The sequence below is a fragment of the Scyliorhinus canicula genome, chromosome 9 (assembly GCF_902713615.1).
Source record: "Scyliorhinus canicula chromosome 9, sScyCan1.1, whole genome shotgun sequence".
In the NCBI taxonomy this organism is placed as follows: domain Eukaryota; kingdom Metazoa; phylum Chordata; class Chondrichthyes; order Carcharhiniformes; family Scyliorhinidae; genus Scyliorhinus; species Scyliorhinus canicula.
This window is the reverse complement of record NC_052154.1, coordinates 38,738,818-39,027,175: the sequence shown is the minus strand read 5'-3', so window position 1 is coordinate 39,027,175 and position 288,358 is coordinate 38,738,818. Positions and strand designations below refer to the sequence as shown.

At 46.0% G+C, this 288,358-nt stretch overlaps 3 protein-coding genes and 1 long non-coding RNA gene across 10 annotated transcripts in view; 2 read left to right on the top strand and 2 right to left on the bottom strand.

Annotated features, from left to right (window-relative positions):
- slc7a9 (solute carrier family 7 member 9) overlaps positions 1–92,280 on the top strand; it is a 109,996-nt gene extending 17,716 nt beyond the window's left edge. The window contains exons 3-13 of one of the 2 annotated variants that reach the window (XR_005461793.1): positions 18,195–18,342; positions 34,657–34,899; positions 36,775–36,900; positions 50,141–50,240; positions 53,664–53,708; positions 61,006–61,129; positions 70,518–70,621; positions 72,225–72,321; positions 78,009–78,155; positions 82,396–82,572; positions 91,933–91,982. Coding sequence is in view for 1 of the 2 variants with exons in the window: in XM_038806547.1 (XP_038662475.1) it covers positions 18,195–18,342; positions 34,657–34,899; positions 36,775–36,900; positions 50,141–50,240; positions 53,664–53,708; positions 61,006–61,129; positions 70,518–70,621; positions 72,225–72,321; positions 78,009–78,158; positions 82,398–82,572; positions 91,933–91,994 (1,374 nt within the window). In the remaining variant the exon portion in view is untranslated. Of the gene's footprint in view, positions 1–18,194; positions 18,343–34,656; positions 34,900–36,774; positions 36,901–50,140; positions 50,241–53,663; positions 53,709–61,005; positions 61,130–70,517; positions 70,622–72,224; positions 72,322–78,008; positions 78,159–82,395; positions 82,573–91,932 lie in introns of both variants that reach the window. The other variant, XM_038806547.1, reaches the window with a different exon arrangement.
- LOC119971255 lies at positions 71,869–73,823 on the bottom strand. The gene is made up of 3 exons (XR_005461794.1): positions 73,744–73,823; positions 72,569–72,818; positions 71,869–71,965 (listed from the first exon to the last, which is right to left on the bottom strand). It is a non-coding gene; the product is annotated as an uncharacterized LOC119971255 (long non-coding RNA).
- Positions 92,281–108,396: 16,116 nt separating the features above from the next.
- LOC119971253 (MARVEL domain-containing protein 3-like) lies at positions 108,397–131,311 on the top strand. Of its 5 annotated transcripts, none has more exons than XM_038806545.1 (4): positions 108,397–108,632; positions 112,928–113,551; positions 114,152–114,282; positions 130,578–131,311. In XM_038806545.1, the coding sequence occupies exons 2-4, from the start codon at positions 113,100–113,102 to the stop codon at positions 131,165–131,167; spliced, it is 1,173 nt and encodes a 390-aa protein (XP_038662473.1). In that variant the 5' UTR covers positions 108,397–108,632; positions 112,928–113,099; the 3' UTR covers positions 131,168–131,311. The 5 variants fall into 5 exon arrangements, with proteins under 5 accessions (XP_038662473.1, XP_038662469.1, XP_038662472.1 ...); XM_038806541.1 differs by lacking the exon at positions 130,578–131,311 and adding an exon at positions 123,380–125,516 and having other exon boundaries at positions 108,406–108,632; XM_038806544.1 differs by lacking the exons at positions 108,397–108,632; positions 130,578–131,311 and adding exons at positions 108,751–108,771; positions 123,380–125,516.
- A 23,521-nt stretch (positions 131,312–154,832) lies between these two features.
- Positions 154,833–283,242, bottom strand: LOC119971252 (PH domain leucine-rich repeat-containing protein phosphatase 2-like). 2 transcript variants are annotated; one of them, XM_038806540.1, is made up of 20 exons: positions 282,856–282,966; positions 281,444–281,573; positions 279,779–280,089; positions 263,651–263,784; positions 234,137–234,327; positions 227,833–227,958; positions 226,022–226,170; positions 204,507–204,653; positions 203,275–203,505; positions 189,052–189,254; positions 188,353–188,413; positions 188,067–188,162; positions 185,725–185,880; positions 176,912–177,112; positions 175,249–175,411; positions 173,694–173,824; positions 171,393–171,506; positions 159,428–159,622; positions 157,407–157,638; positions 154,833–157,171 (listed from the first exon to the last, which is right to left on the bottom strand). In XM_038806540.1, exons 3-20 carry the CDS (start codon positions 280,081–280,083, stop codon positions 156,002–156,004), a joined length of 4,005 nt encoding a protein of 1,334 aa, XP_038662468.1. In that variant the 5' UTR covers positions 280,084–280,089; positions 281,444–281,573; positions 282,856–282,966; the 3' UTR covers positions 154,833–156,001. The 2 variants fall into 2 exon arrangements, with proteins under 2 accessions (XP_038662468.1, XP_038662467.1); XM_038806539.1 differs by lacking the exon at positions 281,444–281,573 and having other exon boundaries at positions 282,856–283,242.
- Positions 283,243–288,358: the final 5,116 nt, after the last annotated feature.

The window sequence follows — 288,358 nt, the reverse complement described above, 5'->3', positions numbered from 1 at the left end:
TCTTGGGTGTGGGGAGCGGAGCTGCAGTGTGATGTGGGTCTTGGGTGTAGGGAGCGGAGCTGCAGTGTGATGTGGGTCTTGGGTATAGGGAGCGGAGCTGCAGTGTGATGTGGGTCTTGGGTGTGGGGAGCTGCAGTGTGATGTGGGTCTTGGGTGTGGGGAGCGGAGCGGACAGTGTGATGTGGGTCTTGGGTGTAGGGAGCGGACAGTGTGATGTGGGTCTTGGGTGTGGGGAGCGGACAGTGTGATGTGGGTCTTGGATTTAGGGAGCGGAGCTGCAGTGTGATGTGGGTCTTGGGTGAAGGGAGCGGAGCTGCAGTGTGATGTGGGTCTTGGGTGTAGGGAGCGGAGCTGCAGTGTGATGTGGGTCTTGGGTGTAGGGTGCGGAGCTGCAGTGTGATGTGGGTCTTGGGTGTGGGGAGCGGAGCTGCAGTGTGATGTGGGTCTTGGGTGTGGGGAGCGGAGCTGCAGTGTGATGTGGGTCTTGGGTGTGGGGAGCGGAGCTGCAGTGTGATGTGGATCTTGGGTGTGGGGAGCGGACAGTGTGATGTGGGTCTTGGGTGTGGGGAGCGGAGCTGCAGTGTGATGTGGGTCTTGGGTGTGGGGAGCGGAGCTGCAGTGTGATGTGGGTCTTGGGTGTAGGGAGCGGAGCTGCAGTGTGATGTGGGTCTTGGGTGTAGGGAGCGGAGCTGCAGTGTGATGTGGGTCTTGGGTGTAGGGAGCGGAGCTGCAGTGTGATGTGGGTCTTGGGTGTAGGGTGCGGACAGTGTGATGTGGGTCTTGGGTGTAGGGAGCGGAGCTGCAGTGTGATGTGGGTCTTGGGTGTAGGGAGCGGAGCTGCAGTGTGATGTGGGTCTTGGGTGTGGGGAGCGGAGCTGCAGTGTGATGTGGGTCTTGGGTGTGGGGAGCGGAGCTGCAGTGTGATGTGGGTCTTGGGTGTGGGGAGCGGAGCTGCAGTGTGATGTGGGTCTTGGGTGTGGGGAGCGGACAGTGTGATGTGGGTCTTGGGTGTGGGGAGCGGAGCTGCAGTGTGATGTGGGTCTTGGGTGTGGGGAGCGGACAGTGTGATGTGGGTCTTGGGTGTGGGGAGCGGAGCTGCAGTGTGATGTGGGTCTTGGGTGTAGGGTGCGGAGCTGCAGTGTGATGTGGGTCTTGGGTGTGGGGAGCGGAGCTGCAGTGTGATGTGGGTCTTGGGTGTGGGGAACGGAGCTGCAGTGTGATGTGGGTCTTGGGTGTGGGGAACGGACTGTGTGATGTGGGTCTTGGGTGTAGGGAGCGGACAGTGTGATGTGGGTCTTGGGTGTGGGGAGCGGAGCTGCAGTGTGATGTGGGTCTTGGGTGTAGGGAGCGGAGCTGCAGTGTGATGTGGGTCTTGGGTGTAGGGAGCGGAGCTGCAGTGTGATGTGGGTCTTGGGTGTGGGGAGCGGAGCTGCAGTGTGATGTGGGTCTTGGGTGTGGGGAGCGGAGCTGCAGTGTGATGTGGGTCTTGGGTGTAGGGAGCGGAGCTGCAGTGTGATGTGGGTCTTGGGTGTGGGGAGCGGAGCTGCAGTGTGATGTGGGTCTTGGGTGTAGGGAGCAGACAGTGTGATGTGGGTCTTGGGTGTAGGGAGCGGACAGTGTGATGTGGGTCTTGGGTGTAGGGAGCGGAGCTGCAGTGTGATGTGGGTCTTGGGTGTGGGGAGCGGAGCTGCAGTGTGATGTGGGTCTTGGGTGTGGGGAGCGGAGCTGCAGTGTGATGTGGGTCTTGGGTGTGGGGAGCGGAGCTGCAGTGTGATGTGGATCTTGGGTGTGGGGAGCGGACAGTGTGATGTGGGTCTTGGGTGTGGGGAGCGGAGCTGCAGTGTGATGTGGGTCTTGGGTGTAGGGAGCGGACAGTGTGATGTGGGTCTTGGGTGTGGGGAGCGGAGCTGCAGTGTGATGTGGGTCTTGGGTGTGGGGAGCGGACAGTGTGATGTGGGTCTTGGGTGTGGGGAGCGGACAGTGTGATGTGGATCTTGGGTGTGGGGAGCGGACAGTGTGATGTGGATCTTGGGTGTGGGGAGCTGCAGTGTGATGTGGGTCTTGGGTGTAGGGAGCGGACAGTGTGATGTGGGTCTTGGGTGTGGGGAGCTGCAGTGTGATGTGGGTCTTGTGTGTAGGGAGCGGACAGTGTGATGTGGGTCTTGGGTGTGGGGAGCGGAGCTGCAGTGTGATGTGGGTCTTGGGTGTGGGGAGCGGAGCTGCAGTGTGATGTGGGTCTTGGGTGTGGGGAGCGGACAGTGTGATGTGGGTCTTGGGTGTGGGGAGCGGAGCTGCAGTGTGATGTGGGTCTTGGGTGTGGGGAGCGGAGCTGCAGTGTGATGTGGGTCTTGGGTGTAGGGAGCGGAGCTGCAGTGTGATGTGGGTCTTGGGTGTAGGGAGCGGAGCTGTAGTGTGATGTGGGTCTTGGGTGTAGGGAGCGGAGCTGCAGTGTGATGTGGGTCTTGGGTGTAGGGAGCGGACAGTGTGATGTGGGTCTTGCGTGTGGGGAGCGGACAGTGTGATGTGTGTCTTGGGTGTGGGGAGCGGAGCTGCAGTGTGATGTGGGTCTTGGGTGTGGGGAGCGGAGCTGCAGTGTGATGTGGGTCTTGGGTGTGGGGAGCGGAGCTGCAGTGTGATGTGGGTCTTGGGTATAGGGAGCGGAGCTGCAGTGTGATGTGGGTCTTGGGTGTAGGGAGCGGAGCTGCAGTGTGATGTGGGTCTTGGGTGTGGGGAGCGGAGCTGCAGTGTGATGTGGGTCTTGGGTGTGGGGAGCGGACAGTGTGATGTGGGTCTTGGGTGTGCCACACAGGTTGTGCCAACCTGACTGGGGGCAGGATGGTTGGAAGCAGGGATGAGAATGGGCAGGCAGGGCTTGGAGACAGCTGGTGATCCTGCAGAATGGGCTGGCTGGCAGTGTCACTGATGAGGCCTCTGCCCTGAGAGTGGCAGTGTGCCAAGGAGGGTTCCAAAGACCATGGTTGCATTTGTCCTTGTTTTGGGGTGAGCTCTGCTATTTCCCTGCTTGCCCTGCAGTGGGGCTAAGCTTCTGATAAGGGAACTGAGGGGTGCCAACACCTGGTGGGCCACTGATTGAACTTTGCCACGTCCATCCCATTGATGGGTCAGCTGGGGTCTGAGGGATTGGAGAGGAGTGGCCTGTGTGGCCTCCCAAATGACCAGAAGCTCTGTGAACATTTGCAGGTCACAGTGAACAGTCAGAGTGTGAACAGCCAGGGGTCTGTAACTTGTACCAAATGGGCACGTTTAAAACAAATACTGCAGCAATGGCAGTCTAAGCCAGGTTACCCCAATCCCTGAATCCACGGAACTGTCACCAAGTCAGTCCCCACAACTCCCCTCGATCCTGGCAGCGACGTCGAGTAATCACTACAATGTCTAAGAGTTTTGACAACTTTACTTACCTTCTCTCTCTCCCTCAGCAGCCAAGGCGCCCAATCACCGCTTGTAAATACCTGTAGTAAACCACGTCTGCGTACCTTAGAACATAGAACATACAGTGCAGAAGGAGGCCATTCGACCCATCGAGTCTGCACCAACCCACTTAGGCTCTCACTTCCACCCTATCCCCGTAACCCAATAACCCCGCCTAACCTTTTTGGACACTAAGGGCAATTTATCACGGCCAATCCACCTAACCTGCATGTCTTTGGACTGTGGGAGGAAACCGGATCACCCGGAGGAAACCCATACACACACGGGGAGAACGTGCAGATTCCACACAGACTTCAATCCCTGAGGGTCGGAGAATCGCAGAGGCCCGGAGCATACCAGGCCCAACTTGCTAATAGCAGGTAAATGAATGGAAATGCCGGTTTTGCATGCCTCCGCTAGCGCGGGAAGCAAACCTCATTATCGCCACCAGCGAGGGACTGGAGCATGGTGTTCGATTCGCTGGCGGGCGCTAACCTCGGTTTTGGCCGGATGCCCAATTCTCCGTCCAATCCTGATTTGTGTTTCCAGCGTGGAGGAGCGAGGGAGGATGGATCTGTTGGCTGACTGATGGCTGGAGCGTGGGGGCAAGTCATGTGATGAAACTTCCAGTAATACATTTAAGCAATGTTGACTACTCTAATAGGACTGAATTTAACACACTCAAAACCATTCACTAACACGGAGTTAAACCTGGCTCCGTGGTCGGTGAGCTGTACAGTTTTCACTCCGATTGAATAGATCTGCAGCTACCATGGCTGTGTAATGGGATTTATACAGGTTTCCTGGGTCAGCTTGAATGTATATATGTCAGTGTGCTGACTGATGTCAATCTATGGAAAATGGGGGTAGCTTGCTGGAGTAAATTGCAATCCAGTCTGATATGCTCCATTCTTCGACCCCTGTACCCCCATACCACTTGGTATACAATTGCTAGCCTATCATTTACTCAATCCCTCTGCAGGTAAAATGGCCAACAATGTTTGCATTCCAGGTCACTGGAAAGGTTACTTTTCTTTAGGAACCCGATGAGGAAAGTGCAATGAAACTAATAGCTGCCATTTGAACAGACAGCCTGTTGATCAGTGGGGTCAGCGGAATGGCTGGAGTGAACCTTGTTATGGGCCAGGGTTTAGAGAACCCCAAAGTGTATCATGGAGTTCACCTGACCCACAACCTTTAATAGCCTGTGGTTATGGGGAGCACAAGGGCCGACTTTACAGGTGTGGTGCAACAGAGAGCTAAAGTACTTTTAAATTTAAAAAATGTTTATTTATGAAACCAGTTAACACTTTATAAACCCACAGTAAACATCTTAACAACTATCAACACCAATAAATCCCCATAGATACAATATTCTATAAGTAACCCGTAACCTTTTCTTGCAACATCCATAAGACAAAGACCCGGCGGGGGGTCGGAGAATCCGGCCCCTGGTGTTAGGAAAGAATAGGCGGACTTGTATTAACCTTGTACTTCATTGCAATAAAATAAATTAAGTACCAATCTTATGCTTTATTATTAATGGGGATCAGAGTTATACAGAAAAAAACACATTTTTTTGTTACTGACTTATATATTCACACGATGATTAGTATAAACTCATCTGGGGGCCAAGAGACAGATGTATTTTCATGTAATATAGCTTGAAGAATGTCCCTTTATTCGACAGAAGCTGAAGGATGAAGGAGGTCATTCTCTGTCTTCAAAGATACGTTGTGTGCACAAGAGTAGATTTCAGCATTGAGATGTGTTCCGATGGCAGTCGTGGAGAAATCCTCTTTGACCAACTCCATCATGATGTTTTGCTGCTGTAAGTTGGAGCTCCATATGAGCCCGATGCTCCTTGCCAGCAATATCAAAGTCCAGACTTTTTTATAAAGTAACAAAGGGCACAGCAGGCTATAACTATTTATGACATACAATCTGGGACATTTTGCAGAACTCCTCTTGCCTGACCCAGATGGAATATGCTGGTCCTCAGCAGTAGACTCATGGGCTGCTACACAGGCCCTCTCAGTGGAATCATTATCCAAGGGAGCATGGAGGAATGTACATCTATGGTTGGCATGTAGGATCCTTTGCATGTTGTCACAAAGTCTGTACATTAAGGCAGTGGAAGACTTTCCTGTTGAGATACTTGAGGGAGTAAATTAGGGAACTTCAAAGGAATATGTGTGCCTTTGATTACACCTTTACCTTGGGGAACCCAGCAACCCTATCAAATTCTATTGTCCTTTATTTCTGTTACCTTGCTGTGCGGAATATGGTGATGCATTATCCAGTTCCCCTGTAAAGTATGTCAGTCATCTGATGAATTCATACACACACTGCAGCATGAATATTACAGGCATGAAGGTAGTCTGTGCAATTTAAACATTCATCGCCTCAGAAAGAGCTGTTGGTCAGACCTTTCCTAATCTATGCTGCCTGCTATTAACTAGTTTAACTATCTTGTTGTTGTACAAATGAAGCTCAGGTTACTCTTGATAATCAATTCCACAGTATTATATGCAGCGGAGGTAAGACTAATGGGTCTGTAGTTGTCCATGTGTTTTGTCACTTGTTTTGAAAATGTACCCCACTTTTTCTGGTTTCCATTCTACTTGATAACTCTCAAGTCCCCAAGGCGTGATGGTCAAGGGCAAGGCTGATGGAGGAAAGGTCAAAGGTGCTGGTTTCCAGCTCAGTATCAGTGTAGGAGTGTACTGGGGAATAGCTGCAATGACAGAAAGAGGTCTCCAGAGTACAGGTTGAGGACGGAAGTGCCCACAGTGGGGTGGGTAGAGATTAGGATGTGGCCAATGCAAAGTATAGGGCTCCCCATTAGCCAAATGTTGTCAGTTCATGAATGTGGATCAGACCTTTGCCTGCTTTGTGTCCGCAGTCCACCTCAGCCAGACAAGTTGGGTCAAGTGCACCTCATGTTGCTGCCAGCTTTGGCACATTTTGCCAGAAACCAGTAGAGGGTGCCCTATGGCCAGGCACAACAATGGTCAGAATGCCAACAAGGTGTGCCAGCAGTGAGACAGGCAGTTCAGGGCGATGGCAACCAGGGGCCAGTGAGACACGGAGCAGTGGCATGAAATTGAATAACTGTTTGCAAATGTCAGAGAGCAACATCCAAGTTGACTGAGGATGTCAAGGGATTCTGTTATTCACCAGCTGCTTCAGGGATGACCTCGGTTCCCATGGACTGGAAGGCAAATCAACAACAGTAGCTTTAAAAGTTACCGTGTCACTGAATTTCCATGTCACCAGATTGCTCCAGGGCTGAGGATACCTAACATCTCGCTGTCAGTCACAAATCAACCAGGGAGGTCACCAATGCCTGTTAAAAAGAACCAATGATTTGGACAATTCACCATGGACTTGAAGAGCCAGGCAGCCAGTGCTATGTGATTTGGCGCCATTGTTAGATTTCCATAGCTACAAGGGACAATTGATTACATACATGATGGGCTACGAGCTCCCAGGAATCATCTCGGGGTCTTCATAAACTGCAAGGGTTTTCACTCTCTCAATGTGCAGCTGCTTTGTGACCACTGAAAATGCATCCTGCATGTGTGTGCTCAGCTCCCAGGGAGCTCTCATTATTCTGACCTCCTCTGTCAGCTTCTACCACTGTTGCTTCCCTTCAGCAACTTCAGTGATGGATCCTAAAGGGACATTCTCTGAATACTTGGCTCATGACGTGTGTCCACGTAGCTCGGCAGAGGAATAGCACAATGCCTCCCATTCCTCAACAAGGTGCGCAGTATAACAGACCATTGGACTGCTGACAATCAGATTCTGCTGCCTGGATTGCTCAGGCAGAGAACTGCAGACGGAACTTCAGATAATCCCCAGGATCATTGTGGCCTGCGGTGCCCTACACAACCTCATATACCTCTGGATTTACCAAGGTATTTATTAAAATAGAAACCTTCACATGTGAAAAGACACAGAGATGTCACTACCTCTGAGCCACACAATTAGTGGTGTTTCCATGTCACCCATCATTGATCAGCAGTGCAGTGCCTTGCTCTAAATGCAACTGATTAACACTACACCTTAATCCAACCCTAACATGAAAATGTAATGAAATGAAACTCGCTTATTGTCACAAGTAGGCTTCAAATGAAGTTACTGTGAAAAGCCCCTAGTCGCCACATTCCGGCGCCTGTTCGGGGAGGCTGGCCTGCCTTGGTCTGCTTTAAAAGCCAGCTCTTTAGCCCTGTGCTAAACCAGCCCTTCATGTGCTTTATTGAGCCATGGCTCGGCAAGCGAGGGAGGCACCTGGATCTCCCTCTCGGTCCCTTAATCCTGGAATCAGGAGGATGCCATCGTGCACCAACGGGGGGAAGAAGTGCCAGCAAGCTGCCCCAGGAGCAACATCTCTGGGCATTGAAAGGGTGCTTTGCCACTCCTCTCATCTGCCAGAACTGAGGTGGAGGCATGGCCCGTTGCCTGAGATAGCCTTGGCTGCAAAACTCTGGTGGTCTGAAGCCTAGAAGGCTCCAGCATGATGAGGATTTCCTGAACAGGTGTGATCGCACTCTCTTCAATCTCACCTGCTGGGGGCGGCCGGGCCACTGGTGCACGGTAGTGTACGCTCTGGTGCACGGTAGTGTACGCTCTGGTGCACGGTAGTGTACGCTATGGTGCACGGTAGTGTACGCTCTGGTGCACGGTAGCGTACGCTCTGGTGCACGGTAGTGTACGCTATGGTGCACGGTAGTGTACGCTCTGGTGCACGGTAGTGTACGCTCTGGTGCACGGTAGTGTACGTTCTGGTGCACGGTAGTGTACGTTCTGGTGCACGGTAGTGTACGCTCTGGTGCACGGTAGTGTACGCTCTGGTGCACGGTAGTGTATGTTCTGGTGCACGGTAGTGTACGCTATGGTGCACGGTAGTGTACGTTCTGGTGCACGGTAGTGTACGCTCTGGTGCACGGTAGTGTACGTTCTGGTGCACGGTAGTGTACGCTATGGTGCACGGTAGTGTACGCTCTGGTGCACGGTAGTGTACGCTCTGGTGCACGGTAGTGTACGCTCTGGTGCACGGTAGTGTACGCTCTGGTGCACGGTAGTGCACGCTGTCAGATTCAATACGGGGAGAAGGGGAAGTTTTTTTTAATGCGACATTTTAATGTACCAGGCCCTGGTAAATCCTGAGCTGGAACATGTGCATTACTGCTCATTTGGCCATCGGACAAATTTATGAGTTTTTCTGCTGCTGGTCCTCCAAGGTGCAGCTGCTCTCCCTGATAAAGCATTGGCAGGCCCCATCATGGCTGCCGGCTGCTTTTACCGCTCAAACTCTGCAGGCAGGTCCCATCTCCTGCAAATGCTCGGGGACACTAACTGGACACTAAACCCGCCTACAACTCAGGACTTAAGGTTAATCAGGATATTAAAGCAAATAGTGATAGGGAACACAAGCTAGTAAAAGGTATTGATATCAGGTGGCACTTCTTCACACAAAGAACAATTGATATTTTGAATGGACTTGTGGACAAAAGATTGGTTGAAAATCCAGCAATTATGTAAGAGAATTAGATGGTGCAATGGAGAGGGTAGAGGATTTTTTTTTTTGCTGGCATTAAATCAAGATGGGCTGTTAATAGCAATAATTCACGCACAGCAATTTAAGTTAATAGGAAGCATTACACATTGCTACTCAGAAAAATAAACAGCAATTTAACAAATAATTAATGGGTGGAATAAACTAAATTAAGCTTTAGTTAAATATTAACTTATATTTCAGTCATTTTGACACATGTCTGATGAAGGCCCAGTTGAAGTAAAGTTAAATAATATTTTGAGAAAGTAATTAATTGACTTCACACTGCATTATTTATATTAGAGATTAGGTTTGTAAGTGTTAGTATCCACTCCACAGCTCTACAGGGGAACCTATGACCGTTACTGGGTTACAGAATTCAATGGAAATGGAAAGGTGATGAAATTAGAATACATATTGGCCAGACCAGGTAAGGATAACAGTTTTCCTTCCCTAAAGGACATGAGTGAACCAGGTGGGGTTTTCCAATAATTAAAACCATTGTTGATTGTTTTAAACACCCATCTGGTTCACTCATGTCATTTAGGGAAAGAAATTTGTCATCCTTACCTGGTCTACAATATGTGACCCCCAGATCCACAGTAATGTGGGTTACTCTTAAATTCCCTCAGGGATGGGGCAATAAATACTGGCCCAGCCAGCGATGCCCACAACCCAAGAACAAATAAGGAAAGAAACGTTATGGCCCACCAGGACCAGGAGATGGGTTACTGCTGGTCTTCGTCTTGGCTCAGTCACAGCCCGGCTGTTTGTGACTCAGAAGGTTATGGAGTCAGGTCCCACTCCACAGACCTAAACACATGGGGGCGATTTTGAATCTGTGTTAGCCGTCGGTGACGTGGGCGCAAAATCCAAAGAGAATCGGAAAACACGATTCTCTCCGGCAGGATCGTGGTTTCTGGTTTTCAATCACTCTTGCCAGTGGAGTTGTGTGAAACACTGCGCAGGAGCCCGCAACTTAATTTTAATACATTAGCATGTTATTGGTGAGCCCTCACCCCAGAACTTCCCCCTTCACTAAATATTCAGCAGGCGCTGGCCACTTACAGGAAATTTATATAAACGTGAACCTGGTGACCTCACCTCCAAAGGGGATTTTGGAGTTGAGCTCTCAGGCAGCCATCGCCCTCCAGGGTGTTAAATACTCAGGATGCACTGGAGAGGATGAGGAGGACCCGGGTGAGTTCAACGTGGGGCCGGGGGTGGAGTTCAGTCCTGAAATCGCAAGGCTTACAGGCCTTATCTTCCCTTCATGTCGGAGTGCCCCTTGTTTTAAGGGGGTCTGGAGCCTGGCCTGCATTGCTTCCCATGTCCTCCTTGCTGGGCTTGTGTCCAAATCACTGCTGAGGGAGTGATCTTACTTGGTGGAAGCTGGAGAGCGGGTGGCAGGAGGTGAATACAGAGGGTCAGCACAGGGGGACACTGTGACCTACTTGGGTGGAGGTCCCCGAGATGTCAGGCTGTAAGGGCAGATTGGCGGGCTCAGGAATGGATTGTATCCCTGCCTCATGAGGCCTGAAGACCCTCTCACTGGGGGGAGGATGCAGTATAATTAGAACCCCACAGGCAGGCAGCAGTGTGAGGGTTAAGGGGGAAAAGCTGGTTGGAAGTTCAAGTCCATGTCAGGGAGTTTTGAGTGTCAGGAATTAGTGTGTAAGGTGAATGGCTGTGGCTGATGGAAAGTCGGTTAACTCTGCAGCATTTTTATATGTTTATTTTTTTTAAAAGCCATTATGGTAACATAATTTAAATAAATTGGCACAGTCAGTGAAGCTTCACAATGATCTGCAGCACTTATAACCTGGGAGAATGAAGCGATGTGCTTGACATGCTAATTGCAGTCTTCACATGATTCAGCTGTGCATCGTCTGCTACAAGAGGTGGCCAATTGCCTGATCAGCTCCCTCACCCTTTCTTAACTAGCCGATTGTGCCAATTAAAATCAGGCGAGATAAACATGAGTGCCATGGATTGGAGCCGAGTTCATAACCCTTTGGCCCCATGCACTGAACGCTGAAGCTCATGCAAGTATTAACATAACACAAGTAATAGTGATGTGTATTCCTATGCAAGATACGATGGTGATGTCTATTATCACTCATCCTGTTCAAGATCATGACTTGGGCGCATTTTTGAGGCTCCCCATGAGGATGCTGATCCCCATCCCCACGAGAATCCAGGTACCCAACTGCCCTTTCACCTCATGCCAGGTTTGGGGGGGGGGGGGGGAATGGTTGGGGGTTAGGTGTCACTAAGACTCTCAAGGATCTATGTGCTTCATCCAGGTGGAATTGAGAGGGACAACTGCAGGGAAGTGGCACGTTGTGAGAGGGGAGGGTATGAGGCTCAGTGGAGAGGCACTCACTAAGGGGGAAGTGCACGGGTGGATGTCCCAGAGGCGTGGAGGGCTGAGGATCTGCAATCTGTCAGGAATCCTCATTGCTCACTCTGAGATTCTCTTCAGTGTATGTATGATTCTGGAGAATTATAGAGCCAGTTTAGTTCTCTATTCTACTCGTAGCGATTGAGCAGCAGCAGAGACATTAATATGCCGCTGAACCTGGCCAGGACCAGTGTCCTACAGAAGAGGGGGAGGCTCAGCCCATAGCTGTTCTGGGAGCAGCACCACAGATAGAACATAGAACATAGAACGATACAGCGCAGTACAGGCCCTTCGGCCCTCGATGTTGCACTGACATGGAAAAAAACTAAAGGCCATCTAACCTACACTATGCCCTTATCATCCATATGCTTATCCAATAAGCTTTTCAATGCCCTCAATGTTGGCGAGTTCACTACTGTTGCAGGTAGGGCATTCCACGGCCTCACCACTCTTTGCGTAAAAAACCCACCTCTGACCTCTGTCCTATATCTATTACCCCTCAATTTAAGGCTATGTCCCTTCGTGCTAGCCACCTCCATCCACGGGAGAAGGCTCTCGCTGTCCACCCTATCTAACCCTCTGATCATTTTGTATGCCTCTATTAAGTCACCTCTTAACCTTCTTCTCTCTAACGAAAACAACCTCAAGTCCATCAGCCTTTCCTCATAAGATTTTCCCTCCATACCAGGCAACATCCTGGTAAATCTCCTTTGCACCCGTTCCAAAGCTTCCACGTCCTTCCTATAATGAGGCGACCAGAACTGTACGCAATACTCCAAATGCGGCCGTACTAGAGTTTTGTACAACTGCAACATGACCTCGTGGCTCCGGAACTCAATCCCTCTACCAATAAAGGCCAACACACCATAGGCCTTCTTCACAACCCTATCAACCTGGGTGGCAACTTTCAGGGATCTATGTACATGGACACCGAGATCCCTCTGCTCATCCACACTACCAAGAATTTTACCATTAGCCAAATATTCCGCATTCCTGTTATTCTTTCCAAAGTGAATCAACTCACACTTCTCCACATTAAACTCCATTTGCCACCTCTCAGCCCAGCTCTGCAGCTTATCTATGTCCCTCTGTAACCTGCAACATCCTTCCGCACTGTCTACAACTCCACCGACTTTAGTGTCGTCTGCAAATTTACTCACCCATCCTTCTGCGCCCTCCTCTAGGTCATTTATAAAAATGACAAACAGCAACGGCCCCAGAACAGATCCTTGTGGTACGCCACTCGTAACTGAACTCCATTCTGAACATTTCCCATCAACTACCACTCTCTGTCTTCTTTCAACTAGCCAATTTCTGATCCACATCTCTAAATCACCCTCAATCCCCAGCCTCCGTATTTTCTGCAATAGCCGACCGTGGGGAACCTTATCAAACGCTTTACTGAAATCCATATACACTACATCAACTGCTCTACCTGTTCAGTCACCTTCTCAAAGAACTCAATAAGGTTTGTGAGGCATGACCTACCCTTCACAAAACCATGCTGACTATCCCTAATCATATTATTCCTATCTAGATGATTATAAATCGTATCTTTTATAATCCTCTCCAAGACTTTACCCACCACAGACGTTAGGCTCACCGGCCTATAGTTACCGGGGTTATCTCTACTCCCCTTCTTGAACAAAGGGACCACATTTGCTATCCTCCAGTCCTCTGGCACTATTCCTGTAGCCAATGATGACCTAAAAATCAAAGCCAAAGGCTCAGCAATCTCTTCCCTGGCTTCCCAGAGAATCCTAGGATAAATCCCATCAGGCCCCGGGGACTTATCTATTTTCACCTTGTCCAGAATTGCCAACACTTCTTCCCTACGCACCTCAATGCCATCTATTCGAATAGCCTGGGTCTCAGCATTCTCCTCCACAATATTATCTTTTTCTTGAGTGAATACTGACGAAAGGTATTCATTTAGTATCTCGCTTATCTCCTCAGCCTCCACACACAACTTCCCACCACTGTCCTTGACTGGCCCTACTCTTACCCTAGTCATTCTTTTATTCCTGACATACCTATAGAAAGCTTTTGGGTTTTCCTTGATCCTACCTGCCAAAGACTTCTCATGTCCACTCCTTGCTCGTCTCAGCTCTCTCTTTAGATCCTTCCTTGCTTCCTTGTAACTATCAAGCGCCCCAACTGAAACTTCACGCCTCATCTTCACATAGGCCTCCTTCTTCCTCTTAACAAGAGATTCCACTTCTTTGGTAAACCACGGTTCCCTCGCTCGACCCCTTCCTCCCTGCCCGACTGGTACGTACTTATCAAGAACATGCAATAGCTGTTCCTTGAACAAGCTCCACATATCCAGTGTGCCCAACCCTTGCAGCCTACTTCTCCAACCTAAACATCCTAAGTCATGTCTAATGGCATCATAATTGCCCTTCCCCCCAGCTATAACTCTTGCCCTGCGGGGTATACTTATCCCTTTCCATCACTAACGTAAAGGTCACCAAATTGTGGTCACTGTTTCCAAAGTGCTCACCTACCTCCAGATCTAACACCTGGCCTGGTTCATTACCCAAAACCAAATCCAATGTGGCCTCGCCTCTTGTTGGCCTGTCAACATATTGTGTCAGGAAACCCTCCTGCACACATTGTACAAAGAACGACCCATCTAATGTACTCAAACTATATCTTTTCCAGTCAATATTTGGAAAGTTAAAGTCTCCCATAACAACTACCCTGTTACTTTCGCTCTTTTCCAGAATCATCTTTGCCATCCTTTCCTCTACATCCCTAGAACTATTAGGTGGCCTATAGAAAACTCCCAACAGGGTGACCTCTCCTTTCCTGTTTATAACCTCAGCCCATACTACCTCGGAAGAAGAGTCCCCATCTAGCATCCTTTCCGCCACCGTAATACTGTCCTTGACTAGCAGCGCCACACCTCCCCCTCTTTTGCCCCCTTCTCTGAGCTTACTAAAACTACTAAACCCCGGAACCTGCAACAACCATTCCTGTCCCTGCTCTATCCATGTCTCTGAAATGGCCACAACATCGAAGTCCCAGGTACCAACCCATGCTGCCAGTTCCCCTACCTTATTTCGTATACTCCTGGCATTGAAGTAGACACACTTCAAACCACCTACCTGAACACTGGCACCCTCATGCGAAGTCAAATCTGTGCTCCTGACCTCTATACTCTCAATCTCCCGTACCCCAAAACTACAATCCAGGTTCCCATGCCCCTGCTGAATTAGTTTAAAAACCCCCCCAAAGAGCACTAACAAATCCCCCCCCCCCCCCCCCCCCCCCCCCCCCCCCCCCAGGATATTGGTGCCCCTCAGGTTCAGATGTAGACCATCCTGTCTATAGAGGTCCCACCTTCCCCAGAAAGAGCCCCAGTTATCCAGAAATCTGAATCCCTCCCGCCTGCACCATCCCTGTAGCCACGTGTTTAATTGCTCTCTCTCCCTATTCCTCATCTCACTATCACGTGGCACGGGCAACAACCCAGAGATAACAACTCTGTTTGTTCTCGCTCTGAGCTTCCATCCTAGCTCCCTAAAGGCCTGCCTGACATCCTTGTCCCCTTTCCTACCTATGTCGTTAGTGCCAATGTGGACTACGACTTGGGGCTGCTCCCCCTCCCCCTTAAGGACCCGGAAAACACGATCCGAGACATCACGTACCCTTGCACCTGGGAGGTAAACGTGAGTCTCTCTCGCTCCCACAAAATCTCCTATCTGTGCCCCTGACTATTGAGTCCCCAATTACTAATGTTCTACTCCTTTCCCCCCTTCCCTTCTGAGCAACAGGGACAGACTCCATGCCAGAGGCCCGTACCCATTGGCTTACCCCTGGTAAGTCGTCCCCCCCCACAAGTATCCAAAACGGTATACTTGTTACTCAGGGGAACGACCGCAGGGGGTCCCTGCACAGACTGCTTCTTCCCAGTCCCTCTTACAGTTACCCATCTATCTCCAGTCTTTGGTGTAACTACTTCCCTGAAGCTCCTATCTCTGCCTCCCGAATGATCCGAAGTTCATCCAGCTCAAGCCCAGGTCCCTAACACGGTTTTTGAGGAGCTGGAGTTGGGTGCACTTCCCACAGATGAAATCAGCAGGGACACTGACGGCGTCCCTCACCTCAAACATTCTGCAGGAGGAGCATTGTACTGCCTTCCCTGACATCACCTCTAGATTTAAAAAAAAACAAGAAAAAGAAAAAGAAAGGAAGAGCTTACCTGATATTACCTCAAACCCTGCTCCCGCTGAAAGGTAAGCACATTTAAAGGCACTCACTCACCTTCACGACAGGCCCCTGCTCCCGCTTCCCGACCACCGTGGGGTGGGGGGGTTGGTTAGAGGAGGAGGTAGGGTGGGAAACACTCACGAAGTGTTTCGGGTTTAACTGTCACTTGACAACAGCCCCTCCACAAACCACCTTCAACTTAGGCTGACCGCACTGCACGTATGCAAATTTCCCCAGAACAGCTGATCAGGAGCTCTGCTCTGCTGCCCTCTGCTGGATGCTTGCCTTCACTCAAACCCCTTGGGTCTCCTTCGCAGGTTCACCTTCAACTTTGGCTGACCGCACTGCATGTATGCAAATTTCCCCAGAACAGCTGATCAGGAGCTCTGCTCTGCTGCCCTCTGCTGGAAGCTTGCCTTCACTCAAACCCCTTGGGTCTCCTTCGCAGGTTCACCTTCAACTTTGGCTGACCGCACTGCACGTATGCAAATTTCCCCAGAACAGTTGATCAGGAGCTCTGCTCTGATGCCCTCTGCTGGAAGCTTGCCTTCACTCAAACTCCTTGGGTCTCCTTCGCAGGTTCACCTTCAACTTAGGCTGACCGCACTGCACATATGCAAATTTCCCCAGAACAGCTGATCAATGGTGGAGCCTCATAGGAAACACTACCAACAAAGGGTATTCCAACATAAGACATCCTACCTGCAGATGTGGTAGCTTCAATCCTGGCACGACATGGAATGGGAGGACACCCACTGCCCATGAGCCTTAAAGTTACCGCCACTCTGAATCTCTTTGCAAGCGGCTCATTTCAAGGCAGCACAGGTGACCTCTGTGGCATTTCCCATTCACCTACACAAAAATGAATAAGGGAGGTTACAGAGGTCCTTCTTGTGAGGGCCACATGTATATAAGCCTGAACTGGGACCAGTCGAGCCAGGACGCAGGTCAAGGGCTTCACTTGCTTAGCAGGCATGCCCAAGGTGCGGCGTGCGATAGACTGCACTTACGTGGCTCTGTGGTCTCCATGGTGAAGGCGGTGAAGATCAAAATGTGGAGGAAGAACCTTGGGCCAGGGCCCACATGGACAAAGAGCTCGGGATGTCCTCATAGCCTCTCGGTTTGGCGCTGACCAGAACTAGGGAGTGAAGAACTATTCCACCATGGGGTCTTGCATGAAACTAATGTGGTGCCTAAGGTAGGTTCCCATGACAGTGCCTACACTCATGGGCAAGGCACTAAAGACATTGGCTGGACGCGACAGGAGAATTACGATGACTTGCATTGAGGACCGAGCAATGCTCCTCTCACCTTCAGTGATGTGTCTGATTCCTGACAGAGAGTTGAACGTATCTGCCAATGGACGAGCTTATCATTGGGTTCAGAGACACTGGATGTCTTATCTCAGCTACTGCAGCTCGCTCTGGGGTCAGGAGTCCTGGTATTTTTCTCCAACTTACATCAGTGGTGGGCAACCTCGAAACACTTTGTCAACCCTTAGCCTCCTCATCATTGGAGAAGAATGGCAGACATGAGAGATCTGAGCATTGATGCTGGGGGTGGTGTTGGGGGGGGGGGGGGGGGTGGGTAGGTGCAGTGTGTCAACCTCCATGGGTGGGGGGCTGGGAGAGGGTCTGGGGGTGGGGATGGCGGGTGGGTGTCTGTGGCAGCAGCAGCGTGTCTTTACTGAGTCATCAGTGTGGGACGTAGGAGACAAAGCGCTGTCATTCTCACACTGCACAGGGATGAAGCACTGAGTGTCAACGGGGCTTTGCGGACCATGGTGCCATGAAAAGACAGTGTGGAGGATCTGCAGGTGAAGGGAGTTATGTTTAGTACAAGAGCTATATTACTACAGTGAACTATCTCTACTAGTGCCCATTAGGTACCTACAGTTTCTTATTCTTCCTCACCCTCCCGCTATGCCTGGGTGCATCCCCGGCTGAAGTTGAGGTGGCCTGCTTCCACATCCTATTGCCTGATATGACCTTGGCGGGTGTACCCTGGGAGGCTTGGACCTTGAGGGCCCGGACCTACTTTCAGGCAGTACGGGTGTTGCAGTGCTGCCCTCCTCAGTGGGCGAGACTGGAGGGGTGTCACTCACCGGGAACGGGTGTCAGATAGGCTGGTCACCCCCAAGATCTCCTGGGTGAAAGGTCCCAGTACTTTGACTTTGCTGATCTTCTTCCCTTTGGATGAATCCCAACGCTTTAGGCACCTCGGGAAGCTGCACATTAAAGTGAGACTAGCTGTCTCGCTTTAATATGCAGATTTGTCTAAAAGTGATCCCGCCCATAATGGGCGGGATTTACATTACAACGTCTCAGACATTGCGTTAGATCTCGCGAGGCGTTGAGAGCCAGGTAGATCCCGAGAGCGGGGTCTCCCGACTTCTATCGGCCAGGATATGCTGCGGTGAGTTGCTTTTCGGGCGCTACAGGGTAGTTAGATCGCGCCCGTTGTCTATCATAGAGTAAATTCTGCACAAACGGTGAACAAAGTGGGCTATATAGGCCAAAGGCCTTTTGCATATGGTTCTCTTGTTAAAGGTTTTTCTCCTTTCTTCCTCTCCTTATAAAGGTTGGCTTGTTGAGTGGTATCAGTCTCATTGTGGGGACAATGATTGGCTCTGGAATCTTTATCTCGCCTAAAGCTGTTTTATCCAACACTGGAGCAGTGGGACCTTGTTTGATTGTCTGGGCAGCTTGTGGAGTTCTGGCAACATTAGGTAAGCTACAAATGACATCTCATTCAATTTGTCCTGGACATTGGTTTTCTAACCATCTTCAAAATGAGGACGAATAAGAGCGAGAGTAACTATATTCTTTGGAATTATAATACCTTTCCATTTTAATCAGTCAAAATTAATTGCCCATATCTCACAACAGCTTAAAGAAAGAAGATAATTAGGTCAGGAGAGAATTAATCATCCATAGAATTAAAAGGTTTGCAACCACCACAGGTCCATAAAGTGTGAAAATTGTCTATTTTCTTAAGGCGTGAATCATACTGCTTAATTAAAGTTTCTCAGCTATTAAAAGCGAGCCACTGTTTATTAACAATAATCACCATCTGCAAGGTAGAAAAAATCGGTTTAAAATAAAAATTCCTTGGATCACCATTAAAATCTCCATCAAAATTTTGAAGCATCTTTCACCTTTTCTGGGAAGGTGATGGTGTTGTGGTAATATCAATGGACTCGTAATCCAGCGACCTCAGGCCGAAGCACTGGGGACATTGGTCAAATCCCACCATGGCAGCTGGTGGAATTTAAATTCAATGAATAAATCTGGAATTGAAAGCTGGTCCCATGAATGACCATGACAGCCATCATTGCTGTAAAAACCCATGTCACTAATGCCTGAACATTAATTGTAGCTAGCAGTGTATGTAGCTGCATGGACTGCATGAAGAGACAATGACATGCGTGGCAATGTCACTGAACTAGAATTCTAGAGGACCAGGCTAATATTTTAGGGACATGGGTTCAAATCCCACCATGGCACTGAGTTTTAATTAATAAATCTGGAATTATAAAGATAGTTTCATTGTCACTGTTACTGAGGCTATCAACAACTGTTGTAAAAACCTGACTGGTTCACTCACGTCCTTTAGAGAAGGAAGTCTGTCGCTATTACCTGGTTTGGACTGCATGTGACTCCAGACCCACAACAATGTGTTTAACTGTCCTCTGAAATGATCTAGCAAGCCACTCAGTTCAGGGGCAATTAGGGATGGAGAACAAATGCTGGCCCAGCCAACAAGGCCCACAGCATTCCCTCATTTTCAAAGCTAAATATAGCTGGCTTGTAATACAGAACAATGCCAGCAGCGCGGGTTCAATTCCCGTACCAGCCTCCCCGAACAGGCGCCGGAATGTGGCGACTAGGGGCTTTTCACAGTAACTTCATTGAAGCCTACTCGTGACAATAAGAAATTATTATTATTATACAATTGTAAATAGGCACACAAATATCATAAAGTAATTCAGAAAATAGCATAAATTTACCCAGTCTATCTTCTAACTCGTTCAAAACCCACCATACATGAACTAATGCGACACCTATTGTTTGTACACAACCCACATTTCAGCATCAGTTCTATTCCCACAAAGATTTGCTCCCTTACTCAATGTAGTTTCCAGAGATGCATCTAAGAATTTCAACCTAATACAGCACACCCAGAATCAAGGGAATCATATATAATATTTGGTATTGAAGAATTTTGACATGATAGTTACCAAGGGAACAGTAGTGTCGTTTGACATTAAAGGAACTTTTAACAGCACAATATGCTGCCCATGGTTTCCAAATCAAGAAGCTGGGGATTCATCCTGTTTAAATCTTTACAGCTTTGAACAAGGTGTGACGTGCAACTCAGATACTCATCCACATCAATACTGCTTTAACCTGTTGTTTCACTAAACAAAAAAAAATTCTTAGTTAAGAGAAAACACCCACATATTCACTATCCAGGTCTGCAATCCATCACTGCTGCTTTAACAGTAAACTACACCATTGAAGTACTAGGGATGGGTATGCAAATGAAGTTTACATATTGCCCCATTCTCACTTGGAATGGATTTGAAGAGTAGAATTCATCGGCAGTTGTGTGGGTTCACATAGGGGGGTCGGAGAATCGCCCAGGGCCGGCGTCAATCCCGTCCCTGCCGTGGCCCGAATTCTCCACCACCCGTGAATCGGCGGGGGCAGGAATCGCGCCGCGTCGGTCGGCGGGCCCCCCGTGCCGGTCGGTGGGCCCCTCCACGGTGATTCTCCGGCCCGCGATGGGCCAAAGTCCCACCGCTGACAGGCCTTTCCCGCCTGCGGGAATCAAAACACCTCTGGTGTCCGCGGGAGTGGCGGCGCGGGCGGGCTCCGGGGTCCTGGGGGGGGGGGGGGGGCGCGGGGCGATCTGACCCCAGGGGGTGCCCCCACGGTGGTCTGGCCCGCAATCGGGGCCCACCGATTGACGGGCGGGCCTGTGCGTGGGGGCACTCTTTTTCTTCTGCCCTGCCATGGCCTTCACCATAGTGGGGGTGGAAGAGACCCCCCTCCCCTACGCATGCGCCGGTATGACGTCAGCAGTCGCTGATGCACCGGCGCATGCACGGACTTCCACCGGCCGGCGAAGGCCTTTCGGCCCCAGCTGGCAGGGCGCCAAAGGCCGTTCGCGCCAGTCGGCGGAGCGACAACCACTCCGGCGCGGGCCCAGCCTCTCAATGTGAGGGCTTGGCCCCTAAAGGTGCAGAGAATTCCGCACCTTTGGGGAGGCCCGACGCCGGAATGGTTGACGCCACTCCAATACGGTGGTACCCTCCGCCCGCCGAGTAGGGGAGAATCCCGGCCCGGATAACTATGACTTCAGAGTTTGATGGCTAATAAAAATCTAAGTGGAATTAGTTCAGCCAAATCTCAACTTCGTTCTCTGCAAATTTTAAATAATTAGCATTTAATGACAGGCAGAGTAAAGACTATACTCAACCAATCTGCACTGGTAAAACATGTAACAAAATATCTATGGTTAAATGCGAATCCAGGATTGGGCAGCACTTGCTGAACAATCCTGAGTGCACTATTTGCGACACAAATAACCAATTTAATGTAATCAGTTGAGCTTGTAACATGGCTCATTTACATTTGCTAGAAGTGACCTAATTCATCCCCAGGGACTTGTGATGTGGTTTTTCTGGCTAGACCAGCATTCATTCTAATTTTTTATTGCCCTTGAGAAGGTGGTGATGAGCTGCTTTCTTTAACCACTGCAGTCCCCTCAGTGTAGGTACACTGACAGTGCTATTAGGGAGGAAGTTCCATGATTTTGACCCAGCAACAAAGAAGGAATGGTGATTTATTTCCAAAAGGATAGTGAGTGGTTGGAGTGGAATTTATGGGTGGTGGTGCTGCCCTTGTCATTCTAGGTGGTAGTGGTTGTGGGTTTGAAAGGTTCCTGCTCTGCATCTTGTAGATGGTACACTGCTGCTGCTGTACGTCGCTGGTGGAGGTGGTGAATGATTGTGGATGGGATGCCAATCATGTTGGCTGCTTTGATCTGGATGGTGTCAAGCATCTTGAGCATTGTTAGAGCTGCACCCATCCAGACTCCAATGTTGGAGTGAGTTTCGTGCTGTGCCCTGTCAGGTTGGGAGCTTCCTCCGGGCCAGAATAGGAAGGGTATCTTAGGGATGGACTTAAGCGAGTTAGGGCCACATTTGGAAGACGGCCTTAAGTTTACATTTCTGACCTTGCAAGGACTGTACTAGAAAATGGTACGGCATGTAAGTAAACTGTCATTCAAACCATGCGCAGGGCATGGCCTTTGTATGGCCATCTCAGTTCTGTGGGTTTCTGGCTCATTAATGCACCATGCTTGGCACAGTTAGAGTTGGGGTAGGCTGTCGATGGTACAATTAAGAATTTTTGGGCCATTCGAGGGTTTCATGGGTGGGGAAGGGAGTGGGCCTAGAAGCTCACTATGCAATAGGGCTGAAGAAGGAGTGGCTAATCTGCAAATGGGGCATAGGTACATCTGCCTCAATGTATTTGGGGGTTACACAGGGATATTTCCCACAATCAAAATGGCATAAAGCTTTGGAGCGAAAGGCTTGAGAATCCTTGGAGGGAGGGAAACCTGACCATAATGCATTATCCAGACAATGGCAGGGATTACCACACTCACACCAAGGGAGGGTCCAAATTGGTCTGGTGGTGTGGCCTTAACACTACCACCTTGCAACCTGAAGGGACAGTATAGCGCAAAGTGAATCTGAGGAATAACTCAGATGGTGAGGGCTCTGAGGGCCATTTGGAGGGGGGGGGGGGGCAGTGGTAATGTACTGGACTAGTATCCCTGACAACCAGGATAATGCTCTGGGGGCTCAGGTTTGAATCTCACCACACAGGTGGTGGAATTGAAATTCAATAAAAATATCTGGAATTAAAGTCTACTGGTGACCATAAACTATTGTCGATTGTCATAAAAAGCCATCTGGTTCACTAATGTTTAGTCATCAGAAAAGTGCTGGAATCTATCATTAAGGAAGCCTTAACAATGCACTTTGAAGATCATAGTGTGAATGTGTCTCTAATTCACTTGTCTCTCAGTCCGGAAGAAACGGTCTCGAACACGTTCGTACTTTAGAATATTCTTTATTGCAATCGGGACAGCCATAGACATAGAACAGTACAGCACAGAACAGGCCCTCCGGCCCTCGATGTTGTGCCGAGCAATGATCACCCTACCTAAACCCACGTAACCCGTATACCCGTAACCCAACAATCCCCCCATTAACCTTACACTACGGGCAATTTAGCATGGCCAATCCACCTAACCAATCCGCCCTCTAGGTATTCTAAAGAACTACCTCTGAGAGTGCCAATGTTTTGCTCGAAACATCCTTTTTTTATATGTTTTTTAAAGGGCTGTCTCTTACATTCACTTGAGCTTGCCCCCATTACAAAGCATAGTTTGTTTTTGCCATAGATCTAATACATAATTAACTTGTTATTGCCATAATTTCAATACATGATTTTACAGACTTTAAAGTTATCTATTGGCACATGAGTATGCAGTAGTTTTAGCAAAAACAGCAGGTGTTTAGCCACAGCATCAATGGCTCCCACATTTCATATTCCGTCATCCAGCCATCTTCCTTGTTTCTCAAGGCTATTCGGCTTACAGTCATGAGTCGGCTCACAAATTCAATAATAACTCCCTTATTTGTAACTTTCCGCTAATGTGTCCCATTAATTCTGGCTTGTTCTAGCTATTAACCCTTGCTTCACATTCTCATCCCCCCCCCCCCTTTCATCATTCCATGATCACACAGCCCTCAGGGACTTATCCTTGAGAGTCTGAGGAATTCCCACGGGAAATCATCCTTTGGTCCAATGTCCTCATACACATTTCCGGCATCTACTAAGTCCTGCTTGTCTAACTGGGAAAGCCACTGCAGCATCTGTGGCATCACAGAGGCAGCACGGTAGCATGGTGGTTAGCATAAATGCTTCACAGCTCCAAGGTCCCAGGTTCGATTCCCGGCTGGGTCACTGTCTGTGCGGAGTCTGCACGTCCTCCCCGTGTGTGCGTGGGTTTCCTCCGGGTGCTCCGGTTTCCTCCCACAGTCCAAAGATGTGCGGGTTAGGTGGATTGGCCATGCTAAATTACCCGTAGTGTCCTAAAATGTAAGGTTAAGGGGGGGTTGTTGGGTTACGGGTATAGGGTGGATACGTGGGTTTGAGTAGGGTGATCATTGCTCGGCACAACATCGAGGGCCGAAGGGCCTGTTCTGTGCTGTACTGTTCTATGTTCTATGATTACAAAAGCATTTAGCACAGGTTACAATGATACATAGCAAAAGGCAAATAACAATAAAGATAATAAATCCATGAAACAGATAGGTGGTCCAGGAACTAGACCACAGCCCTCCCCACCAGTCGTCCGAGGAGGACTGGCGGAGTCTCTTTACCCCATCCCTAATGTGGTCCACTAGGTGAGTAATGTTCTCCGAGCTATCAGGGATATAAGTACAGCACTCAGAACCCACTACAGCACATGCACCTCCCTCACTGGTGAGGAGGTAGTCTAGAGCCATGCGGTTCTGTAAGGCAACCGTCCGAACAGCTACTAACTCTACGTTGAGCTCACTGAGTCCTTCCGCGGTATAATTAGCCACCTGCTCCAATATATCCCGGAGCTCTAATACTGCCGAACTGCGGCCAAAGGACAGTAGCTGTCACCTCCTAAGGCACAAGTGACCTAGTGGTTCGGGCATGGGGATGTTTGGATAGATCTGTATAATGGGTGATGCCAGGGACTACAAAGCCTATATAGCAAGAAACCAACCAATTTTCCGGCAACCAGGGATATGCTTTATGTCCGCATATAAAATAGGTATCATTGTACAAGGTCAAGTTCCCCTTGGCATCCCTCATCATGATTCTAGTCGGCTCCCCCCTCCAGGGGCCGCCACTTGTATGGTTTTCTATTGCTGACCAATTAAAGGTGAACAAACTTTTTTGTGTAAGATTAGTTATGGGTGGTTGCCAAATCAAGGTCTGGTTACATTGGCTGGTACCTACTGGGTGGGTCCCATCGGCATGATCCTTTTTAAAACATATACTACCTTTTGGAAATTTAGCATACTTGGGGAGGATCCGCGGGTAGTCAAGAACCGAGGCTTCTGCTCGTCTTGATGAATGATGGTGGTGCAGGTATCTACCGGGGTCGCCGTCCACAAGGTCTCATCTGTGGTGCTGTTGGCACAGCTAAAGGTGTCCTCACGACAAAGGTGCAGAATCCGTCCGCCGGGTCTACATCGCCGGCCGCTAGTGAATGTAAACTGGATGGCGCTGGCAAGGATCACTAGTAAAAAGAGCAGCTTCATCGTGGGGTCCTGCTCCTAGTCCGAGTAAGGTCGTATGTACCTAAAACTTAAAACGAGAGTTAATAATCACGAAAACTTCACTAGCTTACAGTGGTGGGTGTGAATCCACGCAATGCGTCCTTCAACTTTGACTGCCGTGGGGGTGGTTAGGAGAACTTGGAACGGTCCCTCCCAACGTGGTTCCAACCCCTTCCGTGTCCAATTGCGGATCATCATATGATCTCCTGGTTGCACAATATCGGAGCTAGCTAAGGGTGGCACTTCCTCTTGCGTGGCACGTACTCGCAAGTGGAGACTCTTTAAGACTTTAATGAGGGCTATTATATAATTAGCCATTTCTGTAGTCATATGATGGAACTGAATGTCTCGGGATGTATGACAGTCCCAGGGGGTGCGAAGGGGTCTTCCGTACAGGATTTCAGCGGGGCTCAATCGAGTCTTTCCCGCAGGGGTGGTTCTGATCTGGAAAAGTGCAACAGGTAAAAGTTTGAGCCAGGTGGCTCCGGTCTCTGCTTGTAGCTTAGCAAGTTTGGTTTTCAGAGTCTGGTTAGCTCTTTCCACGATCTCAGCTGCCTGGGGTCTGTAGGCGCAGTGTAACTGCTGTTTAATTCCCAGTTGAGTGCAGAATTCTTTATTAATCTGTCCCACAAAGTGAGGCCCATTATCAGAGTTTAAACAATAGGGAATTCCAAATCGTGGTACAATTTCACGCATAAGAACTTTTACTACAGTTGAAGCCTTATTATCTACAGTAGGATAGGCCTCTATCCATTTACTAAACTCATCAACAATCACTAATACATGCTTATAACACTGGCATCTTTCCAACTCAATGTAGTCCAGTTGCAGGGTCTCAAAGGGACCCTCGGGCAATGGTGTTTTCCCCTGCTCACAGGGGACAGCCTTCCCAGGGTTATACTGCTGACATATCAAGCAGTGACTGCTAATTCGTTGGGCTATCTCCTGCAGTCTGGGATGCCACCAGGTTTTTAACATATCACCTGTAGCGCGAGCACCACAGTGAGTTGCAAAGTGTACACATTCGGCCACCCAGGCTGCCAAAGCATCGGGCATACATGTCTGCCCTGCTGGGGTGACCCACAGCTTACTTTCTTTATCATATATACATCCCAATTCTTCCCATAACTTTTTATCGCAAGCAGGAGCGTCCTCCTGTAGCTGGATTATGTCAGTAATAGTCGGCATAGGTTTTTCAGAGGGAGACTTGTCTTTTGAGCTTTTAGTCTGGCTCATCATTTTAGGCACCACCATTTCCTTTGAATGGGAGGTTTCTTTTGCTTGGTGGTCTGCCTATTTCCCTCATCTACTGGAGTTTTTCCTTCCGTATGGGCAGTACACTTTATCACTGCTACCTTTTCTGGGAGCATAAGAGCTTGGAATAACTGGGTCACCAGCTGCTGATGGGAAATTGGGGTGCCAGCTGATGTTAAGAATCCTCTGTTCTTCCATAATTGTCCAAAATCATGTACGACTCCAAAGGCATATCTGGAGTCTGTATAAATATTTACTTTTTTTGCCTGCTCCTAGTGCGCATGCGCGTATTAGTGTGAACAATTCTGCTTGTTGTGCTGAAAACGGAGTTTCAAATGCTGCTGATTCTACTGTCTCCCCACCCTGGTTGACTATAGCATATCCTGATAACCACTCCCCCCTTTCACCGATGGAAGCACTTCCATCTGTGAACATGGTCAGGTCTGGGTCGTTAAGAGGGTGAAAATTCAAAACTTAAGATTTGTAAGTTCCAATTAAAATGCATCTTCAGCTGTGTGGACTGTTCATTACTTTATCAGAATTAAAAGGACCAGAGCTCAGGCAAACCAGCATGGGAGAGTCAAGACATCTTCTGGATTACACACAAAAGCTTGTTGAAAGGGTTAATTTTCTTGCAGAGACAAAAAGGGGCGTATAGTGGTTGGATAAATTGGAATGATGCTATTCGCATCTCTAAAACTTTAAAAATATTTTTCACACAAATGGACTGGGAGTAAAAGTTGGAGTGCTGCCAAATTCCCGTTATCAAGTCTTTCAGCAAACACAATATGTTATTGAAACTCTGAGTGAACCAATTTTGCGTTGATCATGGACATATTTCATTTACCCATCTGTTGTTTATAAGTAATTCTGCAATCTCATAATTAAAACATCTGCGTTGTGAGACAGGTTAGTTTCACCCTACTGATGATTATTTGTGTCAGGGAAGTTTTAACCCTGAACTAATGAAACACCGGCTTGATCATATTTGTCATATGTATTTCAACTATCCTAACCTCTACTGAACACCATAAAACTAATATTTTCTTATTCTTACATACGTGATTTTGCACCCTGATTAAAATTCCCTGTGTATCAAAATTACCCTGGAAATGCCAATGATAGCCTTTGAAAAGAAAAATTGTTAACTGTACTCAAACTATAATCTTTAAAGACAATGCGTAGACAATTTGAAGCTTTCAAATAATCACAGCTCGTAAAAAGTCAAGGTCTGAAGTCGAAGTCTGAATACAGAGACAGTGAATAGTTCAGAACAAAGTTTAAATGTCTAAAACTCCCTCTCTATAGATGCCTAAAACTCTCTCTCTCTCTCTCTCTCTGTCTGTCTCTCTACATAACTCTGTCTGTCTCTGGAACTCTTGTCGCTCTTTCTCTTTATCTAACTACCCCTCCCCGTCTCTGTCTCTCCCTGACTCGCTCTATTTCGCTCTCTCAACTTTCGCTGTTTCTATCAGTCCCTCTCTCTGTCTCTGGCTCTCTCTCTCTCTAACCCTCTCACTCTTTCTCTAAAATGGAGCTCAATTAAAATACTGAACAAAATTTTTCATTCTCCTTCGAAAACTTTATCTGTGTCATTCCATTTAAGTCAATTTCCACTGATTAATTTTAGAGGCATTAGCTATTCTTAGAGATGTATATTTCTTTGTGCAGATGACCTGCTTGCTGAAATGGTTAAATTTTTGTACAGAATCGAAAGTGGTGGAGAACTTGGCATGATGCCATCTCCATTCGCTATGTGACGTTAGACATTATCCATCCTTTCTTTCAATTTTCAATGTTCGTTATTTAACCGGTTTTTGAAAAGAGACATTACTGGATGTTTATTTTTCTTTTATTTCAAATGAGTTGAATTACTGCCAAATTTATCTGGACGGCTTGAAACGATCTGAAGTTATTCTCGACATGTATCCATTCTTAAGTTTCTAACCGTAACCTTGTATTGATTTTCCTCCCCATTTTTTCGTTTTGGGAGGGGGGGGGGGGGGTTAGTCATCCTCAGATATTCCTGAACAAAACTAATTGAGTGTTTTAGCCCCTTTCTGATCTTTTGGACTTCACTTAATTTGATTTTTTTGTTCTCTCCTTGAGACATTCCGGGACAGTCATTAGCCGTAATTGTTGGCAGTTTTGTGAGGTCTTTTGCTAGTTTGCCGTTATCTGTACTGCCGTATCTTTACTCGCTTTATTGACATGCTTAAAGGAGTTAGAGCTCAATTCCTTTAAACCAGCCTGTCTTCCAAATGGTGTGAAGGTTTAACTTATGTCATTTGTGCTTCTAACTTTATTTGTCTTATCTTTATTTCTGTGTATCTCACCATTTTTCTCTGTTCCACAGAAATCACACCCATCTTTGATCATTGTTTTTTTTCAGAGTATTTTGCTCTTCAAAAACCAAAAAAAATAAATTTTAAAACTGACTTTTTTACTCATTTGGCCTTGATACCAGACTTATTGGATGTTACCTCACCGTCTGTCCGCCTTGCCAAGTGATTCTATTTTTTGGCGGTCAAAGGTTTGACTACTCGCCTTGTCCACCGGCTCGGCGGGGTCCAGCTCAGCAAATCCTTCCAGACTTGCACTAAATGTTAGGGGTGAAAATATTCACATGAAGGCCTGAGTATCAGTAACAAAGCAGTTTATTATGTCAGAATTCTGGGAGATAAGATTTGGGAACTCCGCAGTCCCTGACAGCACCTTATCCCACTTAAGCTTAAACTCACATGGATTAATATACAGATTCAAGGCGGATAGCCTAATGACTTGGTTCTTTTCCCATATGCGCATTCCTTTTTTTTAAGACCTTGGCTGTTTTAACTATTCCTTTCTCTGTCAATTTTATACCCAATTTTAATGCATTAGTTTTCCCCCCAGTGGCCATTTTTCTACTCCTAAATTTTTATGCAATTCTCCTGACAATTGTCTCAGTTGCTTGGAATATTCCGGATATTGTTCACACAAGGTTTGAAGCGCGCTTCCACTATCAGAGGTTGTATCTAACGTATTACCCATCTCTAACACTATTGGCAGTTAATGATCCTTGCGATTATTGTTTATTTGGCGAAATGGTCCTGGACCACTTTATTCAATCATGAATTTAAACGGAGTTATCCTGCTCCGTTGTCCAATTCAGGCAGGCTCATCCGTGCCTGCAAGCCTATCTAACTACAAGGTTATAACGTCCTTGTTATATTTTACCTTAGGGTTGATCACGCACCCTTCTAAAGCCTCTTATCGCAGGGGCACTTTTAGACAAAAGCAAGGATCATGATGATGCCGAGACCTCTTCTGTAGCTATTACAGTAGGGGCTACACACCTTCCCTTAAAGCACTAGTCCCTATCTGTGCCTGTGACTATTACAGTAGGGGCTACACACCTTCCCTTAAAGCACTAGTCCCTGACTGTGCCTGTGACTATTACTGTAGGGGTCACACACCCTCCCTTAAAGCACTAGTCCCTGACTGTGCCTGTGACTATTACTGTAGGGGTCACAGTCCCTCCCTTAAAGCACTAGTCCCTGACTATGCCTAGTGACTATTACTGTAGGGGTCACACTCCCTCCCTTAAACGGGTTCGCCGGACTGACCTGGATTTCGTAAGAGCGTCCCTGAGCGCTGACAGCGGGGCCGAATCGTGGATGGTACAGCGGAGGGGAATATCAAAGTGGCAAAAGTTTTACTCACAGTGGTGGCCCAATTCCTCCTTCGCTCCCGAACTCGATCAGTCACTTATGGCGCCAGTCCCAGCGGAGACTCTTTGAAATCCCACCGCTGCCACCAAAATGTGAATGTGTCTCTAATTCACTTGTCTCTCAGTCCGGAAGAAACGGTCTCGAACACGTCCGTACTTTAGAATATTCTTTATTGCAATAGGGACAGCCCTCTAGGTATTCTAAAGAACTACCTCTGAGGGTGCCAAAGTTTTGCTCGAAACATCCTTTTTTTATATATTTTTTAAGGGGCTGTCTCTTACATTCACTTGAGCTTGCCCCCATTACAAAGCATAGCTTGTTTTTGCCATAGATCTAATACATGATTAATTTGTTATTGCCATAATTTCAATACATGATTTTACAGACTTTAAAGTTATCTATTGGCACATGAGTATGCAGTAGTTTCAGCAAAAACAGCAGGTGTTTAGCCACAGTATCAATGGCTCCCACATTTCATATTCCGTCATCCAGCCATCTTCCTTGTTTCTCAAGACTATTCGGCTTACAGTCATGAGTCGGCTCACAAATTCAATAACAACTCCCTTATTTGTAACTTTCCACTAATGTGTCCCATTAATTCTGGCTTGTTCTAGCTATTAACCCTTGCTTCACATTCTCAATAGAACAAGAAAACATGGTTTTATAAAAGGAAAATCCTGTTTGAGGATGTAACTAATAGTGTAAATAAAGGGCAACCAATAGATGCAGTGTACTTGGATTTCCAAAAGGCATTTGATAAAGTGCCACACAAAAGGTTAATGCAGACGATAAGGATTCATAGAGTTAGGGATGATATATTAGCATGAATAGAGGGTTAGTTAATGGACAAGAAGTAGACACTGAGGACACTTCAAGTTGGCAGACTGTGATTCATGGATTTCAACAAGGATCAGTGCTGGGGCCTCAACTATATACCAACTATATTGAGACGGCAAGGTGGTGCAGTGGTAAGCACTGCTGCCTACGGCGCTGAGTACCCGAGTTCGATCCCCTGTATGTGTGGAGTGTGCAAATTCTCCCCATGTTTGCGTCGGTTTCAGCCCCACAAAAGAGACAATCCATATTAATGACTTAAACAAAGAAACAGTGATGGCACGTAACTACTGGCTAGCAGTGGGAAGCCATGGGCCACTGATTCTAAAATGGAAAATACGCACACATACTTGCGCTTGAATAGTGCACCCAGCCTTCCTCTCAGTGTGGCAGCCTTGGGCCCTGGTATGCGCAGACTCCAGTGTGGTGCAGGAGGAGAGCAGCCCGCCCCCTTATGACACAGCCAGCTTGACAACATCCATTGAGGGCAGGCATTTAAACTGCAGATTTAGCTTGAACACAACAGGCAATATATTTAACAAGTGTTTTAAAGGTATGTCGAAGTTTTTAGAAGTTTTTTTTGCTCTTTCTTTTATCCAGGTATTACTGTTGTTATTGGTCCTTTTCAAGTAATTTGAATTTTTTTATGATTAAAGGTGATTGTTTATAAGTGAACATAGGTTTGGTTATTTGTTTTAAATCTGTGAAACTACTTAAATCTTCACTGTTTTATTATATAACTTTACATGTGGCATGCTTAAAAGTGTTTGTATGTTTTTATTTAGATTATGGTCATAAGATTTTAAAAGAACCCCAAGGATTTTGCTGTCACTGTCCTTGTAAAATCTGATTTTTTTTTGATTTGTGTTTGTAGAATCATTGCAGTGTAGAAGAAAGTCATTCGGCCCAGGAGCTCTGCTTTCCTCCCACAGTCCAAAGATGTCCAGGTTAGGTGGATTGGCCATGCTAAGTTGCTCCTTAGTGTCCAGGGATGTACCGGTTAGGTTCTAGGGATAGGGTGGAAGAGTGGGCCTAGGTAGGGTACTCTTTCAGAGGATCAGTGCTGATGCAATGGGCCAAATAGCCTCCTTTTGCACAGGAGAAATTCAATGGTTTTATTCCACGGTTCTAGAAACCCATGCAGACATGGGGAGAATGTGCAAACACCACACAGTCACCCAAGGTCCGTATTGAACACGGATTCCTGGTGTTGTGAGGCAGCAGTGCTAACAATGTTTCCTGTGTTATTATGCTTCTGCCTTGTTTACATCAATTGTCTTATTCATTTTTAATAACCTCATAATCAAATGTTGTGTTTTGATGTTTCAGTAAGACATTTGTAGATGCTTGTAAAGTTTAATGTAAAACATTTATTAACAAAATTAATTTTATAAATAGAAAACTTTCAAACCAGCTAACTTTTAACTTCACGTTTAATTTTGTCAGCTGAACAATGACATAAAACTGCCTCAACCTTTACAAATTTTGTGCAATGATAAATATTTTCTCACTTAAACATAACGGTCAATAAAATATATTTTCCACATAAACACAACAGATCTGTCTATTTGTAAAGAGGAGGGAGGGAAGAGGGGGGGGGGGGGGAGGGTTGACATATCAATTGTTAGTGTTACAAGCTGAAAGTCCGAAAGCAGCAGGTGATGTGTTGAAGCTCAGTGTCCTGGCGCACATCTCCTCTGACATCATTTCAAGATGTCCTTGGGCAGTACACTCTTAGGGATGGGTAATTGATTCACCGCAATAGCTGTCAGAGAGATCGTTCACATTAGCTTACAGGAGTCTTGAATATGTCAACTAAGGCAAACTTTGTCAAAGCGCTTGATGTGATCCCTGAGGCTTGTAAGAATGAACATTACATCGGGAGACACTTAAATAATACAGCTTAAAATACATTGCAAAATCCAAGTGTACTTTAGCTCTAAATTAGCTGCAAGAACAGGCATACTAACATTAGTGTCCTTGAAGTAGTCAATAGCACCAGTATCGAGCCATGATCATCCAAAACTAACTCCACTGGGCTGTTCTTAGGATGTCAGAGTCCCGACTGCCAAAGCAAATCTTCTTCGCCCAGCTCGAGGAAGGATCTTGAACAAGAGGAAGACAAAGGAAGCTCTTCAAAGACACCTTGAAGACTTATCTCAAGAAATGGAACATAAATGTCAATGCCTGGGAGACCATTGCTCAGAAGAGCCCTACTTGGAGGAACCTCCTGATTGAATGATGACAATTCTTCAAGAACACCCAAAGGCAAGAGGAAGCCCGAAAAGGAGCCTGAGAAAGGAATACCCACAACCGAGCATCCAAGGATCGATCCCACCATTTGGAAACACCTGCCAAGTGAGTGATTGAAGATGTGGCTCCCTGTTCTGGCTCTTCAGCCACATAAGGACCCACAGAACCCGTGGCCAGTAACACGGAATATCTTAGGTGGAAATCATACTCATAGGTGTGATCACCACATAACCATTTTAGTTCTTTTAATGGAACACATCCTAACACCAACCCAAAGTTAAAAAACATTTCTTTTACCTTCTGTGGCTCCAAACACACTTTATACAGTAAAGTACCCTTTTAATGGAATTAACAACCTTGTGACAAACCAAAGTTTGAAAAAATAAAAAATAGAGCTTTATGTCACTTTATTGGCATTTTAAACATATTTATAAATGCCAAACACTAATAATATTAAACATTAATCTACCAAACATATCTCCTGGTGTTTCCAGCCTCTGCTCGATAATCCTTGACCGAGAAATAAAAGTGCAAATAAAAAGGTGTAAAAACTTACCTTACGTCGGGGCAAGTCATCCAAGTTAGCGCTGTACTTGCATTTTTCATTGAGCAACTCCAACGCAGTGCATGGCTTCAAGCAGGGAATAAAGGACAGGCCGGGAGTTTGAACACTGTGTGCTTCCAGCGTGCAGGCCTGTGCACCCGCCACTTTCAGGTCATGATGCCACACATGTACGGCGGACCAGCGACATAAGCCGCTGACCTAAGAGGAAGTTACGCGCATTGTATCTAAGATTGCTAATTACATTTAGCTTGGTGGGAATGCAAGCTATGAGGTAGACGTAAAGAGACTTAATTAAGAGAGTGGAAACAAGATGACAGATGGAGTATAATGAGGGGAAACATGAGTTTTCACTTCGATTGTAAGAATTGAAAAGCAGACTATTTAAAAGGCATAAAGCTTGTAAATGTTGATGTTCAGATAGACCTGGGTGTATTGTACAAGGAACACAAAAAAATAGCAAGCAGTTAGAAAGGCAAATGACATGAGGGCATTTATTGCACAGAGTTTGTAGGAATAAAGGAATAAAGTGCAGGAATAAAGACGTCTTACTATAATTATAAGGACTTTGGTGAGACCACACCTGAAATACCTGTGCAATTTTGGTCTCCACATTTAAGAAAGAATATACTTTCATTGGAGACAGTCCTGCGAAGGCTTACTAGATTGGTCCCTGGCATGAAAGAATGTCCTATGATGAATAAATTGGATGTATATTCTCTGGAGTCTAGAAGGATAGAGGTGATCTCATTGAAACATTCAGTGTTATGAAGGGTCTCCTATGGAATCAAGGGGAGCAGGCAGAGCTGAATCCCCAAATCAACCATCATTGTATTGAATCACAGAGCAGGCTCGATAGGCCATACTATCTTCTCCTAGTCCTGTTTCTGATTTTCTTACGACAAACTAAATAAACTTTCAAACTTGAATTTATCTGGAATATATCCCAAGACAGCTTGGGAATTCATTTTGCAGGTATAAATTATAAAAAGCAGATTTCTGATGGGACTATTTTTATTTTGCCAGGTGCCCTTTGTTATGCAGACTTGGGAACGATGATCACAAAATCAGGAGGGGAATATGCATATCTCCTGGAAGCATTTGGTCCAATTCCTGCATTCCTATACTCGTGGATGTCTATACTTGTTTCAAAACCCTCTTCCTTTGCGATAATCTGTTTGAGTTTTGCAGAGTATGCAGCAGCTCCCTTCTATCCTGGCTGTGTGCCCCCACAGATAGTCATCAAATGCCTTGCTGCAGTTGCTATTAGTAAGTATTATTTGTTCATGCACAGGACTCTTTATAAACAATGTAATGCTATTTTTTATGCTAAAACGTCACAGGAGCATTATAAAACAAAATTTAACACCGAGTCACAGAAAGATATTATGACAAAAGACCTAAAGCTTGATCAAAGAGGTGGGTTTAAAACATCCACCTAAAAGAGGAGACAGGTGTGGTGGGCAAATAAAGCCCAGATAGAGTGCAGAGGATGCACTGATTCCCGTGCGAATGAAGATAAAGATGTGCTGAATCACTTGCGAGGTAGAAAGATGATAGCAGCAATGGGATCAATGTAACAACCTGAAGTGGCACAGAAATACTCTTTGGCTCAGGAGAGTGGACCTCTGGCCAGGAGAAGACCTCCTGAAAGTGAAACACCAGCAGACCCAGTGGACTCAGACTCAGCAGGAAACAGCAGCAATATTTTATACAATTGCCAAAGCATTGTACAAAGAAATTTGGATGCCAAATTTGAGAATAGATGCAGAGTTCAGTGAGAAATGCAGAGGGCAGACATGGTGGCACGATAAGCAACAATGGTTTAAAATAGCAATTATCTTCCAGATCAAGCTCATAATTAGAGCCAGGGGAATTTAAACAGTGGGAGAGAGGAGATTAGGAAGAAAAGGGTTGCAGTGGATGGCCATGGAGAGTTGCACAATGATGAACTCCCCAGTGGGCTGACTGCCTGGGAACTTTCTCCTCTGCAGGAGATTTATTAAGGCTGGAAAATAGCAGATATATTGTGAGCTGCCTTCTATAAAACAAAGTTCTGAGCACAGAACAAATAAGCCAAAGTAATTTCACATATTTAAAATATACTAGGATTTAAATTGAGTTTTATGCTTAAAAAAAATTAAAGCTTAAATTGTGACTTCCCAATGATTTATATGTCTGTGTAATTGAGAGAGGATTTAAGATGAAAGAACTGGGGCGGGATTCTCCGACACCCCGCCGGGTTGGAGAATCACTGGGGGCCGGTGTCAATCCCGCCTCCGCCGTCTCCCGAAGTCTCCGGCACCAGAGATTTGGCAGGGGCGGGAATCGCGCCGCGACAGTCGGCGGCCCCCCCGCGATTCTCTGGCCCGCGATGGGCCGAAGTCCCGCCGCTGTCACGCCTCTCCCATCGGCATGGATCAAACCACCTACCTTACCGGCGTGACCAGGCGGCGCGGGCGAGCTCCAGGGTCCTGGGGGGGCACGGGGCGATCTGGCCCCGGGAGGTGCCCCCACAGTGTCCTGGCCCGCGATCGGGGCCCACCGATCCACGGGCGGGCCTGTGCCATGGGGGCACTCTTTTCCTTCCGCCTTCGCCATAGTCTTCACCATGGCGGAGGTGGAAGTGACCCCCCTCCCCTACGCATGCGCGGGGATGATGTCAGAATCCGCTGACGCTCCGGCACATGCGTGGACTTCCACCGGCCAGCGAAGTCCCTTCGGCCCCGGCTGGCGTGGCACCAAAGGCCGTTCCCGCCGACCGGCGGGGCGCCAACCACTTCGGCGCAGGCCTAGCCCCTCAATATTAGGGCTTACCCCCTAAAGGTGCGGAGACGTCCGCACCTTTGGGGTGGCCCGACGCCGGAGTTGTTCATGCCACTCCATCCTGCCAGGACCCCCCGCCCCGCCGGGTACGGGAGAATTCCGCCCCTGATCACTGTTGTTTAGATTTAAGATGAAAGAACTGATCACTGTTGTTTAGCTCTTTAACGTGAAATTATGTATCAAAGATCGGATCAGTAGGATTAAAGACATGTTTTAAGATTTTAAAAGTTCATATTTCAATTACTACTTTGAGAATGTTAAAGGTGAATTCAATCTTTTTGTTTTGATTATTGAAACTTTTTTTTTTACCTTTTGCAGTTTTAATCACATCGTTGAACTCGGTCAGCGTCAAATTGGCGAACTATGTTCAGAATTTTTTAACTGGTGCCAAACTGCTAATTGTTGCTGTCATCATTGTGGCTGGAATTGTTCTAATTGCACAAGGTGAGATGTCACTGATATGTGGTAATCAATATAAATAGAGAGTTACATGAAGTGCACATTCCTATATTAAACTGAATGTTGTTCTAGTCATCTGCACCCACATCTGGATCTTTTAAAAAGTTTGTTCATCCCTATAACTAACAGTTTAACCAACTATTTAAAAAGCTTTTAAAAAGAAAGATTGGTGCAGCTGACCTGAATTAGCCAGTGCCATTGTAACAGAGAAGAGGTCCTGAAAACTATCTGAATATACTTTTACAGCTATTCATCATTCTCTGTTTTTCAAAGAATTTACCTGAATAGCTTCATGTAGAATATTTAAATTTGAAACTCAAGGGCAGCACGGTAGCATGGTGGTTAGCATAAATGCTTCACAGCTCCAGGGTCCCAGGTGCGGTTCCCGGCTGGGTTACTGTGCGGAGTCTGCACGTCCTCCCCGTGTGTGCGTGGGTTTCCTCCGGGTGCTCCGGTTTCCTTCCACAGTCCAAAGATGTGCGGGTTAGGTGGATTGGCCATGCTAAATTGCCCGTAGTGTCCTAAAAAGTAAGGTTAGGGGGGGGGGAAAATCAGAGGAAAATTATGCAAAATGAAGTGTGATATCATAGAATTTACAGTGCAGAAGGAGGCCATTCGGCCCATCGAGTCTGCACCGGCTCTTGGAAAGAGCACCCTACCCAAGGTCAACACCTCCACCTTATCCCCATAACCCAGTAACCCCACCCAACACTAAGGGCAATTTTGGACACTAAGGGCAATTTATCATGGCCAATCCACCTAACCTGCACATCTTTGGACTGTGGGAGGAAACCGGAGCACCCGGAGGAAACCCACGCACAGACGGGGAGGATGTGCAGACTCCACACAGACAGTGACCCAAGCCGGAATCGAACCTGGGACGTTAGAGCTGTGAAGCAATTGTGCTATTCACAATGCTACCGTGCTGCCCATATTGTAATTAACAATCTATCATTCCTTTAACTATGGCCAATTTAAACAAAATATTATATTTTAATATAGTTTTGTGTTTCAATATTCTTATTCATTGCAACTAATAAGAATGAGCATCACTTTTATGTTACCAAATTGTCCAGCCAAACTAAATCTGATACACATGGAGTACAATGCACTTGCTGTTTCTATGATAATGATAGAAATTGATATAATAGAAACTGCCATTTCTATGATGATGATTTGTGCGTAAAAACTTAACCTCTAAAAAATTCCCCAAATACAATACTGATAACCATATAAAACCAAAATTGTGATCATTAGGAGAAAGTGTATTATAAAATACTAGCAATACCTATTATGCCCTAAGAAGTTTTATATTTACAAATTACTCAATCAGAGAGCTGAGGTTAGAAATTGTTCTCATTTTATATTACAGTTTGGGAACTTTATATTATTCATATTAAAATTTCTCTGGGTGTATATAGCCAGCTGGAAGATGAAAATAGACAAATACAGACACAACAATGATAAATATACAGTATTATTCTATAGGTATTAATGTTAAAGTACTCAGGTTATCAATGTCAAATTATATTGTTAAGGTTTGTTAATGTCAAATGCATCAATAAGGGTAAAGAAACAGCAGATAGATATTAATTAATTGTCTTTGAGCATTTAGTCATTTAGATAGGGGATGCACGGGCTTTGTGGTGTACTTGTAGCATGTCTGACTGCAGATTTGAAGGTTACACCTTCAAATCGGTGGGGGGGGGGGGAGGGGAGGGGGGGGAGGGTGGGGGAGGGAGGGGGAAAGTAGAGGAGGGGGCAGGGGGGAGTATCACCCAACTGTCTGCCCCCCTGCCACAGCCAGGTTTGTGGCTGTGTGGCCTTGGTGAGGGAGCAGATGGCGCCCATCATGTTTCAGGCCTTCCATGACCAGTGAAGGTTGGGGTACCTCATTACCCCCACGGATTATAATGTTTATTTTGATGTTTTATTTTAGTTACAGTGCATTACCAGGGGCTGTCACCCAGGGTTTTTGTTTAATTTATTGATGTTTATTTTTCTAATCAAAACGAGTAGAGAAAGGTGATATCTGGGGTACTGTGTGTGGGGGAGAGGAGCTGTGAATAAATTATCTCAATAAAGAAAAGCCCTGTGGCTTGGATCCTATAACAATCAATACCTCACACACAGAAACATTCACTCACTCATTCAATCATTCATTCAGGACTCACTAGAAGATTTGAAAGCAATCAGCACACTTGTCTGTACATCAGAGAAATATCTGCTACAATTAGCTGGAGTTTGAAGGCACTGCCTAGCCCTTGCAGTACATCAGGTTGTCAATAAGAAACAACAAAGACAATATTTAGAAATTTCCAGTAATTTGACTGAAGCAATTGCTCTTCCAGAAGTACTTATGGTGATCCAAATTGTGCCACATTATATTTACCAAACGATGTAGCCATATTGGGCATTAATGGACAAAGCATACTCAAATTGTTCTCAGCTATCTCTGTAACAGTCTTTAAAGGTTGGCTTGTTGATCTGTTTAAGGTACTCAGATTCTACTCCTAGTTAAGGAGATCTGGATAAGTAAATCCGCTATAACAGAGATTAAGATTTAACAGGCACAGGTTATTTCGCGAGATGAAAAATAAATACTTGAATTTATATAACACCATATCAAAACACTTCAAAGAAGGTTACGTTTGGAGTGCAATGACAGTTGTCATGTTGGAAGGCATTGTAGCCATTCTGCAACAACAATGAGATGAATAAATCGCTTTTTATTGACAGTATTTGTTAGGCGGCACGGTTGCGCAGTGGTTAGCACTGCTGCCTCATGCAATCAAGGACCCGGGTTCAATCCCGGCCCCAGGTCACTGTTTGTGTGGAGTTTGCACATTCTCCCCATGTCTGTGTGGGTCGCACCCCATAACCCAAAAAAGGTGCAGGGTAGGTGGATTGGCCACACTAAATTGCCCCTTAATTAGGAAAAGAAGAGGATTGGGTACTCTGAATTTATTTTTAAAAAGACAGTGGGGGGGGGGATGTCCGTTTTGCCAGCACCCGGGGGTTTCCCGACGGTGTGGGGCTGCCCCACAATGGGAAACAGCATTGACTGGCCGGTGTAACGGAGCATCCCGCTGGCGGGGTGAGGCTGAAATGTGGCATAGCGGGGCGGAGCATACCCCCGGGGGGGTGAGGCTGAAATGTGGCAGGGCGGGGCGGAGCATACCCCCGGGGGGGTGAGGCTGGAATGTGGCACGGCGGGGCGGAGCATACCCCCGGGGGGGTGAGGCTGAAAAGTGGCAGGGCGGGGCGGAGCATCCCGCTGGCGGGGTGAGGCTGAAATGTGGAATGGTGGGGCGGAACGTACCCCCGGCGGGGTGAGGCTGAAATGTGGCATGGCGGGGCGGAGCGTCCCCCCGGCGGGGTGAGGCTGGAATGTGGCATGGCGGGGCGGAGCATCCCCCCGGCGGGGTGAGGCTGGAATGTGGCACGGAGGGGCGGAGCATACCCCCGGCGGGGTGAGGCTGAAATGTGGCAGGGCGGGGCGGAGCGTCCCCCCGGCGGGGTGAGGCTGAAATGTGGCATGGCGGGGCGGAGCATACCCCCGGGGGGGTGAGGCTGGAATGTGGCATGGCGGGGCGGAGCGTCCCCCCGGCGGGGTGAGGCTGATATGTGGCATGGCGGCCGGAGCATACCCCCGGCGGGGTGAGGCTGAAATGTGGCATGGCGGGGCGGAGCATACCCCCGGCGGGGTGAGGCTGGAATGTGGCATGGCGGGGCGGAGCATACCCCCGGCGGGGTGAGGCTGGAATGAGGGGCGGAGCATCCTGCCGGCGGGGTGAGGCTGGAATGAGGGGCGGAGCATCCCGCTGGCGGGGTGAGGCTGGAATGTGGCAGGGCGGGGCGGAGCATCCCGCTGGCGGGGTGAGGCTGAAATGTGGCATGGCGGGGCGGAGCATCCCGCCGGCGGGGTGAGGCTGAAATGTGGCATGGCGGGGCGGAGCATCCCGCCGGCGGGGTGAGGCTGAAATGTGGCATGGCGGGGCGGAGCATACCCCCGGCGGGGTGAGGCTGAAATGTGGCATGGCGGGGCGGAGCGTCCCCCCTGCGGGGTGAGGCTGAAATGTGGCATGGCGGGGCGGAGCGTACCCCCGGCGGGGTGAGGCTGAAATGTGGCAGGGCGGGGCGGAGCGTCCCGCTGGTGGGGTGAGGCTGAAATGAGGGGCGGAGCATCCTGCCGGCGGGGTGAGGCTGGAATGTGGCATGGTGGGGCGGAGCATCCTGCCGGCGGGGTGAGGCTGGAATGTGGCATGGTGGGGCGGAGCGTACCCCCGCCGGGGGTGAGGCTGGAATGTGGCATGGCGGGGCGGAGCGTACCCCCGGCGGGGTAAGGCTGGAATGAGGGGCGGAGCGTCCCGCTGGTGGGGTGAGGCTGAAATGAGGGGCGGAGCATCCCGCTGGCAGGGTGAGGCTGAAATGTGGCATGGCGGGGCGGAGCATCCTGCCGGCGGGGTGAGGCTGGAATGTGGCATGGTGGGGCGGAGCGTACCCCCGGCGGGGTGAGGCTGGAATGAGGGGCGGAGTGTCCCCCCGGCGGGGTGAGGCTGGAATGTGGCACGGCGGCCGGAGCGTCCCCCCGGCGGGGTGAGGCTGGAATGAGGGGCGGAGCATCCCGCTGGCGGGGTGAGGCTGAAATGTGGCAGGGGCGGGGCGGAACGTACCCCCGGCGGGGTGAGGCTGGAATGTGGCATGGCGGGGCGGAGCGTACCCCCGGCGGGGTGAGGCTGAAATGTGGCACGGCGGGGCAGAGCGTACCCCCGGCGGGGTGAGGCTGAAATGTGGCACGGAGGGGCAGAGCGTCCCCCCGGCGGGGTGAGGCTGAAATGTGGCATGGCGGGGCAGAGCGTACCCCCGGCGGGGTGAGGCTGGAATGTGGCACGGAGGGGCGAAGCGTCCCCCCGGCGGGGTGAGGCTGGAATGTGGCACGGCGGCCGGAGCGTACCCCTGGCGGGGTGAGGTTGGAATGAGGGGCGGAGCGTCCCCCCGGCGGGGTGAGGCTGAAATGTGGCACGGAGGGGCGGAGCGTACCCCCGGCGGGGCGGGGCTGAAATGTGGCATGGCGGGGCGGAGCATCCCCCCGGCGGGGTGAGGCTGAAATGTGGCACGGAGGGGCGGAGCATCCCCCCGGTGGGGTGAGGCTGGAATGTGGCATGGCGGGGCGGAGCGTACCCCCGGCGGGGTGAGGCTGAAATGTGGCATGGCGGGGCAGAGCGTACCCCCGGCGGGGTGAGGCTGGAATGTGGCACGGCGGTCGGAGCGTCCCCCCGGCGGGGTGAGGCTGGAATGAGGGGCGGAGCGTCCCCCCGGCGGGGTGAGGCTGGAATGAGGGGCGGAGCATCCTGCCGGCGGGGTGAGGCTGGAATGTGGCATGGCGGGGCGGAGCATCCCGCTGGCGGGGTGAGGCTGGAATGTGGCATGGCGGGGCGGAGCGTACCCCCGGCGGGGTGAGGCTGGAATGTGGCATGGCGGGGCAGAGCGTACCCCCGGCGGGGTGAGGCTGAAATGTGGCATGGCGGGGCGGAGCGTACCCCCGGCGGGGTGAGGCTGAAATGTGGCATGGCGGGGCAGAGCGTACCCCCGGCGGGGTGAGGCTGGAATGTGGCATGGCGGGGCAGAGCGTACCCCCGGCGGGGTGAGGCTGGAATGTGGCATGGCGGGGCAGAGCGTACCCCCGGCGGGGTGAGGCTGGAATGTGGCACGGAGGGGCGAAGCGTCCCCCCGGCAGGGTGAGGCTGGAATGTGGCACGGCGGCCGGAGCGTACCCCTGGCGGGGTGAGGTTGGAATGAGGGGCGGAGCGTCCCCCCGGCGGGGTGAGGCTGAAATGTGGCAGGGCGGGGCGGAGCGTCCCCCCGGCGGGGTGAGGCTGAAATGTGGCATGGCGGGGCGGAGCATACCCCCGGGGGGGTGAGGCTGGAATGTGGCATGGCGGGGCGGAGCGTCCCCCCGGCGGGGTGAGGCTGATATGTGGCATGGCGGCCGGAGCATACCCCCGGCGGGGTGAGGCTGAAATGTGGCATGGCGGGGCGGAGCATACCCCCGGCGGGGTGAGGCTGGAATGTGGCATGGCGGGGCGGAGCATACCCCCGGCGGGGTGAGGCTGGAATGAGGGGCGGAGCATCCTGCCGGCGGGGTGAGGCTGGAATGAGGGGCGGAGCATCCCGCTGGCGGGGTGAGGCTGGAATGTGGCATGGCGGGGCGGAGCATCCCGCCGGCGGGGTGAGGCTGAAATGTGGCATGGCGGGGCGGAGCATCCCGCCGGCGGGGTGAGGCTGAAATGTGGCATGGCGGGGCGGAGCATACCCCCGGCGGGGTGAGGCTGAAATGTGGCATGGCGGGGCGGAGCGTCCCCCCTGCGGGGTGAGGCTGAAATGTGGCATGGCGGGGCGGAGCGTACCCCCGGCGGGGTGAGGCTGAAATGTGGCAGGGCGGGGCGGAGCGTCCCGCTGGTGGGGTGAGGCTGAAATGAGGGGCGGAGCATCCTGCCGGCGGGGTGAGGCTGGAATGTGGCATGGTGGGGCGGAGCATCCTGCCGGCGGGGTGAGGCTGGAATGTGGCATGGTGGGGCGGAGCGTACCCCCGGCGGGGTGAGGCTGGAATGTGGCATGGTGGGGCGGAGCGTACCCCCGGCGGGGTAAGGCTGGAATGAGGGGCGGAGCGTCCCGCTGGTGGGGTGAGGCTGAAATGAGGGGCGGAGCATCCCGCTGGCGGGGTGAGGCTGAAATGTGGCATGGCGGGGCGGAGCATCCTGCCGGCGGGGTGAGGCTGGAATGTGGCATGGTGGGGCGGAGCGTACCCCCGGCGGGGTAAGGCTGGAATGAGGGGCGGAGTGTCCCCCCGGCGGGGTGAGGCTGGAATGTGGCACGGCGGCCGGAGCGTCCCCCCGGCGGGGTGAGGCTGGAATGAGGGGCGGAGCATCCCGCTGGCGGGGTGAGGCTGAAATGTGGCAGGGCGGGGCGGAACGTACCCCCGGCGGGGTGAGGCTGGAATGTGGCATGGCGGGGCGGAGCGTACCCCCGGCGGGGCGGGGCTGAAATGTGGCATGGCCGGGCGGAGCGTACCCCCGGCGGGGTGAGGCTGAAATGTGGCACGGAGGGGCGGAGCATCCCCCCGGTGGGGTGAGGCTGGAATGTGGCATGGCGGGGCGGAGCGTACCCCCGGCGGGGTGAGGCTGAAATGTGGCATGGCGGGGCAGAGCGTACCCCGGCGGGGTGAGGCTGGAATGTGGCACGGCGGTCGGAGCGTCCCCCCGGCGGGGTGAGGCTGGAATGAGGGGCGGAGCGTCCCCCCGGCGGGGTGAGGCTGGAATGAGGGGCGGAGCATCCTGCCGGCGGGGTGAGGCTGGAATGTGGCATGGCGGGGCGGAGCATCCCGCTGGCGGGGTGAGGCTGGAATGTGGCATGGCGGGGCGGAGCGTACCCCCGGCGGGGTGAGGCTGAAATGTGGCATGGCGGGGCAGAGCGTACCCCCGGCGGGGTGAGGCTGAAATGTGGCATGGCGGGGCGGAGCGTACCCCCGGCGGGGTGAGGCTGAAATGTGGCATGGCGGGGCGGAGCATCCCGCCGGCGGGGTGAGGCTGAAATGTGGCATGGCGGGGCGGAGCATACCCCCGGCGGGGTGAGGCTGAAATGTGGCATGGCGGGGCGGAGCGTCCCCCCTGCGGGGTGAGGCTGAAATGTGGCATGGCGGGGCGGAGCGTACCCCCGGCGGGGTGAGGCTGAAATGTGGCAGGGCGGGGCGGAGCGTCCCGCTGGTGGGGTGAGGCTGAAATGAGGGGCGGAGCATCCTGCCGGCGGGGTGAGGCTGGAATGTGGCATGGCGGGGCGGAGCATCCCGCCGGCGGGGTGAGGCTGAAATGTGGCATGGCGGGGCGGAGCATACCCCCGGCGGGGTGAGGCTGAAATGTGGCATGGCGGGGCGGAGCGTCCCCCCTGCGGGGTGAGGCTGAAATGTGGCATGGCGGGGCGGAGCGTACCCCCGGCGGGGTGAGGCTGAAATGTGGCAGGGCGGGGCGGAGCGTCCCGCTGGTGGGGTGAGGCTGAAATGAGGGGCGGAGCATCCTGCCGGCGGGGGTGAGGATGGAATGTGGCATGGTGGGGCGGAGCATCCTGCCGGCGGGGTGAGGCTGGAATGTGGCATGGTGGGGCGGAGCGTACCCCCGGCGGGGTGAGGCTGGAATGTGGCATGGTGGGGCGGAGCGTACCCCCGGCGGGGTAAGGCTGGAATGAGGGGCGGAGCGTCCCGCTGGTGGGGTGAGGCTGAAATGAGGGGCGGAGCATCCCGCTGGCGGGGTGAGGCTGAAATGTGGCATGGCGGGGCGGAGCATCCTGCCGGCGGGGTGAGGCTGGAATGTGGCATGGTGGGGCGGAGCGTACCCCCGGCGGGGTAAGGCTGGAATGAGGGGCGGAGTGTCCCCCCGGCGGGGTGAGGCTGGAATGTGGCACGGCGGCCGGAGCGTCCCCCCGGCGGGGTGAGGCTGGAATGAGGGGCGGAGCATCCCGCTGGCGGGGTGAGGCTGAAATGTGGCAGGGCGGGGCGGAACGTACCCCCGGCGGGGTGAGGCTGGAATGTGGCATGGCGGGGCGGAGCGTACCCCCGGCGGGGTGAGGCTGAAATGTGGCACGGCGGGGCACAGCGTACCCCCGGCGGGGTGAGGCTGAAATGTGGCACGGAGGGGCAGAGCGTCCCCCCGGCGGGGTGAGGCTGAAATGTGGCATGGCGGGGCAGAGCGTACCCCCGGCGGGGTGAGGCTGGAATGTGGCACGGAGGGGCGAAGCGTCCCCCCGGCGGGGTGAGGCTGGAATGTGGCACGGCGGCCGGAGCGTACCCCTGGCGGGGTGAGGTTGGAATGAGGGGCGGAGCGTCCCCCCGGCGGGGTGAGGCTGAAATGTGGCACGGAGGGGCGGAGCGTACCCCCGGCGGGGCGGGGCTGAAATGTGGCATGGCGGGGCGGAGCGTACCCCCGGCGGGGTGAGGCTGAAATGTGGCACGGAGGGGCGGAGCATCCCCCCGGTGGGGTGAGGCTGGAATGTGGCATGGCGGGGCGGAGCGTACCCCCGGCGGGGTGAGGCTGAAATGTGGCATGGCGGGGCAGAGCGTACCCCCGGCGGGGTGAGGCTGGAATGTGGCACGGCGGTCGGAGCGTCCCCCCGGCGGGGTGAGGCTGGAATGAGGGGCGGAGCGTCCCCCCGGCGGGGTGAGGCTGGAATGAGGGGCGGAGCATCCTGCCGGCGGGGTGAGGCTGGAATGTGGCATGGCGGGGCGGAGCATCCCGCTGGCGGGGTGAGGCTGGAATGTGGCATGGCGGGGCGGAGCGTACCCCCGGCGGGGTGAGGCTGAAATGTGGCATGGCGGGGCAGAGCGTACCCCCGGCGGGGTGAGGCTGAAATGTGGCATGGCGGGGCGGAGCGTACCCCCGGCGGGGTGAGGCTGAAATGTGGCATGGCGGGGCAGAGCGTACCCCCGGCGGGGTGAGGCTGGAATGTGGCATGGCGGGGCAGAGCGTACCCCCGGCGGGGTGAGGCTGGAATGTGGCATGGCGGGGCAGAGCGTACCCCCGGCGGGGTGAGGCTGGAATGTGGCACGGAGGGGCGAAGCGTCCCCCCGGCAGGGTGAGGCTGGAATGTGGCACGGCGGCCGGAGCGTACCCCTGGCGGGGTGAGGTTGGAATGAGGGGCGGAGCGTCCCCCCGGCGGGGTGAGGCTGAAATGCGGCACGGAGGGGCGGAGCGTACCCCCGGCGGGGCGGGGCTGAAATGTGGCATGGCGGGGCGGAGCGTATCCCCGGCGGGGTGAGGCTGAAATGTGGCATGGCGGGGCGGAGCGTCCCCCCCGGTGGGGCGGGGCTGGAATGTGGCATGGCGGGGCGGAGCGTACCCCCGGTGGGGCGGGGCTGGAATGTGGCATGGCGGGGCAGAGCGTCCCCCCGGCGGGGTGAGGCTGAAATGTGGCACGGCGGGGCAGAGCGTACCCCCGGCGGGGTGAGGCTGGAATGTGGCACGGAGGGGCGAAGCGTCCCCCCGGCAGGGTGAGGCTGGAATGTGGCACGGCGGCCGGAGCGTACCCCTGGCAGGGTGAGGCTGGAATGTGGCACGGCGGCCGGAGCGTACCCCTGGCAGGGTGAGGCTGGAATGTGGCACGGCGGCCGGAGCGTACCCCTGGCGGGGTGAGGTTGGAATGAGGGGCGGAGCGTCCCCCCGGCGGGGTGAGGCTGAAATGTGGCACGGAGGGGCGGAGCGTACCCCCGGCGGGGCGGGGCTGAAATGTGGCACGGAGGGGCGGAGCGTACCCCCGGCGGGGTGAGGCTGAAATGTGGCACGGAGGGGCGGAGTGTACCCCCGGTGGGGTGAGGCTGGAATGTGGCATGGCGGGGCGGAGCGTACCCCCGGCGGGGTGAGGCTGGAATGTGGCACGGAGGGGCGAAGCGTCCCCCCGGCGGGGTGAGGCTGGAATGTGGCACGGCGGCCGGAGCGTCCCCCCGGCGGGGTGAGGCTGGAATGAGGGGCGGAGCGTCCCCCCGGCGGGGTGAGGCTGGAATGTGGCACGGAGGGGCGAAGCGTCCCCCCGGCGGGGTGAGGCTGAAATGTGGCACGGAGGGGCAGAGCGTCCCCCCGGCGGGGTGAGGCTGAAATGTGGCATGGCGGGGCAGAGCGTACCCCCGGCGGGGTGAGGCTGGAATGTGGCACGGAGGGGCGAAGCGTCCCCCCGGCAGGGTGAGGCTGGAATGTGGCATGGCGGGGCGGAGCGTACCCCTGGCGGGGTGAGGTTGGAATGAGGGGCGGAGCGTCACCCCGGCGGGGTGAGGCTGAAATGTGGCACGGAGGGGCGGAGCGTACCCCCGGCGGGGCGGGGCTGAAATGTGGCATGGCGGGGCGGAGCGTACCCCCGGCGGGGTGAGGCTGAAATGTGGCACGGAGGGGCGGAGCATCCCCCCGGTGGGGTGAGGCTGGAATGTGGCATGGCGGGGCGGAGCGTACCCCCGGCGGGGTGAGGCTGAAATGTGGCATGGCGGGGCAGAGCGTACCCCCGGCGGGGTGAGGCTGGAATGTGGCACGGCGGCCGGAGCGTCCCCCCGGCGGGGTGAGGCTGGAATGAGGGGCGGAGCGTCCCCCCGGCGGGGTGAGGCTGGAATGAGGGGCGGAGCATCCTGCCGGCGGGGTGAGGCTGGAATGTGGCATGGCGGGGCGGAGCATCCCGCTGGCGGGGTGAGGCTGGAATGTGGCATGGCGGGGCGGAGCGTACCCCCGGCGGGGTGAGGCTGAAATGTGGCATGGCGGGGCGGAGCGTACCCCCGGCGGGGTGAGGCTGAAATGTGGCATGGCGGGGCAGAGCGTACCCCCGGCGGGGTGAGGCTGAAATGTGGCATGGCGGGGCGGAGCGTACCCCCGGCGGGGTGAGGCTGAAATGTGGCATGGCGGGGCGGAGCGTACCCCCGGCGGGGTGAGGCTGGAATGTGGCATGGCGGGGCAGAGCGTACCCCCGGCGGGGTGAGGCTGGAATGAGGGCCGGAGCGTACCCCCGGCGGGGTGAGGCTGAAATGTGGCATGGCGGGGCGGAGCGTCCCCCCCGGTGGGGCGGGGCTGGAATGTGGCATGGCGGGGCAGAGCGTCCCCCCGGCGGGGTGAGGCTGAAATGTGGCACGGCGGGGCAGAGCGTACCCCCGGCGGGGTGAGGCTGGAATGTGGCACGGAGGGGCGAAGCGTCCCCCCGGCAGGGTGAGGCTGGAATGTGGCACGGCGGCCGGAGCGTACCCCTGGCGGGGTGAGGTTGGAATGAGGGGCGGAGCGTCCCCCCGGCGGGGTGAGGCTGAAATGTGGCACGGAGGGGCGGAGCGTACCCCCGGCGGGGCGGGGCTGAAATGTGGCATGGCGGGGCGGAGCGTACCCCCGGCGGGGTGAGGCTGAAATGTGGCATGGCGGGGCGGAGCGTCCCCCCCGGTGGGGCGGGGCTGGAATGTGGCATGGCGGGGCGGAGCGTACCCCCGGTGGGGCGGGGCTGGAATGTGGCATGGCGGGGCAGAGCGTCCCCCCGGCGGGGTGAGGCTGAAATGTGGCACGGCGGGGCAGAGCGTACCCCCGGCGGGGTGAGGCTGGAATGTGGCACGGAGGGGCGAAGCGTCCCCCCGGCAGGGTGAGGCTGGAATGTGGCACGGCGGCCGGAGCGTACCCCTGGCGGGGTGAGGTTGGAATGAGGGGCGGAGCGTCCCCCGGCGGGGTGAGGCTGAAATGTGGCACGGAGGGGCGGAGCGTACCCCCGGCGGGGCGGGGCTGAAATGTGGCACGGAGGGGCGGAGCGTACCCCCGGCGGGGTGAGGCTGAAATGTGGCACGGAGGGGCGGAGCGTACCCCCGGTGGGGTGAGGCTGGAATGTGGCATGGCGGGGCGGAGCGTACCCCCGGCGGGGTGAGGCTGGAATGTGGCACGGAGGGGCGAAGCGTCCCCCCGGCGGGGTGAGGCTGGAATGTGGCACGGCGGCCGGAGCGTCCCCCGGCGGGGTGAGGCTGGAATGAGGGGCGGAGCGTCCCCCCGGCGGGGTGAGGCTGGAATGTGGCACGGAGGGGCGAAGCGTCCCCCCGGCGGGGTGAGGCTGGAATGTGGCACGGAGGGGCGGAGCGTCCCCCCGGCGGGGTGAGGCTGGAATGAGGGGCGGAGCGTCCCCCCGGCGGGGTGAGGCTGGAATGAGGGGCGGAGCATCCTGCCGGCGGGGTGAGGCTGGAATGAGGGGCGGAGCATCCTGCCGGCGGGGTGAGGCTGGAATGAGGGGCGGAGCATCCTGCCGGCGGGGTGAGGCTGGAATGTGGCACGGCGGGGCGGAGCATCCCGCTGGCGGGGTGAGGCTGAAATGTGGCATGGCGGGGCGGAGCGTACCCCCGGCGGGGTGAGGCTGGAATGTGGCATGGCGGCCGGAGCGTCCCACCCCAAATTTGTTGGTTGACAAATGCTCATTCTTATTCTGCTTCAAGTAATAGTATTGGCTTTTGAGCTTAAACAAGCAAGCAGAACATTTTTAAAACATGGATTTAGGCAATACTGGTAATGCTGCATCATTACCCATCATCGGTTTCCCTGTGATGGACATTATAGTTACAATCATTTCTGAAATCTTTAAAAAGTGACATTTATTGTGATTCTTAGTAAGATGCAAATAATGCATCAGTCAATCATACAAATAAAAAATAACAATGCTTCAATATAATGCACATTCATCTTTGCAGGAAAAACACAGAATTTTGAAAACTCCTTTGATGGAGCCAGAATCTCCTTTGGTTCTATTAGTTTGGCGTTTTATAATGGACTTTGGTCGTATGATGGATGGTAAGGGTCTTTTCCTAAATTGTTATATGATTGAATGGACAATGTGTATTTATGAGTGAGATGATGCGGGGGATGACTTGATAGAAATATATAAGATCCTGACCGGTATTGAAAGGTGGGCATGGAAACGATGTCCCTACTCTTGTGGGTGAGTCCAGAGTCCATTAGGGGTCGCCCTTTTAGGGCAGAGATGAGGAGAATTTATTTCTTTCAAAGGCTTGTGAGACTTTGGAACTCTCTGCTTCATAAGGTGGTGGAGGCGGGGCCATTGAATATTTTTAAGGCTGACAGAGATAGATTCTTGTTAGGCAACAGAATCAAAGGTTATCAGGAGTAGATGGGACTATGGAATTTGAAACATACACAAATCAGCCAGGATCTTATCGAACAGCGGGGCAAGTGGCTGAATTATAGAATTGCCATTTTCTGTTCCTATTTTGTTTTTTAAAGAACTAATTCATGGGATGTGGGCTTTGCTGGCTAAGGCAGCATTTATTGACCATTCCTAATTACCCTTGAGACGGTCACAGTGATCTGCCTCCTTGAACTGCTGCAGTCCATTTACTGTAGGTACATCAACAGTGCTGTTAGGGAGGGTGGAAAGTGGCAACATGATAGCATGGCCCATTTATGGGGGTGTGGGCTCGACGGATCATGTGACCGGCAGCAATTGCTTCGGAACATGCGAACCCCGGTGAACAGGGAGTTTGTGTGGAGCCCTGGGAACAGGAATCTGGGCAGTGTGGACTCCGGAGCTGAAGTGATTACACCTGTTATACTGAGTTCTGTGCCTGTTACCTATCTGCCTTTGCCTTACATCAACAAACACCTTGTTAACTACTGGAAGCCTCCAGTGTCTGTCTCGAGCCACCACATTGGCGACGAAGTAAAAGGTTTGATCGCAGCCTGCAGTATATTGTGAATTGAGGGAAGAATTGAGGGTGTAGTTGAGAAAGGAAAGAAGCTTCAATAAGAGTCGGGGGTCATTAAACCGTGAGTGAAAATGCAACTCGTCAGTAAACTAGACCCGTTTGACTAAAGGTCAGAGGATTGGAGTCAGTACATTGAACAACTCCACTATTGATTTACCGCGAATGAGATCACAGGTGAGGACAAGCAGAAGGTGATACTTCTGACAGTTTGTGGGCCCCAACGTACAATTTAATTAGGAACTTCATGTCCCCGAAGACACCCCACCTGAAGACCTTTGGCCAGATAGTGAAATTGACCAAAGAACACTTCAATCCAAGGTCCTCGAATACCCTCCAACATTATAAATTTAATTCTGCTGTGAGGGACCACAAAGAGTTCGTCTCAGCTTTCATAGCCAGGCTTCGCCAGCACAAGTGGATAACACAAGTGGCTTCACAGCACCAGGGTCCCAGGTTCGATTCCCCGCTGTCTATGCGGAGTCTGCACATTCTCCCCGTGTCTGCGTGGGTTTCCTCCGGGTGCTCCGGTTTCCTCCCATAGTCCAAAGATGTGCAGGTTAGGTGGATTGGCCACGGTAAATTGCCGTCAGTGACCAAAAAGGTTAGGAGGGGTTATTGGGTTATGGGGATGGGGTGGCAGTGAGAGCTTAAGTGGGTCGGTGCAGACTTGATGGGCCAAATGACCTCCTTCTGCACTGTATGTTCTGTGTTCTATCTCGCTGAGCGCTGTGAGTTCGGGACCAGCTGGCTTGTGGGACCCAGAACCTTAATATCCAGAAGAAGCTTCTGGCAAAAACTAATACAACATTGAAAAAGCGATCGAGATAGCTCAGGTTACAGAGTGTGCTGAGAAAGGTGCCACTGAGCTCCAAAACATTGCTGAAGGGAAGTCAACCAAGTATAGGGCGGTATGGCCTTGGGTTACGTGGCAGGATCAAGAATAACAGCAGAGAACCAGACACGGTCCTCGGGATCGGAGCAGAGTCAAAGGACCGGCAAAAAGACAGGGCGCCAACCCAAGTCAGAGATGGACTGCTATCATTGTGTGTAGGGGGGGGGGGCATCCCCAAGTGACCTTCCATGTTCTGGAGTTTGTGTGTTTCCAGTGCAACCACAGGGGGCACATTCAAGCATGTACCGCGCTAGGCAAAATGCACCAATGCAAAAAAAACAACAGCAGCAGCAGTCCATAGCGCCACTGAACATAGTAGAGAAGAGCTCTGAAGAAGCGTATGTAAGATATCATTTGAATGCAGTCCAGTTGAATAAGATGGCTCCAAGTGAAATGGTCTAAAAGCGAACGGCAAACCCCTCAAAATTAAATTAGACACCTGGGCCTCAGTGATCATTGTGGGACAGCAGACTTTCTGATACATCTGTGCTGGAACTCAGCCTTTACGTTTGAACAGTACTACAACCAAAACTTTCCACATACACTGGGGAAACCTTGAATATCTTTGGAACCACCAATACACCAATGGCCTACAAAGGGTAGGAGATCTATCTACCCTAGGTTGTCTTGGAAGGGCACAGACCTAGACTGATGAGAAGAGATTAGTTACGGAAGGTTTACTTCAATTAGCTGGAAATTTTCAAAATATCCAACAGCGTCCTCCAAGATGTCCGAAGGAGGTATGAAGAACTGGGCTTGATCAAAGGCATCAAAGCCGAAATCCATGCCAATCCAGACTCGACCTCCAGGTTCTTCAGAGCCAGGCCAGTGCCATATGCATTACATCAGAAGGTTGAAGCTGAGTTTAAGAGATTAGATGAGCTGGGCATAATCAACCTGGTCCAGTTCTCTGAGTGGGCAGCGCCAATAGTCCCTCTTCTCAAACTGGATAATTTGATAAAAATTTGAGAGGACTGCTGTTAGAGTCCTTCCCTTTGATTTCCCTCTGTTGCCATTTCTTTTATTTTATTATTTTGTTCCGTGGACCCATAAAGGGAATGTGCCTTTAAGCAGTAGACTCTAGCTGAAGCAGCCTGTCAGTCAGGACTGTATGTTCCAGGATTTGTCTTTTGGAGAGGAAAAGACAGACTCATCAATGCCGGGTGAATCTTAAGAACCAGCTTTGGATAAAGTCAATTCGATTGGCTGGCTGGCAACGTCTGAGTTAGCCAGGGACAGTGTTCTGGCTGACAACAGTCAGTGATTGGTTTCTGCGTGATGCTTCTGAGAAAACTGGGCAGAAGTGATCAGACATCGAAAGAAGAAGGAGCTCTCTCTCATTGCTGATGTAAAAGACTGCTTTATTAGTCTAAAACCAGTCAACCTATCAAGAAAGTAGATAGCCTTTCCAGACAAAACCATCTCAAGCAGAGAAGGAAGAAGTATCGAAACAAAAGCTCGAATTCCTGAAAAACTTGAACTGGAAGCCGTCCTGGTGCATCAGAGATCCTTTATCCTTTTATTTTAATGTTATTTTCTTCCCTATCCCTCTATGATAATATTAAAGATGTATGTTATGCTTAAATCTGTCCTTTTCAGGAATCAGCTCAACTTTATAACAGAGGAACTGAAAAATCCCTTCAGGTAGGATATTTCTACAGCTTTAGCATTTAAGTTGTATAAAACAGAGCAATCTTGTTTTAAAAAAAACACACATTACAACTCAAATCAATCAAAATTAATAGCTTTTCAGGATATGAGAGTGTGATCTAAGCTGACAGTACTGAAGGGGTGTCAAAAAACATGAGATGTTAAACTAAGCTCTCCTGCTTGCTTGTAGACTGGCTTAGTTGTAGACTATGCATCCCACACCACCAACCATCTGTAGAGCAGGACTTTTCTCCCCAAATCCTCGAGATGGTGATTGTGAGCTGCTTTCTTAAACCATCTCAGTCTATCTGGTGATGGTGCACCCACATTGCTGTGTAAGGAGGGAGTTCCAGGATTTTGACCAAGCCAAATAGATGGAAAAATAGTTCAAAGGTGAGTGGCTTGCAGATAGTGTATCTGCTGCCCTTGTACCTTCAGATGGTAGAGGGCATGATGTGGAAGATGCTGTTGAAAGAGCCTTGGTGAGTTTCTACAGTATATTTTGGAAATGGTACACACTTAGATTTAGATTTGTTGTCATGTGTACCGAGGTACAGTGAAAAATATTGTTCTGTGTACAGTCCAGACAGGTCGCTCCATGCATGAAAAACATAGAACGTTCGATAACTACACAATGTAAATACATAAACATCGACATCAGGTGAACAGTTACAAGATTTAGCTTTAGATTTTGTCACGTGTACCGAGGTACATTGAAAAGTACAGTTGAGGCTGATCGTTCCATACATGAAAATCATAGGACATATGATAGATACACAATATAAATATGTAGACACTGAGTGAAGCATACAGATTATAGTGCTACAATAGTAGAGAAGATGCGTAGAGAGATAGTTCAGTCCATAAGAGGGCCATTCAGGAGTCTGGTAACAGCGGGGAAAAAATTGTTTTTGAATCTGTTGGTTTGTATTCTCAGACTTTTGACACTGCGCTAATGATGGAGGGATTGAATGCTTGAGGTGGTGAATGAGGTAGCAATCAATGAGTGGCTTTGTCTTCAATGATGTCAAGCTTCTTGATTGTTATTGGAGCTGTGTTCATCCAGGAAAGTGGAGAATATTCTGTCACACTCCAGACTTGTGCCTTGTAGATGGTCAACAGGCTTTGGGGAGTCAGGAGCTGATTTACTCACTACAAGAGTTACCAACCTCTGAACTGCCCTTATGGCCACAATATGCATATTGCTAATCCAGTTCAATTTCAGGTAATAGTAACCCCCAGGATGTTTATAATGGGGGATTTAGTGATGCAGTTGAAGGTCATGGGGAGATTGTTAGATTATCCAGCAGTCATTACCCAGCAGTCATTTGGAATGAATATTATTTCCCTTTATTAGCCCAAGCCTGGATGTTGCTTTCAATATTGCTTTCAATAATCTATAAAGCAAAGATACATTTCACATAATCACAAGCATTCACGTCACTCTTCACAGACATGTATCTTTGTTTGTTATTCATGTTTAATTTTCATTGCTTCAGATTTGTGTTAAATTGAAAGTTACAAAAGTGGAATCTTGTTTGTAATTTCTTCATTTAGAGATTATTTTGTAAATTTGGTTATTTTGGTTTACGGCCCCACATGGATTGTAACAGAGTGACAGTGGCATTCTTTCCAAGAAAACACTCATCCAGACCCAAAACACATAACATAATATGATGTTGAAATTAAAATGGGGATAATTGTACAGTGGCTGCCTGCATGCATATAATTGAAGCAGTTTCCAGCTTGGAATACATAAATTGGTATATGGGAATTGCAAATGAGAAGAATGGCATGTCAATTAGTCACTGTAGCTGTGGTATTGCAGAATGGTACCTGCAGCAGGGCACATATCATTATTGATGCTGAGGAATTCCAGAAAAGCTGATTTAATCTATGTTCGGCAATTAAAATACTATGAAAAACTAGAAAAATATTTTGTTTTTTAAAATAATTTTTATTGAAAAATTTTGAATTTATACAACAACAAGCCATAATAAAATACCAAAAATAACAATAATATTAGCAATCATAAACATTCGCCCCACCTCCATGAACAACACAGCATATTAATAACAACGCAAATTAACACAATATTAAGTTACATAATAGAAGCTACAATAAGGAACATCCCCCCCCCCCCCCCCCCGGGCTGCTGCTATTGACCAAGATACCTATCTTTGAGCCAGGAAGTCCAGAAAAGGCTGCCATCGTTTATAGAACCCTTGTATTGATCCTCTCAGGGCAAATTTGACCCTTTCCAATTTTATAAATCCCGCAATGTCACTGATCCAGGCCTCCACACTTGGGGGCCTCGCATCCTTCCACTGCAGCAAGATCCTTCGTCGGGCTACTAGGGACGCAAAGGCCAGGACACCGGCCTCTTTCGCCTCCTGCACTCCCGGCTCTACCGCAACACCAAAAATCGCGAGTCCCCACCCTGGTTTGACCCTGGATCCAACCACCCTCGACACCATCCCCGCCACCCCCTTCCAGAATTCTTCCAGTGCTGGGCATGCCCAGAACATATATGGGCGTGGTTCGCAGGACTCCCCGAACATCTGGTGCACCTGTCCTCACCCCCAAAGAACCTACTCGTCCTAGCCCCGGACATGTGGACCCGGTGCAGCACCTTAAATTGGATGAGACTAAGCCTCGCACATGAGGAGGAAGAGTTGACTCTCTCCAAGGCATCCGCCCAAGTCCCGTCCTCTATCTGCTCCCTGAGTTCCTCCTCCCATTTAGCCTTCAGCTCCTCCACTGACGACTCCTCCACCTCCTGCATTACCTTATAAATGTCAGACACCATCCCCTCTCCGACCCACACCCCCGAAAGCACTCTGTCCATCGTCCCCCGTGAGGGCAGCAAAGGGAATCCCTCTACCTGTCCCCTAACAAATGCCTTTACCCGCAAGTATCTGAACATGTTCCCTTGGGGAAGCCCAAATTTATCTTCCAGTTCCCCCAGGCCCGCAAACCTCCCGCCAATAAACAGGTCCCTCAATTTGCTAATTCCCGCCCTTTGCCACCCCCTAAATCCCCCATCCTTGTTCCCCGGGATGAACCGATGATTGCCACCCAGTGGCGCCTCCATCGAGCCCCCTGTTTCCCCCCGATGCCGTCTCCACTGTCCCCAGATTCTTAGGGTCGCCGCCACCACCGGGCTCGTGGTAAACCTCTTAGGGGAGAGCGGCAACGGCACCGTTACCATGGCACCCAGGCTCGTACCTCTACATGACGCCATCTCCATTCTTTTCCACGCCGCCCCTCCCCCCTCCATCACCCATTTACGCACCATTGACACATTGGCCGCCCAATAGTACCCCAAAAGGTTGGGCAGCGCCAGCCCGTCTCTATCCCTCCCTCGCTCCAGGAACACCCTCTTCACTCTCGGAGTCCCATGTGCCCACACAAAGCTCAAAATACTGCTAGTCACTCTCCTAAAGAAGGCCCTGGGGATAAAGATGGGCAGGCACTGAAAGAGGAACAAGAACCTCGGAAGCACCGTCATTCTGACGGACTGCACCCTCCCCGCCAACGACAATGGCAGCATGTCCCACCTCTTGAACTCCTCCTCCATCTGATCTACAAGTCTGGTGAAATTATGTTTGTGAAGAGTCCCCCAGTCCCTGGCCACATGCACCCCCAGGTACCTAAAGCTCTCCCCTGCCCGCCAAAGCGGGAGCCTACCAATTCCTTCCTCCTGGTCTCCAGGGTGCACCACAAACAGCTCACTCTTGCCTAAATTTAATTTATAACCTGAAAAGGTCCCAAACTCAGCTAGCAGCTCCATCACCCCGGGCATCCCTCCCACCGGGTCTGCCACATACAGTAACATCGGCATACAACGACACCCTATGTTCCTCCCTACCTCGCACCAAACCTCTCCACCTCTCTGAATCCCTCAACGCCATCGCCAGCGGCTCGATTGCCAATGCAAACAACAAGGGGGACAGGGGGTAACCCTGCCTGGTCCCTCGGTAAAGCCGGAAGTACTCCGACCTCCTCCCATTCGTGGCCACGCACGCCATCGGGGCCTCGTATAGCAGCCTTACCCATCTAATAAACCCTTCACCAAATCCAAACCTCCCCAACACCTCCCATAAGTACCCCCACTCCACTCTATCGAAGGCCTTCTCCGCATCCAGCGCCATCACTATCTCTGCCTCCCCCTCAATCGCCGGCATCATGATGACATTCACCACTCTCCGCACATTCGTGTTCAGCTGCCTTCCCTTCACAAAACCTGTCTGGTCCTCGTGTACAACCCCTGGCACACAGTCCTCTATCCTGGTGGCCAGGATTTTTGCCAGCAGCTTGGCATCCACATTAAGGAGAGATATGGGCCTGTATGAACCACACTGCTGGTGGTCCTTGTCCCTCTTTAAAATTAACGAGATCAGTGCCCGCGACATCGTCGGGGGCAAAGTCCCCCCTTCCCACGTTTCATTAAGTGTCCGCACCAGCAAGGGGCCCACTAGGTCCACAAACTTTTTATAAAATTCCACCGGGAACCCATCCGGCCCCGGTGCCTTCCCTGACTGCATCTGCTCGATCCCCTTAACTAGCTCCTCCAGCTCAATCGGCGCACCCAACCCCTCCACCTTCTCCTCCTGAACCTTCGGGAAAGATAGCCCGTCGAGGAACCTCTCCATTCCCCCCCTCTCCCCCGTTGGCTCCGACCGGTACAGTTCCCCGTAAAAGTCCTTGAAGACCTCATTCACCTCTACCCCCTTCCGCACCACATTCCCACTCTTGTCTCTCACTCCAGCAATTTCCTTAGCCGCATCCCGCTTGCGAAGCTGATGAGCCAGCATCCTACTCGCCTTTTCACCATGTTCGTACACTGCCCCTTGTGCCTTCCTCCACTGTGCCTCCGCCTTTCTAGTGGTCAGCAAATCAAATTTAGCCTGCAGGCTGCGCCTCTCCCCCAACAGTCCCTCCTCTGGTGCCTCTGCATACCTCCTGTCTACCTCCAGCATCTTTCCCACCAGTCTATCCCTCTCACTCCTCTCGCTGTGTGCCCGGATGGATATCAGCTCCCCACGAATCACTGCCTTCAGGGCTTCCCAGACTATCCCCACCTGAACCTCCCCCGTATCATTCACCTCGAGGTACCCCTCAATACTTGCCCGGACCCTCCTACACACCTCCTCCACCGCCAGCAACCCCACATCCAACTGCCACAACGGGCGCTGGTCCCGCACCTCCCCCATGTCCAACTCTATCCAATGCAGAGCGTGGTCGGAGATTGCAATGGCCGAATACACGGCCTCCTCCACTCTCGGAATCAGTCCCCTACTCACCACGAAGAAGTCTATCCCAGAGTAGACCCTATGTACGTGGGAGAAGAAAGAGTACTCCCGTGCCCTCGGCCTCACAAACCTCCATGGATCCACCCCACCCATCTGGTCCATAAACCCGCTCAGTACCTTGGCCGCTGCCGGCCTCCTACCCGTCCTAGAGCTGGACCGATCCAGTGAAGGATCCAACACCGTATTGAAGTCCCCCCCCCCCCCCCATGATCAGACCTCCCGCCTCCAGATCCGGGACCCGTCCCTACATACGCCTCATAAAGCCCGCATTGTCCCAATTTGGGGCATACACACTAGCCAGTACCACCTTCTCTCCTTGTCACCTGCCCCTAACCATAACATACCTACCCCCCTTATCCGCCACCACCTCCGATGCCTCAAACAACACATTTTTCCCCACCAGAATCGCCACTCCCCGGTTCCTCACATCCAACCCAGAGTGGAAAACCTGCCCCACCCATCCCTTCCTCAGACGGACCTGGTCCACCACCTTCAGGTGGGTCTCCTGAAGCATTGCCACATCTGCCTTTAGCCCCTTCAGATGAGCAAGTACCCTCGACCGCTTCACCGGCCCATTCAACCCTCTCGCATTCCAAGTGACCAACCGGATCAGAGGGCCTCCCGCCCCCCTCACCTGTCGACTAGCCATAGCCCGTCGACTGCCCGCCCCAGGCCAGCACCCCCTGCCCGACCCAATCCCCACAGCGACAACACCTCACCTCTGTCCCCCCAGCCCCCACCAGCTCCTTCCTGACCCTACCAGCAGCAACCCGGTATTCCCCTTTCCCCCCCCCTCCCTTCCCCCCCAGGCTAGGAACCCTCCTAGCCGCAAACCGTCCTCCATTGTACTTCCGTGGGTCAGCTAACTTCTGCTGACCCCGGAAACTCCCGCCAATAACCCGACCCCTCCCAAAGTGGGATCATCCCCCAATCTATCCCTCCTCCAGGCACCGCTTCAGCGTGGGGAAGAACCAGTTAAGGCCCCGCCTCCCCCGTCATCGTCTCCACCCCGCAGCGCGGGAAACCAGAGGAAAGCCCGCGCTTTCGCACTGCCCCACCACACCCTTCTGACCCAGCTCCCAAATACCAGCCCCACTCCATACCCCCAACCCGACATAGAATACAACAAACCCCCCCAACCCTCCCCGCAAGATACAAAACTCAAACAATGCCCCACAGCAAAAACATATAACAGAACAACACCCCCATAAATAACCATATCAAAATTGCAAAAGTACACAAAAAGAGAACACAGCAACAGCAGAATCCAGCAATAAAGTATTACAACCGACCCCGCAACCCCCAACCCCTAGTTCAAGTCCAGTTTCTCCGTCCGCACGAACGCCCACGCCTCCTCTGGGGAACCGAAATAATAATGCCGGTCCGAATAAGTTACCCACAGGCGCGCAGGCTGCAACATTCCGAACTTTATCTTTTTCTTGTAAAGCACCTCTTTCGTCCGATTAAATCTGGACCGCCGCTTAGCCACCTCCGCACTCCAATCCTGGTAGATCCGTACTACCCCATTCTCCCAATTGCTGCTCTTCACCTTCTTAGCCCAGCGCAGCACGCAGTCCCGATCACTGAACCGGTGGAACCTCACCAGCACCGCACTCGGGGGTTCATTCTCCTTAGGCCTCCTGGCCAGTACTCTGTGTTCTCCCTCCAGCTCCAAGGGCAGATGGAAAGACCCGGCCCCCACTAGCGAGTTCAGCATCGTAGCCACATAGGTTGTCAGGTCCGACCCCTCCAGCCCCTCCGCAAGGCCCAAGATCCGCAGATTTCTCCGCCTCATGCGGTGATCAAGCTCCTCGAAGCGTTCCTGCCACTTCTTGTGGAGTGCCTCATGTAGAAAAATATTTTGTCGTTGATTAAAATGCGCAAGAGAACTTTCTTGGCAATATTGTTTTGAGTTGTGTAAGGGAATAATTTGCAAAGTTTGAAGTTTTTAATTATTGATAATCTTTGTTTGGCAGAAATTTACCACTCTCTATCATCATTGGTATTCCTTTAGTCACTGTTTGTTACATCCTGGTTAATGTTGCATATTTCACCATAATGACTCCCGCAGAACTTCTGCAGTCCTCTGCTGTTGCAGTGGTGAGTATTTCTTTAACTGTTAATCAATCCTCAAGTTGTATAAATAAAAGAGGTGCTGAACTAGATTGTGAAATTCTTTCCAAACATATTATTTCAAATGTACAGTCAACTGTAAGGTTTCAAAGGTTTGTAAGTATAGGCAGCTGGAATTTCATGGAGTACTAGAGACCACGGCGATCTTAAAATAATGGATGGGACCCAGCTCTGGAAATCCTGCCCTCATTGCTGACAGATCCCATTTTTGCCAGTAAGAGAAAAGAAAAGAGGTGTGACGCCAAATGCAGTAAACTCAGACTCTGCAAAGGCCATGTGTGTTAAGTTCATGGAGCGTATCCCACAGTGAGGGAGTTATAAAGCTTTAGATTGGTCATAAATAATCTCGAAGGGGGTCATAAATACTCTTGAAGGGCCAATGCAGTCTGTACACTGTCAAGCTGTAAAGTTGTTTAAATGGCCAGCCCTTTAAAAATATGTAGAGAAAAACTACTAGCCCATTTGCGAGTCAAAAAAAATCTATTCTGACAATTTCAAAACTGTCTCTTGACATAACAATAAGTGTTATCATCAAAGCATTATTAATGTTTAGCTGTTTCTCACAAGCTATCATTAACACAGATGTAAGTTCACTGTTTGTTTGACAGCTTCAAAGAAGTTATTCATATATAAGCTGTCGTTGATGTGTGATTATAAATACAAATTGTGATAAATGTTATATTTTATATTTTGTGACAGTAATGTTATTGAAACGCTTTTTCAAAATGCATACAGGCAGTATGTCTGTTAAAGCTTTAATAAAAGAGTTTTAAGTGATCATTCATTCCAACCACTTACTCTGTTACAGATAAAGGTCTAATGGAACATTGTTTATATTTTATTTTCCTGGAGTGTAGATAATTTATGAGGGATTGTGTCTAGTCCTAGCTAAGCAGGTCATTGAACTTATTGGGATACTAATAGGAGGAGCCAGGTCTGTCTGTGGTTTGTCAGTCTGTTATAAGATTTTTAATTGAACAGCAGTTAGTCTGAGAAGTCAGAAGTGTACTGAATCCACTCTTGGAAGGAACTCTCTCCAAAGGTCTCTACATATATAAGCAAGTAACCTGTCTTGTTAACTTTATTTATAAGTGCCATTTAAACTGTATTGATTTGCTTAATTGGAATTAGTGGAAGATGCAGATAGTAAGTCCAACAAAAAGCTGTTTGGGATGCTTGTTCGGTATTCTAAAAAATGGTTGGGTCTTGTCTGGTATCCTAACATTTTTTTTAAATAAGTCTTTAGGTACTTGAGGATATTTATATGGATTGAATGGACATTCATGAATATGGGACTTTTGTATGTAATGAAATCTGTAATAGATATTTATAATTTGATTTGATTTATTCTCAGCATGGCTCCTGAGAACTGCCTATGGTGGCTACTGAATGAGCTAACATGGAGTGTATAAGAGCAAAGTGTGGTGGGTGGTGGCTTATGTGTTCATACTATTTGGCATGAGTTGGCACAGGATCTATAAGGGACTGTGGGGATGGGTGAGGGGTCAGGAGATGTGGCTATAAGGGACAATGGAATGGGTAACATGGATTGGCATGGAAGGTATATAGTCATTGGGGATAGGTGGGGACATGGGTTGGCACATTGGCATACAAGCACAGGGGAGCGGGTAGGAAGTGAGGAGTGAGTGCTTATGTTTACGACAACTGGGCTGAAACCTCAGACCATGAGGGGAGCCTCATAGCAGCCTATTTTGGCACCTGGCAGTTCATAGAATACCGAATGTGCAGAAGGAGGCCATTCAGCCCATCGAGTCTGCACAGACCCTTCAAAAGACCATCTACCTGGGCCCAATTCCCCAACCTATTCCAACGACCCCACCCTGAGGAGCAATTTAGCATGGCCAACCCACCTAACCTGCACATCCTTGGACTGTGGGAGGAAACCGGAGCACCCGGAGGAAACCGACTCAGACACGGGGAGGATGTGCAAACTGCACCGGAAAATGGGTGCGACGGGGCAGAGAATCCCACCCATCATTTTTAAAGAATTAAGACAGAAGTGGCTCACTGTGGGTTACTTGAGAAAAGTGATCTGTTCTGACGGTGTTTCAATCATTGCAGTAATGAGATGGTACAGTTCAACCTCAGTGAGCCGCGCCATCTCATTCTATTTGATATCATTGCTGCTTTTCAAAGGAATGCCTCCGTCACAGAGAAAAACACGACATGCCGTCATATTTAGGTGAGGAATGTGTTTGTCTGGGAATTTGTGTCTCTAAACTGTGTCTTGGTTTAATACACGGATTACGGTGTAGAAACAAATGGTTGGCTGTGAAACAGTCATCAGTTGCTCTAAATTTATGAATAATCCCATTGTGTCTTTGATAATGTTTAAAAACCATCTGTTTTCCTACTTCAAACCAATTATGTGTTACTCCAAAGAAATTAATCGAATAGAAGGCATGGTCTGCAGTTATTTAATTCTTGCTTTATTTTGAAAGCTGGTCTCATCTAAAAACTGTGATCCTTTAACATAAATACTTTAGAAGGAATTGTATAAGAGGTACAACTGGAATTACCCTGTTGCCAAGCCTCACGATAAAGCATGTTATTAGTATTCATCACACAAAACATTGTTTTAACTGTTGAGTTGTCTGCCAATCTTAGATGTTTTCGACTCAAGTGAGATTGGTTTTCTTTTTTCCATAACCTTATCTGATCCGGTAATTTAGCTGTTTTGGCCAGCTAAATCATTGGGCTGTGAGGCTTGGCAACAGGGTAACTCCAGTTGTACCTCATATACAATTCCATGTAAAGTATTTATGTTAAAGGATCACAGATTTTTATTTGAGATCAGCTTTCAAAATAAAGCAAGAATTAAATAACCGCAGACCATGCCTTCTATTCCATGCCTGGCAGATGTGAACAGTGTTTAATCCACCAGTAGTACTGTAAATAGAATGATTATTAGTTCCTGCATCATACACTCTGCTAGAGCAGAAAGACTTCCGATAATAAGGGACATGTCTGCCTACAGCAAGTATTGTTGGCCATTGAATGAGACCGTGATCAAAAGAGATAAAAGCATTACCATCTAGTGGGAAGTTGTTTGTAATTATCCAAGTACTTATCTACAAAAAGTTAGCTCCATTAATCTGAGGAAGGAGCAGTGCTCTGAAAGCTCGTGTTTGAAACAAACATGTTGGACTTTAACCTGGTGTTGTAAGACTTCTTACTGTGCTCACCTCAGTCCAATGCCGGCATCTCCACATCATTACAAAAAGTTAATAACTTGGCCTAAGTGATTGGGTAATATTTGATGAAACAATATTGAAAAATTAAAGGTCAAGTTCTCAGAAGCAACATTACTATTACCATCACCTGACTGTAGTCGAGGTCCTAAGCACTTACTGTGAAGAAAGTAAATGGAGTGTTCAGTAGATTTGGAAATACACAGTGATGAAAAAAAAACAATGTTTGATTTTTATGTTACTTTGGGGAAGGTATGCGGGGGTGGGATTCTACCTTTCTCAGACTAAGGGCTGAATTCTCTGTTTCAGAGGCTAATGTGCCGGCTCAAACAGAGAATTCGCGGGCATTTTACGATGCCAAAATCGGTGCCGAACGCTCTCTGATTCTGGGACCGGTGAGAGGCACCAAAAACGGCAGAAGAATAACCTGTGCCGTACAACATGGTGCCGGCCGTGTGCGGACATGGCCTGCTAAAAAATGCCCCCCTGTAACTCCCCTCGCCACCCCCAGACCAACCCCCATCAGACCCCTCCCAGACACTGCCGAAGCCCACTTGCCAGCGGAACGGCTCCCCCCCCCCACGCCCCCCAACTGTGGCAGCACTCGACAGTCCGCAGCCGCCACACCACGTTTACAAAAAGTGAAAGGACAAGCCACCAACACCATCAGGAAGTCGGCCCATCGGGGGCGGAGCAACAGGGGAGGGCCTCGGGTGGCGTCCTGAGGCCCTCCCGAAGGCATGCGTATGCTGTTTTTGAGGGGGTCGGAGCATCGGATATACGGTGCCGCCCCCGATTTTGGTGTAAAAATGGATTCTCTGGCCGATCATCGAACGCAATTTCAGCATCAGCGATCGGAGAATCCCGCCCTATGTGTTGACGCAGGGGCATAATTCATGGACTTTCACAACTGCAAAACTGGTGCCGTATCTGGAACAATTCAGCAACTGTGGAGGGGCTGATACCGGCGCCCCCTGGAACACAATCGATTCCAATGTAAAACTGTGCAGGATTCGCCGGGTCCGTGATCGACACTCAGGAGGCTGACAAACTGCAGCTGCACATACACATTACAATCACCACACTCATTAAATCCAGCCAACAAGATGACACTGGTTGTGCTGGAGCGTGCCCATACAGCTGATGGGTCGGCTGGGGCCAGAGGGCACCCGGGGGGGAGGGGGGGGGTGGCCTGGGGGACACCTATATGACCCATGGCCTTAAGTTCACGGGGGGGGGGGGGGGGGGGTGTCAGCAGTGCCCAGCTGCATGGCTGCCTTTCTGGCTGCGGACTAGTGTTCCGTGCCTGTCCACCACGACCCCACAGCCCACTTCCTGGCTACCCCCTGCTACTCCCTCCGACTCTGGTAGAAGCCCCCCCCCCAGCAAACTATGGCGATGTTGGATACTCTCTGCACCCCTCTCTCTCCCTCAGCAGCCACAACACCAGTTTCACGATTTTTAAAAGCCAAGTGAACCGCGGCGTCAGGAACTTGGCCCATCGGAAGCCCCGGAGAATACTGGGTCAGGCCCGCTAGTGATATGTAAATTGTGTTTACTGTACGTGGGTTCCGGACGGCATTGACACCATTGTCAAGGTGACGGGAATTGCGATTTGGCGTCAAATTGCCGCGTACCGCAATTTTGTCGTCAGAAACTATTCTCCACCCAATCACGTTTCCTGATTTTGGCATCAGCCAATGGAGAATCCCACCCATGGTAAGAGGGCGACAAAACTTTTTTTTAAATGTCCCCAAAATAAAAAGATGATATAAAAGAGGATTAATTAATTAATCCCATTCCCCTGCACTTTAGAGACCCCCTCAATAATGCCCCCCCCCCCATAGACCCCCTAAATAAAGGGATCCTCAGACACCGTTGAATAAGAAACCCCCTCTCAAAGACTGCCTAAATAAAGAGACCCCTCCCATTTGGGCCCCCTAAATAAGGACACCCCTCCCACAGACCCCCAGAAAAGTGACCCCTGTCAGGACTCCCCCAGAAGGACTCCGTGAGCAATCCAGACAGGGGCAGTGAAACAAATTATTGCTTTAACACTGACCTGGGCAATACCTAGCTCAGAAACAGGAAGCAACACCTGTCAATCCCTGGAAAGGGAATCCCAGTCAGCTGTGTTTAAACCCGCTCAGATCTTTGATCTGCAAGCCATTCATTGATTTCTCTTTGATAGCGATTTTACTAGGCTGATTGGCAGCTTCCACATACCACAACAGTCAGCACTGCTCCATTCATCTTCCTTTGCGGTTTAGTAACTGAAGTGCTCCAACCGCAATATTTAGACACATCAATCTTTGATTAACAGCTCCTGGACCACTTCAAACAGAATTAAGTGCTTTCCAATCACCTCCATTCACAGTTGAGTGATGTTAAATTGGTCAGCTAGAACTTGACAGCACTTAAATGTGTTTGAACTGGTCCATTTATTTAAAGGGAGTCTGTGGGAGGTCTCTTTATTTAGGGGGTCTCTGGGTGGGGTTCCTTATTTAGGGGGTCTCTGTGGCAGTCCTTTATTTAGGAGGTTTCTGGGGAGTCTCTTCATTTGGGGGGGTCTCTGGTGCGGGTTGTCTGGTGGGTGTGGGGTGGGCAAGGGTCTTGCATTGTGGGGGGAAGGGGGTCCTTGGATAGAGTTTGGGGGAAACTCCCTTAACAAGTTACCCCCTTGGCCACGTTTATCAGGACCAGTAGTAATTCTTGCCCATATGATTCCCGACCCAGAGGACTGGAGAATCACGTGGGCCCAGAGAATATGGTGCCCGGCCTGCTGAGTGGGTGCAAATGAATCTTAATGAACCATTTGCATCCTCCAGCTGGCACTGGGAGCAAATTTCAATCCCGACACCAGCAGGGAGCCCAGAGCATCGGAAATGGGTCGGCACCTGTAGCCAATCCCATTTTCTTCACAACGCTGGGTTCTCCGCCTCATTGGTAACTTTGCTGCCAGTGGCATAAGGCAGGGAGTTTAGCCCAATGTTTTCCCTATCATCAAAAATATCATTTGACAACTGGCTACTTTATTTATTGTTGCTCAGTAGTACAATCAACTCAGATTATATGTTTATCTGTGAGCATGTGTACACTGAATCACTACCCCAAATCTTCACCCAACCGCAATTTAGACTCCATGTTAAACTGTTAGGCTGTTAAACTCTCACTGTTCCCACGTAGAAAGCATGCATTGCAGATGCACCACCTCTGTGCATGCGTGTGTTCACTGTTTGCAATTGCACCATTTACGAGATTTTGCAGGAATGGATCCCCGTGGACAATGGTAGTTGACTGTACAGAACTTGAGTATTGCTGGGCAAAGAGTCATGTTGTCAAAACTTTTTATCTGGTACTCATCAGGACAGGAACAAGAATGGTAATTTCAAAGGGAGCAATAACCTACACTGTAAATTGACTCTGATTGGTTGAGGTGCTGCCATGGAGAATGCAACGGGAAACTATCACCCCTACATTTTTGTTCAAATATAAAAAGGCACAATGCCTTAACATATTCCTTTTGCCTGTAGAGATCAGGTTGATGGATATGAACATATATAGCCTGACCAATCAGAGTCAACTTGCCAACATATCAATACCCTTTTATATTTAAATCTATACTTTCATATGTACAAATAGTCCCCAGTATAAAATCTATGGTAAAGGCGTGATGAACATATCAAACATGGGTCTGACAGGTGGCACGGTGGCGCAATGGTTAGCACTGCTGCCTCACAGCACTGCGGACCCAGGTTCGATCCCGGCTCCGGGTCACTGTCCATGTGGAGTTTGCACATTCTTCCTGGGTTTGTGTGGGTCTCACCCCCACAACACAAAGATGTGCAGGGTAGGTGAATTGACCATACTAAATTGCTCCTTAATAGGAAAAAAAGAATTGGGAACTTTAAATTTATTTTTAAAAACTTGGGCCTCATGGTCATAGCTGAATTAAATTCAACCTGAAACAATCATGCATAAGTGTACCCATGTTTCTTGATCAAGATTCCCCAAGTCACAAAGCTCAATGCAATATAGAAACAAGTTCCTCATGTGCAGGTAGTCAAATTTATTCAAATATTGATTGGCTGAAATCCATATAAAGTGTTGAAATTCACGATGAAAAGTAACATTCTACATGGGCAGCACGGTAGCACACGTGGATAGCACTGTGGCTTCACAGCGCCAAGGTCCCAGGTTCGATTCCCCGTTGGGTCACTGTCTGTGTGGCGTCTGCATGTTCTCCCCATGTGTGCGTGGGTTTCCTCCAGGTGCTCCAGTTTCCTCCCACACTCCAAAGATGTGCAGGTTAGGTGGATTGGCCATGATAAATTGCCCTTAGTGACCAAAAAAAAAGGTTCGGAGGGGTTATTGGGTTATGGGGACAGGGTGGAAGTGAGGGTTTAAGTGGGTCAGTGCAGACTCGATGGCCCGAATGGCCTCTTTCTGCACTGTATGTTTTATGTTCTATTTGAATGTAATAGTTCAGAAAAATTCTGGACTTCAAAGCATATGTGAGTAAGAAGTAAAGGGGGAGATATTAGAAGATTAAACTAAAAATGTAGAATATTTTTCTAATTTAGTTAGCCTTGTAAAAAAATGTGAAACCTTAATATTCCAATAACTTTATATTGTAATAGGCATGTAGAGATTTGTATCATAGCCACTATGCCACAACTGGATTAGTTACCTCCTAACTGGGGGCCACTTTGGCTCGGTTGGCTGGACAGCTGGTTCGTGATACAGAGTGCGACCAACAGCGCGGGCTCAGATTCCCATACTGGCTGAGGTTATTCATGAAGGCCGCCCTTGTCAACCTGAGGTGTGATGATCATCAGCTAATCCTCCCCACAAAGGGGAAAGCAGCCTATGGTCTATGGCAACTTTACTTACTTGGTAACCTACAAAACATTGTCCAGCTTTCTTGATTTTAAAAAAATCTTCTTTTCCTTCTTGTATAAAATGTCATGGAAGTGTTCGATAGGATTGAGCATAGGAACCTATTATCCTCCAGAGAAACATCCCAGGATTATGTTTCCTTCTAGCATGTGAAGTTTCTGTATGACAAGCTCTCGGAATAAAAGAAAGTCCAATAAAAGTTTCTCCCGTAAGCAGGTCAAATAGTTCCTCCAGAGAGTCAGTACAGATAACCAGGATCTAAATATATATTATCCAGTAATGACCTTCACTTATTTTTGGATCTTCCCAATATCAACTGGATTTGAGAACGTGCGCAGAAGATATGGCAAAAGTTGTCAGATTCTCTAATATTTTTCCAACACTATTGTGGCTGCCAGTGCCAACATTCCAATTTATGAAGTTCAACTGAAGTTCACTAGTTTAAATCAAGGATATGGCTGGTTTAGCTCAGTGGGCTAGACAGTTGGTTTGTAATGCAAGGCCAACAGGTTCAATTCCCGAACAGGTGCAGGAATGTGGCGACTAGGGACTTTTCACAGTAGCTTCATACTTGTGACAATAAAGGATTATTATTATATTGACTGTCTCGTAGCAATTTGCATGTAGTCACATTAAAACTGTAGTCACAGTGAGCTAGGCAGCCGGCTTGTCATGCAGAACAAAGCCAGAACAGGGCTCTGGCTTTTTAAAAATCCTTCCCTTTCAATGTGGATGTGCTAACATTTGCAGGGTAGAGGTGCTGGTGGGTGTGCTGGGGGGGAGGCTTTTTAAGACCATCATGCGGTTCAATTCCCGTACCGGCCTCCCTGAACAGTTGCTGGAATGTGGCGACTAGGGGCTTTTCACAGTAACTTCATTGAAGCCAACTTGTTACAATAATTAATTATTATTTTTATTATTAAAACCTGTAATATAAATAGACAACTTTTTCATCCAGTCTCCAGGCTCTTCCCCAAGTATATTTAATGATGTTTCAGCTAACTGTGCATTAAGGTGGCCAATGATTTCATAGGAAAATTATTCAAAGTATGCTTCATAAATTGATAATGAGTTGTTTGAACTATAATTTTTTAAGCACTGTTTTAGTATTGTACTTAAAGCTGCAAACTGTACTGTACATTCCATTAACCATAATTACATGTGAAAATAAATCTCATTCTAAATTCTATGCCACTGTAACAGGAAAGTTTGTGACATTGTCCTTGATTAATTTATTGCAATAGACTTTTGGTGATCGGGTCCTCACACCGGCCTCTTGGGTAGTTCCACTCTTTGTTGTATTTTCTACTTTTGGAGCTGCAAATGGTTCCTGTTTCACTGCTGGCAGGTAAAATAAACTTTTTTTTATTAATACAAAGAACAAAGATGCATTTTCCACTTCGGTTCCACTATGCCACATTATTCTCTGTCTGAGAGTCTGAATAGGCAATCCACTTTCAAGCTACCGCAAATGCTATTCATGAGCTAGCTCTCAAAAAGACAAGACAGTAGTCTAAAATACAAGGCTCTGCCTTTTTTTTAAGCCCTTCCCTTTCAATGGAGACGTGCTAACTTTTGCAGGGTAGAGGGTGTTGGTGGGTGTGCTGGGGGGAGGCTTTTTAAGACCATCATGCTGTGTGGGAAAGGAATTTATTCAGTAATATTACAAAAACCAACACAAACACATGAACAAACCTGCTTTCATTTTAACTGTGTAGATTTACTGGGATCCAAGTAACTCGAGGTGGGTTTGTGATTCTGATGGGCAAATTAATATCTGTTCCTCTGGAGGTAGACTGGAGAGACTGTTCTCCTTAAAGAGGAGTTTGACAGGTGACTTGATAGAGGTGTTCAAAGTCATGAGAGCTCATGACAGAGTAGATGGGTAGAAAATGTTCCCATTGATGGAACAGTGAGGAGCAAGAGGGCATCAGTGTTAGGTGAATGGCACAGGAACTAATGGTGACATGAGAGAAACGTTTTTTCACAGTTAGGACCAGGAATGCACAGCCTGAGTTTGTGGTGGAGCTGATTCAATGGTGACTTTTAAAATCAAAGAGGACAAATTTCTGAAGAGGAAGGATTTATTGGCGTGTGGGATTTGCCGAGAGCCAGCATGAACTTGACAGGCCAAATGGCCTTGTGCCGTGCTGTAACAATTTTATTGTTCTATTCTGTGATATTTTCCTGGTAATTCTAATTTTAATTGTTGTGGTCAGAGGGCGCTCTTCTACCCAGGGCAATTCTCCAATGACTCACAGCGGGAGGCAAATGTTCGCTGACACATCCAATCACAATCTGCAATCAAACTCGGCATGAAGACAGTAATAGATGAGTAACACTGGGATAGGTTACTTCCTGTTTACACAATTCAGAAAGATAAGGGAGAGAGTACTTTCGTAATATATTTTATTCAATTTACCAACGGAAAAAATACAGCTCAGCCACTTTATGCTACATTAGGTGCATTTATTCAGCTAGGAATGAAGGGAATTTCATTTTGTCAAACAATCAGGTAAAGATCTGAGGTTACCAAACAACTGTATCCTTCACCTTTCCCAGTTATCAACTCCGATATATCTCTACACGTTTTAAAAAAATCCTTTTCTCTGTTTCACTATCCATTTCAATCATATCCAAAGACTCGACCAGACATCTGCTTCTGGCCCTGGGAGCATCTGTTGTGTGGGATCTGTTGTGTGGGAAAAGCAAGTGAAATAGTTTGACATATGGCTTGAAAAGAAATGAAACATTCCTCTTCTCTGCTAATATTGCACAGGAAAACAGACAGACTCACCGTCTCCCTCACCCTGATACACAAATGTATTATGTTCCTCATCAGCCTATACAAACTGTAAAGCTTTCTTTGGATTGTTAAAATTAATTGACAGCTGAAACTTAAATATTTTGCACATCTGGAGAGCTGTTTTGATTTCATCTTTTCTCAACAGACTTACGTTTGCCACAGCCCGTGAGGGCCACATGGTTAAGATTTTGTCATACATCAACATTAGACGTTTAACGCCTTCGCCAGCTCTCATATTCAATGTAAGTGATTCATGCTTTAATTTGCAACTTTAAAAATTAGGATAGTGTTATGTGCTAATATAATAATAGAATGATAGTAAGTAAGATGCGTTGGTGTATCCATAGTAGTGGCAGTAATGGAAGATCAACATCATTAAAAAAAATTATAAACAATCTAGATCAGCCTCTGAAATTGTTGAAAATGTAGTGATTGTGTGAAAATTAGACATTTATACATTCTACACATGAAAGCTAGCTGGAGCATTACCATTGAAAACTGGCTATAACTGCCATCTGTTTGTAGTTTATGGTTGTGTTCTGAAATGCAGTACACTTCATGGGCAAGTTAGGCAGGATTCCTCCTCCTGTACAGTGAGGTTTTTTGGTGCCATTCTGTTAATAACAGTTGTGCATAAAAACTGTTGTTTATAGGCAGGACATCAGTGGTCTGTTGCACCTTGTAAATGTTACATCACCAAATGCAGGCAAGATTCCAAATCCTGAATCCAGTTCAAGGTCTACTTAACAAGAGAAAGAAAATAATGAAGCACTTCACCACATAACTAGATGAGATATCAGAGCACGAAGGCCAATGAGATAATTCAGTGTTTTTCAAACTTTTTCTTCCAGCAACCAACGTTACAAAATGGCCGTCTCACACGACCCACGCCACATTCACAATAGATTCTCCACAGTAACTTTTCAAAACACGCTCATTGTTGCCTCTTCTGTATTATTAAATGTAAAATTGTAAATGAAAATATATTTTATATTTTTTGTTGTTATTTGGAGATCTAAATAACTTGTAATACCGCAGAATCCTGAGGTGTTTGAAGGGACAATGAGGAAATTCTTGGAAACGCACCTGGATTTTGGGCTGATGGGGAATGAAGGAGACTCACCATTAATCCCAAAGTCAGTCTCACTGAGAGAGCGACTGATCTCAGAAAGTGAGCAGAGAGTGGCTCCCTCATTTCAATACTGAAGTCAGTCTCTTTGCGTGACCATTCACTCTGTGCTTCTTGTGTACTTGAACAGATGCATTTCCCCCCCCTGACTGGGATGGATGGAGTTCCCAAACCCACACCTGTCGCCCCAGAGCCGAGTTCAGAATGGGGCAAACATGAATCAGCTTTGTGACAATGGACCAATTGAAAGGTGGGGAGATCCCCACAGGATACACGGGAATTTCCTGCTAGAGCTAGATCCTGTACAAGGGAGTACACCGGCTATGGGTTACTGACTGGGGTACTTGTGGATACATATTCCAGTCGGCAGTCACTTGGTTTTGGGTGGGAGATCCAGACCTGGAACAAAAATAAACGCAAAGCACTGCTGGAAACTAACTCTCTTCAGAGGAGTATCTGCGAGAAATAAATTTAAAGATAATTTACTTTTTTTCCATCAAACTCTTCAGTTTAATAGGTGCAGGTGCTGACTAACCTGGCTGATCAGCTGCTGCAGAAACGGAAGTGGCTGCTGGAGGCTGTGTCGGAGGCGGTGACTGTAACAGTGACCCAGGGAGGCAGAAAGTCCACAGCACCAGTCTCTGCATCAGCCTTCTGTGGTCATACACGGTACTGCAGCGAGAATTTACCCAGGGAAAAAATGGGGCAAAAAGGGTCAAGCGATCCTTGGGGATCATTTTTGGAAACTTTCTGGCGACCCATTTGACATCATCCCGCGACCCACCCTCGGGTCGTGACCTCCACTTTGAAAAACGCTGAGATAATGTAATATTGCACAATCATTTATCACAAAGCTCCAAGTTGCAGCAGATCAGAAAGATGAATGGAGAGCTTTATAATTGTAGACTCATGAATGAAGGAGGAAGGAGGAAGACAGAAGCAAGAGTAGGCCATTCAGCCCCTTGTGCCTGTTCTGTACTTTAACTAGATCATGGCTGGACCTGTACCTCAATGCCATCTTCCCTCACTATTCCCATTATCCCTTCATGTCACTGGGATCTAGAAATTTATCAACATAAGGGTGGCACAGTGGTTAGCACTGCTGCCTCACAGTGCCAGGGACCAGGGTTCAATTCCAGCCTCAGGTGACTGTCTGTGGGGAGTTTTCACATTCTCCCTGTATCTGTAGATTTCTGCCGGGTGCTCCAGTTTCCTCCCACAGTCCAAAGATGTGCAGGTTAAGTGGGGTTATGGGGATAGGGTGTGGAGTGGGCTAGGTAGGGGTCTCTTTCCAAGTGCCAGTGCAGACTCGTTGGGCCGAATGGCCTCCTTCTGCACTTTAGGGTTTCTATGGGTTGTATGGAGCAGCTTTGAACATTGTTGTGAGCCCAGTTGATGTTATAACTGAAAGACAAAATCCCAGAATTGAACCCTGGCTCAAAAGATTGTGGGCTGGATTCTCCGCCCCGCTGCCCCACATTTCTTCCCCGACCCGCTGGCGGGATTCTCCGGTACACTGGCCGGTCAATGGGGTTTCCCATTGTGGGCCGTCGGGAAATCCCCGGCAAAACGGAGAATCCCGCCCTGTAAATGTGGATGAACATAGTCACATGAATGCCAATTAACTTTTAAGAACAAATTTTTAAAATTAAAACTTTGACTGTAATACAATACTCCTTCAGTCCCACTGTGCTGTTTCGCTAAATTTTCAAATACTCCCAATTGTCAGGCTTACTGCTAATGTTTTTAAAGTATTTTTATTGGCATTTTCAATTTTACAGAGTGAAACTTTGTGTCCTATATTTACAGTTTATACAGTCCTTATGTACTTACAATCTTTCTTGCTATATCCTCTCCCTCCTTCCACTTTCCCTGCCCCCTTCCCCTTTCCCTGCCCTCCCCCTCCCTGACCCTTCCTTGGCATCCTCCTCTTCCGCTCTAGGTGTCCCTGAGCTCCTAATTTCCCCTTTCCCCCCCTTCCTTCTGTTTTTTTGTTGAGGTCTTGTGGGTTTGTGGGAGGGGAGCGGAGGGTGGGCTTCCTGCCCCCTCTCTCTCCTTCCCCCTCTCCCTCCCACTCCTCCATGCTTCTTCCTGTTGTTCCCCTGAGGTACCTCCCTATTTCCTCTTCCCTTCCCTTTGTACCTCTTAGTGTTGTGTATTTCTATCTGCTCTTCCCCTGACTCTCACTCTTTCCCGAGTCGCTATTGGCATCGAACAGGTCTTGGAACAGGCTGACAAATTGCCCCCATACTTTGAGGAAGCCCTCCTCCGACCCTTGGATGGTGTACTTGATCTTCTCCAGATGGAGAAATTCCGCCAGGTCTGCCAGCCAATCTGCAGCTGTGGGTGGTGCTGTTGATCGTCAACAGATTAGGATTCCCCAGCATGTGATTAGGGAAGTGAAAGCCAGAGCGTTGGCCTTTTTCCCCAGGTGTAGTTCTGGCTGTTTTGATACCCCAAAGATTGCCACACTCGGGCATGGCTCCACCCTCTTCCCCCACAACCTTGGATATTGCCTCGAAGAAGGCTGTCCAGAACCCAACAAGTCTGGGGCAAGCCCAGAGTACGTGGGTGTGGTTGACTGGGCCACCCTACCACCATTCACATTTATCCTCCACCTCCGGGAAGAACCTGTGTGGTAGTCACCACTGTTGTATATATATCGCATATGAGGTGTATTACGGTAAGTCTCCTGCACTACAGGTACGGGGGTAGATCCCTGCCTGCTGGCTCCACCCAGTCGGCGGAGTATGTGTGGGCTCTCCGAGTTGCAGCCATTTGCAGCCACTTTTGTCTGGTTTCGTCCACTGGTAGTCTCGCCCTGTCCAGCAGCTGTCCATAGATTTTCCCGCAGTTTCCTCCTTCCTTACTGTCCATGTTTATCAGGTCCTCAAATAATGTGGTTCTCGGGGCCCTGGGGTATCTTGCCGTCTCCTTGCGGAGAAAGTGCTTCACCTGAAGGGGACTAAACTCTGTCGTGTGGGTAGTTCCAGGTCTTCCGTCAGTTCGCTCAGTGTCGTTAGTCTGTCTCCCATGTAAAAATCCCTAAATGTTGGCATCCTCCAATCCTGTCTCCATTTTGTCAAAGTGGTGTCGAGCATGGCTGGTGGGAGTTTGTGGTTTCCTCAGATGGAAAGCATCTCGGTCAAACCAACATATTGCCTCATCTGGTTCCATATCTTTAGCGTAGCTACCACCACTGGACAGGATGTGTATTTGATCGGGGGGGGGGGATGGGAGCGCTGCTGTGGCAAGGCAGCAGGGGGTCGTTCCCTTGCAGCAAGACTCCTCCATCCTCGACCATTCCATGGTGGGGTCATGTATCCATCCCATCACTCTCTCCGGCATTGCTGCCCAGTGGTGGGATTGTCAGATCGCCCATGACTTTTCTCCTCTGCAGTGTTGATTTGGGGATTCTTGGATTCTTACCCCCCACACACAGACGCCATGATCATTTTATCAATGCTGTTGGAGAAGGCCTTGGGGATGAAGATTGGTATAGAACAGGAAGAGGAACCTCGGCAGTACGTTAATTTTGAACGTCTGCACCCTTAGACAAACAGAGAAAAAGGAACAAATAGCAATCGCCTTTTTTAAACTGAACCCCTCCCCCAAAAGAGCAGAAGCGAAACAATGGTAAACACAGCAGCAGAAATATATCCATACAAACCCCTCCTTCATACAGTCCGAAATAGCCCACTTCACAGCAGCCCAAACTTTCTTCTCTGATGAAGGCCTCTGCTTTCTCCGGCGTGTCAACAAAGTGATCATTTAAATCCATTGTAACCTGTAGTCACAATGGGTGAACCAGTCCAAACCTCAGGCCCTTATTATAACATACTGCCTTCGCCCTCTTCGCCAACTCAGTTCCAATATCTTGATATATTCAAGCAGTATACCCGTCCCAGTTAATATTCCAAATCCTTCTCACTCACTCCAAGACCCTCTCATCGCCCGTGGTGGCTCATTCGATCTTGGCTTTTAGCTGAGCGCCCCATGTGCTCCATCTAATTCCGGAAGTGCGAACACTTCATACCCTCCCACCAGCTGAGAAAACATTTGGGTGAAACACTGGGTTGACTCTGGAACCTCCGCTCCCCCTGGCTGCTCCACTAACCTGAGGTTTATTTTCAAGGTCCGCCACTTTAAGTCTCAGGCCTTTATTGGTCTCCGCTACCAGCAGCAACTCTGCCTCCACCGAGGCAAACCGTTCCTGGTGCCTCGACCAGGCCTCCTCCACCCTCTTCAGCGTCTCGCTTTGTGCCTTCACCACATTCAAAGTTCACACCAACTCTTCATGGGTCGCTGTTCCTTCACTGTCGCTGGGTCAAAATCCTGGAACTGCCTCCCTAGCAGCACTGTAGGTGTACCTACACCACGTGGACTGCAGCGGTTCAACGAGACACCTTCTCTCAAGGGCAGTTAGGGATGGACAATAAATACTGGCCAAGCCAGAGAAGCCCGCGCCCCGTAAATGAATATTAAAAATACATTCTTCAACATTTCTAATTTATTTGCAGTGGCTTTGCTCAAAAATTTAGATTCAATAGAAATTGAGTTAATTTAGCTTTCGGAATACACAGAACAAAAGACAACTATGTCGCAGTCCTGTTCATTGGGAGAAACACGTGAAGTAGATAGAATATTCCCTCTGATTCGCTTGTGAAAAATATGTTTTTCTGTTCTTGTTTAGAATCATCTAACATCTTCTGATAAATGGCCTGGTAATGTATTATGTGTAAATCCAATTGTAACTATTCTTCAGTCACCTAATAGTTAATACTGCATTCTATTTTTCAGGGCATCCTAGCTATTATCTACATAATTCCAGCGGATATTAACACCCTGATAAACTACTTCAGTTTTGCTTCCTGGATTTTTTATGGGCTGACTACGTTCTCTCTGATTGTCATGAGATTCACAAGAAAAGAACTGAACAGACCAGTAAAGGTTAGATTTATATGGCATTTCCTTACTTTCAGAACAGAACTATGTGTGTCACCATTCATTTTACCAATTGAATACTGTATTCATTTATTTCTCAGGAACCCAAGTTAATCTTGACAGGTTTTTTTCTCAGGGTTTTATTCAGAAAATAATATTGGAATAAAAACAGAACATTCTGCAAATATTCAGGGTAGGCAGCTTCTGTGAATAAAGAGAATTAATGTTTCAGGTGATTTACCTTTCATTCAAATTGGCAGAAGTTAGAGATGTACAAAGCTTAATTAAGATCAGAAGCAGAGAAAGGGAGATGGAGAACAGAAGAAAAGGAAAGTCAGAAATTATCAAATGCCAAAAAGGATAACGGTGCAAAAAAAAAAGGGGTTGGCAATGGGTCAAATAAAGCTGGGTCTAAACTTTGTCATACAGTGCAGAAGAGGTCATTCAGCACATCACGTCTACACAGGCAAAACTGCACTAAATCTACACTAATCCCGCTTTCCAGCTCTTGGCCCATAGCCTTGGATGTTATGACATTTCAAGTGCTTATCCACATACTTTCTAAATGTTATGAGGTTTCCCGTCCCTGTTATCAACCCTTCAGCAAAGGGGAACAGTTGTTTCCCTATCCACCCTGTCCATACCCCTCATAATCTTATTCACCTCAGTCAGCACCCCCCCCCCCCCCCCACAACCTTCTCTGTTCCAAAGAAAAAAAACCCAAATCTATCCAGCTTCTCTTCATTGATCAGATGCTCCATCCCAGACAACATCTGTCTGCCTTCTTAACTACCCGATTAACCCGCCTGACGCCGTCATGGATCTGTGGACAAGCAACCCAAGATCCTTCTGAGCTTGCTAGTGTGCTGCCATTTATTGAATACCCTCTTGTCTTGTTACTCCTTCCAAAATGCATTAACTTGCAATTTTCAGGGTTAAATTCCATCTGCCACTGATCTGCCCATCTGACCAACCTGTCTAAACATTTCTGCAACCTAAGAACTTCTTCCGCACTATTAACCACCCTGCCAAACTTTGTGTCATCTGCAAACTTACTTATCACCCCCTCCACATTCTCCACAATCTATATTGTTTATATTTATCATGAACAATCATGATAAATACAATCAAGGGATCTAGCGCTGACCCCTGTGGTACGCCAGTGGATGCTGACTCTCAGTCACATAAACAGCCTTCTACCACCACCCTCTGTCTCCTCCAACTTAGTTGGTTTTGAATCAAACTTACCAAATTACCCTGAAATCCATATAAACTACATCAACTGCACTATCCTCGTCTCCAAACCTGATCACCTCCTCAGAAAATGCAATCAAACTTGTTCGGCAACACCACCCTCTGACAAAGCCGTGCTGACTATCCCTGATCAAACCTTGCCTCTCCAAGTGGAGAATAATTCTCTCCTTCAGACTTTTCTCCAATACTTTCCCTTCCACTGATGTGAGACTCACTGGTCTGTAATTCCCTGGTTTATCTCTACCACCCTTTTTGAAAAGCGGAACCACATTAGCTGTCCTCCAATCCGCTGGCACCTCCCCTGTGCCCAGAGAGGAACTAAATATTTGGGTCAGAGCCCCTGTACTTTCCTCTTTTGCCTCCCACAGCAGCCTGGGAAACAACGCATCCAGACCTGGGGATTCGTTTACTTTTAAACCCACCAAAACTTTCAATACATCCTCACTTCCTATGTAAATCTGTCCAGGAACCTCACAGTCCCTCTCCCCAAACTCCATCTTCCTCCTTCCTCCTTCCTTCCTGAGTGAAAACAGATGAGAAGTACTTATTTATCACCCTCCCAATATCCTCTGGGTCCATGCAAGATTGTCCCTTGGTTCCTAATAGCATCCACTCTTTCCCTGGTTATCCTTTTCCCATTAATATACTTATAGAATATCTTGGGATTCTCCCTAATCCTACCCACCAGTGCTTTTTCATGCCCCATTTTTGCTCTCCTAATTGCTTTCTCAAGTTCCCCTTCAATTTTCTATACTCCACAAAGGCCTCTTCTGATTTACTCCCTTTGTACCTCTTAAAAGGGACCTCCCCGTGTGTGCGTGGGTTTCCTCTGGGTGCTCCGGTTTCCTCCCACAGTCCAAAGATGTGCGGGTTAGATGGATTGGCCATGCTAAATTGCCCGTAGTGTCCTAGGAAGTAAGGTTAAGGGGGGGGGGGGGGGGGGGGTTGTTGGGTTACGGGTATAGGGTGGCTACATGGGTTTGAGTAGGGTGATCATTGCTCGGCACAACATCGAGGGCCGAAGGGCCTGTTCTGTGCTGTACTGTTCTAAAAAAAAGCCTCTCTTTTCTTTCTTATCCAGTCCTGAATATTCCTAGACATCCAGGATGCTCCCAGCTTGTTATTACTACATTTCACCCTAAAGGGAACATGTTGGGCCTGTACTCTCACCATTTCCTTTTGAACACCCTCCACTGCTCTACTGTATATTTTCCCACAAGAATCTGTTCCCAGTCTACATTGGCCAGATCCTGCCTTATTCTAATAAATACTGCCTTCCTCCAATCCAAAACCATTTTTGCAGACCATCTTTTTCTTTTTCCATAACAAGCTTAAATCGTACTGTGTTATGATCGCTATCATTAAAATGCTCCCCCCACTGCCACCTCGAACACCTGCCTGACTTTGTTCCCCAGAATTAGATTCAGCACTGCGCTGTCCTTGTTGGACCTTCCACATATTGACATAAAAAGCTCTCCCGAATACATTTCAAGAAACCCACCCCCTCTAAAGCCTTTACACTATGATTATCCCAATTAATGTTGGAGAAGTTGAAATCCCCTCATCTAATTACCGTATTATTATTTTTACACATCTCAGTGAATTGTCTGCTTATCTGCTCCTCTATTGCCTGCTGACTGTTTTGGGGCCTAGAACACACTCCCAGCAATGTGACTGCTCCCTTTTTTTAATTCCTAATATTTTATTCCATAACTTGTTGAAAGGGGATGAAAGTGACCTGGAACAGTAACTATTATGCTCTGCACAAATACTGACTATTTGCAGCATTTTCTATTTTTCTCCCAGATTTTTACTATTTTTCTTTTGTACATTTACTGATTGTTGGGCTGAATGTTGCACACAACAGCATAATTAGAGCTGAATTTCCAAAATCGGGAGGGTGGGGGTGGGAGGGAGGGGGGGGGGGGGCAGCACCCCACAGTGGAGGTTGGATGTGGGACTGGTGGCAGATGAGGAGGTTTGTGAGCGGATGAGGGCTGCTATTCAGGGATATGTGGAGCTGAACGACACAGGTGAGGTGTCGGCTGCCACGCTATGGGAGGCACTGAAGGCAGTAGTGAGGGGAGAGTTCATCTCGATACGGGCACACAGGGGTAAGATGGAGCAGTCGAAGATGGCACGGTTAGTGGAGGTGATTTTGCAGATGGACAGGAGGTATGCGGTTGCCCCGGAGACGAGGTTGTCGAGGGAGCGGCAGAAACTCCAGATGGAGTTTGGGTTGTTATCTACGGGGAAGGCAGTGGGGCAGTTGAGGAGGGCCAAGGGAACGGTCTATGAATATGGGGAAAAGGCGAGTAGGATGTTGGCACATCAACTGAGGAAGCAGGAGCCAGCGAGGGAGATCGGAAAAGTGAAGGATCGGAGGGTGGGCCTTCCAATTGTTCCGAAATATACAGCAGCAAGTCATCCGCACATAGCCAGACCTTATGCTCCACCCCTTCCCGTACTATCCCCTGCCAAGCCGTTAATGCTCTCAGCGCAATTGCTAATGGCTCTATAACCAAGGCAAAGGACAATGGGGAGAGTGGACATCTCTGCCTCATCCCCCAGTGCAGCCTGACGTATTCCGAGCTCACCTGGTTTGTCCGCACACTCGCCACCGGTGCCTGGTACAATAACCGGACCCAGTCCACAGACCCCTGACTGAACCCAAACTGCCCCTGCACCTCCCACAAATATTCCCACTCCACCCGATCGAAGGCCTTCTCCGCATCCATGGCGAGCACCACCTCCACACTTCGTCCCTCCAGAGGCATCATTGGAACATTCAATAACCTTCTGATGTTGGCCGACATGAACCCGGCCTGGTCCTCCCCTATCACCCCAGCACACAATCCTCGATCCTTGAATTGGAGACCCTGGAACATGCTGATGGGTTTCTGCATGTCAGTAACCTGGTTGATCAAAAGTAAAACCCTTGAACCTTTCTTCAGTTTGTATTGTTAAAATCTCAATGTATTTTTATTTCAGGTCCCCATAGTTTTTCCGATTGTGGTGACTCTTGTTGCTATCTACTTGGTTCTCGCTCCAATCATTGATGCTCCAGATATGGCATACTTATATTGTTCACTATTTATTGCTGGAGGAATTATATTTTACGTCCTGTTCATTTACTATCACTTTAGCTGGACTCGCAAATTAATGAGTAAGTAGTAAATATTTGTTGCTTGATTTATTTATTATCACCTTGTTTGAGTAACAGTTTGAGTGATATCCAGATAACAAACTCCAAAAGCTAACAAAATGTGAAGTGATTCAATGTTTGGATCGGTTCATATCAGAAAATAGCGCATTCTGTATGTTTTGGTGTTATTACTTAAACCTAATTAATGCAATGTTCTCCTCAATAAAATGGTGTTGTAATATACTGGAAGATGAGAACAGGTTAAATTCTCATTGTTCAATTCCTTATCTGAGCCATATTTCTGTGAGCAAAGTCCAGTCATTTCCTTGTTCAGGGGCACAAATCTGAAGAAAAAAACAAGCAACTTGAGGGAAGGTACAGATGAGTGAGAGAGGTTTTTGTTGAGGGAGGAATGATCCATAAATATATCAGAAACTGGATCCCTGACAAACCTGTTCATTATGACATTGAGAGGATGTGGTATGAAACTCAGAAGAGAAGTGATCAATCAGACAATATAATAGCTCCTCACCACATTGATGAATGCTTGCAATATGTTGCCAGAGATGTGATTAAGGCTAATAACATCAATAATTCCAGAACAAGTCAGATAGGCATTTGAAATTACATGACATAAATAATGAACTGAATCTTGTTTTTGAACTGGAGGCTGACCAGAAGGTTCCTACAAAATGCAAGGTGCGAACATTATCATTATGCTGTTTGTGCTCCTTACCCAGCTGGCTGGTCAGATGTAGCAGCCCAAATACCCAGGAGTATCAAATGGCTCACATAGATATAAATAACTACTTTGTTCTTTTTTGTCGTGTCCTTCAGCTGCTGGCATTTAGCCTGCTAAGAGACGGAGTGCGCATTTTTCCCACTGCGTTGCGATCGGTGTCGATCTGGGCGTGCCAGGTGCATCATGGGCAAGGCCCAAATCGGGCTTTGCGTCAGGTGTAAAAACCACGCGTGGGTCACCCAACATCACGGTGTCTGCCATGATCTGGATCAGGCCCTCACTGGGCATGATCTAAATAATCATATTTAAATGAGTCATTAGGCTCATTTAAATATGCGCAGCCTATTTAAGGCCGCATTCCCCCAGCGCTCAGGAGTCACCAGTCTCACCGACGAGGCCTCAACCGGATTAGTACTCGTCGCCACAATGGGATGCCCACTCCAGGAGCCTCGGGACCATTGGAGCCCCCCCACGGGTGGTTGGGGACAGGGGCAGGGCAGTATCCTGGCACAAAAGGCAGTGCCGACCTGGCACCTTGACAATACCAACCTGACACTGCCAGGTTCAGATTAGCACTGCCAGGGTGCCAGTGGCACTTCCCATGTGCCAGGCTGGGGGTATGAAAGGGTGGTGTGAATGGTGAAGGATTGAAGGGGAAATATGAAGAGGCTTCATAAAGGTTGGGGGGTTGAAGCGGTTGTCCTGAATGAGAGGTGGGTGGGCCTAAAAGAAGGGGGAGGCCTCAGTGACCCCACAGCAGGGTGTGGTCACTCAAGGGTGTGTAATGCCCATGTCTGCAGAGGATTGTATTGTCTGTGGGCAGGACGTTTGGGGGATCATTGAGCTCACTTAGAGATCAGGGAACCCTTTCAAAAACGGTGTCTTGATCTCGGAGGAGCCGGTCTGGCCGGCGAGTTCAGCTCCCCAGTGATTCACAATTTTCTAAGTGTGCTAGACCAGGGAGAAACTCCCCAAGGCCCAGAAAAATGACTAAGTGGGGTAAATCCAGCTCTAGATCTCGCCCATAAAAGCTGGTGGGAAACACTCCGCCAAACCCGGCCAAAACAACATTTAGAAATTTTTCAGGAGAATGACGGCGCCCGAAGCGTGGTAGCGAGTGGGAATTGCCGCGAGCTTCTCGGCACTCAGCCTCGCAGGGCCAGCAATGCAATTCAATGTTAATTGGTCCATTTAACAAGGCCTCGCAGACTTCTTGCCGCAAATGATGGCTTGCCAGCCGATTCGCTGACACCGCGCTCGCCAGCTCTGTCATGTGAGAGTACCATTAAGAAATGGATGTTTAAGCAATGTACCTTTAAGAAATGGAGCAGCTCATATTACTGAAGTGATGTCAGAGGGTGGGGGGAGCTGAGCTCACTTCTGTTTTTCGTTTCAGTTTTGAGAAAAAGAGCTTGGTGTGTTAGGTCTGTGTTTGCAGTGAGCTGGATCTGCTGTGATCTCTGCTATGAAAGACTATCTCTGAATCATTTGGGTGATTTCAACTCATAATAGTAATGTATTTAACCTGATGTGTTTCTGTTTAAAGGTGTTAAGTCTCTTGGATGTTTAAAGGAACAACTGAATGATTATTTAGTGTTTTATTATTTTCGGGGTTATTTTTGAAGTAAGGGGTGTTGAGTGATCCAATGTTTATTTAAAAGGTTAAGTTGAATTCATGGAATAAACATTGTTTTGTGTTTAAAAACCCACGTGTCCATAATTGTAATACCACACCTGGAGAACAAGCCGTGTGCTTCAAAAGCAACAATACATTAAAGAGGGAGGTTGGTTGAACTCCATGATACATTTTGGGGTTCTGAAAACGCCTCTCCCATAACAATCGGGGGCTCAAGGGGGCTAAAAGTCTATCTATTCGATTGGCTTTTGTGAACTTAAAGACAGTGAACAATTGTTGCTTTTCTGGTGTGGTATTTGAGTTTAAGTGTGTTGTGGACAATGGCTCTTTCAGAGGCTCGGAGGTTTTTGGGGGTGGAGAATGTCACACGCAGTACCTTATGGACAGAGATGAAAAGCAGACTGTTAGGTTTGGCAAAAACATTGCAGTTAACATTACCTGACAAAATGCGAAAAGATGAGGTAATTATGGCGGTGGTTAAGCATTTAAAGTTGCCTGAGATAGAGTTTGACTCATTGGAAATGGCAAAAATTCAGTTGCAAATTGACAAATGGAACATGAGAAAGAATTAAAGTGGCTTGAATATGAAAGAGAGAGAGAGGAAAAAGAAAGAGAGAGAGAGGAAAAAGAAAGAGAGAGAGAACAAAAAGAAAAAGAAAGGGAGATACAGATCAGGGAAAACGATAAAGAGAGGGAGTTTGAACTTCGGAAAATAGCCTTGAAACATGACAGTCAATTAAAATTGGCAGACGTAAAGGGAAACGTACAGTTGGATGATAGTGATAAGGATAGTGAGAAAGAGGACCATAGTCAAAGGCTTGGTGGGAATCTATTTAAATATGTCCAAGCATTGCCAAGGTTTGACGAGAAGGAAGTAGAAGCCTTTTTCATTTCATTTGAGAAGGTAGCTAAACAAATGAAATTGCCACAGGACATGAGGGTATTACTGATTCAAAAAGCTGGTAGGTAGGGCGAGTGGAGTGTTTGCATCACTACCAGAGGAGGTATCTGGAACGTATGAGGAGGTCAAGAAATCATTTTGGGGTTCTGAAAATGCCTCTATCCTAACAGCTCTCCTGCTAACAGTGCGAGCAGCACTTGCTCAGCCAAACACAGCCAGCTCGCAATAATGGTGCCAAGGAGACTGACCCCAAGATTCAGGGATGCTGACCTAGGGAGGCTTCTGGACATGGTGGAGGCCAGGAGGAATGTCCTGTACCCCCGAGGGTCCCGAAGGGGAGCCACAAGGCAGCCGGTGCTGCCTGGGATGAGGTGGTGGCAGCCATCTACTCGCGGACTGTGACCAGGAGGGTTGGCCTTCAGTGCCGGAAAAAGGTCACCATAATACACTGTGCAGCACGAGTGAGTAGACACTAACGTGTCCCCCCCCCCCCCCCCACCGTCCCCCCCTCCCCCCCACCCACTCTACAAGGGAGCAGCCAACACCACCTCAAACACCCAGGTGACCCCCAGCCCTCCCACCCCCAACCCTGCCTTCACACCCCCTCTCCCACCACTGTGAACCACGCCTGTGGCTAACGATGTCCTCCCTCTGTCTTCTCAGGAAAAGCTCTCCCACAATCGGCGGGGGAGGCCCCAGACTGGCAGTGGGGTGCCGGGCATCAGAATCCTCACCTCCTTCGAGGAGCGGGCCCTGGAGATGACTGGTGTGGTCAAGGACAGGGTGGTCACCAACACGGAGGCTGGTGGATGCCGCAGAGCTGAGGAACCACCGGGCTCCACATGGACGACCTGGCAAACGTGAGTACTGATTGCCTTACTGACTGACCCATTCCTCCCACTGACCACATGTCCTTTCTCCCACTGACCACATGTCCTTTCTCCCACAGGTCCTCCAGCCAATGGATGTGGCCCATTCCGGATGGCCCCCCCCATTCTGACTCCGAGGAGAACACCTCGGAGGGGAGTTCCGAGGATGCAACTGTTATAGTCGCGGCACAGCTGTCATCCCCTCCCTCCACCAGCGCAGATACACACACCTCGGAGGGGCGCAGCGAGGATGCAACTGTTATAGTCGCGGCACAGCTGTCATCCCCTCCCTCCACCAGCGCAGATACATATACGTCAGTGAGAAATACTCGTGGTCAAGCATCTGGGGCGCAATCGGGTGAGCACCACACTGCTGTTGATGCACATCAGGTGGAGGCAGGAACCCCCAGGTCAGACAGCAGTCAGAGAGCTGCCGGATCCCAGGACCCAGCTGGGTCCCTGCCTGATGCTGAGCTTCTGGAACAGGGTTACCCGGAGCTGATGGTGACAATAGGGAGAGGCCAGGATGTTCAGAGGGAGATGTCAGCGTCGCCCCAGCAGATCTATAGCGGCTTGGAAGAGTCCCAGAGGCTACGGGCACAGGAGTTGGCACCGGCAATGAGTGGCACCGAGGCCAACACTGCTAGGGTGGCGACCGCAGTGGAAAACCTGGTGCATGACGTCAGCACCATGAGTGAAGGTGTCCAAGGGGTCTCGCAGTTGGTCACGGCCATGGCTGAGGGCCTTGGCAGAATGACCTTCTCGCTGGGGGATGTCACCCAACACTGGGCCGACATTGTTGAGGTTCTGCGGGACATGTCCCATTCTCTGAAGGGCATGACTGAGGAGCTGCAGAGCTTGTCCCAGTCACTGAGGAGCATCGCCGATGTCGTCGACACCAAGGTGCTGACATTGGGGCATTGCAAGGGCTGGCAGAACCACATGATACAGGGGCAGCCAGGGTCAAGGTGGACCCCAGGGCTCTATGGGCACCGACTCAGAGGAGGGGGCGCTGAGGGCCAACCTGGACTCGTCCCATGGAGTGGCAACGTTGGCCAGCAGCTCCTCCGAGTTCCACCCCTCTGATGAGGCCACGTCAGCACATGTGGCAGGGCAGCACGGCTGTGCATGTGCCACCCACAAGTGAGTCGGGCCATCCGGCCCCAAACGACGCACGGCAGAGACATTGAAGGTCATGGGATGAGATAGGCAGCTCAGATGTGCATCCTGGGGAAACACCTAGACGCAGTGGTAGAGTTAGGAGGACCAGGCACATTGAGGATCACTGAGGGCATCGGTGTGGGTGGGGCGGGAGGCAGTGGTTGTGGGTTGGAGGGGGGGCGGCACCATTATAATGCCTCTGTCACTTTCTTCCACAATGCGGGCTGACCCCCGGACCCTTTGCCCATCTCTCCAGGCATTCCCCTTGGTGCTCACCAACGCTCCAGCCATGGACATGCCCCTGGAGCTGTGGCCTATCCCCTGGGTGTTTGGATGTTGGCTGCTGCATGTGTGGTGTTGCCTCTCACAGTGTTGAAGCACAGTGCCCAGCATCAAGGTGTGACTGGGATGCTAGGCAATGATTCCCACATGCTACATGGCCTGCCCACCCACGGGAATCCACTTGGCATCTGTGAAGTGCTCACTTAACCACGATTGACAATTCGCTATTTGATATTTGATTTTCGATTTGATTTGATTTATTGTCGCATGTACCGAAGTACAGTGAAAAGTATTTTTCTGCGGCCGAGGGAACGTACACAGTACGTACATAGTAGACAAAAAGAATAATCAACAGAGTGCATTGACAAATGATACATCGACAAACAGTGATTGGTTACAGTGCGGAACAAGGGGCCAAACAAAGCAAATACATGAGCAAGAGCAGCATAGGACATTGTGAATAGTGTTCTCACAGGGAATAGATCAGTCCGAGGGGGAGTCGTTGAGGAGTCTTATTGCTGTGGGGAACAAGCTGTTCCTATATCTATATGTGGGGGTCTTTAGACTTGATGGAAGGGTCTGGAAGAGGGAAAGCCTGGATGTGAGGGGTCTCTGATAATGCTGTCTGCCTTCCTGAGGCAGCGGGAGGTGTAGATAGAATCAATGTGGTGGTGGCAAGCTTGTGTGATGGGTTGGGCTTAGTTCACCACATTCTGCAGTTTCTTGCGATCTTGGGCCGAGCAGTTGCCAGACCAATCTTTAATGCAGCCGGATAGGATGCTCTCTATGGCACCAGCGCCGGCTCTAGGGTTGCTGCCGCCCCGGGCAAGCTGAACTTCGGCGCCCTTGGGGGGGGCGGGGCCGGGGGGGGCGGGCGGGGCCGGGGGGGGGGGGGGGGGGCGGGCGGGGCTGGGGGGGGCGGGGGGGCGGGGCCGGGGGGGCGGGGGGGGGCCGGGGGCGGGGCCGAGCGGACCCGAGGGGGGGGGGCCGAGGAGGGGCGGACCCGAGGGGGGGCGGGGGGGGCGGACACGCGGGGGGGCGGGCGGACCCAAGGGCGGGGCGGGGGGGTGGACCCGAGGGCAGGGCGGGGGGGGCGGACCCGAGGGGAGCGGGGGGGGCGGACCGAGCCGGGGGGCCGCCCTGGGGGCGGGCGGCCACCGCGCATGCGCTGGTTGGCACCGGCCTAACTGCGCATGCGCGGGACCCGAGTCTCTGGTGCCCCCAAGCACATGGCGCCCCGGGCAACAGCCCGAGTTGCCGGTGCCTTGAGCCGGCCCTGTATGTCACATCTGTGGACGTTTGTGACAGTTGATGCAGACATGACGAATTTCTTTAGCTTCCGCAGGAAGTAGAGACCTTGTCGGGCTGTCTTCACTGTTGCATCAACGTGAGTTGACCAGGACAGACTGTTGGTGATGGTGACCCCCAGGAATGATGGGTGGGGCAGACGGGCAGGGACAAGTGTTGCCTCCGGAATGGGTTGGCACGGTGGTACCGGGAGCGGTTGTTCCCCCCCCCGCCCCCGGTTGCCCCCGCACGTCCCCATGGCGGTCCACCCTTGCGGAAGGCCCCCACCCCCCGCCGAGCACTGGGGTGGCAAACCCAGTCCCCCAATCTCTTTGCCTGGGAGCAAAGATGGCTACTCACCTCCTCAGCTCCCAGAGAAGCCCTTCCTCCAGTTTCAAGTTTTTAAAAAGGAGTACCAATCGGCACCAGCGTGAGCGCTTGCTGGGGAGGTCGCTGAATGACAAGAGGCTGTTGGATATGGGGTCGCTCTTGTTAATTGTACGGAAATGGGGCCTAAGTGGTGATAATTGGTTTCTCGCCACTCTACGGCGAGATCACAATTTCGCCGAGGGGGAGCGGGCTGGTTGCATCACAAATTGTTTGGCGCCTGGTGCGGATCTCGTTTTTGGCCTCTCCCTTTATTCACCAGCCTCGTTACGGTTGAGTGATATAACAATGAGGCCGGAGAATCGCAACCTTAGTCATTTTTTGGGAGAATTGCGCCCATAGTTTTATTGGACAGATGATTTTCAATTTAGAAGACTTCAGAGACATTTGGTTTTGTCAAATTATACAAAATAGGTACTCCCATCAGACCTCCCCACCAGAGACAACGCCCATATCAGAGACCCCCCTCACCCGCATCGGTCACTCCAGCCTGGAAACTAAAGAGCAGCCCAGGCAGAAACAGTGAAAACCAGGTGCAGAAAGCATCAGCTGTTATTTCATAGAAAGTTAAAACCATGTCACATCCTTTGATACGTAAGGCTTTCATTCACTTTCAAAGAGAAAAAGCTTTCAGTAGGCTTTAATTGACAGGGTAATAGCTTCCAGACAGCCAGGTGTCTGGATTGTTTATTTTTATTTCCATTCACGCTTGAATGTATCTCAAGTACCCGGTTCTGAACCTAGCCTCAATGTCTATAAATATGCAGTTATGATTGACAGCTCCTGACCACATCAAAAGCAATTAAGTGCTTTCAGCTAAGAAAAAGAAGTAAAAGCGCTTAACTCCTAGATGTCTTTTGTGGATGGGAAGCTGAGGGTGGAGTGGGCAGAATTTGCATTGTGGGGGGGGGGGGAGTGGAGGCCCTCTGATGGACTTTGGGGGCACCTACATTAAATATTTACCTCCTTGGCCCATCACGAGGTCCACCACATCAGGGCTACGCTGAAAAATACTTGCACCAATCCACACCTGCGTGAATCCTGGCCAAGAGGGCTGTAGTAACATGGAGGCATGGTGGATCTGGTGTCCAGCCCGTTAATAGGATGCAAATAGGTTCAAATTACCTATTTGCATCCTCCTGCCACAAACTTCGATGCCACCGCTAACGGGGGACTGGAGTATCTCCGGGTTTACCTCATTTAAAGCTCTCACCTCTATCGGTGGTGGTGGGAGGGGGTTCTCTGCCACATCAGGAACTCCACTACTGGTGGAGGAGAACCCCCCCCCCCCAATAGAGGCAAGGGGTTTAAGTAGGGTAGAAAAAGAAAAGCTGTTCCAGTTTGCTGATTGTAGAAGGACTTGGGGAAACAGATTTAAAGTTTGTGGAAAGAGAAATAAAGGGGTCATCAATAAAAATAAATTCACACAGGAAGTGGTATTCACTCAGAACCAGGATAATGGAAGCAGAGACAATCCATGATTTCGAAAGGAAATTGTTTGGGCACTTAAGGGAAATAAATCTGCAGGGCTACAGGGATAGGGCAGAGGAATGGTATAGACTGGATTACTCCATAAAGAGCTGGCAAGAATCCAATGGGCCAAATGGCCTCCTACTGTGCCATAATGCCTCCATAATATGTCACTAACGCATTTCCTGATAAGTGGAGTCTCTCTCACAAACTTCATCTTCTGGCCTTGCTTTGGGACCTTATGTTATAGTCAGGTACAACTCTATAAACTCACGTAATATCTGTGTGTTAACAAAAGTAATATTTAAATGAACAACAGATTGTCCAAGTGAAATCTTGGACTAAATAAAAGCGGAAAATATAATTTGACGAATTTACCAGATTTAAAAATTATGGATACAGCCTTGGCTAAATTAATCCGAGGAAAACTATATTTACACAGATATATTCAGTGCCACAAAAAAAAACATTTTGTTGGGTATGTATTTCATACAGCCTACATTTGACATCCTCACCATCGGTGAAAACAGCTTTTAATTTTATGACATGAGTAACTGTGAACTTATAAAATATCTTTATATGGTGGGGTTGTTCAATGTGGGTGACTGTTTTGACGAAAAGGTAACCTTTTAAATTGTGTTTCCAGGGCCCATTACTAAGCACCTGCAGCTCTTCTTGGAAGTCGCACCTGCAGAGACTGGACAATAAAAGTACTCATTACCTCACTTTTAATTCTTTTAATATTTTATGGTACTGGAGCTGAAAATGGGTGCAGACGGTTGTAATATACTACTTGAAATTTTTTGAAAACACAATTCTGCTGTATTTCTGTAATATTTCTGTAAACTAATAGTAATATGCAATTAAATGCTATTGTTTGCAACTATCTTAAATTAATCATTGTATTAACTTGGTGAGATATTTTTAAATATGAAGGTTGTACAAAATCAGTTTTAATACGATGCACATCTTATTAAAAATCATATTGAAGATATACCCTTATTGGTTGGTGTACCAATGTCAAATGATACAGCCACATCTATCAGGAAGGCGCAATGTAACATAATTCACCAAGTAGAAATCAAGTATTTCTGGAGAGGGAATAGATTACACACACACCACCAAAACATCACATTAATTGTGGTGGAAGTGAAGAAGTATTTTCTTTGTTTTGATAAATGCTAACAACTATTTAGCCACATCATTAAAGGCATTTCGGATGACTGGAAAACTGAAAATGAGAAAGGAAAAGTGAGAAAGAGAGAGCAAAATTAAAAATCTGTTTATTTCAAACGTAAGGTGCAAAGGATATAAGGATTACTGTTGACTGGGTGGAATGGTGATGCTGTAGTTTGCACTGCTGCCTCTGACGTTAAGGACCCGGGTTTGATCCCGGCCCTGGGTCATTGTCTGTGTGGAGTTTGCACATTCTCCCCGTGCCTGCGTGAGTTTCACACCCACAACCCAAAGATGTGCAGTTTAGGTGGATTGGCCACGCTAAATTGCACCTTAATTGGAAAAAATAATTGGGCACTCTAAATTAAAAAGAAAAGATTACTGGTGACTGAACTATGTTTCAAGTATGCATTTGAATAAGTTAGATTCAACACAATTGGATGAAATGCAGTGGGTTTGAAAAGTTGAGGAAGAGCACGTGGCACCTGCACGTTTAGGATCTTAGAAGGAAGGAAGGAAACGGAGGGTGGCACAGTGGTTAACACTGCTGCCTCACAGCGCCAGAGACCAGGATTCGATTCCGGCCTGGGGTGACTGTCTATGTGGAGTTTGCATGCTCTCCCCGTGACTGTGTGGGTTTCCTCCAGGTGCTCTGGTTTACTCCCACAGTCCAAGGATGTGCAGGTTAGGTGGATTGGCCATGATCCATTGCCCCTTAGTGTCCAAAGGTTAGGTTAGGTGGGGTTACAATGTTACAGGGACCTAGGTAAAGTTTTTGGGAGGGTTGGTGCAGACTCATGAGCCAAATGGAGTGTACTGTAGGAATTCTATAAGTCCATGGAAGTGCTGGAATTGTATTCATAATGATAATTTGGAGATAAGAGCTTAGAGATCATCACCTATCAGATATCAGGCACCTTCTTGAATTCTATCTTGGAGCAATTTAAGAAAATGCCCCCAATTTCCTGCATATGGAAGCTATATTCAAATCATTGATGGATTTGGGTCTTGGAGATCTCACATGTGACTCAAAAAGCAACATTCACCATAAAACAAGTAGGTTTATTTTAGATAGCCTTGGCAATGAGGAAATCTGGGTGTTCTATTCACAGCCAGAGAAGACAGTAATGCTTGAATGCGAAGATGAAGAATCAAAGGTAAGGTAAATATGCAAGTTAACAGGCAGTACCCATTAGTTTGACTTGCATAAGGATTCATGCAATGAATATCTTAAGGACACTCAGCAAGAAATGTGAATATGTTACAGGCAATAACCAATGTACAGGTTTCTGCGGCAGCTTTTGAAGGCAGTGAGTGAGTTCTGAAACAGTGTCTGACACCCCTGCTGTTAATGATGGAGCAGAGGGAGCCGGTAACAGTAAATCAGAGCTGCAGAATGATCTTTGCAGGGGCATGGGGGGGGGGGGGGGGAGATTGCAGAGGTCATTAACAAGTGAAAGGTCTATATAATTTTTTTTAATGTACCTTTTACAAACTTACTGAAACAAAACATTAATTGGTCTCATAAGGATTTCTCCTGGCTACGGAAGGGCATAAAGGAAATATTGGATGTCATAATTCAGCTATTTTTCTTCAACAGAACAGAAGCAAAATGGGAGAGAATTCTGGGAAATTCCCAAGTTTATGGTGGGTGAGGAGGAAGGGAGAGAGAAAGCCGCTGGCTAAATGTAGGATATTTTGTGAAACAAACATGAGGCAGACATGAGATGGGAACTATTTGAAAATATCTGTAGATGAACATGATTCTAGATACTCTCAGTGGCCTTTGGGATGGCCAAGGTTGTCAACTGTGATTAAATGTATCTCATGGTCCAGCCATTAATCAGCCAACACGTCCATCCTTATAATATACTGCTTCCTGTGCCAATTGCAAAGCTCATGACCTGATTGGATGATGCTTGACTGACAGCCAAACAGCTTTTCTCCCATTCCCCCCCTTATATTCAACACTTTCATATCTGGTAAAGCACTGTAGAGATTGTATGAAAAACACATGGTCAAAGAAAATGGCAAAAAATATTTTTTAATGTCCCGGTGATTTTTCTCCCGAGCTGCACACAGCAGTGTCCTGGTGATTGATTTTACATTCCTGGAGGCTCTAGAGAATGACACATGATTCAATGTGATTGACTACCGACATGGAGGTGTTTAACATCAAAATTAAAAGAATATGTCACAAGAATACAAGCGTAACGGTCTTTAAACAACCACACTACCGAGGTTTGGACAGTGTGGTGAATGTACATCATGTAATTCACACTGTATAGTATTGCGTTCACACTGTACAGCATTGTGTCCTTGTGGGCTCTGTCTTTGAGGCGTTGCACGGCTCTGCCCACAGGGGGAGATGAGGAGCATGTACAGGGCTCCTCCCTCGGCTCCGCCCATGGCCCCCTCCCACTACCAGAAGTATAATGTGTTGCAGCCTTGTGAGTCTGCCCTCAGTTCTTCTGGTCACAGGCAGGCTCAGTTGTAAGTCTATTAAAACCACAGTTTACTTCCTATCATGTCTCGAGAAAATTGATGGTCACATCAGACGGCCAAGAGCGAAGGAGTTTTCTTTTTTTCTCCCACATACACAAAGTGTACTCCTGGAATGACTTTTTCGATGTGGATAGGACTTTTCTTGCGGGGGTGGTAAACGCCAAGTACTCGCCGATTGTTGCATCGGACCATGCCCCAAATTGGGTGGATTGACGGGTGAGCAAGAAGGGGGGCCAGCGCCCGCACTGGAGATTGGATGTGGACTGTTAGCAGATGAGGAGGTGTGCGGGCAGGTGAGGGAGGCCATCCAGAACTAGGTGGAGATAAATGACACAGGGGAGGATTCACAGCAACGGTATGGAAGGCGTTGAAGGCAGTAGTTAGAAGCTTATTTCGATACGGGCTCATAGGGAGAAGGTGTAGCGGGTGGAAATGGACAGGCTGGTTAGGGAGATTCTGCAGGTGGACAGGAGGTAGTCGGAGGCCCCAGAGGCGGGGCTATTGAAGGAGTGGCAGAAGCTGCAGACGGAGTTTGGTTTGTTATCTACAGGGAAGGTGGTGGGGTAGATGAGGAAGGTGGTAGGGGTGGTGTATGAGTATGGGGAGAAGGCCAGCAGAATGTTAGCACACCAGCTCAGGAAATGGGAGGCAGCAAGGGAGATAGGAAGAGTGAAGGCTAGAGGGGGGAACACGATCTTGGACTCAGCGGGGGTGAACGCGGTGTTCAAGGAATTTTACAGTAGGCTGTATGAGTCGGAGCCCCCAGCTGGATGAGACGGTGTTTGGAGGGCCTGCAGTTTCCGAGGGTGGAGGAAGGGTTGATGGAGCCCAATCGGGCTCTTTGAAGTAGCGGAGAGATTGGAGGCCATGCAGTCCCATGGCCCCGGGGCTGGATGGATACTCAGTGGAATTCTATAAGGCATTTTCTGGAGTACTGGGGCCTCTGCTGGTCAGGGCATTTAATGAGGCTAGGGAGTGAGGTGTCCTTCCCCTAACAATATCACAGGCTTCGATCTCCCTGATTTTGAAGTGGGAGAAGGACCCAGAACAATGTGGATCATACAGACCAATCTCCCTACGGAATGTCAATGCCAAATTGCTGGCCAAGATTTTGGCCTCGCGAATAGAGGATTGTGTCCCAGGGGTGAAGACACAGACGGGATTTTTGAAAGGTAGGCAGTTAACGGCTAATGTTAGAAGGCTCTTGAATGTTTTCATGATGCCCTCTGAGGCCAGGGAAGTGGAAGTAGTGGTCGCTATAAACCCGGAAAAGGACTTCGACCAAGTGGAGTGGAATTATTTATCGGAGGTCTTGGGGTGGTTTGGGCAGGGCTTTGTAGACTGGATCTGTTTGCTGTACCAGGCACCAGTGGCATGTGCGCGGACGGCGAGTGAGTTCGGAGTATTTTAGATTATATCGGGAGACAATGCAGGGATGTCCACTCTCTCCATTGCAGTTTGCCTTGGCTATAGAGCCGTTGGCTTTAGCGCTGAGAGTGTCAAAGGACTGGAAGGGGTTAGTCGGGGGGGTGGGGGGGGGGGGGGGGGTGGAGCACAGTTTCTCGTTATATGCGGACGGCCTACTCCTGTATATTTCTGACCCGTTAGAGGGGATGGGAGAGATTATGCGGATCTTAGGGGAATCTAGTGCTCGGGGAGTCCAGCGAACCATGCCCATATGTTCTGGGCATGCCCGGCGCTGGAGGAGTTCTGGAAGGGGGTGGCGAGGACAGTGTCGAGGGTGGTGGGATCCAGGGTCAAGCCAGGATGGGGACTCGCGATATTTGGGGTTGGGGTGGAGCCGGGAGTGCAGGAGGCGAAAGAGGCCGGTGTGCTGGCCTTTGCGTCCCTAGTAGCCCGGCGAAGGATCTTGCTACAATGGAAGGATGCGAGGCCCCCAAGCGTGGAGACCTGGATCAATGACATGGCGGGTTTCATTAAGCTAGAGAAGGTCAAATTCGCCCTGAGAGGGTCGGTGCAAGGGCTCTTTAAACGGTGGCAACCTTTCCTCGACTTTCTGGCTCAACGATAGGGTACTGGGACAGTAGCAGCAGCAACCCGGGGTGGGGGGGAGAGGGGGGGCAGGGGGAGGGAAAAGGTGGGGGGGGGGGCGGACGATGACTATATTTGTTTATTTAATTTAAATTTATTTTGAAGTTCTTTTGTTGTTCATTGGGGTTGGGGGGGTGGGGGATGGGATACATGCGTCGATACGGTCTGGGGGTGGTACGGTTATTATGGGTTATTTTGTTGCATTTCATTGTTTGTCGTTATGTTTTATATTTTCTGTAAAAAATTCCAATAAAAATTATATTAAAAAAAAAATGTTGTTAAAAAAAAAGAATCTTTGAGGGTTAACCGAAAATTCTTTAATTTTCGACAGTTTCAATGTAAAGTCAGTCAGGTCTGAATAAAGTTTGATGAGATTATAAAGCAGCAAGAATCTCTTTGTACTTGTGCAGACTTTCTCTCAACTGTCAGTGACGGGGCTGATTAAATGGGTTTTAGGACAAGTGACCCATATTCTTTAGATTTTTAAAGCTACATTATTCTGCCGTATGTTGAGTTTAATCTTATACTTGCAACTGTCAAAATTCAGCATTTTGTAGACTTATTTCAAATTCAGATCATTCATGTTAAAATAAAGTGACAAAAAATCATATCTGTCAAAATACATTAATTTTATTTAAATACTTCCAGATTCAGTCAAAAGTTGACCTTCATTTGGTTATTCACCTCTTTTTGTGATGTCAATGGGTGGATTGCAGTTATACTTTACTGCCACCTGCTGTTACATTGCCCTACAACCAAAATAATAACAATGAGAAACTATTTGATGCTTGGTCATCGGGCTTCATAAATGTTTTAGTCTTTACAATGTAAATGGATTCAAAATACATCAAATACACGGCTGTATTAATGAAAAGTCGGTCTCATTGACCTGTAAGCTTTAATTGGATAGTGTACAGGTGAGTAAGATACTGCTTTACTATTAGGTTAAAATAAAGTATAGGTAGGTGTTAGGAAAATAAACATAGGGGGCGATTCTCCGCCCCCCACGACGGGTCGGAGAATAGCGGGAGGGCCTTCCCGACATTTTTCCCGACCTCCCACTATTCTCCCCCCCCCCCCCCCCCCCCACGGCTGCCCCACGACACGAATCGCTGCTCGCCGTTTTTTTGCGGCGAGCAGCGATTCTCCCCTATCCGATAGGCTGAGTTCCCAGGCCTTTACGGCCGTTTTCACGAACTCCAACACACCTGCTCTCACCGTTCGTGAAAACGGCCGCAAAGTGCCGTTCTCGAGAACCATGGCACCGATTGGCACGGCCAATGGGCCCGCGATCGGTGGGCACCGATCGCGGGCAGCAGGTCCGAATCCCGCGCACTCTTTGTTCCTCCACCGCCCCACTGGATCAGTCCGCGGGGCGGCTGAGGGGCATAACGGCCCTCGCATGCGTGGGTTTCACGCATATGCGTGATGAAGTCATCCGCGCATGCGCAGGTTGGAGCCATCCAATCCGTGCATGCGCGGCTGACGTCATCGTGCGCGTCAGCCGCCGTTACCCTTGGCGCGCGGGCCTAGCGAAGTTCTCTAAGCCTGCGATGCCGTGGTTCACGGGGTCCCGCTGCTAGCCCCGACCGGGGAGCAGAATTGGGTCCCGGGAGGGGGCGCGGAGGCTGCCGTGAAACACGGCCAGTTTCACGGCAGCCTTCACAACTCTCCGCATTTGCGGAGAATCGCGCCCATAGTTTTAAGGGATTTATATTTGTATTGTTAAACATTAGAAATAAGGTATAGTTTTAAGTGCGTTTAATTGAATGTTTTTGTGCCTGGAAGTGCCTATAGTTACAGATTCAAGCTGGACAAAGGTGTTTGTCATTGACCGGCAGGCACATCAACGGTGGGTGATGAGTATTTGTTAGTCCCACATTGGCAGCGCCGCCTTGAGTGAGACATGACTGGCAGGAGAAGGCGAGCTTAAAGAAAAGGTGGTGGATACACCTTCCTCTGGAAAGGCAAACCAGAAGAATGCTGTCTCTATGGGGTTGGCTTCGCCATAAAAAACAAATTGGTTGGACGTCGCAATGAATCCTGCTGCGGGGTGAGCGAATGCCTCATGACCCTATGGCTCACCCTGCCCCAGAAGCAGTACATCACAACTATCAGTGCCTACTATGCCCCAACCCTAGATGCATTGGACAGGACAAAAGAGGCATTCTGCTTCAGCCTCGACCAATAGCTGTTCTGCATCCCAAAGGTAGACAAGCTGGTTCTCCTTGGCGACTTCAATGCTAATGTCGGCAGTGATGCATTTATAAAGCATTTTTCATGTCCCAAACCAAACAAACAGCCAATAAATAAACTTTGAAGTGGCGGGAATGTTGTCTTGCAAACAAATGCAGAAACCAATGGGGCATTGCAGTGCCCACAATAGTAATAAGCATAACCAGGTCTGTTTCTGTGGTGTTAGCTGAGAACCAATATTCATTCACAATATCACTAAAACTCTTGCCACTTTGCAAAATGCACTACGACTTATTCTATAACTACCCAAATATCAGTAGGCAGACTGGGCTTTACTTTAATACTTTAATGAAGCAGAATGGCAGAGGAAGGAGAGGGATGCAAATTCCACTCCCCTGAGCAACAAAATACCCCCACTGTGGAAGAACTTGTGGATTCAGAATTGGGCTCCTCAGTTATCTGAAGACTCATCAACCCTGATAGACATCATTCTCTATTTCAAGGAACCACCGCCAACTTTAGTGTGTAATTTGAAAGACATCCCATGCAAAATCTGCAGTACTACCTCACCAGCGCACTTGGGTATCAGCCTAAATTATGTACTGAATACTGGTTGAGAACCTTGAATTTATGGGAATTTATTATATTGACATTAGGTCAGAATGCTCCCGTACAAGAAAGAATTTGAATGCTTTGCACTCTCTCCCACAGTTCTCCCTTTAGGATTTGTAGGACAATATAATTTTCTTTATGAGAGTGATCCAATATTCTATTAACATGTGCTTGATACAGAACAGCAAAATAAAAAAAAGTTCATTTTACTCCACACAAGGGTGACATTATTTTTATTTCTGAACTTGCAACAAATTGCAATGAAAATACAACATACAATAAATGCTAACACGTCAGTGATTTTCAAACTGCTCTGCAAATAGTGAGTCCACCTTAACTTCCCAGAAATACCATGCTAAGTAAACAGCATAAAATAATTTGCATAGAAATCTGATGGCCTTGCAAATCATAGAATTTACAGTGCAGAAGGTGGCCATTTGGCCCATCGTGTCTGCACTGGCCCTTGGAAAGAGCACCCCACCAAAGGCCACACCTCCATCCTACCCTGTTAACCAGTAACCCCACCTAACCTTTTGGACATTAAGGGGCAATTTAGCATGGCCAATCCACCTAACCTGCACATCTTTGGACTGTGTGAGGAAACCGGAGCACCCGGAGGAAACCCACGCAGACACAGGGAGAACGTGCAGACTCCGCACAGACAGTGACCCAAGCCGGGAATCGAACCTGGGACCCTGGAGCTATGTAGCACAGAGCTAACCACTGTGCTACCGTGCCCAGGTTCCAGAGATCTCCATTTGAAAACAGAAATCCATAAGAATGCAGAAAACAAAGTAATGCCTGTGCCTATTTTTTTAATAAAGCCTGCACATTACTTCTTGTGGTCTTTTATGAATTTTCAGAATAGTTGTTTAGATGCATTTGTTGTGATTAGACAACGGACAGTGCAAGAGCTGTTTGTTTTTAATTTTCTAGAATGTCCTTTTGTTCTCCTTTCTCCTCTTTCATCATTTTAATATACTTGGTTCAGACTAGCTGTCATTCACTATTTCTATGTCAGCTATTTTCCTTTTTCATTTATTTTCTTCTGATGTGTTACTTCTTAAAAACATTAATCGAGGGGCATCACGGTGGCGCAGTGGGTTAGTTCTGCAGCCTCACGCCGCCGAGGTCCCAGGTTCGATCCCGGCCCTGGGTCACTGTCCGTGTGGAGTTTGCACATTTTCCCTGTGTTTGGGTGGGTTTCGCCCCCACAAACCAAGATGTGCAGGGTTAGTGGATTGACCACACTAAATTGCCCCTTAATTGGAAAAAATGAATTGGATACTCTAAATTTATTTTTAAAAACATTAATTGAATTGCACTACAACTTAATTTTCCAGAATACTCCCTTTAAATTGATTGATTTGAATGCACCAAATCAAATAACCAATAGAAAAGCAAATATTCCAAACAAATTATTGTTATTTCAGTTTACGTATACATGCATGTTGTCATTTTCTTGCAACAGTAAAATACAAATTTGTTGCATCCATTTGGAATGGGCAATTTAAAGTGGTAGACACAATAAACAGATCTGTGCTTTAAAAAAATATTTTGCCTTTCAACTTTGATGAAGGCAAACTAATTTGCCTTAGTTCCAATTCAAAATTGTAGAGCATAAGGCTGCATTAAGTAGGTCATTTCTGAATGGCTGGAGAGCGGAGGGAACTCCATCAGCTATCATACATTGCTGCACATGAAAACAGACCCTGACTTCTACAAATACTGTGTTCCATTGGTCAAGTTCTTATCATAAACACAATAAATGACTGTACTCTGAAAAACTCCCGTACCAGCCTCCCCGGACAAGCGCCGGAATGTGGCGACTAGGGGCTTTTCACAGTAACTTCATTGAAGCCTACTCGTGACAATAAGCGATTTTCATTTCATTTTCATTTTCAACTAATTATTTTTCAGTATAACGTTAACGACTGTAAGACATTCTGCAGTATCTTTAGAATGTATTTTTCTTAAAGGAGTCATAGTTGGCAAATATGAACAAAAGATTGAAAATTGAACTTTGACCAATCCAATAGAAAATTCAGGAGCAACTCCTCTATCCAAAGTGTGTTAAAAATGAGGAGCTCTCTCTAAGTGGTAGTCATGTTGAATAGCATAGAGATGCACTTAAGGAGAAATTAGATAAGTACATGAGGGAGAAAGGAATAAAGGGTATGTTAAGGGATTGATTAAAAGTCTGTTAAGGAGGCTCGTGTGGTGTATAAGCACCAACACGGATTGACTGGGTTGAATGGCCTGATTCTGTACTGTAGATTCTGGGCAATATGGCTGTCCAATACAATTCCAAGAACTTAATCATATACTATTGCATACCACTTCTGTGCTTTAAAGTTTGGTTTTAAAATTCCAGATGGCTTTCAAAAGAGAATTGGATAATTACCTGAAGAGAAATTGCAGGCTAGAGGAAAAGGCAGGGGGGAGTAGGACTAGCCGAGATGCTCCTGCAGAGAACTGTCATGGAGATAGAATCATAGAATTTACAGTGCAGAAGGCGGCCATTCGGCCCGTCAAGTCTGTACCAGCCCTTGGAAAGAGCACCCTACTTAACCCCACTCCTCCACCCTATCCCCGTAAATCCAGTAACCCTATCTAAACTTTTGGACACTAAGGGGCAGTTTGACATGGCCAATCCACCTAACCTGCACATCTTTGGACTGTGGGAGGAAACTAGAGCACCCGAGGAAACCCACGCAGACAGGGAGAGGAAGTGCAAACTCCACACAGACTCCCGAGGCTGCATTTGAACCTGGTAGCCTGGAGCTGTGAGGCAGCAGGGCTAACCACTGTGACACCGAGATGACGGGTCAGATGGTCCCTTTCTATGCTGCAACCATTCTATGACACTCTTCAACTTATTGTAAATTCAATGCCTAGAGAAGCATATAAAGATGAAGCTGGAGATTCCCGCCGGTGGGGTGAGGCTGAAATATGGCACGGCGGGGCGGAGAATCCCGCCAAAGATCACGCTCCATAGTACTGCACTGCAGGAATTGCAGCGAGAGGGAAGATAAACCGGAGGAAGAAAAGGCATGGAGCAGAAATGATAGTCAGCTTTACTTTACCGCTGCTGGGAACATGATGTGGAGATGCCGGCGATGGACTGGGGTGAGCACAGTCAGAAGTCTTACAACACCAGGTTAAAGTCCAACAGGTTTGTTTCAAATCACTAGCTTTCGGAGCGCAGCTGAGGAAGGAGCTGTGCTCCGAAAGCTCGTGTTTGAAACAAACCTGTTGGACTTTAACCTGGTGTTGTAAGACTTCTTGCTGGGAACATGGACAAATATGAACTGATCAGAGAGAGCCAGCAGAGATAGGTAGACGGTAAGTTATGTTCATCGAACTTAGTCAATTCTTTTGAGGCGGTCATGCTGTTATAGCTTTATCTTTATCTTTGTTTTTTGTTATGTTTGTATGTTTATACAGCATATGTTGAGTTGAGGGGGTATATTTTTTCTGGTTGTTTTCCTGGGACTGAGGAGGGGGCGGGGGGAAAGGGGATGGGGGCCTGGGCAGGGCTCGCACTAGCAATCTTAAATTACCTAGTGAAAGGTGTGATGTGGGGAGAGGGGCTGCAGAAATTGGAGGCTGCTGAGCAGGTTTTGATGGGCCGGGGGGTGTTAAAAGTGGGGGGGGGGGGAGGGAATCGATACTGGGTGAGGTGTGTTTGAGAGGAAGTGGATGGCGGGGGGGATACTTGGGGCGGGGGGGCAGCACAATTCGATGGTAACAATGGATGGGGGCGGGTCAGGTCCAGTAGGCACGGCCCAGAGTTATGATGATGGTGGATAGGAATTGGGGGGGGGGGGGGGGTGTGCCTGGTTAGGTTAGTTATGTGGAACATGAAGGGGTTGGGAGGACCAGTGAAGTGATTGAGGGTGCCCACTGTAATGTTTGAAGATTCGTTTGAGGGTGAAGGATCAGGTGAGGCTTAGGAAGGGCTGCGTTTGCCAAGTGTTCCATTCGGGTTTGATAGCAGGGCACTGGGGGTAGCGGTTTTGGTTAGTAAGAGAGTGAGGTTCCAGATGGAGAAAGTGGTGGCGGTCCAGGGGCATTGGAGGGGAGGTTGTGGTGTTGGCAAGTGTGTATGGTCCTAACTGAGATGATGTAGGGTTTGTCAGGAAGGTACGTGAGGCCATCCCGGACTTGGATTCACATGAGTTGATAGTAGGTTGGTCAGGTAACAGCCACGCCCGCTTGCCCAGTCCGGGGGCGGGGGGGGGGGGGGGGGGGGGGGGGGGGGGGGGAGAAAGCCGTTGTCTGGACTTATGGAGGAAATGGGTGGACCATTGGAGGTTTTGTGAACCCGGGGGAGCGGGAGTATTCATTTTTCGCCTAGGTCCATAAGTTATATTCAACGATAGTTTTTTTTCTGGTAGGGAAGGTGCTGTTGGCTGGCGTTAAAGGATCGGAGTAACTCGGCAATAACAATTTTCGATCATGCACTGCATTGGGTGGACATGGTTTTGGAGACGGGGTCAGTGCAGAGGTCGGGGTAGAGATTGGATGTGGAGTTGTTGGGGGACCGAGGTTTTTGTGAGAAGATTGGGAGGGTAATTGATGGGTGAGGTTTCATTGTACGGGGGGAGGTCTCGCAGGCAGTGGTATGGGAAGCTCTGAATGCGGTGGTGACGGGGGAGGTTATATCATTTATGACGAAGGTAGATAAGGAGGAGAGGGTGGAGCGGCAAGGTTGATAGATGAGATGTTGGAGGGGGACAGGAGGTATGCAGAGGACGTGGGTCTAGTGCTTTTGGAGAGAAGGAGGCAGCTATAGGCGAGCATTAACCGTTTGCCACAAGGAAGGTGGTGCACCAATTGAGGCGGGTGAAGGGATCAGTTTATGAGCATGGGGAGAAGGCGGGACGCATGTGGGCAGGTCAACTTTGGAGGGAGGTGGCAACGAGGGTAATTGTGCAGGTGCGGGATAGGACAAGGAAATTGGTGGTGGCCCTGGATCAAATCAATTGGGTGTTCGACGAGTTTTAAGAGAAGTTGTATAGGTCGTAGCCACCGGAGAGGATTGGGAGATGCAGGAATTCCTGGACGGTTTGGAACACCCGAGGTTGAGAGACAAGCATAGGGCTACATTGAAGGGGGCGATAGGGGAACAGGAGATAAAGGTCGCAATTGGGAAGATGCAATCGGGGAAGGTAGCAGGGCCGGATTGGTTCCGGTGGAGTATTATAAGAAATTTAGGGACAGGTTGGAGCCGCTGATGGTGGGGATGTTTGAGGAGGCGATAGGGAAGAGGGTGCTGCCACAGACTTTGGGGCAGACCTCGATCTACTTGCTGCTAAAGAAGGACAAGAATCCGACAGAGCGTGGATCGTACGGGGCTATATCGCTATTGAATGTGGATATAAAGATATTGGCGAAAGGTGTTGGCAGTTAGGTTGGAGTGCACCCCGAAGGTGATAGGGGAGGACCAGATGGGGTTCGTGAAATGGAATCAGCTATTTTTGAATATTAGAAGGGTGTTGAATGTGGTTATGACAGAGGTGGTGGTTGCGATGGATGCAGAAAAGGCAATTGATCGGGTAGAGTGGGGGTATTTGATGGTGGTGTTAGAGCAGTTTGGGATTAGGCCGCAATTTATGGAGTGGGTACAGTTATTGTCCAGGGAGCCGTGGGTGAATGTCCGCACAAACAACATGAGTTTAGGGTATTTTGATCTGCACCGGGGGTCCAGGCAGGGGTGTCCTGCATCCCCTCTATTATTTGTTCTAGCGATTGAGCCTTTGGTCATCCAGGAGCAGATTTTTGTTTTAATCGCTGGAGTCTTCCTGCCTGGAGCAGCGGCAGAGAGCAGGTCACTCGCCCTGTACGCTGACATCAGGTGTTCTGGATGTGAGAGAGATTCCTCCATTTGGCAGCTGCCAGCAGTGCTGATGTGAACTCCAGGGCTTCTGGTGAACAAACCATGAAGAAGCTGAAAACAGGAACAAAGCAGCAGAAAGATAATTACTTGAGTTATGAGTTTATCAATTGTGCTACTGCAAATCAGGATTCAAGGTTAATGTGTGTTATATGCAGGGAAGGACTGCAAATGAAAGTTTCAAACTCTCAAAACTCCAAAGATATTTGAAGACTAGGCATGGTGATTTTGAGGACAAGCCTCTTGATTTTGTCCAATGGATACACTGAGATCTTGAAACATCAGCTGAAGTTATTATCAGAAATATAACATTGAGTAACTAAGCAAGTGAGATCGTGAGGACCAAGCAGGCTCACCTGTCACATTAAAGGCAAGTGAAAATGGTCGGTCGCAAAGGTCGGCCGGCATGGGTCGCGAAGGTCGGCCGGCGTGGGTCGCGAAGGTCAGCCGGCGTGGGTCGCGAAGGTTGGCCGGCGTGGGTCGCAATGGTTGGCCGGCATGGGTCATGAAGGTAGGCCGGCGTGGGTTGCGAAGGTCGGTGGGTGTGGGTCGCGAAGGTCGGCCGGCGTGGGTTGCGAAGGTCGGTGGGTGTGGGTTGCGAAGGTCGGCCGGTGTGGGTCCAGAAGGATGGATGGTTGGTAAAAATTAGTCCCGGGCAAAACAGTTTGAAAAACACTGGTCTAGAAAGACACGGGGCAACGGGCGCATGGGAATATCATTGCTTTAAAGTTCCCCCGCCCCCCCCCCCCCCCCCCCCCCTCCAGCTTCACATACATCCTGACTTGGAACTATCACCATTCCATCATTGTCACTGGATCAAAAACTCCCTCCGAACAATATATTTTTAAAAAGCGGCATTTTCAAGGGCAATTAAGGATGGGCAATAACTCGTGAACGGCGCATACGTCCCGCGAACCAATTAAAAGGATTCTCTATAAGATTACCAAGTCGCGCCAAAGTAATGGAGGGCGGTAACAAGGTTGCAGCTCTTTGCGCCGCCTGGAGAACATGCCCTTCCCACTGGTTCCTGAACGCCGGGAGTGGGCCGCTGTTATTGCAGGTTAGTCCTGACCGGGACAGGCTGCTCATTGCTGACTGGAAGGACAGCACGGTAGCACAGTGGTTAGCACTGTGACTTCACAGCGTCAGGGTCCCAGGTTCGATTTCCTGCTGGGTCACTGTCTGTGCGGAGTCTGCACGTTCTCCCCGTGTCTGCGTGGGTTTCCTCCGGGTGCTCCGGTTTCTTCCCACAGTCCAAAGACGTGCAGGTTAGGTTGATTGCTAAAGCTAATTTGCCCTTAGTGTCCAAAAAGGTTAGGAGGGGTTATTGGGTTAAGGTGTAGCCATCTGGGATGGCCACTTACACAGGATCACGGGAAATATGGCCACCTGCAAAGGACCATGGGAAATATGGTCAACTCAGATGCTCAGAGCCTATGTATATTGGCAACTCAGATAACTAGACACTATCGAAACCCCCAGCTACTTTGCATTCTAATGGCCCATTTCCCCAGAACAAAAGACCTGTACTCAGATAACAGATACAGAAACAGACTCTTCGGCGCCATTCCCTTTGCTCAGGGGGTGCCCAAAAAGCCATGGTCAATGACCGCTCAGGACACGCCCCACCATCAAGGCACCCGCCCCTTTTTGGCCAAAATCGAAGGCAGTAATCGAAGCCTGCTGAATCATTGGGTCCAAAGCTAAGGACTGCCCAAAAGAGCGCAAAACCCCAGAAGGATAAAGAGAGACACTGCCATGTGTTCGGTCTCTCTTGGCCCCGACGCTTGGTCTCTCTCGGCCCCGACCTACGCCTAAAACCAAGTGTAGCATCATGACCAGAAGACAAGTTCAAGACCAAGGATCGCTACCAGATGGATGAGCCCAGCAGAAACAAAGTCACTTCTCCAGACCCAGCCACACAAGATCCGAACAAAGGCCTTGTTCCTCTGCATAAAGCAGAGTACAGAAGTTAAGTACAGGTTGTTGTAGTGTTAGGTGTAATTTAGCTTGTAGTGTTTTATGTTGCATGTCGAAGTAATTCTTGTGTGTAAATAAACTATCATTGAACTTGAACTAACTAACCAGTTGTTTGGTCTTTGATCGAAATCCGGTAAAACCTTGTTTTGACTCTGTAAAGCAATATTATCATTCATAACCGTCATATCAGTATCCAGTTAAAAAGAGCAACATTATTGGCGTCTCCGGTGCGAATTGGCAATAAAGGGGATAGGGTTGAAATGAGGGCTTAAGTGGGCCGGTACAGACTCGATGGGCCGAAGGGCCTCCTTCTATACTGTATGTTCTATGAAATGTTACCCACCGTTTACGAGTCGCGCGTAAAATCTCGCACAGGCATAAATCAACAAGGTGAGAATGTAAAAACTAGAGAACAATAACAGGGAATGAAAGTTTCACAGTTTCTTTCCAGCGAGGTTGGGGTTGCAGGCAGGTGAAGGAGTGTTTTATTTTTGTTGCAGGTACCCCAACTACGGCTTTGGTTGTAAACGCTGCATTTCTGAAGTGGAGTCTTTATAAACATCCCCCCCCACCCCCGCCCCGCCCATGTTCGCCCGGGACGGAGTGATTCCAGGTGTTGTCCCCTCACAGCAGCTGGCTCAGTTGGAAAGTTTCTGCTGTCTGCCCAGCCGGAGGCGGGAACCGCGCTCATTGCAGTTGTTTGTGGTTTGGGGGAAGTTTTGGTTGCCAGGATCGAGTTTCGGTCAGGTGGTGAGGTGTCAGATTTCCAACCATTTGGCGCCGCGGCCAGCATTGCGCCGAAAGCCATCGGTGGTGGTCGGAGCAGATTGACACCAGCCTCGCCCCCCCGACCTCCGGAACATTGGCCTGGGAAGAACTGGCTCAGCAACGCGAGAGAGCGCCGGGCGCGAACTGCAAACACAAAGGTCAATAACTTCTTTAAAATCGTTTTCTTCGTACAATACAGATAGAAAATCACGACTTCCTTCTCGTTGGTGGTTCCTTGTAAGAAGGAGATTACGAACAGCCTTTTAACATTCGTTAACGTTACAATTGATACTTTTGGTATGAACTAAAACATATTTAACAGCCTCTTCTCCAAAATGTAATGAAATCTCATTTAAGTATTGGAAATGCATGGATTTTTAACACCTCAATCTGATGGAGAATGTCAGATCTATAAATAGCACAAACCTTCAGTCTGTGAGAGTTAACCAATCCGTACAATTCTTTACCCCAGAGGGTTGAGGCCGCCCTAGTGTTTAACAGAAAGACAGACAGATCTTTGGGCCGGAATTCTTCGGCCGTTGGGATTCTTGTTACCTGCCAGCAGCCGACCCCCGCCACTGATTCAGGTGGCATGGGGGGGGCTCAATGGAAAATCCCATTGACAAGTGACGGGAAGACAGAATCCCGTCTCCAGCGAACGGCGATCAACACGTGTCTAGGGGACCGGAGAATCACGCCCTTCGTGTTTAAAAGAATCGAGGGATATGGAGAGCAGCAGGAAAGTGGAGTTGAGGCCATAGATGAGCCATGATTCAGGATGATAGAGCAAGTTGGAGGGGCGGTACGGTCTGCTCCCTATTTCCTCTGTAACCATGAAGCGAATCTTCTGAGCAGCCTGTAACACTGTCAATATGAATATGTCATGTGCAGATTTAAACACTAGTTGCTGGAGCAGGCATAACGCAAACTACGCTTCTGTGTCACCCTTGGCTCAGCAGGTAACATTCTTGCCTCTGATTTGGAGGATTGTGGGTTGAGTCTCATTCCAGAGTCATGAGCACAATAATCTAAGGCGACAGTCCTGTGCAGCACCAAGGGAGGGGCTGCTGCATTTCTGGAGGTGCCTTTTTATCAGATAGGGCACCAGGACCGGATGAGATACATCCAAGGATACTGAGGGAAGAGAGAGTAGAAATTACAGAAGCAATCTCCATAAAGTTTCAATCTTCCTTGGACTCGGTTGGTGCCAGAGGACTGGAGAATTGCAAGTACTACATCCTTGTTCAAAAAAGGGTGTAAAGATAGCCCAGCAACTACAGGCCTAGTTTAACTGTGGTGGTGGGAAACCCTCTAGAAACAATAACTAGAGTCAACATTAATAGTCATGTGGACAAATGTGGGTTAATGAAGGAAAGCCAGCATGGATTTCATCAGAGAAAATAGTGTTTACTAACTTGCTGGAGATTTTTGAAGAGGTAACAGAGAGGGTTAATGTTGATGTGGTGGACATGGACTTCCAAAAGGCATTTGATACATTGCTGCACAACAGACGTGTAAGAACATTTACTGCACAAGGAATAAAGAGGAAAGTAGCAACATGGGGATATGAATTGGCTGAGTGACAGGAAACAGAGAGGAGTGGTTAGGATGGACAGGTGACAGATGAAATTCAGATGAAATTCAACGTGGAAAACTGAAGTGATTAATTTAGCATAATGTGAAGCGACAATGCGCAGAATTCAAAACTGTGCAGGAACAGGACTTGGGTGTATTTGTACACTAGTCATTGCGGGTTGTAGGACCGACTGAGAGAGATAACATAGGCTTTATTATTAGGGACATAAAGTAGAACACAAGGAGGTTATGTTGAGCCGGCGGCATGGTAGCACAGGGGTTAGCACTGTTGCTTCACAGTGCTAGGGACCCGGTTCGATTTCCGGTTCGGGTCACTGCCTGTGCAGAGTCTGCATGTTCTCCCCGTGTCTGCATGGGTTTCCTCCGAGTGCTCCAGTTTCCTCCCACGAGTCCCGAAAGACGTGCTTGTTCGGTGAATTGGACATTCTGAATTCACCCTCTGTGTACCCGAACAGGTAGTGTGGCGACTAGGGGATTTTCACAGTAACTTCATTTCAATTTTAGTGAGCCTACCTGTGACACTAATAAAGATTAATATTGGACTTGTATAAGACACTATTTCAGCCTCTGCTGGAGTATTGTGTCCAGTTCTGGGTGCCTCACTTTCGGAAGAAGGTGAAGGGACGAAGGCATTGGAGAGAGCTCAGAAAGGATTCACATCAATGGTTCCAGGAAAGAGGAACTTCAGGTACGCAGAGAAATTGGGACTTTTGACTATTCTCCTTGGAGAATTGAAGGCTGAGATGGGATTTGGAAGAGGTATTCAAAATCATGAGGGCTCTGGACACAGCTGATAAGAAAAAATGCTACCACAGTCTCATAGGCTGTTCTTTCTTTGAGAGAGAGAGCTGACTGGTGGTGATTTAACCCGAGGGTTACCACACCTCAGGCGGGTGGCAAAGTTAAGCATGCCTTTTATCCATTTGAATGAATAACCTCAGCTGGTACGAGAATTGAACCAGTGTGTTGGAGTCACTGTGCAGCACGAACCAGCCGCCCAGCCAACTGAGCTAACCGACCCCTGACAGAGTAGATAGGGAGAAACCGTTCCCGTTTGACAGGATCAAGAACGAGTGGGAACAACTTTAAATATATAACTTTTTGTTATGCAAAAAAACTTTTTCACACACTGATGGGTTAATGTCTGGAATGCACTGCCTGAGAGAGTGTGTGGTGGAGGCAGTTTAATCGAGGCATTCAAAAGTCAATCTGAAGAGGAAGAAGGTGCAACATTATGGGGAGAAGTTGCTAGAGAGCCAGTGCAGACGAGGAGGGCCAAATGGCCTCCTTTTGCACTGTAACAATTCTGTGATATGAAATAGACGTCCGGCCTGCCCCCTCAGGTGGTTGCAGAAGATCCCTTGGCGTGATTTCAAATCCCTGGTGATCTGGCCAATATTTTTGATTCCATCAACATCTCAAGGCCAAACTCTTACCATTATCACTTTGCTATTGGATCTTGCTGTGTGAAAATTCACTGCTACACTTCCAATATTACAGCAGTGATGACAAATCAAAAATACTTAATCAAAGCACTGTACAGACAATTGTTGTAACGTCATGAAAGATGCTGTATGGATGAAAGGTCTTTTTCCTGGCCTAGGTATTGGAGCCAAAAGAAGCAAGGGAAATTGGTCCTTTGTCTTCATTTAGTCATGACTGGCTAATTACAGTCACTAGTCATGTTGGAGCAATAGGCTTGCTGACCCTCCAAAATTGCCCTGGAATGTCCCTGAGTTAATGATTTAACCTCCCAGACACTGCGATGAGCAATACAAGAGAAAAATCATATGGACAGTTTACAAAACATTTTATCAATTTCTTTGAATATTCCTTGGCCTTTTACATCTGTCATATTTTAACTATTTTACTGAGTAGGGAAGCTGGAGGCAGGAGGGTATTTGGTGAAACCTCCTAGAATATGCCCCAACCAGAGTTGTTAACTATAATAAACAATCATGGAGCTGAAAGTTGACAGCAATAACTTGTGAATTTAATGTGAAACCAAGAGGAGCAGGTGCATTTGTTCACCTAGTGTGTACTTGCCACAATAAGATAAGCAAAAAATATTAAACTCTTTGCTGGTAGCCGCTAGTATTCCCTTTTAAGGACTGCTGTTTTGGATTTGCTTTAAGGAATTGCTGCTGTCAATCGTGAACAAATTTTCCAGGGGCCACAAACAGGCATTAAAGTCCCTGCTTGCCGACCTCTCTATGCAGAGGGTTTTATCAATAAGGTGGGCAACATACTTTCAGTGATGAATGGGTGTGCATGTTGCCCCCCATATAGAAACATTAAGTACCCATTTTGCATGTAAAACTATACAGCATGATCCAATTTATAAGCCAGCATATCTGTAGCAGGTCACTACTCGAGCAATACAGCTTCTCTATCTTTGTGTTTGTAGCTATTAGATAAATAGGTGAAACATTGCTCTGTTTTTCCGTGGTGGTGTCCCCAGGCTACACAGTTGTCAGGGCACTTAACAAACAAAGTCAATTTTGTATGTTTAATCATTTTAAATTGACAAGAACATATCAATTGAAATCCTTGGCAATGCTGATATCATGGTCAATTATTGATGGTACAGACATTGAGAGCTAACTGGATGCCAGAAGATGCTGATGCCAGATTTGTTTTTATCCCACTATATTTGGAGCCTCATATTAATCTCTCAACTATACTGTTGGGCTAACAGTTTAAAATAATATACAAGGATATTCTGAGGTACGCGTATATACAGTAGAGACTGTTCAGAACCTAAAACTTGTGAACTTGTTAATTGTGACATAATTATTAACTAGCTTTAAGAATCTAACCAGGTTTGAATTTTATTTTCTTTCAAACATTCTTCCAGATATTTTGCGTGAAGCTGACCTCCAGTGGGATTCCTGTTGCCGTTACTTGCAATCGGTGACTTACAATCAGTTGCTCTTCGATTACAATCCTCGACTTTGGCGTGGTAAATGGCATGACCATGTCTTAAATTTTAAAACAAATTGCAGAATATTTTGTGTTTCTAAAAGAAGATGCCCCAGCCAACAAGCTACCCAGAATATAGGGCTGAGAAAAATTTACCAAGAAGTGAGAGAGATCACCCCGACAGGAAGCGCCACCGTGATCGCCGTCATTACAATGATCGTACCGATCCTAGCAAGGAGCAGGATGGTGACAGCAGAAACCACAGAGAAAGGGATTATTATAAAGAGGATCAAGACAGAGACAGGAGGAAGGAAAGATCAGAAGAGAAGAGATCTCGTGCTCGAGGTGGCCACAGTAATGGGCACCACACAACAGAGGACCGAGATAGGAAAGAGAGGGAATACCATAGAAGGGAGAATCGAGACCATCACTACAACCGAGAAAGGAAACATCGCCCTCACACTGATGAAAATTCACCACCCTCTAATCAGCAGAATTACAGAAACGAAAAAGATGTTTCTTTACCACATGATGAGATCATTTCCCACAGATATAACAAGTAAGATGGGAATGTAAATTATGGAGAAAATAATGAGTAATGAAAAGTGCCTTCTATTAGTATTCAGCAAAGTGCGGATTTCATAATGTAGAACTCACAAGTGGAATTAATTTCATTTTAGTTGGCACTCATGCACACAGCTATTCCCTGTGGGAGTAGCTGTTCGGCATTGCAGTGGCCAAATGTAGCTGATCTCAGTAAAATCTAAGAATCAAACCATAGTCCTTTCTGATCCATCTGGCTGAGGCACAGGTCCTTGTAAGAGACAGCATTAAATTAGTATTTTCCCTCAAATATTGTGGCTGGGAAGCAAAAATACACTGGGGTGGAGTTGTTCTGAGCTTGTGTTAAGCTGATTGTTGGGAGTCGAGTGGTGGTCCTGAAAAAAGGCGAGGCTAAAAGTATACTATTTAAAAAGATTTGTCTCTCTGCTAATTAAATGGAAAAGTTTTAAACTGTAAGGACAAAACTAAATTCTAGACTTTTTAAACTAATTCATTTCAAAATCTAAATATGGTCAAACCTCAGCATAATTTATCTGGAAGAGAGAGTCTTTTAGGCTACAATATGACCAAAACATTTATTTCCATTTTTAAATAGTTATGCTGAAACTGCACCGCCAGAGTACGTAATATCTGAAGATAAACCTTCTGAAATGCAATACTTGGAGCCAGAAGATTCAGGAGGGATCCTAAATTGCTACAGCTGCCGCTACCTATGTACAAATCGAGGTAAGATGGCATGATCAGATTTAATTTAATAAAAATAAAATTTTGTGCCTAAACGGAAAATTGCAGATGCTGGCAATCAAACCCCTAAAAAGAAAATGCTGGAAATACTTTGCAGGTCAGGCAACACACAAAATAGTCCACTCAGCCCCTCAAGCCCAGCTCTGCCATTCAATAAAATGTTTGCCTTTCAAATTTCATATTTACATCCATCACCAATAACCTTCCCAACACCAATCTATATACCTCTGCCATGAAAATATTAAATCCCCCCCCCTCCACTTCATTCTGAGGCAGAGAGTTTCAAAGTTGTACAGACCTCTGAAAAAAATAATTCTCCGCATCTCTTGTCCTAAAAGGGCGTCCCTAATTTTAACCCCCCCCCCCCAAACGTGTGGAGAGATAAACAGTTATCATTTCAGGTCTTTGATCCTTCATTAGAAGATCTGTAGACTGACATACACACAGGAACGTTCCCTCATGGTGTGGGTCCCAAACACAGGTGTGTGACTAATGTAACCGTGGTGGTAGATAACTAAGAGGCCAGGTCCACAGTCCAATTAAGGACGGTGAGCTGACTCTACCTGTTGCTGGACTAATTAAAGGGCTGACCCCCTTCCCCCCCCCCCCCCCCTCTCCTCCCCCCAATGGGAGGCCGCTGGGACCCCTGTCCATGTAGCTGGCTGCCTTCCCATACACAAGGAACTGCCCTGCTGCCAGCAAAGGGCAGCTAGTGGACCTGGAGAACGGCCATCAGCTGGCCATTAAAGATGTAAATTGGCTTCCGGTGAGCAGTTGCTGAACTGCTACCATTCCCAGAACAAAATTACATTTATGTAGCATCTTTCATATCTGCGGGGTGCCCCAAAGTGCAGAAAGACTTTAGAAGTTCTGTTGTAATGTGGAAAAATGGTTTAGTTGAATACAGAAACAGCATACCAAAATGATGTTGTTGAACTAAATAATAAACGTTTTATGAGGTGCAGTCTTGCTTTGCTTCATTCCTCTTTCTGCCCATCCTCATTCCTCAGCTTGTATGGAATGTGCAGCTCAACCTTTCAATGGCCAGCATCACATTTTTATACCAGTTGGACCAGCCTTTAACACTTTGCTTTCACTCATGATATAGCTGAAATATTTTGTTTATTCGCTCTGCAGTTAAAAAGAAGTACTGGACAATGTCAGCAGGTCTGACAGCATCTGTGGAGAGAAACTGGAGCTAACGTTTTCAGTCTGGATGAATCATTGTTAAAGCTAGAGCGAACTGGAAATTGGGTCAGATGTATACTGTAGTGGGGAGGGGAGGGGCATGGAGCGATGGGGTTGGAAAGGGGGCCAGCGATAGGTGGAAATTGACAAAGATATTGAGGACAGAAGACAAAAGGAATGTAAATGGGGTGATTAAGGCCAAGAAGGATGCTGATAGTGGCACACAAAGAGATTAGAATGTGTGAATGGCAGAACAAGGATGAGCAATAAGTCATAGAATCATATAGTGAAAGGGCAACTAGTAACAGTTGGTCCAAGTGGAGTGGGGGGGAGGGAGAACAATGTTGAGGGAATAATAGATCAATAGAAGAATGAAAATAAATTGATAGAAATGAAAATGGGGTGAAGGTGGAGTAGAGAGTTCACAGCCTGAAGTTGTTAAACTCAGTGTTAAGTCCAGCAGGTTGTAATGTGCAATCGGAAGATGCGATGCTGTTCCTCCAGTTTGCTCTGAGCTTCCCTGGAACATTGCAGCAGGCCAACGATAGACATGTGGACATGTGAGCAAGACGGTCAATTGACATGCCAAACGACAGGAAGGTCTGGGTTCTGCTTGCAGACGGGCCGGAGATGCTCTGCAAAGCAGTCACCCAGTCTGCGTTTAGTCTCTTCAATGTAAAGTAGATCTCATTGGGAGGAGCAAATGCGATAGACCAGATTGAAGGAGGTGCACGTGAAGCCCTGCCTCACTTGAAAAGAGTGTTTAGGGCCTGAGATGGTGAGCAGGGAGGAGGTAAAGGGGCAGGTGTTACACCATCTGCAATTGTTTGGGAAGAGGGTGAGTTGTTGGGGGTTGATCCCGGAGGGAATCGTCCCTGCAAAATGCTGACACGGGGAGTGAGGGGAAGATATGTTTCGTCTCAAGCATTTGACTGAAACGCCTCTGCTGTTCTTTAATAAGTATACAAGGAGGACATTTTATTTTTCTACTTCAATTTGTCTGTTCTTCTTTTGAACCACCTCAACAGGAACCATTGATGGAATAGGTCATAGATCTTAATTGATGCTGTTAAACAATACTGGGGAAAAAATTAGGAGGCAGGCAGACACTCAATCTTGCAAAACCTGTCAACAGGAGCATTGCATTCCCATGAACACAAGATGCAGCATTCTAAATTCCAAATTCCTATTGCGTAATCACGACGAGGGAATCACAATTTCTCTTTTCAGAATTTGTGTTATGATTTTCATGTATCATAGAATTTACAGTGCAGGAGGCGGTCATTCGGCCCATTGAGTCTGCACCGGCCCTTGGAAAGAGCACCCGACCTAAGCCCAAACCTCCACCCTATCCCCACACCTCCACCCTATCCCCACACCTCCACCCTATCCCCACACCTCCACCCTATCCCCACACCGCCACCCTATCCCCACACCTCCACCCTATCCCCACACCTCCACCCTATCCCCACACCTCCACCCTATCCCCACACCTCCACCCTATCCCCGTAACCCCACCTAACCTTTTTTGGACACAGAGCAATTTAGCATAGCCAATCCACCTAACCTGCAGATCTTTGGAATGTGGGAGGAAACCGGAACACCCGGATGAAACCCATGCAGACACGGGGAGAATGTGCAGACTCCGGACAGACAGTGACCCAAGCCGGGAATCGAACCTGGGAGCTGTGAAGCAACTGAGCTAACCACTGTGCTACCGTGCTGCCCACTCTTTATTATTCACTATTTGGGTTTCAAATTAACAGAGAGATGCATTCTAAATACAAAAGGCGTGCTTTGCTTGAAGATGAACCTGCTCAAATGACAGTAAATATTGAATTGGAATGTATAATGCAATGATTTTGAACCACCGAGATATGCGAAACTCAGTGTCTGCTTTTAGTTGCTGCATTGAGTCAGAGCAAATCAGCAGGGCACGAAAGAATGCAGCATTTCCAGTTTAACTGGTTGTGTGTAGCAGTCATGTGATCCTCTTGTATTACAGCACAAGCACGTTAGCTATTGTTTTCTTCCTGTTATGCAGAAGCAGCTAAAGATGAGACATGGTGAGGCAGTGTTATGCACAGTGGACATACTTGGACTGCAGAGAAGGGTACAGTGGTCTGGGAGAGTGTGTTGCCCACCTTTTTCTTTCATTGCCTCCACCTCAAACACTCAGTTTCTTTGCAAAGGGATTGACAAAATTTAAAATGCTGGAAACAGTGAGCTGCTAGTCACAAACCTGCTGACCACTTGTTCCAGCTTTTATGGGATTTTCCCTTAATTGGGCGAGGTTATTCCGAACTGCAGGTTGCTTGAAGCCAATGTTGGAACTGTGCTGCCACTCAATGTTCCCTCTGGTGGCTTGAAACACTCATTGAACCCACACCCACTCTCACAGCTCTGACAGCACAGCCCTACACCTGTCCCACTCTCACAGCTCTGACAGCACCCAACCCTACACCTGTCCCACTCTCACAGCTCCGGCAGCTCCCCACCCCTACACCTGTCCCACTCTCAGAGCTCCGGCAGCACCCCACCCCTACACCTGTCCCACTCCCACAGCTCCGGCAGCACCCACCCCTACACCTGTCCCACTCTCACAGCTCTGACAGCACAGCCCTACACCTGTCCCACTCTGACAGCTCTGACAGCACCCACCCCTACACCTGTCCCACTCTCACAGCTCTGACAGCACAGCCCTACACCTGTCCCACTCTCACAGCTCTGACAGCACCCAACCCTACACCTGTCCCACTCTCACAGCTCTGACAGCACAGCCCTACACCTGTCCCACTCTCACAGCTCTGACAGCACAGCCCTACACCTGTCCCACTCTCACAGCTCTGACAGCACAGCCCTACACCTGTCCCACTCTCACAGCTCTGACAGCACAGCCCTACACCTGTCCCACTCTCACAGCTCTGACAGCCCCCCACCCCTACACCTGTCCCACTCTCACAGCTCTGACAGCACCCACCCCTACACCTGTCCCACTCTCACAGCTCTGACAGCACAGCCCTACACCTGTCCCACTCTCACAACTCTGACAGCACAGCCCTACACCTGTCCCACTCTGACAGCACAGCCCTACACCTGTCCCACTCTCACAGCTCTGACAGCACAGCCCTACACCTGTCCCACTCTCACAGCTCTGACAGCACCCACCCCTACACCTGTCCCACTCTCACAGCTCTGACAGCACCCACCCCTACACCTGTCCCACTCTCACAGCTCTGACAGCACAGCCCTACACCTGTCCCACTCTCACAGCTCTGACAGCACAGCCCTACACCTGTCCCACTCTCACAACTCTGACAGCACAGCCCTACACCTGTCCCACTCTCACAGCTCTGACAGCACCCACCCCTACACCTGTCCCACTCTCACAGCTCTGACAGCACCCACCCCTACACCTGTCCCACTCTCACAGCTCTGACAGCACAGCCCTACACCTGTCCCACTCTCACAACTCTGACAGCACAGCCCTACACCTGTCCCACTCTCACAGCTCTGACAGCACAGCCCTACACCTGTCCCACTCTCACAGCTCTGACAGCACCCACCCCTACACCTGTCCCACTCTCACAGCTCTGACAGCACCCACCCCTACACCTGTTCCACTCTCACAGCTCCGGCAGCCCCACCCCTACACCTGTCCCACTCTCACAACTCTGACAGCACAGCCCTACACCTGTCCCACTCTCAGGACTCTGACAGCACAGCCCTACACCTGTCCCACTCTCACAGCTCTGACAGCACCCACCCCTACACCTGTCCCACTCTCACAGCTCTGACAGCACAGCCCTACACCTGTCCCACTCTCACAGCTCTGACAGCACAGCCCTACACCTGTCCCACTCTCACAGCTCTGACAGCACAGCCCTACACCTGTCCCACTCTCACAGCTCTGACAGCACCCACCCCTACACCTGTCCCACTCTCACAGCTCTGACAGCACAGCCCTACACCTGTCCCACTCTCACAGCTCTGACAGCACAGCCCTACACCTGTCCCACTCTCACAGCTCTGACAGCACAGCCCTACACCTGTCCCACTCTCACAGCACAGCCCTACACCTGTCCCACTCTCACAGCTCTGACAGCACAGCACTACACCTGTCCCACTCTCACAGCTCTGACAGCACCCACCCCTACACCTGTCCCACTCTCACAGCTCTGACAGCCCCACCCCTACACCTGTCCCACTCTCACAGCTCTGACAGCACAGCCCTACACCTGTCCCACTCTCACAACTCTGACAGCACCCAACCCTTTTTGACTAATGTTTTGATCATCTTTGGTCCAGTGTCTCAAATTGTTTTCTTCCATCAGGAGCATTTTTCTATGTTAAATGGAAGCTTGTGTGCTTAATTAGAACGTGTGTATGATAAATGAAATGGATAACTAAAAGATGTATGAGAGAATATACTAATGCACAGATGATGGAAACTGCACTGATTTAGTTTTGTTCTGTTTTCTTTATGCTGTTATCAGAACTAGAGAATTTTGATGAACACCATGAGTACTGAATTGCAATTTTTAACTAATGTGACCTAAATTTATATCACCATCTTCTATTAGTCTGACAACTTTAAAGTAACAGATTAATCGGATATACTATTGAAAATTTCTCTGTGCCCCCCAAAAAAGCTAGAAGTTAAAGTTTCTAAAACCTTTCGTCATAACTTATAAAAGTGTCCCTTTACAATTGATATAATCCTTGTTACTCTTCTTGGTACCTTTTTGAATGTACACATATCCTTTTTGAAGTGGAGCAAAGATATTATGCTGCGTGGATTTTGCAGTAGCCATGTTTGGACACACTGAAACATGGGGCGGGATTCTCCAATCCCGCGGCAGATTGTCCACGCCATCGTAAATGCCGTTGCGTTTTAGCTCCCACGACTAATTCTGGCCCCTCCAGGGGGCCAGCACGGCGCTGGAGCGGTACGCGCCGCTCTAGCTGCAGATCCCGGTGCAAAACAGTGTGTCCCAGGATCTGCGCATGTGCAGTTGCGCCGGTGCCAACGAGGACATGCACAGTGGCACCGGCGCCAACGTGCGCATGCGCAGTGGCCTCCTTCAACGCGCAGGTCCCGATGCAACATGGCGCAGGACTACAGGGGCCGGTGCGTAGGAAAGAAGGCCCCCAGCCACAGAGGCCGGCCCGACGATCGGTGGGCCCCGATCGCGGGCCAGGCCACATCGGAGGCCCTCCCCCCCCCGCCCCAAAGGCTGCCACCCAAACCTTACACGCCGAGGTCCCACCGGCCCAGAGCAGGTTAGAACACCGCCGGCAGGGCTCGGCTCTTTTCTTATGGCCACTCGGCCCATCCAGGCCAGAGAATCGGTGGGCCGGCCGCGTAGAGCGGCCACTCGACCAGCACCACGCCGGCGTCAATGGCGGCAATTAAATCGCGTGCCGGTGTCGGGGCGGCATGGTGCGATTCGCGCGGCCCGCCGGCGATTCTACAACCCAGCGCGGGGTCGGAGAATCCCGCCCATGGAATGGGGTTCCACTGCGTATCACATTCCAATAACCAAAAGATTAGTGCCTTAGCTCTAGGGTTAGGATGTATGCCATCTGGCCCAGAGAGTTTGTTAATGTTCAGTATTTATCCGTAACTCATGTTGTAACTTTGATTTCAAATAATTCTGATATCTGTCAGCACCAACAACAACAACTTGTATTTATATAACACCTAGTTATATTGCTTTTAATGTAATAAAGCATCACAGGCAATGTTCCCACTAATTTCGCTGTTTGGGACCCATTTTTTGCACTGCACGGTTCTTTTTAAGGTTGCTGTTCTTGCGCACATCTTAATGTGACCACCTAGTGTGTGGCCTTTCTGTCCAGTGTGCGGTACGATCTGGGCTGCTACCCAACCTGGACGTAATATTGATTCTATGGTGCTCCATCGGAGATTTATCAAACAAAGTTTGACATGTAGTGCAATATCAGGTCAGGTGACCAAGAATTACGTCGAAATCAGTAGGTTTTAAGGTGCGTCTTAAAGGAGGAAAGAAAGGTAGAATGGTTTAGGGAGGGAATTCCAGAGCTTGGGGCCTTGGCAGCTGAAGACAAGGCCACTAGTGGTGAAACAATGAAAACCAGGGATGTTAAAGTAACCAGAAATGAAGAGCACAGATATCCTGCAGAATGATAGGACTGGAGGAGATTACAGAGATAGGGTAAGGAGAGTCCACAGCGGAGCTTGAACACACATGGAGAAATTTCAAATCAAAGAGCTGTTTAACCAGGGGCCAATGCAAGTCAGCAGCACAGATGTGTTGGTTAAATGGGATTTGGTACAAGTTAGGACAGAGGGTAGAATGCCGGAGACTGATCAGGAATGCATTGGAATAGAGGTAATAAGGTTGAGGGTTTCAGCTGCAGATTAACTCAGACAGGACAGAGCTGGATGATATTATAGAGGTGGAAAAGGCTGTTACAGTGGTGATGTGGCTATGTGGTCAGAAGCTCATCTCCAGATCGAATACAAACCAAGATTTCAAACAGTTTGACCTCAGATAGTTGCCAGGGAGAAAGACGCAGTCATTGGCCAGGAAATTGTGGCAAGAATCAAGTGGCTCCAATATTTCTACCACTGAATGTTGAACAAAAAGTCTGATAATTTAGAGATAGTGGAGGGGTCAAAAGAGATGGTGTTGAGGCAGAACTGGGTCTGTCAGTGTAAATTGCATCTGTCTTTTCAAATGATTTCATCAAGGGGCAATATGTAGATGGGAAATAGATAGAAGGGGGCCAAAGTTAGATCCTTGCTCCATAATTGCATAGGAAATCCGAACCTTGTTTTTAATATTTCTGGAATATAACCAGTAAATATTTACTTTTATCTTTTAAAGATCTAACATTTTACTGTTGTACTGTGGAGGAAAACCTTAAATGTGTTTTGTTTTAATTTCGAGAACCTTTTTTTTCCCAATTGAGGGGCAATTTAGCATAGCCAATCCACCTACCATTTTGTGTTGTGGGGGCGAGACCTACGCATACGTGGGGAGAATGTGCAAACACCACACGGACAGTGACCCGGGGTCAGGATCGAACCCGGGTCCTTGATACTGCGAGGCAGCAGTGCTAATCACTGCGCCACCGTGCTACCCATAACTGTAATGCTTTTTATTCTATTCTATTCTAATGCCTTTTTTGGACACTCTTCATGCATGATGATTTCAGCTGTATTAAATGTAAATGTTCAAATTGAAACCAAGACTGCCAATTAGAATTATTAAATGCTCTTGCACAGAAAACTGGCCTCGATCTTCCTTGATATCCTGGACAAAGAGGCTGGTGCCAAGTGAGATAAAACAAACTGGGAGAGGGCCAGCAAGAGCGGTTATAGCAGCCACCAAAAACATCATTTTTATTGATGAAAGATAAAAGCACCTTAAAGTTACCAGTCCCGAATCCTCCATACTAGCAGTTATACTTCACAGATTTCTCTGGTAATGTCGGTGTTTTTCAATTATTGCTTGCTGAACCAGAATTGTCAGAGCTTTATAGAACTGAGACGGCCCTCATTTGCTGGTCAAGCCTGCCCATTTTCTCTCCCAAATAGTAGTGTGCTCAGCATTTGAAATTCAAGAGATAGCTGCCTCCATATGAAGATTATTCAACCACTCAACATGGTACGATTATTTCATTCTGCTCCACATGTCCATTATTGCACTTTACGTGGAAGATACACATTTGGTCTTGAAGCAGAATAAGTGAATTTACAAACCGATCCCTCAGCATTGGAAACTTTTAGATAGTAATTTTGTCAAGCTGGCCAAAGTTATTTGTACCCATGAAAGAGTTTAAGAGCTTACATCTTGGTGATTGGTTGTTAATAGATGGCTGTGTTTTGGTTGTTTTATTGCAGGTCTCTGTCAGTTGGTGGAGGTGCTTCTGAATCTATTAATTCTGATATGTGGGGCAATCTCCTACAGTGGCACTGGGGGCTACACAGATCTCTCCAGCCTGGGAAGTCTCTACTACTACACATTTGGATCAGCCTATAGTGGATTTCAAGGAGCAGAGGCTGAAAAAGTAAATGGGTTGGATGTTGCATTTTACCAGCTAAAGTTGCCTACAGTCGTTGCTGTAATGGCATATAGTGGGGCTTTGATGTCCTTTGCATGCCTTATGCTGGTTTTAGGCCTGGCTCGAATACCATATCGATTTCCCCTCTTATTGATTATTGAATGTGTTCTGGATGTAGCAATAGGGCTTGCCTATATTCCTGCTGTTTATTTTTATTTTCATTACCTGATTATGAGCTACAATTCAGAAGTGTGTAAAGAGAGGGAGGGAATGTATAAAAGTAAGGGGTACGACGGGTTTAATTGTAGTCTGCATGGTGCTGACATTGTTGGTGGTCTATGTGGCTGCCTTGCTATCATAGTGTACTCGCTCAATGCAGCTGCAGCAATTCTGGCATTTCGAAAGGTTAGAAGACTAAAAAGTAAGAGAGAGGAAGTCTATATCGAAACTACAATTGTTTAATTTGTCTCCATATTCATCTACAATTCTCTGACAGAAAGAATCAGCTGTTTGCTCTATTCTGTTCTATCTAATAGATGATACTTCGCATGTTTGCTACAGACAGCTGTGAGCTACAGTGAATAAAACTGAGATAATCATTTCACAAAAGCAAGAAGAAACCGTCTTAAAAGACTAGTGCAGTAGTCGATTTGCTGTTGTTTCTTAGGGTTTGGCTTTTGTAGGTTTTCAGTAGGGTCGAGAAACGTCAAACGCGTTACTCAACAAGTAGCAAACTTGATAAATGTTACTGAGATTCTTACGGTTATAGCATTCAAACATAGATGGTTAGAAATTGTTACATGTAACAAGATGCTTTTACCTTAGTGATGCATCATAAAAGTCACTTCACTCAGTCACTTCTACTATTTGTGAAGAGTATTTTTATATCCATTTGGTTGATTACTAATATTAAAAGCAATGTCTTATTTAAATGATGTACAATGTAAAATTTGTTTTGTTCAAGTTACTAGAGACGATAGCAGAAAAGAACCAAATTGCATGGAACTAATAGCGGTGTCAAAAGCAAAGCACAATTGTAGTAGCTTCAGGTATATGCTAATAAACTATTCTGAAATCTCATTTTTAAAATTGACAGCTTTCTTAAATTTCAGATGTTCACATTCCATGCAAAATGTCTTTGGTATCAGTGCAAACACTAAACCACAGGCAGCTGGTATCCCTTTGCATACCAGAAAACTGGTGGTGAGTGGCTCAGGATAACTTGCCCTCTAATTGTTTATTCTTTTCCGGTTGGAGGAAGTGACTGGTGTCAGATCCAAAGGATCAACACATTTTCAGGTTGTTACGAATCGGAGAAAATTAAGGTTTAAAAAATGAAATTGGGATAAAATAAAAAATGAAATTGGTAAGGGCAGCCATCTGAAGGGGACTTTGATATGCAAATTAGCATGCCAATGGGAAAAGCAGGTGTTTACCTTTGTGACGAGGGGAATACAATGTGGTAGAAGCGGTTCCTTCAAAGCGGAGAGGTAAGGGAATTGGCACTTGTGTGCTAAAAGCTAGCCCACAGAGTGGGTACATCAAAGGGAAAGATCTATAGTACAATGGAGAAAAGGACACAGTAGCAACAGCTACCATCACGGCAAACCCAGCAGCAAAAAACAATCTCCCCTGAACACATGTTGTTGCAAGAAGGGTAGCTGGTTAAAATCCAGAACTCGAACTGAGATGATTACGCCTTTGCTGAAACTGAAGACTGTTTTCCCAAACATGGACAAATAACCTGTGCATGGTACTTGCCGGCTGGATTTAGCGCATAGCTGTATAATATTGGATATTGTTTGGAACAAGGGCCATCGCTAAGAGTTCAGGAAACTTAGGTAGTTGGGAACAAGAGGTTAACTTCATGTAATACTATGTATGTATAGCCATCATTGAGTTAAGTATACTGTTGTTGTGTATCAGTCTTTCTTGTGTGTTTTTCTTAATAAATATTTTCATTAATTGATCACAAACTGACTAGACTATTCCTCCCTGGTTTGCATATCTTTTCTAGCTGTATACCAAATTAAAATATACACTAAGAACGGGTGTTCCAAGTTACCCTTCTGGTTTTTGGGAGACGCTCGCATTTTACATCAACGGTGTCCTCATAACGAGATCTCCACAAACATTCAAACCTTCCACCACCTTGGCAGCCGTGTGTATCATCTACAAGATTACAAGATGCACTGCAGTAACTCGCCAAGCATCCTTAGACAGCACCTTCCAAACTCACAGCCATTACCATCTAGAAGGACAAGAGCAGCAGGTACCTGGGAACCCCACCACCTGGGGGTTCCCCTCCAAGTAACTCACCATCCTGACTTGGAAATATATCGCTGCTCCTTCACTGTCACTGGGGCAAAATCTTAGAACTCCCTCACTAATGGCTCAGTGGGTGTACCTACACCTCGTGGACTGCAGCGATTCAAGAAGACAACTCACCACCACCTTCTGAAGGGCAACTAGGGATGGGCAATAAATGGCCTAACCAGCAACGCCCATAGCCCATAAATGAATTTTTAAAAAATCTTTCTATTCAATTCTGCTGTATATTAAAGGCCTGTAACCAACATAGGATGGGTTGCTGTTTGATGCTTTACTGATGTGGACGCTTGTAATATTGTCTTATTTGCTAGCCACCTTAAAAGGGCAAACAAGTCTGAATTTATTGCAATAACACCATGGGAATCATTCAGGCACAGCATGAACACAGCCCAATTTGCACATTCAAACACTGCAGGATCTTTTGCAATATTGTTTAAAAGGGAAGGAGTACATTCTATTGAAAAAAATCTCCATAATCCTAGGCCTACTGAAGAGTGATGTAGACTCGCCTGTGCCTCCAGCCCCTGCTTGTTGCTACATTTCATTATTCTGAAATCCTGGTTTTATCCAGCCTGGATGTGTTATCGTGTGTATACTTTTTCTGATGTATTACAAACCTGTGCAGAGGCTGCAAATCTAATGGACGGGATTCTTCGCCGGTTGACATCCAAATCACGAAAGGTGATTGGGCGGAGAATCGGTTCTGATGCCAAATTGCGGCGGGTGTCGATTTGACGCCAAATCGCAATTATGTCACCTCGATAGCGGCATCAATGCGCTCTAGAACTCGCCAGCCAGATCGGTTACTTAGAGGTCGGGCTGCCATTTTGAAAGGGTGTCCCAATCTCTAAGAGAAACTGAGGGTCCCCCACACCTCCCACATACAGATGAGGACACCCGCTTTGGGGGTCGCTCAGTGCTCCACACTCCTTTTCAGGCCACCCCACCCTCCTTTCAGGACCCCCACCCTTTATGAGGCCTGTTCATACCCACCCTTCATACCCCCCTTTCATATCCTCCTTTCATGGCATGGACCCTCCCCTCAGGCCCTGGCTATTGGCAGTGCCACACTGCCACTTAGGCACCCTGGCAGTGCCACCTTGGCAGGTGCAGTGCCAAGGTGTCAGAGATAGAGCCTGGGGGCCACCCTGCCTTGTACCCGATTACCCAGGGGTCTCCAATGGCCTGGGAAACCCCCCAGTTCCATGTTTATGTGGACCAGTACTAAACAGGGCTTGGTCCAGGCCTCGCTGCTGGGCATTTAGTTCCCGAGCACCAGGAGAATCCGGCGCAGACATATTTAAATGAGCTGTACGGCTCAATTAAATGTGCTGATCTGGATCCCCCCCCCCCGCAAGGGCGAGATCTAGATGGCGACATCTCGGAGGTTCGGATGAATCTCACAAGGCGTCTGAAGTGTCGCGAATCTCGTGAGAGGCCTCTCGTGAGATTCAACAGCCTCGTGGCACCAATTCGGGTGTGGTGAGGCCAGTAAATTGGGCCCATGGTTTAATCTCCAGGATCTATAGAGGTGGATGTAAAGTGAGGCCAAATGATATCCCACTTCCTCTGATCTTCATGGTAAACAGGAGCTTGGATGAGTGCAGATATGGGTGAATCATCTGAGACCAAGTATCTTTAGTTGTACCATTGTAGTGGCATGCATGCTTCTTCAGAGCAATCATTGGAGACAATCGGAATGCAGGCATTTTGTATGGATCGGCCTCTCCTGAGATAGGGGAGACTTGAAATGAAATTTGCTCGCTGCTGGTTAACCCGAGTCCTGGGATCAGTTTAGAATCAGCAAGCACTTCCCCAGTTTGCAGTTTAATCCGGTTTCCCATTTCTCGGCAACATCCCTTTGGAGCTGAACATGAAAAACTAAATAGCTTTGGATTCTAAATACTGATTGTATTTACTGAATATTTTAGTTAAAGTGGGTACAGTCCTTGTAGTATAATTGGTTAATGGAATAGTTATGGTAGTGAATGAAGTAGGCTGAGGTAACAGCGACATCAGTCAATCATGTGATAGATCGGTGCTCGCCAACCTGCAGCTACAGGGCTACATGCAGCCCATCAGAGTTTGGAGTGCAGCCCACAAGACGATTTGTTGCCCAAGTGCAGGGTTGCCACATTCTGCTGGTTTACGTCCGCATCACGTTTTCTCCACCGGTATGACTAAAATTATATGCACATAAATCAAGGGCACTTGAAGTTAGGTGCGTGCTGATTGGACACAACACAGACTGTGGGAGCCGTGTCATCCAATCAAAGCACAAACATTTATTTTGTTTTTACCATTTGAAGTTGATAGTTCTATTAATATCTGAATAATTAAGCATTTTCTATAAATTTTCTATAACTCGTTATGAAATATTAAGCCTGTATTAAATGTATCCTATTCATGGAGTCATGGTTAGTGAACATGCCTGATTTCAATCTTGCGCCCCACTGAGATAAAGGAGCGCTACTCATGTATCTTTATTCATGTCACAAGTTGGCTTACATCATCACTGCAATGAAATTACTGTGAAAATTCCCTGGTGGCCACACTCCCTGTTCGGGTTCACGGAGGAGAATTCAGAATGTCCAATTCACCCAACAGCACTTCTTTCGGGACTGTGGGAGAAAACCTTTTAGTAACTCCAATGTTTCGGTGGGGACCTCCCAGATGTATAATGAGACTGGGTGGAACAGAAAGTACTAATCCTTGGCATTGTTTTGAGTTAAACCACAACTGCAGGATAAGGAGAAATAAGATATAAATTGGTAAAAGGTGAGTTCAGGATTAAAGTCAGACAACACATCCTTCACACACAAAGGAGAGTAAATGATATCTGGTTTGGACTTCCAAGTAGGAAAATTAATCAAATGTTTGGAGCCATTCAGAGAGACGTTGCTGGGCAGATTACAACTTTCCATGGATCAGTGGGATATACGGGTTTAATGCCATCCTTTCTCTAGAGTGATCTGAAGCACAAACATATCCAGTGCACATCCAATACTATTTTGTTTAATAAAAAAGACCAAAAGAGCCACATTTTCTTATTTTCTGAAAGGGCAGCACGGTGGCGCCGTGGGTTAGCCCTGCTGTCTCACGGTGCTGAGGTCCCAAGTCCGATCCCAGCTCTGGGTCACTGTCCGTGTGGAGTTTGCACATTCTCCCCGTGTTTGCGTGGGTTTCGCCACCACAACTCAAAGATGTGCAGGCTAGGTGAATTGGCCATGCTAAATTGCTCCTTAATTGGAAAAAATGAATTGGAAACTCTAAATTTATTTTCTGAAAAATCAAAGTGACCTATATTAAATACTAGTAAAATGTTTACAGGCATTCTTTATTTATAGAAAATGGAAAAATCTTGAATTGTCATGGTTCATGTAATGTAATAGCTCTCAAATACAGTGAAAGGATTGGTACAAATTGCTTGAGCAAATTATATAAAGGCAGTGAGAATCACATGGGGCCTCATAACCAAGATATCTGAAGTCACTCTTCCTTGGTGTGTTAAAATGAATTGAATAAATATGTTTAATGTAGATACATAATCAAATATACTGGAATACAACAGCCTCCACCCTACATGTTCTCGATGTGAAATACAACTGGAGTGTTTTCCTGGAGTTTTAAAGTTAACATTTCGGGTCTTGCTCAACTATTTCTGAAGTTCGATAAAATCAACATTCATTAAGTTTACCCTGTGGCAGGTCACACTTTTAGGAAAAACTGTTTTTAGTCGTTAACAAACATTCAAAGTTTCAAAGGACATTTGGTACCCAAAAAGGTCTATCTGCTCTGTTTGATTTCACTGGTATGGGCTGACGGTGAGATGAGTCAAATTTGTAGTAGATGATAAATGGAAGACATTAAGGAACGTAGCCATTTTAAAAGAGACACCATCTGGCTGCCCAAGAGACATATGCTTTTTTTTCTCAAATCAGTTTTTAAACTAATCAATATTCATTTATGACTGGATAAAATATGCTTTTCTGCCTATTTAGTTCTGCTCACGTATATTCTTCAATCACCTTTAACAGGACTATCTAAACCAGCTGAACTATCTAAACCCGTACCAGCCTCCCCGGACAGGCGCCGGAATGTGGCGACTAGGGGCTTTTCACTGTAACTTCATTGAAGCCTACTCGTGACAATAAGCGACTTTCATTTTCGTTTCATTTCACATGGGCAGACCAATCTAATTAACAGGACTGTCTAAACCAGCTGAGACATGGGCAGACCAATCTAATTAAAGTAACTAGTGCTGCATGCAGAGACGGATTTACAGTTTGTGCCCCCCCCCCCACCCCCCCTTACATCTCTCCTGACCCCGTTCACCCTCGCCCTATAGAACACACACTCCCATTCTCACAATTTCACTCACCTCCCTCACCTGGGGTCTTCAATGGCAGCCTCCTGCCTCACTCAACGTCTCCTCATGTCTAAGGCTTGATTTGGGGTGTTGCACATCATCGTTGCTGACTTACCCACAGCCCTGGGTCGAGTCGCCTGCTAGCCTTGCCTGCTGCTCCCGCTGGCGGCTGACCTCACCTCGTGGTGGCTTTCAGCACCTTGCTGTTGCTGGCCTGTCCTTTCATTCAATAATGGGTTACAAAAAAGGAAGAAGATTATAAGAAAGTAGGAATTGAAAGAAAATTAACTATAATGTACTCAAACTGATCACTTACCAATTATTCCTTTCTTGTCAGGTATAGTTCAGATGCTGGAGGCCATGTTAAATTTGCTGGTGTTGGTGTGTGTAGTGGCATCATACATTATTCTCTCTGGATACAGCAGTAATGGTGGACTGGCAACAAGTTTCTTCAGTATCAACAGCAACTATTCTCCACTAGAAGGGGAGCAACTGAAGCAAGTACAGAAGCTTGATCGGGAGTTTATTATAATGCGGGCACCGGAACTCTACACTGGCCTTGGAATGACAATCGCTATGTTTGCCATCACTCTGGGTATTATGATTAAGAATGCTCAACATTTACATAAAATGTCTGTGAAGTGGCTGATATTTGAAGTCATATTCAATGTATTAGCATCCTTGGGTTATGCAGCAGCAGTTAGTCTTTACTTGTACTTTGTCCTCCAGGTTAATAGCACAGATGTTTGTAAGGAAAGGGAACTTCTTTATGCAAGGTATGGTCTCAACTGGATGAATTGTGATTTATCTGGGTCTGATGGAGCAGCCGCCTGCTTTGGGATACTCCTTGCCATATTGTATTGTGCCAGTGCAGTATTGACAGTACAATTTTATCGAAAGCTGGGGCAGCAAAACAGAAATAATTAAGGGCCTTTTCTTTGCACAAATGTAAAAGCAGCTTCAGAGAAAGTTTAGTCGATAAAGGCACTGCATGCTGTGGTTCTGAGTTGTGCAGAGCAGAAAGAGCCCATATTTGATCTTAAGTTATTGCTGAATTGCCAGCCGAGAAAGCAGGAGGCACTACTTGTAACTTCAGTGTTACTTCGGAGGGATCAAGAAACCACTTTTATTCTTGGAATATTCTTGGGGGGGGGGGGGGGAGATGGGATGGGTGTTAATGATGGAAATGAAAAATGACAACAAAGGGTGACTTTAAGAGAAATATAAATATTTCCTTAATAGAAATTCTAAACATTTTGGGGTGATGGGAAATTTTAAGTATGTAAACATTGGTAAGTTGGCATCTTCAGTATCGTACAAACACAAGGACGTTCCTTTAACATCCTTAAAACTAAACTAAAGTTAAGAGCAATACAGATTGAAACAAGGAAAATCAACCAAGCACGTTTACTGCAGCAGAAATGATCAGAGTTTAGCCTACATAACAACATATAAACTAGGAGTAGACCACCATATGGCCCTTCGAGCCAGCTCCACCATTCATTACAATCACGGCCGATCTTCAGCCTCAACTCCACTTTTCCATATCCCTTAATTCTCCAGAGACCAAAAATCTATCAATCACTTCCTTGAATATACTCACCAATGGAGCATCTGTGATCCAAAGATGCACACCCTTCTGACTGAAGAAATTTCTCCACGTCTTACATCAGTCCTTAATGATCGGCCTCTTATCTTGAGACTGTGTCCCCGTATTCTAGATTCCTCAGCCATGAGAAACAAGTTCTCAGAATCTACTGTGTCTAACCCCTTCAGAATTTTCTATCTTTCAAGGAGATCACCTTTCATTATAGTCCCAATGTACTGAGCTTTTGATCATAGGACAACCCTCTGATCCCAGGAACCATTCTAGCGAACCTTTGCTGTATTGCCTCCAATGCAAGTTTATCCTTCCTTAAATATGGAGACCAAAACTGGACATGGTGCTTTCATCAAAGTCCTGTGCAACTGAAGAAAGGCTTTTACGGGCCGCACAGTGCCAAGCACTGCTGTCTCACAGCGCCAGGGACCAGAGTTCAATTCCGGCCTCATGTCACTGTCCGTGTGGAGTTTGCACATTCTCCCCATCCGTCTCTGTGTGGGTTTCCTCCAGATGCTCCGGTTTCCTCCCACAGTCTAAAGATGTGCAGATTAGGTGGATTGGCGATGCTAAATTGTCCCTTAGTGTCCAATGGTTCGGTGGGATTACGGGGGAGTGGGCCTGGGTGGAGTGCTCTTTGAGGGTCGGTACAGACTTGATGGGCTGAATAGCCTCCTTCTGCACTGTAGGGATTCTGTGATATTCTTGTACTCCAATCACCTTGTAATAAAGATCAACATGGTGTTGTCAATCGCCACCAGAGTGGCCAATAATGTTGCCAATTAATAATGATGCTCTTTAGAGTTGCCAGATAGCAAATGATACCACCACAAGGCTTTACTGGATATCGATCAAAGGACCACACAACCAGTTAGTCAGTTCAAGTTCAAAGATGGTTTATTTACACACAAGGATTACTACGACATGCAACACAAAACACTACAAGTTAAACTACACCTAACAACTACAATAACCTATATTTAACTTCAGGGCAACTGGCTCTATGCAGATGGACAAGTCCTTTGTCCGGATCTTGCGTGGCTGGGTGGAAGAAGTGGCCCTGTTTCTGCTGGGCTCATCCGTCTGGTAGCGATCGTTGGTCTTGAACTTGTCTGTCTGGTCGTTATGCTGCACTTGGGTTGGCATAGGCCGGTATCAAGAGAGACCGAGCACATGGCTGTATCTCTTCTTATCCTTCTGGGATTTTGCACTCTTTGGGGCTGTCCTTAACTTGAGCCCAATAATTCGACTGGCTTCGATCACTGCCTTCGATTTTGGCCAATAAAGAGGAGGGTGCCTTGATGGCAGGGCGTGCCCTAAGCGATCATTGACCTTGGCTGTTTGGGCTCCCTGAATAAAGGGAGTGGCGCCGATTAGTCTGTATCTGTATTGGTTACCTGCGTACAGTTCTTTTGTTCGGGGAAATGGGCCATTAGAATGCAAATGAGCGGGGGGTTTCGATCGCGTCTAGCTATCTGGGTTGCAAATACACACACAAGCTCGGAGTCTGTCTGAGTCCTGGGTTGGCCATAATTCCCGTGCTCCTTTGCAGGTGGCCATCTGAGATGGCTACATCGGTATTTGCCTTCCCCATTTCTTGCTGCACTATTGGCTCCTCAAGATAATTCGATAAGGCACAAGGCTTGAACATATTGCTTTAGTTTGCAGTGAATGGGTCCTTGTGCATGAGTCCAAGTCACTTCTAGCAAGTGTAAATGAGTTACTTTACGAGCTCAACTGATTATCTTAAATCGGTTATTAGTGTAGTGCACTCTAGATTGTTCAGCCAGTGCGGTCATCTGACAGTAGATATATTGTTGTCGTTCAAATTGCGTGACTGTGACTTTCCTGATCACATCATTGTTCAATTTATATTGAAAAATGTGCCAAAAGCTATTACCATCGGACCTGAAAAGTGCCCGGTCTATCTCAAATGATCCTGGAAAGGCAAAATATCTCAACAATCTGAACAAAACCGTTTCATGCTGTTATTGTGCAATGGCCAAACGAGTGGTATTTTCCACGAACAGCTTGAGGCTGACAAAATTAACTGGAAGTTTGAGGGGTAGTTAACAAGCAATTAGGAAGGCAATTATTTCTACCTTTATTGCGAGGTGATTGGAGTACAAGAATGTAGAAGTCTTGCTACAATTGCACAGGACTTTGGTGAGACTCCTCCTCCTCGAGAACTGCGCGCAGTTCTGGTCTCCATAAAAGTATCAGTCCAAAACGATATCCTACCTACCACACAATTGAGTAACTTATGTATGAATTTCAGTGCCACTGCAACATCAGGTATATATGTGGTACATCCCAAAGATTTACTGAACAAACCAAACAGCATGTTCCTTCTTGTACACAATAGGCAAAATACAGATCAAACTCTTTTTTAAAAAAATTTAGTGTACCCAATTCATTTTTTCCAATTAAGGAGCAATTTAGAGTGGCCAATCCACCTACTCTGCACATCTTTGGGTTGTGGGGGCGAAACCCACGCAAACACGGGGAGAATGTGCAAACGCCACACGGACAGTGACCCAGAGCCGGGATCAAACCTGGGGCCTCGACGCCATGAGGCTGCAGGGCTAACCCACTGCACCACCGTGCTGTCCACACAGATCAAACTCAAACAGCCCTTGCTGCTAAAACGCATAACAAAAGGCCTACCACTAGATGTGATTTTGTGATTGGGCAGCACTTGCTGAATAATCTTTTTTTAAGTAAATTTAGAGTACCATATATTTTTTTCCAATTAAGGGGCAATTTAGCGTGGTCAATCCATCGATCCTGCTCACCTTTGGGTTGAAATGAAAATGAAAATCGCTTATTGTCACGAGTAGGCTTCAAATGAAGTTACTGTGAAAAGCCCCTAGTCGCCACATTCCGGCGCATGTTCGGGGAGGCTGTTACGGGGGGGGGGGGGGAGACCCACGCAGACACAGGGAAAATGTGCAGACACCACATGGACAGTGATCCGGGGTTGGGAATGAACCCGGTTCTCAGCGCCATGAGTCAGCAGTGGTAACCATTGTGCAACCGTGCTGCCCCCTTGCTGAATAACCTTGCGTGCACTGAAAGCTATACTAACAACACATTTAAGGTAATGGGTCAAGCTCAAGCATGGCTCATTTAAGCTTGCTAGAAGTGACATTTACATACAGAGACACGTTCTCTGCAAACAGAAACTGCAACTGTGCTGCCCCCTTGCTGAATAACCTTGCGTGCACTGAAAGCTATACTAACAACACATTTAAGGTAATGGGTCAAGCTCAAGCATGGCTCATTTAAGCTTGCTAGAAGTGACATTTACATACAGAGACACGTTCTCTGCAAACAGAAATATGTTCAAGACCCCCCCCCCCCCCCCCCCCGCCAACAGCTTGGGCATCCAATAGTTCTCCATGCCAATACTTCAGCAATTCTGAGCTGACTTGCTAACCAATCAGCACTCTTCTGTAGTATAAATTGTTGTGATTGTTGAAATTTGGCATTTTAGCATTTGTTCTGATGTACAAGTTACCCCCATTTAACTTATAAAATGATCATAAATCCTCTGCTAGTTATACTTGATGCTGTCCCTTCGAGTGGGCATTTCATTCTCATGCAACTAGTCCAAAGCTATTTTCTACCCCCCGATGACCTGCTTCCTATTTCCTTTCCCAGTTGGGTAACTTCCAATCCCAGGTACGACTTTCATGGTGACGGTTACTCTGGAGAGTCCGCCCCGACCAAAGTCAGGTCAATCTTCCAATCTCATTTAAATCCTCATAAATATGGTCCCTTCAATCTGAACATGAGCCCCTTCTGCGTGCTGAACAATAAGGCTATTTTTGTCAGGTTCAATGATATCTTAGAAAACCCTATAAGCCAATAATACAATAATACATTGGCTTATAGGGTTTTTTAAGCTATCATTGAACCTAACAAAAATAGCTTTATTATGGATTCTTCCCTTCTCAAAACCCATTATGGCAACATTAATCACACAAACCTTGTATCCAGGTAGAAATGCTAACGAACTATCCGCTAGGCCAGGGTTTTTCAAAGTGCAGATCGCAACCCGCAGGTGGGACGTGGAGCGATTGGCTGCTCAATTCCCCTCGTGGCCCCAGTTGCAGACTAACGGCCACTACCGACTTTTATATCTAGAATGGCAGCCGCCGTCACCTTTGAAATGGAAATAAATTAGGCTGCGTGGAGTCTTCTGGCCAGAAGTGGCAGCAGAGAGCTGGTCATGCACCCTGAATGCATACTTGACGTCAAGCGCCCTCCACGTAAGTGCTTTTGGTGCCAAATCACAGAGCAGTGTTGCTTCCATCTTCCAGCTGCTGGCAAGCAAGGCAAGTGAACTGTGAAGATGAACTTATTTTCAAAGTAAGAGATGGCCAGAGACTCAAATAGACAGTGTACGATCTCACAACAGAATCTGCTGGAGAGAACTACTTCTGCTCCTATTTTATATGTTTGTTCGCATGTTCATTAGGATTTGAATGCATTGGAGAGTCCAGAAAAGGTCGACAGGAATTGTTCCAGGGATGAGAAACTTCAGTTGTGAAGTGAGATTTAAGTTGGGGCTGTTCTCCTGAGAGAGAAGGGAGGACTCGGAGGAGCTGTGGGTCCGGGTGGAGGCAGAGTGTGAGGGGGGCAAGCCTGGGGTCGTTGGCAGTGTCTCCGCTCCTGTTGGCGCTGAAGAAACACTTGACTAACACAGTAGTAGTAGCTACTTGAAACATTTGGTGGGAGTTCTGTCAACATTTCAATTTGAAAGTTGCCTCAAGGCCAGCTCCCATTTGCGCAAACCAATTATCCAAGCCAGCTAGACTGGATGCGAGGTTGAGGGAGTGGAAGGAGAAGGGGTTAGAGAAGGTGGGAGATTTATTTCTAGAAGGTCGCTTTAGGGAGTTGAAGGAGAATTACAGCACTGACGGGGATAACTATCTCCAGCTGCCTAGCTGGGCCAAAAAGTACTTTCCTGCCTTCCCAGTGAAGCAGCCTTCAAACCTTGCTCGAGCGGATTTTGTCCTGCTCGGCGTTGGAGGTGCTCAGTATTTCAAGCAAATAACAGCGGATAGTGGGGGAGGAGATGGGCTTGGTTGAGAGAGTGGGTAGAAAAGCAAGGGCCAATTGTGGAGGAAGTGGTTTGGAGCGGGGCACGGAAGAAGATGAATGCGACCTCGTCCTGTGCGAGGCGGATCCTCTTAGGTTGGAGGTTGACTACACCGCCACGTGCTTCAGTGTGGCTGACTGGCCTGATGGAGCTTTTGCACTTCGAAGGTCAGGCTCACTGTGGAGGGTCAGTGGAAGGATTTTACTGTAGGTGGCAGACGTTTATAGCGTACTTTAAAGAGTTAGTCAAGCTGTTGCCGGGGGCGGGGGGGTGGGGGGGGGGGGATAGTTGAGTTTAGTTTATGTTGGGGGGGGAGATGGGGATTTATTATTTGATATTGTTCAGTTTTGTGTAAACTTTGTATAAACTGTTAAAATTTCAATTTAAAAAATCCCCTTGGAGAGAAGTTAGGCGGCGATTCGTTCAAGTGTTCAAAATCATGAGAATTGGACAGAATCGGTCTGGAGAAACTGTTTCCGTTCGTGAAAGGGTCAAGAACAAGGGGGCACAGATTTTAAAGAATTTGCTTCTTTTGCAAATCAGTGCGAGAAAAAGCTTCTCCACAAAAATAGTGATGCGGATCTGGAATGTGCAATGGGTCTGCAATGCTCTGCCTGGAAGTGTGGTAGAGGCAGGGTTCAATCAAAACATTCAAGAGGGCATTTGATGATTATTTGAATAGAAACAACATGCAGGAATATGGAGGAAAGGCAGGAGAATGACACAGAGTCATAATGCTCATTTGGAGAGCCAGTGCAGACATAGGCTAAATGGTCACCTGCGCTGCAACAATTCTATAATTCTTCCTGCACTGTTGTTGAATACTATTTAAAATGTTTTCCATTCTTGTTCTACATCATTGTTTTTCAACATTGTCACCTATTCTCTTTTTCCCAAGTTCTGTTCGCAGCATCTCAAAATCAACTTTTCAAAGAACAATACAGCACAGGAACAGGCACTTCGGCCCTCCAAGCCTGTACTGGTCATGATACCAACCTTGGCCAGAGCCCTCAGCACTTCCTTGTGCCGTATCCCTCTATGTATTTGTCAAGAAGCCTTTTGAATGCCGTTAATGTATCTGCTTCCACAACCTCCCCTGGCAACGCATTCCAGCACTCACCACCCTCTGTGTAAAAAAACTTGCCTCGCAAAACTCTCAAAACTTTGCCCCACAGACCTTAAACCTATTCTCCCTGGTGACTGACCCCTCCACCCTGAGAAAGAGTGCCTACCCATCCACTCTATCCATGCCCCTCATAATCTTGTAGTCTTGTAATCTTCCCGAATGTTAACCAGATTTTCATAATACTCGAGTCCTTCTCTATCATCTTAAAACATATTATAATTTGGTCACTATTTCCTAAATGTCTCCTACTTTTATTTCATCTGCCCCCATGACAATGTTGTAGGGAAAAATCCCTTGTGCCAGTGCATTCAAGAGGTCGAGTCTCAAGGCAAGGTTCAAGGCGTTTTTACCATATTGTACAAGTACTAAAGTCCTTCAGGGAGACCCACACAGCCAGTTCCTAACAATGGCTTGACCACGGTGATCTCCCCGATATGCAGACGAGGTTCAATATTTATAGAGAGTACAAGCATTTGCAAGGTTTTGGCGGGCTTTTGCCGTTTTACATTTGAATAGTACAGATAAATAGTACAGATACATGATTTCCCGGGCTTCCTGACTCTGACGTCAATGTCTCGTTATCTGCTTGGTTTTAATAGGTGTTCCCTTGACTTACAATGGGGTCCCATTATCTCTATGCTGTACCTTGATTAGGTGTTGAGTGTGGTTCCTGGGTTAACCTGGGAATCGATTGCGTCAGCCTCCTGTTTGATAGGATTTGTGTCTGTGTGTAAAACTAATCTAATCAATATATTTAATCCTTAGGTTTCTTTTGCCTGCCTGGGTCATTTTGGTTTTACAACATTTCATTTTATAACATTTCATTTTATAAGTCTTAGTTTTAATCAAAATATATATATATCTGCCCCACTGTCAGGGTCTTGACTCACACATCCCGATCTTCTGGCCATGGTGTCGTTTTAAGATGCAGCTTCGTGCTGTTGCTAGGCAATTATAGATTCTCCATTTCGTTCGAAAAAGATTTCTCAGCTGTGCAAAAAATGGGATTCAAACGAATGCCCATCCCTTTACATCATAAATGGTGCCAATCAGTCCAATAAATGAAGAATGCTTTGATGATGTAAATATTAATACGAATCCAATATAGCCTTAAAAAATGTCCTACTTCAACAAGATGCAACCGCGATCTTTCCCTTATTGGGTAAGAAAAGCTTTGAACATATTGTAGGAACTTCATTTTGTTATCCCCTTTACCTACCTCTGCTGTCCAATTAACATCTCACACATATACATGGTAATTTGCCACCTAACCACCCAATCTGCAAGTTTCTCATGCCTTCTTGAACTGTGCTTCATTAATGTGTTAGCTATATCCCCCACCTGTTAGGTATCATCTGCAAGTTTTGAAACCAAACTTACTTAAAGAACAAAGAATGTTACAGCACAGAAACAGGCCCTTCGGCCCACCAAGCCTGCGCCAATCCAGATTCCTTATTTAGACAGACTACTTATTGCCTAAACAATCTGTATCCCTCCGTTCCCCAAGATACATCTCAAGTGTTGCTACGCCTTGTAGTTTGACCTCCATGTAGACAACATCAACAGCCTTTCCCTCATCAATTAATTTTGTCACATCCTGAACTATCAAGTTGGTAAGAGATGACCTTCCCGGCACAAAACCATGTTGCCTATCACTAACAAATCCATTCACTTCTAAATGTAAATAAATCCTGTCCCTCAGAATCTTCTCCAACAGCTTCCCCACCACTGAGGTCAGGTTCACTGGCCTATAATTACCTGTATTATCCTGCTTCCCTTCTTAATCAAAGGAACATCATTGTGTATTTTCCAGTCCTCTGGAACCTCGCCTCATCTTTGACAGATGATGCACAGATATCTGTTAAGGCCCCAGCTGTTTCCTCTCTTGCATCCCACAGTAAGCTGGGATATATGCCTTCCGGCCCAGGGGACTTGTCTACCTTAATACATATTGAGATATCCAACACTTCCTCCTTTATTATGCTGACATGTCCTAGAGTATTATTCTCACACCCATCCCTAACCTCAACATCCATCATATCCCTCTCATTGGCGAATACTGATGCAAAGTACTCATTAAAGATCTCACCCACTTCCTCTGACACCACGCATAACTTCCCTCCTTTGTCCTCAAGTGTGCCCACTCTTTCCATAGCTACCATCTTGTTCCTTATATATGTACAAAAGGTCATGGGCTGTTCCTTGACCCTTCTTGCTAATGACATTTTATGGCCCCTTTTAGCCCTGCTCACCGTTTGAGTTTGTTCCTACTTTCCATATATTCTTCAAAAGCTTTGTCTGTTTTTAGTTGCCGAGTACTTATGTATATTTCCGTTGTCTTTTTGACTAGTGTCTCAATTTCCCCGGTCAACCATGGTTCCCAAATCCTGTCAATTTTTATCCTTCATTTTGCAGGGACATGCCTATCAGGCACTCTAATCAACTGATCTTTAAAAGACTCCCTCATATCAAATGTGGATTTACCCTCAAACAGCCGCTCCCAATCCATCTTCTCCAGTTCTTGCTGAATTCTGTTGTCACTAGCTTTCCCCCAAATTAGCACCCTCACCAGAGGACCACTCTTGTTCCCAAGTCTAACTTGCCAGTGGTCCAGGTCTACAGTCAGTGTCAAAGCTTGGGTACTTATCATGGACCTGAAAGAAAGCTCTGATGAGAGACGTAGCAATATCTTTTGCGATAATTTGAATTTGGCCAGTCAGCGAGGAAGTGAAAAGAACAATCATATCATTCTTCAAATCTAGAGTGAAATCAAGTTTGGAACATACAAATGGGTGAAGGTAGATGCTGAAATTTTCTTTAAAAACTGTAGATTACATAACCTAGTACTTAATCATAATGGAAATATTTAATAACATTTGTCATGATAGGGAGATATTAGGAACTTGGGTCTAGAAATGCAGACCACGATGTAGCAGGCAATTTAGTTTAGGGGTTAAACAGACCAAGGAAAATGACTGCCAGCAACAGAGTCAGAGAGAAACGCCCATAGCCGACTTACCATGTCCCATTCAGACATAACCTTGTTAGTGGAAATATACAGGATGCCCAGCTCAGCCAAGATGATCCACTCAAGATCCATTGTCATTCAGGATAACCTTGTTTCACCAGCCATTATCCCACCACGAGTCTGATTACCCATTTGTCCATCAATGGAAGGTTTATTGCATATGAATGGCAGAGCTCTGTTCTTCTGTAGAAACTGGAGTGAAACCAGGCAGCCAAAATAATAATAATGGATTCAAGTCTCACCATCTCAAGGGAGAACCTTTGTTTGAGGGCGTGGACGGAGCTTAGCGAGAGAGAGAGAATGCGGTTCTGAACAGTTACAGGAGAAGGCAGTTGAAATCTACCAGGGAGATCATGAAAGTTGCCACTGATGCATGCAAAGCTTTGGAAAAGGCTTCTGAACAAATGCTCCAACAGAAGAAAAATTGCCTCATAAAAGCTAGTGTTGCTTTTGTCTGCCTGTAAAAGTGGCATGAGTATTGCATATTCTGAGAGTGTTGTTTAATGGGAACTAGCGTGTTAGGGTTAAGAAATTTCATGTAATTTTAGAACTGAAGTAAAAGTTTAAATATAGTTTTTTTTGTTGTAATAAAGTTTGTTTATTAAATAAACATGCCATATTTCTTATAGTATCATTCCTGGAACAAATCGATCTTTCTGCACTATCTTAAAACTTTAAAAAAGTATGACATCTAGTCCAGTGAGGAGGAGGGGAGGAGGGATGATACCTCTTAAAACCAGATAGCTAGGATAACAGTAGAATAGCTCTACTTAAGTTACTTTATTGAGGATTGAAACTAATCATGGAAAGTATACCCAGTAATCATCACAGGTATTCTTAGAACAAAACAGTAACAAGCATTTATCTCTTGGTGCACTAGTGCCGCAATGTATGATGGGATTTAAGCTAACTAGCTTGACCACATTCTGAAGACAGACAGAAATAATGTGGTCAGCAATAACACAGCCAACTCAGAGGTTCTTATCAGTAGCTCCAGCATCCTGTGCTCAGACAGACAATGGTATAGGCAGGAGCCAAGATAAGAGAAATGGGAGTAGGGGAGAGCAAAAGACAGCGGATGCAAGGGTCTTAAAAGACAACAGATAGCCAGGGAACAGGATGGACTAAATCATGAGTTGATCACGCAGTCACCATGCTGCTTAAAGTAAAATTCATTGGCCAAGGTAAAATCGACAGCTACAAGGATTGAGTCCAACTGGAGTGGGCTACTAATTTTTGGAAATTGTATAACTGTTGAACATAAAGCAATGTAAAGCAGGGTGGCTCTGTTGTTTATCGAAATCGTACATTAACCAAGCTTGGAAAATAAAGCCATCTTAACCAGAGTTGCTGTCTCAGTGGGTCTTCGTGTTTAGCTGAGCCATAACTAAGGAGGAAGATCCCCACGTAAAAACCAGCTCAATACTAAGTCTCTGAAAACACTCCTCCATCCAGTCTCTTACTTGTTGCGAGCTGTGGCAGCATGGTGGTGCAGTGGTTAGCATTGCTGCCCACGGCACAGAGGTCCTAGGTTCGATCCTGGCTCTGGGTCACTGTCCGTGTGATGTTTGCACATTCTCCCCGTGTTTGCATGAGTTTTTACCTCACAACCAAAAAGATGTGCAGGGTAGGAGGATTTACCACGCTAAATAGCCCCTTAAATGGAAAAACATGAATTGGGTACTCTGAATTATGAAAATAAAAATTAACTGTTGAGAGCTAACCAGGTGTCCATAACAGAGCCACAAATATGAAATTCTCTTTGGCGTCAAATCAATTGTTCAGTGGTAGTTATTAAGAGATCACCATTAAAAACTGGGCTACACCTAACAGAACAGGGCTCAATATTTTAGTGTATTTAATAGTGACAATAGATTGGAAAAGGGGAATTTCTTACCATATAAATTGATTTAATGGATTTATGACTTAAGATGAGTGGGGCGAGGGGGGGGGGGGGGGGGGGGGGGGTCGTCCACAGCACAGCCTGTGGTGAAGCAATACATAACAATGACTGCAACTTCTGAATTTGTGCTAATCTGCGTTTACACTAAATCCTTAAACTGCAGTGAGATTTAGAGGGTAATGATGGCAAGCACTGAGTTTGTTACCAAATCCCCCACAAATTCCAGTCAATGTAAACTATGAATAACAACAGTGCTATCATTGATGCTGCTCTTATTTCTTCCTCTAATCTACCCCCCGTTTTCCATCCTCCTGGCAAATTTACATCCATTTAGCTATTTATTGGCTGACCCCACATTCCTTAATCTGTCATGAGCCGGGGCGGCATGTGGCGCAGTGGATAGCACTGGGACTGCGGCGCTGAGGACCCCAGCCCTGGGTCACTGCCCGTGTGGAGTTTGCACATTCTCCCCATGTCTGTGTGGGTTTCACCCCCACAACCCAAAGATTTGCAGGTTAGGTGGATTGGTCATGCTAAATTACCCCTTAATTGGAAAAAATAAAAATATAATAATTGAGTACTCTAAATTTATAAAGAAAAATTATTTGGCATGAGCCTACCAGGTGGTACCATTGCAAACGCCTTTGAAGATCCAGGCATATAAATATATATATCCTTGTCTCGTTCTATTACCTCAACAAATTCTCATTTAGTTAATCAAGCATCTCTTGCGCTTTATGAATCCATTCAGTCTGTTAAATTTTCTCTTTGTTTCTACATGCTCTTGATTCCAGGTTTTGTTCCATCTCTCCTTTTGTATAGAGGATCAGCATTGGTTGTCCTTTCACAGTAGCTCATGTCTGGAATTGTGGTAGTATCCCTGCAATCTCCTTCCCAGTTTGCTTGAGTATGCTGCATTTGGGATCATATCCTGTTTTAGTTTTGCTAGTTTCATCAATTATCAGTGAAGCAGTTGAGGCCACCTCATTGACATTTTTTTTTAAGGCAAAGATAGATTTTTTAAACAGTAAATTAATTAAGGGTTATGGTGAGCGGGTGGGTAAGTGGAGCTGAGTCCATTAAAAAAAAATCAGTCATGATCTTATTGAATGGCGGAGCAGGTTTTGAAGGGTCAGATGGTCTACTCCTAGTCTCTTCTTTTCTCCCTTTCTCTGCCAACTGTACTAATATTAAAGTTCATACCCTAGCAGAGTGTTTATTTTGTTGTGAGAAGGCTACCTGTTCTTAGCTAAATGAGGGTGTACACTTGGGAGAAAAACAGCAAGTTTTATGTTTGGGAGGACATAGTAAGAAATTAGTTGAATATAATTCAATTTCAGATGGCAACCTGTACAAGTCTGGCACCACTCAACATCCAACTCCTAAATTAAGTTTGAATAAAATTTCATGGACATATGTTGTATGCGGTATAAATCTTTATTGCTACTTTGGCTTGACAGATAATCAAAAATACAGATGGATCCTCCAGAATCTATAGCAGCATCTTTAAGAAACATATTCTGGTAATGAAGGGAATTATTAATCCTCATAAACCCAATCTTCAGTTCTCCAAAGTGCCTCAGACTTGTACAATGATATGCACAGAGAAACAAAGTACAGTAAGTAATAACAGAACAGAATTTCATTATTACATTTTATGCACAATTCTGCATGCTAAAATATATCTATGTATATATAGATATATATATACACACATTAAAATATTTTCTATACTTTCAGCCCTGATTGAATCATGTGCAACATGAACACTGCATGAATTAAAGTGACATAAATTATAAATTCACAATAACATTAAATGCATACTCCACTTGTGTAAGATTCCTGGATAATAATTACACCAAGGCAGGTTGTACTGAGAGAAGGGAGGAAGATGTTATTGTTGTTGAATGTAATATTAGATGTCTCCGAACGAAAGAAATCCTTAAAATGTATCTGGTACATTTTGCAATATAAAAATAAATACAAACAATGTGAAAAATGAAATCACCTCAACTTATGCTGCACTCAACCTGCAAAAATAAATGTACGAGAACTGCTATATCCCTTTGATTTTCTTGTAAGTATTTAAACTGTTGTTCCAAAGGTGGATTTTAACAGAGGTGCTGGTCCATACGTTCTATGCAGTGCAACAAAGTGATTGAAATCAATTTAGCGGTAAGTTTTAATGCTCAGCAGGATATATTAAAAATGAAGAACTTCACAACTTAATAATGGAAACGTAACTTAATGTAGACGTTTAGAATTCTGGAAACTGAAGAGAACTTGAAATCAAAACGGTTTTTGTACTCCAGGTTTTAAAAAAATGGTTGTTGATGATGAATCAAACATTTTAAATTCCCCAACAGCTATTTAAACAGTTGAACATGCTAGGCTTTAACCGAGGAGAAACCGTTTGATTTTTGCTTTATGTTAGTTATTTACGGTTCTTTGAATCTTCTGCAGCTTATTTTAACACTCAATACATTTCCTAATGTTGCACCATGAAAAACAGCAGTTTTGGACTAATTTGTTTAATGTTAATTTCCCCTCCTGAAGGCAGTATGATTGCATGAGCATCAACAACTCTTGTCCAAATGGCATCCTTTTCATGTGACCGTGGTCAGTAGGTTATTCCATTGGGGGGGGGGGGGGGGCAGGTGGAAAGCTAGATTGAAAGTTAAATACCAAAAATAAGACTGTCCTGTCAATGGAGGACTCCACATGTGCAAGTTCCATCCAGGTGCAGTGGCTAAGGCTCAGAAATAGGAGTCCCGGCCAATTATTTTCCCTCTCCCTATTCCAGGTGCGCAGTTCTTTAGCTGAACGTGGTCAAGCAGTCCAAAGATGTGCAGATTAGGACGACTGGCCATTTAAATTGCCCTTGGATGTGCAGGTTAGGCTTTGGGGTTTGGACGGGGGAGTATAAATAGGTAGCTCATTCAAAAGGGTTGGTGCAGTCTCAATGAGCCGAATGGCCTCCTTCTGCACTGTAGGGATTCTATGATTCTAAGCAGCATAAATTAGGAACTGAACTTAGTACTTTACTGAACTTTACCAGCTCAGTAGCAAATGAAGATGATATTACTCAACACTGCATATTTTTGTAGATTTATGTGCAAAGTATTTTTGGTCACTCAAGTCAGAGGACTGACATGTTTTCAACTATATTAAAACTTTTGAGTACTTCAGTTTAGCACAATGCATTTATAACAATAACACTGAAAGATAATCAATTTCCTAAACACACTCAGCTGCTCTCTCCATCGCCATCTCCAACAGATGCATGGACCTCATGGCCTCCTTTGACAACCAAGATTGAACCAGATGTTCAGCTGCCTCTGCTGGTCCCCTTACCTCCTTCCATCCAGTCAAACCTCCCCCTACCCTACCTCGGAATCCAGGTTTTTCCTCTACTTCTTCTCCCGTATCCCCTAATGCTCTGTCCATACTTATCTTGTTCATGATCCAGTTCCTGCTCCCTGGAGTCCAATCCAGCTAAACTTCAAGTCTCTCCCTGACCACACATGATATTGTTAATAATTCCCTCTCTACAGGCACTATTCTCCATCAGTCTCACTTTCCAAACCATCTTAATCAAACACTTCATAAAAACCTTCCTCTCTCCTTGAAAGCCACTGACCCTCTTTTATCCCATCAAAATTTGTGAATATGTTGTCACCTCATGTCTATCCTCCTCAACCCCCCAGATGTCTCTATTTGTCAAACTCTGGCCTTATATGTACACATCTTTACCCCTAACACTGGCAGCTAATACTTAATCCAGGTTTTTGTCAATGCCGTGGAATGTTTTTCTACGTTAAAAGCAATATATGATATGCTGTACTGTTAAATCATTATTAACTCGATTTAATAAAAATGTTCATTATCACCCACTAACATAAATGAACAAAAACAATTTACTGTGCTGTCCACAATTGCCAAGTCTAAGACGTTTTAATGATACTAGTTGGCTTGCTTGATTACAGTCATCAAGGAAAAGTAAATAATTTGGCACAGTCTCAGCATCAAACTGCCTGGAAAACAATACTAGGATTCATGCTTGCTGTATTATTGCCAGATATTGTAAATAAAGATCAAAACCAACAGTAGTTTCTAAATTAAATTTCTATTCTTTAATAATTAAAAATTAAAATTTGAACCGTCAGGATAGTCTGCCTTTCAAGCTAAAGGAGGGATATATATACACACAGTAGTGGGAAGAAATACAAAGAAGAAAATGACTTAAAAATCAAGGAATATTTAAATGATTATGCATATTAAGAGACAATGCTAAATAAGTGCAGTTTTCAATCAAAACATTTCCTGCAACTTCGCAAGATACTTTGAAATTTATTTATGAAGCATATTTTATTTCTTTATTGGTCAAAAAAATGATGCTCCTGAAAGTTATTCTACAAACATGGTATCCCAAGTTACCCTGTAAATTTATAGAAAACTGAGGAAAAAACAAGGAGTGAAACCTATTGCCAAACATGTAATCTGTAGCTCCATCAGCCTAAAGTTGATGAGAATCGTGACTGTGGTGACATCCCCATTACCACAAAATCGTACAACAGATAATCCTTGCACAACAATCTTAGACTAAACATCACATATTTAACACCACTGGCAGGATCCAAAGGCACTTTTGAGCCAGATATATTCAACTTTGGCTGCTCTGAGATACTTAGAGATTCTGATTTCCAATTTGAAGTTCCAGTGAGCATAGTGTGTGTTTAATGTAAATTTTTGATGATTGTACCAGCAACAACCTCCTTATGTGCCACCTGTAACGGACTAGTTAATAAAATTAATCCACAGATTCAAGAATCACATATGTGCAGCAAAATCAGGTGGGCGAATTAGAGGCACCAATGACAGAATGAAATAATTAAAAATGAAGTTAATGTGACAAAAACATTCAGTCACAATTATTTCACGGACATAAAAACAATTGATATGTTGTTCTGTAGCTGCAAAAAAGTTAATTTACAAAACTTGCATCAATATTTTTGTTGCTTCAATATTTATTGTTGTTCCAACAAAAATCTGTCAATTAAAAGCGCTTTTACGTTACCTCCTTACATGAATGCCCTGTTTGAAATACTTTACCTGGAGCCTTCAGGCTTTCGTTGAGGTTAACTTCATAATTGGACTCAAATTGTATTGAAACACACTTGGCGTGAAAAGAAAAGTTCAGAAGAAAAGACATTTTTCTCAAAGAGTTAGTTTAATTTTTAAAAAAACTCACTTGCTAGATCTTTCAGATACTACATTTTTTTCTCTGTACACATTTTCAGCATTCTTTGTGGGAGACAATTTAATTAAGAAATAGAAATTGCAGACTTCTGTTTCACTTTGTAAAATGTGGAAATATGCATTGTTGTAAGAGCTTGATATGAGAGCAGTCAATTTTGAGAAGACTAAATCAGTTACATAAAAACCCATTAAACTACTGAGTATTTGCAAGGAATTATTTATATAAGTCATCATTTTTAAAGTCATTATTTTCTGGAATATTGAATTTCCAACCCAAATTGCTTGGATTGTTGTCTACAACATGATGGAACTTCCCCCTTACCAACCTTTGGTCTGTGGCATTTCAAGGTTAGTTATTGGTGATGTCAATGTCTATGCACCCCCTCTCTGAAATACAGTTCCTCTAATATTTCCTTTGGAATTAGTAGCATTTCTATCCTCCAGATTATTTTACCCTCAAGGAGCTACATTAAGTAAAAAAAAAAACTGAGCTTACCAAGTACACCATCCTCTGGTTAATTATTTGAAATACTTTAACTTTACATATCTGTAAAGTATGTTTTGAAGAACGGTGTAATCCTGTCAGAAATTATCTTGAAAAGTCTTTCTTGCAAAAGGAGAACATGCTCCCACCCAATTTGATTGTCTTATTTGGAAAAGTTCAACAACTGCAAGTTTTTTTTAAACCAGAAATATACAGCTCAACAAAAAGAAGCAATTTTCAATTAACATATTTTAACAGTTAAGACCAAGGAAAGTGCTGTATTTACAATAAAATGCTTTTGAATTGGCTACATTCTCTCAGAGAAGATTAGTAAATTGGTGTGACTAAGTCACAATTAATTTCACCACTCCTAGGAGTTATCTGTTTTTCCTTCAGCAGATGTACAGAACATTTGATCAAGCAAAATGGTGCAAATTTCATCACACAGTAAAAAATAGGGCTGGACGAAGGGTATTTCTCAACTTTTGTTCCTTCTTAGCAAAATAAAACTTACACAATTTTCAACCATTTTTTACATGCACAGTACTCTGGAGGCAAAAGTCTCCAAATCGATATCCAAGCAAAACAGGACTAAACTCCTGATTAGCAAGAAGAACCTGATCAAAATTTTGCATGTTCTGGAGATGGGAGAAGCAATGAGAAAATTCAGGTAAAGTAATTATGAAGGAACAAAGGTTAAAAGAATTGCCTTTGGAGCCAACATTATTGAATAAAGCCTCAAAAGCTTCTTTCAACCCAGAAGTTCTTTGACGGTCAAAAGTATACATTATGAAATCATTAGTCCTTTACTGAATTCCAGTGCTACTGTACCATTCAACTTTAGAGTACGATAAAGGAATACATACTTATTTTAAAACTTTGAATGACAAAATTAATCTTTGCTTCCTGCTGTGTTTGTGCAGGAGAACATTTGCATGTATGACACACTATTTAATACTGTACCGTATAAATCAATAATCAATATATAATTATGTGGGCATATTCAGTGTCATTTATATGAATATGGCACACTATGTACAAATTAGTCTTCTCTGATATAATAGGATTTGGTGCATAAAAAATTAGAAATTTCATCAAGCTTTTTATTTACAGTGATTTTGGGATATGCTGTTTCATTATACGTTAAAATTAATCTTGTTTGTTTAATTTGTTTTATAAACCCAGTGCTAAAAGTTGTTTTTCTACCTGAATACTATAATGGGACATTTCTTGAAAATAAACTTCTGATATTTTGATGTTATCAGTATCCATGGCACTGTGAAATACTTCAGGCTGCAGTTCCTCAAATGTGATCAGAACTATTCTTTAAGATTCAACAAAAAACTTACATCACCGCACAGGTGAAAGTATTTGTACGTGTAAATAATTCTCATTACCTGTCATTTTTGTCTACATACGGAAGGGTAAACTATAGCTAAAAAATAATTACAACTAAACGGTCCAGATGGAGTTGTGGGGTTTTTTTTCCAGAAAAATTCAATTATGTGCATTTCCTTAAAATCATGTCTACCTAACCCATTAAATAAAATATTTAATATTCCATACCCATAATACCCAGAAAATTCACCACATTCTAGACAGCCGATCCTGTACAGGTCAACGGGACATGCTGGATACATCATTCAATGCAAGCAGTCCTTGCACATTATATCTTGATAAAAAAATCTCAGTGCTCGCAACCAATAATGTAGAAGAACAAAAGCTTAATTCATTACCAAGAAAGATTTGGCATTAACTTGTTCGTTTAGAAGATCTTGAATTAACATCTATGCCCCTATCTGCAAAGTCACATCATTGCCAGTCTATGTTCAACTCCAAATTGCAAGTATTTTATACTGCAAGGTCATTTGTAAGTTTGTTTTTATAAAGTCAAATACAAATACATTCATGTGAATTGGCCCAATTGCCCCATATCTGCTCTAGACTCATGGAATTAGACACATGTGCAATTTTAAATAATAAAAGATCAATAAAAAAAGAGTCATAACTTAAACAAACAATTTCAAGCTTTTCTCCCCCTTTCGATTTATTTGTCTCATCATTTTTCTTCTGCATTTGCTTGCAGTCCTCCAATATCTTGTTTAAATGATTACCCCTCACGTAAGAGTTTGAGATTCAAGGGCATCCTGTAAGGAATTATCGTAACCAAACCATATTCAGTTGCCACATGACAGCAAGGATGGTTTTGACAGTGATCAGAAGTGAAAAGTCAGGGCAGCACGGTGGCCTAGTGGTTAGCACAGCTGCCTCACGGCACTGAGGTCCCAGGTTCGATCCCGGCTCTGGGTCACTGTCAGTGTGGAGTTTGCACAGTCTCCCCATGTCTGCATGGGTTTCGCCCCCACAACCCAAAAATGTGCAGAATAGGTGAATTGGCCACGCTAAATTCCCCCTTAATTGGAAAAAATAATTGGGTAATCTAAATTTTTTTTAAAAAGGAAGAAAAAAAAAAGAAGTGAAAAGTCCAGGACAAGTTTTCTTTCTCACCTTAGGACACAGCGATCTATTGTAGCATACTCCATTACCAGCCTAACCAAGATCCTGTTTTCCCCAACATAGATCTCTGATCAAATCTGGAACCTCAATGGTTTTGTTCACAGTCATTTATTTTCTTCCCAGCTCATTACAATTCCATTAGAGCTTCTTTTAACATTGTGTCTTGAGGTTGTTACCTTCAGGTTTGGGGGGAAAGAAAAACAGATGCAACATTGAATCTATAATCTCTGCGTGCCGAGGAGGCATGCGCTTGCCAAGTTCCTTATAATTCTTTCTTGCTGTTTTTACCCCATGTCATGAGTTGACCACAGTGTTGAATTTTCACTAGTTTTGGATAAGCTAAATATCCACACAATCAATAGAATGTAAGCCACGGGGTCAGTTAACTCAGTTGGTTGGACTCTAACAGCACAAGTTCAATTCCCATACCGCCTTCTCAACCTTGCCCCTCGCCTGGAGTGTGATGACTCAGGTTAAATCACCACTCGTCAGTTCTCAAAAAAGGGGGAAGAGCAACCTTTGGTCCTCTGGGACTGTGGTAATGAAAAAAAAAGTAATTGCTGGGTGAATTCATTCAAGAGTTCTTCAGTCTCCATTCTAATATATACAGAGTTCAAAGTGTACATGTGCATCCAAAAAAAAAATTCAATACAACAACTTCCATTATTGCAAAGCATCCCAAAACACTTTATAAGAATGTCAATAAAATGTGACACCAAGCCACATAGAGATATTAGGATAGGTGTCCAAAAGCTTGTTCAAAGTAGAAATGTATTAAAGCAGGACAGTGTAGAGTAATGGATACAGTAAAGAAACAAAAGGTCGTGTCCAGATGAGGCATGAATAATAATACAGCAGACGCAGAGAGGTTAAGATACTTGGCAGCTGGAGGCACAGTTGCCACCAGTGGTGCAAAATTGGCTATGCACAACAAGCCAGAATGGAAAGGAGCAGAGACAAGGGTGAGCGTTTTAGTGCTCAAGGAAGTTAGAGAGAGAAGGGTGAGACCATGGATGAATTGAAAATGAGGATAAGAGTTTTGAAACTGAGGTCTTAACAGACTGGAAGTCAATGCAAGTCAATCAGCACAAGAATTTCCATTGACCAGAACCTTAACTGACTAGTCATGTAATTACTGCGGCTACAAGAGCAGGTCAGAGGCCAGAAATCTTGTGACGAGTAACTTACCTCTCCAGAGCCTGCCTACCATCTACAAGGCACAAATCAGGAGTGTGATGGAATACTCACCACTTGCTTGAATGTATGCAGCTCCAACAACACAAGGGTTGACACCATTCATGACAAAGCAACCTACTTGGTTGGCACCATATCCACATTCACTCTCCACCGCCGAAGCAGAACAGCATCGACAGATGCACTTCGGGAACTCACTGTGCTTCTCAGACAGCACATTCCAAACCACAACTGCTGCCATCTAAAAGGACAAGGGCAACATACGAACACGACCACACGGAGGTTCCCTTCCAAGCCACATACCAACCAGACTTGGAAATTCCTTCACTGCCCTGGGACTCTCTGTAACAGCACTGCGGGTGTACCTATACCATATGCAGCGGCTCTAGAGGACAGTACAGCACCACCCTCTCAAGGCTGTATTGGACTTGTAAGTCTAGATGTGACAAAAAAGTATGGGTGAAAGTTTCAGCAGCCATTGTGTTGAGGTGGTGGGGAGACAGGTGATGTTATGGAAGTGTCTCCTTTATATTGGAGACATCAAATGTAGACTGGGTGACAACTTTGCAAAACACCTTTCAGACAACAAGCATGACCCGGAGTGTCCTTTCGTTTGTCATTTTAATTCCCCATCTTGCTCCCACTCTGACCTTTCTATCCATGGCCTACCACGCAAACTCAAGGAACTGCACCTGATCTTTCGTCTCAGCACTCTACAGCCTTCTGGGCTCAATATCCAATTCAACAGTTGCAAATCATACCCTCTGCATCCATCTTGCTCTATACGCTTTTCCTGTTCTCTTGCTAGATTATTTCCTTTTTTATCCTTCATTCCAATGGCGGCTGTTTAAACATTCACATATCGACAAACTATTGTTTCTTTGCTATATGCATTACCACTTGGTTTTAGCTTTTGCCTTTGAAATCATTTGTTCGTTAATCTCATCTGCCCTTCACCCTATCACTGACCTTTCCTTTAGTTGTTCCCATTCAGACTCCGCACAGACACTGCCCCAAGTCGGGAATCGAACCTGGGACCCTGGAGCTGTGAAGCAACTGTGCTAACCACTATGCTTCCGTGCTGCCCTCGGTAGCATCTGCTTTGGACAATACTGATACCGATAATAATGATGCTTTGGATAATACTCAATAGAGGCTATGGAACGAGATAAGGGCAGTCCCACCCAGCGGCCCAATGGAGATGCTTGGAAGAGAACGGTGTAATCAAAACCATGTCAAAGGTAGCAAACAGGTCAAATAGAATGAGGAAGGATAACGTGGAGCACAGTCACCTAGGGCTGTTTACTTGCTGCAGCAAGAGAGTGAAAAACGCACTGTGATTCCGAGTGCATAGATGGAGTTTTGGGAAAGATTTGGGAGTCGCCATCATATTCAAGGAGTTTGGAGAGAAAAGGGAAGTTGGAAATGGGATAATAGTTTGCAAGGACAGAGGGGTTAAGGCAAGTTTGCCAACGGAGGAGTTGATTGTGTTAGATTTGAAGGGAAGGTGGGTGGTCAGCAATTTGATGGGAATAGCATCAGAGGAGGAGCAGGAGGTTCTCATGGTGAATGAACTTGGAGAGGGCATATAGGGAAGTAGGAAAGTAAAGAAAGATTTAAGTCAGGGCGGGAAGACTAGCATGGTGCATTAGGAGGGAAGCAGCATAGGCAGGTGAATGAATGGTTTCAATTTTAATGACAAAGAAATCCAGGAACTCCATGCACTTGTTTTTGGAAAGGATCGAGGAGACATGGTGAGGTGTTTAAAAAGATGGTTGATAGTGCCGTGGGTAATCTGTGCATTCCAGGATGATCCTGGAATAGAGTAGTACACACCATCAGCTCTTTGTGGTCCTGTTAGATCTGGCGATGAACAGCTAGACTAGTCACCCTCCATAAATGTTCAAGTATACAGACCTTCAACTTAATGGGGCACAGATGTGGGTGGCACAGGTGGAATGACCAGGGTGAGAATGCACACTGATTTTAATGGAGACAATGACATCAAAGGTTAAAGTGAAGGTGTGAATGAGTAACTTCATGTTGGAATAAATGGAAGATCAATGGTCAGACAGTTACTTCAAGAATTTAGAACTACGAATAAAACCAAGCAGCATTCTAGTCATTCTAGCTGTAGCCGACAACAACTCTATCTTCCCAACTCACTCATGGCTCTCTGTCATTTCATTAACTGTAACCTAAATGCAGGAGACCCTGAAGACTCTATAAACCTGCCAGATTACAACTCAACTAAGTTAAATTAAAACTAGAATTTGGGTTCTATTAGTCATTTAGTAAGGTTATCACATTGTGCTAGTTTAGTTCATTTGTTTGAAATCATTTCACGTAGGCAAAACCTACAAGACAGCATTTCTTTTTTTGCAAGTACCAATGTTCATTGTTTCTTTCCTTCCACAAATTAATGAAATATATTTCAGAAGTCATTAAAGGTAAAATAGACAAAGCACATGTGTCTAATCCTCTGAGCAGTCCTACAGATTTCCTGACATATAACCACGGAAAACATTTTTTTATAAAACATGCAGATGAAGTATGAAATCTCATCTTCAACTACAATTCAGGGTGTATTTAACCAGGAAATTTGTGATCACAAGTAAAAGCCAGATGGACTCATTGCAACATAAAGACATAGACACCTGCAACAGTTTTCATAAAGCACAACACTGTCTGAAGGCAACCTTCACTTGGAATCTTCTTTCTATTTGCAACAAGTTTGCAGTTTTTCAATTTAAAGCTGCAGTATTACTGTGCTTTAACATAAAATCTAATTTTATAAACCTCTAAGGCCATCTTCCTTAAACAAGGATGCCTGAAAAGGTTGCATTGCTCAAATCGGGTGCAAGCCTTATTAGACACCCAACTATTTGGAGTGCTTAGCAGCAAAGATTATAAATAGAGCAGACAGAACCATGCAAACCTGACTGACATTACAACCGAATGTCTCAAAAAGACTCGGACATTTTGTGGTCACATTGTTTTCTGAATTACTGCTTTAAAAATCAAGAGATTTTAGGTTGCTTAATTTTTAGCTCAAAGGAAAACCTGGTCAGTGCAAAAAAAACTTGAAACCACTGAAAATGCATTAATCTACTTAGAAATGCTGCTATTATTTTTAAACAGTCAAAATGTATTTAGATGCGGTCCATGTAATTGAAAAAGCTTTGTAAACATTTTACACAGGCTGTAGTATGTAAAATTGGATGCCATAGAGCTTTTGCCATTTTTAAATACAATTTGTTCTTGTCACAAGAAGATAACAGAGCTTTAATTTAATAATGAAAACATAAAACCATCACGTGATAACTTCAAAATCTTATGAATTCAATGCCAATACCAGAGTCAATTTTGGTTTGACATATGTTGAAGCATCTTGAAATATATTTTGATTTATGTACAATTTAAATAATATTCTCTAGAGTTGGCATGATTATCATCTGTACAAGAGATATCTAATATAGTATTATCCTAACCCTCATTTTGACAATGTCTGAATAGCAGGGATTCCATTGCCAGAAGACTGTGCTACAGAGCTGTATCATAGACCTCCTGATGGGTAAGTCTACTGTCTCTCTCGGATTGAGCTTCTGAAACAGGATCCTGATGCTGTTTCATTTGCTCTTTCACTTCCTCTTCCAGGTCTGGTGGCACAATTAATTGGTCCTCTGGGTCTGGCTGTGCAGGTGCTGCAAAATATCCACATTTTTTCTTTGGTGCCTCTGTAGCCACTTCAATAATATTGTGGCTTTTTTCAAGAGGGACCACAGATCCATTTGAAAATTTCTTACCCTGTAAGTTTGTTGCAGACGAGGACTTCTTCAGATCAGTTCCTTCCTTGTTAATTGTTGACAATGACCCACTGTTCATACCATTTTGTCTCTGTACTTTTAAATAGGTTCCTGTACTGTCATCCTCAGACATGCTAACAAACAATCCCTCATCACGGACTTGTGAAACAGCGGAGCTCCCTGGAACTTTGAACTGGAAACAATGAATGTCCACCTCTACTTCCAGTTTGCTACCATTAGAGATTACGCCTTCTACTGGTTGATCATCATCACTATCAAGGCCATTATCTGAGTGGTTGCTGGAGAATGTCGCACTGGAAAGTTGCCGCTGGAAAACACTAGTGGAAGAGCTTGGATGGAGGCTGCAACGGCGTTCGGAGCGAGGGACTGTACCAGCCTCTAGGCTTGTGGCTGGCTGCTCATCTGACGCTGTAGATCCCACTTCACTGCTAACTTCAGAAGCAGACATCTCACTGTTAAATTCAGATGCTATACCACTACTAGATGATGGGGTGGCAGAATAGTGAGCACCATCTTTCACTATCATACTAACAGGGGCAAATACACCTGGACTAGGTAAGGGAACTCCATTTACCTCACATGTACAGTTGTCTTCCCCAATATTTAAATACACTACAACAGCCCCAACATTGTCATGGCAACCGTAGCTCTGGGTAAGCGTGCACAGTTTCTTAGCAGCAGCCAAAGGATCAGGAATATTTCGAACAGCTTCAATTGCCTCAGCATAGGACAAATTTTCCCAGAGCGTCTTGTTGCCCAAGATAAGGAATTCATCCTGAGCAGTAAGTGATATAGTGTGAACGTGGGGTCTTGGAAGGACCCATGGGAAGAGGTAAGTGCAGCCCAACAGACGTGTACAACAGGTAACACCATTTACTTTATTATCCTAAGGAAAATAAACAAATACATATGTTACTGAATGTTTACTGGTACTAAAATAAGATAACAAAATATACCACACAATTCATCGGATATTAAGAACTGAAAGACTGTTTTGCATTATATAATACAACAGTTGGATAGAAGCATTAAGTTATGCTGTACAGATTCTCAAATTAACAAATGCATATTTGCATCAGTTGTCACGGGCAAAAATAAATAAACTAAATTTGGGAGCCTACCTCAGTTATAATGGCTTTTTGCTGTTTCACTCTTTCCAGTTCTTCAACACATTGTTCAAGACTAAACACTTTTGAAAGTGTCAGTGGCTGCCCATCTCTGCATAACACCACTTGGCTATTGCCCACATTAGCCACCGTGAGAGTGAAATAACTGCTATGGTCACTGGGATCACGGCGAATGTGACACAGTACAGCTGAAGAACCAAACTTCTGCCCCACCATTCCAAGTTTTCTTAAAAAGAAAGGAAAGTGAATAAAACTGTTACTATGAGAATAGCACTAATGTCTGTATTCGTACTTCCATCTTAAAATGAAATGATCTGAATGTATGTTTGGGTTCAGTAATGTATTGTTTATTGAATAAGAGATACAATATTATAATTAGGAAAATTTATTTCTAAACATGGCACGGTGGCACAGTGGTTAGCACTGCAGCCTCATGCCGCTGAGGGCCCGGGTTCAATCCCAGCCACTGGTCACTCTCCGTGTGGAGTTTGCACATTTTCCCAGAGTTTGCGTGGGTCTCATCCCCACAACTCAAAGATTTGCAAGGTTGGTGGATTGGCCACACTAAATTGCCCCTTAATTGGAAAAAAAGAATTGGGCATTTTAAATTTAAAAAAATGTTTTTTGAAACACAAATCAATTTGAAATCATCTTTAAATTAGATCAATAAAGAAATAATGAGACATGATCTCTGAAAGGTTGATAAACAGCAATAATATTTCACTGCATCTTTCAAATAGCTAAACTGATTAAAAGTTAATGTCAATTTGAAGTACACCAGTAAGGTATACCGGAGTATCAAAAGAGGCAGGGGACATTAACAACAGATGCATAATAATTGAAAGATCAATTATTTTGCTGATTCCTATTGCCAGTTTTACTCACCCTAAAAGCTCTCTACTTCCATTTATTACCTCCAAACAGAAAAAAAAGGAAGAGTCATTGCCAGGACATAGCTTCCCAGTGATAAGTTCCAGAATAGCATAATCACAGCCTGTACCAAGGAGCAAGTTTCTTCCCTACCACTGTCACCTGGTAAAATGGTGCTCAGAGTGAAGGAAGAGTAATCTGCTATCTGGTTTCAAGTTATGCTTCAAAAAATATCATATCAAGTGGATTTTCATCTTCGATGTGAGTAGCAGGAGTTCAGCAAATTCTCGGTTTTGCCCACCTCAGTGGTAAGTGCTTGCAAAGATGGGATCTTCATTGCTTTGGGGGGTAAGCTGCAGTCAGGCCAGCCAGTTCTGGAAAGAGGTCTGAGGCAGCCAGAGGGTGCCCTGGTAGGCTATTTAAAAGGCCCATCTCAGTCCTGTGGGATTTCTTCCCAGTTAAAATGAAAAGGCCCTCTAGCCCTCACATCTGCCTCATTACGCATTCATGGCCTGAGAGCCCAGTGAAAATATTGCATGACTAACAGCTCTGGGTCTTGGTTGTCAATTTTCTGCTGTTGATATTTTAAAGGGTCTGGATGATTTACACTTTTAATTCCCTGTAGTAAAAGGATGTGTTTAGACAGTGGAAAATTATGAATGAACTACTTTTAAAAAAAAAAAGTTTTTTTATAAACATCCTATTGTCATTGATTCTGTCCAATTGATAATGAGTCAATGGGCAAGGAAGTACCACAGCTTGGCATATGGGGCATCAGGTTGGGTGGAGGAGCATTGTTTGGCTTGGGGACACTTAACTTTCCTTATGCAGACTACAATTCACAATACCTCTTCAGATCCATGAACCACAATTCTTTAAATAGCTGACACACTCCATGAAAACTGAGGAGGAGTAGGACATGCATGATTATCTCTGCAAAGGAGTGGGCCAGGTCGGCATTGCAGAGTGCAGACTCCCGGCCTGAACCAGCCCACACCCTTAAAGACCCTGGTGAAAATCAGAAAGTCCAGGCATGCAGTTGTTTGTGAAGACTATGTGTGTCTTTCTCATCTTGAAACTTCTCCATTTAGATATATGGAACAGTTGGAAACTGGTTTTGTAAACTGTAACTGCAGCTTTCTCACCTGTGCGAGACAAGGAATGTGTGGGTCATGTAGACATTGTCCACATTGGATTGCTGTAATTCTTCTGCCAACACGTCACCCACAGTGCACTGCAACAAACGAGGGATTTCCATATTTCTGTCTCCATCAAACACTCCATACAACGCTTCCAAATTATCTCCAAAGCTATCTAGGGCAAGAACTGAAAGACAGAGTCTGGGAAATACAAAATATATGTTTGTGAGTGAGCAGGAATTTAGTACCAATCCAGGAAGAGACAGTGAAAACCCAGCACTTTTCACATGCTGACACAATGCAACATCATATGCTACACATTGCAACATAACTGTGGTTTGATATTATCTTGAAATGGTCATAGCTCCCATTTCTCTCAAATATATTCTGACTTTGATTTGATTTAACCAAGCTCTACTCAATTAAGATAACAAAGCACATTTACAAGAGATGGACTATACAGCACAGAGATGGACTATCTGGTCCAGATAGTCGGTGGCGTTTATACTCATATGGGTGTTCGACTAATCCATTTACTTCAACTATCCATCATCAACCGCCGCTGATAATTGTGTTAGCATGACTTTATTACCAGATTTGCTCATGATATAACTCTTTCCTTTTAATGTTTGATGTACCCAGAAAAGAGCTGCATTTAGATTGCAGAGGACTAGTTACATTCTGCAATATGGTATACCTGACACGCTACAATAGGTGACTGTTTGTAACGCCATTTAAAAGTTTTTACTGAGGGTGGCATGGTGGCACAGTGGTTAGCATTGGTGCTTCACAGTACTGACGACCAGAGTCCAATCCTGGTCCCAGGTCACTGTCCGTGTAGAGTTTGCACATTTTCCCCGTGCCTGCGTGGGTCTCACCCCAACAAGTCAAGGATGTGCAGGGTGGGTGGATTGGCCACGATAAAATTGCCCCTTAATTGGAATTTATTTTTAAGTTTATACTGATAAAAATATCTTCATCAAAATGGATACGAACTGTAGCCATCTAAGATGGCCACTGGTAACACAAAATGGAAGACTGCAAAGAATGCAGGGAAAAACGGACATAGTAAAGAGCAAACAGCTTGCAGAAGCTTTCAGCATTGAGACACTTGCAAAAACCGGTTTCCCGACAGCTGCAGAGTTCAGGCAGCGCTGTAAATGGGAAAACAGTTTACATATTAATGAGGTGATACCAGGACAGTCCCGGGCACAATAGATACACTCAAGTATCAATCGATACTTTCAATAGCGAAGCAGACACGATGGAGCCAGCGAAGCCAGGACAATGAGTCCTAAGAACCGCCCCAGCCATCAAGGAACGGCCCTAGGATAGGGGGATTCAAATCATATCGATTGGGAAAAGGTCCAATCGATCCCCAGCAGGTGAGGAAGCCCGCCCCAAGGGGCACGGACCCCCGGGGACCTATAAAAGAGAGGTTCCGCACATGGTTCAGTCTCTTGTCTCCGGCCTCCGACTCCAGAATCCTGTCTTTTACACCAGCCGTCGAGCAGCAGCCATCGATAAGTAAGTGCCAAACGACGGGACTCGATTAGAAGTGGCACCCCCACTCCGAGAGAACCCAGAAATTTGAATTGGAAATCTAATTGGGAAAAAGGAAATACCACAAGTGTTCAAGGAGTTCAAATCAATAACGATAATTCGGAAGTGTGTTTTTGCATGCGTAACTAACAGGGTTGTAAGGTTAAACTGAGAGATTTTTGTTGCAACAAACTGTCGGAAGTTTTATAAATCGGAACATAGCGAAAGCCCTACCCGTATTTTAAAACATTACCTGATCATCCCCTGTTCCAAATTAAACACAGAAAGAGGAAATGGCCATGCAGGCAATGGAACGCCTCATGAACCCAGAGCAGTTCGTGGTCGCAGCGACCAGCAGTAGCAGAGTAGGCCAGTGTCCTGTATGGGAGCTGGAACTCCGCAAGTATCTAAAAGGGAAAGGATGGCCCCTTTGGAGTGAGTTTAGTATGAATGAGGAGACAGGTCCCGGGAGTATAGGACATACTTGGTGGGAGAACCTCTCTCAAATTCATAAGAAAAATCTTAGTAAAGCACGCAAGCCGAAGGCAATTGTGTCCCATTTGGCACAATTGCGAGGCACTGAGGAGGTCGTTCGGATGCTCCGAGCAGAGTTAGAGGAACAAAACAGAATGAGTAAAGTGGATGTCAGGGACATCGAAAGGGAAAACCTCGAGCTAAGAGGGAAGCTGGCAGAGAAGGGTAGAGAGGTAGATGATGCCAAGAGGGCACATCAGTCGTGTCTAGTCCATCTGAGCAGTTCCCAGACCCAATATGAAAAAGTCTATCAGAATGTGCAATGTGCAGTCCTGATACGAGATGAATCAGAAAAGCAGGTAGAGGCATTGCAGAGGCAATGCTCTGACCTAAAGGCAGCTTTAAGAGCACTCCATGCTGCCACCACTGAGCAAAGACAGAGCACAGTGGACCACGCAAAATGCAGGAAGCAGATTGCGGAGCTGCAATCGTTGCTTTCAGTGCAGAATGGGTTCCAAAGCACCTTTGGAACACAGTTAGAATTTAGAACAGTACAGCACAGAACAGGCCCTTCGGCCCTCGATGTTGTGCCGATCAATGATCACCCTACTCAAACTCACGTATCCACCCTATACCCGTAACCCAACAACTCCCCCTTAACCTTACTTTTTAGGACACTACGGGCAATTTAGCATGGCCAATCCACCTAACCCGCACATCTTTGGACTGTGGGAGGAAACCGGAGCACCCGGAGGAAACCCACGCACACACGGGGGAGGACGTGCAGACTCCGCACAGACAGTGACCCAGCCGGGAACCGAACCTGGGACCCTGGAGCTGTGAAGCATTGATGCTAACCACAATGCTACCGTGCTGCCCCCGTTAGGGGGCATCTAACAACAGTTAGATGAGGAGAATGCCCCAGATTGGCAGGAATTAAGCGAGACAGCGCAGCGCTATGTTCAGGGAACATGTGTGCCAGCAGCGCAGCAGAAAAGGGAAGCACCCCAACCCCCCACAGATCAGATAGCACCCGCACCAATGAACCCAGTCACCACCCAAAGAAAGGCAACCACAGACGGCGCACCCGACATCACCTACACCACCCCCTTAACTGTAACGCAACTCAGGGACGCGTGTGAGAAAATCACTCCGTTTCTGTCCACCGCAGACCCCCACCAATTTTTCGCTAAAGTAAAACAGCAGGCTACCATGTACGGCCTGGATGAGAGAGAGCAGGTTAAGCACACGGTTTTGAGTTTAGACTCATCAGTAGTTGCAGCCCTCCCCGACCCACAGAACGTTGGAGGAGGCACACTAGAGGAGATGCATACATCCATTTTAGACGCGATAGGGTACAATAGAGGAGACCCAGTCGAAGGCCTAAATAGATGTAGGCAAAAGAGGACAGAGCACCACACAGCATTCGCAGAGAGGCTGTGGATCCATTTCACTGCAGTTTTTGGCGTACTAGACTGCGCACATTTAAACCGAGACACCATGGTTAAATGGACCCGCACCATAATCTCCCATGCCACAGATGCAGGACAGAATGCTTGCAATAGTTATGACCCCTCAGAGGAGGCCCATAATGAGAAATGGGTTCTGAAAAGATTGTCCCGCGCTTGGGAACAATCTGCCCAGGGCAAAGTTAAAGTAAAGACCCCAGAGGAAGCTCAGGCTGCAGCGGATATTCAGGCAGTGAGAGCGCACCAAAACCCCGCATGGGTAAACGAAGGGAAGAACAGCCCTCCACAGAAGTTGCAGGAATGCTACAACTGTGGTCAATTAGGCCATTTTGCAAAAGAATGCAATGCCCCACAGAGATCACAGAGAGGCCAGCAGACAGGCACTCTGAACAGGAATAGAGCGAAGCCCATCCATAGTATAGGGTTACAGTCAGGACAGATCAATGTGGCTGGAACGGACTGACGGTGTTCGGGCTCCCCCACTTGGGTCTGTGACACCCTCTGGGACCAATCCGGAAGGCCGGTAGTCACGGCAAAGGTTAGAGGGAAGCCCATAGAATTACTTTGGGACACAGGAGGGTCCCGCACCACAATTAATTCCACCACCACAGCACAGGCAGACACGTGGCCGACCACATCCACAATTACACTCAGCGGATTTACAGGTCACTCGCAGCAGGGACACATTACAGCCCCCGTAGCAATTCAGCTAGGGAACATCTCCACCAGACACCCCGTTGTTTTAGTTAATCTACCCCGCACAGCAGAACACATACTGGGTATCGATTTCATGAATGCCCATAGCCTGTCGTTCGATCCAGTAAACCAGTGTGTCTGGAGAATGGCAAAATCGGACAGAGCACCCGCAACTCTCACAGTAGGAGAATATGCAAATCAGATTAGCGCAGTAGGCGACTATTGTTTCGACTTGACCACGCTTAGAACAGACAGACAAGTTAGGGCAGTTCCAAACCGACACAGGACAGCATTTGCCAGTCACCGGCACGACTGCGGCAGAATGACTGGACATGTTCAAGTTACCGGACCTGACCCCAGACCACAGAAACAGTACCGATTTCCCCTAGAAGCAGAGGGAGAAACTGGAAAGGTAATAGACAGCTTATTGGAGCAAGGGGTACTTAGGACAGTAGCCTCGACCAATAATGCACCTATTTGGCCAGTGAGAAAGCCCGACGGATCATGGCGCCTGACCATCGATTATCGGGAACTCAACAAAGTAACCCCAGCAGTAGCCCCCACGGTAGCAACAAGTCCCAAGACCATGCTCAAACAGGGACTCCACTCAAAATTCTTCACGGTTTTGGACATTAGCAATGGCTTCTGGTCAATCCCATTGGCAAAGGCGTGCCAGTACAAATTTGCCTTCACATTTAAAGGACAGCAGTATACGTGGACATGCCTCCCACAAGGATTCCACAATTCCCCCTCCATTTTCCACCGACAGCTGGCAAATGGTTTAGCAAAATTTTCCCGCCCCGAATGTCTGGTACAGTATGTGGACGACCTATTACTGCAGACAGACACCAAGGCAGAGCACATTACGCTTCTGGCCGAGCTCCTGGAACTTCTGAACTCAATCGGATGTAAAGTTAACCCCAGAAAGGCCCAAATATTAGAAAACCAAGTGATGTATTTGGGTACAGTCATCACGCACGGCAAACGAGAGATCGAGTTCAAAAGAATTGAATCGATTGTCAAATTGCCCCTTCCCCAGAATGTTTCAGCCCTCCGGTCGTTTTTAGGACTGGTTGGGTACTGTCGGAACCATATCGACGGTTTTGCAACAAAGGCAGCCCCACTCTCAGACCTCCTTAAGAAAAGGAGCCCCATGGGAATGGCTTCCGCAGCATACAGAGGCTGTGGAAGAGTTAATAAAGGCCCTTAGCGCAGCACCCGCGCTACAAGTCCCAGACCAACTCTCCCCCTATGCAATAGAGGTAGCTAGCACAGATCTGACCCTCTCGCCGTGCTCCTCCAGGAACGGCACGAGCAGCTAAGACCCGTGGCTTATGCCTCACGACTTTTAGACCCCGTAGAACAAGGATTTTCAGCCTGCGAGAGGCACCTCCTAGCAGTTTTTTGGGCAGTTCAGTACTTCTCGTACATTACCGGACTCAATCCCACCACCATTTTGACCGAGCACACCCCCACACAGTTACTTTTAGACGGTCGACTGAAGGACGGCTCAGTGAGCCAGATCAGAGCAGCTAGATGGACGTTACTGTTACAAGGACGGGACATAACAGTTAAACGGACCAGGACACACACATTTTTAGCAGACAATCTCCAGTATCCAGGACAGCCCCATGAATGTGAGATTGTAGCACCCCTACACAACACAGGACCCTTCATAGCAAAGACACCCCCCAGAAAGATAGGGAATTCAAGCCAGAGCCCCCAGCACACAGACACGTGTGCCCCACTGAAAATATATGTGGACGGTTCATACACAGTTTTAGATGGAGAACGCATCACTGGATGCGGGATCTATGTGGAGGATGCGCAGGGTCGCGCACTAGAGGAAATTTCTTTAAAATTACTGGGTCACTTAGGTGCGCAGGCAGCAGAGATCGCGGCCATCGCATATATAGTGGACCACCCAGATTCGTTTCCCAGCCTGGCGGACATATATTCGGACAGTTTTTTTGTTTGCAACAGCTTGACCGATTTTTTACCCCTGTGGAGGATACGAGGTTTTGTCTCCGCAGACGGGAAACCCCTTCCATCAGCCCCATTACTCCGCCACATCCTAGACAAGGCAAAGGATAGGACTTATGGCATAATTAAAGTTAGGAGTCACCATAGGTCATCCCCCCCTGGAAATGTAAAAGCCGACGCACTGGCAAAAGCAGGTTCCAGGCGAGGTCACCTTTGGACACCCCCAGCTAGCGCACCAGCGAGCGCCCCTGAGAGTGCAGTTCAGGTCTCACAGACAGATATTAAAAGATTTAGTTGAGGCACAGAAACAGGACGGAAATCTCAGGGAGATTTTTAAAGGAAACTTTGTGGCCCAATATGATAGGTTCAGACACGCTTTGACCACACATGAGGGTGTGATCATTAAAGACAAACTGTATGTGGTTCCTGAACAAGATAGGAATCAAATGATTGCCTTATTCCATGACAGTCATGGACACCAAGGGATCGGCCCGACCACAAGACACCTCAGACTACTCTGTTGGTGGCCAAACTTACGAAAAGATGTCACACACTACATCGAGAATTGTCTAATTTGTGCACAAAATAACCCGTAGAAGTACTCAAAGGCGGCACAACTTAGCCACACTCGCCCCGTTAATGGCCCCTGGACAAACCTCCAGATCGATTTTATAGGACCATTGCCCCCTTGCAGGAATGGCTATAAATATGTTCTGGTAGTTATAGATAACTTTACCAAATGGGTAGAGGCATTCCCTTCACGAACCAACACAGCTAAGACAGCTGCAAAGATCCTGACCCACCACATCTTTACGAGATGGGGTCTCCCCAGAAGTAGAGAGTCAGATCAGGGATCTCACTTTACAGGACGGGTCATGAAGAACGTCCTGACCATATTTGGCATAAAACAAAATTTCCACATTACGTATCACCCCCAGTCAAGCGGGATAGTAGAACGCATGAATCGGACCCTAAAATCGACCCGTAGGAAGATGGTGCAGGAGAACAATTCGACTTGGGATTCAGTGCTCCCATTCGCACTAATGTTCATCCGCAACACGGTTTCATCATCCACAGGTTTCACCCCACACACACTCATGACCGGACGCCCTATGAAAGGGACAGAATTCCTTTTAGGACTGGACATGACTAGCCCCGAAGTGACGGCCCTCACACGAGATAGCAGTCAAAGAATTAGTGGAAACTGTGAGGTCTGCACAGTTAGCAGCCGCAGTAACCCATGGCAAGTGACGAAAACAGAGCACGGCTTGTTTTAATAAAAATGTACACCCCACGGAATTTCAGGTTGGGCAACAGGTTATGTTATCTGTTTACAATCCCAGCACGTTTTTGGCTCCTAAATTTTCCGGCCCGTATTCAATTTCGGACAAAATCAGCCCCTCCGTTTACAGAATAAAATACCCCAACGGTAAGACTGCGTGGTTTCATATTAACCAACTGAAGGCTTATGGAACACAGTCCAACCACTCACACCATGTCCTACTGGACGCAGCAGAACATCTCGCTCCGCCCACAAGAGACACATTTCCACCCTCCCCCTCACAGACCAGTTCCTCATCGGACTCGCCCTCGACTCTGCCCACTGACTCCAGACCACACCCCGGAACGCCCACAAGCTGCCACAGCAGAGACAGCGACACTGACTGTGACAATAAGGACAGCCACAGCACCCCACCCTACAGCCCCCACTTCAGCGACTACGACCCCGACACCAGTGACTCCATGGAGATCACCTACATTAAATATCCAAACCCACACCCAGACCCACCACCTGACCCTGACGACACCGACTATGCCCCTTCAAATTTAGACCCCACATTTTGGCACAGAGACAATTCTTGGCGACTTGTCCGTAACGACGAGAGTGACCCCCGGTCACATAATGCACAGATTGCATGCCTGATCCATACGAGAGTATGGGATCCGGGAGAAAAGGAAGACTTGATGTCTGACTCCCGACACAGCAACCCCTTCGTGACCCTGTTCACAGAGAAAGAGAAGTGAGGTGTCCAGATGATGTAACAGAGGAACCGCTTGAGGGAAGCGATATCCTTTCTGATGGAACCTGCACGTTTGTTTGTTTTGTTTACATGTTAAGGGTTTGATTGCAGATCGGACACTGTCTTTTTAGCTGAAAAGCTTGTGACCACCTCACATACACGTTAGTTTGTCCGCAGATATCTCTGAGAACTTCAGTTAGATATCCTCTGGTGAACCGACAAAGTTCACGATTTGTCTTATGTTTTCAGATGTTGGAGCATCTTGGCTCCTCCCTTGTTTTCAGGTGCCCCTCTATTCTGGGAATAGAGGCTGCAATTCCATATGAATACATTCTTGCCCGTTCATTTCAGGTTCCTCAGGCAGTGGAGAAACGGCATTGAGGACCCGCCCTGTCTGAGAACCCCCTTTTGGTCAGCCAAGCTCGGGTACGGCACAGCACGCCTTACCCGGGGATCCCATTCAAATCTTACCCGTAGCGGCCCATACGCAACTCATTCGACCTTTTCGTTTAAAAATTTGGTTTCATTTTTCTTTAGGTAGCCCTTCGGCAGCCATCCCACATGCTATTTACATCCAGGAACATTCGGATGGTAAATCGCAAAGCCTGCGAGATGGCTCGCAGTGAAAAAGTTGTTAGGTGTATGTTTAGTCCTAAATTCGCATTTGAAAAAAAAAATGAGGTGAGTCACAGGGTGTGACTTGGCCATTCATTTAAGGGACAATTGGAATGAGAGGACAGATACACTAGCATTACAGATATTAAACTGTGTATTGACAGATACTGTGCTTGATTCCATAGCTTTCGAACAGTCGAAGGAGGGATCACAGCAAGATCAGCCATACAAAAGGAAGAGAAGGAAGAGAAGAAAGACCACGATGGAAGCCTACATATTTTTTACTGATTATAGTTGTATTTTTGCGCGCGAATGCAAACCATGTTTCCCCCATGACCCCCGCCGTTAATGTTTCCCACACACCAACTTCTCCATGCTCAGCGATGAACAGCGAGGTTCAATATTCATGACCTGGTACTCGCTTTCATACATAATTGAATCACTGTTGGTGATTGCAATTCTCTGCATCATAGTACAGACCCTCAGGGTGAGGAAATGGAAAAGGAGAGCCTCCCGCTCTTGCCCCTCAACCATTTACCGAGTCCAATCCCCTATTTTCGGTTTTCACCAATCCCCCCAACCCCTTGATGTACAAGAGATTTATTTAATGCGATCTGTAAATAAAAGGATTACGGATGTATTATATTGTTCTGAACTCGACTGCCGAGTCAGAAAGCGAGGTGTACTGTGGTATGAATGAATAAGATTTTAAATGTGATAGGATGTTTTAAAAGTAAGACGAGAGTAGTTGTTTCGATAGGTAGAGGTTCCCGATTATTGGTAATGCATGTCCCCTTTGACATAGCGCCAATTAGAGAAATGTTAGCTAAATATTTTGCCATAGTTAAGGACAGAGTAGACGCCCTGGAACTCGCTAAGGTCAGGGAACCCAAAGGAACACAAAGGAACCGTACATAGGTGATCCTTCACAATTTCTCGTGAGGATCACAAGGAGGGAGTGTAGCCATCTAAGATGGCCACTGGTAACACAAAATAGAAGACTGCAAAGAATGCAGGGGAAAACGGATATAGTAAAGAGCAAACAGCTTGCAGAAGCTTTCAGCATTGAGACACTTGCAAAAACCGGTTTCCCGACAGCTGCAGAGTTCAGGCAGCGCTGTAAATGGGAAAATAGTTTACATATTAATGAGGTGATACCGGGACAGTCCCGGGCACAACAGATACACTCAAGTATCAATCGATACTTTCAATAGCGAAGCAGACACGATGGAGCCAGCGAAGCCAGGACAATGAGTCCTAAGAACCGCCCCAGCCATCAAGGAACGGCCCTAGGATAGGGGGATTCAAATCATATCGATTGGGAAAAGGTCCAATCGATCCCCAGCAGGTGAGGAAGCCCGCCCCAAGGGGCACGGACCCCCGGGGACCTATAAAAGAGAGGCTCCGCACATGGTTCAGTCTCCTGTCTCCGGCTTCCGACTCCAGAATCCTGTCTTTTACACCAGCCGTCGAGCAGCAGCTATCGATAAGTAAGTGCCAAACGACGACCGCTATTTGACCTAGGCAGTACTTATACCCTTGCCGACCAATAGTGACTCGAAGTTGCAGACCAGAACGGAACGAAGGCCTTGTTCCCTGACCTTGCCTGTTCCTTCTTAGATAAGTATTAGTCATTTAATGGTAGAAGTAAGTTAGTCTTTAGCGTGTGCATGAGTGTTATTATAATTGTTTTATAATAAACTCTAATTGTTTTGGACTTACTAATCAGTGTATAGCTTTATTGCTTTGAACTTGACCTTGATACTTGTGACGGTGTCTTTTACAGCACCTGGCGACTCCAGAGCATAGAAAGAGAAACAGAGCCAAGTGAGTGTTAAGTACACTTACTCAGAACGAGCAACAGAACAAAAAAAATGGCACAATTAATGTTTCAAGAAAGAGGAGGGCTTAGGTAAAATGTCTTCAAATGTTGACTATTGGGAGCACGGAATGCTTTTCCACATGGAATGGTTAATGCAGAGGCCATTCTAATTTTTAGATGAAAAATTAATATTTAAAGTGGGAAAAGTGAGAGACAGTAGCATCAGTTTTGGATTACTGTAGCAAAATGAGGCACAGATATTTTGGGACAAAGTTTATTTGCAATGTAAACTTCAGTGGCTCTAAAGTGATTCCTTTTTAAATTAACATGTGTTTGCTTTCAGGTCATAGTTCAGATGTCAAAGAGTTCTTGATTTTGCTGCTGTCAGAACCAATGCACCATGCAGGAAACAACCAGGCCACGGAGTCTAGAAGAGATTGCACAGTGCAACAAAGAGAAAGTAGAGGGAACATTAGTCAGAACATTTTAATGTATTCTGACAGTAGCCCCAGTAACATGAACTATCTGTTTTTCCCCACAATTCAGAGTCCCCATTCCCCAATCTGTCACAATAGGAGTATTATAAATAGTTTATAATCTTGTTGCAAAATCTACAGCTAGCAATTCTCAATGCACAATGAGTTAACAAGGTGACCGTGACACACTGACATGTGATACAAGTGCCTCACTGTTGTAACCTTTGCGATTCAGTAAACAAGTACTAGTTACAACTTGCATGTGCATTGTAACTTTAATGTAATTAGAAGTTGCAAAGCACTTTGCAAAGCATAGAACAGTTAGAGCAATAGCATAATTAGGGTGGATGAACGTGCAGTCAAAATTGGACATTTTAAAGAGGGTTTGAAAGAGACAGATGAAAGGAGCACGATTAAGGGATTTACAGGAGTATACGACTTTGATGACTAAAGGTTCCGCCACCAAGCAAAGCATCTCTGAGTTTGTAGAGGCTTGATGATCTGACGATACAAAATTGGTGAAGTAGAGCTGGGTGTCATCAATGCACATACTGAAACTGACCCTATACCACAGATTACGTCTCCAGGAGCCTGCACATAAATGATTAAAAGACAAAAGATAAGGGAATTTGGAGAACTTCAGAGCTGATCATTGCAACGGGTTAGCTCCATAGTTATAAATAACATTGGAAATAAGTAGAAGCAGTTCCTTGTATGGGGAGAAGATGGAAAATTCAACCAAGTCAGATGCCATGTAAATTTGATGATGAAGAGGGATTAAAATTTGCTGTGCCCCATTGGGAAAATGAACAAATGAACCTACAATATTTAGCTCACCAATGCAAATAGTAACCAGGCTCAATGCTACTTTACTTGTTTCTGTGTCCTGCCATTTCAGAATAGCCATGACTCCAGAATGTCGGAGCTCCTGCTGGATCACTAGTCGGTACAGTAGGCTTCTGATCAATTTTCAGGGTAGTGATATGGCTGCAATGAAAGAAAACATACAGAATACATAATTTTATTTTGATTTTCAACATTTACCCTTGTATATCAGATTCATGCAATGTTTTTGTATCTGGGAGAGCAGTGCAGTAGAACTTTTATTTCCCTAATTTGCAGTGCTGGTGCAACCCATGATACAGCCAAAGGCACGGTATGTTTAATTCCAAATAAATAAACTGGCCATCAAGCACATACATGACAATGATGTTTCTCAACAAAAATCTTCTTCACAAATGAAAAAGAAAATTCTTCAGTGCTACTTTATTTTAACACACAAGTCTTCTGGTACTTCTGGTTTAACTCTAAAAAGAAATCTCAATTTGTCTTTAAACAGGTTTAAGGAAAATAACTTCCAAGAGAACAGAAAAAGGTAATAAAAGTTGTGACCAAATCAATTAAAAAGACACAGGCAAGAGAAGACAACGAATAAAAGCAAGGTCTATATCTTTAGTCAGATGCCCATTTAGGATTGTGCCATTATCGAAGGATCCATCGTGGATTCAAGTGTGGCAGGAGTTTTAGAATCCATAGAATCCCTACAATGCAGAAAGAGGCCATTCGGCCCATCGAGTCTGCACTGACCCTCCGAAGGAGCACCCTGCCTAGGCCCACTCCCCCACTCTATCCCTGTAAACCTGCACATTGATCATGGCTAATCCACCTAACCTGCGCATCTTTGGACACTAAGGGACAATTTAGCATGGTCAATCCACCTAACCTGTACATCTTTGGACACTAAGGGACAATTTAGCATGGTCAATCCACCTAACCTGCACATCTTTGACTGTACAGAGGAAATCCACGCAGACGTGGGGAGAATATGCAAACTCTACACAGACAGTCACCCAAGGTCGGAATCGAAACCCAAATCCCCTTTTGTACCTACTTTGTATCAATGTTCACTACTGAAGAACATGAATAATACAACATTGGACTCTTGGTTATTTAATCAATCCTGCCTTTTCCCCATCACAATCTCCCTTTTGTTTTCTCTCTGTGCCCTTTTCTTTGGTTCTGTCCTTGATTTAAAGCTTTTCATCTCTAGCATGTTCCAATGCTGTTGTAAAGTCATCAGCCCTGAAATATTGGGCAGAACTTGTTTTCAAGTTGGAATTCCAACGATGGATCAAGTCCTGACCCCACAATCTGTCAGAAATGATAACCCGACAGTTTTCGAAGGAATCATAAAATTGAAAAAAAAATTCCTACCTGCCAGACTGCCATTGTGTAGGGGGGGAACCCCTCCACAGGGCAACACAGTGGTTATCACTGCTGCCTCACAACGCCATGGACCCAGGTTCAGTTGCAACCTTGAGCAAGTGTCTGCGTGGATTTTGCACATTCTCCCTGTGTCTATGCGTTTCCTCTGCGTGCTCCGGTTTCCTCCCATAATCCAAAGATGTGCAGGTTAGGTGAATTGGCTAGGCCAAAATTGCCCCTTAGTGTGCCCAAAGATGTGGTTAAGTGGGGTTACAGGGAAAGGGCGGGGATTGACCCTAGGTAGGGTGCTCTTTCAGAGGGTCGATGCACACTCAACGGGCCAAACAGCCTCCTTCTGCACTGGTTCTAATTAATGGCGAAAAAATGCAGCTCGCTTTTTAATTAAGCATGGCCTCCATCACTTGGGGAGCAGACGCTTGTCAATGCAGATAAAGGAACAGGAGGTAATGTCATGATGGTATTCTCAGAACTTACAAACTTTTAAAAAACAAATATGTTTCCAGCTTCCAGACTGCCATTGTATAGGGAGAACCTTTCCAGAGTATGGCTATGGTCACTGCTCTGCTGGAGGACGGGATTAAAATGAGCGGCTAGTTTCATTTTTGGCCAGCGCACAATGGATTGAATGGCGTCTTTCTGCACAGTAATCTTTTTGTGGCTCTAGTTGACTGCATAATTGCCTTGATTGGCTATCCAATGCTTGCAGACGAGTAGACACTTTGCTCAGGACTTAGCCTGTTTGAAAATGGTTCAAAAGCGGAACTGCGCTGACAAACCACTACATTGATCAGCGACAGGAAATTCCAGGTCTGCCTGCCTCTGAAAATTCAGCAAATTAAATCAGTTTCTCTCTTTACAGATGCTATCTGGCCTGCTGCAGGTTTTTCAGCATTTTAAAACAATTTTGTAATTTGTATTGACACTATATTTGAACAGGTGGATATCTACCTGAATATCTCCAGAATCTTGTGGTCCAGGACCAGGTTTGTGTTGCCAGCCAAGTCCAGCTCCTGCAGGGTGGCTGGTAGGGTCTCAGGCATCAAGATCTCCACAAGTTCATTACAGCTGAGGTCTACTAGCTAAAACAGAATAAGGACAATGAGTGATAACACTGGTACCAGCTGTGAGTGAATAATGTTTGTTTAATCACTTATCAACTGAGCAAGAGATTGAACGACCAATAGGTAAACTGCATGGTTATTCCTTGCAATTTTAAGTCAAAGTATCCACAGATAAGGCTCACTGGGCTAAATCGCTGGCTTTTAAAGCAGACCAAGCAGGCCAGCAACACGGTTCGATTCCCGTACCAGCTTCCCCGGACAGGCGCCGGAATGTGGAGACTAGGGGCTTTTCACAGTAACTTCATTGAAGACTACTCGTGACAATAAGCGATTTTCATTTTTCATTTCAGATAAAGCAAAGATAAACAAATCCAACTAGATCAGGAATACTGACTGTTTGTGAGTGAATAATAATGTTTGTTTAATCACTTAGCAACTGAGCAAGAGATTGACTGACCATAGATAAGTTCCACGGTTATTCCATACGGTTTTAAGTCAAACTATCCACATAAAAAAACAACGCTAACAAAATCCAACTAAATAAGGAATATTGACTGGAAACCCAGTATACTTTTAAGCTCCAAGTTTCACTGCAGTCGCTGCTTGCTGCCATCTAACTACTTCAAAACTCAAAAATGAAAAGTGCAATGTTTGGTTTAAAATTTTCATTATGAGCCAAATTAGATGACAATGTAAATGCAAAGTGTATAGCATGAGATTAAAGGCACAGGCTTATTATAATTTACAGAGAACCATTGGCCACAGAGTTCTCTGCTTAAGGTCCACAGTGTTTTTCAGGCCGGCACTCAATTTTGATTAATGACCAGATTTTACAGCCTTGCAACCAAATGAAAATCTACATATCTGAAGTTATTTAAAATTGCAATTCCCAATTCAATTTTACTTGCATCACATGTTGCATAAGGAAACATGGCAACTTAGATGAATTACATACAAGGAACAATAGCGCGAATGAGGAATTCAAAGGTGTTTTAGGATACATTAGCAGCAATTTATTAAAGGCATTTGCTATGGTATCATGTGCAAATCATACCAGATCTACCATTAGACAGCATTATATGCACAGAGCATATGAGTGAAGAAATGTGAGCTGAAATTCTCCAGCCTGTTCCTGTCGGCAACGTACCCCGGCCACAGGTTTCCCAGCAGCAAGGGGTGGTTTCAATGGGAAATCCCATTGACAAGCAGTGGGAGTAGAGAATCCCGCTGCTAGCGAAAGGCATGCCGCCAAGAAACACGTGACTGGGGGGCTGGAGAATTCAGCCTGTGATAAAGATTATGCAGTGCAAGCATAAACAGTAAATAGGAGATATTATTGGTGGCTGCGTACTAAAATATATTCTTTTGTTGGTGAAAATAAACAGTGCTGGGGGAATACAACAAACATAAAATAAAGATAAAATAAAGACCACATTTTGCACCTTAATTTCAGGTAAGTGAAGAATCTCTGGAAAGACGGAAATACTGTTGGAGTGAACGATGAGTGTGTGCAATCGTTTGCAGTTGGTGATGGTGGTAGGAACAGTCTTTAGTTTGTTTCCACTTAGATTGAGCTCCTCTAGTAGCTCTAGCTTTGACAGCTTACTGAAGGAAAAGAGTGAAGCAATGAGCATACCAGAGAGATGGAATTCACTAACACCACTGAAGCAAATATGTGAAATCCGAAAATTACTTTGTTCAGGAAATTAGAAAATTGCCCTTTCACATCTGATATCTTGCTTTGAATCCAACACAGACCAATGAATGAACATCACCTTTCTCTGAAGGTCCATGTGTGAAACTATGTGGATTTCTTTAAGTGATGACTTTGGATAGTCTTGCCCACTTGTTTATTAGATCCAGTCCTTATTGTCAAATTTTGCTGAATTATGGGTAATTTCTGCTAAGTTAGCAAACTCTATCACAAAGAATGTAGAGTATTGATGCAGTATTGAAAGAGCTGTACTCTGTACCTCAACACATAATTACTAACGTGAGACTTTCCATCACAATAATATGTATCTGGATATATGAAACAACATGTACAGATACAATGCAGGTGGTACGGTGGCTCAGTGGTTAAGCACTGCTACCTCACAGTGGCAGGGACCGGGTTCGATTCCCACCTTGTGGAGTTTGCATTTGCTCACCGTGTCTGCGCGGGTTTCCTCCGGGTGCTCTGGTTTCCTCCCCCAGTCAAAAGATGTTCAGGTTTGGTGGATTGGACATGCTAAATTGCCCCTTGGGGTGAGGGTACAGGGTGGGGAATAGGGCCCGGGTAGGCTGGTCTTTCACAGGGTCGGTACAGACTTGATAGGCCAAATGGCCACTTTCTGTACTGTAGGGATTCTATGTTCTTGTTCTAATGAAAATAATTTAATGTATTTCTAGTTTTAACTAAGCCAAGGAAAAGTTAATTTTATTTGCCAAAGGAAAAGTAATTCCCCATTGTGTTTAAGAGTCCAATAAACTCCCGGGGAGGGGTTGTTAATTATATTATTGTATTTTTGTTGAAATTTGATGTTTAAAATTATAAATGCCTCAGTAAAATATTTTCTTTTAAAAAAAAAGTCCAATAAACAGAGTGCAAGACAGCCAAGCCAGAAACTAGCTTCATTATTAGATAAAATTAGACAGAATTTACACGTCAAAAACAGGTCTTTCAGCTCAATCATTCTCTACCAAATTTATGCTCCACTCGAGCCTCCTCCGAACCCCTCATCTGCATATTCTCCTATCCATTTTTCCCATTTAAAAAATGAATTCACAGGCGTTGTTGGCTAGGCCAGCATTTATTACCCATTGCGAATTGTCCTCAAGAAGGTGACGCGAGTTGTCTTCTTGATCTACTGTAGTCCTTATGCGCTCATCTAGCTTCCCCTAAATATCCACATTTCTGGGAGAAGTCACTTGACAGCAAAATAGCTTTCTTAAATAGACTTATAACAGCCAGTTTTGAATATAATTAATAATTGAGCTACAACACATTTTAAATGACTGCTCAACTCCCCCAAATTATCCTTTATTGTTGGCTAACTTTCAAAACATAGGTAATTTTAGTTGAATTGTTACTGATTTGCTATACAAAGAGAAACGGTGTTTTACCTGGCTGGAAATGACTGAAGCTGGTTGTAAGCCATATGAAGGACCCGAAGACGTGGGTGTCCAGTCAGCACTGGAACACACTTATCAGTCAGATTATTCCCTGTTAAATAAAGCTCTTGCAAAACACTGAGGCTGTCTTCAGTATCACTGTTGGGAGGCAGTGATTCCAGATTGTTTGCAGATACATTTAGACATCGCAAGCTAAAAACAAACAAAAATAACATTTCCAATAAACTGGAGCGTTGCATAACTTTGCCTTCTTGAAAAAAGCTTTATTCCTGGTTGTGGGCATTACTGGCAAGGCCTGCATTTATTGCCCATTCCTAGTTGTCCTCAAGAAAGTGGCAGTGACCTTCTTTATGACATCTCCACATCATGGCTTCTTTATGACCACTGCAGACCACAATGTTGTTAGGTCAGGATTTCCAAAGTTTGATCCAGCGGCAATTGAGGAATGGCAGTATAAGCCCAGGTGGGGATTCAGGGAGACTTGGAGGTGCATTTGGAAGTGATGGTGTTCCCATATACCTGCTGCCTTTTTTCCTTCTGGGGGTGGAGTACATGGATTTGGGAGGTGTTGCTTAAGAAACCTTAATAAGTCTCTGCAGAATAGAACACACTATATTAATGGGTAGAGGAAGTGGATTTTTAGGTAGTAGGTGAAGCACCAATCAAACTGACTACTTTGCCCTGTTTGATGTAAAGCTTCTTGCAGATTGTTGCAGTTGCACCTATTCAGGAAATTGCAGAGTATTCTATTACATTTCTGTTTTATACCTTGGAGGAGCCAGGTGATGAGCCACTAGTTGTAGAATTATCCAGTTTCTGAACTGCTACATGTAGCTACTACATTTACTCGACTGGTCCAGTTAAGTTCCTGATCAATAGCGTCTCTCAAGTTGTTGACGATGATGGGGAACTCAGCAGTTTAGTGCCTTTGAATGTGACTACTTCTTACTGGAGATGGTTAGTGCCCGTCACTTAAAGTATGATGAATGTACTCCAAAGGATGAGACGGATGTTCTGGGAGCGGGACAGGGATGGGGGGGGGGGGGGGGGGGGGGGCTGGCGTTGCCCAACCTCTGTGGGTATTATTGGGATGCCAACGTAGAGATGGTGCGTAAGTGGGCAATGGACGGGGAGGGGGCAGCACGGAAAAGGATGGAGATGGCATCCTGTGCGGGCACGAGACTGGAAGCGCTGGTAACGGCGCCGCTGCCACTCCCTCCAACGAGGTATACCACGAGCCTGGTGGTGGCAGCTACCCTCAAGATTTGGGGGCAATGGAGGCGGCACAGGGGGGAGGTGGGGGCCTTGATGGGGTCCCCGATACGGGGGAACCACCGGTTCGTTCCGGGGAGAATTGATGGCGGGTTCCTGAGTTGGCACAGGGCAGGTGTCAGGAGGCTGGGGGGCCCATTCATAGACGGGAAGTTCGCGAGCCTGTGTGAGCAGGAAGGGAAGTTTGGGCTCCCCCGGGGAACACCTTTAGGTACATGCAAATAAGGGCGTTTGTCAGGCGGCAGGTGAGGGGTTCCCTCTGCTGCCGCCACATGGGGTTCAGGACAGGGTGCTCTCGGGGGTATGGGTTGGAGAGGGGAGGATCTCGGAAGCCTACCAGGTGATGCAAGAGGTAGACGAGGCCTCGGTGGAGGAGCCGAAAGGTAAATGGGAGGAGGAGCTGGGTGAGGAGATGGAGGGGGGGACGTGGGCGGATGCCCTGGAAAGGGTGAACTCCTCCTCTTCTTGTGCGAGGCTTAGCCTCATACAGTTTAAGGTGCTGCATAGGGCTCATATGACCGGGACAAGGATGAGCCGGTTTTCTGGGAGTGAGGACAGGTGTATTACGTGCTCTGGGGGCCCAGCAAACCATGTCCACATGTTCTGGGCATGCCCAGCGCTGGGGGAATATTGGAAGGGTGTAGCAAGAACGGTATCGAGGGTGGTAGGATCCAGGGTCAATCCAGGCTGGGGACTCGCAATATTTGGGGTTGCAGTGGAGCCGGGAGTGCAGGAGGCGAAAGAGGCCGGTGTTCTGGCCTTTGCGTCCCAAGTAGCCCGGCGGAGGATTCTTCTTCAGTGGAAGGATGCAAGGCCCCCAAGCGTGGAGGCCTGGGTCAATGATATGGCGGGGTTTATTAAATTGGAGAGGGTGAAATTTTCCCTAAGGGGGTCGGTGCAGGGGTTTTTCAGGAGATAGCAACCATTCCTAGATCTTGAATCTTTGCTAACGACGGGTGGTTATTTATTTTTTCTCTTGTGTATATAGGGGGGGGGGGGGGGGGGGTTTGTTCTTCATATTCTTAGAATTTTCTGTTACTGTTTTCTTTTTTGTGAAAATTTGAATAAAAATTATTTTAAGAAAAAGGTATGATGAATGCTACCAATCCAAGTCTCAGTGTTCAAGTATGCTTCATGATGTGTCAGGAGCCTGGGTGAGCTGGAAGGGAGGTTCAGGCCCAATCAAGGATGCGAGGCCCCCAAGCATGGAGGCCTGGGTCAACGAAATGGTGGGGTTTATTAAATTGGAGAGAGTGAAATTTTCCCTAAGGGGGTCAGTGCAAGGGTTTTTCAGGAGATAGCAACCATTCCTAGATCTCCTGGCAGAACGGTAAAAACAAAAGGGCAGCAGCAACCGGGGGGGGGGGGGGGGGGGGGGGGGGGGGGGTCTGTTTTTTTTGTTCTTAGAATTTTCTGTTATTGTTTTCTTTTTTGTGAAAGTGAAAATTTGAATTAAAATTATTTAAAAAAAAAAATATGCTTCATGATGAGAAATTGTGCATCATGCTAAACACTGAAATGGTGGAGGGATGATCATGGATGAAGGTCCTGGGACACCGCTCTGAGGAATTCCTGCAGCAGTGCCCTAGACACAAGATGATTAGCCTTCAACAACCACCTTGCATTTCATGTTTATTTCAAATGAGTTATCAGAAGAACATACCCATAATATTTGGTCAGTTTGCACCAATTTATCACAAAAAGTCAGTGAAAGTTTGTTACCATAATTAAATAATGTTTGGCATAATATGTTGAGGGTGGGGATAAGCGATCGTTTAAATAATACAAGTAGCATAGAGGTCTTATAATCAAACTGCTGAAAAAACAGGGAGAGTGCATTAGAATGTTTTACAAACCAAATTTTACTATCATGTACTTATTAAACATACAGCATTTCCATTAGCTTCCAGTGTAACAGAAATCGGTCTTCCTGTCCAGACAATTTCAGTTCACTATTACTTTTCGTCAAATCAAAGAATTGGAAAAGAGTCTGCCTGTCACTGCATGATAATACACACGGCACTAAAATAATTGGCTGAACACAGAAAGAAAAATCATTCTACGGTACAAATGTTGATATTAGGACATTAAACTTCGAAACATTCACTTCCATGACTTACGCTATTAAAAGCTCATGTTTTATCTGCCTGGGAGAACACTGTAGAATGTACATAAAACAGTAAGCTTTCGGTTTACGAAGAGATTTATTTACATTTGATTACCTTCTCAGTCTTGGTAAGCAATACGTCTCCTCTGATAAAGAGAACAGATAGGTGACCTGCTTATAGCAAACTACAGGAAGAATTGAGAATGATCCGACAACATCACCTCCCTTCAAAATTTCCCTCTAATCCTTGATGGAAGATTCCAGAAGTGGTGAAACATGTAGAACAGTTTTGAGTCACCGGAGACAGCTTTAGGGGTGGAGAAATATTGATATAATACTGTTTCTGTTTCCATTTGCACAAGCAACACAAGTCTGTTTCAGCCCATCAACCACTGAAATTACCTCTGGACTTGACTAATCCTTAAAACCTACCTCTGACCAAGTTCGGAGCTTGCAGCACTGTTCTCAGGTCCAACCCTAACATTGCCATCATTCTTTCTTCTCCCAGGTCCACAGGGTCTACTTGAGGATTGATTTATTTGGGAAAATCGGTGCTTCCAGGGCTGGTGAGCGCAAAATATTCTGCAATCGTAATGTCCAACCATTCCCCACCATGTGGATGTGAGGTTGGAGACGGGCCGTGACCCCATGGAGGCTGGACTCGGCCCCCCTTGCCAATATGTTTTTTTGCGATCAGTAATCACAGGCCATAGACAGGTATGTAACCAACAACCAGAATGGGGTGGTCTCACCCTCTACCTTCTGGGAGACGCTGAACGCAGTGATAAGAGGAGAAATTATCACATATAAGGCGTGCAAAAACAAGGAGGAGAGGGCGGCCAGGCAACAGCTGGTCGACTCCATACTGGAGATGGACCGGTGGTACTCCACGACCCCAACTGTGGAACTGCTAGCGGAGAAGAAAACGTTGCAAATGGACTTCAACCTGCTATCCACCAGGAAAGTAGCCAAACAGCTCCATCAGACATGGGGGACCTTTAATGAGCATGCCTGCTAGCTCACCAGCTGAGAAAGTTAGTTGCTGCACCAGAAAAGAACAAAACCTTTGCAACCTTCAATTGAGGGCTGTACACCTCCAAACGCGGAGGTGAAGCAATTCTTCGACAGACTGGACATGCCATTGTGGGAGGTATCAACTCCATGACGATGGGGAAGGCGCCAGGACCAGGTGAATTTCCAGCAAACTTCTACAAAACATTTGCATCAGTACTGGCTTCACACCTGCGGGAAATGCTCGCAGATTCACTTGTAAGGGACACCCTGCCACCAACACTAGCCCAAGCCTCAATATCGCTGGTACCCAAAAAAAGAAAAAGACCCGGCAGAGTGCAGGTTGCACGTTGAATACCTCCTCACTTAAATCCATTCACACCCTCCAAATATAAGGTGTTGCTATGGGCACCCATATGGGTTCTAGCTATGTCTACTGTGGAACATTTTGTTTCAGTCTGACTCAGGTCCCTCCCTCACCTCTTTTTCTGGACACTGATATCAGTGTTGTTTCCTGCTCTCACTCCAAACTGGAAATTTCATCCACTCTGCTTCCAATCTCCACCTTTCTCTTGCCTTCAACTGTTTGATCACCAACTCTTTCTTTCTTTGACTTGTGTGTTTCAGGATATTAACCAATATTCCCAATAATTCCCAAAGCTACCTTGACTATACTTCCTCACACCTTGCCTCCCATAAGGACTCTAGTCCATCCTGCCAATTACTCTGTCTTGATTGCATCTGCTCTGACGATTCAACCTTCCATAATATCACTTTTCATAAGTCTTTCTTTTTCCTCAACCATGGATTTCAACCCTCTCACCATGGTTAACAGGACCTTCACAACAGGTTCCCTTTAATTTAACACACTCCTGCTCTCGCCCCTCTTCCCTTAACCCATAGCATTTCCCTTGCCCTCACTTTCCTCCCAACCACCCCCTAAATTCAAAGGATCATCTTGACATTTCTGCAAAGCTATACTACCAACAAACACATATTCCTCTCACCTTTCTGCATTTCAAAGGGACCATTCCCTCTGCAATACTCTAATCCACACTTCCGATTCCTCCAGTAGTCCCTTCCCACGGTACCTTTTCATGCAAGCACAGATAACTGTTCATCTCCTTCCTACACACAATTCAAGGCCTCAAACATTACTTCCAGGCGAAAATGATTTACATGTCAGTATCCTGTTTTAATGTTTGTGATGATTTGAAGACCAAAAGTAGGCTGGTTGACTGCTTTGAATATCTCTGTTCAGTCTGCAAACTTTATTCTGAGCTTCCCGTCACCTGTCTTTTTAATTCTTCACTTCTACCCACTCTGGCCTTTCTATCCCAGAGAGTGGAACAACTGGCAAACACTGGCAAATATAAAATGGTCAGCATTATTTAAAAAAAAACATATATTGAAAAGTCTTGCGCTTAGAGCATATCCATCATACTATGCCTTTTAACGTGTTACACTTAAAAGTGTCACATCAAGAGGGTAAAATTAGTTTGGGATTCAAATGACAACCTCACTTTTAAATAATCAAATATTTGATTAATTAAACGTGAATCAATCAAAGGCAGCTGAATAAAGTCAGTAACTACTAATTTGGATTGAGAAAGCAGCAGAAAATGTATTTTTACAGCTCTTAATCTCAAACTGGCAAGCACCGGAACTGACCAATGAAATTGCTCCAAACCATTTCTAAAGATGTTTAGAGTCACCATGTGGAATAGATTTCCCAGCTGAAAATATTCATTGTATATGTATATAAAATTTAAGAAAATGAAAATCGAACAATTGTGAATAAAATTGTGAATACAGCTGCTTGCTTGCTGCTGGAAAATATTCTCTTGGAGGCTCCACCTTGTATCACAAGCAAAGTTTGCAGTACACAGAGGAGACAGATTTACTGAATTGGGTTTTGCTGCAATGGCTTTACTTCTTGCCAAATGAGGCATGCCTTCGTCGGAGTTTAGTTAACACTTTTGGCAAGACTAGGTGTTCACAGTGCATGTCAGCATTTGCTATTTATGAGCTGTCTTGTTCAGCACAGGTCAGGTAATATTTATGGATAAAAAATTCAAGACAAAATAAAGCATGAAATAAAGCATAAACACAAAGAATCATAAAGTAGGACCGTGGTGTTCAAGAGGGTCCTTCCCCCCCCCGCCGAAGACGTCAATTTATCCTTTTCACCCACTCTCAGATACAGGAATTAGTTTTTACTTTGGATTTGCAGACCCCGATTTAGGTTTATAAATTTCATGGTTAGTAAACCTGATCAATATTTAAACAGATTATCACTTTGTCTCCAACTCCTAACTGCTTTGCTGTCTAACTGTGCAGCCATAAAGCCCTGATGCAAATGAGGAGAAAATTAAGCAGAGGTGGAAGAAGGGGAAACAAAAGAAAAGCAAAGTGGATCAGGATAGACTGAAATTACTCAGGGTGCTGTTTTTGCCAGCCATTTGCCTTCTAAGGACTTGCTCATGTAGCCCAAGTACCTCTTGCCTATTTGTTTTACCAGCTTACGAGTACAGTCCCTAACCCGCTGGACCAAATAGGTTCTCAGCCAATTCCCAGATGGCTAGGTGCACCTTGCCTTCTTCACAATGGAGGAAGGGGATGAAAGAGTGAACATAGTAAGTAGTAACAGGGTAACAAGGAACAGGAATAAAGGATTGAATAGAAATTACGTCTATACACAAATACGTATCTACACAAATGTGTACTTTGGTGCAAATGCAAACAGTGAACAAAAGAAAAAGAAAGCCAGTCACTAACCTGAAGCCTAAAATTTATAAGCAGTTACAACTATCTTCTGACTGAGTTCAGCAGTTTGTAGATAGCTAGAGCATACTCAAAACAATGATTTTAAAAGGCATGAATCAGGTTAGCAGCTATGCTTCAGGCCAAAAATGCCCAACAGAAATGCCACATGAGATCTAATAGTTGCAGAATATACGGTTAAACTGTGGAAAACTGAGCTGTATTATGTTTTTGCACAAAAGTCACTCTTTTAATAAAAGTACAATCGCATTTTCATTATTCATGCACTTCCTGGTGCTGTATATTATCCAAGACAAAAAACAAACTGTACAAAGGTGAAATATATGAAAAAAGACCTGCCAATGTAATTTAATCAGACAAGACCCAAGAATATATTTACACAGATGATTAGAAACATAGAAAGGGAAGCTGAATTTATTAATCTATTTAAAATGGGTTAATTTATTTTATTACAGTCAGGGTTATATTTTAAAATACAAGGACAGAAATGATAGTGGCAGTAGGGTAGCCCTCTAGAGCCTCAATACATTGCATCAGGGTGTGACAGGACATGGACCTGCCTGCAATCCTCACATGAACTTTTGATCTCCCTGAAACCGTTATTGCTCATTTATAACTTTCAAAGAGAGTTATTGGAGGATTAGTCCATGATCCATGGTATTAAATTAACCAATGAATCATTGACTTCAAAGATGTATAAGGAGAGAAAAACAATTATCTTCCAGTTTCTTCAATTTGTGAAGTTTTGGGTCTCTCCATGGTGGCACACATAAGTTGGAAGTTTTACAATCGTGACAATCAAACCATTAGTACATATATTATTCTTAAACAGTCTGTAAACAAATGTTTCCATGCTTTATGGTTGATAAATCAGTTTGTTTCAATGTGTACATTGTTTGCACTACACTAAACCTTATCAATTACTTCAAATTAAGTGTAGTAAGTAGTCGTTAAGCTTTACATGTGATTGCGAATGTTAGTTTATGATTCATATTTTCTAGATTTGAGAAGCAAAGACATCCAATGAATATGCTGTTTGATATTACTGCATTCATGCAAATGTTGTGGGAATATTGAGGGAAATAAATTGCCATCACAAAGTCTAAACTTTACACAGCTAGCTCTGGAAAAACAAATCAACCAACAAGTAAAATTGCCACAGCCCCAGGTGACCACAGGCTGTTTTCCCCTTTGAGGGGGAGAGCTGACTGATGAGGTTTTAACCCAAGTATCACCACACCTCAGGTGAGGTGTAAGGTTGAGAAGGCGGTCCTTCATGAGTAACCTCAACCGGTGCGGGAATTGAAACCACGCTCCTAGCCTTGCTCTGCAACATGAGCCAGCTGACCAGCCAACTGAGCTAACAAGACAGATATAGCACCCGCTTCCATTATTTAAAACATCCATTCCAAGCCACTAAAGAATATGCAGCACTTGCATGAAGGGAAATAAATAAGCCCCCAAAATTTCGACGTGATACACTTTCAAATTCTTCTTTATGACAGCAAATCAGTTAAAATAGTACTAAACAATTTGATACACATTATAGTACTAATTAATACAGTTCCCTTCATTGTTTCTTGACTTCAGTCACAAATCCCTTAACAAATTTACATTTTCTTTTACTTACTTCAAAGCCTTGAGGAAAAGAAACTCTGGAAGTTCATTAAGTTGGTTATGTTGTATATCGAAAATCTCTAGAGGTGTGTGTTCCAGGTGACTAGGGAGACTTTGAAGATGGTTGTGTCCAACAAATAGCTTCTGTAGGCTCAAGCTGCACAGTAATCTGAGGTAAACAATAGACAAAAATATTTTGCCGACATAATATACAAGATGCACACAATTATATTTTACATGAGATTGTCTTACCACATCCGTTTTCACCCCCAGAAACATTAATTTGGTGATAGTTACATGGGCAGTGGTGTCACTCTCCTAACACATACAAAGGGATATCATTCATATGTGAACTCAAATAATTATTAACCCTAAGTGGAGAGAATTTATCTATGGCCTATGCTCCGTCAAGGGGCAGTGAGGTTAAGAAAAAGAAGCTTCAATGATTAATCAAAAACAAAATTTGGCTCTATGCAATAGGCAAAATAAAATAAATGAAGTCTTAGCTGCAAAGTGAAACTCAAGCAAATTTACTAACCGCTTTCCTGACTGGTGTTATATATTAATTGGAGAGTTAAAAATAAATCTCCAGGATCCAATCACCTTGTTATAGTGTGTTCTTGAAATACATTTTACTGCATAATTCACATAAATAATTCATTATTTCATCCTTAAAGAATCCAAAATTTACCCGAAACCATTTTCATTCTATCTTCCAATCATGTGCAGAATCAAAAGATTTAATCCTCCCTTCCCCTCTAGAAGACAGCAGCACACAGCTTGGTATTCCAGGGCAAGGTCTAACGCTGGACTGAGGTGAAGCAGTGCAAAAGCAAATAACTCCATCCCTCCCCGTCTTCTGTTGTCAGTTTCATAAGCTAAATGGAAAGGAATTTGGGTTTTCAGAATTTAAGAAATAGAAGGAGTCGATTAAACGGCCACTTGAACCTACCCCTTCCTTCAATAAGATTACGGCTGAACTTCTACAACAGCTTAATTTCCCACCCTACCCCAGATTACTTCAGTCCCCAAAACTTTATTGACCTCAGCCCTGAAGGTACTCTGATACAACTGAACATCCACAGCCCTCTAGGATAGAGATTTCCAAAGGTGTCAAACCTAGCACAAATGATAACACCCTCATCTCTGTGCCTTCAAGTTCTACACCAGATTTGAGCATATAATTTTGGCTGAAAATATGGTGCAATACTGAGTGTGTAGCAATATCATCTATCGGTTGAGACTTTAATCTGATATCCTGCCTATCCCGTCGGGGAGCATAAAATATAGCATGGCACTATTCAATAAAGAGCTGCAGAAGTCTACTGATGTCCAAGGCAATATTTATGTCGCAACCAAAAAGCATTGATGATTAGTCACTTGTAAGATCTTGCCTGTTGTGTTTGGTCCCTTGTACTTTTATGATGAATTCACCAAACACTTTGATCTGTCTAAACCAAGATACCTTTATTGTATCTTGCGTGGTAGGATGGCAATCTGATACAGAGCTGGTTATCATGGAGTCCTCTGGAACTTACAAATTCTACTGACCTGTTACATGTATGTCTTATTACCCTCTATCTCATGTTCTGCAGATGTCCGGATGAACCTCGCTTTATATACCAGTTCCAGGTCACATGACCTTGGTCTTGCGACCCAATGGTGTGCTCGTACCGCCACCTGCTGGTTGGAGGTCTCATAGTATCAAACTATGAAAGGCCCCGAGGCATATCACCACATTGCTGACTGCAAATTGGCTGCCTCAATCATGTATTAGGAACAGCAAATACATTTCAAAAGTATTTAATTGGGTATTAAACACTTAGGGGTGTCTTGAGGTCATGTAAGGGATCACTGAAATACAAGTGCACTGGCTTCTCCGATTTCCCCAGCAGTCTGAAATAAAGATGAGTGTGTTGTCAAAAATGCTAAACTGGGGGCGGGGGTGGGGGGGTTTCAGGTGGGGGGGAATTGTCTATTTAATGTATATTTGAGTTTTGTATAATGATAACAGCCACCTAGTTTTGTTAAATATTTTGTGTTTATTTTTCTGTTATGTAAAAATTCTGGTTGAAAAAAGCATAAATAAAAACTCTTTTTTTAAAAAAAAATGCTAAACTAATGCAAAGTGCTCCTCCACAAGCAGCATCAGTGAAGCCTATCAGGGGATCTCAACTTTTCTAAACCTATATCTCTTCCCCACCCCCCAAAAAAAAACACTTGGCCTCCATGCCTACTTCAACTGATAAATGAAGTGCATAAAATAATTATAGAATCCAAGGGGGAAAAATAGTAATACAAGTTCTATGCCATAAACTGTCCAGAAATATCATGAGATCTACAGTCCTTTCCCACCTCATAGGTAATTCTGTAATCAGATTATGACTAACATCCAGCAGTTCAAGTTTCTTAGCATCACAGACCCAATCAGGTATGGATTCCAGCCTGTTCCTGTTGAGGCAAAATAAAATAATTTGATTACAATCTAATAAACTTCTGATATTTACTTTAAAAATCATATTTTGCAAACGCAAAAATAGCTCATCAACATGTTTCTGTGACTATTTTAAATTTACTGGTGTAGCATATGAAATCTCAATTGTATTAACTGTATAATATATGCAGACAGATATACGCCTACCTTGAGAGATCAAGATGAACCAGTTGACCAGGAAGTGGATAGATGCTCAGTGTTGTCAACTCTAAACAAACATCCAAAATAAGTTATTAAAACAGGTTATTTTCAAATAAATCAGAATCAACCTCAATGAACATAAAACTTATAATTCATTGCTTGCTGCACCACAGTTCACTGGAAAAGCTGCTGAATGCAACATGACTATCATGTTGTATGCCCTAAACCAACAATTCCACTTTGAGGTTTAGCTCTCTGCCCAAATATAGATCACATATTATAAATTCTCAGTTGCTGTACTGAACTCAACTCCTCTATATTTTCACTTGTTTTCCTTAGTCATCTTCAAGACCTGAAATGCTCTCTTTGCTTTGGCCATGTCCCCTTTCAGCCTTTTTCCAGCAAGATGCCTCCATTGATCCTTGCAGTCACTCAGCATTATTTTTCAGCTGATCTTTGCTCCTAATGTCATCATACTTAAGAATCCAAAGAACCAGATTTTTAAACCCAAATGAAAGGGGGATGTTTTTGTTAAGTTATCACAATGTGGGGAACAAAGTTCCAACAAATCTGTAGTTCAATTGGGACACAAACTCTGACCCAGAGGTCTAAAAAGCGACACTGCAATAATTCAGAGCTAGAGCAAGTTAAGACTTGAGGAAAATGGCAATTAGAAAATAATCAGTTAAAATATTATTGACTTACGGTTGGAACCAACATACAACGTCCTCAAAGCGAAACCACTTAATGTGAGAATTGTCAGGTTGTTGTGCTCACAATGCAGATGTTCAATACTTGCAATTACACTTAAGTCAAGTTCAGTCAGGAGATTGTCCCGTAGATCCAGGAAAGTTACATGATTAATAGCTTCTAGGCTGTCCATCACTACTGACCGAATTGAGTTCAATCTAATAAGCAGAAAGAACAAAATGTAGATGAGAGCCCAAAGTAACTAACAACATTCTTAAAGGGATAGGTAAAACTAAAATCATGAAATTTAAATTATACATACACCAACAATCAGACCATAAGACATAGGAGCAGAAATAGGCCATTCGGCCTATTGAGTCAGCTCCGCCATTCAATGAAATTATGACTGTTGGGCAGCACGGTGGCCTAGTGGTTAGCACAACCGCCTCACGGCGCTGAGGTCCCAGGTTCGATCCCGGCTCTGGGTCACTGTCCGTGTGGAGTTTGCACATTCTCCCCGTGTCTGCGTGGGTTTCGCCCCCACAACCCAAAAATGTGCAGAGTAGGTGGATTGGCCACGCTAAATTGCCCCTTAATTGGAAAAAATAATTGGGTAATCTAAAATTTAAAAAAAAAAAAATGAAATTATGACTGATCTGTAATGATAATCCTCAACTCCACTTTCCCGCCTTACACAGCTATCTGCAGTCTTTCTCCATTTATATATTCAGCTCCTTTATTCTTCCGGCCAAAGTGCACAACTTCACATTTTCCTACATTATATTTCAAGGTTTTGTCCACTCACTTAACCTGTCCATATCCCTCTATAGACTGTGCGTCATCCTCACCACTTGCCTTCTCACCTTTGTGCCATCTGCAAACTCAGCAATAGTACATTCACTTCCCTCGTCCAAGTCATTTATACTGTAAAGAATTTTAGCTACAGCACTGATCCCTGTGGCACTCCACAAGTTACAGGTTACCATCCTGAAAATGCCCCCCTTATCCCAACTCTGTCTTCTATTAGTTAGCCAATCCTCCACCCATGCTAATATACTATCCTAACTCCATGGGCTCTTAACAGGATTATTTCACAGACAGAAATAGGGTTAAATTACAACCAACGTGAACTTGACCAGGAAATTTTATTTTACTAATTTACAATAATTTTCCACGGACATGACAAAGCTAGTAGGAACAATTATCTAAATATGGCACCCTACTTAGAAAGTGGCTGCTAAAACACCTTCCAAGATCTTTAAAAAAAAATTGTAAGTGGATAAAAAAAACTGGCTAAAGAAATCTCTTTAGATTCTTATAAATTGGCATTTTTCCCCAAGTGCAAAAGAATGACATGCAAATTCTCCATAAATTAATCCTTAGTCTTGCACTTTTCCTGACTTGAATAAGTAAGGATATTAACAGTGTTTTAATTCATAAATTTTCATTATCCGAACTTCCTAAAATTGGTGGACACCAAATCTGAACCAAATGAGGAAAAGCTCTAAGAGTCAAGATTATCGAAAACTCCCGATAAACTATTGCTGTGCTATGTGCAGTTCAGATTTTTTCCAAAACGATTAAAATTCAAGCAGAACATGGACGGTAATAATGAAAACTAGTCAGGAAAAAAAACCTACATTTATCGGCTAGTACCTTGTGACACCCAAAGGACATTTCAGATTGCTTTTTCTAAAGTACAATAAGCTTAGGCAGGTGAATAGCATTGCAAATATCTCAAACAGCAATTGAGATAAGTGATCAGTAAATCTGTTCTTGAAGAATCATATTGATGACATGAGGAGTCATATCTTGTCTTAGAATAGTGTATATCTAACTGAACCAATTGTGGGGGGGAAACAAAAATCAAAGAATCTCCAATAGGAATTGTAGTCCTTCACCCATCAACTTGAATTAGTCGGTAGAACTCTCAAATTAAAAGTATAGCAGTTCAAACACCTCCATGACTTCAGCACTATATCTCACACTAGTTGGTGATCTACAATTACACCGAGTAGTGCAATAGCATTTCTCATGTTTAACTTCAGCCAAATAGATTCTGTCTTGACCCACTCCAGGGCAACCTCTCTAGCACTATAATATTCTCCTTAATCAATTAATCAATACTGCTACCCTTCCTCCTTTCTTCCATTCCCCATCCATCCTGAACATCTTGTGTTCCACAGAATCCTTATGGTGCAGGAGTGGCCATTTGGCCCATAGAGTCCACACACACCCTCCGAAAGAGTACCCGAACTAGGCCCACTCCCCTGCCCTATTCCCATAATCCCACCTAACCTGCATATATTTGGACACCAAGGGGCAATTTAGCATGGCTAATCCATCTAATTTGCATATCTTTGGACTGTGGGAGAAAACCAGAATCCTGGAATACTTAATACCGTGCCCTCCCTTTCTGAACCAGGGCCGGGATTCTCCCCTACCCGGAGGGGCGGGGGGTCCCGGCAGGATGGAGTGGCGTGAACCACTCCGGCGTCGGGCCTCCCCAAAGGTGCGGAATTCTACGCACCTTTAGGGGCTAGGCCCGCGGCGGAGTGGTTCCTGCTCCGCCGGCTGGCGCAAACAGCCTTTGGCGCCCCGCCAGCTGGGGCTGAAAGGCCTTCGCAGGTCCGCGCATGCACTGGAGCGTCAGCGGCTGTTGACGTCATACCAGCGCATGCGCAGGGGACGGGGTCTCTTCCACCCCCGCCATGGTGAAGGCCATGGCGGGGGCGGAAGAAAAAGAGTGCCCCCACGGCACAGGTCCGCCCGCCGATCGGTGGGCCCTGATCGTGGGCCAGGCCACCGTGGGAGCAGCCCCCGGGGTCAGATTGCCCCCCCCCCAGGACCCCGGAGCCAGCTCGCGTCACCAATCCCGCCAGTACCAGAGGTGGTTTAAACCACGCCAGCGGGAAAGGCCCGTCAGCGGGGGGGGCCGCCGACCGGCGCAATTCCTGCCCCCGCCGAATCTCGGGGGGCGGAGAATTCGGGGCACAGCGGTGGCGGGATTGACGCCGGCCCCGGGCGATTCTCCAACCCCCCGGGCGGTCGGAGAATTCCGCCCCAGGTCTTTATTATCACTCCAAAGTCATATTTCCATGTGGTTATCTGTTTCTGCAGCTCACCAGCCTTATTAATCTTTTTTTGTGTGTTTCCTTACATGCACTTTTAGTGTCTATAACATGGAAGGAAAGCCCAAAGAGAAGGAAGAAGGTATTTGTATTATCTATGTTTGAGGGACATTTTGATTTGATTCGATTTATTGACATGTATTAGTATACAGTGAAAAGTATTGTTTCTTGCATGCTGTACAGACAACGCATACCGTACACAGGGAAGGAAGGAGAGACTGCAGAATGTAACAAGAGTAAAAGGTAGAATTAGAGGGTATGCTGGGCACAGTTTGCAAGAAGTCGCCTGGCTCCGGCGCCATCTTAGAATTTTTTCCATGACATTTTAGTAATAAGAAAATAAATTATTTTTTAAAAATACATCCTGATTTTGGGGTATGTGATTTGATATATATTTGATATGCTATATCTGGTAGTATATACATTAATTTTTTCAGTTGCTCTTCAAGACAGTTATTTGCTGAGGGAGGGGCATGCTGCCATCTACTGGTTGCTTGTTATGCTACTATAAATAACCCCATGTCATGGGAAAGCAAAATATTTGTATACCTATTGATACTGGTAGAGACCAGTGAACTAGGCACTGGAACATTCAACTACAACAAACTACCGGGCAGCACGGTGGCACAGTGATTAGCACTGCTGCCTCACGGTGCCGAGGTCCCAGGTTCAATCCCGGGTCACTGCCCACGAGGAGTTTGCACACTCTTCCTGTGTTTGCATGAGTTTCGCTCTCACAACTCAAAAATATGCAGGGTAGGAGGATTAGCCACACTAGCTTCTATGTCAGTGCTTTCAATCTTGACTTTCCCACTACCATTTAGAGCAAGACAATTAGTCTTCGTTTCATTTATGTCCAGCCCAAAAGATTTTGTGTGTCTTTTGATTAGGCCAGCCAATCTAGCTTTGTTCTAGTTAAGAGTGTGGTGTCATCTACAATTCCCGTGACTACATATGCTACGACCTCCTATGATGTATTTTATTACAAACATGTATCAAAACAGGTTACAGCAAATAAACACCCCAGGAAAGATACTTCCCAGTAATCAACTTTACACTCTGTACAGATTTTTTCCCCCTTTTCACCGCCCCCCCCCCCGCCCCCTCACCCCTATGCGACGAACAGCTCCTCAAACACGGTCACAGAGCACCTTAACTCAGACTTTACCTTCTCCAACCACAGGAAGTCGTACAGGTCACCCAACCTAGTCGCTACCCCCAGTGGCGATGCCGACCACCACTCCAGTAAAATTCACCGCCATTCAATCAGAGAGGCGAAGGCCACGACATCGGCCTTCCTCCTCTCCATGAGCTCCGGCTTCTCTGAAACCCCAAATATCGCCACCAAAGGGCCCAAGTCCAACTCCTCCTCCACTATCCTGACTAAGACCGCGAACAAGCCCACCCAGAATCTTCCCAATTTTTCGCAACCCAAAGCATGTGCGCATGATTCGCTGGCCCCCGCCCACATCTCTCACACTCATCTGCTACCTTTTGAAAGAACCCACTCATTCTCGCCCGAGTTATATGCACACCGTGCACCGCCTTAATCTGTATCAGGTGCAGCACAATGGAGCAGTGGTTAGCATTGCTGCTTCATGGCGCCGAGGTCCCAGGTTCGATCCCGGCTCTGGGTCATTGTCTGTGTGGAGTTTGCACATTCTCGTCCTGTTTGCGTGGGTTTCGCCCCCACAACCCAAAGATGTGCAGGGTAGGTTGATTGGCCACGCTAAATTGCTCCTTAATTGGAAAAAATTAATTGGGTACTCTAAATTTATTTATTTTTAAACTGTATCAGGTTCATCCTTGCACAAGAGGAGGTCCCGTTTACTCTACACAGTGCCTCACTCCATACTCCCCAATTGATCTCCCCTCCCAATTTTGCTTCCCATTTCTCCTTGATCTTCATACTCGCTCGCCTCCCTGCTCCGCCAGCCACTTGTATACATCCCCAAATATCCCCCCCTTCCACATCCAGAAGCAGCAGTCGCTCCAGCAGGGTGTATCCCGGCAACATAGGGAACACCCTCCAGACCATCGCAAAAAGTCCCTAACCTGCAGATACCTGGGCCGGGATTCTCCCCTACTCAGCGGGGTGGGGGTCCCGGCGTGATGGAGTGGCGTGAACCACTCCGGCGTCAGGCCGTCCCAAAGGTGCGGAAGTCTCGGCATCTTTAGGGGCCAAGCCCTCACATTGAGGGGCTAGTCCCACGCCGGAGTGGTTGGCGCTCCGCCGGCTGGCGTGGACGGCCTTTGGCGCCACGCCAGCCGGGGCCGAAAGGACTTCGCCGGCTGGCGTAAGTCCGCACATGCGCCGGAGCTGACGTCATCCCTGCACATGCGCAGGGGTCACTTGTGCCTCCGTCATGGCGAAGACGGAAGGAAAAGAGTGCCCCCACGGCACAGGCCCGCCCGCCGACTGGTGGGCCCCGATCGCGGGCCAGACCACTGTGGGGGCACCCCCTGGGGCCAGATCGGCCCGTGCACCCCCCCCCCCCCCCCCCCCCCCCCCCCCGGACCCTGGAGCCCACCCGCGCTGCCAGTACCGCCGGTCAGGCAGGTTCTTTGATTCCCGCCAACGGGAGAGGCTTGACAGCGGCGGGTCTCCGGCCCATTGCGGGCCGGAGAATCGCCGGGGGGGGGGGGGGGGGGGGGGGGGGCACCGACCGGCGCGATTCCCGCCCCCGCCGAATCTCTAGTGGCGGAGAATTCGGGACACGACGGGGGTGGGATTGACGCCGGCCCCCGGTGATTCTCCGACCCGGCCCCGGGGGGGGGGGGGGGGGGGGGGGGGGGTGTCGGAGAATTCCACCCTTGAATTCTCTCCTCCTCGGCAGCTCTACCCTCTCCCTTAGCTCCTCCAGACTGGCGAACCCTTCCTCTTAATACAGATCCTTCAACTTGACCGCAGCGGCATTAACACAGACACCCTCCTCGCTGATTCCATATCTTCGCCGTGGACTGCAACACCGGACTCCTTGAATATCTACTCAGAGCCATTGGCAACACTGCCGTCACCATTGCCCTCAAACTAGACCCGTACAAGATTCCTCCTCCATCCTAACCCACTCTATCCCTTCTCCTTCCCACCACTGCCGCACCTTGTCCACATTCGCCACCCATAATGATCAAGCAAGTTTGGCAACGCCCCCCGTTCCCTCTCTAGCAGGGTCCTCCCCACCCTCGGCACCCGCCCCGCCCATACAAAGTCCGAAATGATCATGCCCACTTTCCGAAAAAAGGCCTTTGGTATAAAGATCGGGAGAGCCTGAAAGATAAACAAGAACCTCGGCAGAATATTCATTTTCACCACTTGGACCCTCCCCGCCAACGTTAAGTGCAGTGTATCCCACTTCGTATGATCCTCCCGGCATCCTCCAGCAGCTTCGTTAAGTTTCACTTATGGATCCCCTCCCATTCCCTCGCTACCCGAACCCCAAGTACCTAAACCTATTCCTTGCTACCATAAATGGCATCCCCCCTAAATTAGCCCACTGTCCCAGCTCATTCACCAGGAAAACCTCGCCTTTCCCTGCATTCAGCAGGCCCATAATCCTTCCCATACTCTCCAACGGATCCGAAACATACAGCAAGAGGTCAACGGCATGAGCGACACCCAATGCTCCCTCTGTCCACTTCAATCCCCCGCCACTCCGCCGAACCCCTGAGAGTCATCACCAACGGCTCTATGGCCAGTGCAAACAGCAACGGCAACAGCTGGAACCTCTGCCTCGTACCTTTATGCAAGTCAAACCTTCGTGAGCTCATATCATTTGTCCTCGCCCGTGGTGCCACATACAGCAACCGCACCCATGCCACAAATCTCAGCCCAAACCCAAACCGTCCCAAAACCCGAATCAAATGCTTTCTCCGCATCCATGACACCACCAACTGCGGTACCAAGAGCCCCCACATTCAACAGCCGTCTTATATTACTTGCGAGCTGCCTGCTCTTCACGAAGCCTGTTTGATCTACTGCAACAATCCCCGGGACACAGTCTTCCATCTTCCCCGCCAACAACTTAGCCAATACTTTCATATCAGTGTTCAATAGTGATATGAGCCTCTACGACCCACATTACACCGGGTCCTTCCCCTTTCAGAATTAGTGTGATTACTGCCTGCGCCATCGTCTCCGGCAACACCCCCTTCTCCAGTGCTTCATTAAACAGATGCGGTGCCAGGTCCTTCGTAAATTCCATCTGGCCCAGGGGCCTTTCCCGACTTCATATTCCTGATACTATGCAGCACCTCACTCAGCTCCAGGAGCTCCTCCAATGCCTGCTTCTTTGCTTCCTCCACCTGGGGAAATTCCAGCTCATCCAGAAACCGCCCATATCCCCTCTCCCACCGTGTCTGCCTCGTAAAGTCCCTGGTAATACTCTCTAAATGCCTCATTTATCGTCCCTGGCTCCGACACCACATACCGAGCCCAGGCCGTATCGTCAATATTTCCCTGTACGCAGACTGCTTCCGCAGCTGGGGCGCCAGCATGTGGCTCGCCTTCTCCCCATACTCGAATTGCACCCCTCTTGCCCTACGCAGTTGCCCTACTGCCCTCCCCGTTGTCAGCCTGTCAAATTGCCCCTGCAACTTTTTCCTCCTCACCAATCCTTCCATGCTGGGCACCCTCGAATATTCCCTGTCCACCTCCACTATCTCGCTCACAAGACGGTCATGTTCCTGCTTCCTTTCCCTATCCACACAAGCCACAAAGAAAATAATTTCCCCCCTCCAGTGCTTCCCAAAAAATGGCCGCCAACACCTCCCTGTTCTGATTCAACTCCACATACTCCTTAATCGCCTGCACCTTATCACAAAAACTTCCATCCGCCAACAACCCCGAGTCAAACCTCCATCCCGGCCTCTGTTCTCGTCCCGATCTAACCGAATCTCCAGCCAGTGGGTCCGAGGTAACTATCCCCGTATACTGTGCCCCTTCACCCCAACCAAAATCTACCGACTCATCACAAAGTAGTCAATCCTCGAATACACCTTATGGACGTATGAAAAAAGAGGGAATATTCCCTTCCCCTGGGTTCTGAAAATGGCATGGATCCACTATACCCATCCTCTCCATAAACCCCCCTCACCCCAGCTCCCTTGCCATTCGTACCCTACCCATCAACCTGGGACTCAACCTATCCACTCTTGGCTCCAGGTCACAGTTAAAATCTCCTCCCATGATCAACTGGTGCGTGCCCAAATCTGGGATCGTTGCCAGCAACCCCCTCATAAAGCCCACATCATCCCAATTTGGGGCATACACATTTACCAACACCACCAGTGCCCTTCCCAATACCCCACTCATAATCACCATATTTCCCACCCGAATCCCTCACCGCCTTAGCACTCGCAAATCCCATTTTTTTGCTCATTAAAACACCACTCCCCTCGATTTCAAATCAAACCCAGAGTGAAAATCCTGCCCGACCCACCCCTTCCTTAACCTAACCTGGTCCTTCACACGGTGGTGCGTCTCCTGCAGAAAGACAACCCCTGCTTTCAAGCTCCTGAGGTGCGCGAATACCAGTGACCTTTTAACCGGCCCATTCAGTCCCCGGACGTTCCACGTTAGCAGCCTTCCCGGAGGCTTACCCCTCCAATCCCATCTACCATCCGTCATCTTCCCCACTTGCTGCGACCTTCTATGATGCAGCCATATCTCTCTGTTAACTCTTGCTGCATCATCCTCATTATTGCCTCCCCATCACATCAAATACATCTCAAAAGTGCTTCACAAACAAATTACTTACAAGACCACGTCATAATGTCGGTAAAAGTGGCAGCTATTCTGTGCCAAAAATATTCCGCAATTACACGATGAATGACCACTTACACCAACAACTTGCATTTCTATTGTGCCTTTACAGAGCAATGCATTCCATGGCACTTCACAGAAATTTTGTCAGATAAAACGGATGGTGAACAAAAGATGATATTACGAGGGTTGACTAGATGTTTCCAGGAGATACACCTTAAAATTAACAAGGAGATAAAAAGACATAAGTTTAAGGAGGGAGCAGCAGGGGTTGGTTTAGCATAGGGCTAAAGAGCTGGCTTTTATGGCAGACCAGCAGCACGGTTCAATTCCCATACCAGCCTCCCAGAACAGGCGCTGGAATGTGGCGACTAGAGGCTTTCCACAGTAACCTCATTTGAAGCCTACTTGTGACAATTAGCGATTTTCATTTTCATTTCAGAGCATAGGGCTAGATATCTGAACGCACGCTCCCCATTGGCGAGGTAAAAGCAGTGGGAAGTAAGAGGCCCAAGTGGAAGAAATGCCAAATTCATAGAGGGCAGCGGGGGGGGGGGGGGGGGGGGGGAAATATTGCAGAAATTAGGTGCGATGGGACAATGGTGGAATTTAAACACAAGGATCAGAATATTAAATATGAGGTGTTGGGGACCTGGGAACCAATGTATGCTAGCGAGCATATGTGTAATGGCTGAGTGGGACCATTTGCAGAATAAGAAATGGGTAGCAGATGTTTAGATGAGTTGAAGCTTTAAGAGGTTAGAGGTTGGAGGCTGGCCAGGGGATTAGTACAATATGTGGATAACAAACAGCTGGGTGGGGGTTTCAGCAGTAGATGGGCTGGGACAGGAGCAGAGACAGGTGATGCTACAGAATTGAGCAGGCAGGTTTGATGTAGAGGATGTGGTGTCAATACCTCAGCTTGGGTAATATATTATACCCACTTTCTGAACAATTTGGTTCGCAATCTCGGAGATTAATGGAATTGGTAACAGCGGTATGAAGGCAGGGGCGGAAGACAATGGCTTTAACCTTCCCAATGTTTAAAGAAATCGTGGCTCATTCAGCATGCAATGCTGGGCAAGTTGTCCAACAACGTGAAGGTAGTAGAAGAGTCCAGAGCTTGTGGAGAACTAGAGCTGGGCATTATCAGCATACCTATAGAACCTGATCCCGGGTCTTTGGATTGTGTCACCAAGGGACAGATGCAGATGTGGAAGGTTGTAGGGGCTAAAGTTAGATAACTGCAGAAGTCCAGAGGTAATGTGGGACCAACTGGAAGGGAAGCCACTACTGGAGATGATTTGGGTACGATTGCATAGTTAAATGCCGAATCAAGTGAGGAACAGTGATTTTGGTGAAGGCACATACACCGGGGCCGGTTTAGCTCAGTTGGCTGGACAGCTGGTTAATGGTATAGAGCAAGGACAATAGCGCTGGTTCAATTCCCATACCGGCTGAGGTTTTTCATGAAGGCCTTTTCAACCTTGCCCTTTGCCCGAGGGTGGTGATCCTCAGATTAAATCACCACCAGTCAGCTCTCCCCGCTCAAAGGGGAAAGCAGCCTCTGGTCATCTGGGACTATGGCGATTTTACGTATTTTACTTATTTGTTAAGATGCACAATACGTTATGTAGACAAGAGCAATAATTACAGAAGTAGGATGAAGTGCATCAATGCGAGATGTGCATTCAATGTGGGGAAGTGTGAAGGTACCCAGTTTTGGATTCAAAAAAGATAAATTGCCATTGCTTTTAATAGTGAGAAACCAACTGCTATGGAGAATCAAACAAATTTTGACAGCATTGTATACAAATCGCTGAAAGAGGGTGGACATTATAAAAAGTAATCAACGGCTAATTGGACAAAAAACCTTCAGGAAAGTTATTACAAAAGAAAAATATCATAGATGCTGGGAATCTGAAACAAAAACAGAACATGCTGTAAATATTCAGTAGGTAAGTCAGCATCTGTAAGACTTAACATTTCACAACTGAATGAATATATTAAAAAAAGTCACCTCATATCTGATTGCAGAAAATTGTGAGAGATATAGATAGGGTAGATATGAACCTTTACTCTTAGTAGAGGGGTCAGTAACCAGGGGGCATAAATTTAAGATAATAGACTTGAAGTTTAGAGGGGATTTGAGGAAAAAATATTTTCACCCAGAGGGTGGTGGGAGTTTGGAACTCGCTGACTGAAAGGGTGCTAGAGGCTGGCACCTCAACATTTAAGAAGCATTTACTTTTTTTTTTAAATAATTTTTAAGATTTTCACAAAATATAAACAAAACAATATTAACAAAACAACCATGGTAAAAACCCAAGAACAACAACCACCCAACTACAAAAGCAACTACTAAAACAAGAAAAGCAAACAACAAAAAGGAAAGAGATAACACCCGCCACATCCAACAAACCCATGTACACAATTCTCCCTCCCACCAAACCGAACCACCCCCCCCCCCGGTTGCTGCTGCTGCCAGCCTATTTCCCTACCATTCCGGCCACCGCCTAAAGAACCCCTGTACTGATCCCATCAGGGCAAATTTCACCTTCTCCAATTTAATAAACCCCGCCATATCATTGATCCAGGCCTCCACGCTTGGGGGTCTCGCATCCTTCCATTGAAGCAAGATCCTCCGCCGGGCTACTGGGGACGCAAAGGCCAGAACACCGGCCTCTTTCGCTTCCTGCACTCCCGGCTCCACTGCAACCCCAAAAATTGAGAGTCCCCAGCCTGGCTTGACCCTGGATCCCACCACCCTCGACACCGTCTTTGCTACCCCCTTCCAAAACTCCCCCAGCGCTGGGCATGCCCAAAACATATGGGCGTGGTTCGCTGGGCTCCCCGAGCACCTAGCACACCTGTCTTCGCCCCCGAAAAAGCTACTCATCTTCGTCCCAGTCATGTGGGCCCTATGCAGCACCTTGAACTGTATGAGGCTAAGCCTCGCACAGGAAGAGGAGGAATTCACCCTTTCCAGGGCATCCGCCCACGTCTCCTCCTCAATCTCCTCACCCAGCTCCTCCTCCCATTTACCCTTCAGCTCCTCCACCGAGGCCCCGTCTACCTCCTGCATTACGCAGTATACGTCCAAAATCCTCCCTCCTCCAACCCACACCCCCGAGAGCACCCTGTCCCGTACCCCAAGAAGCATTTACATGAGCACATTAAATACCATAGCATACAAGGTATGGACCAAGTTTGGAAAATGGGATTCGAATAGGTAGATGTTTGATGACTGGTGCAGACATTATGGGCCAGAGGGCCTCTTTTTGAATTGCAAATCTCTGTATGACTATCAATGGTTTTTTTATCAGAACCAATGAAAGTACCTTAACATGCATCACAAACTGTTTTACTCTCCACAAATACTGCCTGACCTGCTAAATATTTCCAACATTTTCTGTTCTTATTTTAGGAAACCTATATTTATTAACCTGGGAAGGAATACTTGCAGATTCAGATTCATCAGGATTATGCCAAAACTTGAAGTATTAAATTAGAAAGGCAGATCGAGTAAACTTGGTTTGTATTACTATACGGTTCCCCTTGTCCTCACCTTCCACCCCACCACCTCTGTATTCAACAAATAATCCTCTGCCATTTCTGGCAGCTCCAACATGATGCCTCCACCAAACACATCTTCCCTACCCTCCCCTTTCAGCATTCCATTAGGGCCATTCCCTCCACAACATCCTCGTGCTCGCCACAGTCACCCCTAACACATCTTCCCTTCCCTATGGCACCTTTCATATAAGTGTAGAAAGTACTCTCCTAAAGGGTTGAGAATCTATGGAATTCGCCACCCCAGAGCACAGTGGTTGCTGGGGCCGTGAGTAAATTTAAAGAGAACTAAACAGACTTTTAATTGATAATGGGGTGAAGGGTTATGGAGAATGAGCAGGACAGTGGAGTTAAGGCTAGGATGAGATCAGCTAGGAGTGAATGGAGGAGTGGATTCAATGGGCCAAATTCTGCTCCTATATCTTACGAAACAAGAAGGTGGTGATGGTCTGGAATGCACTGCGTGGGAGAGTGGTAACGGCGGGTTGCCTCACATCCTTTAAAAAGTACCTGTGTGAGCACTTGGCACGTCATAATATTCAAGGCTATGGGCAAGTACTGGCAAATGGGGTTAGGTAGGCAGGTCAGGTGTTTTCCCAAGCGTCGGTGCAGAATCGATTGTCTCAAGGGTCTCTTTGCACTGTAGAAAAGAAAATTACTGCGGATGCTGGAATCTGAAACAAAAGGGAAAATGCTGGAAAATCTCAGCAAGTCTGGCAGCATCTGTCGGGAGAGAAAAGAGCTAACGTTTCGAGTCCGATGACTCTTTGTCAAAGACTCTTTGTCTTTGCCAGCTTTGACAAAGAGTAATTGGACTCGAAACGTTAGCTCTTTTCTCTCCCTACAGATGCTGCCAGACCTGCTGAGATTTTCCAGCATTTTCCCTTTCTCTTCTGCACTGTATTATTCTGTGATCATCATACTTAATCAGAACAAAGAGTTAATTGGTTCGGGACAGGGCCTGTTGTCACAAACTTAAGGAAAAATGTTTAAACTATACTTTAATTAGGTGGTGGTATCGTGGTATTGTCAGAAGATTAATAATCCAGTGACTCAGGGTAATGCTCTGGGGACAGGGTCTTGAAACCCACCATGGCAGATGCTGGAATTTTATATTCAGTGTGTATGATCTACAAGATTATACTTCAGGAATTCACCAATGTTCCACAGAGAGCACCTTCCAAACCCACAATCACCACCATCTAGAAGGACAAGTGCAGCAGACACATTGGACCGTCACTACCTGGAAGTTCCCCTCCATACCACTCACCATCTCGACTTGGAAATAAAGCACCTTTCCTTCACTCTCACTAGGTCAAAATCCTGGAACTTGTCCAACAGCACTCTGTGTGCACCTGCACCATATGGACTGCAGTGGTTCAAAGCGGCGGCTCACCACCCCCTTCTCAAGGACAATTGAGGATGGTCAAGTAATGCTGACCTAGCCAGTGACATCCACAGCCAGCAACATCCACATCCCATGAATGAATTTTTTAAATTATAAGGAGGCTAACTGAATTCAGTGAGAGAAATTTAGCAGTCATGAATATTTTGAGTGAGGTTTACCATGTTCCTTCTCGTCAGTATTATGTTCTTTCTTACCAGAGCTAAACTCAACAGACTGAATATGTAATGTTGTACTCAACAGGTTTATTTGCTGCAAAATGCTTGCATAAACAAGCAGCACAACAATGTTGTGCATATCTGAATTGCAGAGATCCATGTCAAATAGGTGGATTTAAAAAGCTATTGTCATAATTAGTGTTACCTTACCTAAGGTCCAGGTGTTTAATATGAGTCATTCGGCCCACTGCTTCTAGTGCCAATGTCTGTAAACGGTTTCCAGCCATGCTGAGCTTATCCACGGCTGTTAAAACTTCGCACACTGTTGGAATCACTTTAAAGTCATTGAAGGACAAGCCAAGATGGGTCAGCTGTTGCACATTTCCCAATTCTGAAGGCAAGGCTTGGAGACAATTCCCATCCAGAATGAAGGTCTGAAGACTTAAAATGAAAGGAAATCATAATAAATCCTGTGCATAAAATAATGTCTTCATTCTTGTTTATATATGTTCTATGCTCACTTCCAACAAAAAAAAATTACACGACTTTTTGGCCATAAAAGGAATCATGGACATGACAAATTTAATTTATAGATTTTGTACTTGTAGCTTTAAAATATTTTAAAGGTGAAAGAGGACACTATAATCATTTTGGTAATCAATTAATGAAATACGATTATGAAAGGGTTTCATAGAGTAAACATTAACATAACATTTCCAATTTGTGAGGGTGTCCAAAAACTAGAGGTCAGTGTTGTAAGAGAGTCGCTAATAAATCAGATTGGATTTAGGATTATTGTCACGTGTACTGAGGTACAGTGAAAAATATTGTTCTGCGTACAGTTGAGCAAGATAGCACAGATGTAATTAAGGGGGTTAGATAAGCACATGAGGCAGAAAAGAATATAAGGGCAGGGTTAGAGGAAGGGGGTTGAGAGGAGGTATGTGTGGAGAGGAAAATGTTGGAATAGACAAGTTGGACCGAATAGCCTGTTTGTATGTTGTAGACTCTGTTCAATTTAGTAATCCAGAGAAAAAAAGTGAAAAGGCTACATATCATTAATAGAATTCCTGCATGACACCCTCAATCCATTAGGGCTTGCACAATTATAGAGAAAATTGGTCAAATAATATCTAAACCACTAGGTCGAGTTTAAATTAGAAAATATTTTTATACAATGCTTTGCTTTAGGTTCTATGAGCATCAAAGATGAAAAATACAAAATGTGATTTTTTTAAAAAGTAAAACCGGTCATTTGGACAGTTGGATGTAAACGTATATGGAATGAAATGGAAACTGTGAAAACACTGTGTATATTTTGCAAATTTGGGAAGACATTGAGAAATAAACTGAAGTACATCCGCCAGCTAAACAGAGATTACAACTATTGTATAGAACAACTTCTATATATTTTTGTTTGTCTACCATATTATAATATTTACTTTTGTAGGTTTCCGATCTCCTCAGGGATGTTTTGAATTCTGTTGCAGGAAAGGTTGACTTCAGTAAGAGTTGAGATTTCACATAAAGATGCTGGAAATGTTGTCAGTTTATTATTTGACAGGTTCAGACTTTTCAGCTGAGTAAACCTACATTAAAAAAAAGTTTAAAAACTCAGTCACTAGAATTTTGGTTGAATTTCATAGAGTAGACTTATTCATCTTAACTTACGCCAGCACATATTTTCTGTTTTGTAGCCCCCAATTCCTTCACCAGTTACTTCTTTATCACCGTCCCTTAATTCCAATTGACTTTGTTGATTGCTCAAAGTAGAAAAATATAGATAATATGCAATTCAAAAGTGGGGAACATGACTAGAAAACTATTGATGAGATACGAATAGGGAATTATTAACGAGCAGTCAGGGCAAACCTACCAATAAAATAGCATCATGAACAGTTTGGCAGGAAATTCCCATGAACTACCTCGCTAACCACATGCTTTATAAAGGTGTTAATTCAATTAAGGTATTTCTGTTGATGCTGTATTATGGCTATTGGAAAAAAGTTAATATTAGATATAAGACAGTTATTATGCTGGTTAAAGTCAGATACCTAAAGGATCTTATCAATAGAAATCCGTTTGAATGGGGCCTGGACACAAGTGTAATTCCATAACACAGTGGGCTGAAACCATTACTGTTGATGACTGACTTAAATCCCCCAGTGACATTAAAAAATGCGTACAGGAGTAAACAATTTAAATAAAACCAACAGTTTGTAGGTCAATTTAGACAAGGTTGCATTGCTTAGATATAGAGTACAAAACAAAAAGTACCACTTAATTAGGCCACGGCGAGCAAACTTTAAAACAAAATCATCCTCTGGATACGGCCACACTGCAAAACTAAAACATATTGCTCACATGTAGTTGCCATTGAGACGGTCACGGTGGGCCATTTTGTTCAGTCCATATGGTGAAATTGCTCCCACACGGATGCTCTGTAAAACGGAGCTTCATGCGTGAAGTAAATTCAAGCTTTATTCAGTCAGTTTTCAGATGTCTCTTGATTAAGTCAGTTTACTTGCAAATACAGAGTTTTTAAAAGTTTGTTTTGTCCAAGCAAATACAAGTGACTGAATTAAATTCAATACAAATTACAGTTCTTGATGATTTCTTCAAATTAAAATACACAATACAGAAGTTGAAAATAGACAAAATGGTAGCTTTAAGAGTAAAGCGCAGGAAATAGTTAAAGACAGGAAGATGATTCTGGAATAATTTGCTCAAAATCGGCACCTTAATCATAGAATTTACAGTGCAGAAGGAGGCCATTCGGCCCATCGAGTGCACCGGTTCCTGGAAAGAGCACCCTACCCAAGGTTAACACCTCCACCCTATCCCCATAACCCCACCCAACACTAAGGGCAATTTTGGACACTAAGGGCAATTTATCATGGCCAATCCACCTAACTTGCACATCTTTGGACTGTGGGAGGAAACCGGAGCACCCGGAGGAAACCCACGTACACACGGGGAGGACGTGCAGACTCCGCACAGACAGTGACCCCAGCCGGGAATCGAACCTGGGACCCTGGAGCTGTGAAGCGATTGTGCTATCCAATGCTCCCGTGCTGCCATTTTTTTTTAATAAATGTTTTTTATTGAGTTTTTATGTTTTATATATGACAAGTTACAAATTGTTAGAGAGAGAAAAAAAAAGACACAAAAATTTAACATGTATATTTACAGGTAAGCATCTTTATAACAACAATTGTGGCCGCCCCCTTTAGCCAGCATACATATTCTACATTCCCCAATATGGCCGAGGCACATGTTTATAGGCATTTATTTATAGTTTGGTTTTGGGCCTTAGCTTGCCATCAAACCCCCATAACGAACCCGTAACCCCCCCCCGGCTACCTTCCCCCGATTCCCGTCCATTTCCCCCGATTCTTGGCCACCCAGCTATTCTTCCTTTTGTACGTTGGCCACAAACAGGTCCCGGAACAGTTGCATGAATGGCTCCCACGTTCTATGGAAGCCGTCGTCTGACCCTCGGATGGCGAATTTGATTTTCTCCATTTGGAGAGATTCAGAGAGGTCGGACAGCCAGTCTGCAGCTCTGGGCGGTGCTGCTGACCGCCAGCCAAACAGGATTCTACGGCGGGCGATCAGGGAGGCAAAGGCAAGGGCGTCCGCCCTCCTCCCCAGGAATAGATCTGGCTGGTCTGAAACCCCGAAGACCGCCACTATCGGGCATGGCTCCACCCTCACTCCCACCACTTTGGACATAACCTCGAAGAAGGCTGTCAGTAATCCACAAGTCTGGGGCAAGACCAGAACATGTGGGCGTGGTTGGCCGGGCCTCTTTGGCACCGTTCACATCTGTCCTGCACCTCCGGGAAGAACCTGCTCATACGGTTTCTCGTTAAGTGGGCTCCATGTACCACTTTTAGTTGCGTCAGGCTGAGCCTTGCGCACGTGGAGGTGGAGTTGACCCTATGCAGTGCTTCGCTCCAGAGTCCCCACCCTATCTCCATCCCCAGGTCGTCCTCCCATTTCCTTCTTGTTGCGTCCAGTACGGTGTCGTCCCTTTCTACCAGTCGGTCATACATGTCGCTACAGTTCCCTTTCTCTAGGATACTTGCGTCCAGTAGGTCTTCCAGTAGAGTCTGTCGTGGCGGTTGTGGGTACGTCCTTGTCTCCTTTCTTAGGAAGTTTTTGAGCTGCAGGTACCGTAGCTCGTTCCCCCCAGCTAGCTGAAATTTCTCTGTCAGACCGTGCTGCCATTTTTAAGGTAATTGCTATTTTTAAGGTAATTGCTATTGTTAATGTTCTGTCCCCTTTCTGTCTGTGATTGGGTCATAATAATTATAGTTCATTTTATTCGATAGAAATGGCCGTCCATCAAATTTTTAGGTGATTGTAACATCTCGATCCCACCACACTTTATCAGTTCTAATGGCCACTGAACTAGGAACTTTGCTCAGATTCACATTACAACGAATGTGTAACGAACGTGTCTGTCTGGAATTTGAATCTGATCATTCTCAGGATACTCAGCAGTTTTCACTGCCTGTCTGTTTGAACTGTCTGACCTCAGTGAACCATTTTAATCCTGAACCACTTTAATAAGCCATTTTGATTTTGAACCATTTCTTCCTTTTAAACTTATTATATATTAAAACTAGATTTCTATCAGCTTTGTCCAACTGAGTGGCTTATTGGGCCAGTTCAAAGGCCATTTAACAGTCAACCACATTGGTGTGGGACTGGGATCCCATTTCGGCTAGATCACTTACATATGTCTGTGAAGCAGTTGAACAAAAGAACAAAGAACAAAGAAACGTACAGCACAGGAACAGGCCCTTCGGCCCTCCAAGCCCGTGCCGACCATGCTGCCCGACTAAACTACAATCTGCTACACTTCCTGGGTCTGTATCCCTCTATTCCCATCCTATTCATGTATGTGTCAAGATGCCCCTTAAATGTCACTATCGTCCCTGCTTCCACCACCTCCTCCTGCAGCGAGTTCCAGGCACCCACTACCCTCTGTGTAAAAAAAACTTGCCTCGTATATCTACTCTAAACCTTGCCCCTCACACATTAAACCTCTGCCCCCTAGTAATTGACCCCTCTACCCTGGGGAAAAGCCTCTGACTATCCACTCTGTCTATGCCCCTCATAATTTTGTAGACCTCTATCAGGTCGCCCCTCAACCTCCGTCGTTCCAGTGAGAACAAACCGAGTTTATTCAACCGCTCCTCATAGCTAATGCCCTCCATACCAGGCAACATCCTGTTAAATCTCTTCTGCACCCTCTCTAAAGCCTCCACATCTTTCTGGTAGTGTGGCGACCAGAATTGAGCACTATACTCCAAGTGTGGCCTAACTAAGGTTCTATACAGCTGCAACATGACTTGCCAATTCTTATACTCAATGCCCCGGCCAATGAAGGCAAGCATGCCGTATGCCTTCTTGACTACCTTCTCCACTTGTGTTGCCCGTTTCAGTGACCTGTGGACCTGTACACCTAGATCTCTCTGACTTTCAATACTATCGAGGGTTCGACCATTCACTGTATATTCCCTACCTGCATTAGACCTTCCAAAATGCATTACCTCATTTGTCCGGATTAAACTCCATCTGCCATCTCTCTGCCCAAGTCGGCAAACGATCTAAATCCTGCTGTATCCTCTGACAGTCCTCATCGCTATCCGCAATTCCACCAACCTTTGCGTCGTCTGCAAACTTACTAATCAGACCAGTTACGTTTTCCTCCAAATCATTTATATATACTACGAACAGCAAAGGTCCCAGCACTGATCCCTGCGGAACACCACTAGTCACAGCCCTCCAATTAGAAAAGCACCCTTCCATTGCTACTCTCTGCCTTCTATGACCTAGCCAGTCCTGTATCCACGTTGCCAACTCACCCCTGATCCCGTGTGACTTTACCTTTTGTACCAGTCTACCATGAGGGACCTTGTCACAGGCCTTACTGAAGTCCATGTAGACAACATCCACTGCCCTACCTGCAGTTGGCTATTTATGACAATCTGACAGCTTCATGGGTACGTTTAGTGGTACCAGCTTTATATTTCCCATTTTAAAAAATACATTGACTTCAAACTCTAAAACTGATTTTTCAGTAACATTAATTCAAACTCCTGGGCGACATGGTGGCGCAGTGATTAGCGCCTCACGGCACCAAGGACCCGGGTTTGATCCCGGGTCACTGTCCGTGTGGAGTTTGCACATTCTCCCAATGTCTGCGTGGGTCTCACCCCAGCAACCCAAAATATCTGCAGGGTAGGTGGATTGGCCATGCTAAGTTGCCTCTTAATTGGGGGAAAAAAATAATTGGGTACTCCAAATTTACAATTAAAAAAATAATTCAAACTCCAACACAACCACAATGCTACCATAAGGCTACTTGGTGTATTGTGTCCAATTTTAGGTTTCATACAACATGGCCTCTGAACACGGTCTTAGGCTGACCCAGCATCCTATATGACTCAAATGCCGAGCTTCTAACCACATACAGTTTGCATTACCACGGCCGTTTCCCTCCCTTCTTCTGCTGTAGCTCTCATCATGCTTCCGACTCCAGGCTCGACAATTCCAATTCTCTCCTGGCAATTCTCCCATCTTTGATCCTTGATGAACGGGCTCATCAAATACTGCTGCCTGTATTCAAACTTGCCTCAGATTCCATTTATTGGTCACTCCTGTGCTCACTGACCTACTACAATGACCTTTAGCCCACTAACCTGTCAAATTTGAAATATCTACCCTCACGTTCAAATTCTTCCATGGCTACCTCGATCTCTGTAACCTCTTCCAGCTCTACATCATCCAAGAACTTGGCATTCCAATTGTGACCTCTTATGCACCCCCAATTTCCTTGCCCTACATCATCAGTGATCGTGCCTTCAGCCAGTTGGCCATTTGTTTTTGATTTCCCTCAAAACCTCTGAGCCTCTCCTCCTTTAAAAACTTTTTAAAAATCAAGCATTTAGTCAACAATCAGAATGTCAATTTCTTTGTCCAATAATGTTTTCCTGAGGCACCATGGGATATTTACTACATTAAAAGCAATACATATCAGGATTTGGAATTCCCGAACTCCATTCTCCACTGGGGTTAAGTGCAGCTTTCATAACAAACGGACGACCAATCTTCTGAAACGACGCCTCCTTTTTCCAGATTCCCCCACGAGGTTAAGTATCCTTTCAGTCGCTACTATGTTTTTCTAAAATTTAGAGATCCCAATTCTTTTTTTTCCATTTAAGGGAAAGTTAGTGTGGCCAATCCTGCTAACCTGCACATCTTTGGGTTGTGGGGTTGAAATCCACGCAGACACGGGGAGAATGTGCAAACTCCACCCAGACAGTGACCCGGGGCTGGGATCGAACCCGGGTCCTCAGCAACGAAGGCAGCAGTGCTAACCACTGCACCACCGTGCCAATCGAAATTCTGGAAGTTGATGGGAAGTATGCGGAAGATCTTTTGAACCAGGAGAAAGAAACTGCAGGCGCAGTTTAACCATTTGTCCAAAGGGAAAGTGGTACAACAGTTGAGGCGGGCAAAGGGTGTAGTGTACGAATACAGGGAGAAGGCCAGTCGCTTGCTTGCGGGATAGCTGCACTGATAGGCGGCCTCCCGGGAGATTGTTCAGGACCAGGATGGGGCAAGGAGGCTGGTGACTGCACCAGAGCAAGTGAATAGTGGCACTGTAGCACAGTGGTTAGCACTGCTGTTTCACAATGCCAGGGAGCCGGGTTCGACCCCCAGCTTGGGCAATGTCTGTGCGTTGTATGGACGTTCTCTCCTTGTCTGCGTGGGTTTCCTCCAGGTGCTCCGGTTTCCTCCCACAGTCCAAAAATGTGCAGGTTAGGTGGAATAGCCATGCTAAATTGCTCCTTTAGCGTCCAAACGTTTAGGTGAGTTGCGGGGATAGAGTGCAGGTATGGGCTTAAGTAAGGTGCACTTTCCAAGGGCCAGTGCAGACTTGATGGGCTGGATGGCCTCCTTCCGCACTGTAAATCCTATAATTCTATGAATAGGGCATTTGAGGAATTTTGTAAGAGGTTGTATAAGTCAGAACCCCCAGGGGACGAGTCAGATATGAGGGAGTTTTTGGAGGGGCTCCACAGTGGAAGAGGAGAATGGGGCAGGGTTGGAAGAGCTAGTGGGGGTCGAGGAGGTTCAGACAGTGATAGGAAAAATACAAACGGGTAAAGCAACGGGGCCGGATGGGCACCCAGTGGAATTTTATAAGTAGTTTTCGGACAGGCTGGCACCGCTGTTGGTGAAGATGTTGGAGGACACAGTAGCTGGGCTGGAGGAGTGCTTCCTGCAGGTGGTTGGGGAAGATCAGACAGGGTTTGTAAAGGGAAGGCAGTCGTCCTCGAATGTGCAGTGCTTGCTAAACATGGTGCTCTCCCCATCAGCAGGCGCCACAGGGAGCAGGGGGTGGTGGTGCCGTTGGATGTGGAGAAGGCATCTGATCAGGTAGAGTGGAGTCATTTGTTTGTGGTGTTGGAATGGTTTGGGATTGGGCCCAAGTTTGTGTTGTGGACCCAATTGTTATACGAGGATCTGAAGGTGTTCATATGAATGAGGTGAACTCAGGATATGTTCAGCTGCATAAGGGAACAAGGCAGGGGTGTCCCATGTCCCCACTTTTGTTTGCACTCACGATAGAGACCCTGGCCATTGCGCTAAGGAGCTTGGCTAAGTGTAGGGGGCAGTGCAGGGGGTGTGAATGATTTGGACTTCACCTCGTTGATTGATCGTAGGCGGGTTCTGTTGGGTGGAGATCAGCTTCTCTGCTCTGTGCCTCAGTATGGCTGGGGAATTGATGGAGTTCCTGTATCTTGAGCCGATTAAGTTCACCTTGAGGGGGCTATTGAGGGGTTCAAAAAAGATGGAGTTTGCTTATTGTTCACTTTAAAGAGTTGGTCACCATCAGCTGCTGGGGTGGGGGGAGGAGTTTTGGGAGGGAGCTATTTTTCGAGTCATGTGTGTATTAGTTAGGAGTGTGGAGGGAGTTCTTCTGTAAATCGAATAAAGATATTTTCCAAACAAAGTCCTGGGGCGGGATTCTCCGACTCCCCACCGGGTCGGAGAATCGCCTTGGGCCAGCGTGAATCCCGCCCCCGCCGTAGCCCGAAGTCTCCGGCACCAGAGATTCGGCGGGGGCGGGAATCGCGCCGCGACTATTGGCGCGCGCGTCCCCCCCCCCCCCCCCCCCCCCCGCCGAGATTCTCTGGCCCGCGATGGGCCAAAGTCCCGCCGCTGTCATGCCGGTCCCGCCGGCGGGAAGCAAACCACCTAACTTACCAGCGGCACCAGGTGGCGTGAGCGTGCTCCGGGGTTCTGGGGGACGCGGCCGATCTGGCCCCGGGGGGGTGCCCCCACGGTGGGCCTGGCCCGCGATCGGGCCCGCCGAATGGCAGGCGGGTCTGTGCCATGGGGGCAGTCTTTTCCTTCCTCATTCACCATAGTCTTCACGATGGCGGACACGGAAGTGACCCTTTCCCCTGTGCTTGCGCGGGGATGTCGTCAGCAGCCGCTGACACTCCGGCGCATGCGCGGACGTCTGCCGGCCGAAGTCCCTTCGTCCCCGGCTGGCTTGGCGCCAAAGGCCGTTCCCGCCGGCCGGCGGGACGCCAACCACTCCGGCATGGTCCTAGCCCCTCAAGATTAGTGCTTAGCCCCTAAAGGTGCGGAGAATTCCGCACCTTGAGTGGCCCGCGCCAGAGTGATTCACGCCACTCCATCCCACCAGGACCCCCCGCCCAGCCGGGTAGAGGAGAATCCCGGCCCATGTTCTCTACCCCTCATGCCTAAGTGCCATCCAATTTTATTAATGAGCTTTCTTAACTGCTTTTCTCCCGCAGTTTCTGCATCAAGCAGCTTCTCAACTTCAGTAATTTTAATCTATATTTCAATTCATTATATACTCATCAAAGTTCATTGTCTTGGACTTCCGGCGATGGCGGGCGGGAGGAAGCTGCAACTGGAGGGCTCCCGCTCGGGAATAGGAATTTCGGAGTCTTAACGCCCGGTCCCAGGGGCAACGGAGGCTGAAAAGGATGTAAGAAGGCACAGGGAGGAGAAATGTGCAAGTTTGGGAGAAAAAAGGGTGTGAAAAAGGGGGTTAACGGAAGTCCGCCGGGGAGTGAAAAAGTCAGCGCAGGAACTGTAAGGAAAGCGGAGGCTGAAGCACCAGGGGAGGCCGCATCGCTCACAGCAGAAGAAATGACCACGGTGATGGTTGTGGAACTTGAAAAACAGTTCAAAAAACACATGGAAGCAATGAAGAAGCAGATGGGGGCGGTATTGAAAGTGCTGGTGGAGGAGGCGATTGCCCCAATGAGGGCGGCGGTATCAAGCGCAGTGGCGGAGGTGTGGGAGCAAGGTGAGACACTGAAGGAATTGGAACAGGCATTATCGCAGCACAGTGATCAACTCACCTCTATGGGGAAGGTGTTGCCTAGGGTGATAGAGACCAACAAGTGTCTGCGAGCCAAAATGGAAGACCTGGAAAACAGATCCAGGCGACAGAATGAGAGGATTGTGGGTCTGCCCGAAGGGGTGGAAGGCCAGAGGCCGACGGAGTATTTTACCACGATGTTGGCAAAACTATTGGGGGAGGGGGACGATCCCATCTGATATAAACTAGATCGGGCTCATCGGTCGTGGAGGCCTATACCAAAGGCGTGTGAGCCGCCAAGCGTAGTAACTCTTAATTTCCGCAGGTATAGCGTGAAGGAGAAAGTCTCGTGCTGGGCAAAGCAGAAGCGGGTGGTGCAGTGGGCTGGAGCTGGTATACGCATATACCAGGATTTTACGGTGGAGCTGGCAAGGAGGCGGGATGCCTTTAGCCAGGTGTAGAAGGCACTGTACATCAGCAAGGTGCAGTGCGGCATAGTATACCCAGCTACGTTGAGGGTGACCTACAAATCCAAGGACTTTTATTTTGGGACAGCGGAAGCGGCAGAGGAGTTTGTGAAGGCAGAAGGACTGTGGCAGAATTGAGAAATGGGGCTAAGAGCGGTTCTGGTACCAACGTAGCCTCTTGTAACTTTATTTTTTCACTGCGTGTTGGTTTATGTACTAAATGAGTCGGCGCTGTATATATTTGGACAAGGGAAGAGATGGGACTTTCATTTGCAATGATGGTTCTTTGGGGCTTGGTTATGTATGCGGGGGTTGCGTGCTAAAGGTGATTTCTTGGTTTTCCTGGGACCGGGCAAGGGGGAAGGAGACCCGGGCGGGAGCTTCCAAGCTGGCCGGTTTAAGCCGGCCAGTGAACAGGAGTGAGGTGGGGAGAGGGGATGCGGCCATCGGAGCCTGGTAGAACAGGTTTTGGTGAGTCTAGCCGGGGGGGGGGAATAGTTGGGGGAGGAGATTACAAGAGGAAGTGGAGGGGAGGAGTTTGTCTACAATTCATGGGTGTCATTCACCGTACTCTTTCAGGGATTGGATGGCATTGAATATTTGGGGGGGGGGGGGGGGGGGGGAGGACTGTATATGTCAATGGCGACCATAGGCAACTCCGGTTTCCTTTTTTTTCCCCACCTTGGGAGGGTTTGTTTTATTTGAGGCTTATTTGGTCAGGTGGGCCGTTGTTTGGGGTGGTGGGAGGATGGGATCGTTGTTGTTGATAATTGTATTCGTTATCGTTTACTGTTTGTTGGTGGTGTGTAAATTCTGAAGAAAATGTGAAAATGGAGAATAAAACTGTTTATAAAAAAGAGTTCATTGTCCTCCTATCCACCATCACTCCATACCATATTCACAGCCACCCACTTGACCATGCCATCTTTCGTGGTTTCACTACCCCCAAAGTATAAGTCACAAATAAAGCCAGTACTGAGGACTTCCTTGTATCGGTCTCCACCCACATCTCACTTCCCCTTCCAAATCCCACTTCCTTCTGTGCCCACCCCAGGAAAAAGGTTCTTCCGCATTCACTTAGAGCGCACTTTCAAATTCCCAACTCTCTTATCAAAGTGTCAGAAGTGAAGTTTGGTAAGCAGCTTGTTGATGAATGCATTAATGTTCAAGTTGAATCTGGCACATGCTATTACTAACTTAATCAGCAACTTTAATCTCATGTTTTATTTAAAAATAGATAAAGAAAAAATAATCTTAAAACACACAAAATAACAATTTGGTCAAATATTTAGACAATGTAATATTGGTGATCTTGTGACAACAGATTGTGCAGCTGTGTTGACTAAAATGATTGGGTAGGGCATGTAGCTGTAAATGTATAGGGACTAAAGATTTCCAATATGGAGGAGGCCATTTGGCCCATTGAGTCTGCACCCACCCTCTGAAAGAGCACTCTATCTAGGCCCACTGCCCTATCCCTGTAACCCCGCACATTAGTCATGGCCAATCCACCTAACCTGCACATTTTTGGAAAGTGGGAGGAAATTGGAGCATCCGGAGGAAACCCACACAGACACGGAGAGAGTGCAAACTCCACACACAGTAACCAAAGGTCAGAATCGAACCCGGGTTCTTTGCACTGTGATGCAACAGTGCTAACCACTGTTTCACTGTGCCAAAAGGATTTATCCTTCTGAAATCATAAAAATATCATTACTATACCAACTGTTTTAATATATTTTTGTATGACTATTCTTGTCTAGTTGCATTTTTGCTAATTGCAACAGGAATATTGGAAATAATGTGACAATAATTCAAAAATGTGTAATTGAGTATTAGAGCTTATTAATTATGGATTATGTGAATGCAGTACCTGACACTAAAATAACTGCTTTTCAACTCTGACCAAATGAACAGTTGAATGTGTCAATGCACTGTTGTAGAACACACATCAGCTTTGCAACTCTTCCAGCGGATGTTATCTGGGCGGTGACTAAGTTAGAGAGAACCCATAATATAGATTCAACCAGAAAATAAGTTCCTCTTGACTCCTCGCCATGCTCAATCTCGTCTCCCCCTTCCTACTCGAAAGCAAGTTCACTTTTGTGAGGATTTCCTGATCAGTTATAAGCATCGCTTTGTTCTTGTAAAACCACTCAGGTTTTCAACACAAACAGAAGTTATGTGGTTCAATTCCAAACCACTTTCGCTGCTCTGCTCTCTCTCCTTAGCCTTGTACCTTATTTTTTTTGCATTGACTAACTATTCTTTCCAACGGTTTCTCCCTTGACCGTATGTATCTTGCTGACAGAAGTCGCATGTTCCAATAGTTTTAAATATAGAAATGTCTTAACCTCCTTCCGCAAACTCTAAATGTCAATTTTGATTTGAGCATCCCTTGTCACTAATGTCCCAATCAAAAGCAAGGCACATTCATCTTATCAAAGATCTTTAAAAGATATATATAATATATATATTATATATAAAATTATATCACCTCAGCCACGTACACTCCAGTGTCAGTGACTGCTCAAAACTGTACTTTTGTTCTCTATAAACAATTATTCTCAATATGAAAAATGCACATGTCCCTTCAAATGTCACGCAGAAACTGCATTCAAGAGTTTTTGCGGTAATTTATATAGTTTAAAAATTAAGAACAACTTGGTTTAAGAAAATAATCAGGATCACGCACTAACATTGCTACTTGACAACTATTCACTCCAATATCTTTCACAAAACAAAATATACTGTTTATACCAGTCAAGAAACAGAGGAGTGATCCCAACTTAATTAGTGCAGGAAATATCAGACCAGCTTCTTAGTGATCGATCACCTTCAGTTAAAAGAAAAAATAAGGGGTAAGGATTTTGGGTGGTAATTTGCCAAAACCAAGCAGCAGCAGTTCACCACAACGTTCATAAATATAGAGAAATGTAACAATAGGCAATAGTCCACTTTCGTGCCAATCATGAGACCAATGCAGGCATACTGAACAAAACCAGAAAAGCTGCTTTCATCAACAGGTTTTCAATACTTTTCTTATTGCAACACCAACCATGATCAGGACTGGCAGGCATTCAGATGCAAAGCTCGGGTCTAGATGAGAAAAAGACAGAAACTTCTAAACCTTACATTATTTAGTGAATCAAGTTAGGAGTCAGTTTCATTGATTTATTTAAATCATTCTGGATTTTACAGCCTGACATTTAAAATCAAAATTATTTATGTAAGTTTGCAACAGCTACTAATATAGGGTGGTACGGTGGTTAGCACTGCTGCCTCAGTGCCAGGGACTGGGTTCAATTCCAATATTGCGTGGCTGTCTGAGTCAAGTTTGAACATTTTGCCCATATCTGCGTGGGTTTCCTCCGTGTGCTCTGGTTTCCTCCCATAGTTAGGTGGATTGGCCATTCATGTCCAAAAGGTTAGGTCGGGTTCTGGGGATAGAGCATGGGAGTGGGTTGCTCCTTCAGAGGATCGGTGTAGATACGATGGGCCGACTGGCCTCTTTCTGCACTGCAGGGATTCCATTATTTAGATCATACTACATAAAAATATTCCCAAGACTCTCAGGAACATTGTAAAGCAAACATTTGTCACTGCGCCAACTGAGGTAGTATTGGGACAGATACCAAAAGATTCATCAAGGAGGAAGGTGTAAATGAGTGCCTTGAAGGAGAGCTCAAGAGATGGAACTGTTTGGTCGGGGATTCCAGAGGTTAGGTATCGGCTGTTGTAGGCACAGCTCCCAATTGTGAATTAGAAGTATAGAATCCCTACAGTGCAGAAGGAGGCTATTCAGCCCATCGAGTCTGAACGACATTCTGTAGCGAGTGGGAATTGCCTAGAGTTTCTGGTCCGGCGAGGCCGGCAAACTATTCAACGCTAATTAGTCCACTTAATGAGGCCTCACAGGCTTCCCGCCCCGAATGCCGGCTCGCCAGCTGATTCGCCAGGACGGAGCTCGCCAAACGCCAGGCAGCACTTGGGCTACACTTGCACAGCCAGTTCCAGCCAGCTCGCAGCAATGGCGCCGCGGAGACCAGCCCAAGGTTCGGGGATGCTGACCTGGGAAGGCTCCTGGACACAGTGGAGGCCAGGAAGGATGCCCTGTCCCCTCAGGAGTCCCGGAGGGTCAACCACGATGCAGCCGGTGCTGCCTGGGATGAGGTGGTGGCAGCAGTCAGCTCGGGCAGTGTGACCAAGAGGACTGGCCTCCAGTGACGGAAGAAGGTCAACAACATATACCAGGCAGCCAGTAGACACCAACGTCCCACCCCCACAAGGGAGATTGCCCCCCAGGAGAGCCCCAACCCTCCGTCCATTCCCCTCCAGCACTCCCTCTGCCCACCCCTTCAACCCTCCCTCCACCTTTACACGCTCCCCCCCCCCCCCCAAAAGCTGTGAACCACGCGTGTGGCTAACGATGCCTTCTCTGTGTCCCCTCAGGAAAACCTCTCGCATAATTAGCAGGAGAGGGCCCAGACTGGTGCTGGGGTGTCAGACTTGAAAATCCTCACCTTCGAGAAGTGGGCCTTGGAGGTGACTGGACTGGACAGGGCAGTCACCAACACGGAGGCTGGTGGACGCCACAGAGGTGAGGGACCACCAGGCTCCACCCAGAGGCCTGTCAAACGTGAGTAATGATTGCTTTACTGATTGCCTTACTTACCCTCCCAATGAGCACATGTCCATTCTCCCTCAGGTCCAGCAGCCGACACCCATCTCAGGCGGCCTGCTCTCCTGACTCTGGGGAGAACAACTTGGAGGAGAGCTCAGAAGATGCAACTGTTACAGTCAAGGCACAGCTGTCATCCCCACCCTCTACCAGCACAGATTCACACACCTTGGTGGGGAATGTTAGTGGTCAGGCTTGGGGACACAATCTGGTGAGCATCACACTGCTGCTGATGTACATCAGGTGAAGACAGGAACCCCCAGGCAAGACAGCAGTCGGAGGTCTGCTGGATCCCTGGATCCAGCCTGATGTTGAGCCTCTGGCTCAGAGTTACCTGGAGTTGATGGGGAGCAGTTGGGGTGTTCAGAGGAAGGCACGATAGCACAGTGGTTAGCACTGCTGCTTCATAGCACCAGGATCCCAGGTTCGATTCCCAGCTTGGGTCAGTGAATGTGCGGAGTCTGGACGTTCTCCTTGTGTCTGTTTGGGTTTCCTCCGGGTGCTCCGGTTTCCTCCCACAAGTCCCAAAAGACGTGCTGTTAGGTAATTGGGACATTCTGAATTCTCAGTGTCCCCGAACAGGTGCCACCGGAATGTGGTGACTACAGGCTTTTCACAGTAACTTCATTGGAGTGTTAATGCAAGCCTACTTGTGACAATAAAGATTATTATAATATAGATGTCAGCGTAAATCCAGCAGATCCATAGCTGATTGGAAGAGTCCCAGAGGCTACGGGTGTATGAGAAGGCGCCAGCAATGAGTGGCACTGAGGTCAATACTGTTAGTGTGGTGACCGCAGTGGAGAGCCTGGTGCACGACGTCGGCACCATGAGTGAAGGTGTCCACAGTGTTACGCAGTCATTGACGGCCATGGCCGAGGATCTCGGCAGTATGTGTGCCTTACTGGAGGATGTCACCCAGTACCAGGCCGATCCTGATAGGGTTCTGCGGGGCATGTCCCACTCTCAGATGGGAACGGCTGAGGCGCTGTGGAGCCAGGGCCTTCCGGCCTCAGAGCATGCCCGCCAGGGGCATCGAAGGCCACAGGATGAGGTAAGCAGTTGGCTGCCTCAACCTCAGATGTGCATTCTGGAGAAACACCAAGGCATAGTAGTAGAGCTAGGAGGGCCAGGCACGGTTCCCGTTTTTGGCCTCTCCTGCTATTCACCGGCCTTGTTACGCTTGCGCAAGTGTTGAGGCCGGAAGATCACGCCCATAGTGTAAAAGATTAAGGAATTTTGAATGTCATGAAAAGCAAGGACGAGTCATTTACAACTTAAATTTCTTGATTGTGTGTGCCGGAATCGACATTGCCCCATGATTAACACCAGTTTCTGGGCACAAATTGGCACGAAATTCTGCGCCAAGGGACCAAGTTAATTGTGACGCCAGTCTACAGCTCTATGCAGAATAAACTTTATTCAGATAGAGACTGCGGAAATTATTTAATTTGTCAACTACGGCCTGTTAAAGACACTTCTCTCAATTTCAGATTGTGAGGTGTCGGGGTAGGTGGGAAAATTTAACCAAAACAGAACCGAACCCTTTAGACAGCAATGGAAATTTTTCATACTGTAGTATTATTTTAAAATGTTCTCATGTTCCTTAAAAAAAATGAGTTGTGTAGCACTCCAGATACTGCGCACAAGAGCGGTGTCACAATTCAAATGCTCCAGTCACTAAACATGGTCAGACTGCCAAACTGCCAGCATGAGGAGCATCAGTCACTTCCAAGAAGGCATCTCCTGAAGAAAATGCACAAAATCTCTAATATAAAAGAGCATAAACTAGAACTATCTGGCTTTCTTTCTAATGGTCACAGCAACAAAGAAAAAAATGCAAAGCTAAAATAATATGACCCTTTAATGAGACAATAACAATAGCTTCTATTTAACAGAAAATAAAATCTACTTCACAAAATATACCCACTCACCGGGAAGCGTACAGATGTTGATATACATCTTAAATAGTAAAATGCTCAACTTAAGAAATTTAAATCCAGCAATCTATATGTGCTGCATGTTGGTGTACCTTGAAAGTGTGGCATGCACTGGATGCAATTTAGATAAAGAACAAGGTTAATAATTTCTGCAATGGACCTCGAATGCGAGGTATGCACTGGATGCAACTGAGATAAAGAACAAGGTTGAATATGTAATCTGAGCACTAAATGCTGCCATTATTTGAATTTCCGTCCCAGATGCATAAAGTTTAAGAAAAATACTCCCCCTGCAGATAAATAGTTTTTATTAACATCTATATCTTTCTACTAAATTTGTTCAGTCAATGGAGATAAAAAAATTAATACAAAATAAAAATACTGAAAATCTGAAATAAAATCAGAAAATGCTGGAAATACTCAGCAGCTCAGGCAGTATTTACTGAGAGAGAAATGTCTCAGGTCAATGATCATGAGTCAGATTTACCATAAATAATCTAGACTTTAGAGCAGGGGTGGGCAAACTACGCATGCGGCCCGCCAAAGGTCTTTATGCGGCCCACCAAGTCATTTAAAAAAAAAAAAAATTTTTTTTTAATTTTTTTTTTTAATTTTAAATTTTTTTTTTAAGGTTAATGGGGGGGGGGGGCTGTTGGGTTAATTACTGGTATAGGGTGGATACGTTGACTTGAGTAGGGTGATCATTGCTCGGCACAACGTCGAGGGCCGATATGTTCTATATGAGGCACCCAGAATCATAATCGGGTGAAGTATTATTTTACTTAATATACTATGCGGCCCTTTAAAATTGTGAATTTCTGAATGTGGCCCTTGCACGGAAAAGTTTGCCCACTCCTGCTTTAGAGTGTCTCAGGTATTTCAATACAAGTTTTTCCACCCTGGAAAATTGACAGTCAAATACAAACAGTACATATCGAATTTCCTAAGGTGTTACACAGAATAAGGTTATGTTGCTGCGAATGGGTTGGCTGTTATGGCCTGGCAATGAATGAATTTGGAAAGAAATTGGTATAACATCTTGCAAAAATAAGTGCATTTTCATTAGTATTTTCCTCACCTGCAGCAGGCAGATAATTAAAATCAATCTGGTCCCTCACACATACCAAGTGGGTACCTGCAATTCTTTCTGTGCAAGTGCTTCAATGGCCATCTGCTGAGGGGAAATTTTACACTGGATGCCAAGAATATACAAAATTTTCCATTCCGGGACGAAGTCCGGGAGTGTTTCCCGCTGTGGAGGCGGTGGGAATTCATGCCAAATTGTACAACGATGGTATAATTAATTGTGTAGTTGGGGGATTCTCGACTTTTCACATGGCTGGGGGGCCAGATGGTGTGCGCTCTGCCATCATATCCGGGCTTCATATTTAAAGGACATTAACTTACCCACCGTCATACTTCCAGTGACGGCAGGCGGGAGGCAGCCACGCAACGGAGGGCTCCCGTTCGGGAACGGCATTGTCGGGGCTTTAAACCCGCTCCCAGGCTCCATGGACGCAGAAAAAGCAGGCAGAAGGCACGTAGAAGCCACACAGGAGGTACAGCAGAAGAGGATGTCCAGGATCAACAAGAAGACTGAGGTTCCGTTGGGGAGTGGAAAGTTCACCACAGGGTCACCTAGGAAAATGGAGGCTGGAGCACCAGGGGAGGCCGCATTGCCTACGGCTGAAGAAATAACCAAGGCTGCAGAATTCGAAAGGCAGTTTACAAAACATGTGGAGGCGATGAGGAAGGAGATGAGGAAGGTGTTGAGTGTGCTGGTGGAGGAGGCGATTTCCCCGGTGACGTCAGCGGTGGCGGGTGCAGTGGCGGAGGTGCGGGCGCAAGGTGAGGCGCTGAAGGAAGTGGAGGAGACGACGGTGTTGCAGCATGGTGATCAACTTACCTCGATGGGGAAGGCGATGCGGAAGGTGATGGAGATTAAGAAGAATCTGCGAGGGAAATCTCCCCAGTGAGAGGATCGACCTCCTGGAAACTCCCCAGTGAGAGGATCGACCTCCTGGAAACTCCCCAGTGAGAACATCCACCTCCTGGAAACTCCCCACTGAGAGGCTCCACCTGGAAACTCCCCAGTGAGAACATCCACCTCCTGGAAACTCCCCAGTGAGAGGATCGACCTCCTGGAAACTCCCCAGTGAGAGGATCGACCTCCTTGAAACTCCCCAGTGAGAACATCCACCTCCAGGAAACTCCCCAGTGAGAGGCTCCACCTGGAAACTCCCTAGTGAGACGATCCACCTGGAAACTCCCCAGTGAGTGGATCCACCTGGAAACTCCCCAGAGAGGATCCACCGCCTGGAAACTCCCTAGTGAGAGGATCCACCTGGAAACTCCCCAAGTGAGTGGATCCACCTGGAAACTCCCCAGTGAGTGGATCCACCTGGAAACTCCCCAGTGAGAACATCCACCCCATGGAAACTGCCTAATGAGAGGATCCACCTGGAAACTCCCCAGTGAGTGGATCCACCTCCTGGAAACTCCCCAGTGAGAGGATCCACCGCCAGCAGGGTCAAAATCCACCTTCTGGAAACTCCTGTCACTGCGAGGTCAGCTCCTGCAGCAAGATGATTCATATAGTTGATGCTCTACCCACCCACTGCTGCACATGTTCCAGGATCTCAGGTAACTAGAGGCTTCCATCTCTGATCTTCATATGATGCCCCAGGCCTTAAATCCTGACATGTGCGTGCCACGTTGGTCCTGACCCGGTGTGAAATCCTGCTGGTAGTATGGATAATTGGACAGTGGGGGTAATTCCAGTCGAGTCTTAATCTGCATTCAATTAACAGGACGAAAAATTGTTTCGCGCCGGTCTCTGGCGGTCAAGAGTGGCCCACCATGATGGGCACGATTGGACCCTCCCACAGTAATTTCATGCCAGTGGAAAACTGATTTTTCAGCTCCCACCACATTGCCTGCTCACATCTCCTCCCACCACTCCGTTTAACCCCACTGCAGGGCAGGAGGGCGCTGGACAAATCCACCCTAAGAAAACACAACTCATATTTGCATCTTCCTTTATCAAATATCTGCAACACTAAATAATGTCAAAATAGGCTTAAAATGTTTATAATCCCTCTAATCTTAAATAGTGCTATGGTAGATTCAGAACATTCCGTTCAGGCTTAGAAAGCTAAAACAATTTTTATTCAACAAACAAAAAATGCAGCACACAATCAATTATAGTACATTACGAATACAAGTACCCGTCATTCCCCATTCACCTGGTTTCACGACTGTATCTGACCATCAATTGTAGTTAGCAGATACGTTTTTGCTGTGAGCTCACAAAAAGTAGAGTTGATTCTTTAGCTTATTCTGATGGAATGCATTTAGATAAATTCCATTTAGCTTTAAAACTTAATTCACTGCAGTTGTCCTTGATTGAGGTCAGAGTTTACAAATAGCAAGTTTCAGCAAGCTCTGTGATGTCCTGCTTGCAGTTGAGGTTTAATCTTCTTACATAGGTCTCAATGGAAAACACTCAAGCATCTCAAACACAGAAAAGTCAATTCTGAGACAAGCCTAATAATTTTCTTGTTAAATTATGTAATTTTAAATGCCTATTATAGTCTTGATCATAAATGCTCAGATTATTGGAGAAATTAAGTCAGGCAAAGGTTTCCAAATAACATTAGGAATAATTTTGTTGATCTTACTCAGTTTGTTTACAGGAGACCAATTTTTTTAAAAACCGAGGACACACTAGATGCTGCCTGACCGACTTATTGGTTCCACAATTTTCTATTTTGCTTTAATTTTAGCATCTGTAGTGTCCTGGTTTTTGCACAATTTAAATGTAACTAGCCAAAGTTAATATAGCCATTGATAATTCACCACGGCCAACTTTAAATTCTCAATTACTAAGTTAAAACGAAAACCGGATTACAATTTTATCGAATGTAGAAAATAGTACTAAACAATCAGGTTACACTTCCTTACATATTTAATTTTTCACACCACCCAAAACATGATATTTGCTATTCTCCCAAAGCATTTGTTTTCTATTTTGGTTCTGCTTCAAAAACATTTGAAGTCATGAAGTTAAATAGGCTTCTGTAATGTACATTTGCCTTTCTCAGAATTATCCAAATTGTAGTGCATTGGCTGCATTTTCAATTAAATGTAGAAAAGTCTTATATTTTTGAAGTTATTGCATAGGAAAATGTGCCACTTCTAACAGGGACTTTGATACTATTTTAATCCCTGCTGGGACCTTTAAGATCTGAAGAGAAATTGGAAATCCCCGATATTTACTGAAGGAATTAAGTTACAAGATTTCAGTGTAAAATAAATGAATTTTACTACACAAGACTCAAGAAAAGCAAACACAACTAAATAAATACTTTGAATCAAAAAACACAATAAAACGCAAACATGAACTTTAGACTAAAATTCTTAACTGAACCTCTCCCTTTTTATTTTGACTTCCTCCAGGAAGTCTTTGGTACTTATCAGGTCGGTGAAGGTTATCTAGTTTCTTGGGACAAACTCCAAACTTTTAACAGCTCCCTTGTAGGGTTTGGGGCTTTTCAATTAAAGTCTCTTCGTTTCTGCGCAGTGATTTTAACAAAAAATTTGGAACACATCCAGTTTCTAATAATTCTATTCCGGTCCAGATGTTCCACACTCTTGACAAATTATTTTCCTCTGCCTTCTGAACTTGGACACAAACCACAAACTTGGCTGCTTTCAGCTCCAACCTCAAAGATCTCCGGCCTCTCTCAGCTGAACTGTTCATCGCTGGGAGCCAAACTTATAGATAAACCCTGCACCAAAGGGCAGTTCACTGTAACCAATCTCTGTGGCAATAGGGCGTATCCAGGATGCTCCAAATAGTAATTTATATTCATTAGTTCAACTTCATAACCAACCCTCTTTAGCCTGAGGTCTCCATGGATAATTAACCTCTCTAACAAAGACAGGACATTGTAGCTCAGCCACTCTGGCTCTGGTTTTCCTGCTAAATGAGCCCACATGTCATTCTAAAGCTCTCTTTCTTCTACTCTGACCTTATTAAATAAACACAGGTTACCTTTGAACTGCCATTATTTGTGATGATCTGGCAATCTCTACAGTACAGAATTGTAATTACTTCACCCATTCAAATTTAACCTCCCCAAACCAAAGTTCTCTCTAAAATATGAACATAAACCATGAAACCGTAAACCAAGGTAGTTATGACAATACTTCAATATTTCTTTACAATACCAAAAGTCTCTGACAAGCAACTATAATTTCGACCAGTTATTATCTGTGTAGATTTGCTTTTTGCTTGCTTCTACTATTTGGCTACGTGTCAACCCTCACGTATTACAATTGCCAACACCATTGACTGGGCTTTAATCGGTTCTTTTCCCCTTCTCTTCTTTCACACCCACCCAAGTGTGAAATATGTTAAGAATGAGGAACAGTTGAAGCTGTATAACATGGAATAAATGAAAAACAATGTTTCAGTTACCTGTTAAGGTTGCAAAGTCCAACATCAGCCTGCATAAAATTATGCCGTAGATTAAGATGCGTGATATCTTGACTGAAAAACAGGTACTCAGGAAGTTCCTCAAGGCTGTAACATGACAGATCAACTGTACCAATTCGCTGAGATACAACCTGTAAATAAACCATTAATTAGTTTGTATGGGTTACTATAAAGGTCTAGCAGTAATTAAAGCAGGAAATTGTATTGATGGCAGTTATTAAAATATAAACAAGTGGAAATCTAAAAACTACCTGTCAGCGATTTTAAGATGGCTTGAATTTTTAAAATGTCACGTAATTTCTGGTATAAGTTATACTTTGGCATGACACCTTCCCTTCTAAAAGCCTAATAGATATCCATAGACAAAATGAGCCCTCTGGTAACTTGCATCTAACTTGCACATCTTTGGACCGTGGGAGGAAACCGGAGAACCAGAGCAAACCCATGCAGACACGGGGAGAATGTGCAAACTCCACAGTCACTCGAGGCCAGAATCGAACCCAGGTCTCCGGCACTATAAGGCAGCAGTGCTAATAACTGTGCCACCGTGTTGCGCTGAGTCATTCTCAGCTCCTGAATTCAACTCTTTGGTCCATGTTTGGAGCAAGGGAGTAATGAAGTCTGGAGCGGAGTGGTTTTGGCAGAACCCAAATTTAGCAGGGTGAATAGGTTATTGCTGCTACTCTATATCACTATCGACAGTTCCTTAAATCACTATCCAGACAATTGAGAATAGACTAATAGGATGGTACTTGGTTAGATTGGATTTGTTTTCCACAAGCAAATTACTTCTGTGAAAGCAGTTCAACAACAAAAGATAGATAAACAAACTTAAATTGAATGCAAAATTGTAAGAGAAGTGACAAATATGTTGGGATAAAAAGAATAACAATAACCAAATGGAACTGCCTTGCAGAAAGAAAAAGCTAATTTTACATTGTGTTTAGTCAGCTATTAGGGCTGTTTGTTTCCAACACCCAGGTATTATTGGGCAGCCTGAGACAAATTCATCTTGCCAAAATAGGCACAGCCTGCAGAGATGAGGGATTAAAAAAAGACACAATAAATTATGTCTTCCAAGCCATGAATCTTTGCAAATTCAACTACAGTTAGTAGTTTCTACCAATGCAAAAATATCTACCAATGCAAAAGTCAGATATCCTGGTGGAGACTATGCTGGCCCAGGAGATGGCCACTGTTCTTGTAGAATATGTCTACACATAATTCAGAGTTGAACCATGCAAAATGGTAAAAGAATTGACAAGCATTGGCAATAGGTTTACCAAGATTTTCGGTACCAAATGAATATCACAATTATCCTGGGTTCACTCTAAGCAGAGGGCAAACATTGAGAAACAAACTGGACATGGTATTAGCAAAAATCTTCAGAGTGGCTTCCAAGTGACCCAAGTGTGAAAAGTTAATCCATCTAAATCAAACAAATTGTAGATTTCAATGACTCAGAGATTAAAGAGGGAGCATTGTGTAAGCCTTAAAAGTCAAAAAGTTAAAACTTGTTTCAATATACTAGCAATTCATTCTAATTATTGCCCCATTCATTTAACTACTAAATTCTAGAATTGTGAAAGACATATTAGCTTTCACTCATTAAAACTGGAAAATAAATGTACTTTTCTGAGGGGAAGAACAAGTTTATGTATAACAACTTAAATGCTACTGTTTCCTATGATTAACACAGTTTTTTTTTCATTTCAAGATCAGAACACTGCGTATTATTTCCTATTACATATATAATATTGTGTAAGTTGTTTCCATGACACAGCATGATTCACCTTGGATGCCTGTCTGAGCCACCGCAGGTATTCTGGGTATGAATCAAAGGTGATATAGTACGTTTGTCCCTGTTGTCCAGCAGAACTGAACATGAGGCAGCATTGTCGTCTCTTTACTTCTTCCACCTATAAAAATATTAAACCTTAAATTTCACTATTTTCAGGAAAAACGTACAGTAACATTTAAAAAAAAAAATGCAATCTTTAACCCACCAGTTCCACAAACTGAAAATAAATATCCACCCAGCCAAGACCAGCGGATAAAATGTGTGTTTTTCTGGTCTGTATGGCTGAGCTACATAGAGATTCACTCAGCTCAACCACCAAGGAGCCATGGTGTTATTTTAATTCCAAAAGATATAGGCATAAACAGAGTCCTTGAGCAAAGCCAAGGGACTCTGAATGCTGCAAATCATTTTCTTCCACAGGTACCCTGGGATCAGCCGAATATACACATGCTTATGCTCACAAATATTCCCCCCCCATATGATTCTCCATTCATCAGATCATATGAAAGGGAAGTAATCTATACAGTCCTTTGGGCCTGCTCAGACATTCAATATGATCATGGCTGAACTGATTGTGGCATCAAGTCTAATTTCCCACCCACTCCCCATATGCAAGGAACATTTATTTTACTGACCATCCCAATAGCACCTGCCAGCTCCTCAGTGTTGGAGGCAGTGCTGTCAGTGGGGTGGAGCGCTGTAAAAGAGATTGTGGTGTGAGGTGCTGCAACGGGTGAATGCCTTGACTACGTGTGCGAGATTGGCTGCTGCTGAAGGTAGAGTATAGGGCGCACCTTTACAAAATCAAGGTTGAGCCGGCTGTTTGAGAAGGTGGAGGGTGTCTGAGCAATGAAGGAGGGGCCCTACGAACCATGTTCATATGTTTACGTCCTGTGCGAAGCTGGAAAGGTTTTGGAGGACGGTGGTCAGTACAATCTCGTGAGTCTTACACGCAGGTGTGGAGACCGGTACCCTGGAAGCCATATTCGGGGCGTCGGACTGGCCAGACTGCAGGCAGGGGGGGCACTCTGGAGAAGGTGAAACTCGCGCTGAGCGCGGCTGGGGGGTTTGTTTGGGGTCATTTTGTAATGTAAAATTGTTGAAAGATATTCTACAAGTATATTAAGGGGAAGAGGTTTACCAGGGAAAGAGTAGGGCTTAGTATGGACAAGGATGGCAATCTTGTGTTTGGAGCCGGAGGACATTAATAAGGCGTTAAACTAGTACTTCACATTGGTCTTCACTCAGAAGAAGGAGGATGCAGTACAGAATTAGAAGAGAGGGAATGCAAGGTTGATGAACAGTTAAACAAGGGTGTGAGAAATGACAGTAAGATTAATTATGGGCATAATGTATGGTATTTCAATTTGATAAACCCCACAGGGATTACAATTGTTTAAAATCAAGCTACAGTTGGAATGCTCAAGTAGGATTTCAAAACATAGCACTGAAAGCTTACATCATGGATTCTAGAGGAGCCAATTTCAAATTTAGATTGAGTGTCATTTATCAGATGCTACTTACCTACTTAGTGGTCTAAACACTATGAACTAATGTAGATCTCACAGTTTGTAACTGATCCAGTGGGCATTCATGTTGAAATTCCAACATATTCTAGCACAGCAGTTATGTACATTTTTCCCAAATAAACACAACCCAGCACTGGGATTTATATATAATAATGAATTTGTACTTAATTTACACTGCAGCCGGGATTTTGGGTGGAACTGGAAATTCCCACAAAAAGTCAATGGACTTTTGACTGCCTCTGCAAATGTTCCACCCTCCCAGCGACATTTCCTGCCAGAAATCATGGCTTGCGAGATTGAGTACGGATCCTATGCATTGAATGCAAATGTGTCACTTCTGATGTAGCATATTGTAAAACTAAAGTTCTCACAAAATATCTATATTGCAAAAAACATTAGTGGGTGTCATATATAGATCCCCAAACTGCTATGGTGAGGTTGGGAATGGCATTAAACAAGAAATTAGAGATGCATTTGACAAGGGAATATCGGTGAGCATGGGTGATTTTAATCTTCACACAGATTGGGCAAATCAAATTACCCACAATGCCGTAGAGGAGGAATTCCTGGAGTGTATTTGGGATGGTTTTCTTGACTAATATGTGGAGGAACCAACTAGAGAGCAGGCCATCTTAGACTGGGTACTGTGTAATGAGAAGGGAATCATTGCCAATCTGGCTGTAGGAGACCCCTTGGGGATGAGCGACCATAACATGATAGAATTTTTTTATCAAGATGGAAAGTGAAGTAGTTGATTCGGAGACTAGGATGCTGAATCTTAATAAAAGGGAACGACGAGGATATGAGGCGTGAATTGGCCTTGATAGGTTGGGGAGAGTTACTTAAAGGGATGACAGTGGCAAACTTTCAAGTAACGCATGGAGGAACTACAGCAACTGTTCATTCTTGTCTGGCACAAAAACAAAGGGGGTAAGAGGGCCAATCCATGGCAGACAAAGGAAATTAGAAATAATGTCCGATACAAGGAAGAAGCATACAGACTGGCCAAGAAAAATAATATCTGAGGATTGGGAGCAGTTTAGAATTCAGCAAAGTAGAATGAAGGGATTGATTAAGAAGGGGAAAATACAGTACGAAAGGAAGCTTGCAGGGAACATAAAGACTGACACTAAGAGTTTCTACAGATATGTGAAGAGAAAGAGATTGGTAAAGAGAAATGTAGGCCCCCTACAGACAGAAACAGGGGAATGCATAATAAGGGACAAAGAAATGGCTGAGCAATTGAATACATACTTTGGTTCTGTCTTCACAAATGAGGACACAAATCAGATCCCAGAAATGTTGGAGAATGAAAGGTTTAGTGAGAGGGAAGAACTGGGGGAGATCAACATTAGTAGAGAAATGGTGCTGGGAAAATTGATGGGATTGAAGGTGGATAAATCCCCAAGGCCTAAGAATCTACATCCCAGAGTGCTTAAGGAGGTGGCTCTGGAAATTGTGGATGCATTGGTGGTCATCTTCCGGGATTCTACAGACTCTGGAACTGTCCCTGCAGATTGGAGGGTAGCTCACGTCACTCCGATAGTTAAAAAGGGAGGTAGAGAGAAAGCAGGGAATTATAGACCAGTAAGCCTAACATTGAATCTATTTTCAAGGACTTTATAGTGGAACATTTAGAAAGCAGTGGCAGGATCAGTCAGAGTCAGCATGGATTTATGAAGAGAAAATCATGCTTGACAAATCTGTTGGAATTCTTTGAAGAGGTAACCAGTAGAGTCAACAAGGGGGAGCCAGTCGATGTGGTATATTTGGACTTTCAGAAGGCGCTTGACAAAGTCCCGCATAAGAGATTATTGTGCAAAATTAAAGCGCATGGAATTGGGGAAATGTATTGAGGTGGATTAGAAAACTGGTTGGCAGAGAGGAAACAAAGAGTAGGGATTAATAGGCCCTTTTCAAATTGGCAGGCAGTATCTAGTGGGGTACCACAAGGATCGGTGCTGGGACCCCAGCTATTCACAATATATATTAATGATTTGGATGAAGGAACAAAATGTAACATCTCAAAGTTTGCAGAGGATACCAAATTAGGTGGGAGGATGAATTGTGACGAGGAGGCAGGGATCCTACAGCAAGATCTGGACAGTTTGGGTGAGTGGGCAAATCAATGGCAGATGCAGTATAATTTGGATAAGTGTGAGGTTATTCATTTTGGAAGCAAAAACAGGAAGGCAGATTACTCCCTGAATGACTTTAAATTGGGAGAGGGGAGTGTGCAGCGGGATCTGGGTGTCCTTGTGCACCATTCGTTGAAGGTAAGCATGCAGGTGGTAAAGAAGGCTGATAGTATGTTGGCCTTCATTGCAAGAGGTTTCGAGTATAGGAGCAGGGATGTGTTGCTGCAATTGTACAGGGCTATGGTGAGGCCACACTTGGGAGTATTGTGTGCAGTTTTGGTGTCCTTCTCTGAGGAAGGATGTTCTTGCTCTCGAGGGAGTGCAGCGAAGGTTTACCAGACTGATTCCAGGGATGGCGGAAGTGTCATAAGAGAGATTGACTAGGTTAGGATTGTTCTCGTTGGAGTTCAGAAGAATGAGGGGGGATCTCAGAGAGACTTATAAAATTCTAACCGGACTAGATAGGGTAGATGCAGGGAAGATGTTCCCAATGGTGCGTGTGTCGAGAACCAGGGGTCGCAGTCTGAAAATTCAGGGTAAACCATTTCGGACAGAGGTAAGGAGACATTTCTTCACAAAGAGTGGTGAGCCTGTGGAATTCATTACCACAGGAAGTAGTTGATGCTAAAACTTTGAATATATTCAAGAGGCGGCTGGATATAGCACTTGGGGAGAATGCGATCAAAAGCTATGGGGAGAAAGCAGGATTAGGCTGTTGAGTTGGATGATCAGCCATGATCGTGATGAATGGCAGAGCAGGCTCAAAGTCCAAAAGGCCTCCCTCCTGCTCCTATCTTCTATGTATCTGTGTAGATATTTCTTCAATGTGTCTTTTTTACCCTGATCCCCAGGAGTTCCATTGATTGCAGCATTAATTTTGATACCAGCTGCTTAATTTAGTTTCTCTGGCTGTCAGCTAGCTCTACTCTTGCTTCCCATAACAGATACATAATAGAGTATTTGACGAGTTGGATATGAATAAAATGTTGGATATTTAAATTGATTTTTGCGATGTTGGGTTCAGGTTTTAGAGTAAGACAGAATCAAGATTGCATTGTAGCCTTGATCCTTTCTATCCCACCAATGCCAAGGGCTACAGTTTGTAACTTCAGCTAACATTTGTGTACTGTGTTCTCAGATTTGCATTGCTTATTGCCTACTTCCAACAAAACTCTCACTAACTTTCAATTGAAACTCCAATGATCGCAGCTTCTGGTTGACTTTTCAGAATGTCTGATCGTGTATCAGAATTTTCATGGATTCTGTCTATCCTCTCCTCATAAGGTGACAAAACATCTCCCATCAAGATCAGTAATGTAGCTTGCTTGCTATTTAGTCTATTTATGTAAGAATATGAGGACAATACATGTATCTTGATGACCACTTGTATAGCAAGTGTCTAGCTGCTTAAGTTCAGACTCGGGCTTTTTGAACTTGAGGAGTAGCTAGAGTTACTGCGAAGCATCAGAGAGGCTTTGCGTTTCTCAGATTGTGGATTGGTTCTCTGGATCCCCAGTCGTGTGCTTCTCTGTGATGTGCTGTTCGCTGGCAGCAGGATTCTATACTCCCACCGCTTGTCAATGGGATTTCCCATTGAAGTCACCTCATGCTGTTAAGTAATGGGTTAAGAGACATTTCAATTAGTTGTCTCATTTATATTAAGTATCCAATAATTGGCACTGATATGTAAAGAGGCTTCAGGTGGCCTTTGTGTCAGGTGATACAAAGATACAGTTTTGTGCAGAGTCTGTGAAAGTGAAATAAAAGTGGTTGTAAAAGGAGCAGTACCTTTGACTCTTTATACAACAGCAGCTAAACGTCCAACAAATGCTGCCGGGAAACCCGTGGATGGGGGTGCGCTGCTAGCGGGGAAAGTGTATCGCAACTGCTGGAGAATTCTGGCCTGTATGCTCCAAGAAGAGTCTACTCCACAGGCAGATGGAGATTAGGATAGTAGATGGGTGGCCATCTGAAAAGGTCGGAAGAGGAAGGAAGTGTAGGAGCTGTCTCAAACCAATACTCTTATTGGACACTGCTCAGAGAGATAACACCTTGAAGGAATGTAGTCGAGAACAGTTTGACATAGGGAGTGAAGACGTATTGGAGGTTCTGGCAGGCTAAAAAGTGGACAAATCCCCAAGTCCAGATGAGTAGTATCCAAGACTGCTGTGGGAATTAAGGGAGGAAAGTACAGGGGCTCTGACCCAAATTTTTAATTCCTCTCTGGCCACAGGGGAGGTGGCAGAGGATTGGAGGACAGCTGATGTGGTTCCACTTTTTGAGAAGGGTGGTAGAGACAAACCAAGAAATTACAGACTAGCGAGTCTCACATCAGTGGAAAGAAAACTACTGGAAAAAATTCTGAAGGAGAAAACTAATCTCCACTTGGTGAGGCAAGGTTTGATCAGGAATAATCAGCATGGCTTTGTCAGAGGGAGGTCATGCCTAATGAATTTGGTTGAATTTTTCGAGGTGGTGATCGGGTGTGTAGATGAGGATTATGGAATACTAAGTCTAAGCTTACCACAATGTAATTATTTGTAAACACCATACTAGACTAGACTATGCCTGCAGTAAGATGTATAAACTACATAATACCAGTTCCTTCAGAATAGACATGATTTCTTACCTTGCCTCCAGTGAGAGGCAGTACATGCATTTTTCCCATCTGGCACTCCTTCACTGAAGACACAATTAGGCAGGTACCACAGAGAATGACTTGACGTTCTGACCACTTGTGCAGCTGAGTTTTGCCTTTCCGAACACTAAACACGCCAGAGAGAAGGATCCGATCTAGTTGTTCTATGCTGCTTGGCTTCCCTGAGGAGACAACAGAAAAACCTAATGAATACCGTACAAAATTCTAACGTGAACCATTTAGAAAATGAAGCACATTGCTAATCTAAAAGCAAAATAAAAAAACTGATGGAAGCCCTAATTAATGGTACATGGATCTCAATTCATTATAACATGAGATTCAATAACCTTAAAGAAATTGAAATACAAATATCCGGTGAACTGTAAAACAGTAATTTTAAAAGACCAAAAAATCCTAGAAACCTAAAATAAAAGTGATTATACCCACTGACATCGAATGAATATTTAATATTCACCTCCTGTCTTTAGAGATATTAAAGGTATTGCGATATTCTCACAAGCTGCTGTGGATCAAACCATAATGGAATGCATAAAGATTGGCACCCCAGTGCAGTAACATTTAAGAAATCTAACTCAACATCAGAGAAGGTCCAGCTCTAGAAGATGAATGCTGTGGTGTAATTCTACTTTAATTTTGTTTAAAAACAGGCACCACAGTAACCAATTTAGTATTACGGAAGCCCATGACAGATTTTGGGCCATCACTAAATTATGCTTTGTTTTAAAGTGTGATACTGGTGGTTGCCCAAGATGATTTCCGGGTGTTAAGCAGACTCTTAACAGAATTGTTGAAGGTTGCTCAGGAAAGGAACAAGACGTGGCAGGAGTGCTCTTCCTGGCTCCACAAAATAAATGGCCACCTTTGTGCTCCTCCAGATCACCATCTCAGAACTACGTCCGGGTTTTGGCATGGGGTAAAATTAGTACAGGGCAAAGCAGTGACAGACAACTTCAGAGCACCATGGGTGGGTCTGCTGCACAAGAGGGAGGAGGAAGAACAGCATGGCTATAGTGGTAGGGGATTGATTTGTGATATCAGACAGGTGTTTCTGCGGCCACAAGAGAGACTCCAGGATGGTATGTTACCTCCACGAGGCAACAGACAGTCATCATGGTGCACATTGGCACTAGCAATCCAGGCCGAAAAAGGGATGAGGTCCTGCAAGCAGAATTTAGAGGGCTAGGAAGTAGATTTTAAAAAACAGAACCCAGATGGTAATAATGTCTGGATTACTTCCGGTGCCATGTATTTGTGAGTATAGAAATAGGAGGTTAGTCCAAATGAATACATGGCAAGAGAGAGAGTGCTCCTGATTTCTGGGACATTGGGACTGATTTGGGGGACAGTGGGACCTGTACAAGGCAGATGGGTTGCACTGAACCAAAATGGAAAGTATCCGTGCAGGGGGATTTTCTAGTGCTGTTGTGGAGGGTTTAAACTAACTTGGCTGGGGGGTGGGCTCCTGAGAAAAGGTTCAGCAGGGGTCGGGGCCGGTGTGGGAGCAGATGGAGGCAGCCTCATGTAAGGAAACGAGTTTAGGGGCACTGCTAACGGAGTCTCTGCTGTTCTTGCCGACCAGATACTCCACAGGTCCGGCAGTGGTGGCGGCTCAGAGGGCGTGGGGCCAGTGGCGGCAGCACATGGGGCTGGAGAGGGTGTCGGTGTGGGTACCGATATGCGGCAACCACCGGTTTGCTCCAAGGGGTGGATGGTGAGTTTCTGGAGTGGCAGCAGGCAGGGACTGAGCGGTTTGGGGATCTGTTTATAGATAGAAGCCTTCCATGTTTGGAAGAGTTGGGGGGAGGAGTTTGGACTGCCCGGTGGGAATGGGTTTCACTACTCGCAGGTGAGGGACTGTGTGTGGAGTCAGGTATTGCCTTTCCCACACCTGCCACCCCAAGGGCTACAGGATAAGGTAGTGTCGAAAGCGGGAGTGGGGGAGGGGAAGGTATCGGAAATCTATAAAATGTTTGTGGATTGGGAGGGAGCCCCGGTCGGGGAGTTGAAGCGGAAATGGAAGGAAGAGTAGGGTGGGGAGATGGAGGCTGGGTTATGGGAGGATACCCTGAGGGGAGTCAATGCATCCTTCTCATGAGGCAGGTTAGCCTTATACAATTTAAAGTGGTCCACAGGGCGCACATGACTGTGGCCCAGATGAGCAGGTTTTTTGAAGGGGTGGAGGATAGGAGTGGGCGGTGGGCGTGCAAATCACGTCCACATGGTTTGGGCATGTCCAAAACTTAGGGGATTCTGGCAGGGGTTTGCTGACGTCATGTCGGAGGTACTGACGGTAAGGGTGGTTCAGAGTCCATGGGGAGCTGGGTAAGACGGGGGAAGGTCGGGAGTTGTTTATTTAAGCCATGTTGTATGGGGTTTGTTGTTTGTTTGGTGGTGGTTGTTTATTTTGCTAAAATTCATAATATAAATGCCTTAATAAAATATTTTTCAAAAACAAAAGACGTGGTGGACAAAAAGACAAAGGGAGTGTAAATGATGGTGATCATTGCTCAGAAGGGTGCTGATAGTGGCACATTAAGGGATCAGAATATGTCAATGGCAAGACTTCTCGCTTTACGCGGATGACCTGTTGTTGTACATTTCGGACCCGCTAGAGGGTCATGCAGATCCTGAAAGACTTTGGGAGCTTTTCGGGGTACAAGTTGAACGTGGGGAAGAGCGAGCTGTTCGTGATCCACGCTAGGGGCCAGGAGGAGAGACTGTGGGAGATCCCGCTCAAGATAGTGGAGAGGAGTTTTCGGTACTTGGGGATACAAGTGGCTAGGAACTGGGATGCCCTGCACGGGCTCAACTTAACCCGGCTCGTGGCTCCCAGGTGGCACTGGCTGACCTTCCCACCCGGCTCGTGGCTCCCAGGTGGCACTGGCTGACCTTCCCACCCGGCTCGTGGCTCCCAGCTGGCACTGGCTGACCTTCCCACCCGGCTCGTGGCTCCCAGGTGGCACTGGCTGACCTTCCCACCCGGCTCGTGGCTCCCAGGTGGCACTGGCTGACCTTCCCACCACGGCTCGTGGCTCCCAGGTGGCACTGGCTGACCTTCCCACCCGGCTCGTGGCTCCCAGGTGGCACTGGCTGACCTTCCCACCCGGCTCGTGGCTCCCAGGTGGCACTGGCTGACCTTCCCACCCGGCTCGTGGCTCCCAGGTGGCACTGGCTGACCTTCCCACCCGGCTCGTGGCTCCCAGGTGGCACTGGCTGACCTTCCAACCCCCTCGGGGGAAGGAGGGTGTCCCACCTGGTCTCCACCACCTCCAACAGTCTGACCAGGTCGGCATCTCCGAATTATGGAGCAGGTCTGTACGGTGGCGTGGTTGCGTGGTGTCTGGGTTTGTTCTGTGGGAATGATTGAAGAGCTGCTCCCCCTCGTTGGCTGGGAGCTGCCTGGCTTAGTTCAGGCGAAGCAGCTGGTGGAACAGCCATTTCCGATTCAAAGCCCATGGGGCATCATTACCAGCATAAGTGGCATTAATACCGGTGGCAGTCTCACCGGGCTGGTAAAGGAAAACTAAAAAATCTTTTTCTTTTTTCTGAGCAGCTAGGCAGCAATGAACAAGTATCATGCTGTCAGTCCAATATTTCATCTGCACAGTGTGCTGCATCGCTCAATGCCCTTATACCCTACAATATGTTTTTTTTTCATGAAATTTCAATCCATTTGAAATTGATATCTACAAAGGTGTGGTCGAAAAATTCAAGCATCTCAGCTTCACTAATAATCCCAATGGCTGCACACCAAAATGCTGGGTAACGAGCATCTGCTCTGCAAATTCCCATTATCAATTTAAATAAAAATGCTCATTCCGATTCAGATTTGTAAATTTTCTCCAATACAAATGGTTCAATCACAGGATCATTGTTTTTAAAGCCTCTGGAGTCAGAGTCATAACTAAGAGTTCAATGTTTATGTGGCCAAGAACATATTTCTTCCGATCAACACAATTAGACTAATTCGATCATCATCTGTAGATTAATAACAGTAAGAAGTCTTACAACACCAGGTTAAAGTCCAATACGTTTGTTTCAAACACTAGCTTTCGGAGCACTGCTCCTTCACCTGAGGAAGGAGCAGTGCTCCTAAAGCTAGTGTTTGAAACAAACATGTTGGACTTTAACCTGGTGTTGTAAGACTTCTTACTGTGCTCACCCCAGTCCAACGCCGGCATCTCCACATCGTAGATTAATAAAGTTGAGATAACATGTTCTGAACAGCTTTATCACCCCCAGGGTGATAAAGATAGAACTTGCACTACTTCGGGGCTGCAAAATGACCTTAACATAGGCAGTCAGTGAAGCACCCAGAAAAGATTCTTGCAGCGACCAGACAAATTAACTTTTAAACCAAGGTAGCTCTTGTGCATCTGCCAGAAGCTAGTATGACTGGGATGAGAAGAAGCCTGGAGCAAGACAACATTCTACTCCTCTTAGACTGGAAAGTGAGGAGTAACATGGAGAGTGAGGTATAACACACTATAGAGGTAGGGCAACAACATACCATATTTACCCTACTTCCATGGCTGCTAAAAAAAAACAAAAAACAGACCAGCTTCCAATTAAGGATATCCAGCCACTGTTGACCTTGGGCACCATGATAGCACATGGCACCACTTTTAATTTCACTAGTGAAAATTCATGAAAATGTATAAGTTGTGAGTTTGATGTTAAAAGACTTGCTGCCACTTAATCCAGCCATCACTAGGAACACAATATGTTTTACACCTATCATTGACATTCACAGCAAGAGAGGAGGCCATTTTCCCCATTCTATCTACATCGACCAGCAAGTAGCCATCCAGCCTAATCTCATTTTCCAGCCCACGATCTGTAGCCTTGTGGATTACAGCACTCAAAGTACCCTTACCTCAATATTCAGCAAGTGCTGAAACTTGGGATAGAACAGTAACAGCAAAGCATTACACACCTGAAGTTTCCCCGAGATAATGTTGTTACCTGGAATGGCCCAAGGAAGCACAAGCTCAACTGTGATTCATCATTGGGCAGCACGGTAGCATGGTGGTTAGCATAAATGCTTCACAGCTCCAGGGTCCCAGGTTCGATTCCCGGCTGGGTCACTGTCTGTGCGGAGTCTGCACGTCCTCCCCGTGTGTGCGTGGGTTTCCTCCGGGTGCTCCGGTTTCCTCCCACAGTCCAAAGATGTGCGGGTTAGGTGGATTGGCCATGCTAAATTGCCCGTAGTGTCCTAAAAAGTAAGGTTAAGGGGGGGGGGTTGTTGGGTTACGGGTATAGGGTGGATACGTGGGTTTGAGTAGGGTGATCATTGCTCGGCACAACATCGAGGGCCGAAGGGCCTGTTCTGTGCTGTACTGTTCTATTACTTACTGAACACATTAGCTTCTGGAACAAACATGTCCACTGGGCAGTTTTTCTATGTTTTCTGTGATCAATATTAAATTAATGAAACATCTGTGCATGTTAGCTACATCTCTATTATTGAACATACCAGAAAATGCCCCAATCACATCAAAGATTAATACTGCTCTTTGTCCAGTTGATCATGCTGTTAGTTCATAACAGGAGAGCTGCAGTTACATAGCTTGATCTTCATCTAGCGCAAGCTCACTTCTGGCTACAACATTCCAGATTTTAAGTAGTTATTGTATGAAACTGAAAGACATGTTTAGACAAACGTGGGCTGAAGATGTTCCTTGTACTTCAGCACCAGCAGACTGTCGACAAAACAAATCTGCACATTGAAGTTGGTGATCAATTTGCAATTCCGGTTTTATTAGGATTACTGTAGATCAGAAGTTAGCACACAATAAAGTGAACAAAGATTATAACTAAAAGCTTCCACAACAGGAATTGAAAGGAAAACTAGCCAATTGCATGGCCACACAAACTGATCAAGTCAATTTTGCCTCTCCTCCCCTTCTTCCAAAACCACACCCCAACACAACTGACCATAAAATCTTCCTCATCTGTATTTATGGGAAAGTTACCAATTTAAAAAATGCAGTGGATGTGGTTCAAACTAGTAGCAGACACATTTAATTTTCCCACCTAGTGAAGAACACAGATGATTTCTGGGTGGAGTAAGGAATATAGAATTCCTGGAATTATTTTACAGTATAAGCAAAAAGGGTATTTTTTTTCTGGATGGATTGTCTTCCTCAACTGTATTTATGACATAAATAATAATCTTGTTTCCTTTGGTCAAAGAGATGATAATGAGGCCACATTTAAAATCATAAAAGGAATTTTTAAATTTACATTTAAACTTGTCTAATTATTGTATTTTAGAACAATGGCTGGTTGGCCATGTACTATTCAGGGTGGATTTCCTGGAGAGCTAATGGTGAAGAGTTAGGTAGGTTATTAATGAGGGCAGTGACAGTTTTGATTCTAAAGGGATAAATTAAATGGAAAAGAGTGAATTCAGCAGCACATAGAAGAGCTGGCAAAAGGGGACTTCCGGAGGTAGTCAGGGGAAGTCAATACAGTTCCAAAAACAAGTAGCAGGGCAGAGAGTAAAGAAATTGTCAGGAACTTAACTTCAGGAATTGCAGCTAATGGAAAAATTACAAGTATACTGGTGAAACCAAAGGGAAAAATAATAAACAAGCACATAAAACATCAGTGCTGAGGGACAGGTCAAGAAGAGTAGCCCAATTAAGAGTTCTGTATACTAAAGCACGGAGTGTAAGGAATAAACTAGATGAGCCACAAATTGAAGATTACGATTAGTTGCTGTTATGGAGACATGGCTACAGGATGGACGGGACTGGGAACTAAATATAGTTGGTTATAAAGTTTGCAGGAGGGACAGGGAAGGTGACAAAAGGGGTGGAGTAGCCTTAGTGATTAGAAATACTATCACCTCAATGGTGAGAGAGGATATAATGAGGGTAGAGAATCTAGTTGAGACCACTAGATTTTAATTTATACACAGATTGGAAGTGGCAGAGAAGCACCTGTCAGAATGGTAGAATTTCTGGAATGGATCTGGGATAGTTTCCTGCTGCAATATGTCCTGGATGCAACAAGGGGACAGGCAATATTAGATTTAGTTATGAGTAATGAGCCCAATTTAATTAGTAACCAGTGTGCAAACATTTATCAAATAGTGATCACAACATGATTTAATTCAGTGTAGCGTTTGAAAATGAAAAGCATAATTCAGATACTAGAATTTTAGATTTGGGTATGGCTGACTTTAATGGGATGAGACAGGCTGTCCACAGTAAACCGGAGATGTTAATGGATCAAATGACTGATCTGTGGAGAATATTTAAAGAAACATTTAAAGATATACAGAGCGAGCATGTATCCCAGAGAAGAAAAGGCTCTATCTACTTCATATAAAAACAGCCATGAACAACTAAAGAAGTTAGGGACAGCATAAAACTAAAAGAAAGGGCTTACAAAAATGCAAAACATAGCACTGATCCGGATGAATGGGTTAGATACAAAGATCAGCAACGGGTTACAAAGCAGCTTATAAGAGTTACTAAAGGGATTTAAAGGAAACTTGCTAGGTACATCAAAATCAATAAGAAATTACATAGTTATGTAAAGGGAAAGTAGGTGACCAAGAGCAATTTAGGCCAACTAAAAGCTGGAAATTGAGATATTGTCAATGATATAGAACAATATTTTGAAATATGTTGAACTATTTTGCCTCAGTATTTACAGTTGAAAAGGAGGATAACTTGCCAGAAGTCCAGAAAAAATTAATAGTCTATAGAGGACAGGGACTTCGTACAATTAATGCAAGTACACAGCATCAGTAAATGGGAAATGGAACTAAAGAGCGACAAATCCCCAGGACCTGACGGTTTCCATCAGAGGGTGTTAAAGGAAGTAGGGGAGAACATTGTAGATGCCCTAACTATAATCTTTCAGAAATACCTAGATTCAGGAGCAATTCCTCTGGATTAGAAAATTGCACATGTCACTCCACTTTTTTTTAAAGACGGGTGAAAGGGAGAAACCAGGGAATTACAGATCAGTTAGCCCAACATCTGTAGTGGGGAAATTGCCGGAATCTGTAAGGGGGATGGGTAACTGAACACCTCGAAAAAGTTTCGACGCTCAGGAAGAGCCAGCATGGATTCATCAAGGGGAGATCATGCCTGATTAATCTTATTGAATTTTTTGAAGAGGTGACTAAAGTAGCAAAGAGGGGAATGTCTATGGATGTTATTTAAATGGATTGGGGATTCTAATACTAGGGGGCAATATCTAAAAATTAGGGCTAGACTGTTCAGAAGAGATGTTAGGAAGCACTTCTTCACTCAAAGGGTGGGAGAGGTTTGGAAATCTCTCCCACAAACAGCAGTTGAAGCTAGAACAGTGAATCTTAAATCAGAAACAGATAGATTTTTGTTAAGCAAAGATATTAAGGAATATGGGCCAAAGGCAGGTATATAGAGTTAGGCCACAGATCAGACATTACATCATTAAATGGCAGCACAGGCTTTAGGGACTGAATGATCTACTCTTGTCCCTATGTTCCTAAATCAGCAGCACCTAGAAGAGCTAGCGAAAAAAGACCCGGAGGCAGACAGCAGCACCTGGAAGACCAAGTGAAAAGAGGACCCGGAGGCAGTTAGCAACACCAAGAAAAGCGAGTGGAAAAAAAGACCCGGAGGCAGACAGTAGCACCAAGAGCTGGTGAAAAGAGGGCTCGGAGGCAGACAGCAGCACCTAGAAGAGCTGGTGAAAAGAGGGCTCGGAGGTGGACAGCAGCAACCCCTGGCACCCACAGAGGTGCAGTTACATACAAAAATCACAACATATCATTTTTAAAAATAAATTCAGAGAACCCAATCATTTTATTTCCAATTAAGGGGCAATTTAGAGTGGCCAATCCACCTACCCTGCACATTTCTTTGGGTTGTGGGGGTGAAACGCATGCAGACACGGGAAGAATATGCAAACTCGACACGGACAGTGACCTGGGGCCGGGATCGAACCTAGGTCCTCGGCGCCATGAGGCAACAGTGCTGACCGCTGTGCCACCATACCGCCCGTATAAGTCTTAATTACTATCAAACCACCTCTCTGACACTGAACATTTACTTTTACAAATGCGGAGTCACATTTCTTTGTGGAGTTTAATTGTCAGACTTTTTTTTTTAAAATAATTACTTTTTGTTACTTTTATTTTCTGTTTCTATTTGGGTTTCATTAGTAACCCTATCTTTCTTTACTCTATTTTGCCGTGTCTACATGATCTTACATTAAATTAAATACTCTTAACTGCTTTCTCTATATAGGTCTTACATTAAATTAAATATTCTAACTTACACTTCCTGGTTTAGGCTCTGCATACCACATATTCATCCATCTATTTGACTGTCGATATATGCTGTTGCTTGCCCTGATCACACAAGTCCCAGAGAGGATGTCACTCTGTTTCTGACTCCAGATGATCATTAATTGACAAGCAAAAGCCACAAATGTCTCTGGGCAGCCGTAGGCATAATAAATGGAGTTGTTTATTAGCTGCTGACTGCAAAACCCAGTCTAATATCATCTAGCTTTGCCAAATAGGTTACACCCAAAGTGCAACTGGTCTGTTGTCTTCAGTGTTTCCAGCACTGTATTTTTTTTGTTACCCATTTACCCTAATTCTGTTTCCTGTTCATCAACCAACTTTCTATTCATGCTGCTACATTCCTTCTTGTATTATCATGCATTTAACATTTTCTAACAAGACACCTTCTGTAAATCTAACCACACTGCATCTACTAAAGTTCCTTTATCTTGATTCAAGTGGTAATTTATTTAAAGGTGTTCTGCTGTCCTTGCCAATATTTATCCCACAACCAAAAAACATTATATCATGCATTACTGTTTCTTGCACTTAGATAGATAAATACAGCAGCCAATTTGCACACAGCAACATTGGACTTCAAAAGTAACCCATTAGCTGTAAAGAACTTCAGCAATCCTAAAGATGCCAAAAGGTACCAATGGTAATTTTATTTCAAAATACTGCACTGAACCATGTAAACAGAATACCTAAGCTCCATTTTAATTATAGTCTTTGTAATTTTGTAGGGACTTCTGTTAGAAAATCATAGTTTTAAGGGATTTATATTTGTATTCGTAAACATAAGAAATGCTGTATAGTTTTAAGAGGGTTTAATTTAATGTGTCTGTGTCTGAAAGGGTAAAGCCTATAGTTAGATTCATGCAGTGCAAAGGCGTTTGTATAAGTAGGGGTTAATTCAGTTCCAATGGTGTTTCATGTGTGCTTACGAGAGGCCCACGGCATGCAGGATAAAAGACCAGCAGAGGTATATGTGTGTTGTTTAGTAAGTGGACACGGTAGAGACGTTTTTAAGGCAGCTCTCAGTTCTGCTAGAAGCAACTGGTTTTAGAAAAATTAGGGAACACCCATCTCAGCCTTGCTATAAGAAAAGCCATACTATGGAGCAATGGTTAGGAAAACAGACGCCAGAAACCTAAAGTCCAGCTCATTAAGGAAACTCGAGAATTGAAGAGGAGTTTCCAAGAAGTTTGGAGTTACCAGAACAGAAGAAACTGGGAACCGGACCAGATAAGTCACAGAGTTAAAAAGGCCAGAATGATATCTGCAGTAGTGCCAAGGTTTGTGAGAAATTATTACAGTTTGGGAGACATTATTTGAAATAATTTTGCAAATTAGTGGCTGGACCACTGAGGTCGTATATAAGTCTTTAAGACAAAGGAATCTATAATAATAATCTTTATTAGTGTCACAAGTAGGCTTACATTAATATTGCAATGAAGTTACTGCGAAAATCCCTTGATCAGCACACTATGGCGCCTGTTCGGGTACACGGAGGGAGAAATCATAATGTCCAATTCACCTAACAAGTACGTTTTTCGGGACTTGTGGGAGGAAACCGGAGCATCTGGAGGAAACCTATGCAGACGTGGGGAGAACATGCAGACTCCGCAAGTCCCAGGCCGGGAATTGAACCAGGGTCCCTGGCACTGTGAGGCAACAGTGCAAACCACTGTGCTACCGTGCCACCCTAAAGGGAGAGGTGTAAAACCTGAAAGCAAAACCTTGATACAAACAACAGAGCGAGAGCATAATTTAAAAGGCGATTTGAAAGTGTGACATTTGGAAATGGAATTTGAAATCACCCTTGTGGAAGCCAGAGCCCAGTGAGACAAGGTGGCTGGCGGTATAAAAATCATCTGAGGGAGGATTTGGAGGAGAAATCTATAGACATTCACTTGGGTTCAGAGAGGAATGTGTCTTACCACAGTCACCTGGTGTGCTCAACAGGAACTGTGTGTGTGTTAATGAGACCACTGTAGCTCAAGTTGTTCTTTGTACGGTGCTAATCTTAAAATCTGTGTGTAATTATTAAGATAAGGGGGGAATAAAAGAGTATTATCATAATCCAAATTCTCATGTTTGATTTTTAACCTTGTTGTTAAAATTAATTAGCAATTCTGTGACTCGGTTCCTCCTCATTTTTTTTTCCCCAAGTTAAAGTTACGGTATTTTGAGCCAGGGCTCCATCTGGGATCTTCCCGTCCAGTTACAACACCAACTAGGATCGTAGCACGTCACAGTAGGACACATTAATAGTTTTCAGGTCGAATAGCAAATATTTCAATCAGTTCTTTTCAAATGCAAGATATTTTTACTGCCAAAAAAAGTGAATCAATGATCAATTCTCATGCTGGGGAAACTAAACACGCACAAAATAAACTCTCCCTTGGATGGGTTCAATTAAATCTCGTGGGTCATCATAGTTCAGCTATGGATCTGATTTGATCGTAGTTCTAAATATTTAGGGTATATCAAGATAAAATCAATCAAAAAGATTAAACTCTATTCTGAAATTTCATTGGCAGTTCGCAATAACTTGTGGGGGGCAAGACAGGCAGACTGATATACGAATGCACAAAGAGACAGATGAGGGAAAAAATGGCAGAATAAGAGAAAACAGCATAACGGAAACCACCCATTTTACTTTGTCATTCAACTTCCTCTATTGAGAGGGTGGTGGTGTAGTGGTATTGTCACTGTCCAGAAATACAGGGCTCAATGGACCTGGGTTCGAAATTCAGTATTTGAATTCAATAAAAATCTGGAATTAAAAGTCTAACGATGACCATGAAATTATTGTTGTAAAACCCCATCTGGTTCACCAATGTCCTTTAGGGAAGGAAATCTGTCTGTCCTGGTCTACATGCAACTCCAGACCCATAGAAACGTGTGGGACTCTGCATTGCTTTCCGCTAAGTCCAAGTGCGGCAGTTTTTAGTTATGTTCCTTTGTGTTGGTATAACTGCTGTATTAAGTAAAGAACAGAACTTTCTACATGGGAAAATAACAGTAACTCGTTGCGAAATTAGGCATCTCAGTTTTCAATGTCCAAATATCCTGATTACTACCTAGTATCCTAAATTTAGCCTGACCCATTGCAAGATTTGTGTTCGAGCAGAGTACTGAATTCTCGGCCATCTTCAGGATTGGAGTCTAACCTGAAATTAACTTCAAGTATGTCACAAAAATAAAAAAACTGAGGTAATTCAGAATTTTAGTCAAATGGTATATTTCCCGCTTAGTTCATAATAATTCTCTTGAAACGACAGAAAGGAAAATCTCAAAATTGCTTGTTTAGCAAATAAATCAGATAGTCACATACGTCGATGAAACAATAAATTATATTTCTATTATTGCTCCAAGAACACATCTTCCTTAGCAGTATATAATTCATTGTTGTATTCTATCTCATTGAATTTTAATTTTCAAATGTTTGAGTACCAGACTTACCAGCACGAGAAATATGCATGACTTTTCTTTCACAAAGGTGATGTTTGTAATGTTCTGTAAATTCTTTCAAAAGTATTCTGCGAGCAATGACATAAATGTGACTGCACAACTCTGGAGATGGATACTTGATATCAGTTTCTATTTTATCAAATAATTTATTAGTTAGCTGAGAATTTATTTATCTGCATGTTCTTCCCAACCAGCAGAAAAGGTTTCGCTCCATCTACCCTATCCATTCCTTTCTCAAACCCCAAAAATCTAATCTAGATTCTAGAGAATACAAACCTAGTTTATGTAATCGCTCCTTATAATCTGAACCTTGAAGCCCTAGTAACATTCTGCTGTACCAGGATTACCGGTGGCGGCACGTAGGAGGTCGTTGCACGTTGGAGGGCTCCGGCTTGAGGCTTGATTTTTTAAAAAAGAATTTAATGCCTGGTCCCAGAGGCAAATTTTGGTTAAATAAGTGGAGGAAGACGTAAGGAAGATGTCCAAAACCCACAGGAAAGCAGAGTGAAGAAGGGGATGAATGAAAGTTCGCTGTTGAGTGAAAGGGTCAGCTCAGCAACTCGAATGATGGCGGTGAGTGGGGCCGCACTGCTCACGAAGAAAAGATGACAGAGGTGATGGTTGTGGAACTTGAAAAACAGTTCACAAAGCACATGGAGGTGATGAGGAAGGAGATGATGGCAGCATTGAAGGTGCTGGTGGAGGAGACAATTGCCCCAGTGAAGGGTATCGCGGTACAGGCGCAGGGTGAAAAACTGAAGGGAGTGGAAGAGGCCTTGTTGCAACACAGTGATCAGCTCACCTCGATGGGCGAGGAACTGCGGAGGGTGGTGGAGGCCAATAAGGGTCTGCGAGCCAAGTGGAGGACCTGGAAAAAAGATCTAGGTGGCAAAATCTGAGGTTCGTGAGCCAGCCCGAAGGGGTGGAGGGCCCAGAGGTCGACAGAATATTTTGCCACAATGTTGGAGGAGCTTTTGGGGGAGGGGGAAGATCCCTCTCAGTACGAACTGGATCGGGCTCATAGGGCGTAGAGGCCTCAACCAAAGGCAAATGAGCCGCCAAGAGTACTGATTATTTGTTTCCGTAGGTACCGCTTGAAGGAGCAGGTCCTTTGTTGGGCAAAGCAGAAGCAGGAGGTGCAGTGGGCTGGAACTGGTATACGTATATACCAGGACTTTAAAGGTGGAGTTGACGAGGAGGCTGGCAGCCTTTGTACCCAGCTCAGTTTATTTTTTGAAATAATTTTTATTCAAGTTTTCAACAACAAATTTTATCACGAAAGAGAAAAACAGTAACCCCTCCCCCTCCAATACAAAAACAATAAATTAAGAAAAAGAAATTAGCATAAAACCAAGAGAACAAACCCCCATAACGGACCCGTACCCCCCCCCCCCCCCCCCCCCCCCCCTCCCCCCGGCTACCTTCCCCCGATTCCAGTCCATTTTCCCCTGATTCTTGGCCACCCGGCTATTCTTACTCTTGTTCGTTGGCCACAAACAGCAAACAGGTCCCGGAACAGTTGCATGAATGGCTCCCACGTTCTGTGGAAGCCATCGTCTGACCCTCGGATGGCGAATTTGATTTTCTCCATTTGGAGAGATTCCGAGAGGTCGGACAGCCAGTCTGCAGCTCTGAGTGGTGCTGCTGACCGCCAGCCAAACAGGATTCTACGGTGGGCGATCAGGGAGGCAAAGGCAAGGGCGTCCGCCCTCATCCCCAGGAATAGATCTGGCTGGTCTGAAACCCCGATGACCGCCACTATCGGGCATGGCTCCACCCTCACCCCCACCACTTTGGACATAGCCTCGAAGAAGGCTGTCCAGTACTCCACAAGTCTGGGGCAAGACCAGAACATATGGGTGTGGTTGGCCGGGCCTCTTGGCACCGTTCACATCCGTCCTCCACCTCCGGGAAGAACCTACTCATACGGTTTCTTGTTAAGTGGGCTCTATGTACCACTTTTAGTTGCGTCAGGCTGAGCCTTGCGCATGTGGCGGTGGAGTTGACCCTATGCAGTGCTTCGCTCCAGAGTCCCCACCCTATCTCAATCCCCAGGTCATCCTCCCATTTCTTTCTTGTTGCGTCCAGTACGGTGTCGGCCCATTCTACCAGTCGGTCATACACGTCGCTACAGTTCCCTTTATCTAGGATACTTGCGTCCAGTAGGTCTTCCAGTAGTGTCTGTCGTAGCGGTTGTGGGTACGTCCTTGTCTCCTTTCGTAAGAAGTTTTTGAGCTGCAGATACCGTAGCTCGTTCCCCCTGGCTAGCCGAAATTTCTCTGTCAGTTCGTCCAGTGTTGCGATCCTGCCGTCCGTGTATAGGTCCCTGACTGTCAGTGTCCCTCCGTCCTGCCTCCACCTTTTGAAGGTGGCGTCAGTCAGTGCTGGTGTGAACCTATGGTTGTTGCAGATGGGAGCCTTGTCCGACATTTTGGTCAGGCCAAATTGCTGCCGCAGTTGGTTCCAGGATTGGAGGGTGGCTGTCACCACTGGGCTGCTGGAGTGTTTTTTGGGTGGGGATGGGAGTGCTGCCGTGGCGAGGGCCCGGAGGGAGGTCCCCATGCAGGAGTCCTCCTCCGCGCGCACCCACTCGGCCTCTGGCTCCTGGATCCATCCCCTTACTCACTCGGCTGTTGCCACCCAGTGGTAGAATTGTAGGTTTGGGAGGGCTAGCCTTCCCCCCCCCCAGGATTTTGTTTCTTGTAGGACCTTCTTTGGGATCCTAGCATTTTTACCCCCCCCATACGAACGCCATGATTAGTTTGTCCAGCGCTTTGAAAAAGGCCATGGGGATGTAGATCGGAATGGATCTAAACAGAAAGAGGAACCTGGGCAGTACGTTCATTTTGATCGTCTGGACTCTCCCCGCGAGGGAGAGTGGGAGTGTGTTCCACCTTTGCAGGTCCTTTTTTACTTCCTCCATCAGACTGGTGAGGTAGCGGAATTTGTGTCGGGCTTGTTTGAACGGCAGCCCCTTTAGTGCTGCCCCCCCCCCCCCTCCCCCCTCCAAAAGGGGCTGCCGTTCAAACAAGCCCGACACAAATTCCGCTACCTGGGGATCCAAATAGCCCATGACTGGAAAGGGATCCACAAATGGAACCTCACCAGTCTGATGGAGGCACTAACATTAAGGGGGGGGGGGGGTGGTTTTGGCGGTATTGTTGTCTTTGGTTACACTGTTTACAGATTGATTGTTAATTTGTGTTGTTTGTTCCTGGAATGTACGGGTAGATGTTTTGGTCTGTATATTGAGCCAGTGGGGTGCAGTTTGTGTGTGGGGGATTGTTATTGTATTTATTTTTGTTTGTCTTTTCTTTCAATGTTTATTGATGAAAATGTTAAAAATAAGAATTAAAAGATTTATTTAAAAAAAACACATTCTGCTGTACCTGTGCTGCTCTCCTCCAAAGCTAATATAACCCAAGATGCAGTGCCCAGGACTGTACACAATATAGTACAGCCAAGGCTTTGTATAGTTGCAGCAAAAATTCTGGTTATAAAAGGCTAACATTCCACTGGACGTTCTGACTCTGGCATGTGACCAATGAAAACTGAGGAGGCACCGCATCAAGAAACAGGTCGGTGCAAAGTGAAGGTGTTGGAGGCAACTGTTAAAACCACAGCGGATATTATTCTGAGCAGGTCTGACCCCAGAGTCACATGAAATGAAAAATGAAAATCGCTTGCCACAAGTAGACTTCAACGAAGTTACTGTGAAAATCCCCTAGTCACCACATTCCTGCGCCTGTCCGGGGAGGCTGGTACGGGAATCGAACCGTGCTGCTGGCCTGCTTGGTCTGCTTTAAAAGCTAACGATTTAGCCGAGTGAGCTAAACCAGCCCCTCAGACATCTGTCTCACCGATCATAACCCTTTTGTTTTATTATAAAACAAGGTGGGGAAAACCCCTGACCCCAAAAACACAGAACTCCAGCAACATCTTTTAAATTTTAAAATTCTAACAAAAAAACAGGCACATAAGTTTAAAGCTTCATAGCCAAAACAGTTTTATAGAACAGTCCCCCCAAAAAGCCACTAGGTCAAAAGTATACAATTAATCTACCTTCTTAGTTAACAACCTTGCATTCTGTTCCTTCCTCCAGGTCATAAATGTAAATAGTCAACAATTGCAGGCCAAGAAATGATTCCCGTGATACTCCACTAGTTACATCTTTCCACTCTGAAAAGGACCCATTTAGTCCAACTCTTGTTTTGTGTGTGACAGCCAGTTTTCAATCCATGTGAACACGCTTCCTCCAATTCCATGGGCTTTTACTTTTTGCACCAGGCTCTTATACAGCACCTTGTCAAATGCCTTTTGGAAATCTAAATACACTACATCTACAGGTTCCTCTCTATCTATTCTCCCTGTTACACCCTTAAAGAATTTGAGCAAATGTCAAACAGGATTTAGCTTTCATAAAACCATGTTGACCCAGTCTAATTATATTCAGCTTCCTAAATGATTACCTATTCCCTCCTTGATTATTGATTCCAGTGCCTTGTCAATAATAGATGTTAAACTAACTGGCCTCTTGTTCCCTGCTTTCTGCCTTTCTTCCTTTTTGAACAAGGGAACACAGTTTGTTTTTCTGGCTGTTTTCCAACATTCTGGAACCTCCTGGAATTTAGCGAGTTTTGAAAAATTTCAAACAACGGGTCCACTATCTCTGCAGCCACTTCCATTAAATCCCCAATGTGCAGTTCATCGGATCCTGCCGACTTGTTCACCCTTAGCACCTCGAGTTTCTTTAATATTCTGTACCCTTGTGTTTGGGATTTTTGTAAGTTGTACCATGTAATTTGAAATCGGGCCCATGTGATATTTTAGGAATATTTGCAATGTCTTCCAAAGTGAAGACTGATGCAAAAAATTATAGCTTATCCACCATTTCTTTGTTTGCTGTTATTAACTCACCAGCCTTGTACAGTAGAGGTCTCCCATTTACCTCATAGAAACACTTACTGTTTGTTTCTATACTGCATGCAAGTTCTCTCACAACATTTATTTTCTCCCTTATGAGCTTTTTAGTCTTTTGCAGCAGCTGGATCCTAAAAACTTGCCAGCCCTCTGATCGACCACTATCCCTTGCCATTTTGGATATCCCGCTTTTCAATTTAACATTATCCTTGGCCTCCTTTGTTAACCATGGATTTTACCTAAAGTTTCATTGATTGGGAAAACTCCTACTGAGCATTATGGACCAGCTGTTTGAATATCTGCCACTGCTCATCTACTGACTGTATCTTAACTTGTTTAATCAATTTAGCTTAGACGACCCTCCCTCATACCATTATAATTGCCCTTATTCAAGTTGAAGACACTGGTTATGGGCATATGGCGTTCACCTTCAAGTTGTATCTGGAATTCTATCATATTGTGGTCACTGCCCCGAGGGCAGTCATTTTCAAACTCAGTCGCAGCCCGCAGGTGTCGGAGGGTCGTGGAGCTATCAGTCACCATGTTCCGATCATAGGAAATGCCCAATGGCCGCGATCAGCTTTCAAGAATGCCATCCATCCCGTGCATGCATTCCCCCTCAGCAGGATCTAGCAGTGCACGGGCTCCAAGTCCAGCAGGGCAGACTGCCTCCTCCTGAAGTCAGTGCGCTGTCCCAGGGTCAGAATTATTCTTTTTTAATCAAAGGTGTCTTCCCACCAAAAGCGGCGGCAGAGAGCAGGTCACGCGCCCCATGCATTAGCGTTATGTGCTCTGGCGCAAAATCCGAGCAAAGATTCCTTCATTTTGTAGCTGCCAGCAAGCAAGCAACAGGACTGTGTGAAGAACTGAAGATGGATCATCTTGCAATAAAGGAAGAGAGGGTCAGAGACACAAACAGGGCCAGAATCTCACAACTGAATCTGCTGGAGAACGCATCTCAAGAGAGTCAACGGCAGGACAAAGCAGTGCTGATGTGAGCTGTATCCAGAGTTGCAGGGCCTCTGGGGAACAAACAATTAAGAAACTGAAAACAGGAAACAAAGCAGCATAAAGTTGATTTCTTGAGGTACGGGATGCAAAGCCCATGTGTTTTATGCGCAGAGAAGTACTGGCAAATGAAAGTTTAAAACTCTCAAAACTTCAAAGGCATTTGAAGACCAAGCATGGCAAGTTCGAGCACAAACCTATTGATTTTTTTTCCCCCCAAAGAGTGCAGCGATCCTGTACAGAAATGTAACATTGAATGACAAAGCAAGTGAGATTGTGAGGATCAAGAAGGTTCACATGTTGCATTAAAGGTCAGCCGGCTTTGGCCCCGAAGGTCAGCCCGTTGGTAAAAGTGGGTCCCGGGAAAGAAATTTGAAAAACCTAGGGGATCCTTAACAACAAGATCCTTTATTAATCCTTCTTCATTGCATAAAACCAAATCTAAAATAGCCTGTTCCCAGGGTAAGATCCACAACATACTCCTCTAAAAAGCAATCCCTGTTGCAGTCCACATGATACTACCCTTGCTAGTTTGGTTTGTCCAATCAATATGCAGATTAAAATCTCCCATGATAATTGCAGTTCCCTTCAAACAGGCCCTTAATATTTTCCCATTTATGCTCGGACTTCTGGAGTTCACATTGAGGGTTTTTAAACTACTCCCACCCTTGTCTTCCTTCCCCTCCTATTCCGGATTTCAACACAACCCAATTCTACGTCACTATCCATTGCTTTTAAGCTTCCTCAATTAACAACGCATCCCACTTCCTTTCCCCTTTAGTCTGTTCTTTTGGAACATTGTATACCTTGGAATATTGAGCACCCAGTCCTGGTCACCCTGTAATCACGTTTCTCTGATAAGTAATACATCATACTCATATGTTGCAATTTGGGCTATCAACTCCTCTATCTTGTTGCGATTTCCCTTTGCATTTTGCATTCCAAAATCCAGACTAGGTTTTCCAAATTACACTTTTAAACAAAGCTTCAGCTCCATTTATAAGTGAATCGAGTCAAGGATTTTACAACGCCCCCTATTACGTTTCCTTTGTCTTACCTTCTTTTACACAAATGCCAAGTTCCAGCCACCCATGTCCATTGTTATTTCAACTCGCGCTCCACAGGCTGTAGTAAAATCTCAAGCCTGAAAAATCACTTCAGATATATTTTTGACGCCTTAGCTTTCTTCTCAGCTCTCTTTACTGAAAAGTTCTGTTCTAGTACCTTTAATCTCAGACTTCTTGGCAACTTCTCCTCAATTCTCTAGTTTCCTTCATCAGTGCACTTCAGGACTCTACTCTTGTTTTCTTAACCATTATTCCATGGCATGACTTTTCTACTAGCCAAGCTGAGAGCAGTTCCCTCGCTAGTCTTCTAAACTAACTGCCTCTAACAGAGCTGAGTTCTCTCTCACTACCCATCTCCAACTGCAATCAAATTAGCCAAATTAAAATGCAAAAGCTTCTCTACCTTACAAGGCCCCAGTTCCTAAGCAACACCTACATACCTCTGCTGGCCATTTTATTCTCAATGCATTAGTCCTCTCTAAGCACAATAGACACACAGATGAAACATAACCATTCCCAACACATACAAACAACCTTAAACCATAATTAATTTTAACTGTAGGTTTTACCCTTCCGGGTACATAAACATTAAATTAAATCCACTTAAAAACTATACCTTATTTCTAATGTTTAGCAATTCAAACATAAATTCCCTAAAACTACCTTTCTTTTCCTGACACTCTGGAATGCTAACTCCAAGTGTTTCTGAACCCAGGATCACCTCAATGTGAATAAATACTGGCCAGTTCCTGTATTTAATCTTCATTAGTGTCACAAGTAGGCTTACATTCACACACTGCAATGAAGTTACAGTGAAAAGCCTCTCGTCGCCACACTCCAGCGCCTGTTCAGGTAACCAGAAGGAGAATTCAGAATGTCCAATTCAACTAACAACAAGCATGTCTTTCGGAACTTGTGGGAGGAAACCCATGCAGACACGGGGACAGCATGCAGACTCCGCACAGACAGTAACCCAAGCCAGGAATCGAACCGCCCCTGGCACTGTGAAGAAACAGTGCTAACCATTGTGCTACCATGTCGGCATGCACCGTGTGCATAAGATCTGCTAATATACCAAAATAATTGAGATTTTTATTCAAACATCATACATTTGATTTGACTGGAAACTAACACACCTCGGGGTACTCCCGTTTCCTCCCACAGTCCAAAGATGTACAGGTTAGGTGGATTAACCATGCTCAATGCACTTGGTTACGGGAATAGGGCTGGGGAATGGACCTAGGTAGAGTGTTCTTTTGGAGGGTTGGTGAAGACTTGATGGGTCAAATGGTCTGCTTCTGCACTGTAGGGATTCTATAGAATTCCAGGCATTCAGTACTTGTACAATGAATAATCTGAAGGTATTTGTTTCAGAATAAAACTCCAGTGCATCTAAAATTAGTACATTTAGTACTCTCGTTAATGTTATTCAGAGTACAAACAAATTTTTCAGTATAGGATTTATAAACTCAAGTTTCAAAACGGTTGCACTGTAAAGTGTAGGAGAGAACATTGTCAAAATTTAAGATTTAATTAGCCAGGTAAAATTGAAGATGCTACAGCAATAACGTAGCATGAGCTCACACAAACACAGAAAATGGAGGACAGGGAAGAAAGAATGATCTTGCATTCATATAATGCGTTTCACAATCTTTGTAAGTCCTAAAATGTTGCACAGTCTATTGAATATTTTCAAAGTGAATTTAACTTATTCAGCAATGGAGGTTAGCAGCATTTTGAATGGGGAATGAAAGGCAACAGCAGCAACAACTTGCAATTGTATAACACCTTTGACATGATAAAATATCCCTCTGCATTTCACAGAAATAATGTAAAATAAAATGATAAATTAGGGCAGATAACCAAAAGCTTGGTCAAAGAGTCAAGTTTTAAGAAATGTGTTAAAGAAGGAATGTGAGTTCACAAAGGAATTCTAGAGCTGAGGATTGTAACAGCTCAAAGGTTCAGCCACCAGTTATGGAGCAATTAAGATTCTTGAGGCTAGAAATATGGAAGTGCAGGAATCAGAGAGTTATGGAACTGGGGGAAGATTAGAGAGATAGGGAGAAGAGAGCAACTTGAAATTAAGGATGAAAATGTGTAAAAACTTGGGGCTGGATTTTCCGCACCCTGATGCCGAAATCGCATCCGGCGCCAGGGCAGAGAATCCACTTTTGCGCATGGAATCGGGACCGGCTCCGGTTCCTCGATTCTCCAGCCCCCGAAAAGTGGCGTACCCAGGAAGTACGCCGTGCCACGTATCCCCTACCTGCGGCCATTTCTGGAGGCCCGCCCCGCCATTCTCCACCCCCAACCGACCGAAGTCCCAACGGCATGGATCTAATATGGTCCCAGCCGTTCGGGATGCACGCGTGGCAGCTGTGGATTCAGTCCGTGACCGCCACAGTCGGTGGCGGGCCGAACGGAGGGAGCGGGGGAGGGGGGGCAGTCCTAGTCGGGCGCACAGCCGATCGGGGGCACTATTTACGAGGTCCAGTTCTGTGGTCTGAGTCCGCCATGGAGCACGGCGCGGCCACTGGAAGCTGCCGCCATGCCTATGTGCGGCCTCTGACCCTGAAGTGCGGGGGCCCCTATCTGCAGCTAAAGCTTCAAGCTTCACGACCGGTCCCTGCTAGCCCCTGCAGGGCTGTGAGTACGTGGGCTTTTGACACCAGTTTTTCCTGGTGTAAAACGCCACAGTTTTTATGATGGTGTGGGGACATAGACCCTGAAATGGAGAATCCAGCCCCTGGCATTTCACAAGTCAGAGCCAGTTTGGACATGGGCATGGGCTTAGTTTACATAGAGTATAAAGTGGAAGGTCCAAGTGCAAAGGAATACTTAGGTCTAAAGGTAACAGCGATTTTAGCAGCAGAGGAACTGAAATAGGGACAGAGTTGGATGATGTTACATAAGCAGTTAGTTAATAATATTGTCATGAGTCCAGAGACTAATATCATTTGCTTGGAGGGACTTAAAGCCCCCTAAGTCAGAGACCTGGCTAACTGACATGGCTAGCTCTCTCTGTCTGGAGAAAATCAAGTTCGCCCCGAGGGGTCAATGTTTGGGTTCGCCTGGAGGTGGCAGCCGTTCGTCGACTTCTTTGGGGAGAATTAACCATCAGCAGAAAGGGGGGCGGGGCAGGTTTAGTTTAGATTAGGGTGTAAGGAAGCTGGGGCCTGCGAGGAACAGCATTGTGGTACTCACCAGATAATTAAAGTGTTAGTTGAGGGATAAACTGACACCATACAATAAAATGCTCCAAACACGAGACATTCCTTCGACTGACCAGATAATCAAATTACAACCTTCAAATTGGGGAAAATCCACATTACCACCTTCAAATTGGGGAAGACGATAGTGTAGTAGTTATGTCACTGGACTAGTAATCTATACGCCCAGGCTAATGCCTCGAGACAAGTTCAAGTTCCACAATGGCTGATGGTGGAATTTAAATTCAAATAATAAACCTGGAATTAGAAAGTTGTTCTCATTAATGGTGACCATGAAACCAACAATTATAGTAAAAACCCATCTAGTTCACGAATGGACTTAGAAATATAATCTTGGGTCTCCCTCCCTTACAGCACCGTAGGTGTACCTACATGACATGGATGTACTGACACCACATGAACTGCAACGGTTAAAGGAGGCAGCTCACCACCACTTTCTCAACGGCAATAAATGTTTGCCTGGCCAGCGTGAACCACATCCCATGAATTAATTTAAAAGAATGTCCTTTAGCGAAGGAAATCCTTACCTAGTCTGGCCTGCATGAGACTTCAGAGCCACAACAATGTGATTGCTCAACTGCCCTCTGAAACGGCTGAGGAAGCCACTCAGTACAAGGGAAATTAGGGATGGGATGTTGCTACCGTATAAAGTATCACTAGCATTCAAAACAGAGGAACTTCAGATTATTTAGGAAAATGCACCCAAGTTGAAGGCATCACTTCATAATAATCCAAACGTAATACAGATAAAGAACTGGTTTATATGAAATAAACAATTAAAAAAAAGAATTTCCTAACTAGAGAATAACAAAACATTAATAAAAATGTTTCCCCAGTTTTTGTATCAATGGTGTGTAGTTTCAGTCTATCTGGAATTAAAACCAAGTTTAATAATCAGACAACACAGACAAATGCAATTTAAAACCTTCACAGAGAAATCACTTGTTTGGTATTGAGACACCAAGCTGGGTGTCTGTTATAGGCAAGTGAAAATTGTTTAGGCAGTGAAAATTTCATTTATAGTCCAACCTGCTGCCACAACGGGTGCAAGGGACAGTTTAAAGGTTTCTAAGAATAATGTTAACACAAAACTTTTCATTTGAAACATGCATCCCACAAATTAATTCATTATATGATTCTCGGCATAGTGTAGATTCCTTTCTCTTGGACTCCTACATCAATCTGCTAAAATACCCTCAGCAGGTCCTATAGATTGGTAACTTACACGGCAATCCACATAGTGTAAAGCACACAACTGAAAAACTGGTTTGGCTACTCGTGTTTGCTTCCCCTTTCTAGCAGTTGTCAGGTCATAAATATATCTATATTTTCAGATCCAGTAAGATGCAGCTCTATGGCAAGTACGTTGTTTGCCAGTAACTTAATTCGATCGAAGGTGCTTTAACTCAGTAGTATGCAAGGTATGCCTAAAGGATTCCTATTATGCAGATCTACAAGTTATGGAGAAGGGCCTGCCATATTGAGTTATATCCGAGTATTGCACCGGAACCTCATAATAAAAAGAATGTTAGTCACATGTTGGGTTATAAAGGAACAAGGTTCTTTGACGGTCAACTTGGATATTCTAAAGGATTGTCTTTGTTAATTAAGCAGAGTCATTTTTATAAGACATGGCTAAACTAAAGGTAGAATATGAGAGCACTCTAAATAATCTGCAGTATAGTTAGTCTGCTATTTCTGTAGCAGTGAAATCCTGAATCAGCAATGTATCCTGGCCAAGGAAAAAAGTTCTGTTCAGACATATGTCACGTAGCAATTTACATTTAGAATCATAGAATTTACAGTGCAGAAGGAGGCCCATCGAGTCTGCACCAACCCTTACAAAGAGCACCTTACTGAAGCCTACGTATCTATCCCCGTAACCCAGTAAATCTCACTTAACATTTTTTTGGACATTAAGGGCAATTTATCATGGCCAATCCACCTAACATGCACATCTTTGGACTGTGGGAGGAAACCGGAGCACCCGGAGGAAACCCAGACACGGGGAGAACGTGCAGACTCCGCACAGACAGTGACACAGCCGGGAATCGAACCTGGGACCCTGGAGCAATTAAACAACTGTGCTAACTACTATGCTACCATGCTGCCTTTACAAACAGTTAAAATGTACAAGAAATATTAAAAAGAGGGAATTAGTGTTTTTTTTCCTCGAGGGCAATTATGGTTTGGACGGGCAATAAATGCTGGCCTTGTGAGCGATGTTCACATCCTATGAACAACTAATAAAAATACCTAATTCACCCTTCCAGAACTATCCACAATACAACACACTGCTGAAAGAAACAGGTCTTTTCCCTTCACGGATGACTAACCTGCTATGTGTATCCAGCAATACTTGTATCTGTTTTCATTTCAGGTTTCTCGCATTTGATTTTTTCCCCCCATTTTTATTATATTATCTTCAATATCGTTTGCTAGGGTGGTATCTATCATGCCTGCCAAACGCACATTCTGGTAATAAACAAAAAAAAAAGTGTTCTCCTGCACTCCTTCACCAGCATTGGACAAATACCCAGACTAATCATTACAAAAGGTACCCTCCATAAGAAAAATCTGTATTTAATGGTCCAGAACTTCTCAGCATTTGTTCACATTCTACAGTTACAATAAAAGTAGTGAAGATGACAAACACACAGTGGGGCAACTGTTAGGAAAAAACATTCAATGATTTTATAGTCACATCCGTTTTGAACTGGGTGATTATCAAAAAGTAAATGATTGTTCTGGCAAGAGGAAAAGCAAATCATCTCTAATTAATTTTACTGTAGGCAACTGTTTAAATTAAACCAAGTGCAAATTAACTCTTAAATAAATCAATTATATATAAAAATGCAGAATCAAAACTTAGAGACAGTCTAGGCACACATCAGTTCTACATCAGGGAATTCTATACTGCCATGGTGCCATCCTTAGGAAAATATCACAAACAGAGATCCTTCTCTCCTCTTAGGATACACAAAAGCTTGGGGCAGCTGCCACAAAAGCGCAATGGGCAAATGGCCACCATCCAAGGCCTTTCAGCTAAAGTGCATTGAGGGGCTGGAAACGCTGTAGATCACCTGAGGCTGCATATAGAAAAAGATTACATGCAACACAATTGTATTGAGGCACCAGAGTGCAACATGCCTTATTGCACTTTCTGTAACGTCCACACGGAAATATTTTGGGATGCTCTTTTATATATTTTATGAATCATGTATATTTTTGGCAAAAAAATAGGCTTAAGCTTTGTTAATGATGCTCTTATTGTTGAAGGGCTTGCTGATACACAAAGAATAGCAAATGTGGCAAGGCAGTGGGTCATTATGACCTCTGTTGGACACATCAGTGCCAGGGGTGAGAAAAAAAAAATAATTTGTCCATGCCATGTCCATGTGCTCATTTGACATTGCTAGCATGTTGTTCATCAATGCACCACTCAAGAAAGCCATAGATATTTGCACTACGCACTATATCAGAGAGATTTAGACCCACCGGCATTGTGTGAATCAGTATTCACCGAACTTATGAGATCAGTAACTTAGTAGCTCTCACAAACATCTTTGCTGGATTTCACAAGAAATGCTTCTTTGATGAAATAACACCTAATCTCCTGCCTCTTGCACATTTCCAATATGTAGATAGATAGGTTCATTATATTGAAACGCACAGCGGCTTGCAAAAATTTCCTTACACACCTTGCTGGATTCCATAGAGTGCTCAAATTTACCTTTGAAATGGAGCAGTCATAAGTGACTGGCCTTATTGACAACCTTGTAAATAGGGCCAAAGCCATTTGATTATTGTGCAAGCTTAATACTGAAATATGGCGCTTCAAAGCCATCCTTGCAATAATGGCTGCCCTGATCAGACCATTCATTGCTTGCTGTATATCACAAAGATCATATTAAACGGCACGTCCCTTCGCCAAGGCAAAGTACCAACCATATCCAACCAGTTTGTGCTTGAAAATTCATCAATGGGTCTAAAGCTGCCACTTTCAGTCCTGAGAAATGCCCAGTTTACCTCAGATTACGCTCGAAGCGCAAGGTATCTCAAATATTTGAGCAATAGGTGAAGCTATGCAGTAGCAACGCGAGTGGTGTTTGCCACTAACAGAATGCTGCTGTCAAGTCAAAAAGACACTGCTTACAAAACAAATGAGTAATCTGTTATATGAATTTTAGTGCTCGTGTGACACCAGGTATGTAGACTACGTCCCAAAGACTGGTGGATCATATTAAACAGAATGTCCCTTCGGCTGTTCGCAACAGGGAAGGTATCAACCATATCCAAACAGCCTGTGCTTGCAAACCGCAAAACACAATGTCCAACATTAAATGTGATTCTGCAATTGAATAACATTTGCTAAACAAGCCCGGGTGTGCCAAGAATTATTCTGACAACCAGTTTAAGACTGCCACACATGCTAGAAGTTGCATTTATTAACCCACGGGGCCCTGTTCTTCGCAGGCAGAAAGGAAACATACACACATAGTGCCTGCTTCAACTATACAAAATTAGGCAACAATCTTTCTCTGGTGCATTCCCCAGGGCAATGCCTTTGCAGAGTCAGCCTTGTTCTGGGTGATACAGTGGCACACAGTCGTTAGCACTGCTGCCTCAGTGCCAGGGGCCTGGTTCACTTCCAGCCTTGGGTGACTGTGGAATTTGAACATCTTCCCAGTGTATGCGTGGGTTTATTACCGGGTGCTCCGGTTTCCTCCCACAGTCCAAAGATGTGCAGATTAGGTGGATTGGTCATGCTAAATTGTCCCTTAGTGTCCAATAGATTAGGTGGGGTTATAGGGTTGAGGGGACAGGGCTTGGGTGCTCTTTCAAAGGGTTGGTGCAGATGCAATGGGCCGAATGGCCTCCCTCTGCACTGCAGGGATACTATGACTCTTACTAGTTTGTATTTAAATGTTTGACAGTTAATTGTCAGTCACAAATTCACTGGTGCATTCGCCATGGCAATGCCTCTACTAGAGTCCACTTGCCAACCAATCAGCACTCTTCTCATGAAGTATACATTGTTCTTCCCTTTACATTTGGTATTCTGATCTATTGTCCTGATGAGTGTAAGTTGAAAAGCTTCAACAACATATATTTTCAGTAATACTCAATTGTCAGTCTCGTACATCATCACAATCTGTTCCTAATTAAGCAACATGTAAATACCTCCCAACTTTCAGTTATAAAATAATTACTGCTCCATTTCACAGCCCTTGTAGACCCAAAAAGCAATACTTGGTCTAAACATGCCATCCAGGTGCGGTTTCATGCTATGATCTTGGATAGACCTTGAAGTGGAAAATGTAAACCTTGCAATATGCAATGTTAGTAAACTATGGATTACGTTGTCCCGTGAGCTGTTTGTTAATTTGTAGAATAATAACAATAATAACTTAATGTCACAAGTAGGCTTCAATTAAGTTATTACGAAAAGCCCCTAGTCGCCACATTCCGGCACCTGTTCGGGAAAGCCGATACGGGAATTGAACCCGCGCTGCTGGCATTGTTCTGCATTACAAACCAGCTGTTCAGCCCACTGTGCTAAACCAGCCTCTGCATGCACACAGTACAGAAATCAGTTAAGAAAGAGCTTGAATGGCACAGTGGATTAACATGTTATCTTTTCAATGCAGTCTTATGCTCTTAGATTTACAAATGACGATTGAGGAATGACAAAATTACTTTGAGCAACCTTAATACAACAGTACTGCAAATGGATGAGGAGCCAGTCAAGATGTGAACTTCTTTTATTCAAACACGGACTAACATGCCCATTTGTTGTGTTTTGTGCTTTTATTTCAGTTTCCTGACTGTCTATTTCTTACCTCAGAACCTGAGGATTACTGGGGGGAGATATCAAAATCTGACAATGGCACCGAGTTTGAGGAGCCTGGAAGCAGATAAAGCTGATATTATGGTGCCAATTTTCCCTGATACCATCCTAATGTGTGCTGAACTTAACCACTGAATAAGGAAAAAAGTTATAATCATTGCTGCAGGTACTTTTGTGCCCGTCTGCAAGGTTGACATCTTCTAGTTGCATCTAATTGGCTGTGAAGTACTTTGAGATGACTCCATTCATTTTCAAAATGCAGTTCCTTGACCGTGGGTGTTATTTAATGATAAGCGGACAAGATTCTTTGACTGAGACAACCATCCAATTTTACCTCTCCCAAAAAGTAGCATACCATCCTAGCAAAGCAAAATTAGTGAGTTAACATAGTACCAAAATTCAACCCCAACAGAGAAGCAGTCTGTAATGATTGACAATATAAGGGCTAATAGTGAAAGTATTTGGCTGAAAACCATATGCTCTACCATATTGTTGAATTACAATAATTTAATGTGCATAAGCCTAGCACTGACAATTGGAGATCAAAAATTGCTCCAAATCTTTAACAGTAAAAACATTAATAATGCCCCTTCCTCCCAGAAATCTAATAAACAGCATATGAAATCCTACCATGGAAGTATCTAATCATGCAGCTCAGATCAGCCATGGCTCCTTCCTCCTGTATCCGCACTGGATCTTGGAAACCTAATCCAGTTAGGTAATCGTAAAGGATTTGCAGAGGTCTCTCATCAGGATTCATTCTCCTACAAACAAAAGAAAAATGTCAAAAAAAGTATCAAGAATAACAACTGCCTCAATAACAAGATCTAGAAAGTAACAGTGACTGTCTAAAATGGTTGCAGCAAATGCTTTCTCTCTGCAAGAATTCAGCTAGTTCCATAAGACCATAAGACATAGGAGCAGAATTAGGCCACTTAGCCCATCAAGTCTGCTCCGCCATTCAATCATGGCTGATATTTTCTCATCCCCATTCTCCTGCCTTCACCCCGTAACTCCTGATCCTTTATTAATCAAGAACCTATCTCGGTCTTAAAAACACTCAAGTGATTTGGCCTCCACAGCCTTCTGTGGCAAGGTGTTCCACAGATTCGCCACTCTCTGGCTGAAGAAATTCCACTTCATCTCTGTTTAAAAGGATCATCCCTTTAGTCTGAGATGGTGTCCTCTGGTTCTAGTTTTTCCTACAAGGGGAAGCATCCTCTCCACACCCACTCTATCCAGTCCTCGCAGCATCTTGCAAGTTTCAATAAGATCCCACCTCATCCTTCCAAACCCAAATAAGTACAGACCCAGAGTCCTCAAACATTCCTCATACGACAAGTTCTTCATTCCAAGGATCATTCTTGTGAACCTCCTATGGACCCTTTCCAAGGCCAGCACATCCTTCCTTAGATATGGGGTCCAAAACTGCTCACAATACTCCAAATGGGGTCTGACCAGAGCCTTATACAGCCTCAGAAGTACCTCCCTGGTCCTGTATTCTAGCTCTCTTGACATGAATGCTAACATTGCATTTGCCTTCTTAACTGCCGACTGAACCTGCACATTAACCTTAAGAGAATCGTGAACAAGGACTCCCAAGTCCCTTTGTGCTTCTGCTTTCTGAAGCATTTCCCCATTTAGAAAATAGTCTAATAGTTCCACTATTCCCCTTGGCTCTGCAAATATGTTCTGTTAAATTAATTGTCTAGTTAGCTTTTGAAAACCATGATTGAATCTGCCAGCACCACTCACTTAGGCATTGCATTCCAGATCCCAACTATAAAAATATTTTTCCTCATTTCACCATTGGTTCTTTTCTCAATCACTTTAAATCAATGTCGTCTGGTACTCAACCATTCTACTAATATTCTGTCCAGATTCCTCATGATATTGAACATTTCAAGAAAATCTCCGATACTCTCAACCTTCTCTTTGCCAAGAACAGCCCAGCTTTGCTAATCTTCCATGTAAGTGAAGTTGAAAGTTCATCGCTGGATGTTTCTCAAAAAACGTTTCTGCGGACTTCCGGTTGCGGCTATGCGGAGCTAAGCCGCACGTTCGGCAGCTCCCGCTACTTAAGGACTTTTGGGCCTATTTGAGGGCCCCAAACAGCGCTGTCTCGACGAATCCCGGTGGGGGAAGGTGTCTAGAGGAGCATTCCCCATAATTTATGGTGCTCACCCGGAGTGGGGCAAAGGAAAAAGCTGCAGCAGCTCCCCAAGAAAAGCGGGGGAAGAAGGACAAAATGGCGGCCGGCGGAACACCTGAGGACTGGTGGAAGTGGGCGCAGGAGCAGCAAGCTTCTCTTCTGCACTGTTTTGCGGAGCTGAAGACCGAGTTGCTGGGCTCCCTGAATGCGACTACCAACAGGCTGCTTGAGACCCAGGCGGTGTCCATTCGGGAGTTGCAGCAGCAGGCCGCTGAGCGGGAGGAGGAGGCCATGGTCCTCGTGGGGAAAGTTGAGTTGCATGAGGCACTTCACAAAAAGTGGCAAGACCGCTTGGAGGAGCTGGACGTTCGCACGAGGCGAAAGAATTTGAGGATCCTGGGCCTGGCGGAGGGGTCAGGTCTCCCGTCGTATGTGACCACGATGTTGAGCTCGTTGATGGGAGCAGGGTCCTTCCATTTGCCCCTGGAGCTTGAGGGAGCTCACAGAGTGCTGGCCAGGAGGCCCAAGGCAAATGAACCCCCACGGGCAGAGCTGGCACGGTTCCATCGATTCAGCGACCGGGAGTGTGTGCTGCGCTGGGCCAAGAAAGAGAGGAGCAGCAAGTGGGAGAATTCGGTAGTGCGAATCTACCAGGACTGGAGTGCGGAGGTGGCTAAGCGGTGATCCGTGTTCAACCGGACGAAGGCAGTGCTGCATGCCAAGCACATCAGATTTGGAATGCTGCAGCCTGCGCGTCTGTGGGTGACATACAAGGACCGGCGCCACTACTTTGAGTCCCCGGAGGAGGCGTGGGCCTTTGGACAGGCGGAGAAGCTGGACTCGAACGAGGATCTGGGGACACACTATGGCCGTTGCTGTTTTGCAATTTTAACACGTGTTTTTTATGCTGGTTTTCTATTTGCTCTGTTTCTGGGTGGGTCTGTCTGTTGGGTATGGTTGTGGGTTATGTGGGGGTTTGTGTTTTATATGTTCTCTTCTGTACGGGGCTGGGGCGAAACTGGATTTTGGGGAGCTGCGTCAGTAGGGTGGGGTGTGGCAGTATGAAAGCGCGGGCTTTCCTCTGGTTTCCCGCGCTGCGGGGCGGGGGGGCGGAGCTGGCGTGGCCTCTACTGGTTTTCTATCCCGCGCTGAAGCGGTGCCAAGGAGCTGTGGCAAGAGGGGGATGACCCCATGCCGGGAGGGGATGGGTTTTGGCGGGAGCTGCCGGGGTCAGCAGAAGTCAGCTGACTCACGGAAGTACCATGGAGGGTGCGTCGCGGCTAGGAGGGGTCCTAGCCTGTTTTGGGGGGGGGGGGGGGGGGGGGGGGACCGGGTTGCTGCTGGAATGGCCAGGAAGGAGCTGGTGTGGGCCAGGGGGGTAGAGGAGAGGCGTTATCGCCATGGGGAACGGGTCGGGCGGGGCGCGCTAGCCTGGGGCGAGCAGTCGATAAACTATGGCTAGCCGGCGGGGGAGGGGGGCGGGTTGCCCTCTGATCCGGCTGATTACCTGGAACGTGAGGGGGCTGAATGGGCCGGTTAAGAGAACTAGGGTATTTTCTCATCTGAAGGGGCTGAAGGCGGACGTGGCTATGCTCCAGGAGACCCACTTGAAGGTGGCGGACCAGGTTCGTCTGAGGAAGGGGTGGGTGGGGCAGGTTTTTCACTCAGGATTAGACGCGAAGAACCGGGGGTGGCAATTCTGGTGGGGAAGAGGGTGGCGTTCGAGGCGGCTGAGGTGGTGTCGGACAAGGAGGGCAGATATATTACGGTGAAGGGTAGGCTGCAGGGAGAGAAGGTGGTGCTGGTTAATGTATATGCCCCGAATTGGGATGATGCTGGCTTCATGAGGCGCTTGTTGGGCCACATTCCGGACCTGGAGGCAGGGGGCCTGATCATGGGGGGAGACTTTAACACAGTGCTGGATCCCCCACTGGACCGGTCCAGTTCAAGGACGGGTAGGAAACCGGCGGCGGCCAAAGTGCTGAGGGGGTTTATGGACCAGATGGGAGGGGTGGATCCCTGGAGGTTTGGGAGGCCGAGAGCGCGGGAGTATTCCTTTTTCTCTCATGTCCATAGGGTTTATTCCAGAATAGATTTTTTCGTCCTGAGCAGGGGATTGATCCCCAAGGTGCAGGATGCCACGTATTCGGCCATAGCAATTTCAGACCATGCTCCGCACTGGGTTGATCTGGAGGTGGGAGAGGCACGGGACCAGCGCCCGTTCTGGCGCCTGGATGTGGGGATGCTGGCTGATGAGGTGTGTAGGAGGGTCCAGGGAAGTATTGAGGGGTATCTTGATACCAACGACACGGAGGAGGTCCGGGTGGGGATGGTCTGGGAGGCTCTGAAAGCAGTGATCCGGGGGGAGCTGATCTGCATCCGGGCCCATAGAGAAAGGAGGGAAAGGAAGGAGAGGGAGAGACTGGTGGGGGAGCTCCTGGATGTGGACAGGAGATACGCGGAGGCACCGGAGGAGGGGTTGCTGGGGGAGCGGCGTAGTTTGCAGGCCAAATTTGACTTGTTGACCACCAGAAAGGCGGAGACACAGTGGAGGAGGTCGCAGGGCACGGTATAGGAGTATGGGGAGAAGGCGAGCAGGATGTTGGCGCATCAGCTCCGTAGGCGGGATGCGGCTAGGGAAATTGGTGGAGTGACGTACAAGGCTGGGAATGTAGTGCAGCAGGGGGCAGAAGTAAATGGGGTCTTTAGGGACTTCTACAAGGAACTGCACCGGTCGGAACCTCCGATGGGGAGAGGGGGGGGATGGAGAGCTTCATGAACAGGCTATGTTTCCCAAAGGTTCAAGAGGAGCTGGTAGAGGGGCTGGGAGCGCCGATAGAGTTGGAGGAGCTAGTCAGGGGGATTGGACAAATGCAGTCAGGTAAGGCGCCGGGCCCGGATGGGTTCCCAGTGGAATTTTATAAAAAGTATGCTGATCAGGGCAGCACGGTGGCCTAGTGGTTAGCACAACCGCCTCACGGCGCTGAGGTCCCAGGTTCGATCCCGGCTCTGGGTCACTGTCCGTGTGGAGTTTGCACATTCTCCCCGTGTCTGCGTGGGTTTCGCCCCCACAACCCAAAAATGTGCAGAGTAGGTGGATTGGCCACGCTAAATTGCCCCTTAATAGAAAAAATAATTGGGTAATCTAAATTTAAAAATTTTTTTTTTTTTTAAAGTATGCTGATCTGGTGGGCCCCCTGTTGGTGCGAGCCTTCAATGAGGCATGGGAGGGGGGGGCTTTGCCCCCGACAATGTCGCGGGCACTGATCTCTCTGATCCTGAAGCGGGATAAGGACCCCTTGCAGCGTGGATCATACAGGCCTATCTCGCTCCTCAATGTTGACGCTAAGTTGCTGGCGAAGATCCTGGCCACCAGGATAGAGGACTGTGTGCCAGGGGTGATACACGAGGATCAGACAGGATTTGTCAAGGGACAGCAGCTCAACACGAATGTGCGGAGATTGCTAAATGTTACGATGCCGGCAGTGGAGGGGGAGGCGGAGATAGTGGTGGCGCTGGATGCAGAGAAAGCGTTTGATAGAGTTGAGTGGGGGTACCTGTGGGAGGTGCTGGAGAGGTTCGGATTCGGGGAGGGATTCATTAAATGGGTGAGGCTGCTCTACGCAGCTCCGATGGCGAGTGTAGTTACCAATGGAAGGAGATCGGAGTACTTTAGGCTCTACCGTGGGACCAGGCAGGGGTGCCCCCTGTCCCCCTTGCTCTTTGCATTGGCGATTGAAGCTTTGTCTGTGGCGTTGAGGGAGTCAGGGAGATGGAGCGGTCTGGTGCGGGGTGGGGAGGAACATCGGGTATCGCTGTATGCGGACCACCTGCTGTTGTATGTGGCAGACCCAGAGGGGGGAATGCCGGGGGTGATGGAACTGTTGGCTGAGTTTGGGAGCTTCTCGGGCTATAAATTAAATCTAGGCAAGAGTGAGGTATTTGTAGTACACCCGGGTGATCAGGAGGAGGGAATTGGGAGGCTCCCGTTTAAGAGGGCAGTGAAGAGTTTCAGATACCTGGGGGTGCAGGTGGCCAGGAGTTGGGGGACTCTCCATAAGCTTAATTTTACCAGGCTTGTGGAGCAGATGGAGGAGGAATTTAAAAGGTGGGACATGGTGCCGCTATCGTTGGCGCGTAGAGTGCAGTCCGTCAAAATGACGGTTCTCCCGAGGTTCTTGTTCCTCTTTCAGTGTTTGCCCATCTTTATCCCTAGGGCCTTTTTTTAAGAAGGGTGACTAGCAGCATCATGAGCTTTGTTTGGGTGGGGGTAGAGATGGGGAGGGTAGAGATGGGGGGGGGGGGGGGTGGCGTTACCCAATATCTCGGGGCATTATTGGGCGGCCAATGTGTCAATGGTGTGCAAGTGGGTGATGGAGGGGGAGGGGGCAGCATGGAAACGGATGGAGAGGGCGTCCTGTGGAGATACAAGCCTGGGGGCCCTGGTAACGGCGCCGTGGCCGCTCCCTCCCACAAGGTATACCACGAGTCCGGTGGTGGCGGCTACCCTCAAGATTTGGGGGCAGTGGAGGCGACACAGGGGAGAAGTGGGGCGCTCGATGGAGGCTCTGTTAAGGGGGAACCATCGGTTCGTCCCGGGGAACATTGATGGGGGATTTCAGGGTTGGCACAGAGTGGGCATCAGACAGCTGAGGGACCCGTTTATTGATGGGAGGTTTGCGAGGCTGGGGGAGTTGGAGGAGAAATTCGGGCTCCCCCCGGGGAACATGTTCAGGTATCTGCAGGTAAAGGCGTTTGCTAGACGGCAGGTGGAGGGATTCCCTTCGCTTCCCGTGAGGGGGGTGAGTGACAGGGTGCTTTCGGGGGTCTGGGTCGGAGAGGGGAAGATATTTGATATCTACAAGGTTATGCAGGAGGTGGAGGAGGTGTCAGTGGAGGAGCTGAAAGCTAAGTGGGAGGGGGAACTGGGGGAACAGATCGAAGAGGGGACATGGGCTGATGCCCTGGAGAGGGTTAATTCTTCCTCCTCATGTGCGTGGCTTAGCCTCATCCAATTCAAGGTGCTGCACCGGGCCCACACATCCAGGTCTAGGATGAGTAGGTTCTTTGGGGGCGAAGACAGGTGTGTCAGGTGGTCGGGGAATCCAGCGAACCATGCCCACATGTTCTGGGCATGCCTGGCACTGGAGAAGTTCTGGAAGGGGGTGGCGAGGACAGTGTCGAGGGTGGTGGAATCCAGGGTCAAGCCAGGATGGGGACTCGCGATTTTTGGGGTTGGGGTGGAGCCGGGAGTGCAGGAGGCGAAAGAGGCCGGTGTGCTGGCCTTTGCGTCCCTAGTAGCCCGGCGAAGGATCTTGCTACAATGGAAGAATGCTAGGCCCCCAAGCGTGGAGACCTGGATCAACGACATCGCGTGTTTTATCAAGCTAGAGAGGGTCAAATTCGCCCTGAGAGGATCGGTACAAGGGTTCTTTAGGCAGTGGCAACCTTTCCTCGACTTTCTGGCTCAACGATAGGGTACTGGGACAGCAGCAGCAGCAACTCGGGGGGGGGGGGGAGGGGGAGAAAAGAGAGAGAGAGAGAGAGAGAGAGAGAGAGAGAGAGAGAGAGAGGAGAGAGAGAGAGAGAGGAGAGAGAGAGGAGAGAGAGAGAGGAGAGAGAGAGAGAGAGAGAGAGAGAGAGAGGAGGAGAGACAATGACTATGTTTGTTTATTAATTTTAATTTATTTTTAAGTTCTCTTGTTGTTCATTGGGATGGGGGGATGTGATACATGCGTTAATACGGTCTGGGGGGTGTTACAGTTATTATGGGTTATTTTGTTGCATTTCATTGTTTGTTGTTATATTTTCTGTAAAAAATTCCAATAAAAATTATTTTTTTTTAAAAACGTTTCTGCATGATGTCCAGTGCTTCCTCATCCTTCAAGTGTAGTGCCCGGAATTGGACACAATGCACAAGTTGAGGTTGAACTAGTATTTTCTAAAAGGATCGTCATAACTTCTTTGATATTATATTCTATGTTTCTATTTGTAATATTTAGGATCTTAAATGTCTTGTTGATATTTACGATCTTGAATGTCTTGTTGATCGCTTTCTCAACCTGCCCAGCAACCTTCAATGATTGTTGCGCACATATTCCCCAGGTCCCTTTGCTCCTGAAAACCTTTCAGAATTTGATATTGCATTTTCTTGTTCTTCCTACCGAAATGCATCACTTCACATTTCTCGGTCTTAAATTTCACTTGCCACGTACTTGCTCATTCAACCAGCCTGTCAATGCCCACTTGAAATCTATTATCCACGTTACATTAAAATGTTCTCAATAAAAAGGCACAAGTCAGGAGATCTTGATCAAACTGTAGTGTGCCCTGGTCAAACTAGTGTCATGTGCAGCTCTGGTCTCCAAGAAACAAAGGAGACATTCAAGCCCTGGAACTAGCTACAAGGGTGATTCCCCACACTTGGAGGTCAGAGTTGAGGAAAGGCTGAGGAAACTTGGGCTTTTCAGCATTAAAACGAAAGGTACACAATAGTACCAAAAAGAAAAACTTGGAAAGTGTAGATGAGCTTATGTCATAAAGTCTTTCTTCACACGCAGTCATCATTGTATTAAATGGTCTGCCAAGTATAGTTGTGGCAAAAACACGAGAATCTTTCAAGAACCAATCTGTTATTGTAATGGAAGGAGTTTAAGATCTTAAAGGACGAGCTAATATGGACCAAATTGCATTCACTTTCTGCAGTTGTCCTGCGAGCCAACAAATTTAAAAATGGTTCACTGTTAACATGTCTAAATCATTCTAAAACAAAAGAATCAATTGTCAAAACTGCTAATTTGGTGGTAGTTACTATTTTAGAATTATCAAACTATTTTACAGGCACAAATACTTCTATCACAATTAACCACATCACCCACAGTAAATTTTAACCTGTTAGAAATTCATGACAACAGAGTAGCTGTTCAAAAGTAAGGAATAGCATCAACTGTAAGACAACTGCAGAAAATGAGAAGTGCACAAAGTTGCACCATGGCGGCATGGTAGCACAGTGGTTAGCACTTTTGCTTCACAGCGCCACAATCCCAGGATCGATTCCCGGCTTAGGTCACTGTATTTATGGAGTCTGCACGTTCTCCCCGGGTCTGCGTGGGTTTCCTCCGGGTGCTCCGGTTTACTCCCACAAGACCGGGAAGACATGCAGTTAGGTAATTTGGACATTCTGAATTCTCCCTCTGTGTACCCGAACTGGCGCTGGATTGTGGCGACTAGGGGCTTTTCACAGTAACTTCATTGCAGTATAATGTAAGCCTACTTGTGACAATAAAGATTATTATTAGTTGCCATATTTACAAGGCAATAAACTTATCATTCTGACAAAAGTTATCAACTTGCAGTTGCAGCGTAGGCTCAATATATCCAAGCCATCCAGTACTTCAATGTAAAAGTACACACATATACAGAACTGGGAAGGGTGCAAAGATTCATGAAAGTGGTAATGTGCAAGTTTGGGTCCAAGGCTTTGCAGTCAGCAAAGTTCTGCAGTCTGCAAATTTTTAATCTTAACTGTATGTTTAGTGATGAGGAAAAATACAGGATCACAAGACTCAAAACACAAACTGACAATCTGGCTGTAGGGTTAAGTTGGAGAACTACATGCTTGGAGGATGTTAAAGAGCGTACTGAAGGGTAGTCATGTTGAGTAATCATTGTTTAGTAACAGACAAGACCACGATCGAACTGAAGGCGGAAGAATCGTAGAGATTGATGAGATTTGATATTAGTTCTATTGTCATTGAGCTTGCTGATTTTCAACTTACCATTCATGTCCTAGCTGATTGCATGCCTGGAACAGTAGACTGGTGGTAAGAACTGAAGATAGCAATAAGAGTAGCAGACGACAAGGTGCTAGGATACCAATATCTGGGGCTGCACTGTGGCGCAGTGGTTAGCACTGCTGCATCATGGCACCAAGGACCCGGGTTCAATCCCAGCCCCGGGTCACAGGTGTGTGGAGTTTGCACGTTCTTCCAGTGTCTAAATGGGACACACCCCACAACCCAAAGTTGTGCAGGGTAGATGGATTGGTCATACTAAATTGTTGCTTAATTGGAAAAAAAATAATTGGGTACTCTAAATTTATTTTTAAAAAAGGATACCAAGGTCTTTGAAGGAAGCATGGATCATTTACCACATATGGGATCATACTGCAGAAAGGAAGGTAGTTCATCAGGAATGACAGAAAAATTAAACAGGAAACACTGCCTTCAATCAACTTTATATAAATAAAGACAGGAGTGCTCAAAAAAAAAAACAAGTGAGAATGGGTGAACATACAAGCACAAGATGATGATGCAACTGCCCACAATGACACAAGATCACTTTTCCCCAAATCGGAAAGATGATTTCAGGCAGTATGAAAGCAAGTATGGGACAGATTACCTTCAAGAATGGTACAGCTATCTCAAAAGATGAAGATAAGGCAGAACGTTTACACAAAATCCTTAACAGATATTATTGCAACCAACCCAGTCCAGGTTGATTAGCCCCAACTGAGCTCCTAATAAGTGCAGAGAGAGTTCAGTGAAAATGAAGGAGAGAAAGGCAATTGCTGCACTCAAGAACAAATCTCCCAGCATAGATAGACTGCAGAAACAACTGTCCAGTGGCTATGTCAACCTTGCAACCAAGACAAGGGCAGTAGTTCCTAAAGATTAGAAAGATGGGTCAAATGGTGTGTGTCTGCAAAATAAAAAGACAATCTTACCGAATGTGGCAATTAGAGGCACGTCACTCTCCTATCAATGCCACGTAAAAACTACTGCCAAATTATCCTTAACTGTATTCAAGAACAACAGCAGGTTTCAAGTCAAAATGCTCTCACACAGAGCAAATTTTTATATGGAGGCACATTACTGAAAACATCAAAGAATACCATATCTCCCAGCCTTCAGCTTTACTGACTTCATAAAGACCACTGATAGCCGACATCGGTCTTCACTCTCCACATGTCATCTCACCAAGGATGGTTTCAGCTAGAGGAAATCTTTGAGGGCTCCAGACCCTGTGTCAGAATAGAAGATGGTTAGTGACAGATGTGCGCTGTCTGGCACCAGGCAAGGTTGCATCCTTTCTCTTTTCGTTGTCGCTAATGACTGCGTATTACTGAAGTCAACCATGGATAATCTTGGGATTGAAATGAATCATTAGAGGTCACCTCACAGATTTCTGCCTGTCAGACAACATATTAGGGTTGCAAAAGCACACCAACTCAATCAGCAATCAGGCTGAGAGTTGGACTCTCCAGAAACACCAGGAAATCAAAACAGAATGACAACAGGACACCAAAAATCAGATGTTAATGGCAATTAAAACAAAATGGACACCATTTATCTGGGGGCTCCCATTAATATCCAGGGAGCCATGGACAAAGAGCTAAAGGCAAGAATAGGTCAAGTATAGTCATCATTCAACCAAATGAAAAAAATTTGGAACAGTCAATTATTAGCTATCCCTCGCAAGCTGGAATGATAGTCTTCCACAAGTCTGAAGGTGGCTGATGAGGCCAATTAAGGATCTACAAACTTTTTCGCACACAAGGCATTTGATTTCTTGTGGGTAACTGGTTGTGTATTAATAGTTAGTCAGGATGCGTCCTTTTCACTGCCCTCATTTTTTAAAATCACTGGTCATCAAAATGCTGGAATCTTTCCCATAGATTTTGCTGCCATCTAGTTCGATCAGGGTTGCATTTCCTCACATTGACTTTCAGCACATCCTTGAAGTTCTTCTGTCCTCCTCTGTTGCACCTGCCTGGAATGAGCTCGGAGGATATCTGACATCCGAACCAAAGGACCAGCCCAACAAAACTGCTCATAGTCTCACTGTTTGTGGAGCCTGCTTAAGAGGAGACACCGATGTTGGTATGTCTTTCCCTCACTTAATATGCAAGGTCTGCTGCAGGCAGCATTGGTGGTATGATTCCAGTGCTTCCTGTATGTTGTCCATGTTTCAGCCAAGTGTAGTCAAGGTAGGGTACACCCCAAGGTAGACATTGTCAGTGGGATACTCAGTATCTCTATAACCTGCTCCAGTCTCACAACTCTGTATACAAGTTGAGCTTGGTTTCAGTTTTGATGTTGCGATCTTCCTCAGGTGGCCAAAGTCGGCACCAGCAGATTTCAAAATGACGTTTGATTACTTTTTGCCAATGTCAGCCTTCTGTTAAAGATAATTTCCAAGGTACAGGAAGTGTTCCACATTTTCAGCTACTGATCATGAATCCTAATCAATGAGGGTGGGCAGTGTGCTAATGAAGGAATTTGGTCTTCAGAGCCAAGAGTCGAGTCATATGGATTAAAATGTGAACTCGGTTTCTCGTTCCATGGATACTGTGTTTTTCCAGCATTTTTGATCTTTATTTCAGATATCCAGCAGTATTTTGGTCTTCTCAATGTTGATTTCAAGGTCCATCTTCTCATATGCCTCAGTAAATAAGTCAGAAATTCACTGGAGAGGAGTTTCCAATACAGCACTTATTATAGAATTAACAGTGTATTGGAGCTCAATGATGGAGGTTCGAGTGATGCAAGTGTTTGACTGAGTTCTGCGATTAAGTAGTTTGCTATGCATTACAAATTCTCGATAAACACTAATGTTAAATTCCACAATGCAAACGTGCTCTCCACTCTCCTATATGGTTGTGAAACTTGGAACCTAAACACCTGCCAAGAACGGAAACTGAATGCCTTTGACAATAGATGGCTTCGAAGAATTCTAGGTGTCATGCGAGTGTACCTTTAAGAAAGGATTTGTTTTACCACTTTGCTTGTAGCACAGTGTCATTGATTTCATTTGTGTGGGAGCTGGGCTGTGGCCATCAGATGAGAGGGGGCTTTGTTTTTTGATTTCATTCGTTTGGACTGCAGTAGAAGCAGTTTGGAAAGCACTTTGTTAAGCTGAATGAAGTTTTCCCTGTTTTATTTTAAAGCTGTTGCAGTGAACTGAAAGCATATTGGGTGTGGCAAACTGCCTTGATAACCTTAAAGCTGGAGTTGCTTCCTGGGGGAGTTTTGAATCTGCTGGTTGGAAACTGGACCAGAATCTCAGGGAAGGACCAGTCCCATTCAAGTGAGAACAGTGTGTTGTGCCATGCCCTTGAATGGTGTTTTGGTTTTATTGGATTTTATGTTGAATTGGAACAGCTAAGAGGAATTCATTAAGAGTTATATACATTGATTACTGTAGCTGTTGTGTTTTCATGTTTAGAATTGATAACAGATTCTTGGTATGTGTTTTATATATGTTAACTACATTCTTATAATAAAGCTTTGTTTTGCTAAAAGTGCCTATGAAGTCTGATGAATCACACCTGAAGTGAAGGCTCCTGTGCTCATTCTAGACAAATTCAACATTAAAGTGAAGGTCAGGTGAGCTTCATAATACACTTTGGAGTTTCTCAGCCCTGGCCCATAACATAGACATACACTGGAGAGGGTTTATGCCCAAGACTGAAGTAAGGAAATGGTCAGAATCGCCTCTCGTTTCATGCATCTGTAAAAGATGGCGCAGCTAGTTTGGCTTATCACCTGACTTTCATCATCACAGCCTACTCATCAGATCATAAAGTGGCTCCACCTCCAAAGGTGACAACCCAAAATTAACAAACAAGTCTCCTACAGAAATAAAGTTCAGGAAATTGTGAAGTACGAGGTGGGAAAGAGGAAAGAAAAATGGCCCCAACTCTCCTGGCTGTAAGCTGAAGCGCGAGACTAAAAGCAGAATTAGGCAAGAAACAGTTCAAAAGACTTCAGATATACCAAAATTTAAACAAAGTTACAGATCAAGTTTATTAAAGTAAGAATTAAAAGAAAACCCCTTATGGCCACTTTTTATAAGAAGTAACTTTAAACCAAGTCTGCAGCAAATACACGATGACAACTTCGGAATGAATTTTAGGGCGCAATGTCAAAAAAATCAGAGTATTAAACATAACATTTTATTGCTGTGAAAAAATCAAATTGTCCCTAAAAATGTTTTGTAAATGTATACTACAAAAATAAAAATAAAAATTTGTAAATGTATACTGCAAAAGAAAACGTGGAGTCAATTTGATTTTGGTTTGCACTAATTATGGAAATGACACCGAAAGTCAACCCTGCTGTTGATGGCCAACAATATTCTCACTGATTGTAAGGCAATCATTGCAAGGCAAAATTAATGGTATCTATAGTGGAGAACTGAGGGAGTGCTGTACTGTTGAATGTGGCATCTTTTGGATGAGAAATATGGCCCTATCTTCCCTCCTGGATGGGCATGAAAGATCCAAATGACATTAATTGAAGGAATATAGTGTTCTCTTGGCCAGTATTCCTCAAACAACATTATTAAAATAAATATTACTTTTTTTTAAATGTGTCCATTCACAGGAATGTGGGTGTTGCCAGCAAGGCCAGTATTTATTGTCCATCCTAACTGCTCTTAAAAAAGTGTAAGTAGGAGGGGTTCCCCTTGCTGCCCCCACGTGGGGTACAGGTTAGGGTACTCTCGGGGGTGTGGGTTGGAGGAGGGAGGATTTCGGACATATACCGCGTAATGCAGGAGGTAGACGAGGCCTCGGTGGAGGAGCTGAAGGGTAAATGGGAAGAGGAGTTGGGGGAGGAGATTGAGGAGGGGACGTGGGCTGATGCCCTGGAAAGGGTGAATTCCTCCTCTTCCTGTGCGAGGCTTAGCCTCATACAGTTCAAGGTGCTGCATAGGGCCCACATGACTGGGACGAGGATGAGTAGGTTTTTCGGGGTGAAGGCAGGTGTGCTAGGTGCTCGGGGAGCCCAGCGAACCACGCCCATATGTTTTGGGCATGCCCAGCGCTGGGGGAGTTTTGGAAGGGGGTAGCAAGGACGGTGTCGAGGGTGGTGGGATCCAGGGTCAAGCCAGGCTGGGGACTCGCAATTTTGGGGGTTGCAGTGGTGCTGGGAGTGCAGGAGGCGAAAGAGGCCGGTGTTCTGGCCTTTGCGTCCCTAGTAGCCCAGCGGAGGATCTTGCTTCAATGGAAGGATGCGAGGCCCCCCAAGCGTGGAGGCCTGGATCAATGATATGGCAGGGTTCATCAAATTGGAGAAGGTGAAATTTGCCCTGAGGGGATCAGTGCAGGGGTTCTTTAGGCAGTGGCAGCCTTTCCTGGACTTCCTGGCGGAACGGTAGTACCATGGTTATTCTGTTAATATTGTTTTGTTTATATTTTGTGAAAACCTTAATAAAAATTATTTTTTTAAAAAAAGAAGTGGCAAGCTACCACTTTGAACTGGTACACTCCGCATGGTGAAGATAGATAGGATTTGCAGAACAGAAATAGGCCGTTCTGTCTAACCAACCCACGCTGGCATTCATTCCACAACACTATCCTGTAGGAATCACCAAGGTTTTAACCTAGTGTGATGAAAGAACACTGGTATATTTGCCAAGTCAGGATAGTGTCAGACTTGGAGGTAGTCATGTTACTGTGCACCTCTTAACCTTGTTCTTCTAGATGGTAGAGGTTGCAGTTTTGGGAGTGCACAGTTGACAAAATCTTGGGAGAATTGTGGCATCTTATATATAATACATCAAGTTGTCAAGACTTCTTGGACAATATCTCATAGTATAAGCAAAATAGAGTGAGAAAAAGGAAAAATTTAAGATGAGGACTGGATAACATCTGCAATTTCTCTTTCAATTATCCCACATCCTCTAAACCAACTTCATCTGAAGACACACTGGATTGCATCGCCCCACATGCAACACCAGAGAAGGGTTTCCCAAACTGGGTTCCGTGGAATCCTTGGCTGTTGTAAATTTTAAAGAAAGTTGTCCTTGCAGCTTCACAAATCAAAGTTGGTTGTTTCACTTTGCTGGCTGACTACAGCACCTATGAAGAGAGAAACCTGCCTCTGACTGGACGAACTGGAAATACTTTAATTTAAACTCAAAAGATAAGTGAGAGGCCAGAGGAGTGGGTGGGGCCCAAGAGACAAAGCAACACAATAACAATGTTTCTTAAGGGTTCCATCAGTACGCTTGTGAGGTCAAAAGGGTTCTGTGGTTGGAAAAATTTGGGAAACCCTGAACTAGAGGATACATTTTGCGACGAGTTTAAAGTTTTGAGAATTTATTTTTAAACTGTTGACAACATAGAGAAACCATCTTGGTACAATTACAAAGTTCAGTTTCCTCCTTGCATTTTGAAAAACATTTACAGCACTTTTGTCACCAATAGCGTACTACAGTAATAAGAGACTTTGCTGCTACTGCCAATGGCAACAAGGCACTAAAAGCGGTGGTTTTCATCAACTTCAGGAAGAATTTTAAACAGTACCTTGAATTTAGAGGCTGTCAAGTCATATTATTTCGAGCTGTCAATTTAAATCCTCTGTACCACGAATAAATCTGTTTAATTTTTTATTCCGCCAATTGCTCTCCTACCCGCCACCAAAAGTCCTCTCTCCTCACAATTTTTGTATGGCTGTGACTTTGACTGTTTACCCAAATGTCATCACTGGATTCCTCTGAATAAACAGTCAGTATTTCAGATTTAATACTGTAAAAGTGCACACGATAACATTTAGTGATCTCCCTGCAGAAATGCAATTTTCTTTGACGGTTTTCCCTACCTGATGAGATCGCCATGGAGTTGCAGGTAGAGGTCATCTTTATCCTGAGTGCACAGCTCTGTTGTTGTGGTTTCAGTACTGCAGAGTACCAGCTGCAGGTCTGGGCCAGATGATGATGAAGAAGATGATAAGGATGATAGTAATGCACCCGGGGAAGAGGTGGAGGAAGAAGCATTTGACGTCACCATCTCCTTTCCATGAATACATATACATCCCCTTCGTATGTCCCCTTTCAGCCACTCTTTCTCTCGAACACCCAGACTATTCTTCTTTCCAAGGCAACTCCTGCTGGCATTGCGCTTCATGTTCCTCTATAAAAGGAAGGATTGATAACATGTATCAGAATATGAATTGCTAAGCAGCGCTCATGTTCTTAAGATTAAAACTAAAATTTAGATTAAAATGGTATGGTTAGGGTGGTTGCACCATGTGGTATAAGCATTGGTGTGAAATTAAATACAAACAAGTTGCAACATAAAATAATTTCTTTTTTTTAAAAAAGGAGACGACAATGATGTGCAAGACAGAAACAGATTGGAGTCATTTATTATTCACCACTGAAATACAAAGAATTTCAGTACATCACAAACATTTATACAATCACATTTCTGAATTGGGATCTACAAACCTATTTACACTGTAGACTTGCTAACATTTTTCTTTATTCCAGCAATTCGTCTCTGCATCACAAACATTTTAATTACCCCACTTAAATATAAAAGCATTTTCACAACAAAAAAAATGCTTTTTTTGTCCCCACACAAAGCAGTAAGATTTTTTTTTTTTTTTTTAAAAGGCACTGAAGGAAAATGAAATCTTGAGAGCAATCAAAACACCATCAACTACACTCCCGAAATGCACTAAAATGTGACAAAATAATGTCTCACTGACAGAACAGGGTTAGAAATCTCCAAGAACGTCAATCTGCAACTGATTAAGAGTAAAATCTATCAATCTGTAATCGAACACTATTTATCACATAGAAATTAACCAGGTAAAGCATCTTTCAAGGTTTCTTTCTGGGGTTGAGAGAACTGGCACTATGTTGTTGCTCAAAATGCACAACTGGGTATATCTGTTACAACAAACCTCAAATTTCTAAAAATTAAACTCAATGCTGCAGAGCAGTGAAAATTACAGCATAGTATTTGCCAAAATTGCCAATTCTCCAGATTTTTTAACTATCCACAAGATTCCTGAAACAGATGGCATTGCTCATTGAAATTAAAACCCAGCACCCAGGGCACAATGACCTACATTGAATAAATGCAAAGCACATTACATTTTACAAGGACATAAAAGGTGCATTTTAAACTGCTCAGCAATTGCCTTCTGCAGTAATGGCTAGACAAACGCAGAAGCCCCAAGCACCAAAGGGATGTGACAGTGCAGCTGTCTATATAAAGTGAGTACTGTATCACTTTTGAGATAACTTATTGGTCATTCTATGATTCTCAAGTTGTAGCAATCTCATAAGTAACTAAGAAGCATATCATTAATCCATAAATAGCATTTTCTGGTCATCTCACTGGTCAAAGGTAACGAGATAGTTCATTATTCAGTCATCAATTAATGAGATTCCATTTCAATGCCAGTAAAGGCAGGTATTCAGTAGATGTCAATTTACACACCTGCACAAATCCTCAGAAATCCAAAATTTAGTACCTGTCAGAATTAAGTCAGTGATGAACAGTGCTGATATTATAAGCCATCCTTTCCTATGCCAGGAATCCCTTGGATTTGCAGCTATCCAACCTCCTGCACCATTACTGCTCTTACTGTGATATCACTGACCCTACAAATGTAATATAGTGGTAGAAAGCATGCTGATTACTCAAGGTTTGTTTTGTTAAACAAAGAGACATCAAAAGAAACAGCATCTAACAGAACAGGACAACAGGCCTGGGCAGGGAGGGAGGGAGGGAACAAGACAGTACTCGAACACCAGCCTTTGACACACAAGCAACACCACAGGATATTCAGCAGGAGTACAAATCTTCAAAACATTCAAAACAATTACATATTAGGTTTTAATGAAATAGCCCTGCCACTAAATAGCTTGATTCACTCGAATCACCTTGCTATCCCACCAACCCGAAAATGATAAAAGCTTTAATATGTTATATTTTTAAACACCTTCATGACCACGTCATGGGCCACACGTGCATGGCCCATCTTTCTTAAGGATCTCAGTGGGTGAACTTTAAATAGCCAACCACAATAATATTGTACAAACAAATAAGAGACCAATGCCACTGAGTGAAAGGCAAAATAAAGTGTCTATCACGGAATTAACGAGAAGAAGAAACCAGTTTGAACATCAAGTCAAAAGGAATGCTAATGGAACAGAACATGCACCGAGCGTAACTAACCACTTTCATTTTTGCTGTCCCATTTTTAGAAGGCCATCACCCGCCTTTGAATCACCAATCAAGGCTCGGTTAATAAAACATCTCATTAAAATGTTTTAACGGTAGCGACCTATGAATTACATTTTTAAGTCAGATACCCATTACTTCACACGATCTGCGTCTGATGATCTGATAGTTCCTATAGCTTTCACTGTTCAACACAAGATATTAGAGCACCAAAAAAAATTAGAATGGCGCAAATCAGAACAGAAAGATGTGCATTTTTAAAAATCTATTTATTTTACTGTAACATGCAAACTTACAGAAGTGAAGAAAATGTAAAAAAAAGAGTGTGGTTTTGGAAATCATGCAATATGCTATTTTTAAACATCTATAAATGTAGAGCATCTGCATTTCCCACATTAGAAGCAGTTAATGGTAGAGTGACGATTTTTAGAAATTACTGCGTTTACCCTCAAAGACAGGGAAAAGCAGATCACCTGGAATCCGCTGCGTTGAAGCGACAACGTTTTTAATGTGTCAAATCTTTGCTGCAAATACGCGAATTAAGCTAATCCAGCCTCACTAAATAACTTCTTTGGGGAGGAGGTGGGGATACGAAATGGAAGCAGCAGCGTCGCTTTAAAATAAACCACACATTTAGCTTTAGGATTAGAACATCTAATCTTCAGTCAATTAACATGGGGCAGACTGTGAAGCGTTTACCTTTAAGACGCGCACTCCCCTCCCTGCAACCGCCGAGCTCGAGCCGCATCCGGGGCCGGCCTTTGGCTGCGGGGAGACCGGCTCCACCGTCACTGCGGCGTCGGGGCCCGGGGCGCTGCCCTCGCTGGACAGCCCCGCCGCGCATGGAGCCCGCTTTCCCGCCTCCATCGCCGGCGATGTTACTTCAGCCATTGCGGTTAAAGTCGCATTGAAGCGAACGACCGAAAAGGACCAGAAATGTCAAAAAGAAGGAAGAGTGGGTGGGTGGATGGGGGCTGGCAGCCTGATGTCGATGCAGCCTCTCAGCTCAGCGCTCTTCAGCTTTCTCCCGTCGCCATGATGACAGCGCTCGCTGTGCCGGAGATAAGCAGCCGCCGCCACCACGCTCTTGCGCTCATCTGCATATTCTCATGCATTATTCATTCGTCTGCGCGTCGTTTGCATAATGACGCCGAGCATTATTCATGAGAAGCGCTGGCTGCGTCATAAATCCTGTAAGCACTGATAATGCCCCAAATATATAATTTACAGGTGGGGGGAGGCTGCTAACTATGGTTGCACCATTGTTCAAGCATAAAATCCAGTTTATAGAGACTCTTGTTCGAGGGGGCGGCTTCGCAGTCAAAAGCACCCAAGAAACTCAGGGCGGAATTTAATGGAAACATTTCTAAGTTCATTTGTGGCGGGTTTTGCTCGAGTTCCCCACCACTATTAAACGATCCTTCGGGCACGAAGTTCTGGCCGCGCTGGGCTCTCGCTTGAGCGCAACCCGGCCGGAGAATGCTGGGAAAGCCCTCCAGACAGCTCCCAGGACTCCCCGAAGCCCCTACGAGACGTCGGAGTCGGAACCCCGCCCTTGAATAGCGGCGGGGAACTCGCCACCAGAGCCGGCAGGGATACTCTCGGAAAAACCCACCAAAATTAACTTAGAAATGTTTAGGGAGAATCGGGCCCTTAGTCACCTTTTTGGGTCCTGGGGACTTTCTCACCGGTTTAGCCCACACTTAGAATTTCTTCTCAGCACTGGAGAGCCGAACTCAGAGATCAAGCTGCCATTTTGAAAGGGTGCCCCGATCTCTAAGTGAGCTTGTGGGTCCCCCACACCTATGGGCAATGCCACCCACTCCATACACATGGGCACTATCCCACACACTCCCCCCAAGATGACTACACCCACACCCCTCTCCAGGCCCCCCACCCATCACTACCCCAACCTCCCAGATGCCCCTACCTACCTGCCATGCATTCCCAAACTCTTCAAAACCCCCTCCACTCTCCTTTCATGGGCATGGCCTCCAGGCCCTGACCCTTGGCACCCTGGCATTGTTCCTGCCAGCTTGGTAGTGCCAGCCAGACACCTTTTCAGTACCAGGGTGGCAGTCCCAAGGTGCCAGCTGGGCAGTGCCATGTTGCTCTCATTCCAGCGGAAGGGCCAAGGAGCCACCCTGCACTATCCCTGGCCACCAAGGGGCCTCCGATGGCCCGGGAGACCCCTACGTTCTTGTGGACCAGTACTGAACGGCACCTGGCTGCAGCCTCAGTCAGAAGGCCGATAGATCCCAGGAGGCCAGTAGATCCTGGGTAAGCCTGCTTACATAGGTTTAAAGCCTACGTAAGGGAGCACCGTTTAGCTGAGCCCATTTTGGGCAGAATTCTGATTCTGACGCCTTACGGCGCTTGGATACACCCTGCAAGGCATGAAGGCTTTCAAGAAGCCCACGAGAGGCCTCTCCCGGAATTCCAGCTGCATTGTGCTCTTGCTCAAGCAAAATCACATAATTACGCTCTTGATCCCAATGTGGTTGTAAAGTGCTCTTCATTAAACTGTCTCCTAGGTAGGACAATGTTTTGCAAACTGGTTTTCAGAGTTGTCAGTTATCACCATTCCTATAACTTTAAAATATGATATTTGAAGTAATAAATACACTTTATAAATTAATTATATCACATTGCATGCAGTTTCTGCTCATAAGCATAGTTTCTTTTGTTCTGAGAATGTACGAGATGATGGCAAACAAAATAGATCTTTTGTTACCTCTAGGCTCAACTATTCCAAAATGCATTCTGCCCTCTGTAAACTTATAATAATAATCGCTTATTGTCATAAGTAGGCTTCAATGAAGTTACTGTGAAAAGCTCCTAGTTGCCACATTCCAGCGCCTGTTCGGGGAGGTCGGTACAGGAATTGAACCCGCGCTGCTGGCCTTGTTATGCATTACAAGCCAGCTGTTTTGCCTACTGTGCTAAACCAGCCCCCAACTTGAGGTCACCTAAAACTCTACTGCCATGGTAAGAAGTCTTATAACACCAAGTTAAAGTCCAACAGGTTTATTTGGAATCACTTGCTTTTGGAGCGTAGCTCCTTCATCAGGTGCCATGAGTTAACAAGTCCCATTCCCCTATCACCGGTCGCTCATCAGACAGCAACTCCCACTCCAACCAAGTTCCACAGGTACAATCTTCAACAAAATGACACACTTCTCTAGAACCTTTTCCACTCTGCTCCTGGCCTTGATTCGATGATCTCACCAGCAGCATATTTCCCTGAACCATTAGTAACAATTTTGAGCACTGTACAGCCAATTCTGATCAATTACTTTAAAACAAGTTAAACAGTAACCTTGTCTTTTGCCCAGATCCAGCCTTCATTTTATGGGCGGCACGGTAGCACTTTTGCTTCACAGCGCCGGGGACCCAGGTTCGATTCCCGGCTTGGGTCACTGTCTGTGGGGAGTCTGCACATTCTCCCATGTCTGCATGGGTTTCCTCCGGGTGCTCCTGTTTCCTCACACAAGACCCGACAGGTGTGCTTTTTAGGTGAATTGGACATTCTGAATTATCCCTCTGTGTACCCGACCAGGCATCAGAATGTGACGACTAGGGGCTTTTCACAGTAACTTCATTGCAGTGTTAATGTAAGCCTACTTGTGACAATAAAGATGATTATTATTATGTTCAATTTTGCCTTCATTCGAGATTAGCATTCAAACCTCTTTCTGTAGAGAGAGTTGGTCAGTTCTGCCTTTGCCTCTCAGGAGAGAGTTGGTCAGTTCTGCCTTTGCTTGCACAGCTGTAATGGTTCTCCTACACATAGAGCCATAGAGGTTTACAGAATGGAAACAGTACCCATCCTGCCCATGTAATGGATTCATCCTGGTTTTCTGCCAGTTCAGAAAAACAGCCTTTCTGGAGTAAAGCAGAGAAGAGAGAATAGCAGACCTTCCTCGGGCTGTCTGAAGTCAAACTGAAACCAAACTCAAACCTTGAAGTTCTGAAAAACATTCCAGTGAGATCAGATCTAACCACCACCTGTTACCACACATAGCACAACCTTTTGGACCAATTCATTTGCCACTAGCTAATCAATCAAACCAAGTCTTCACTGATGTCGGCCAGACTGCAATCACCAGTTTAAACCAGCACAGCCTTCTGGATTCTTCTGTTTGAATTAAAGGTACACGCTGCTCGTCTTCCAGGCTCTCATCCAAAAGACATGGATCAAAAATAAAATGGTAAAAATAAAATAAAGGGGAAATAAGGGAATAAATAGGGAACAAACAGGAAGGATCCTTACATTTGCTTATACAGATGCAACAATTGTTTTTGTTAACAGGTGCAGGAAACAATATTCAAACCTACATTTAAAAAAAATAATGTTCACATTTTAAAAAAACTTTGTACATAGACATGAATTGAGTAGGGAATGGTTTGACAGCCTTACATTAAATTTATCTTCATTCACTCCCCACCCAATGTTTTGAAGAAAATGCAATGGCAGTATTGGATAAGTGGGTCAGGCTATATGGAATCGGAAAATATCTGTACACTGCAATATTTAATAGTGCTGTCCTATTGTCTCTTGCCGTAGATCATAAATAGAATTGGTGTCAATGCTGCCTATATACTTTCTGCTAACACTGATTGAGGTTCAGTGAATGTGCTTGATGAGAGCAGCAAATGTCAACTTGGAATTCCTTAATTTGTCCATTTCGCCTATCAACTTGTTTATCTTTGGCCCCTCCCCTGTAAAAATGTTATCCCTACACTTGCAAAATTTAGGGCTTCAAAATTATGCTCTCAAGGGCAAAGTGCAAGTTATTATTTTTGCAGATGATGCAATACAGCTGTTTTAATTATAAACTCAACCTAGACTTTTTCCTTCATGCCCATCTCATTTCTTTCCTATGTGACATCCAGCATTTCCCCACTCTGTAACGTCCCAGATTGTATTCTCCAAAATTCATGGGATGTGGGAAACCGCTGGCTGGGCCAGCATTTATTGCCCATCCCTGGGGGGGGGGGCATTTAAGAGTCAGCCACATTGCTGTGGGTCTGGAGTCACATGTAGGTCAGAGCCGGTAAGAACAACAGATTTCCTTCCCTAAAGGACATTAGTGAACCAGATGGGGTTTTACGACAGTCAACACTGATTTCATGGTCGTCATTAGAATTTTAATTCCACATTGTTATTGAATTCAAATTCCATCAACTGCCCTGGCAGATCCCCAGAGCATTACCCTGGGTCTCTGGACTACTAGTCCAGTGATAATACCACTAAGCCACCGCCTCCCACATATCACCATGTCTGCTCTTCGATGGGTCTTAATCTTACCAGCACCTGATCCTAATCTTCCTTGCTAGGTTGCATGTAATCCCATTATCCAGTTACTCTTCCCAACTGCTAATTACACATAGCTCAAGTGACCTGGTCACTATCTGAGTAACGCATGCACATAGCCCAAGAGTAATCTTTTATGATGCTATTTAAATCTTTTTCAGGAGGAACACAACATTTTAGAGCTGGAGGTCAAATAGAAAGCCACTACAAGTTATATAATATTGTCTGCAAGTTATAAAATATAATTTATAACAAGCATATCAAATATTTATAAATACCTTTGAATGGAGAATTGGATCAATTTCCAATAAATTGAATTACCTTCATTTTAATTTCCATATAGAATTTAGCTTATATATTTATTTTTAAACAGAGAGGCGATGGCATTGTGATATGTCACTCGACTAATAACACAAAGACCAAGCCAGGGCTTTGGGGACCCAGGTTCAAATCCTACCATGGCGGATGGCCAAATTTGAATTCAATAAAAATCTGAAATTAGAAGTATAATGATGACCATGAAACCATTATTGATTGTCATAAAAACCCATCTGGTTTACCAATGTCCTTTAGGGAAGGGAATCTGCCTTCCTCTCCTGGTCTGGTTTACATGCGACTCCAGATCCACAGCAATGTGGTTGACTCTTAAAACACCATGTCACTTGGTTCAGCAATAAATGCTGGTCCAGCAATGATGCCCACATCCCTGGAGTAATTTTTTATTTTATTTCCTACAATGGCAAAAATATACCAGTATATTAATACATTTAACATTACGTAGTATAATGCTGAGCTCTTCTGGCGCGGTGTCCCTGTCTCTGAGCCAGAAGCTCTGGATTTGAGTCTCACTCCAGGACTTGATGGCCACAGAAGATGCAGTCATAA

Coding starts and splice junctions, on each gene's coding strand:
- LOC119971252 (XM_038806539.1), bottom strand. CDS start 283,047: ATGGCTGAAGTAACATCGCCGGCGATGGAGGCGGGAAAGCGGGCTCCA. Junction 280,090..282,855: donor GGGGAGTGCGCGTCTTAAAG/GTAAACGCTTCA, acceptor TTCCTTTTATAG/AGGAACATGAAGCGCAATGC. Junction 159,623..171,392: donor ATGGCAGGACACAGAAACAA/GTAAAGTAGCAT, acceptor TGTATTTCCCAG/ACTCTGTCTTTCAGTTCTTG.
- LOC119971253 (XM_038806541.1), top strand. CDS start 113,100: ATGCCCCAGCCAACAAGCTACCCAGAATATAGGGCTGAGAAAAATTTA. Junction 113,552..114,151: donor ATTTCCCACAGATATAACAA/GTAAGATGGGAA, acceptor ATTTTTAAATAG/TTATGCTGAAACTGCACCGC. Junction 114,283..123,379: donor CTACCTATGTACAAATCGAG/GTAAGATGGCAT, acceptor GTTTTATTGCAG/GTCTCTGTCAGTTGGTGGAG.